The following is a 241,477-nucleotide window of genomic DNA, read 5'->3' as shown; positions in this document are numbered from 1 at the left end:
CACACATTGCGCCAGACAGTGCTGCACATCTCTCACTAAAGGCCTGACAAAATATTTTGAAACAGAAGACCCTCAGTTGTAGACCTTAATAGTTTCACAATGAAGCTGTGATTTATTTCTGCTGGCTGTTGGACTTGACAGTTCCTAGCAATATCTTTTTTTGGTGAGGTTCAAGGTGGTCCTCCTCAATGAAGAAGGTAGATGTGTCCTTTTCAGCTTCTCCATTATAAACCCTTCTCCATTATAAACCCTTCTCTGTTATAAACCTCCATTATAAACCCTTCTCCATTATAAATCCTTCTCTGTTATAAATCTTCTCCATTATAAACCCTTCTCTGTTATAAACCTCCATTATAAACCCTTCTCCATTATAAACCCTTCTCCATTATAAACCTTCTCCATTATAAAACCTTCTCCCTTATAAAACCTTCTCCCTTATAAACCTTCTCCATTATACACCCTTCTCCATTATAAACCCTTCTCCATTGTAAACACAGCTTATTTCTCTTCCAACTTGATATGTTATTAGTATTTGCTATATGCCAGATTGTAATGTTATATTTTGAGAAAGTAACTTAATCCTGGAAAATAACGCAAAGTCCAGCATCTCTCATTGTGGCAGTTAGTGGACAGGGTGGTGGAGCTGACAGTTTTAGCACGTTTTCACCTAAAGATTATATATTATATTGCTGGTGGAAAATCTTGAAACTTTTAGCATTTATGTGGTCTGTTCATTTTTTGAGTGGACGTTTCAAATTCCCTCTAAGTAGCATTTGGCCAATTCAGCTATGCATGATTAGTTTTGGCTCAGGCAATAGTAACAGCTGGGGGCAGTTAGTGGGTATAAATCAGCTAGTGGGGTCAGCTCTCTGTAGGAGCATGTCTAGTCAACCCTGCTGCTGCCCATCGTTAAAGAATATGTCAGACCAGAAAATGCTCCCAGACCTGAAGAAAACCTCACTAGATGTCAAGTAAATCAAAGGTTAGAATCGGAAGTCAGAATAGTTACTGTGCTCACCACAATACCGCTATTACATCTGCATTTTGAAATATTCCCTTCTCTGGTGTTTTATTGAAAAGTGTCTCAACATGTGGTGTGGCAACAATACATTATTGTACTCTAGGTAGCTACAGTATGTGGGCCTACTGTACGTGCCCACATCTTACTATCCTAAATGTAGCCATTTCCTGTGGATAACGGTGCTACAGCGAGCTGTTAGTTGCAGTCGATGGAGGCGGGTGAGGTGAGCAAACAAAAATAAATATCAGCAATATCTGCCCCTAGGCTGCTCCATCAGATGGTGCCTCACAGATACCGTGTTTGTGAGGAACTGAAGCAGGCAGTCTTTTGATTCAAAGCGAGCCAACTTGTGCTCAGTTAATTCATTCTGATAGGTGTGTTTGCTTTCATAGCTGGTTAAGGTGTTCAAGAGAACCCTTGAGTTTATGCTTCATCAAAATACATCCGAAATCTATTGAGGGCACTGTTTTTTACACCCTTCCCCTCTCCTTAATTAAGTTGGCCCCGATCACTTCAGCTGATGATCAGGGCCGTGCCAAGAAAATATGGACAACACTGGGATTCATGTCATAAACACTTCCGTCATTACAGCCTCTTTCCTGAACCCCACTGTTAGAGGTTCACGTTTTTCAAACACATGCTTGTAATGGACGCATGACTGACAGACCAAGGCCACACTTCAGAAGAACGACTGTTGTTCAAGGGTTTAGGAACAATGGAGCACAAGTTTACAGTTATGGAGGCATCTATTTAAAACATGGTCAGACCACTCAATCACTCTCCCCATGATTACATACTAAGTGTACTACAGTTTCCAAGTACTGTATACTTGTGCATCAAAAAGACTATGATGAATGGGGGCAATCTTGAATGAACTCATTTGGCACATTGATTAATGAGTGTTAGTGAGGCAATTAGCTGCCTGGCCTCAGAGGCAAATGTATTGTTTCAGCCTCCCCACACAGTAGTTTTCTCCAACAACTCTTAGGTCTCAATGTAAGAGCCCCCCAGTTGTATCCAAACATCTCTCAGGCTTGATTGCAACGATTATGCCAGATGTGGAGATACTGGTGCACACAGATACACTGAAATGGACCCGAGGATATAAATTCCGGAAGATCCTCCGAATCCTCAATGCCTTCATCGACAATGTGTCTTTTGGATAGAGAGCAGAGAGGTTCTCTCTTGCCAGATTCTATTAAATCGCCAAGTCCTAAGAGCACGCATTGAAAAAAAACCTGGTTTCGATTAATTATTTACTGTTGAAGAGTTTTTCTAAAGAGAAAGAATGGGATCATGAAAGTAAATGACCGGTGAATGTTTATTTGCATTAAACGTTGTTAGTTGACTTTGACTTGAACAAGAACTTAAAATAGAAATAAAAACAACAAAAGATGTTTTCTCAAGTGCTTGGTTGTAAGCAATTCACAGCTTCATGTTTCTCTAAGATCTGGAATCAGAGAGAGAAATCTGTTAAGTAAATAATTTGTTCCTGGCAATACGTGCCTTTGCAATTGAATCACTAGTATCAAGAAGTTGAGCAGTGACTATGCTAGTAGTCAAATGTGTGCTGTATTTGTATAGTGTAGTATGTCCTCATAATGTAGACATGCTTGTATATTACAGCATGCTTTACCTTGGGATAACTTCATACTTATGGTTTTCTGCCAGGCCTTAAAATAAACATAAATATAATATGGAACAGTCTTTTATACACAAAAACAAACAGGAGGGAAATTATCCGTCTAATAACCTCCAGATGTCCTCTGTAAATCATAGGATTTCATGTATTTAAACATACAGGACCGCAACATACAGGTAGCTGCCAAAATGAAGGAAACACCAACATACAGTGTCTTAATAGGCCGTTGGGCCACCACGAGCCAGAACAGCTTCAATGCACCTTGGTATAGATTCTACAAGTGTCTGAAACTCTATTGGATGCCACTCTTCCACTAGAAATGCCATAATCTGGTGTTTTTTGTTGATAGAGGTGGAAAACGCTGTCTCAGGTGCTGCTCCAGAATCTCCCATAAATGTTCAATTGACTTGAGATCTGGTGACTGAGACGGCCATGGCATATGGTTTACATTGTTTTCATGCTCATCAAACCATTCAGTGACCACTTGTGCCCTGTGGATGGGGCCATTGTCATTCTATGGAGTATAGCCATGATTTGCCAAAATAATGGCCCGCCCAGCATTTTTATACAGGACCCTAAGCATGATGGGGTGTTCATTGCTTAATTAACTCAGGAATCACACCTGTGTGGAAGCACCTGCTTTCAATATACTTTGTATCCCTCATTTACTCAAGTGTTTCCATTATTTTGGCAATTACCTGTATTTTTTCTTTGTATGCATGGCATCTATCATAGATGTATTTCTACAGGCAGGTGATTTTTAATCATCTTGCCCCTGTAAGAATGAAGTCCACACTTTTAACACTTTTTTTACTCCAACATTTGCAGGTAAATTACCATGACATCTTTTCTTCGGATTTCGTCATGCATTTCTGCTTGTTAAGAGTATGAATGTATGTTCGGTTTTTGTATGTGAGCATTGACAGAGATACTTGTAATGAAGACTGGAGAACAACAGACAACATCATATTTAATTTATTCAGAGACTAGCACGAAATCAAGTGCCCAAAGCCTGTTTGAATATAATAATGTGGAATCACTTGATATATTTTTTTTAATTTTAAATGCCTATTGATTTATTCCACCTGGGCTTAAAAGTGCATTCCACATCTGCCTAGCTGGAGTATAATTGAAATCGTACGGTGGGCAAGACCGTGAAATCAAGGAGAGGGAAAGAGCAAGGGATGGACAGAGAAACCAAATTGTGGAAAGAACTGAATAGTTTGCGGTTTGAAATGACATGGATCAATTTGGGTGCACATTCAGTAGGGGAGACCGGGGATGGTTGTAACACTTTTCACCTTTTCATCAGTTTCTCAGAGATTGTTTGTGGTAGTGTGTTCACAACTTGATACAAACAACCTACACCTGTCCTTTATCAAATCCTATCAAATCACATTTTATTGGTCACATACACATGGTTGCAGATGCTAATGCAAGTGTAGCGAAATGCTTGTGCTTCTAGTTCCGACAGTGCAGTATGTGTGTGTGTGTGTGTGTGTGTGTGTGTGTGTGTGTGTGTGTGTGTGTGTGTGTGTGTGTGTGTGTGTGTGTGTGTGTGTGTGTGTGTGTGTGTGTGTGTGTGTGTGTGTGTGTGACTGTGACTGTGACTGAATGTTGGACATGTTCACTTAATCAGAGTCACAGTTGTGACAGTGGTACAGGCTTGGTGGGACCATAATTTTCATTCCCAGCACTGCAACCAGACCTCATTAGACTTGTTAGAATTGTTAAAGTACTCCATGCACACAATGCAGAAGTTTTCCTCGTTGGAGGAATCTGAATCTTCTGGTTCCATTTGTTTTGTTTTTGTTGTTGTTCAGTGTGGTTTGTTTTGGCTTGCTTCTTTCCAGCTATTTTTCTAGGCAGGGAACAATTTGCCTTTTGAGTGCTTGAATGGGTGTACATCAACTGGGTTGAAATCAGAAGAGTAATCAGGTGTTTCCAGCTGGCCTGGAAGGCAGTTGGAGAGGTGGCCTGGAAGGCAGTTGGAGAGGTGGCCTGGAAGGCAGTTGGAGAGGTGGCCTGGAAGGCAGTTGGAGAGATGGCCTGGAAGGCAGCTGGAGAGGTGGCCTGGAAGGCAGCTGGAGAGGTGGCCTGGAAGGCAGCTGGAGAGGTGGCCTGGAAGGCAGTTGGAGAGGTGGCCTGGGAGGCACTTGGAGAGGTGGCCTGGGAGGCATCCGGAGAGGTGGCCTGGGAGGCATCCGGAGAGGTGGCCTGGATAGCAGTGGGCACAGTTGGCATAAATCAGCTGCCCTCGAGATACACTGACAACTTCTGCTCCTGCTCATCAATGAAGACCCCGTTTCCACTACGGTAGCCTACAAGCTCTCTCGGCACCCCTTCTGCAGTAGCTTCTTTCTCTCTTTGCAGAATCTGCACAGCATCACATGATATATGCCATACAATTTTGCAACCGATCTGATTGATTTCCCCTGCTCTGTTGCATCATTTGACAGTCTTTTCAAAGTGTGGAGTGATACTCCCCTGTCTGTCTTTCTTTTCCATGATCTAGGCATGCTGAAAGTAAAAGAAAACATGTACCGAAACATCCAGCTCTAGTCGGGGTTAGTTGTAACATTTTCTCACAAGTAGTTCCAACTTTAGCATTGCTAACTTTCATCAAATATCTCTACACAGACTGGTTATAAACCTGATATAAGTTTGCTGAAACAAACTACAAAGTACTCTATGCCATCACAAAAACCAAATTTGGTCAAAATAATTACTTTCTTACCACAAAATTTCTGTCAATAGAATTTGCAGAGTTTATCAGAGGGACTTGCTTTTTCACGAGGGTTCAGGACTGAACTGAGCATGTGCACAGTGAATCATATGATTATACCTCGCTCCTGATTGGAGGAATTGTCCCGTGTTACAACCATCCCCGGTCTCCCCTAACACATTCAAGTGGCGTGGTAACACAAGACCACAATTGGTGGTGTACTTTGTAATTGACTGTATGTTACACAGTAGAGAGATCTTTAACATAAGTATTCACCTCCCTTGGATATCTTCACATTTTATTGTGTTACAACGTGGAATTAAAATGAATTGAATTGTAATTTTTTGTCAACGATTTACTCAAAATATTCTGTAATGTCAAAGTGGAAGAAAAATTACATTTTTTTGTAAAGATTACTGAAAAATAAAAGACCTTGATACCTTGATTAGATAAGTATTCACCCCCCTCAATATATGTTAGAAACACCTTTTTACAGCCGTAGCCATAGATTTTTTTAAAGCAGATTTAAGTCAAAACTAACTTGGCCACTCAGGAACATTCACTGTCTTTCTGGTAAACAACTAGGATTTTAGGATTTTGCTTGTGCTTAGCTCCAACATGTTGTGTTTTGGATTTGCCCCAAACATAAGGCTTTGCATTTAGGTCAAAAAGTGTATTATTTTGTAGTTAATGTTTTGTTGTTGCAGTATTACTTTAGTGCCTTGTTGCATACAAGATGCATGCTTTGGAATATTTGTATTCTGTATATTTGTATTATTCTTTTCACTCTGTCATCTGGGTCATTATTGTGGAGTCACCACGATGTTGTTGATCCATTCTCAATTTTCTCCCATCACAGCCATTTAACTCTGTAGCTGTTTTAAAATCACCAATGGCCTCAATGGTGATGGTATCCCTGAGCAGTTTCCTTCCTCTCCTGCAGCTCAGTTCAGAAGGACTACTGTATATTTGATGGGTCTAGGTGGTTTAATACATCCACAGCATAATTATTAACTTGACCGTGCTTAAAGAGATGTTCAATGTCTGATTTGTTATTGTTACCCATCTAGCAGTCACCCTCTTTATGAGGCTTCAAAAAGCTCAAGTCTTTGTAGTTTATTCTGTGCTTGAAATTCTATACTTGACTGAGGGACCATACAGATGTTGTATGTATGAGTGACAGAGGAACGGGTAGTTATTCAAAAATGATGTCAACCCATATTATTTCACATGGTAACTTATGTGATTTGTTAAACCAACTTTTACCCTTGAACTAATTTATGCTTGCCTAAACAAAGGGGGTTGAATACTTATAAACCACTATATTTTGAATTTTCTTTTCACTTCGACATTGAGTATTTTGTTAAGATCATTGACAAAAAAATTAATATGTTAAATCTATTTCAAACCCACTTTGTAACGCAACAAAGTGAACAATTCTGAAGTAAAGGCAATTATTGAGAAAAAAGTTATGTCCCTCCTTTTTACTAACACACAGCTGACACTGTCTCTTAATTTCTTTCTTTCCTTGAATTAAGTTTTAAGGAATACTTTCTTTTTTAAAAACTTAAACCACCAGCAGGCCAGATTGGACCCACACGCGGGTTGTATGCTTGACACCCCTGTTCTAGACTCAGGTAATTATAGAGTATATTTGATGTGCTGTTGTTGGGCTCTGAAACTTCAGATCTGCAAACAACAAGTCCTTCAAAGTGTTGCAACTTTTATTTGCCTGGTTTCCTTTGTTTTGACATTGTTTCGTTTTCATGGTTTCTGTTTCTTTGAGGATAGGTTTTTGTCAGTCTAGATGTAGACATGTTGACAGTATTGTTTTATGTACCAAACTACAATTCATTAGTCCAAAATACATACCTGCATGCCCCATCCCCTCAAAAAGATTGATAACCAACTGCCTGCTTTTTGATAGTAAATGTATCACCCAAGTCCTCCCTCACACAAACGTACCTTTGAAGAAACCTGGAAACCGTTTATCATGTTCCCTCATTGCATAGCCAAGTCTCGGAGTTGGACCATCCATGGCCTGTTTTTCCATTGCATGTGTTTGCTTAACAGTTGCCTTTTACTCATGAAAAAATAACTTATTTACTAATTATTATTTACTTTTATAAATGTGACGTTCATTATGTTGGCTGCTAAAATGACACATGAACCTTCATGTTCGTGACTCAGAATCTGTTTACACAAGCAGCCCATTTCTGATTTACCAATAATTAGCCTAGTCTTTGACCAATCAGGTCAGATATTTTTGCCAATAATTGGGCAAAAGATCAGAATTGTGCTACCTGTGTAAACGCATCCAGAGCACCAAAAATAAGATTGGGGTTAGTTCAGATTTTGTTCCTGGCGGTCAAAGCTGAACTACTGTACTGCGCAAACGTTGTTTCCATTGAATTTATTAAATTAATCCAGACATACATTCCCAAAGCACATGAACGTTGTTTAATCTTATCCTGGGAATTTCTGAGAGCCAGTTTCAATTGCTTACAGCCAGTTGGTTTATAAATTATCAGACTACAGCCTGTCAAAGGGTATTCTCCGGCATCAACGTGTGTAAGCCATGCAGCAATCAATAACACCGCTATGGCACTGGATCAGACACTTCATTTGATTCCAAAGTGTGCTTCCAGATTCAAACCTTGCCAACGGCTGTCCATGTTCTAGCAATCACAATCGGAGAGCCTGAGTGACGTGTCAAAACCACAGGAAGCAAACCTATTACTCAAAGATAAGACCGGATACAGCTGAAATGCCACACCTGTATTTTCTACACAAACCAGTTACGTGATTGTTCATATACTGTGAATAATGAACACGGTTCAACTTGGCTTTAACATATTGTACAGAACACAATGTATGAAAATAGATTTAATGAACATACACGTTCAAACATTGAAGAACATATTCTACCAGCAAAAAAACAGCATCATAGACATGTTTGTTGGTTTTGTACGGGTTCACCACACCATGAACCCTTCAATACTTGCAGAATTGTAAACTAAACGTAAAAACCAAATATAAATGCTGCCATGATAAATGAGCTCTGATGGTACTTTACAATGCAAGTGGATATATTTATTCAATCGTATACAGTAATGTGGAAATTGATTGAAAAGTGTGATTTAAAAAAATGTAGAGCATTCTACCAAATGTTGCCAAATGATAGAACATCCATCCATCCTCTGGAGCGTTTGAAAATGTGTCCGTCTAGATTCTCTTCACTTGGGCCTCAAGCTCCTTATCAGTGTTCAGTGCAACAACATGAGTAGGTCTGTCATTTCTTCTGGAAGAATCCCATAATAGAAGCCTGCTTAGTAGATTTATTAGAGGCTGCAGCAGCTTTCTTACTTTTCTTCTCCTCCTCTTTTTTGCCAGTTGATGGCTTTGGTGGGTTTGGATTCTTCGGAGTTGGTTGACTGAACTTAAAGTCATCCTCAGTCTCGGAGTAGGATTCACTCTCATAGTCTTTCTCGGTCACTGGAAGGTAGACAATATTTAAATTATTTTCAGATCAGACAGCCTATAGAATATATATTTTATTTTGTATAGAAAGAATGGATTTAGTAACTTTGGGGAATATACAGTACCAGTCAAAAGTTTGGACACCTACTCATTCAAGGGTTTCTATATTTAAAAATATATATATTTTCTATATTGTAGAATAATAGTGAAGACATCAAAACTATGATATAACACATATGGAATTATGTAGTAACCAAAAGAGTGTTAAAACAAATCAAAATATATTTTAATGAGATTCTTCAAAGTAGCCACCCTTTGCCTTGATGACAGCTTTGCACACTCTTGGCATTCTCTCAACCAACTTCATGAGGTAGTCACCTGGAATGCATTTCAATTAACAGGTGTGCCTTGTTAAAAGTTCATTTGTGGAATTTCTTTCCTTCTTAATGCATTTGAGCCAATCAGTTGTGTTGTGACAAGATAGGGGGGGTGTACAGAAGATAGCCCTATTTGGTAAATAGATGTAGAAAATTGTAAAAATGAAGAAAAACCCTGGAATGAGTAGGTGTGTCCAAACTTCTGACTGGTACTGTAAATAACCTTCATGTTTATATCAGAGGAGTTAGGCCTAAGCAAAATGTTTTGATGTCAAATTGAAATAGAAACAAAAAACTCCCAACACAACTCAATATATTACCAATGCATCCTTCGTCATCCACAAATGTGCGCGATTTCAGGACACGTCTCCTCTTCCTTCGTTTACAATCTGAAAGCTCCTGCATGGATCGACAGGTAGTTGATCACAAATGGGTGATTAAAACTAAATGAAACACGCCAATTATACATCCTGCAACGTCGACAGTTTAGTACCCAAATTAAATAGCAGTCAAATGTGAAAGCTTACATCTGAATGTGAAACAGCAACTGGTTCTTTCTTTACTTGAATCTCAGGACTTGGTGATGGGTCCCTCTTTTCTTGCAACTGTGGAGGAGAGTCTGGAATAACTGTTAAAATAGAATAGTTCTGTTTTCAATCATGAAACAATTGAATAATGAAGTCCAGTGTGAATGTCGAGGGGAGCCCGAGCAATACGCTTCCCCTCCCTTTACAGCTGGTCTTACCCTCATCGTCACTACTGTCTGGCTCGGGCTTCTTTATCCTCCGTCTCTTCTTCCTCCGACTCTCGTTCTTCTCCTCTTCACTATCAGAATGTTCAAGACGCTTGGTCTTACTATTGAGAGGAAAATATCCTGTTAAAGAATACTCCGTTCAAAATGTCAATGTCGACCGCAAAGACAAGATTTTTTATTTTTTTAAATTTGTTCTGAGATACTACACAACCATAGTGTCCCAAAAAAATACTTCCTTTTATAAATCGCTAAAGTACCCATTTTACTTTTGTTAGGACAAAAGTTGTATATTCATAATAGTACACACCTTGTATCTTTCTCAACCACAGCATCCTTTGCTAATTCCTCCTTGACAGGAGTGTCTGCTTTAGGAGGTGGACTTGTGGGCTTCTCATCCACTGAGGAGGATGTCTGGGCTATTTCTACCTCTTCCTTGATGGATTTGTCAGGTTTTTCTGTGGTGGATATACAGGATTTATCTTAAGAGATTTAAAGGACAATAGTAGTATTTACATGTGAAACTATAGAAAGACATCCACCATATACAGTGGGGAGAACAAGTATTTGATACACTGCCGAAATGCAAATTAATTACTTAAATCATACAATGTGATTTTCTGGATTTTTGTTTTAGATTCCATCTCTCACAGTTGAAGTGTACCTATGATAAAAATGACAGACCTCTACATGCTTTGTAAGTAGGAAAACCTGCAAAATCGGCAGTGTATCAAATACTTGTTCTCCCCACTGTATATGATATGGGATTGTTGAAATACTTACTGGCTGCTTGTTTCGCAAAGAAGTTAGTCACAGGATTTGTTTTCGGAGCAGGTTTAGTTTTGGAGGTCTCAACCTACAATATCAAACAAATGTGACATCGGAAGTTAACATTACGTCTTGCAATTTAGAGCACATGTACACACTAACCAAAGAAACACAAACACATACCACAGGTGTAACCTCTTTCTGCTCCAATTTAATCTCTTTGCTTGAATCTTGATTCTTGGAGACATTCTTGTTTGCAAACATTCCCATAATGCCTTTGGGTTGCTTAGAGGTGGGTTTAGAGGCCAGATTAGAATGGTTTGCTTTGATTTGCTCCGTCTCTGGTGGTGGGGCCTGTGTCGTCTCACAGGCCAGCTGCACCTCTGCCGAGGACCTAGGCACTGCATCAGCACAACGAATTGCACTGTACCTGCAAATAGATATTATGTTCTGATAAATAGCCTAGGTCACTAAACCTTTGAATATTTCGCCAAAATTTCTCAATCTATTATTTTCACTTTAAGTGTAAATACCGATGTACCTGCTGCAATTTCTTAGATTCTCTTTCACAGCGTCATAATCAGCACTGTACAGAGGACCACTGTCTTTCAGCACAGCCTTCTGAACACTGTACACATGTACGCTGACCGTCAGGCTCATCTTTGACTTCGCATCTACAAAGGATGACAGATTGTGTTTTGGTGACAATTTCAGAACACTTCATATTCATCTTGATGAGAAGGAAACACCATAACAAATCAAGTCAGGAAATGAGGCAGGTGAACAGATCCCTAGTAAGTTAGGTGAATCTTTCCTTTCAAGCGCAATTCGATACACATCCATTGTAGATATGCCTTCAGAAGGTATTCCTACCTAGACTTATTCCACATTTGTGTTACACCCCAAATTCAAAATGGATGAAATATATCTACACAAAATACCCCATAATGACAAAGTGAAAATTAAGACATTTTTGCAAATGTATTGAAAATAAAATACAGAAATCGAATTTACATAAGTGCTCACACCCCTGAGTAAAGACTTTGTAGAAGCACCTTTGAGTCTTTCTGGGTAAGTCCCTCGGAAACATTCACTTCTTGGTAAGCAACTGCAATGTACATTTGGCCATGTGTTTTATGTTATTGTCCTGCTGAAAGCTGAATTAATCTCCCAGTGTCTGGTGGAAAGCAGACAACCAGGTTTTCCTCTAGGATTTTTCCTGTGCTTAGCTCCATTCAGTTTATTTTTTTATCCTGGAAAAACTCCCCAGTCCTTAACAATTACAAGCATACCCATAACATAATGCAGCCACCACTATGCTTGAAAATATGGAGAGTGGTACTGTGTAATGTGTTGTATTTGCCCCAAACATAACACTTTCTATTCAGGAATATAAAAGTGAATTGCTTTACCACATTTTTTGCAGTATTACTTTTTATTCTGTACAGCCTTCCTTATTTTCAGTCTGACAATTAGGATAATATTGTGGAGTAACTACAATGTTGATCAATCCTCAGTTTTCTCCCATCACAGCCATTATACTCCAACTGTTTAAAAGTCACCATTGGCCTCATGGTGAAATACCCAAGCGTTTTCCTTTCACCTGTATCTTTGTAGAGACACCATCCACTGCTTTTTTAAAACTTCTACCCAGCTACCAATAGGTACCCTTCTTTGCGAGGCATTGGACAACCTCCCCTGGTCTTTGCGGTTGAATCAGTGTTTGATATGCTCGACTGAGGGACCTAATTGTATATGTGGGGTACAGAGATGAGGTAGTCATTCAATGTTAGAGACTATTATTGCACAAAGAGTGAGTCCATGCAACTTATTAAGCACATGTTCACTCCTGTTTATAACAAAAGGGGTTGCATACTATTGACTGACGACAGTTCAGCTTAATTTTTTTATTAATTTGTCAAAATAACAAAAAACATAATTCCACTTTGGCACTATGGGGTATTGTGTGTAGAACTGAGACAAACAAACACAAATCACAATTTCATACATTTTAAACTCAGGCTGTAAGACAAAATGTGGAAAAAGACAAGGAGTGTGAATTGAATACCTTCTGAAGACACTGTTTGAAACTATCAGTATCTTCAATCTGGTTTGATTTAGCTTTTTGTCCCCCCCACACTGATTAACTTGTAATTTTAGGAACAGCAAAAATAGTTTGAGCAAGCAATATGTCAATATCTTTATATTGGCTTTGTCATAGCGCATCACTAATGTATTTCAATCACCATTTTATTTCAGCGGGCTCGATCTCGCTTTGAAAAAACTTTAAGCCAATTCCCAATGATATTGGGCCGGATGCTAATATGGGAAAACTGATGAATTGATCAGAGAAATTATAGTCAAAGCTTTTCTTTTAGGCTATTTACAGAAAAAGAAGTCCTGGACGCTTTGCTAGCAATAGACAAGAAATCCACAGGGGCCGACCAATTGGATCCCGGTCTGCTTTAGTGTGCAGGGCCCATCATTGTTGGCATAATATCCCACATTAAACATTGTTATCACGAGAATAAAAAGCAACAACAAAAAAAAGTATAGAAATCAGCTTGTGCTGCCACTCCATAAGGGCACGGATAGTTGTGATCTTAAATCATTTTTTGCCCCATTTCAAGGCTTCCTTGTCGAAATAAGATTCTTGAATCTTTAGTAAAATGTACAACTTTGCTCTTTTTTTCCCCCTTCTTTAAATCTGAGAAATGTATTTAAAATGTAAACCAATCAGGGTTTAGCACCATCACAGCAACCACTTTAGTTGTTCATGATCTTATCCATGCTTTAGACACTAAAAAGAAATGCTGCTTTGTTTGTGGACCTGTCAAAAGATTTGATTCTGTTGATCAGGCCATTTGATTGAATTAGTTGTCCTCGATAGGCATGAGCTCTGACGGCTGTTCGTGGTTTCATGATTATCTAAGTGACAGAACTCAGGCCATCGTGATTGATGGGGTTAAGTCTGAATTTCCTGACGTACATAAAGGTGTACCACAGCGGGTGTTTTTGGGCCAGTTTCCCCCCCCCCCACTATTTATATGTACACACCATTGGTCAATCTGCACTTCCTTTACAGTGCATTCAGGAAAGTATTTAGACAGCTTCACTTTTTTCACATTTTGTTACGTTACAGCATTATTCTAAAATGGATTTAAAAAAAAACTCATCCTCAGGCCTCCCGAGTGGCGCGGTGGTCTAAGGCACTGGGTCGCAGTGTTAGCTGTGCCACTAGAGATTCTGGGTTGGAGTCCAGGCTCTGTCGCAGCCGGCCACGACCGGGAGACCCATGACCGCACAATTGGCCCAGCATCGTCCGGGTTTGGCGGCAAGAATGTCCTTGTCCCATCGCACTCTAGCGACTTCTGTGGCGGGCCGGGCACAGTGCACGCTGACACAGTCGTCAGGTGTACAGTGTTTCCTCTGACACATTGGTGCGGCTGGCTTCCGGGTTAAGCGAGCAGTGTGTCAAGAAGCAGTGCAGCTTGGTTGGGTTGTGTTTCGCATCTCCCGAGTCCGTACGGGAGTTGCAGCGATGAGACAAGACTAACTACCAATTGGATACCACGAAAAGGGGGGTAAAAAATAAATTTAAATAACTTTCCTCAAACTACACACAATATGAACACAAGTCTGACATTTTGGAAAATGTATTACAAATAAAAACTGAAATATGTAAAATATATATATATATATAAGTATTCAGACCTTTTGCTATGAGACTCAAAATTGAGGTCAGGTGCATCCTGTTTCCATTGTTCATCTTTGAGATGTTTCTACAACTTGGAGTCCACCTGTGGTAAATTCAATTGATTGCACATGATTTGCAAAGGCACACACTGGTCTATATAAAAGGTCCCACAGTTTACAGTGCATGTCAAAGCAAATACCAAGCCATGAGGTTGAAGGAACTGTCCGTAAAAGCTCCGAGACAGGATTGTTCGAGGCACAGATCTGGGGAAGGGCACCAAAACATTTCTGCAGTATTGAAGGTCCCGAAGAACACATTGGCCATCATTCTTAAATGGAAGAAGTTTGGAACCACCAAGACTCTTCCTAGAGCTGGCCAACCGGCCAAATTGAGGAATCGAAGGTGGTCAGGGAGGTGACTAAGAACCCAATGGTCACTCTGATAGAGCTCCAGAGTTCCTCTGTGGGGATGGGAGAATCTTCCAGAAGGACAACCATCTCTGCAGCACTCCACCAATCACACCTTTATGGTAGTGGCCAGACAGAAGACACTCCTCAGTAAAAGGCACATGACAGCCCATTTGGAGTTTGCCAAAAGGCACCTAAAGGACTCTGACCATGCGAAACAAGATTCTCTGGTCTGATGAAACCAAGATTGAACTATTTGGCCTGAATGCCAAGTGTCACGTCTGGAAGAAACCTGGCACCATCCCTACGGTAAAGCATGGTGGTGGCAGTATCATGCTGTGGGGATGTTATTCAGCGACAGGGACTGGGAGACTAGTCAGGATCCAGGCAAAGATGAACAGAGAAAATTACAGAGATCCTTGATGAATAACTGCTCCAAAGTGCTCAGGACCGCAGACTGGGGTGAAGTTTCACCTTCCAACAGGACAACACAGACAAAACAATGCAGGAGTGGCTTCGGGACAAGCCAGAGCCCAGACATGATCCCAATCAAACATCTCTGTAGAGACCTGAAAATAGCTGTGCAGCAACACTCCCCACCCAACCTGGCAGAGCTCGAGAGGCTCTGCAGAGAAGCAGGGGATAAGCTCCCCAAATACAGGTGTGCCAAGTTTGTAGCATCATACCCAAGGAGACTCGAGGATGTAATCGCTGCCAAAGCTGCTTCAACAATGTACTGAGTAAAGGGTCTGAATACTTATGTAAAATGTCATATTTCAGTATTTAATAAATTATCAAAAAATTCTAAACCTGTTTTTGCTTTTTCATTATGGGGTAGTGTCTGTAGATTGATAAGGAATACATTTTTGAATAATCCTGTAATGTAACAAAATGTGGAAAAAGTCAAGGGGTCTGAATACTTTCCGAATGCACTGTATATGCGGATGATACTAGTATGTATGCCATTTCCCCGACTGTTGATCTGGCTGTATCAAAACTAGTCAGAATTTATAGCTGTGCATGAATGCCTTGACAATTTAAAACTTGTGCTTAATATGGGCAAAACAAAATGTTTTTAAACTCTCATAAGAATGTTTCAGATGAACTACATGTTCACTCATTAGATGGCTCACCAATCATACCTGTTCCCGCATATAAATACTTAGGCATTTGGATCAGTGGAGGACGACTCATAATAATGGCTGGTAATGGACCTAATGCAATGGCATCAAACACCTGGAAACCATGCGTTTGATACCATTCCACTGATTCCGCTCCAACCATTACCACAAGCCAGTTCTCCCCAATTAAAGTACCACCAACCTCCTTTGATTTGGATTGATATGGAGTTGACGTAAAAATAATAAAAATAAACATTTTGACGAGTTGGTTAAGTCAAGATTTAACGTTGTCTTTTTCTACCTAAACAGATCATGCCCCTAAGCAGTAGGAAGCAGATTATTCAGTCAATCTTTATCTGTTCTTGATTATGGTGATATTATTTATCAAAGTGCAACTGCTGCTACTCTGAAACCTTTGGATGCCCTTTTCTGATACTCACCACTGCATCCTGTATCAAAAGGTTGGCTGAACTTTGCTAAAGACCCGTCGATCTCTACATTGTTTAGAAGGCCCTACTTCATAAACGTCTGTCTTATCGAACTTTGCTGCTGAAGTATACGTATCGGAGTTACTTAACCCGGTCACATGATTGGTTAACTCGAGGTTCCTAGGGTCTCCGACTACGTAAGTCTACTTTTAATGCACTGTATTCCTGGAACAAAATTCTAAATACACTTCATGTTGATGTTCTGGTGCCATTGGGGCAATTTAAAGCTTTGATTGGGGGACTTATTTGGGGAGGAATGTAACTATTTTTCTGGTTGATTTGTAATGTTTTATCTGTGCTTCCCATGACTGTTTATACAGACACACACACAGTACCAGTCAAAAGTTTGGACACCTACTCATTCAAGGGTTTTTCTTTGTTTTTACTATTTTCTACATTGTAGAATAAAATTGAAGACATCAAAACTATGAAAACACATATGGAATCATGTAGTAACCAAAAAGTGTTAAAACAAAATATATTGTAGATTCTTCAAAGTAGCCACCCTTTGACTTGATGAAAGCTTTGCACACTCTTGGCATTCTCTCAACAAGCTTCCCACATATGCTGAGCACTTGTTGGCTGCTTTTCCTTCACTCTGTTGTCCTACTCATCCCAAACCATGTCAATTGGTTTGCGGTTGGGTGATTGTGGTGGCCAGGTCATCTGATGGAGCACACTATCACTCACCTTCTGTGGTCAAATAGCCCTTACACAACCTGGTGGTGTGTTTTGGGACATTGTACTGTTGGAAAAACAAATGACAGTCCCACTAAGAGCAAACCAGATGGGATGGCGTATCGCTGCAGAGTACTATGGTGGCCATGCTGTTTAAGTGTGCCTTGAATTTGAAATAAATCAGATTTATTTGGGCTGCAGTTAATTTCCAATTTCTGAGGCTGGTAACTAATGAACTTATCCTCTGCAGCAGTGGTAACTCTGGGTCTTCCTTTCCTGTGGCGGTCCTCATGAGAGACAGTTCCATAATAGCGCTTGATGGTTTTTGAGACTGCAAAATTTTCCAGATTAACTGACCTTTGTGACTTCAAGTAATGACGGACTGTGGTTTATTTTTGCTTATTTGAGCCGTTCTTGAAATAATATGGACTTGGTCTTTTACCAAATAGGGCTATCTTCTGTATACCAAACCTACCTGTCACAACACAACTGATTGGCTCAAACGCATTAAGGACAGAAATTCCACAAATGAACTTTTAACAAGGCACACCTGTTAATTGAAATGCATTCCAGGTGACTACCTCATGAAGCAGTTGATGTCTTCACTATTATTCTACAATGTAGAAAATAGTAGAAAGAAATAAAAACCCTTGAATGAGTAGGTCCAAACTTGTGACTGGTACTGTGTGTGTTATTAGAGGTCGACAGATTATGATTTTTCAACGCCTATACCGATTATTGGAGGACCAAAAAAAGCCACGATTTTTATATAGATAGATATATCTATCTTATCTATGTGTGTAATAATGACAATTACAACAATAATGAATGAGCACTTTTATTTTAACTTAATATAATACATAAATAAAATCAATTTAGTCTCAAATAAATAATGAAACATGTTCAATTTGATTTAAATAATGCAAAACCAGTGTTGGAGAAGTAAAAGTGCAATATGTGCCATGTAAAAAAAAGAAGCTAACGTTTAAGTTTCTTGCTCAGAACATATGAAAGCTGGTGGTTCCTTTTAACGAGTCTTCAATATTCCCAGTTCGCAACAAGCCAGGCGGCCCAAACTGCTGCATATACCCTGACTCTGCTTACACTGAACACAAGAGAAGTGACACAATTTCAGGCACCGCATTGATTATATGCAGCGCAGGACAAGCTAGTTAAACTAGCAATATCATCAACCATGTGTAGTTAACTAGTGATTATGTTAATATTGATTGTTTTTTTATAAGATAAGTTTAATGCTAGCTAGCAACTTACCATGGCTCCTTGCTGCCTGCACTCACGTAACAGGTGGTCAGCCTACCAGGCAATCTTCTCGTGGAGTGCAATATAATCGGCCATAATTGGCAATTGTTATGAAAACTTGAAATTGGCCATTCCGATTAGTCGGTCGACCTCTAGTGTGTGTATATTCATGTTGTATCATGCAGGGCATATTTGAAAAAATAATACCCAGGTGTCAATAGGTCTTCCCTGGTAAAATAAAAGGCTAAATACAAAAAAACATTAATTCTACCACAGCTTTAGATTTCACCCAGTCTCAAAAGCTAATAGTTTTGATAATTTGGAACTTGCATAATGATTGCTGTCCTCGTCATGAAATTACAACTTTACCCTGTTCATGTAAAAATGACCAAATGCACTTGTAGATCAATGTCCTACATAGTTACAAGCATAAAGGTTTGATAGGCTACAGAAGGAGAGGACGCATCAATTCAGTCAACAGATTTAAGGTATTTTCAGAATAAGACAGAAAGAAAATAGTATGATTCATAGCTTTTGAATCCATTTTCTGACCAATGAATACTTCATTCGGATCGGTTTGGACTCCAGCGGACCGATGCGCTCACATCTTAAAACATTTGAAACGGTATCGATGCATATGGGTGAATTGTTAAATCCTTACAACTTACCCTCCAGCTGATCCTCTCGCACTACTGACACCTTGTGACTCTGAAAAGAAAGCATTAAAAAAAAAACATTAAAAAGACCTAAGCACTGCATATAACACTGGAACTAAAACAAAGTAAGAATCCTAAGTCCAAATAGGCTTACTGCTTGCTGTATGTCATGTTCTGAAGGGGCATGGTGAGCAGTTGTGTGCATTGTGCATAAAAATTGGCATTTTGGCTTGTTCTCTTACCGTGGTACCATTCTCAACAAACTTGCCAGACACAAGGTAGGTAGCATGGAGCCGAGCAGAGCCTTCTTTCCTCTTTTGATCCAAGTAATGGTAGAGCATTCTGAAATAGACACATTGTGGTGGAACCATAGACTCATTTACAGGTGGTGGTTTAAACACAACAAAACGTTGGAAGGCAAGTAATGTGGGTGGTTCTGGATAACGTTACTCACTGTTTGGCTAGGTTGACATGGACCCCAAGGGTGAGACTCAGCCATTTGTAGGTCACCTGTTTGAACACACACACAAGAGAACACAACAGTCTGTTGTCAACATAGATATGGCCGGGATGCACCGGGATGAACAAAAGTATTGCGTAATTGGTCAGACTTTTACGCAGCTAACGTGGTCTGTCCACGAGAGATTAGGGATGCATAACTAACTACAGTACCTAAGTAACGACGTAACTTACATCACAACAATATATTTAACCCTGACAACTTCGCAAGCTCTGGTGTATTCCTATCTTCTAGGATTGCAGCTCCAACCTTCCCCAATTCAACCAACTGTAGCTAGTTAGCTAGTCTCGAAATGTGGGGCCTGCTGATGCTGTCCAAACCCACTGCACCATTCAAGCTGTGCGAGTGATGGCTAAAGTTAGCTAGCCAGCCTGAGCACAGTCAGATAGCTACTGTAGCTAACTTCTATTGGCCCCAGCAGCAAGCTAACAGTAGGTGGATAGATCGCGATATATTAGTTAACTAGGTGACTTACGATTTTATTCTGGTCGTTGACAAATTCATCAATATTATCCAAGTAAAGGTCATCCATTGTGCAATGTATGAAGCTAACGAGTCGATAGCTCTTCTACCTCCGTTTCTGTTTCAGGCGGGAAGGGAAGACACTGACGTCACAGACGCGCTTTATTTACTTTCTTTCATCCCTTGGTGTGGGATGTGTTCAAGAGCATCAAGGGTTCGGGGTCTGTGCATTGTATTTGTACGGAATCATCATGACACACAAAGTTGATGCTATATCACATTGGTCCCTTGTAAAATGGACAGTTTTATAAACTCATTTATTAACACAGATGTTATTGCTACCCAGCTGAATTACAAAAATAATCCACAAGCCTGGGTGACAGCCCAGGACATTTGCAAGATCCACTATCACCCTCTTGTCAAGGTTGAATAAAGTTTAAACAGCTATTTGAAATAACACGACAGACTATCAAGGCAAACAAATGCATGATGTCATACATTACAGTTGTAATAGGCTAAATAAACTCAATCAAGAATGTTTTCCCTGCTTTCATGTGAACCATCTTGCAGCCTACTTTTTCTTCATACTCCTCAGCAAAGTCAAAGCCTCTTCCTTGAAAAACACCCCTGCCCTCTAAGACGCTGGCTACAAAACAAACAGGATTACATATTCAACTAATACATACAATAGATATGCACTTCATGTAATCAATGAGGATAAAAATAGGTTTAGTAGGCCTACCTACTTAGAGGGATTTCGCTGATTGTTGTCCTCTCCTTTATTTGTATGAGCATCTCTTCAACTATTTCCCCTCTCTGCTGTATTGGTCTCAGATGATAGATTTCCAATCTGAGAATTAAAGGTTGTTGTTTCATTATTAAATACGGATGACTGCCATTACATTTGAATGCAGATACCTTGTGACAGATAAAATCATATGTTGACATCTTCATTAGGGACATCCTTCAATAGTTATTCACATAGCTCACCTTTTGTCCCCCCTCTTCTATATGGTTTCTCTATGCAATCAAGATTAGGTTCGGGATTTCTTTAAACTTGGAGATTCTTGAGTGTTTGTTCCAACATTCTCATCACATGTTCTATTCCTGTATGACACACATTTACATTACTTAAGGTATTGCAGTGTAGCATTGAAATTGTACAAAATTGCTTTGACTCGTAGAAAAACTCGACTTCAAGTAATCATAAAAGGGCCCTCACCAACAGGTTCTACAATGTTTGGCAACCAATATTTTTTATTTTATTTATCCGTTATTTTACCAGGTAAGTTGACTGAGAACATGTTCTCATTTACAGCAACAACCTGGGGAAAGGTTACAGGGGAGAGGGGGATGAATGAGCCAATCGTAAACTGGGGATATATTAGGTGACCGTGATGTTTGATGGCCATATTGGGAATTTAGCCAGGACACCGGGGTTAACACCCCTACTCTTACGATAAGTGCCATGGGATCTTTAATGACCTCAGAGAGTCAGGCCACCCGTTTAACGACCCATCTGAAAGACGGCACCCTGCACAGAGCAGTTTCCCCAATCACTGCCTTGGGGCATTGGGATATTTTTTTTTTTTAGACCAAAGGAAAGAGTGCCTCCTACTGGCCCTCCAACACCACTTCCAGCAGTATCTGGTCTCCCATCCAGGGACTGACCAGGACCAAACCTGCTTAGCTTCAGGACCAAACCTGCTTGGCTTCAGAAGCAAGCCAGCAGTGGGATGCAGGGTGGTATGCAACTGGCTATAGCAATTTATAGACTCATTTTTCTCAAACTCTTTGACTTGTCTCGTCAGATAGATGGCATTCAGATTCATTGTGTAAATCTATCACTCATGGTACTGGCTAGAGCGGAATGGTATCAAATGGTTGTGTTTGATGCCATTTGCGCTGTTCCTACCATTATGAACCAGTGGAGGCTCCTCAAAGGAAGAGGACCATCCTCAGTGAATTTCATAAAAATAGTAAAACTGAGACAGTTGAACTTTTTCTTAAAATGAAGCAGCAAGAGTCCATTTTTCATCATTAGCAAATGTAGCTGGGTAGTTTAGTTAACACCTGGCTTTAACAGAGGGATGCCATGTTAACTAGCTTGCTATGACTATCCAACAAAACACTAGAACTCTTCCAAGGTAAGCTTTTGGTTTTACAAATTGCCACCGGGGTCCACTGGCGTAACTGCTAAACTGCTTACTGACTGTACACTAAAGTTACTGCATGAGTGTGTGGTTACTAACACGTTAGTTCTATTAGCTATGCTGACTAGGACGTTACTTTAGCTAATATGGAGACAACGATGTAGGCTGTGTGTAGCGGTTATGACATGATTTGGCTTGGAATATTCTCCCCCCCCACATGCAGCTGATGTGTTCTTTTGTGGATTTCAATGAAGGGGAAAGATGAAAGTGCACAGAGGCGAGAAGGAATACAACGAGGCTGCTATGAAAGTGCACTTTGTTTAGTCGTGATCAGGGGTTTATTCATGCTGATGATTCTGTTGAAAAACATTAGTTAAATGGAAGCAAACAAAACAGGGATTTTAACAAATTACCTAGAGAAAGATGAATGTTCATCAATTAGTTTCAATATCAAAAGTGAGTCACTGTTAGACCAAAATGCAGTGTTTACAAAATATTGAAATGAAAACAAAGACTGTCCAGTCATATTTAACTTTCCAGGTGAATGCAAAGCCAAAATGTGGATTCAATTGTTTTTGCATTTGAACCTGTCGTTTGGAATCAACACATAATATCAAAAGGTTTCACAACGTCTGGTGCCAATTTCCTAGACACAGAAAGCCTAGTCCTGGACTAAAAAGTATTTTCAATGGAGAGTCTATTGAGAATGTATTTTAGTCAAGGCTTAATCTGGGTCTTGGAAACCAGCCCCTGATGTCTTCTTGCACCTAATTCTAATACCCAGCCTTTCCTGGAGGAAGTCAGTCAGCAGTACAGGGGTGACCTGGATGGGAATACAATGAATGATAAGAAAATATTTAAGTTAATAAAATCTGTTACTACTTAATAATGGCTTCACATAAGTAGAGTTAACATACCACTTCCCCCATGTGGTCAGTGGGTTGGAGTGAATAACAAGCTCACTGAGCAAACACAGCTACAGACAACAGTGCTTCTTCCTCAACAATCTGGAGGCGATAACGAGACAAGGGACTTCACTGACCCGCAGTATATATAGTCTTCCTGAAATATAGCTTGACAATGTACATACCTTATGATCAGCCACATTGAGGAAACAAAGCTCTGGTAGTAGCAAACCGTACGCTCCATACAATTCCTCTGTCCTCAGCATCCAGGAATGTGTGAGTGGGGGAATAGTTTTTGGATTGACCACACTCATCCTATAAGAGAAAAAACATGCAGAAAACTAGTACATGTTGGTTTTATAGAGCATGAAGTAGTAATAAAAAGCAAAGTGAGCAAAATCAACTTTATACAAGCCAGCTACGTTATTTTGACAATATAGTATACCAACCATTAATGTATTCAGTCTCCAACCCCTCAGAGACAGGAGGATTCCCGAAATCCTGTTCAATCACAATTTTGTTCCAGACACACCTGCGGTTGTTACAAATATCCCTTCTGTTCCAGGTTCCTCGGTAACACCTTTGGTACTACTGAGATGTGGTTCTCCTGCAGGTGTAAATGCTGTAGTCTAAAACAGACAATGACCTACACTGAGTTTACAAAGCATTAAGTACACTGTCCTAATGTTAAGTTCCACCATTACCACACCCTGTTCAAAGGCACTTCAATATTTTTTGTCTTGCCCATTCACCCTTTGAATGGCACACATAGACAATCCATGTTTCAATTGTCTCAAAGCTTAAATATCCTTCTTTAACCTGTCTCCTCCCCTTCATCTACACTGATTGAAGTGGATCTAACAATTGCAATCAATAAGGGATCATAGCATTCACCTGGTCAGTCTAGGTCAGTGGTTCCCAACTCCAGTCCTTCAGTTACCCCAAAATCACACATTTTTGTTGTAGCCCCGGACAAGCACACCTGATTCAACTCATTGAGGGCCTGAGTTGTCAGGTGTGTTGTCAAATTGAATCAGGTGTGCCTGTCCAGGGCTACAATAAAAATGTGTACTGTTGGGGATACTCGAGGACCGGCGTTGAGAACCACTGGTCTATGTCATGGAAGAGCAGGTGTTCTCAATGTTTTGTACACTCAGTGTATTACCACGGCAGTTTACAGATATGCAGGTAGGTGTGCATTATGCACTGTAATGTACTACACTGTTTTCTTCCATTTACCATACTGTGGACAGGAATAATACTACGTTTTGAAACTATGACTGACCTTTTCAGGTTGGCAAGGCTTCTGAAGACACCAGGGGACAGCTTATTGTCATCTACTGTAGCATCAGTTTGAAATCGCATGCCATTATCCTTTGCCCTATTCAGTAGGAGTAAATATGAACATATTCCACACACTTCTAGAATTCTAAAAGTTACTTAAGTGTCTATTGTCTATCACTATTCGCAGGTATTCTGTTCAAAAGTGTATGAAGAGAGAACACTTGGTAAATTTCTCCTCTTTGTCATCCTATACTGCCACCCAGTGGAATGTAAGGTACACCGACTTTTACCAGATAACAAATCATAAGAGCCACATTTCTGAGCACTTGCACACCAGGAAGCCACTCGTTTCATTCTAGTGGTTAAACCCTGTTGAGCAGGAAGGTTTCATCTATGACTGAGGGAACTAAACCAGAAAACTGCACTTGCCTACAGTTTAAAATCTACAATAAAAACAATGTGATTCCAATATGAACATGAACTCACAGCTGTGAGGGGTCATGGCGAGGGACAGCCTTGTTGGGAGGAAGGCCTGAAGCTGATTTTGTTTTGCATGTTATTTTGGCATTAATACGTGTCACATATACGTTTGCAAACAATGTAAAAATATATATCATTGAGTTAATACAAACGTGATCTCTTTTTTTTGTTTTCATGAGTAAGGCAGCTCCAAAATGCAGGTGTTTCAGCCTAGCTCAGTGCTTTCTGTGGTGGTGGGGCAAGCCAGCAGAAAATATGGAGCATTGCGCCATGATTGGCTCAGTGTTCTGTCACTCATGGGGACACTATGTCACCGCCAAGTCTTAAGGGTAGAGCTAGAACAATCTAGCCCCGTGGGTGCTGCCATAGAGTTACATTAGAAGTGCCCATCCAAGAAGAGTCAAGGTCATTGGCCACAGATAAAATGAAGGCAAATCACGTTATATGTACAGAAACTTTGATTGGACTGATCATGTCAACATCATATTTTCAAAATCTTAGCTAGCAGTCATCATCATGAATCAAATCGACAATCTACTGGCAAATCCTTGTCATATGAAGAGAAATAATGAAGAGAAATTGAGAAAACGTATCGTTGCTCATCGGCCATTGAACATAAACATTACACAACAAGTTGAAAATCGCAAATTCAACGATGAGTGGTTTGGAAGGAATCCGTGACAGTGGCTAACTGCAAGCATTGCAAAGCAATCAGTAGCCTGCTATTTGGTGGAGTGGCTGTGTGGTCCCATATCTGGGATTAAGGGGCTCTTTTCCAAGTTTAAAATGATAAACATTCAACATTGGCCAATGCTGTCAATGAAGCATGATTTGTGCTGCGCTCAAAACAACTGTTAACTCTGAACTGCGAAAACTTGACTTCAGTGAGTTCAAGACAACTGGGAAGTCGGGAATAAACGAGCTCCGACTGGGAAAATACGTTTTGAACGGTCATCCAACTCAGAATTGTAAATCCAACCTCTTTGTAGCGCTACGACCTGAAGATCATGACGTCATCATGATTCAACAATGTTTTTTTATGAGTTCCCAGTAGTTTTGAAATAATTTTTTTATGGTGCTGCATAAATGATGTAATATACCAGGGAGATATGTATACTGTAGCTAAGAAAGTAATACTAAGTGCATGTTGTGTAGTAAGATGTTAGTAGCCTATGTGCCTCACCCTAATAATTTGGTCTATTTACACCTCTTAATGTTGCCTGCTTTTCTGACTTGGTGGTGCACATGTAGCCTATAACCTGTTTTAGAGAAATGTAATCATCGAAACTTGTAAGAGCTTTCGATAACGACACAGGGTGAGACCCAGATGCAAACACAGGAGGCAGATGCGTCAAGTTTCTGATATTTATTAGACCACAAGGGGCAGGCAAGAGGCAGATCGAGGACAGGCAAAAGTTCATAAACCAGGTCAGAGTCCAAATGGTACAGGGTGGCAGGCAGGCTCGAGGTCAAGGCAGGCTGAATGGTCAGGCAGGTAGGCTGTGTCAGGGCAGGCAAGAGGTCAGAACCGGGAGGACTATAAAACAGACTAAGAAAAAACAGGAGTTCGGAAAAACACTCTGGTAAGCAAGACAAGACACACTGGCGACAGACAAACAGAGAACACAGGATTAAATACACTGGGAATAATGGGGAAGATGGGTGACTCCTGGAGGGGGGTGGAGACAATCACGAAGACAGGTACAACAGATCAGGGTGTGACACTTTCATTGTCTGCTTATATACCCCCTTTGTTTATCCTAGGGTTCTGACTTGGTGAACAGGTAAAACACTGTAAGAACGGCCCATGTTCTGAATTATGTAACTGTACATTTCAAAAGTGCTAAACAAATAGTTATATTGACTGCTGTTGGGACAACTTTATGTAGGCCCTAACAGTTTGTGGGCACCGTTTGTCAGCGTTATAGTGCAATTAATGTATTGTTTAGTATTGTGTAGTGGCTTTGTTGGCATGCATCCCACTTCCATCCCATACTAAAATCGCCACTGAGTAGGCAACCTATGTTTGTTGTGAGCTGGTTAAATATTTACACAACTTACTTTCCGATGTTATTTTCTCCCCCATAACTGTAACCAGCCATATATATATATTTATATATATCTCATTTAAAAAATACACTTTTCAGGATGTGGGAATTTGTAGGTATCCTAGCAACACGGCAACATTTGCAGTCTTGTACCACATTCCCGCCAGCGGTTGGCGGTATAGAATGATTTTGGTCTCTTTTGCGGCGCTACTGACGTTCCACAGCACAAGCGATGAGCCAACTACTTCTATTTCACGACACGCTTCCAAATTTGCGTACAAATTGTTTAAGAGATAGCTAAACTTTGACCGTTTTAACTGGGTCTCACGACGGTGTGATTTGTAGCCTAAAAAGCCAGCTCCCGTAAGTATGTGTTTTGACTAATTTCGACGTTAGGCTAGTATTATCTTTTTGCATGTTGTTTATTATTTTTCTTGAACGTCCGCTGTCGCGATATAACAGCATAATGTTAGCCGATTAAACTGAGAATCAGTGTTTTCATGTCCAGGCAGGGAATATTGTGAAATTTGCGTCTAAGGTGATTTGTCATGTGTGTAAGTAATCCCTCTGTTTGCAGGAACCAGGACATTTAGCTATGGGGAATACCTCATCAAGGAGTTATTTCCCGGGAATCAAAATGCAACCTGCTAAAACGACTCTGTTCAAACGGGAGCAAACTGGGACGACATACAGAATACCAGCTCTCATCTACCTAAAAGAGAGTCAGACATTCCTTGCCTTTGCAGAGAAGCGTTCTTCCCCCAGTGACATTGATGCAAAACTTATTGTTATGAGGAGAGGCACTCAACAAAATGGATCCACTCAGGTAAATGTCGACTTCAAATCTAAACACATCATAGTCATAATACACAGTTGAAGGTTTTCATGTTTAATTTAGTTGAGTTACATACATACATTTTTTATTTCTTATTGATGATTGTTTCAATACTTTCACATTGTTCCCCAGTGGTCAGAATCCCAGGAGCTATTATCAGCATGTTTACCACACCACCGCACCATGAACCCCTGCCCGGTGTATGAGAAGAATACCAAGACTCTATTCCTATTTTTCATCTGCGTTTTGGGTAACACTCCAGAGCACCATCAGATCTGTACAGGCAATAATAAGGCACACCTGTGTTACATCACCAGTAATGATGAGGGCCAGAGCTGGAGCCAGACAAAGGACTTGACAGAGAGTCTGATAGGCAAAACGGTCAGAAGGTGGGCTACATTTGCTGTGGGACCAGGCCATGGCATTCAAATGGAGAGTGGAAGATTGATCATTCCTACCTATGCCTATTATATCCACTGCAAATGCTTCTCCTTCCCCTTCCCCTTCACGGTACAACCACATGCTCTCTCAATATACAGTGACGACTTCGGTCAGACATGGCAAAGGGGCAGGATGCTTCAAAGAAAGTCCTGTGAATGTGAGATGGCAGAGATCATAGACCACGAGGGCAGCAGTCACCTGTACTGCAACGCCCGCCATAGAGGTCACAGAGTGGAAGCTTTGAGTGAGAGCAGTGGGGTTTACTTTGACAAGCCCAGCTTGGCTCCAAGGTTAGTGGAGCCGTGCCACGGTGGTTGCCAAGGCAGTGTGGTTGGCTTCCCTGCCCCTGAGCAAGGTGAAGAGGGCATGGGTGGTACCACATCACCACCACTGGCCTCAGACACGCAAACCTGGCTACTCTTCACCCACCCGACCAATAAGAGGACGAGGAAAGACTTGGGAGTGTATTTGAACCGTTCCCCACTGCACACGTCAGGTTGGGACCGGCCCTGGATCATCCACAGTGGACCCAGTGGCTACTCAGACCTGGCCTACATTGAGGACACGGAGCACTTTGCTTGCCTGATGGAATGTGGCGAGAATAGTGAGCTTGAACAGATTGCCTTTGTGTCTTTTCCCCTCAGTGATGTCATGCAGACCGTTGACGAGAAAGGAAATAACTTCTAGTTTGTTGTGTTTTTATTTAAGTACTACACTCCAATTCCAATCAGATTCAGTGGTCAGTTGAGGCACACGATCATCTTTATCCCCAATTTATATAAAAAGAAGCAATCTGAAAATAATGAAACATGATCATTTATATCAAAGTTGTTTCGTGTAAAAAAGGCAACTGACTACGATTTCTTGAAATGCGATCATAGTTAAATCAAATGTAATATATGTAGATGTGATCATTTTATGAAGTCTGACTGTATGCACTGCAATGCATGCTGTCATTGGATGCTAATCTCTAAGCAGTGGTCTATTTAAATGGCATACTTTTACTTGCAGTTGTACAATGAAACTCATGAAATCCCTTATGTTTGCCACACTTTGAAGACTACAACCACCTACAGGCCACGACCAGGCAACACTTCTGCTCCTCAGGCGTAACTTTAAGTCATACGCCCTATTGAATGAACAGACATCCCTGTATCATCAAGTGGTTGCTCATCTACTGTGACTCATCTGTTCCAACTGCATTGGCTTCCTAAACCCACACTCCATTCTGGTCTTTAAGCACGTTCTATCTTGTGTTGTACAGTTCACAAACAGTCCACATAGCACTGTAAATGTAGGACTACTTAATTTCTAAATGTTTTAATGCACAGGTGATAACTCCAATGTTCAAAATTAGTTGAATATGTTCCTTCTCTAAATGATGCTACAATAGTAGTTCTGCCTCAACTACCTCCACATTACTATCCTGCCTGCATCCTTGGCTATGCAGAAGATGCATAAAAACATTGTTAATCATTCATGTGAATGGCATGCAGAGCTCTCTTTTGAAAATAAAATTCCAACAAGCTGTGTTTATCTTTTTGATTGACATAATACTGTGAGCGAAGAAACTGAGATGCAAGTGATACTGCCGTCCACCTTTAGGTTCATGGTCCAGGGTTTGTCTTATTTAGCAGGTACATGAAGAGATCCGTTTAATGAAAATGTTATAGTGAAATATCTCTTACAATATATAATAGTACAAACCCAGAATACCGCTTCCATGCAAATGTGTGTACAGTATGGGAATAACAACTACTCATAAGAATGGGAAAACAAACAAGTGGCATCTTATCACAAATAGTGCTTTACATATTCCTTACATAATGAAAAGGACATGTCGACTTCAGGCAAGGTTCAACGCTGCATAATGATTAACATTGAGCTATAAGTGTGTTTGAATGTCAACAGCTGGCAGTGGCTTTGTCGACCCAGTCCCATACATGCACAGACCCGTCTACAGCAGCAGAGAGGACAGTCCTGGGTCGACTTGGATGCCAAACATGAGTGGTGACCACAGCTGATGAAGTGTCAAACTGATCATCGGACATCATGTGACCTCGGTGGATAAAAAGAGGCTGGAATTCCATCAACTCTGGTCTCCAAGAGGCAGTGTCATAGATTTGCACCATTCCATCAAAACCTAGACGGGAAGACAAATTCAATGGAAAAGTTCTGTATTACAAGAGCCTTCAATTGGAACATATATTTAGAAAGCAAGAAATTTGTACAATCCATAAGACATGAATTAAACACATAAAGCAGGATGAAGGCGTGACATTTTGCTCACCGGACACAGCAAGACAGTTGTCTAAAGCGGGCGCCCATGTCACCTTCATGAAGTCATCACTGGTAGTTTTCCTCTGGACATGAAGCTGGGCTTGACACAAGGGGGCTCTTAGGTCCCTTAGATCAGACACAACCACTTGGCAGGCAGAGGAGAGCCTTGCTACACTACAGGAGGATGGATCTGATGAGGACAGGTCTGTTTTAACACCCATACACCAGTGGACTCCCTTTCTCCCTCCAGCTGGGTTATTCTGAAGACCCGCAGGATTCCGTGTGTCCCCCACATACAGGTCACCATTGCAGGCACAAGCGAGAAATACACTGCCACTCACAAATTGCAGGGAGCTTAGTAAATCTGGAATGTCTTTCCCTGAGATGGAAGGAAAAAAAGATATCCGTGACTGTTATACACGTGTTTGTGCACCAACATTATACTCTATAGGAAATTAGAGTTGCCTGGAATGCTTCAGTGTCACTGTATAAAACAGGCTATTACCCATAGAGTAGAGTGGCTTCCCTGACGTCAGTTCAGTCAGTTGAATGTCGCTGATCTGAGAGCCATGAAGAACACATGGGCCTCCAGTTAACCCAGGGGCTATTTTGACACCTTTATCTGATGATGCACTCTTCAGTTGTAAAACTCCTGTCCTCTTTATGACATCTAGCATTTGAAGACAAATCCCGCAAGAGAAATAAGATTTCCATGTGGGTAAGACCGATGCTGACTGGGGCCTAATCAGGTTGTAAATCATCATTTGAATGTGCAGTATAAAGTGGAGAGTAGGACTGCAGGAACTGCAGTCTTATTATACTGTAATACACAGAAAAGGAGACAAGGAAACAGTAGGTCTACTCACCACAATCGTCTCCTCCTAAGTCCCACACCTGGAGATTGGAGTTGAAGCCATCATTGGTAACGACACACCTTAACAAGAAACAACAGTTTGAAGATGAAAGCTCATGGCAACAAAAGGAAGTTACATAATCAATGGCTACTATGATATACCTTGTTCCTGGAATGTGTTTGAGGCAATGAATGGAGCCATCTGAGAAACCTCCATGGACCACTTTGAAATCTCGTTCTGCACAAAGACCCTGCCCACATTGAATAGACACATTGGCAGTCAGTGACGTTCCAATACATAATTGATATCTTGAAACGTTTTGTTTCATGCTTTAATCATTTCAATCCTTTACCTGATTATCATCTGTGAAAAGTTTCAGTGGCAAAAGCAGCTCTAAAATCTCATTTTTATCTGAACTGTAACCTGCAACACATATAGCTGTGGGGTAAAGACAAAAAGTAATTTAAACACAATCAATGTGGTTGGTTGGTTATAATCAAAACATACTATATAGCCTTGTAAAATTATGAAAAGTCCTACTTTTTTCTGATGTCCATTCAATTACTCTTGTAGGATGTTCAAGTTGATACTCGTGAATATTATTGTATCTGAAAGAGAACTACGTGTGTAAGGTGAACTCGGTTTAGAGCAGGTGCATCACATTTAATAAGAAAAGCAGCAAGTATATACTGTTAAGAGATATTCTAGTCTTATCTGCAACGTCCTAAAACATTGCGCCTGTGAATGTACCCCTAGTGTTTTCCCACAGAGACACGTGAAACACGATTTAAGCAACTTCAATATATCAAGGAAGTCTCAACTCACTTTCACTATTTCACAAAATAATTCGTACTTACATTTTCAAAGACTCGATAAACCAGTCATCAAATTCATTCTCAACCGAAGAGGTTTCACCCATCTCGTCCACCGCTAAACAACTTCTGTACCTCCGCCTGTATTTGATTAGTAGCAGATAAGCAGCCGTGTTGCCACCTAGCGGATTGGAGTGTAGATCACAGCAACTCTCTGTAATGCGCATCCAGTCAAAGAGTGGGCCATGTCCACCAACCAAAACATAAACAATGAAGCAAATACATCCATCCCATTACATTTTCACATGCAAATAGCACTTGATTTAATATTTAATATGACAACAAAAACATAATAATGTTTTTACTGCTGCTCTTGAATTATTTGTTACTTTTATTTCTTGTTTGTTTTGTTTTTTCGTGAAAAGAATAACTGCATTGTTGGTTAAGTGCTTGTAAGTAAACATTTCACTGTAAGGTCTACAACACCTGTTGTATTCGGCACATGAGACAAATAAGATTCCTGGTAATCTTTACAGACTGTCGCTGTAAACCATAGTCAAAAGTAGTGGTTGATTAGGCGCTTGTCCCACTTGACTGCAAGTCGAGAAGTTGACTGTATGATGTGTCATGGTTGCAACGTTACACTTGGTTTAGAGCAGAAAGGTTAGCAGGTTAGCTATCTGCAGAGATACAGGTTAGCAGGTAAACTATCTGCAGAGATACAGGTTAGCTATCTGCAGAGATTCAGGTTAGCTATCTGGATAGATACAGGTTAGCTATCTGCAGAGATTCAGGTTAGCTACAGGTTAGCTATCTGAAGAGATACAGGTTAGCTATCTGCAGAGATTCAGGTTAGCTATCTGAAGAGATACAGGTTAGCTATCTGCAGAGATTCAGGTTAGCTACAGGTTAGCTATCTGAAGAGATACAGGTAAACTATCTGCAGAGATACAGGTTAGCTATCTGCAGAGATTCAGGTTAGCTACAGGTTAGCTATCTGAATAGATACAGGTTAGCTATCTGCAGAGATTCAGGTAAGCTACAGGTTAGCTATCTGAAGAGATACAGGTTAGCTATCTGCAGAGATTCAGGTTAGCTATCTGCAGAGATTCAGGTTAGCTACAGGTTAGCTATCTGAAGAGATACAGGTTAGCTATCGGCAGAGATACAGGTTAGCTATCTGCAGAGATAAGTCATGACATGGAGGTAGGTTTGTTCTGCCAGTCAAAAAATATACGTATTTTGATTCACTTTCAAAGCAAAGCATACATTTAATTATCTGCTCATAATTGAATCTTACTCTTTAATGTCAAACAGTACAGTACTAAATAGAAAAATATCCAAAGTTACACCGTGTTGTTCCAGAAAAGAGCATTCATGATTCTGTTAAACAATGTTCAACTCAGCACAATTATTCTTAATTTGAAATATAGCAGGGTATTTGTTAAAGTCTCTTTTCAAAAGAAAAAGTTTCAGTTGATCAAAATAAAGTACTAGTGAATAACATCAGAAACCCACCCTGTTCACTCCCCCTAAATTGCTGGGCTAAACCAGCTGGTGTAAGGGCTGTGTGGTTTACTGTGATATAACTGTGACGATAGAAAGCCTCATGTAAACAGATTTGTGGGGTTTACCCCATTGTGGTAGTGTCACGCTGTGCTGACTGAATAGCAGAGGTACAAAGATAGACTGATAGACGAAGAATACAAAGCAGTGCACAAAGCAGTGGCACTTGTTTACAGATAACATCCATGCCTTTAACCTCTACTGCACCAGGCCAGTCACAAGCTGTATCCTCCAGTGGTGTAAAATACTTAAGTAAAAATACATTAATGTACTACTTAAGTAGTTTTGGGGGATATCTGTAATTTACTATTTATTTTTATTTTTTTACTTTTACTTCACTACATTCCTAAAGAAAATAATGTGCTTTATACTCCGTACATTTTCCCTGACACCCAAAAGTACTTGTTACATTTTGAATGCTTAGCAGGACAGGAAAATGGTCCAATTCACACACTTATCAAGAGAACATCCCTGGTCATTCCTACTGCCTCTGATCTGGCGGACTCACTTAAGACATGCTTAGTTTGCAAATCATTTCTGAGTGTTGGAGTGTGCCCCTGGCTATCCATCAATAAAAAATAAATAAAAATGGTGCCATCTGGTTTGCTTAAAATAAGGAATTTGAAACAATTTATACTTTAACTTTTAATACCTAAGTATATTTTAGCAGTTCCATTGCTTTTCATACTTAAGTATATTTAAAACCAACTTTTACTCAAGTAGCAATTTACTGGGTGACTCACTTTTACTTGAGTCATTTTCTATTAAGGTATCTTTACTTTTACTCAAGTATAGCAATTGAGAACTTTTTCCAGCACTGATATCTTCAGTGATATCTACTAGTCCATAAGAGGTTGTTACTAGTTATAGCACTGATTAGCTATCAATTAGAATTTCGTGGCAAGTTTTATATAATTTGGTGATGGATTATTATTTGTGAATTTGTCGCAATATATTTGTACTATAACGAACGGTGACCTGGTCCAAGATAGCAGCAGGTAAACAAGTCTAGAGGCTACTGTACATCTGCAGTATTCATACGTAGAACGACTGATGAGATGACATAAACATGAGCATGAATTATTACACTTCATTCACAAAAGCATCATTCCACCACAGCTGCTGGCTGGCTGGCTGCTATTGGGGTCAGTCACTTGACTGTCATTGTCCCCTCGTTGTACAAAGCACACCAGTTATTTGTAGAAAGTTACAAAAAATAAAGGAATCATTTTTTTTGTTGTTTTCATTGATTCAACCACCGTTCAGAGTATATAGTCTATCTCGATATCTTATGTCTTTCATTCCAAAGCAACATGACAATGTTATTGACTAACAGCATTGCATCAGTCAAAGGATGTCAAATGAAAGCACCTGGTACACCCTTTATTATTGAATTATCATCAGTTCTGGTCAACAGAGTAGAATCTATCATCTAACGTTATATCATTAAAATACCTGATATTTTGAATAAAAAAACAAAACAACAAATAAAGTATTGTTATGCCTTTATTGTCAGTCAACCACTCATTTCCAAAGCGCATATCCACCTTTTGAAAATGCATTAATAATAGCTATGGAAATAATTTCACTGTGGACTATAAGATTGAGCCTACAGTATTTTAGAGATGATTTCAGTACTTTGAGTGCTGCTCTTCAAATGAACTCTATTTTAGTTGCATTACCATGTATCATGTTCCACGTACTGTAATGAAAGCAGTCACAACTGCACGCTTTCAGATACACATATTCAGGTTCCATAGCAAAATACGCTCAATTGATCTTGACATCATCTGACATTTCCACAAACATTATCATTGTCGTTTACCATAAGGCTTGCAATTTGTTCACAGTAGGCTTTATCCAAAGGAGTCTCCCAGGCTAGTTCCATAGGTGCCACCACGATCATCTATTTCTATGCCCCTTTCAATCCAATCCCATGTCAAAAAGGCAGACCAGTCCTCAGCCTGTGATGTCCTGCTGCAGGTATGAGATTGTCAGTCACTGCTAAAACCGCACAGCACAGCACCTGCAAATAATGAACAAAAACACAGTGAGAGCTTGTGCAAAAAGTCCTCTCAGATACGTCTTAGCTGACAGAACTCAACAGAATCTGAAGGATCAGGAAATAGCACACAAAAGTGTTACATCAGAACAGCAAAAATCCGACATACGACTGTTATTGTGGGTGTCTGACAAAGCTGATCAGACACCATCAAGGTCAGACAATATACATGAATACAAAACGTTACATGTGGACATGTACAAATAGATCATTCATGTACCTGTATCTGCGAGGACAACCATGGTGTCCAACAATATATTCTTGGGCATAACAGAACCGTCTGCAGAGTCCTCTATAACCACAGGTCCAATATTGCATCTCTGCATCATCAGCTGTTAGAATAGTAAAACCATCATGGAATAAGTAGCAGAAGAACTTTTCAACTATACCATTTTCGTCGTTTGCTAATTGACTAGAATACTTTCACATCAAATGTTCATCTGATCAAATCGGGAACTGTTATTATATGAGCTTTGATGTTGATCAATCAATGTTAACAGTATGACTGATGTCAGGCTAAAACACTAACATTGAAGATCATACATGTATGATCTGTATAATAAGACATTTGCAATAATGTCTTTAATGGTAAAATAACTCAGAAAGCATATCAACTGTTAGGAATTCCGTTTCATTTCTGCCCAATACACATCAGAAAATCCACTAATATAATCCCATTTTACAGGTATGATGCATACCTGCACCATGACATAACAAAGCCAGGGTACTTTATCCACTGCTTACCCTCAACAGCTGAGAGCATCAGGAGAAGTACAAGGACAACCAGGCCCAATCCCTTCATGTTTTGGCACCGCTAAGTTCTCAGGCAAATGCAATTTCCAGGGCTGATGCTGCATTTATACAGCATTTCACCCCAGGGGGAGGAGTCGATGGGCACTGCCCAAATCACAATTGCAGAGTACTATTGAAAGAAAGGTACTTTTTAGGGTTAAAATGGGTACTATATCCTTACAGAACACATAAGGTGTAGGTTCCTGGAAATGTGGGGCTGTTTTTGTTACTTTTTGTTACTTTGTTACTAGGGAAATGTTTCTGACTACATGGGCAGAACAACATTGTGGAATCTATCCTATGATAGAGTCCAGCATAGAGCCCAGCATAGAGTAAAAATACTTTTTTTCAAAATTTGTGAGACATGAGGAGAGGCAAATTTGGGCTTTTGTTTAGTACCTGATGCAATTTACTTGTACTTACATGAACCTCTATGACTGGACAGCTGCAGCATAGTCCAGCAAAGTGAGTCAGAAGAAGAATGAGCAAAACTACCACCATGAACGATTCCCTCAAAAAGAATGAGGTCTCCAAGTCAGATCACACAGTTTAAGGTGACTCAATCATCTATTTAATTAGAAATAAACCAACCCCTCATCCAGCCGTCTGTCTTTTCCATGGGGTTTCAGTACACACTGCTCTGCCCAGGTCTAAATATGGCAGCCATTTTTGTGATACTGCTGATGCTGTAAAACTGCAATCAAACTGCACAAAACACACCACTCTGATGATGCAGGAGCTATTGTTAACTGCACAACAATGATAAGCACGTACACTCACATTCACATGTAGCCTGTTCTACGCCCTCTAGTGCTGCTTGGTCAGACAGACTACTGGCCCTCCAGTGAGAAACAAATATACCATATGTGGCCTCATGAGCGTACCGAATTGTGGTCAGATACACTGAACAAAAATATAAATGTATAGTCCAATGTTTTATCAGCTGAAATAAAAGATCCCAGAAATGTTCCATATGCACAAAAATGCCTCTCAAATTTTGTGCAGAAAGTACACACACACACACAAACAAACAAATTTGTGCCATGGACAGCTACATCATATTTAGCTTATGTTGATGGACACATTTTTGTGGGGTTCTTTTAGTTGTCACTGTATTCGACTAAGCATAAGTTATTTGATGATGTTGAAATGTTAAAGTTGAAATGGTGCTGGAATAGTGGAGGCAGCTCCTGGTTTCTTTGTGACTTGCACTAACTCTTTGTGGTTCTAAATCAGTTTAGTAGTTTAACTTGCTTTTCCCATGCTGTAGGTCATGTACTGTTTGTTACATGCAATATGCTGTTTGGACTTCACCGGAGTTTTCTCTCTGTTTTTGTGATGAAACAAAGGTGTGGTTGAATTTATTCTGCCACTATGTCTTCTTATTTTCTCAGCCTTAGGCCTAAGCACCCCCTATCCACATTGGCGGGACAGCAGTGGAGAATGTGGAAAGTTTTATGTTCCTCGGTGTACACATCACAGACAAACTGATATGGTCCACCCACACAGACAGCGTGGGGAAGAAGGTGCAAGCTTTTGTGGGATTGGCCTCGTGGGATTGGCTTTGTGGGATTGGCAGCAGTCATTGCGCTCACAACAGAATACTGCTTTTTCACTGTGAGTATTATCCACTGTCTCTTATCTGAGTGTCACCCCACCCCGACCCAGCTATTAGTATAAATATACACTTATTCTGGTCCCCACTCCTGTTTGCTTTCTTATTTTAAAGTGAATCGAGCAGAAGTAAGATTGACAAAGATGTATTTTGGCTCTACGAGTATCATTAATCAAAGATGAATAGACTCCTATGACAATCCCAACAGCAAAGAGTTCACACAACTGGCCATGCAGGTGTCACAGCAGATAAGACAGGGTGATGATCTATAACGCTCTGAGTTCTCTACACTAAAACCACATGTTGCTAAATGGCTTTTGGATAAAGGATTAGAGTGTGTCTGTTTTCTGTTGCTTCTACTCACTGTAGAAGCAGGTACGGGGAGTTGACGTTTAATTAAAAGTTAATTCAAAGTTCATTCTGACCCACTAGCACATACACAGGACACCCAACACAACTGAATTAACTTTTGACCCCTCAATATTATCAATCACCACTTAGCTGACAGTTCTCATTAACAGAAAACCTAGGAATGCACTCACTGTCTTATCTAAAACACCCCAGAGCTAAGTTTTGTAGGTTCAACCATAGGTTAACTACCTTATCTGCTTACCTAATCCACAACCCATTCCTTTCTGCCTAGTTGGAATGGTGTTCTTTAACTTTAATTACTCCTTGTCCGTGTCACACAATCCCTTCTTATGAACTCATATTGTTAATCAGATATAATAAAACAGAGTATAAGTTTACTTACAGTTCTATTTAAAATGAGGATATTGTTTATTCTTTTAATCATAATATTCCTAACAATGTCACAGGCCATCCATGTGCAGCTAACTGACCTTGTCTACTCTGCCTGTCTGTCCGTCTGTCTCTCAGCCACCCCAAACCTATTCCTATCACACCCGTAAGCGTCACACAGGCACCTTACAGACCTGGCTTTCCTGATTCTCCGTACCCTCCAAACACAGACTTGGCGTGGAGGCTACATGCTGATCAAGGCTACAAGGTTCAACTGGAGTTTGACACCTTCAACTTGGAGGATGACTGTCAGAACGACTTCATCAATGTGTATGACTCCCTGGTGCCAATGGCAGAGTGAGAAAGTGGAGACAAGAAACAGTCAACATTTTCCCATTGATATTTACTTCAGATGCCTGGCTCATGACTAATGAGTTCCATCCAAGTAAAATTGTCTGCCTCAGTTAAATCATGTTTTGATCTCTGTGCAGGAAATGTGGATATTATAAACGCAATGAGCATCTGTCGTTCATTTCCTCTAGAAACGTCATGCTGCTGATGCTGGTAACCAACGAGGAGAAGAACTTCCCTGGCTTCAGATCCACTTACTCTGAGCTTCCCCTAGAACCAAGGTGAAGCTGGTTGCTGTGGATAAACTATGGAATAAACATAATTTTGTGTCCCCAATGGTGGTGATACTCCTTATCCGTTTCTCTTCCTGCATAGATTGTGGCTGTAAACTATCAGGACTTAAAGGCACCTTCACTTCTCCAAATGTTCCCTCCCATACCCGCCTCTGATCAAGCGTGTCTGCAGGGCCAGAATACCAAACGACCGCGCAGAAGTGTAGAATTGCAGGATATTAGCTTTGAAACTGCAAATGTTCTCTTAGCCTCATGACATGTGTAGAATAGCATTAGAAAACAGACATTTTTTTCTACACAAAATAAGTTGAAATGCAGGAAGTTGAGCTGATTTCTCAAAATAAAAAATGTACATTGTTTGTGGAGCCCCCTGCTGCTGTTGAGAGAGAATTTGTTTATTTTTAAAGCCCCATTAATCTTTTAAATAGTATTTTTAAATCTTCACTGTATATCTAATCACTGTTTGTTAATTTCATGAAAATAACTCAAAATATATTTGCAATCATTTATTTCCTTGAGCCTCCTTCAGCAATTTAAATGCTCAGTCTGATCACGTGGGCGTGTTGATACAAGTGTGTATGTGTGTATATTTACATACACAGTCCTGATTGGCAGTTAGTTCTAGAGCCCTCAAACTCAGCTCTGGACCTCTTTTCATTGTTCCCCTGTAATCAAGGACTGATGTAGACCTGGGACACCAGGTGGATGCAATTAATTACCATGTAGAACAGAAAACCAGCAGGCTCCAGACCTCATGTGTTAAGAGTTGAATATCCCTTCTCTTCAGCCTACCCCATCAAAGTAGGGGGATACACATGCAAATAAAAGATGTCTGGTCAGTGGTCAGAATAATCAGATTAGATTGTGATATACTTTTGGCTTCTGAATGTCATTAATTTGTCAATATGTTTGTGTGTGTCTCTCTGTGCAGCACAGGAGGTTGGTGACACCTTAATTGGGGAGGACAGGCTTGTGGTAATGGCTGGAGCGGAATCAGTGGAATGGTATCAAATACACCAGACACATGGTTAAATGCCATTCCGTTTGCTCCGTTCCAGCCACTATTATGAGCCGTCCTCCCCTCAGCAGCCTCCACTGGTGTGCAGAGTGTGGTACACGGTCTTACAGACACTCCCGTATTGTGGGTGGGCAGGCCTCCAGTGAGGGAGAGTGACCCTGGCAAGTTAGCCTTCGCCTCCGAGGGTATAGCCATGTGTGTGAAGCCTCAGTTATCAACAACCGCTGGCCTTTCACTGCTGCCCACCAGGATGACGTCAAAGTCAAGTACGTACTCACCTTCTTGTTCCTACTATTTCACTCACACTACTGTACGTTTGAGCCACGTTTCCCAACTGCTCTAAGGACTGTTCCCTGTAACCTCTCCTGTTTTCAGTTCAGCTTTCAAAATCATTGTGATCTTTGTGAAATGTGGGATCGTGAACTAAGAGTGTGTATTCCAGGTATTCTCAACCTCAACAATGGGAGGCTTACCTTGGGCTTTAATGTTCAAAATCAGACTGACGATTGGACAGTGAAGAAGAACCTGAAGCCGATCATTCAGCATTCGGTCTACCACGCCCGCACCTCTGACAACGACATAGCTCTTATGGAAATAGACAGCCCTGTCACACGCAACCAGTGGAGGCTGCTGGGGGGAGGACAGCTCATAATAACAGAATCTTGAGTGTCATTCACTATCCCAGGTTTTAACATCAATGTTGCAGAAGGCATAGGTCTGCATCATTAATATCAGTGTGCAACATCCTGAAGGAAGGACAGACCACTTCCAACATGTTATGTGCTGGTGTACTGTAAGGAGGAGTAGATGCCTGTCTGGTAACCCAGCCAGCAGCTAGTCTATCCTACTTGACGCATGTTTTATCCTCCCTTACTTTAGGTTATCTTCATGCCATCTTTGCCCTGCTCCTTCTGACAGGGAGCTGCTGAAGGTCCGTTGTTCTCCATGGGGTCAGTAGACTTATCTTCCTAGCTGGAGTGGTGAGCTGGGGGGGATGGCTGTGCCCACAGGAACAAGCCTGGCATCTACATCACCAAATACAGGGACTGGATAAAGCAGAAGACTGGGGTGTAGCAGACAAGGACTGGGGTATAGCTGAGAAGACGGGTGTAGCTGAGTGGGAAACCAGGTTGTCTGGCTGCAGCAGAGAAGACGAGCCTGAGCAACACTCAGCCCTCAGGAGATCATTGTCTAACTTCTTAAAGTCCACAGGCTTTTGATTGGTGTGCATAACACCCGACTCTACAAGACCCATCACATTCGTTAAAAAAATATATTTTTACAGTTATACCCACAATTCTTACTTTCTAAACAAAATGCCATTCTCAAATACTTACAGTACACTCACTTTGGCTGTGTTGTTATCTTGCTTAGAAAAATATCATTGAGTAAGTTTAGTAAGCATTGATTTCTTTTGAGACCTTGTTTGTAAATTCAATCTGGAGTGCCAGAGATGGCTCTGGGCGTTTCTAAAGTCAACTCAGAGCGTTGATTGTCCTTTCGTAAATTCAGAGCGTTTTGCTCTCGGAGCGTTCAGGGGGCACACTGGACGCTCTGGCCGAGGAGGAGGGTCGATCCAAGTATCTGACCTCACAAGCACCCAAGCTAACTGGCTAACGTTGGCTAGCTTCTTCCAAACACCTCACTCTGACCATTTTACTCGCCCTAACAGAGCTGGTTAGGCTGTTTATGTTACCCATAGCATTGGTGACTGAAACTATGCTGCCGTCAACAATTTAATTGTAAAAAAATTGCTGACGTTTATTGACACCAGCCATATTTAATCAAATGTATTTATAATGTCCTTTACATCAGCAGATGTCAAAGTTCTATACAGAAACCCAGCCTAAAACTCTAAACAGCAAGCAATGCAGAAGCATATTCAACGGGTGCTGAGCGGTTTTAAATTCATCAGTAATTCTGCGTTCAGGCACACTCAGACAAGAGTGCTCTGAAATCGGAGTAGCCAGAGAAAATGTATGAACGCACCCTTAATCAGTTAACTCGAGTACATAATTTATACAGCTAAAATCTACAATGCGATGTGAAAACATGTCAGTTCCCCCCCATTATCTCCCCAATTTTGTGGTATCGAATTGGTAGTTACAGTCTTGTCTCATTGCTGCAACTCCCATACGGACTCGGGAGAGGCGAAGGTCGAGAGTCCTCCGAAACACAACCCAACCAAGCCGCACCGCTTCTTGACACAATGCCCACTTAACCCTGACGCCAGCCGCACCAATGTGTCGGAGGAAACACTGTGTACCTGTGCACCGTGTCGGCGTGCACTGTGCTCGGCCGGCCACAGGAGTCACTAGTGCGCTATGGGACAAGGACATCCCTGCCAGCCAGCCAACCCTCCCTTAACCCAACCAATGCTGGGCCAATTGTGCAATTGTCCCCGGGTCTCCCAGTCGGCCACGACAGAGACTGGACTCTGGAATCTCTAGAGGCACAGCTAGCACTGCGATGCAGTGCCTTAGACCACTGTGCCACTCGAGAGGCCGAAAGAGTTGTGACTAAGGATTTCACCTTTAACCTCAATGTTGAAAATGCCAAGTCCATTTGCGATATTACAACCAAAAAGAAGTTACTGTAAGTAACACTTTTTTTTCACTCAGACATCATTGCATGTGCAATAGAACAGCATAATATATACTGCAGTTATTTTTTACATTCATGCTCCCCACTGCTTTGTCAACAAAACAAAAACAATAACAATGGCAGAGGGGCAAAGAGTGGCGCTGTTTCCTCCAGCATGGTGGATTCTCTTTGTCACGATTGTTTGTAGAATTAACGGAACAAGGCGCAGGGTACGTAGAGTTCCACATGTTTATTCAGATGAAACTCACAAAAACCGCAAACGAAACGTGCAGCAAATGGCGTGCTGACAGGCAACTAACTAAAAACAAGATCCCACAAAAACCCAGTGGGTAAAGGCTGCCTAAATATGATCCCCAATCAGAGACAATGATAGACAGCTGCCTCTGATTGGGAACCATACCAGGCCAACATAGAAATAACAAACTAGAATGCCCACCCTAGTCACACCCCAACCTAACCCAAAATAGAGAATAAAGGATCTCTAAGGTCACTTTTTAAAGAAAGTGTGCTTTTCAAATTCTGCTAAATGTTACTTTGAATCAAGAAGTCAATATTTTCTGTTTTTGGATGAAAAATATTAAATTCAAGCTCACTTTGAGCAAATTCAGACAATGCACAGCAAATCCTGCAATTAACTCAATACATTTATTTTTTCTCAACAGCCCTAGAAAGAATAATTTGTTTTTCCAAACACAGCGCAAACACAATGTACAGTCGTGGCCAAAGGTTTTGAGAATGACACAAATATTAATTTTCATAAAGTCTGCTGCCTCAGTTTGAATGATGGCAATTTGCATATACTCCAGAATAATATGAAGAGCAATTCATTGCAATTAATTGCAAAGTCCCTCTTTGCCATGCAAATGAACTGAATCCCCCAAAAACATTTCCACTCCATTTCAGCCCTGCCACAAAAGGACCAGTTGACATCATGTCAGTGATTCTCTCGTTAACACAGGTGTGAGTGTTGACGAGGCTGGAGATCACTCTGTCATGCTGATTGAGTTAAAATAACAGACCGGAAGCTTCAAAAGGAGGGTGGTGCTTGGAATCATTGTTCTTCCTCCTTCAACCATGGTTACCTGCAATGAAACACGTGACATCATCATTGCTTTGCACAAAAAGGGCTTCACAGGCAAGGATACTGCTGCCAGTAAAATTGCACCTAAATCAACCATTATCGGGTCATCAGGAAATTCAAGGAGAGCGGTTCAATTGTTGTGAAGAAGGCTTCAGGGCGCCCAAGAAAGTCCAGCAAGCGCCAGGACCATCTCCTAAAGTTGATTCAGCTGCGGGATCAGGGCACCACCAGTACAGAGCTTGCTCAGGAATGGCAGCAGGCAGGTGTGAGTGCATCTGCACGCACAGTGAGGCGAAGACTTTTGGAGGATGGCATGGTATCAAGAAGGGCAGCAAAGAGGCCACTTCTCTCCAGGAAAAACATCAGGGACAAACTGATATTCTGCTAAAGATACAGGGATTGGACTGCTGAGGACTCGGGTAAAGTCATTTTCTCGGATGAATCCCCTTTCCGATTGTTTGGGGCATCCGGTAAAAAGCTTATCTAGAGAAGACAATGTGAGCGCTACCATCAGTCCTGTGTCATGCCAACAATAAAGCATCCTGAGACCATTCATGTGTGGGGTTGCTTCTCAGCCAAGAGAGTGGGCTCACTCACAATTTTATCTAAGAAGACAGCCATGAATAAAGAATGGTACCAACACATCCTCTGAGAGCAACTTCTCCCAACCATACAGGAACAGTTTGGTGACAAACAATGCCTTTTCCAGCACCTTGCCAGATGGAGCACCTTGCCATAAGGCAAAAGTGATAACTAAGTGGCTCGGGGAACAAAACATTGATATTTTGGGGCATGGCCAGGAAACTCCCCAGACCTTAAACCCATTGAGAACTTGTGGTCAATCCTCAAGAGGCAGGTGGACAAACAAAACCCACAAATTCTGACAAACTCCAAGCATTGATTATGCAAGAATGGGCTGCCATCAGTCAGGATGTGGCCCAGAAGTTAATTGACAGCATGCCAGGGCGGATTGCAGAGGTCTTGAAAAAGAAGGGTCAACACTGCAAATATTGACTCTTTGCATCAACTTCATGTAATTGTCAATAAAAGCCTTTGACACTTACGAAATGCTTGTAATTATAATTCAGTTAATAACAGCTGACAAAAAATATCTAAAGACACTGAAGCAGCAAACTTTGTGGAAATTAATATTTGTGTCATTCTCAAAACTTTTGGCCACGACTGTAGTTCTATGAAGTTTTGTGTATTATTATAATCTCATTTGTCTTTTTGTATTGTGTTTTGTTAAAGTAAGGTGGGGGTTTTAAGGAAATATTTTCATTGCCTGTAAATATATATATTTTAATTGCACTTCAGACTGCTGTACCTCAGTAAACCTAACAGCTTGTGTACCTGCCTGGTGTAACGTCTAGCAACCAAAAGGTTGCATGTTCGGTTTTCGTCACGGACAACTTTATAATTTGAGCTAATTAGTAACTTTTCAATTACTTTTGGGCTATTTTGCCACTACATATCATAATAGCTAATCCTCCTCCTAACCCTTCCCCTAACCCTTTAATTAATAACCTAACTCCTAAAGTTAACCCTAACTGTAACCATTACCACTAACCTAGCTTTTTTCAGTCATCGCTTGGCCGTACCTCGTGTCTTTTCTTGCTTTAGCTAACTAACGTCGTTAGCGTTCATAATTCAGCAAGTTTGCATTGGCTTGTTTTTCATACATGACATGAGAATATAATATATAGTTAGCCAACTAACTAGCAAAGTAGCTGTTTTCTGTAGAAATGTAGCTGACGTAGGCTAAAACGCTTCTAGTTAAATTGACCTTATCCTAGCTAGTTAGCTGTCAATGCCGGACACCGTGTGTTTTTAGCTAGATACCAATGCAATTCATTATTTTATAGAGCTATAGGAATATCAGAATGGATGTCCTTGATCACATGCTGACAGACCCCCTGGACTCAGAGAAGGCCAATGATGGGCACATCACTGAAGAGTGCATGTTGGGAGACTGTCGAGTGAGCCTTCCAGAAGACCTGCTTGAGGATGTGAGTAGCAAGCGTTTCCATGTAAAAAGCCACATGAGCACTAACGTGAAGTTCTTATGCTATTTATTTTTTAATTAAAGCATATACAGTACCAGTCAAGTTTGGACACCTACTCATTCAAATGTTTTTCTTTATTTTTAATTTCTACATTGTTGAACATTAGTGACGCCATCAACTATGAAATAACACATATGGAATCATGTAGTATCCAAAAAAGTGTTAAACAAATCAAAATCAATTTATTTAGCCACCCTTTGCCTTGACAGCTTCCCAGAGGCAATTGCGTATTGCTGCAGAATGCTGTGGTAGCCATGCTTGTTAAGTGTGCCTTGAATTCTAAATAAATCACAGACCGTGTCACCAGCAAAGCACCCCTACATCATCACTCCTCCTCCATGCTTCACAGAGGTAACCAAACATCCGTTAACCTACTCTGCCTCTCACAAAGATACGGTGGTTAGAACCAGATGTCTCAAACTTGGACTCATCAGACCAAAGGACAGATTTCCACTGGTCTAATGTCCAATGCTCATGTTTCTTGGCCCAAGCAAGTCTCTTATTCTTATTGGTGTCCTTTAGTAGTGGTTTCTTTTCAGCAATTTGACCATGAAGGCTTGATTCACACAGTCTCCTCTGAACAGTTGATGTTGAAATGTGTCTGTTACTTGAACTCTTAAGCATTTATTTGGGCTGCAATTTCTGAAGCTGGTAACGCTAATGAAATAATAATCTGCAGCAGAGGTAACTCTGGGTCTTCCTTTCCTGTGGCGGTCCTCATGAGAGCTAGTTTCATCATAGCTCTTGATGGTTTTTGCTGCTGCACTTGAAGAAACTTTCAAAGTACTTGAAATGTTTTGTATTGACTGACCTTCTTGTCTTAAAGTAATGATGGACTGGCAGTTCTCTTTGCTTATTGGAGCTGTTCTTGCCATAATATAGACTTGGTCTTTTACCAAATAGGGCTATCTTCTGTATACCACCCCTACCTTGTCACAACACAACTGATTGGCTCAAACGCATTAAGAAGGAAAGAAATTCCACAAATGAACTTTTAAGAAGGCACACCTGTTAATTGAAATGCATTCCAGGTGATTACCTCATGATGCTGTTTGAGAGAATGCCACGAGTGTGCAAAGCTGTCAAGGCAAAGGTTGGCTACTTTTGAAGAATCTCAAATATAAAATATATTTTGATTTAACACTTTTTTGGCAACTACCGGATGCCATATGTGTTATTTCATAGTTTTGATGTCTTCACTATTATTCTACAATGTAGAAAATATTAAAAATAAAGAAAAATCCTTGAATGAGAAGGGACTGTTTATATGTATCTACTACATGACCAAAAGTATGTGGACACCTCGTTGTTGAACATCTCATTCCAAAATCATGGGCATGAATATGGAATTGGTCCCCCTTTGCTGCTATAACAGACTCCACTCTTCTGGGAAAGGCTTCCCACTAGATGTTTGAACATTGCTGCGGGGACTTGCTTCCACTCAGCCACGAGCGTTAGTGAGGTCGGGCAAAGCTGTTGGGCGATTAGGCCTGGCTCGCAGTCGGCGTTCCAATTCATCCCAAATGTGTTCGATGGGGTTGAGGTCAGGGCTCTGTGTTGTGGTCAGATCAAGTTTTTTCACACCGTTCTCGACAAACCATGGGACCTCGCTTTGTGCACAGGGGCATTGTTTTGCTGAAACTTTTGCCACAAAGTTGGACTCACAGAATGGTCTGGAATGTCATTTTATGCTGTAGTTTCAAGATGTCCCTTCACTGGAACTAAGGCCCCTAGCCCGAACCATGAAAACAGCCCCAGTCCGTTATTCCTCCCCCACCAAACCTTACAGTTGGCATTATGCATTGGGACAGGTAGCATTCTCCTGGCATCCGTCGATTCGTCCGTCCTACTGCCAGATGGTGAAGCGTGATTCACCACACCAGAGAACGCGTTTCCTCTGCTCCAGAGTCCAATGGTGGCGAGCTTTACACCACTCCAGCCGATGTTTGGCACTGCACATGGTGATCTTAGGCTTGTGTGCGGCTGCCCGGCCATGGAAACCCATTTCATGAAGCTCCCAACGAGCAGTTATTGTGCTGACGTTGCTTCCAGAGGCAGTTTGGAACTCGGTAGTGAGTGTTGCAACCGAGGACAGAGGATTTTTACGTGGTATGCGCTTCAGCATTCAGCTGTCCCGTTCTGTGAGCTTTTGTGTCCTACCAATTCACGTTTGAGCTGTTGTTGCTCCTTGAAGTTTCCACTTCACAATAAGAGCACTTACAGTTGACTGGGGCAGCTCTAGCAGGGCGAAAATTTGACGAACTGCCTTGTTGGAAAGGTGGCATCCTGTGACGGTGCCACGTTGAAAGTCACTGAGCTCTTCAGTAAGGTCATTCTACTGCCAATGTTTTCCTATGGAGATTGCTTGGCGGTGTGCTCGATTGTATACACCTGTCAGAAACGGGTGTGGCTGAAATAACCGAACCCATTGAATCCACGTTTGTGTGTATATAGGGTATATTTCTATGCTTGGTACAGATTTGGTCCGGTCTGGACCAACCAAATTTGGTGTTGTTTGGTGGCAGAGCTCATTTAGAATAATAGCCAGTGTGTAGAATAGTATCCAAACATGCAAAGGAGGATATTACATGTGTTTACCTTTTGTGTGCCTGTTCATAATTAGACATTTCTGTATAGTACAGAGCAAGGACCCACGATGTCATTCTGTTACTGTCCTTTGGTTACTGGGTGTCCATCCACTTCACTTACCGTAGTTCAATAACCAAAATAGATTTTCTCAAACTCAAGGTGTCATATCATAGCTGACACCACCATTCCTTCTGCAGACATCTGAATCTGTGCTGTTCTTTGTATAAATGTGTCTTTGAAACATGTTCTATTCAAATTATTCCTTGTGGATAGAGTTGTATGGTTTGATTAGCTTTGCAATCAATGGTTTTTGTTTGGCATACTTATAAAAGTGAATAATTGGGGCCTCCCGGGCTGTGGTCTAAGGCACTGCATCGCAGTGCTAGCTGTGCCACCAGAGGTTCTGGGTTCGAGCCAAGGCTTTGTCGCAGCCGGCCACGACCGGGAGGTCCGTGGGGCGACACACAATTGGCCCAGCGTCATCCAGGTTAGGGAGGGTTTGGCCGGCAGGGATATCCTTGTTTCATTGCGCAATAGCGACTCCTGTGGCGGGCCGGGCGCAGTGCACGCTGACCAGGTCGCCAGGTGTACAGTGTTTCCTCCGACACATTGGTGCGGCTGGCTTCCGGGTTGGATGTGCGTTGTGTCAAGAAGCAGTGCGGCTAAGTTTGGTTGTGTTTCGGAGGGTGCATGGCTCTCGACCGCCTCTCCCGAGTCCGTATGGGAGTTGCAGCGATGAGACAAGACTGTAACTTCTACCAATTGGATACCACGAAATTGGGGCGCAAAAAGGGGTAAGAAAAAAAAGTGAATAATCGGAGTCTCTGCATCATTCTGGTACTCGTGGAATTGCTTCTCGTCATATGCTGTGTATCCACTATGTTTTGAGATTATGTTTACTGTATCGTGATCGTTGCATTTACAATTCTGTGTATATGTTGTTTTGCAAACAGCCTGAAATCTTCTTCGCTGTGCTGAGTGAAAGCACATGGTCTAAAGTACAGACCGATGAACAGAGGCAGCATCTCCGTCAATTGTTACCTCAGTTTCCCGACGATAGCACCTCTGAACAGGACGGCACAATCAGCGACCTCTTCAACAACCAGAACTTCTGCTTCGGAAACCCCTTGCACCATGCACAGAAACTGTTCGGAGGTAACACTCCCCATCTCTCTCAAACTGCTCGTTTTTTGAGTACATCTCTGCATTATGTGTGACTCTGTGCTCTCCCCAGATGGCCATTTTAATCCAGAAGTGGTCATGTACAGAGAGCTGTGTGCCAAGTCCCAGAAAAAACACCAGCTCTACTTTTGCAGCAGTACTACCACAAACTCCTCAAACAAATCCTGGTCTCTAGAAAGGTACGGCGGACATCTTCAAGCTTCGGTCTCAAGCACAAGGCGAATGGCCTCCGTCAGTATGTTATTTTATTTTGGTGGGTTTAGTAACTACTGGAGTTGGCGGTCCGCAGTGGCCCTGACATCGCGGTAAAGAGAAAGTGCCCCGCCCGGACGCCTGGTGAGATGCAGGAACAGAGGGTCAGAGGAAGAGTCTGCTGGATACTAAGGGAAGTTAAAACGGAGTGTGGAGACCGATACCCGTCATCTGACGATGATGGTGAGCCTGCTTTCATCAGCCTGGATTGAAACAGAATTGCATTTAGCAGCAAGTGTCAGAGTTCATCTTTCACTGTTCGCTATGGGTCAATCCCAATCTGAACCAATAATATGTCGTCCTTTGTGTTTGCAGGTACAGCCTCTTCGCTGCCAACACCTCGGTCTCCTTCCTCTCCCACTCCTACTGTCTTTGTCAGGGTTCTGTCCAGTCTCTCCACCCAGGACATGAAGACCACAGGTCAGTTACACTACAGTAGCTGTATAAGAGACTATGTATAGGCTGTGCAGATAGAACGGTTGAAGATTTGGGACGTTTGCTCACACAGCTAAACCAGAGCTGGGAGAGAAGGACATGAGAGCCATGCTACGGAGGCATAGAGAAAAGAGGAGACGACAACCGGTTAGTTTCTTCTATGCTTCTCCATACACACAAACATCCCAGAGATCTGCCATCCATTTGAATCCTGAAATCAATGTGTGAATGGATATGAGGGACACTCTCAACCTAATATCATCTTGTACAACATCCCCTCGCGTCCTGATCCTCGTCATTCTTATTTGCACAGGATCATCCAGATTTGATGACCTCTGACATCCACCTGGGCGACTTGATGTCGAGAGTGGACGTGGGTCGTAAAGTCGCCATGATGGGTGAGTACAAACACCAACACCATAAACGTCAAGCAAAATAAATCGTACATAGCTGGACTCTATAAGATCCTGTGATCACAGCCAATGTCGAAACAATCTGAACTTGTACCTTCTATTATCTAGCACTGCTTGGCCTGGCTCGGCCCAAGAGGAAGATGAGGAGAAAGAAGATGAGGAGAATTAAAGTGGAGTCCGAGGATCCCTGTCAGGCTCTGATGCCTTCAGAAGCTCCAGCTCTATCACTTGACATCCCAGCTGCTCTTCCTGACACCCCAGTCCCTCCACTGCCCAGTGTCAAGGAAGAGTTAGTTAATGTAGTTAATGTAGCAAAGATGGCATTTTTACCTGACAAGAGTTTCTAATTCAATCTGGCATTCTATTGATACGTTAGAACATCTGTGGTCATGCGTTTGATGAAATGAAGCAAAATCCCAGCTTTACTGATATTCCTGTGCTACGGACATTTCTATGCGGTCATGAATTCAATTGCACACTGCACTCCATGCTTTTCACTCTGCGTAGGCCTGCTCTCATGTGCATCTTCTGTTCGCCATCTACAGGCCGTTGGGGGAGGTGCAGAACAACCCTGTCATGGCGGAGGAGATTGCTGTGACCTTCTTCAACCTGCTGGAGAATATCCTGAGACTAGAGGGGCTCGCCAGCACAGCCATGGTATTCACTCGTGCCTGCCTACACAAGTGCATAGCCACACAAAGGTTTTTTTTTTGTCCGTGGTTCTCAAACTTTTGACCCTCAAGAAGAAGTGGTTCAAATCTTGCATTTTGAAAATGTAAGATACAGAAATAAACTACATTTTATACTTGCATTTTTAGCTGAAAGTCATTCATGTTAGGAGCCAATATCAAGTAGAGATATCATGCCATTTCTCTGGAGTCCAGAGCAAGCAGCTACAGTAGGATACAGCCTGCTTGAATGCAGGAGTGGATGAAAAGTATGGCCTTTTTTCTTCCTCACAAACATCGTAATTCATTCGCCAGAACATGTTACATCTTCATCCCATAAGTATTGAAGGAAGTGCGATGTTACTGCAGTTTTGAGAAATAGTTTTTGCAAGGCAAAATCCGGGAAAATGTCACTAATCTAGGGATGCGCGCCCAGCGATTCTGACGGCTGGTCATTCGTCAACAGTCAAGACATGCATCTTTTTGGTTCTGCACAAATGAGATGTTTTTGAGACAACAATTTGGTGGAATACCGTAGGCTTATGTTAGTAACCAGGTCGAAATGGGTCAGTTTTACACTCGCGACCCCCAGTTTGAGAACCACTGGTGTATGTGATGGGCTGAACTCTAACTATGTATTGGAACTGTTGTAAGACTTGAAAAGGATCTAATGATTCATGCATGTCCCCGTGTTAGTTGGAGGAGAAGGTCCGACAGTGGCAGACATCTCCAGCTAGTTCCCTGAACCCCCGGTTCTCCTCGGCCTCCTGCTGGTCAGAGATGGTGTTGCCGGCCCTGCACTTCCTGGCTGGGGAGACTAAAGGTGAGCACGGCAGACTCCCTCTCCTCTGGATCATTTAAAGCAGTAATGTGTCCCATCGTTATCTTTCTTTCTACTCTTCGCTCACCATCTTCCGATCTCTCGTTCAGTTGGTATGATGGCTCTTCCCAGTGGCTTCACCCCTTGTGTTGTGTTCAGGGAAAGCTCACAGCAATGGAAATGATTGGTAAGATCTCTTTTGTCAGTTAGTTGATTCGTCCAAATTCTGGCACAATGCAAATGAAAACATTTCAGAAGTAGGAGACGTAGAGATTTGTCTCAATCTCCGGTCTTCAAGGTCCAAGTGAGAATGGAGAGAAGGATTTGAGTGCTCTGTGTCAGTTGTGGGTCGACTCCAAGGGCCTGGTTGTGGTCAAGGTATTACAATGACACATTTTCACCTCTCACTCCTCTCTGTCAGGGTGGTCGTTTTCTGTTCCCTGTAATACACTTTGAATAAAATAACAATGTCCTCCACAGGCAGAATGTGACGAACTAGCAGAGATAACTTCTCCCACCCCTAGAGCGTAAGTTTCTGTGTTTCTCATGTTACGGATGACCTTCCTCAGAATGACTTGGTGTTTGTGTTCATTGCCATAGAGGGGTTTTATTGTAATACTGACTGCTGTTCTCTCTGGAACTAAGCAGTTGGACAGACTACGTGGTGCGGGCCAGCACTGGAGACGAGAGGCATGTTTTTCAAGTGCAGGTCAGTGTCACGTCTCTACCTTTTTTTTGTCTTGGCTCTCTTCTGTAGCGAGTATCATTCATAAAGACCACACACATTCTCTGCAATCGTTACGTGTCCGTGCTCTTGTTTTGATCATCAGGAGCAACAGCGGTATGACCAGCCACACAAAGCCTTCACCTTCAGAATGCATGGCTTTGAGTCTCAGGTGGGGCCTGTTAAAGGGGTCTTTGACAAGGAGATGTCTCTCAACAAAGCCAGAGAGCACACTCTGCTGCGCTCGGACCGCCCAGCCTATGTCACCATCCTCTCCCTGGGTAAGACTGACCCCTGTCGTCAGTGTGAGATGTTGTCGTGGTAGCTTCAGGTTAGATGTGCGGTATGTGACTGGACTGCTGCTCCTCCTCAGTGCGGGACGCAGCAGCCCGGCTGCCCAACGGAGAGGGGACCAGGGCTGAGATCTGTGAGCTGCTCAAGGACTCTCCGTTCCTGGCGCCAGATGTCACCAGTGCTCAGGTTAGAGATTCACTGTTGCTGGGTTATTGTTGTCACTCGTATACACAATGTTTTGACACAGCTGTCCGGTCGGTGTTTGTCTGTCTGTGACTGAGCAAGGCACATGATGCGTGGCTTCCTGCAGGTGAACATGGTTGTGAGTGGGGCTCTGGACAGGCTGCACTATGAGAAGGACCCCTGTGTGACGTATGACATCGTCCAAGCTGTGGAACTACCTGCACCGCGACCGCGGTCAGGAGGAGTTTGGTGAGCAGGACATTCTGCCAATGGAATAGGATAGGAATTGTCACAGATGCTGTATCTCGTCCCCAGGCTATTGTGCACAGCGCATATACACCTGGGATATCAACCACTCAAAGTTGGCCTTGGTGGGAGTGACCTACGGAGTGAAGTATTTGTTTTCTTTTAATTCTAGCGAATCGCACGACTGCGAGGCGTGGCTCGGTGCTTTTGGCGTGCTAGCGACTGGGTTAAGGCTAGGGTGGATGTGTTGTGGGAGATCTGTTAGTAGATTAAGCAAATGCCTATGCGCCGAGAGCTTCTCTCGGCTCTCTGTATTGGCTAACGAAAGGCCACGTTTGACTATTACAACTACTTTAACTACAAGATGTTATTCTTTCCCCGCCCAGAGAAAATTCACCAGGCTCAAGCTGCCGCTGCCAAGGCCAGAAAGACACTGCAGCAGAAACCTAAACTTGCATCCAAGCCTGTGAGTCCCACCGCCTCTACTCTGCTGTGACTACTGTACTGCTGACAAATAGATGGTTCATAATCTCTCTATTCTTACATACCCTCTCTGGAGACTTGGCATCTTTGAATGTGGAAAGTCTTGGCTTGAACCACTTGTCAATGGAATCCTGGTGGACTAATCAAACTGCTTCTATATAATGAGCTCTGTTGTCTGACGTGCACTGAGTGGACAAAACATTAGGAACACCTGCTCTTTCCATGACACGGACTGACCAGGTGAAAGCTATGATTCCTTTTTGATGTCGGCTGTTAAATCCACTTCAATCAGTGTAGATGAAGGGGAGGAGACGGGTTAAAAAAATAAGGGAAAAAAATAAGGATGTTTAATCTTTGAGACATGGATTGTGTATGTGTGCCATTGAGGGTGAATGGGCTAAACAAACTATTTAGGTGTCTTTGAACGGTGTATGTTAGAAGGTGCCAGGCTTCACCGGTTTGTGTCAAGAACTGCAACACTGCTGGGTTTTTCACGCACAACAGTTTCCCGTGCATCTCAAGAATGCTCCACCACCCAAAGGACATCCGGCCAACTTGGCACAACTGTGGGAAGCATTGGGAGTCAACATGGACCAGCATCCCTGTGGAATGCTTTCAACACCTTCCAGAGTCCAGGCCCCGACTCAATATTAGGAAGGTGTTTCTAATGTTCTGGACACTCAGTGTATATTATGGTGTGTGTGTTGATGGTGACGAACCATCCTGTGTGTTATAAGTCTGGCAGTAAGGAGGGCGGTGGTAAGACCTCTGGAGGCCTGGAAGCTAGTCATATGGGGGGTCCCATGTCCCCAACTCCCAGCACCCTTGGAACCCCCAAATCACCCCTAGCCCCTGTAGCCACAACCCCCACCAAAGCTGGGATCCCAGATTTAGTCAAGACCGGTCCTGGGTCAGTATAAAACTGCTTCTGTGGATGAAGTCTTATCAGGCTCAATTAAACACATTCAGTACTTGTATATTCTTGATGTTATGGAAGTACTAATGCCCTGTTCTCTTCGCTCTTAGTGTCTCCTCCCCCCATTCCTCAACTGGGGACCCTGTTGTCCAGCAGCCAGTGTGGCCCACAGGTCTCTCAGCCAGCTATCTCCCAGCACTCAGCCAGGGTAGTGGGCCACCAGTCAGGCTCTCCGCCTCGGGTAAGAGTGGTCTCTGCCCAGGCAGCAAAAGGACAGCAGGCCATGTTGGTGCACCAGACCCCTCGACAGATCAGAGTGCCAGTCACTGTGGGTGTTAAGGGCATCACACAGGTGAATAACTGACCATCCTGTTACCAACAATCCTATTTTTAAACAACTAACTGACCGATGTCTGTTCAATTATTTGAATATCATTTTGTTTGTTCTTTTCCTGTGGGCTCTTTGTAGTTTCTGTAGAGATAAATCAGATCAAGCCTGACTTGTGCGATGTAGTAAGGAGCTGTAGTTACAGGCCAAGATTCTACATACACTGCTCAAAAAAAATAAAGGGAACACTAAAATAACACATCCTAGATCTGAATGAATGAAATGTTCCTATTAAATACTTTTTTCTTTACATAGTTGAATGTGCTGACAACAAAATCACACAAAAATTATCAATGGAAATCAAATTTATCAACCCATGGAGGTCTGGATTTGGAGTCGCACTCAAAATTAAAGTGGAAAACCACACTACAGGCTGATCCAACTTTGATGTAATGTCCTTAAAACAAGTCAAAATGAGGCTCAGTAGTGTGTGTGGTCTCCACGTGCCTGTATGACCTCCCTACAACGCCTGGGCATGCTCCTGATGAGGTGGCCGATGGTCTCCTGAGGGATCTCCTCCCAGACCTGGACTAAAGCATCCGCCAACTCCTGGACAGTCTGTGGTGCAACGTGGCGTTGGTGTATGGAGCGAGACATGATGTCCCAGATGTGCTCAATTGGATTCAGGTCTGGGGAATGGGCGGGCCAGTCCATAGCATCAATGCCTTCCTCTTGCAGGAACTGCTGACACACTCCAGCCACATGAGGTCTAGCATTGTCTTGCATTAGGAGGAACCCAGGGCCAACCGCACCAGCATATGGTCTCACAAGGGGTCTGAGGATCTCATCTCAGTACCTAATGGCAGTCAGGCTACCTCTGGCGAGCACATGGAGGGCTGTGCGGCCCCCCAAAGAAATGCCACCCCACACCATGACTGACCCACCGCCAAACCGGTCATGCTGGAGGATGTTGCAGGCAGCAGAACGTTCTCCACGGCGTCTCCAGACTCTGTCACGTCTGTCACGTCCTCAGTGTGAACCTGCTTTCATCTGTGAAGAGCACAGGGCGCCAGTGGCAAATTTGCCAATCTTGGTGTTCTCTGGCAAATGCCAAACGTCCTGCACGGTGTTGGGCTGTAAGCACAACCCCCACCTGTGGACATCGGGCCCTCATACCACCCTCATGGAGTCTGTTTCTGACCGTTTGAGCAGACACATGCACATTTGTGGCCTGCTGGAGGTCATTTTGCAGGGCTCTGGCAGTACTCCTCCTTGCACAAAAGCGGAGATAGCGGTCCTGCTGCTGGGTTGTTGCCCTCCTACGGCCTCCTCCACGTCTCCTGATGTACTGGCCTGTCTCCTAGTAGCGCCTCCATGCTCTAGACACTACGCTGACAGACACAGCAAACCTTCTTGCCACAGCTCGCATTGATGTGCCATCCTGGATGAGCTGCACTACCTGAGCCACTTGTGTGGGTTGTAGACTCCGTCTCATGCTACCACTAGAGTGAAAGCACTGCCAGCATTCAAAAGTGACCAAAACATCAGCCAGGAAGCATAGGAACTGAGAAGTGGTCTGTGGTCACCACCTGCAGAACCACTCCTTTATTGGGGTTGTCTTGCTAAATTCCTATAATTTCCACCTGTTGTCTATTCCATTTGCACAACCGCATGTGAAATTTATTGTCAATCAGTGTTGCTTCCTAAGTGGACAGTTTGATTTCACAGAAGTGTGATTGACTTGGAGTTACATTGTGTTGTTTACGTGTTCCCTTTATTTTTTGAGCAGTGTAGTTTAGTACAGAAAACATGGTAATTAACTACAATGACCATAATCCATTGTGCGGCCGCTTAAACTTGTCCGGTCTGTGCGGAGCAGAGAAGAGAGTGCGTAATCGAGAAGGATTGAAAGCATTTGCTTCGAGAGCATGAAAGTACTACGTGATTGATAGTTATTCAGCAGTCATAAAAGTATGCCTTATTTACTTTGAAGAACTACTACAGAGATGAGATGACTTGAATGAAGTAACAAAGTCATCAAATATTAAAGTAATGTGAATAAATTATGGTTAATAAGTGATAAGCAGTAATGGACAGCAGTGGTTTTAAAGTAATTAAGTCAAAATACTTGCTTAAGTCAAAATACTACTTAAGTAGTTTTTTGGGGTATCTGTACTTTGACAACTTTTACTTCACTACATTTCTAAAGAAAATAATGTACTTTTACGTCCCTACATTTTCCTTGACACCCAAAAGTACTAGTTCAATTGTGAATGCTTAGCAGGACAGGAAAATGGCCTAATTCACACACTTATCAAGAGAACATCCTTGGTCATCTCTACTGCCCCCGATCTGTTGCACTCACTAACACATGCTTCGTTTGTAAATTGTGTCTGAGCGTTGGAGTGTGCCCCTGGCTATCAGTAAATTAACAAATAAAATGATTCTGGATAATTTTCTTTATATGATGAATTTGACATTTTACTTTTACTTTTGATACTTAAGTATATTTAAGACCAAATACTTTTAGTATTTTACTTGGTGACTTTTACTTGAGCAATTTTCTATTAAGGTATCTTTTATTTTTACTCAAGTTTGACAATTGAGTACTTATTCCACCACTGATGGACAGTCTCTACCATCATGGGACTTTTATAAATTGTATTATTCTGTGTTACAGCATTCAACCCACATAGTTCATAGTGCGTTTTAATGTTCCAAAAAATAATCGATATCGAAAACCGTGATAATTTTTTCAGAATTGAACCAAAACAGAACCGTCCTCAAAAAGCACAAATCGCTCAGCACTATTAATCAGACATGGTCTTGAACCACAGATAAGAGACATTTCTTTGCTGTAATGCACCGGAGGCATGTAAATGAAGGGTTGTTTCTCCTCTCTTCACACTGTTACCGTGAGCAGACCGTGGTGTCGTTACCACTAAGGACCCTGTCTTTTGGTAGCCCCATCCAGGGGCAGGCAGCCAGAGGGCAGACGACCCTGTCGATGTCAGGCCTGACCACTGCTCAGACTGGCTTCCCTGGCAGCCCTGCACACCACACAGCCTCCCCCGCTGTCCTACAGGGAGTCACCAGCCAGGGAGTCACCAGCCAGAACATCATCCAACAGGTGAACACGAAAATGATATATTTTCGTAGGAGCCATTTTAAGAAGGGTTTACATGGAAATAAGCTTTCAAAGAGAACATTTTAATCTAGTTTCAATGTAATGTGTTCACGAAAGAGCCTTCTTTTTACATTTAGTTGAAATCATTTTCTGTGTTTCATGCTCACATAATTTCTGTCTCTAAAGGTGGTCATCACAGGCCAGATGGGCGTGAAGGCTCAAGGTGGAGCAGCTATTTCAATACCCGCTACGGATCTCCGCATCCAGGGCAAAGATGTGCTCCGCCTGCCCCCCTACTCCATCACCACAGACTCTAAAGGACAGACGGTGCTGCGGATCACACCTGAAATGATGGCCACCCTCACCAAGTCCCCCGTCACCACCACCAAACTCACCCCCGACATGTTAGGCACCGCCACCACCAAGAGCATATCTGCTACTCTCCATTTGACCCCAACCCAACACTCCTCCCCCTGTATCCCAGCCTCCTCCTCGGGTGGCATTCTGACGAACAAAGCCTCCGCTGGCACCACCACCCTGCTGAAGGCTGCAGGGGACGCTATGCGCCTGATGCCCACCCTGGCGGTCGCTATGGCCGAGCAGAAGGCCAGAACCTTCTCCACCGTCTCCTCGTCTGACTCCAATAGTGGCACCCCCATACGAATAATGCCCCGACTCGGGGTCATCCCACAGAAACTGGGTCAAGCCATCACCGTGACAACCACCACCGGCAGCAAACCAGTCTCCACTGGGGCTGCGACTGTCCCCAAAGCCACCAGCGGCGTGGCTGTAGCTGAAGGGGTGACGATTGGCCCTTCTGCCTCAGGCTCCCTGACTCTGGGAACAGCCACAGCTACTGTCCGCCAGGTCCCCGTCACAGCCACAGTGGTGTCCACACAACCAGTAAGACCCACAGCTTCATCAACATGACTATTATCTGCCTCTTCTATTTACTGTAGGATTCAGGATGGTTGTATAATAACAGCACTGTAGTTGGGAGGTTTATCGTCAATGGATATATTTTCATTTCAAGACATTCTTCCTAGCCACGTTCTCTATAGCCCCCACCACCCCACCTTTGAAATGGTCTTCCAATGATTCTCCCCGTCTTTGTCTTTATTTCCCCAGAGGAAGCTACCAGCTCGGATCCCAGTGCCTCTGTCTGTCCTCAGCCAACCACTTAAAAGCAAGAGTGGGATGACCACGCCCATACTGAAAGGAAACATCAGTACGAAGTGAGTCGTCATGTTCAGCCTTAATGGTCTGTAACAATATATGTGTCAAGTCTTCCCCATGGCAGTAAGCAGCCTGGTATAGACTGACTGGGGTGTCTCTGCTCTGTGCAGTCTGGGCAGGAACATCATCCTCACCACCATGCCTGCAGGCACCAAGCTGATAGCTGGGAACAAGCCAGTCAGCTTTGTCACGGCACACCAGTTGCTGCAGCAACAAGGGCAGACCACTCAGGTCAGTCAGCAGCTTATTCAATACTCACCCAGCACCCAAACAAACTGAATTCAGTTGTAGGAAAAGTAACGTTTAGTATGCAGGAGCATTTCCTGACCTTGTGATGAGGGGGAAAACTCCTGGCCTGACGCATCGGGTATAGTAGTTGGTAGGACTGGTTGATGTGCCTTGTCTCCCCCAGGTGCGTATCCAGACGGTGCCAGCCCTGCAGCTCCAGCAGCTCTCTGCAGCAGGCTCCCCCAAGTCTGTGTCCGCTGCCGTAGTCACCACCGCACCCTCACCCAAACGAACCCCGGACCCGCCACCGCCGGCACAGTGAGACTCAGTCCCAGAGCCTGCTACTGCTCTGTGCGGTGCAACGACCTGCGCTTCAGAGGCAAGTGATGCTTGGGAGCCATAGCGCATCTCTGCTCTCTCAATGTTTTAGAGGACACTGATGTCTGGAGAGTTTGCAGCAGATGAACGGAGTAATCCCTGGACAGCGTAAACCATTTGGAGACATTTGGTTTCACCTGACATACAGTGCCTTCTGAGTATTCATACCCCTTGACCTATTCCACATTTTGTTGTTACAGCCTGAATTCAAAATGGATGAAATAGATTTGGTTTCTCACCCATCTACACACAATGCCCCATAATGATAAAGTGAAAACATGTTTTTAGAAATGTTAGCACATTTTATTGAAGATTAAATGCATATCTCATTTGCATAAGTATTCACACCCCTGAGTCAATACTTTGTAGAAGCACCTTTGGCAGCGATTACAGCTGTGAGTCTTTCTGGGTAAGTCTCTAAGAGCTTTGCACATCTGGATTGTGCAACATTCCCCATTATTCACTTCAAAATGATCAGCAACCTCTGTCAAATTGGTTGCTGATCATTGCTAGCCAACCATTTAAGTCTTGCCATAGATTTTCAAGCAGATATAAGTCAAAACTGTAGTTCGGCCACTCACGATCTTTCACTGTCTTTTTGGTAAGCAACTCCAGTGTAGATTTGGCCTTGTGTTTTCGGTTACTGTCCTGCTGAAAGGTGAATTCCTCTCCCGGTGTCTGGTGGAAAGCAGACTAAAGCAGGTTTTCCTCTAGGATTTTGCCTGTGCTTAACTCCATTCCTTTTATATCCTGAAGAAATGTATGATTACAAGCAGTGGAGGCTGCTGACGGGAGGACGGCTCATGATAATGGCTGGAATGGAGTGCATGGAAGCCACACGTTTGACACAATTCCATTTATTCCAGTCCATCCATTACTATGAGCCGTCCTCCCCTCAGCAGCCTTTACGGATTACAAGCATACCCATAACATGATGCAGTCACGACTATGCTTGACAATATGGAGAGTGGTACTCGGTAATGTGTTCTTTTGGATTTGCCCCAAACATAACACTTTGTATTAAGAACAAAAAGTGAATTGCTTTGCCACATTTTTTGCAGTATTACTTTAGTTCCTTGTTGCTAACAGCATGCATGTTTTTGAATATTTTTATTCTGTACTGGCTTCCTATTTCACTATCAATTAGGTGAGTATTGTGGAGTAACTACAATGTTGTTGATCCAGCCTCAGTTTTCTCCTATCACAGCCATTAAACTATGTTACTGTTTTAAAGTCACTGTTGGTCTCATGATGAAATTCTGATTCAGAGGGGTTGTGTTAAATGCAGAAGACACATTTCGGTTGAATGCATTCCGTTGTACAACTGACTAGTGTGTGTGTGTGTGTGTAGGCCAGTGACGACAAAAATCTACATTTAATCCATTTTAAATTCAGGCTGTATGGAAAAAGTAAAGGGGTGTGAATACTTTCAGAGGGCACTGTATATGTTGTGAAAGGCTAAGAGTTTGCATCACCATGGAATTGCTTTACTACAGTATGTGTTAGGCAAGGTTCGGTCAACAGCTCGCAAATGTCATTATGCAAACTAGACTGAAACTACCCTAGTTTCTACTCATGGTAAAAAGACTGGGGGTGGATTTTTTTTTTCACCAGACCTGTTGATCTATATAAAACATTTCAAGTTGATTTGCTATTCATTCCCATCCACTTTAACGCCTGACTAGTACGATGTCTTATCCAGTAAGCAGATACATTGTTCTAGGTATCTTTAATCTCATGGATGCAGTGATGAAGCCCTCCATAGACTAATCTTATCACTGCATTTGTGAGAATTCGAGTGCAAAGTTTGTAGTTCCATCTTTTGGGTATGGTATGAAAATATGATCACACAATGTAATCTCTCTCCTATATAATCTTGTTTCATTTGTTTGTGTTAAATTTTGATGAATCTGGTAGTAATCAAGTTTTTTTTTATGTGGTCATGTAAGTATTTTGTACCTAAAATAATAATAATTTTTTAAAATTAAACTACACTATGAATGAAAAAAATATTTATTGGAAATATATTATCTCTGACAATCATTAGGCATTCTGTTTTCAGGAGGGAAAGAAGCATGTTGCTCTATAGCAGGGCTCTCCAACCTTGTTCCTAGAGAGCTACTGTCCTGTTAAATTCTCCAACCCTAACCTAGCACACCTGATTTTAATATTTAGCTGGTTAACCAACTGAATTAGGCTAGTTACAACTTGGACTGGTGCGAAAACCTACAGGACTGTAGGTCTCCGTTCTGTATAGCCATAGGCAGGACGAGTATGCAAATGTTTCAACTGGCTTAAGAGGAGAGGAAACCCCAGCAGGTAACATTGTCGATGTCGTGTTACAATGTCGGGTGTATTCATTAGCCAGATTCCATTTTCAAAATGTTTGGTTTCGCAACAGAAACCATTTTCTCCAAACTGAGTGCGTATTGCAACAGAAATCTTATTTATTGGACAAATTCAGGTAGGTCCTATCCCTGTTTCATTCTGTTTGGTTTTCCATTGCACAACATAATGAATACACAACAGGTGTTAATGTGTCACAAGAAATGTTGAAATTCTCTCACCTCCAAGGAATACTTTTACATCTCACCTATTTTCCTTGGTCTCATAGCAACCTGCTCAGTTTTGAAAATCAGTTATTAGCTTTTATACTTTGAATTACATGACATTTGTCCGGGCTCAGTAAAACAATTTATTTCAAATGAATTTGGCTTGAATCTTAACTCGACAAGGCATGTCGTTATTTCATTGATAAAATGACACTCAAAATACACAGTAGCAGGGTTACAAACCTCGACTAACCGGTGCCCCCCCCCCCGACTCTGTACTGGTACGCCCCTGTATAAAGTCTAGCTATTGTTTTATTGCTTCTCTTTTTTTACATCTTATTTGTATTTTCTTTTTTTTTCCCCTTTAAGCTGCATTCTTGGGATTCGTAAGTAAGCATTTCACTGTAAGGTCTACTGTTGTATTTGGCGCATGTGACTAATACAATTTTGATTTGAAACGAGTTAAAACCAGTTAATCAAATTTCAGACAAACAATTGTGGAGAATCCCGTAACAGTGATCTACTACTGGACACACTTCATGATGCGTCTGTCTACTCTTCGTCTGACTCCTGTAGCAGAGCCTTTTTGGAGCTAGATGTCTTTCTCATCATGATCTCTATGTCACTTCCTCTTCCTGAACATCTTTGTACACAGCTGTTAGGACCAGAGAAGAAGAAGCCATGGATTAGAGTTGGCTCATGCAGGCAGTGAATTTACCCAAGCTATGTCAATGGAATGACTTTATTTGATGAAGTTAAACTGACCTATTAAAGAGGCGATATGACAAAGATATATTGATAAAAAAGGAAGATGCTCACCACCAGCACATCCAGTAGTTGATGCCAACGATCAGCAGGGCCACAGCCAGATGCCAGCAGAAGCACATGGTGATGAACATGGTGTTATCGTGTGCCTGCAGATCCCACTGTACTCCGTTTAATGGGTACAGCACGAATCCAATCTGAAAGAGTACCCACTTTGCTCAGTTCCTCTGTGTGAGCGTGATGCGATTGACTCGTTTGAAAATGACAGTGGTTCATTTGGTGGTGGTTACTGTTCTACCTGAAAGAACCAGGAGCCTTGCAGGATGGTCATGCTGGTCCTGAGCAGTTCCAGTACGATGTTATCTCGCATGAACACCTCCAACAGGGTGATGGCCGCCCCACCAAACACCGGCACAAACAGCATGGAGTGGATGTGGGTATCCAGAGGAGGGCGCATGTGCACATGGAAGTAAAACAGGAGCCCTGGAGGGGAATGGAACATCCTGGAATATTGATACAATATGCAGATAACATCTAATCTGTCTAGTGGTCAAAGAGCAAATAAAAACGGACAATTATACTGATGGTAGGAATACCTGCTAATTCAAATCTGCCTCTAGTCTGGTAAGGGATATGTAACAAATGACATTCAACCTTTTGACACTGTACCTTCAATAAAAAAAGCCAGGGAGAGAGCAAGGCGGTCAAGACCAAGTGGGACTGGAAGCGGTGACATAGTGAGGACTTTAACAACTCCAGCAATACTGAAGAAGAGGTACATAGTGCTGTGCTGCCAGTTCATCAGCTTCACCCAGGACTGGGTCTCTCTGTTGTACAGGTGGGCATGGGGCCCATCAGGCACAAACTGCTCTGCCATGATGCCTACAGAGTGACAGGACAACATCAGGGTCAAACAGCAAGCCTCTGGCAGATCATTCAGAGGTTGAGAGATTCCATAGTGTAAGATCTTAAAGAGAGAGCAGTCCAAATAAGTGCACCAGGGAAGACACTCACCCACAAAGGCAAAGAAAATCATGAGTGCCCCCTCGATTAAGTCTATTCTGTTAAAGAACAGGGGCAGTTTTTGTCTTCCCTTAGGCTGACGCCTCCTCCAGCAGTGTCGGAGAGGGTACATCACTGACCAACACAGGCCTAACAGCAGAAAGCAGCTGCCAGGAAGGGCATGTCCCTTGAAGTTGGCCATCCTCCAGTCAACCCTGACAAATGAGAAATGTGAATTATGCATTAAATGTGAAATAAATGATAAGTTATAAGTTGTTTTGTGCTAAAATTAATTACCATGGCAAATAATTGCTTGAGTAACTTTACTGTTTACATGAAACTTTAATAAAAATGTGCAAAAAGGTGTGTGTGAACTAAACAAAGTGTCGGGGTAGGTTCCTTGTCAATCATTGGCTTAATGGTGAAATCAGCAATCAGACAATATTTTCTTTAAGTCACACAAGATCAAAATGTCAAACCAGACAGTGGTTACTTCTCTTTATCTAGTTCCGGTCTGACTCAGACCAAGCCTGCAAGCACACTCTCACAACAGCCAGGGCTTAACCACAAAGACTAATATAGATGGCTTGTGCAACGTATAGTGGCAGAGTTTTAGACACATAGCAACAGTATCTGATTATAAGGCCTGCAGCAAAACATATGAATCTTAAAGGTCCCCTTAACCAAAAATGGATAGGGTCTTTGGAACCCGCCCCCACCCCCTACAAATGCAAATGGAAATTATTTTAAAATAGGCCTATTCAGTCATCAGTAATCCAGATTGTAGCATTTGTTCATCTTGTGAGGTCAATTTAGAACAGGCATTGTGTACAGGTAATTCCTTCCATGCATCCAGGACAAGGCTGGATTTCCGCATTTGGGGCCCTGGGGCAAATTTCCTGCAATCCTACACATTTTGCCATTGCTTATGACGTGTCCAAGACGAATAGTTTGAGAAATGGGATCTATCTCCTGGAGGGCCGGATTATCAAATGGGCATGCAGGGCACATGAACTTTTTTTTAGAGGGGGTTGTGGGCCCCCAGGAGGTCATGGGCCCCGGAGCACTTGCTCTGCATGTCCTTTCGGTAATCTGACCCTCCACAAGATAGATACAAGTTCAAACCATTTGTCTTGCAAATGGAAAAGGCCTATTAATTTGTGCAGCCCCAAAGGAGAGAAGGGTAGAAAGAAACCTGAGGTGGATAGTAAAGGATAACAAGGCAAGACAATTCTGTAGTTTGCACACCAGTTTGTCGTTTCCAGCCATGTCAGATAATTGACGTTAAAAATATGTCATAAAATCTTTTGTTTGTGAGATATTGACAGCGAGTCCGTAAAAAGGCACCTGGTATCATTGTGAATGTACCTTACTAAAAATGGTGTGTTGACTATGTGCTGAGAGGCAGGCTACATTTTGCTATGTTGTCTTTACTTGAAAAGCAAGAGTTTGAAAACTGTCCGTGTGAGTGATGTGATATCATTGTCCATGCTTGCAGTGAATATCGCTTTGTTATTTGTTTATTAGACTTTACACGAGGCTAAAGTGCCATCCTTTTTATTTGTTGGTTGTTACTTTAGCTGTAATATAGTATACCTTAGGTTGGTTAAAGCTTACCGTTGTTTTGACAGAGGACATATGAATATGGTGTGTGTGTGTGTTGACTTTAATATGCACTCCAGGATCTTAAGCACAACAAATTTGTAACATTTAGTGCAAAACTACTGGCTGATATAATCAAACGTTTGAGAGTGCATATTTAACATGGAAGAGGAGTGGTCGGTATTTCTACTTGGATTACTTTTTGTCAGACAAGGTTTTCTCGACTGGTCGACCTCGCATTCGACATTGCGTAGAATATAGTCTTGTTTTCTGTCAATTTGTATTTTCTCATTAGAGTGAAAAACTAGGAAACATTGATTTGAAGTTTAAATGGAGCAATTTCTCCCCTTCTGTCCAGTCCTATAAATGTAGCCTTCAGACCTGTTGACATTTGGACCATTGTCGGGACAACGCCATATACTTTGGACCCTTTACTCATCAATCATGAGAGAACAATGGTTTTACTCTGCTATTTATAAGTTACACAACAACCACAAACACACAGAGACAATTTGAAATGTTCATACCTTGTTCGTTGTCACGGCACAGTTGGCCAACTTCTCCCTCTCAAATCAGTGAATCCTGTTAGTTGAGATGAATATTGAACTAACAGTGGCCCTAGTACCTGTGTCCACACACACACCTGCTCATCTACCTGTAGTGTAAGCATCACGTGACACCGCCCTTGCTTGCTTTGCATGACTTGACTGCGACCAAGGAGCACAGCACCCAGGGTACTATTTACAAATGGACAACACATGATATGCTTATGTTGACTATCTGTTTGTTTAATTCATATATTTTTCTTTGATCGCCTGTAATGCATCAATGGAATGATGTGAGGCACCTGCAGTGTAGGCCTACTTCAATAACACAACACTAGTTTTATATGCAAACAGTTTGATCCTCAATATAATATAGCTATTTTGTGTTAAAGTTGTCGATTTCAAAATAACCAAAAGTGGGCTATTATTGGCACGAATGGTGTTGAAACCCTGAAAAGGTTCACAGCACTCTTAGATGTTAGACATTTTACAGTCAAGTATTGCTGAGGTTTTTAGACAGATTTAGGTGCAATTTAAGTTAATGTCTAATCTCTAATTGTCAGGGCAGTGTGCTGAAAGGGAGAGGCTAGTATGTAAGCTAGGTTTGTAGGCCTCGAATGAACTTTGCTCCCATCGTAAAGAACGTTCTATTTCAGTCAATCAGATCAATCCAGATAAATAATTAAAGCGCTTACATATACAGCTTTTTAAAATACAAAAAAATCATCACACTGATTAGGCCTACCAAAACCAAAATGTTCAAGGGTTCTTCAACTGTGTTAGCATTATTTGTGCTGAGAACTGTCAATTACTTATTGCTAATAATGACACAAAACGTAGAGTTATTGTATTTAATAACGTGAATTTGTGGGGATTAGAGTATGGCACAGAAGAATTTCTTCTCCCGAAAAGGGTTCTCAGAGGATGACACTGGTATCACCAGAGGGTCCTCCTTGGCATGAGCCTCACAGAAGGCCATCAGATCAGCTGCTGCTTTGGACACCTGCACATAGAACACATGATTAACAAGGACAAAGCTATCAGATTGGAGAGTGGGAGCCACTGTGCTCTATTTACAATGTAAATTGACAATGGACAGCTTTTTTGGTACCTAAAGAGATCAAAAATAAAACAGAAAGGGATCTTGTGCCTAAACCATTCCTTGCTCACCATCATTCTTTCAATGTTAACTTCCAGTTTCAGCTGTTCCACTGTCTTGCGGGTATCTGTAATCTTAGCCATGTTATTGGACATCCTGCTTCCTCTCACTGTACCTCAGCCTGGTACAACAGTTTGTAGATCATGTATTATGTTAATGCTTTAAAGAAGAATGATCAGAATTACATTTTGTTTTAAAATCAGTTATACAGGTATTGCCATATACCATGCATCAGACGTAAATGCCAAAGCATGAGATGGAACCATGCCAATGTATAATGGTTTAATTAGCTTGTTATTGCTGCTGCCTGGTTCTAAGCTGGAAGTGTCACAGTGAGGGCCTCAGAGGGAAGAGGTGCAGGGAGAGGCATGCATAGGCAGCGGCATTGTGATTCCCTGATAAAATAAAGGTGAAATAAAATAAATTACCCAGGGTGTTTCTGCTAGCACATCACCTGTTTCCCTGTTGCTGTATCTGTAAATAAAATGTGCTGAACACTTGTTATTACCTTGTCATGATAGTCTTACTGTCTTTGTGATTATTAAAATTAGTAGCATTAGTTCTCTTACAAATTGCATGTGAATAAAGCAAATAACAGAGGAAATTCCGCAATCACCTCTCTCATCCCTCCATAACCAATTATGTAGCCGGTCATCATGTGGCACAGTGTGGCTCTCAATGACAATTGCCCACTCGGCCCCTTCAGAGGGCAGTTTCTTTCCTCAGCCGTTCATTTGTCCCCAATTTCATAGACAACTGAATGAATTGATGATGAACACTATAGCTTTGTTTTTTTACATGAACATTTACATAACATGTAGGCCTACTACACTTTAATGAACTGTACAACAACACTGTACAACAACACATATGTCAAACTTTATAGTTTGTTGTCTACATCAGAACACAGACAAATATACACTGAACAAAAACATACAGTGCCTTCGGAAAGTATTCAGTATTTCAGTGGTATATTTGTAATACATTTGCAAAAATGTCTTAAAACCTGTTTTTGCTTTGTCATAATGGGGTATTGTGTGTAGACTGATAAGAAAAACAATTATTTCATCCATTTTAGAATAAGGCTGTAATGTAACAAAATTTGGAAAAAGTCAAGGGGTCTGAATGCTTTCCGAATGCGTAAACACAACACGCAACAAAATGTCACGCAACAAGATTTTCTTGAGTTTACAGTCCACATAAGGAAATCAATCAATTGAAAAAAAATAATTAGGCTCTAATCTAGGGATTTCCAATGACTGGGAATACAGATATGCAACTGTTGGTCACAGATACCTTAAAAAAAGTTAAGAGTGTGGATCAGAAAACCAGTCAGTATTGTGTGACCACCATTTGTCTCATGCAGCTCGACACATCTCCTTCACATAGAGTTGATCAGGCTGTTGGTTGTGGTGGCCTGTGGAATGTTGTCCCACTCCTTTTCAATTGCTGTGTGAAGTTGCTGGATATTGGCGGGAACTGGAACAAGTTGTCGTACAGGTTGATCCAGAGCATCCCAAACATGCTCAATGGGGGACATGTCTGGTAATTATGCAGGCTATGGAAGAACTGGGACATTTTCAGCTTCCAGGAATTGTGTACAGATCCTTGCCACATGGGGCCGGGCATTATCATGCTGAAACATGAGGTGATGGCGTCGGATGAATGGCACAACAATGGGCCTCAGGATCTCATCACGTTATCTCTGTGCGTTCACACTGCTATCGATAAAATGCAATTGTGTTCAATGTCCATAGGTGCCAAGGCCTGCCCATACCATAACCCCACCATGGGGCACTCTGTTCACAACGTTGTCATCAGAAAACCGCTCTCCCACACGATGCCATACACACTGTTTACCATCCGCCCAGTACATTTGAAACCGTGATTCCTCTGTGAAGAGCATACTTCTCCAGCATGCCAGTGGCCATCGAAGGTGAGCATTTGCCCACTGAAGTTGGTTACAACACCGAACTGCAGTCGGTTCAAGTCCCTGGTGAGGACGACGAGCACCCAGATGAGCTTCCCTGAGACAGATTGTGCAGAAATGTGGAGGTCCTGGGCTGACGTGGTTACACGTAGTCTGCGGTTGTGAGGCCAGTTGGACGCACTGCCAAATTCTCTGAAACAACGTTGGAGGTGACTTATGGTAGATAAATTAACATTAAATTCTCTACCAACAGTTCTGGTAGACATTCCTGCAGTCAGCATGCCAATTGCACGCTCCCTCCAAATTTGAGACATCTGTGGCACTGTGTTGTGTGACAAAACGGCACATTTTAGAATGGCCTTTTATTGTCCCCAGCACAAGGTGCACCTGTGTAATGACCATGCTGTCTAATCAGCTTCTTGATATGCCACACCAGTCAGGTGGATGGATTATCTTGGCAAAGGAGAAATGCTCACTAATAGGGATGTAAACAAATGTGTGCCAAACGTTTTTGAAATAAGCGTTTTTGGGTATGGAAAATGTCTGAGGTCTTTTTTTTTTTTTTGTAACAGTATTTTTATTGGAATTTCACAATTTTCACCCATATTAAGAGATACAACAACAGAGACAAAGCACACAGAACAAAAACAAGAAAAACAGCACCCACTTACACATATCTACGTGCATATATATATACACATACATACACACACATACATATACCCATGCATATACACACACATACGCATACATACACGCACGCACACACACACACACACACATATACACACCCATACATACGTACACCATTTTCCTCTTCCCGCTCGGTGCTTCTCTCACCCCATCACCATCATTGCGTCTCTCAATGCATACATTTTAAACAAACTTACAAACAGAAATTAAACAAAAAAGCTCAGTTTAAACCAAGAGGTTAGGTTCCACACATGGAACGTACAGTGTAGTTCTGAAATACATAGATCCCCGCCATTCTAAGAGAATCCTTGCAGCATAATAGCTGATACCTCAGGTTCTAGGTAATTTAGATAAGGTTCCCATACTTTGTAGAACTGGTCTGTTTTAGAATGCAATGTACATGTCAGATATTCCAGAGGCACCCATTCAAATAGTATCTTATGCCAATCTTTAATAGAAGGAACCTTATCACTAATCCACTGTAAAAGGATGTTTTTCCTCGCTGCGAAGGTAAGGATGTTGTAAAGCCTCCTTTTACCGACAGAAGTAACATGCCTACTAGGGAGACCTAACAGTAAAGAAACTGGGTCCAATTCTAGATCAACCCCTAGGATCTTTTCAATTTCTTGCAGAACACCAGACCAGTATCTTTGTATTTTGGTACATGACCATAAACAATGTGTTAGGGTGCCTATATCAGTTTTGCATTTAAGACACTGAGGGGAAGAGGAAGTGGGGCTAAAAGCATGTCTGCGATTTGGGGATATATGCAATCTGTGTATTATTCTTAATTGGATTGCTCTAGTACGGTTACATATAGATATTGTTTTTGCATATCTCCAAATGTCCTCCCACATCTCTTCGTCAATAGTAACAGACAATTCTTTCTCCCACACTTGTTTCACCGTCCGTGTGTTGACAGCAGAAAAGGACCTTAAAGTATCATAAAACAACTTAGACATTTTCCTTTGTGGGAAAAAAAGCATTCTTTCAATGACAGACATATCAGGGTTACCAATTAAGGTGGTGCTCTTCAGAATATAATGTCTTACTTGTAGGAAGCGGAAAAAGTCCTGCTTTGGGAGTCGATATTTCTCGACCATCTGCTCAAATGACAACAAAATCTTATCAGCAAATAAGTCATTTAGCCTGCGTATGCCCTTTTAAGCCATAAATTAAAGCCAGCATCCAGCAATCCTGGACTGAAATCTGGGTTGTTAAGAATTGGGGTAAGAGCAGAGGTTAGTTTGGACCTTCCCAGGAAGCGTTGAACTGACCTCCATACTTTGAGTGTGTTAAGTGTAACGGGATTATTGCAGTGATCTTCTACAGACTTGAAACTTCTGAAAAATAAAAGATCCTGTATGGGGTATTTTGAAAGAGAAGTCTCAATGTCTAACCAAATAGAGGAGTCATCATTTGTGATCCAGTCAGAAATATAACAAAGGTGGGCACACCATTGATAGAACCTGATATTGGGCAGGTCCAAGCCGCCCATAGAACTTGGCAGCTGCAATATTGCCATCTTAAGTCTTGGCTTGCGTTTACTCCATATAAAGGAACTTAGCCATCCATTTACATCCTTTATTACCTTATTGAGAGTAATACTGGGATCATTTGGATTGGGTAAAGTAGTCTAGGTAAAATGTTCATTTTCAAGAGGGATATTCTACCCAACCAAGAAATCGGGAGAGAGTTCCAGCGATCCAGATCCTGTCTTATTGTATCAAACAAGGGAACAAAATTGGCTTTGTACATTAGCTGGAATTTAGGAGTTACAAATATACCCAGATACATGAAACCTGAGGGAGACCATTTAAAAGGGAAGGGGAGAAGTATTAGGTACAGAGTGTAGGCTACCAAGTGGCATAGCCTCTGACTTAGTAAGGTTAATCTTGTAGCCTGAGAATTCGCTGAATAATTCAATAATATTAATAAGAGATGTAATTGAAGTCTCGGGACTAGAGATGAATATCAGGACATCATCAGCATACAAGCTTATTTTATGGTGAACATCACCAATGAGCAGCCCCTGTATAGCAGGCGTTACCCTGATGGCCTCGGCTAGTGGTTCCATAACGAGTGCAAAGAGGGGGGATAAAGGACAGCCCTGTCTGGTACCTCTGTGTATAGAGAAGCTATTTGACCTTAGCCCATTAGTAAGGACAGCAGCCTGAGGATCATCATATAAAACTTTCACCCATTTTATAAAGTTGTCCCCCAGACCAAATTTATTTAGAGCAAATAATAGGTAAGACCACTCCACACGATCAAATGCTTTCTCAGCATCTAGGGAGAGCACAAGACCATCCACAGCACTGGCTCAAGGATCAGGCCATGGAACTCTTTATAGAACTCACTACAAAACCCGTCTGGTCCTGGGGCCTTACCATTTTGCAGATTCTTAATTGCGAACATTATCTCTTCCTTGGTAATAGGGGCATTAAGGAGGGACCTCTGCTCTTCGGAGATAGTAGGGAGCTCAATCTTACAAAAGAAGTTCTCCATTAATTTGGGTGCATCCTTTGGCAGTTCTGAGGCATAAAGGTTTGTATAAAATTTCTTAAATGAGTCCCTTATCAATTTATTTTCATATAAATGATTACCATCAGAATCAGTAATAGTAGCAATTGACTGAGAGTCAGCCCTCTTTTTAGCTAGGTATGCCAAGTACTTTCCTGGCTTATTGCCATGTTCATATAGCTTTTGCCTGACAAATCTCATTTTCTTTTCAGCGTCCTGTGTTAGGAGAGTCTAACGTTGATCTAATGACTGATATTTCCTTTAATAGGGCAGGAGTGGGCGTTTTAATGTAGTCCTTCTCTTTAGTTCCTAATTCACCCTCTAACATTTTTTGCTTTTCCCGCTTTTTCCGTCTCTTAGTAGCTGTGTATGACATAATCAGACCCCTGGCATACGCTTTACAGGTCTCCCAAAGGAGCGAGGGGTTATCTGTTGATTGAGAGTTAGAGAAAAATGCTTTAAACTCTGTTATAAAATATGATGTGAATGTATGGTCTTTAAGAATGGTTGTGTTCAACCTCCAATGTCTTGACCGATTGAATGCCCCTTTGAGTTTTATGTCCAGGATCACCTCAGCATGATCAGATATGACTATGCTTCCTATCCTAGCGGATAAAACAGACTGCAAAGACGTCTTGGGCATAAAAAAATTATCTATTCTAGTCTGACATCCATGAGGTGCAGAGAAAAAAGTGAACTCTCTGTTGGAGGGATGGAAAGCTCTCCAGACATCCGCATACCCCAGATCATCACAAATAACTTTAAGTGACTTAGCTTGAGGAGAGAGTGAAGCTATACCACTGGGAAACTTATCAATAAGGGGTTCAACAAGCAGTTAAAATCTCCTCCAACCACTGCAGAGTCTGAGTTTAATTCTGAAAAGTCTAGAAATGCCTTAGTGAGGAAATCAGGGGGTGAGCAGGGGGAAGTAAATATTCATTATGGAAATGTTCTGCCCTTGTAAAGTACCATTAATTATAACAAAGCGACCAAATGTATCTTTCACACAATTCAAGACCTTATTAAGTGGTAAGTTCTTTTTCACCAGAATTGCTACACCTCTACTTCTGGATGTAAATGATGAGAAAAACACTTGACCAAACCCCCCTTGTTGTAATTTCAGGTGCTCCTTATCATCCAAATGAGTTTCTTGCAACAGGGCAATATCAATATTTTATTTTTTCAAAAAAGACAGTACTTTCTTCCTTTTAATGGGGTTATGGCTCCCTCTAATGTTCCACGTACATACACGCAGTCTGTTATCTGCCATTGTATCTTGACCATTCAATATCCAGAATGGATCCTACTGTAAAAGTGGGGTGGTACCTTTTTCCATGTGTTGAACTCTCCTCTATCTCACTGAGCATAAACAAAAAATATGAACCCTGAACTCGAACTATACTAAACCCCAAAATTAAACATGTAAAAATCCAAAAGGGGGTTTTCCCACTAGCTAACATGCAGGGGATTTCAACTCTCCAATGTAGACTCTTAAGTCCGCATTGCCGCTCAATAGACTCATCCTTTATATATATGGAAAAGAAAATCAATAGAAGAAGATTGAGGCTCTTCCACCTAAAACCAAGCCTGGGCACCAATATGGATTCACACATCTCAGCCTGAGCTATAGCGGCTATTACTTTAGCAAGAAAAATAATTAAGATACGAATATTACTGAGCCGGAGTACGTGAGGACTCACACCACTGTTTCATGATCAGATTCAACCAAAAATAAACAAAGTTATTCAATGCTGTGGAGGTGCAGCTTAAAGTTATTTACCCGAGAGAGTCAATAAACGCAGCAGCCTCTTCAGGTGTGTAGAGCTTTTTAGGTGATCCGTTGACCATAATCTTCAATGTGGCCGGGTACAACAGTGCGTAGTCCATCTTCATTCTCCTGAGTCGAGCCTTCGCCTCATCAAACGCTTTGCGTCTTCGTACAACCGCTGTGGAATAATCATTGAAGAATGAGACCTTTGGACCTTTATGTTGACTACCATCAGAGCCGATGTTTCAAGCCGCATCCATGACGCGCTGCTTGTCGGTGAAGTTGTGGAACTTTATAACCACCGGCCGTGGGCGCTGATTGGGTCCGGGTATCGGTGCTTGAGAGCGATGGGCTCTGTCCAGCTTCACACGACCAGCCTTAGTGTCCATTTGTAGGTAGCCAGGGATCCATTCCTCAAAGAATTTTACTGAACGTGTCCCTTCAGAATTTTCCGGGAGTCCCACAACACGAATATTGCATCTGCGTCCTCGATTATCCAAGTCGTCAATGTGCTCCGCCATTTCGCGCACCTGTTTCTCAAGTGCTTTTATCTTAGCGTCCATAGATGGAGTTGAAGTTTCCACTGCAGCAATTCTCCCTTCCGCCTCAACAACACGTTTCACAACGCTCTGTATTTCAGCTGAATGGCCTGCTATTGCTTCCAAGACCGTTCTTATCTTAGCATCGATCACTTTAGTAATGTTATCAGTCATCTTTTGAATCATCAGGTCCATTGTGCCTGGATCCGCAATGGCGTTAGCTTCGCTAACGTTAGCTAGCTCCTCATGCACATCCACAGGGGTGGTGGTTTTGGTCGACTTCTTAGTAGTTCTATTGGGCATGTTGTCGGAGATTTTTGCGAAATAGTCATCAAGACTCATTATATGGTAACTTATTTAGCCAATTCTACCACTTTTTCAAGCTAGGAGATTAATGTAAGAATATAAATTTACGAATGCCACGAGAGCTCGCTGAAACACCGTGTTCTCTCTACGGCGCCATTTTGTCCCCCCTCGTCTGAGGTCTTTTATTTCAGCTCATGAAACATGGGACCAATACTTTACATGTTGAGTTTATATTTTTGTTCAGTGTATATCAATATTCTATTTACAACAACATCAACTTTCACTATGGACCAGAACACAATCAATCTAATTTAAGGATTCTAATTAGCCACTTACCGCAAAAACAAGACAGACAGGTTGGTAGGTCCAGGGCTCCCGAGTTGAGGTGGGATGGTTGAACAAGGCAATCTCTCTACAAACAAATTGAGAGTTCCAAATGGAGAGAGATTAGTGAGTATGATGGGGAGGAGGGCTTGAATAGGTTCCCTCCTCTCATACAGTAATTACCTCTCGTTCTTCCCCCATGTTGGGCTCAATGCAACGAAAGCAGACGACATAGGGTGTGAAGTTCCTCTCTTGACAGTGCCTATCATTTGATTGTCATCAATCAGACTTGTCATTTTAGCTGTTTACTTTCGAGGAGACTCCTACAATTTTGTTGTAAAAGGTTGTCATTTCATCCCGTAATCATTTTTTCAGGCAAATTTGGGTTATGCTTATTGGGTCTGATTATTTATTATAAACCAAAAATAATCTGTGTTGCTCTTACATTTTCTGTTTAAGACTGTATTTATTTTGTATTGTTGTATTACTGTACTACAGTTCTGTGGAAAAAGTGGTTTGCATGTAACCAAGAGCCTTAGGCAGGAGAGGTGTCATGAGAGATAAGCCTAGTGGTTGTTTTCCACATGCTACCCACAACAAATATTTACCTGAAAGATTACAAGGGGGACGCTTCGTACCACCGTTGTTGTGCTACACTGTGGCATACTTAAATACTCATGTAGTACGGAGTGTTATAGTGTCTAATACCATATATTGTGTGGTTAGGGATCCTGATGGTCTAAAATGGAGTGTGATGTGGAGTCTCTGAAGGGGAAGTTACATTTAGTTTCCAGTAACTCTAAGTACTGTCTGGATTTTCAGTATCTCTAGCAGGGCTTGCAGGGTTGCCAGGCTACAGCAGGGGCTACAGTGCCTGCCTCATAGTTTAATGCCAAGTGCCTCATTAGCAGGTGTTTCCCTGCGTTGATTGGTCGTCTCACTGCAAGTAGAGTGCTTCCAACCAGCACAGCCAGGTAAAGTCCTTCAACACTTACGCTTTCTCTGCTGCAGGTTGATGTTTATTGTAATTAATCTTGCCCTGGAGGCAGAACTGAGCAGTTTCCACTAGATGGGCCAGCTGCAAAGTCAAAATGGGCATTTCCTGAAAACAAAAAATGAGCTTTTTGGTCTTAAATTTTAACCCATAACCGTCTAAGCTATTAGCCCGTACAAACGCATTGAATAACAGATTCACTACATGGATCAACTTGTTCAGTTTATGTCTCAGTAGTTAAATCTTATGTTCATACAAACATTTACAATTGTTAAGTTTGCTGAAAATAAACGCAGTTGACAGTGAGAGGACGTTTCTCTTTTGCTGAGTTTAGATATCTCTATCTTAAAAACGTATTCGGGATCGGTGTCCCATCCATGGGACGGTTAACCTAACATAGGTTAACCGGGTCGGCAGGGTAGCCTAGTGGTTAGAGCGTTGGGCTAGTAACCGGAAGGTTGCAAGTTCAAATCCCCAAGCTGACAAGGTACAAATCTGTCGTTCTGCCCCTGAACAGGCAGTTAACCCACTGTTCCTAGGCCGTCATTGAAAATAAGAATTTGTTCTTAACTGACTTGCCTAGTAAAATAAAGGTTAAAAAAATATATATATATATAATTTTTAAAACATGTGGATAGGGGGTGCTTAGGCCTAAGGCTGAGAAAATAAGAAGACACAGTGGCAGAATAAATTCAACCACACATTTGTTTCATCACAAAAACAGAGAGAAAACTCCGGTGAAGTCCAAACAGCATATTGCATGTAACAAACAGTACATGACCTACAGCATGGGAAAAGCAAGTTAAACTACTAAACAACTACTGATTTAGAACCACAGAGAGTTAGTGCAAGTCGCAAAGAAAACAGGAGCTGCCTCCACTATTCCAGCACCATTTCAACTTTAACATTTCAACATCATCAAATAACTTATGCTTAGTCGAATACAGTGACAACTAAAAGAACCCCACAAAAATGTGTCCATCAACATAAGCTAAATATGATGTAGCAAATCTGTCATTCTGCCCCTGAACAGGCAGTTAACCCACTGTTCCTAGGCCGTCATTGAAAATAAGAATTTGTTCATAACTGACTTGCCTAGTTAAATAAAGGTAAAAAAATAAATAATTAGCATGAGGTTGTCGTTAACAAGAACATTTCCCAGGACATAGACAAATCTGATATTAGCAGAAAGCTTCAATTCTTGTTAATCTAACTGCTCTGTCCAACTTTCAGTAGCTATTACAGTGGAAGAATACCATACCATTGTTTGAGGAGAGTGCACAATTTTGAACATGAAAAGTTATTAACAAATTAGGCACATTTTAGCAGTCTTTTGAATTTTGAACAGAAATGCAATGGTTCATTGGATCAGTCTAAAACTTTTCACATACACTGATGCCATCTAGTGGCAAAAAATCTAAATTGCACCTGGGCTGGAATAATACATTATGGCCTTTCTCTTGCATTTCAAAGATGATGGTACAAAAAAATACAAAAGAACTGTTGGTTTTTTCTTTGTATTATGTTTTACCAGATCTAATGTGTTATATTCTCCTACATTCCTTTCACATTTCCACAAACTTCAAAGTGTTTCCTTTCAAATGGTACCAAGAATATGCATATCCTTGCTTCAGGGCGAGCTACAGGCAGTTAGATTTGGGTATATAATTTGAGGCAAAAATTGAAAAAAAAGGGTGGATCCTTAAGAGGTTTTAAACTGACAAAAATATAAAAATATTATGCGAATTAGATTTCCATGGGGGGTGCAGAAATTGACTCTAGAGGTTTAAGATTAGGGTTAGGCATTAGGGTTCTCAGTGTGGTTAAGGTTAGGCTTCAAATGAGATTTTGTGACTTTGCAGCTGTGCCAGTGACCACTCTGCAGACTCTGCAAATCAAATCACATTTTATTTGTCACAAGCTTCGAATACAACAGGTGTAGGTAGACCTTACAGGGAAATGCTTACTTACAACACCCTAACCAACAAAGCAGTTACAAAAAAAAGTAATAGATAAGAATAACGAATAATTAAAAAGCAGCAGTAAATAACAATAGTGGGGCTATATACAGGGGGTACCGGATGCCTCTAGTACATGAGTCATCCCAATAAATTTCAACCGACTTCTCTGCTGCTAGGGGCATTGTAACGATTTTCTTCTTCCTCTGAGGAGGAGTAGGAAAGATCGGACCAATGCGCAGCGTGGTAAGTGTCCATATTTTAATGAAAGATAACTGAACACTGAATACAAAAAGAACAGGAGAAATAAATGAAAAACGAAACAGTTCTGTATGGTAAAACACAGACAGAAAACAACTACCCACAACCCATAGTGGGAAAACAGGCTGCTTAAGTATGGTTCTCAATCAGAGACAACGATAAACAGCTGCCTCTGATTGGGAACCATACCAGGCCAAACACAAAAATACAAAAACATAGAACACATAGAATTCCCACCCCAACTCACGCCCTGACCAATCTAAAATAGAGACATAAAAAAGGAACTAAGGTCAGGACATGACAGGCATAGGTTGAAAGTTTGCCCATATCCAATTTGTCTGTAAAGTAGAGATTTTTTTTTGATTGAATTGATGTTATTTTATAAAACTATTACTCTAGTGTATCCATGGTGTAATGATATGGCAGTTACCACAGTAGTATGAGGGCTATGCAGCTGGATGGGCCATTCAAATGTTTATGGGTTAAATAACAGCAGTTCCATGTACACTTGATGATACAGTATATTGTGCTGAAATCCATAATCCACACTGAACTGGATGAATTCTGTAGACAATAATGACAGCCCATTGTCAGACAATAACTTGTTCAGAATACACGTGAGACTGTCCAGGTGCATTTTTGCAGTTGTTCCTTACTCCATACCATGCTGCCTATCCATTTCCATTCATGTTTAGTCAATTAATATATTCCAAATATATTTTTTAAAGCTGTACTTAGTTTTAAGGCCTGTTATTATGAACTGACCGGAACAAAACATATTTCCTGTAACAAATTCACATAGGCAAAAACACTACCGGTCAAAAGTTTTAGAACACCTACTCATTCATGGGTTTTTCTTTATTTTTTTTACTATTTTCTACATTGTAGAATAATAGTGAAGACATCAAAACTATTAAATAACACATATGGAATTATGTAGTAACCATAAAAGTGTGGATCAAATCAAAATATATTTTACATTTGAGATTCTTCAAACAGCCACCGTTTGCCTTAATGGCAGCTTTGCACACACCTGGCATTCTCTCAACCAGCTTCATGAGGTAGTCACCTGGAATGCATTTCAATTAACAGGTGTGCCTTCTTAAAAGTTAATTTGTGGAATTTCTTTCCTTCTTAATGCCTTTACGCCAATCAGTTGTGTTGTGACAAAGTAGGGGTGGTATACAGCAGATAGACCTATTTGGTAAAAGACCAAGTCCATATTATGGGAAGAACACCTCAAATAAGCAAAGAGAAATGACAGTCCATCCTTACTTTAAGACATGAAGGTCAGTCAATACAGAAAATGTCAGGAACTTTTTGAAGTTTCTTCAAGTGCAGTCACCAAAACCATCAAGCGCTATGATGAAACTGGCTCTGATGAGGACTGCCACAGGAATGGAAGACCCAGAGTTACCTCTGCTGCAGAGGATAAGTTCATTAGAGTTACCAGCCTCAGAAATTGCAGCCCAAATAAAAGAAAACCCCTTGAATTAGTAGGTGTTCTAAAACTTTGGACCGTTAGTGTATATTAATGTATTGTCAAGACACAGGATATCATCATCATGCGGCCATAGACTGTCTTGATTGGCAGACTCTCCTGTTAGCGCGCATTTCTTGCATGATCTCAAACCTCATGATAATTACGCACAGCAATTCCTAGGAATGGGTAGAAGTGTATGGTGAGCGAGGTGACATGATCTCTACCTCTAGCACCAGCCCTAGCACACACAGTAGTATCCAGAGATGTCTTTTCCCCATGAGCTTAAAAGGCCTTGCATCACATATTTGAGGCGATATTTGATTCCAGCCATGAACTTGGATCTGCTTCCTGTTTTCTTGGTGTAGTCCCAAACAGTGAGGCTGCAAACCTTTGTCACAACCAAGGAAGAGACGCGGTTGATGATATGGACGTCAATTCAACACCTATTCCACGTTGATTCAACCAGTGCATGCCCAGTGGGCGGGTAGACATCAAGGTACTCTCCCGCGCAAATGTTCTCGCAATAATAGTGACTGTCCTCCAATATGCACGCACAAAACTTCACACCGTCTGCTTCTTTCAACCTATAGGGTTCTCGGCATTGTGCATTGCGGACTTCAAAGCACAAAGTGGTCCGAAGCAGAACGATCATCACATTCATGGTTGCCTTGTGTGGACAGAAGGGGTACAGGTATCTCCTTAAGTGACCAGTGTGTACCATACACTCGCGTCAGCTGTTGGCAATCGACCCTGTCTGCTTTGTTCAGTACCACATGCGACTTGTCTTCATGGCCATGCAGAGGCCCAAAGGCACGAGCCCACCAGAGAACTTCAGTTTAGGTGCATCAAACAGAAGGATGATGCGGTTGACACGTTCTGCAAACCAGCGCAGCACTGCTGGGAAATCATATCCTAAAATAAGAAAGAACAGCACAGTAATTTTATGAGTGCATTAAAACAATGGGGGAAAAATACAGTGCCTTGTGAAAGTATTCGGCCCCCTTGAACTTTGCGACCTTTTGCCACATTTCAGGCTTCAAACATAAAGATATAAAACTGTATTTTTTTGTGAAGAATCAACAACAAGTGGGACACAATCATGAAGTGGAACAACATTTATTGGATATTTCAAACTTTTTTAACAAATCAAAAACTGAAAAATTGGGCGTGCAAAATTATTCAGCCCCCTTAAGTTAATACTTTGTAGCGCCACCTTTTGCTGCGATTACAGCTGTAAGTCGCTTGGGGTATGTCTCTATCAGTTTTGCACATCGAGAGACTGAAATTTTTTCCCATTCCTCCTTGCAAAACAGCTCGAGCTCAGTGAGGTTGGATGGAGAGCATTTGTGAACAGCAGTTTTCAGTTCTTTCCACAGATTCTCGATTGGATTCAGGTCTGGACTTTGACTTGGCCATTCTAACACCTGGATATGTTTATTTTTGAACCATTCCATTGTAGATTTTGCTTTATGTTTTGGATCATTGTCTTGTTGGAAGACAAATCTCCGTCCCAGTCTCAGGTCTTTTGAAGACTCCATCAGGTTTTCTTCCAGAATGGTCCTGTATTTGGCTCCATCCATCTTCCCATCAATTTTAACCATCTTCCCTGTCCCTGCTGAAGAAAAGCAGGCCCAAACCATGATGCTGCCACCACCATGTTTGACAGTGGGGATGGTGTGTTCAAGTTGATGAGCTGTGTTGCTTTTACGCCAAACATAACGTTTTGCATAGTTGCCAAAAAGTTCAATTTTGGTTTCATCTGACCAGAGCACCTTCTTCCACATGTTTGGTGTGTCTCCCAGGTGGCTTGTGGCAAACTTTAAATGACACTTTTTATGGATATCTTTAAGAAATGGCTTTCTTCTTGCCACTCTTCCATAAAGGCCAGATTTGTGCAATATACGACTGATTGTTGTCCTATGGACAGAGTCTCCCACCTCAGCTGTAGATCTCTGCAGCTCATCCAGAGTGATCATGGGCCTCTTGGCTGCATCTCTGATCAGTCTTCTCCTTGTATGAGCTGAAAGTTTAGAGGGACGGCCAGGTCTTGGTAGATTTGCAGTGGTCTGATACTCCTTCCATTTCAATATTATCGCTTGCACAGTGCTCCTTGGGATGTTTAAAGCTTGGGAAATCTTTTTGTATCCAAATCCAGCTTTAAACTTCTTCACAACAGCATCTCGGACCTGCCTGGTGTGTTCCTTGTTCTTCATGATGCTCTCTGCGCTTTTAACGGACCTCTGAGACTATCACAGTGCAGGTGCATTTATACAGAGACTTGATTACACACAGGTGGATTGTATTTATCATCATTAGTCATTTAGGTCAACATTGGATCATTCAGAGATCCTCACTGAACTTCTGGAGAGAGTTTGCTGCACTGAAAGTAAAGGGGCTGAATAATTTTGCACGCCCAATTTTTCAGTTTTTGATTTGTTAAAAAAGTTTGAAATATCCAATAAATGTCGTTCCACTTCATGATTGTGTCCCACTTGTTGATTCTTCACAAAAAAATACAGTTTTATATCTTTATGTTTGAAGCCTGAAATGTGGCAAAAGGTCGCAAAGTTCAAGGGGGCCGAATACTTTCGCAAGGCACTGTATATGAATAAGGTCAACATGTATAATCCCAGTGGACCTCAAATATTGCATTGGATTGAGTGTTGTTAGCAGCTCCACCCATAGATGAATATCTCCACATATATGAATCCATCTGTCCTCCCATCCCATACATACTGTAATTTAGTGTCATCATCCATTCTGCTTCAAATCAACATCAGCTCGTCATGGCAAAATGCTAGATGGATACGGTATGTGCAGTAGGCATGCACTATTGACACGTTTTTTTCATATCAAACAGTTGATTTGAAAATAAGGTCATGACGATGACGGAGGTGAGCACGCACATCGTTGAGGCAGCCACTGTGTTTCGGTCGATGATCGTGTTTGGGTTTACTTATTTGTTTGTTAATTTTTGGATCGCAAAAAAAAAAAAATCTGAGCTACTGAATATTAGGGACACATTACCGGCCTGCTTTTGTCCTAAAATTCTGTCGTTATCAGAATATATACTACTGTCGGATTTGAAACCGAAGCAATGGGACTGTGCAATGGAGACACAGGGGGAGGTGAGCCGGGACTCTAGTGCGTTTCAGAAGGCCCCTCTGCCGGGCATTTTCCTCCCCAATGTGCTTTCACTCACCAACAAAACCGACCAGCTACAACTTCTGTCAAAAAAAAGACTTTTATTCACCCTGTGAATTTGCCTCAGTCATTCTGGCCGGAGTCTACATTGCGCTGAGCCCCTGTACACATACAGTGCAACAGCTACTGGTTGATCAGACGCAGATCACGGAGTTGGAAAGGAAGTACCCGGATTCTACTTTGAATATCGTGGGGATTTTAACCACACCACACAGGAGCGTCCCAGATAAAAATAATTTGTGAAATGTTCAACGAGGCAAGAAACAATTCTGGACCCTGTTTACAGCACTATTAAATGGGCGGTACTGGAGCGCTAAATCTATGTCCAAAAGGCTCCTTAACAGCTTCTTCGCCCAAGCTATAAGACTGCTGAACAATTGATCAAATGGCCAGTATTTGCATTGACCCCCCTTTTATTCTGCTGCTACTCGCTGTTTGTCTATGCATCGTCATTTTACCTCTACCTACATGTACAAATTACCTCAAAGACCTCTAATAACCTGTACCCCCGGACATTGATTTGGTACCGGTACCCGCTGTATATAGCCTTGTTGTTATTTTATTGTGTTACTTTTTTTGACCTTAGTTTATTTAGTAAATATTTTCTTAATTGTATTTTCCTAAAACTGCATTGTTGGTTAAGGGCTTGTAACTAAACATTTCACGTTAAGGTCTACACCTGTTGTATTCCGCGCATGTGACAAATACAATTTGATTTGATAGAGACCAAGAAAAAGCTCCCATCAGGAATTAAGGCAGCCAAACAGCAGTACAAAGACAGGCTAGAGCAACAGTTATCCAGCAACAACTGAACGTCTGTCTGGAAAGGACTGAAACAAATGACCAAATACAAACCTAAATGCCCTTCAATCACCAGGACAATGCCCCCCTCCACCTACCCCTACTTGCCACTTCACCCTCACCCATCTACCCCACCCCTGCCATCCCAGGAATCCCCCACTCCCCCTCTGTCCCCCCAGGCTGCCCCCACCCCCTCCTCCACCCCTGGTCATCACAGAGCAGGAGGTCAACAGACTCTATTGGAAACAGAACAGCAGGAAGGCTGCGGCCCGGATAAGGTCTCTCCAGCCACACTTAAGCACTGCGCTGACCAGCTCTCCTCTGTTTTCACTGACATTTTCAACCATTCACTAGAGCAATGCACTGTTCCTGCCTGTTTCAAAACTTCCATCATTGTTCCAATCCCCCCAAAAACGTTGGGATTTAATATATATTAAAAGTAATCCATTCCATCCAGTGTAAGTAACATTGTAATATTGAATGAAAAATCAAATGAACCATCTGGTGAACGTTCCAAGGCCGGAGGCTTGCTGTAGTGGCAGTGCTCTGTCAGTTGAAAAAAACGAATATTTGACCTGGCTGTGATATACCTCACCAGTCATTGAACCTCACACCCACCCTGTCAGGCCTGGGTGAGACAGATCGGGGACAGACAGACAGACAGCTAACCGTCGGCATCCGTTTTCCCTCTCAATTCAGATATTGAAGTGTAGGCCTTCAGTTTTTTTTAGCAGTTAGCTCTACCTGCCATGGAGAATATCTGGATGACTTGAGTAGAATTGATAAGAGGTAAGTTCCTGTTAAAACTATTAACTAGCTCGTTAGCTGATAACAGTCAAAGAGCTTTCTAATTGGTGATATATAGCTAGCTTTCTCATGAAACAACACCACAAATAACGTTACTGCCTTTGACCACAACATCAACTTCTTCGCCTTGCTAGCTAGCTTAGCTAACTGTTACTCTCTAGTAGCATAGGAAATTCTGAGGTGATTCTGTTTTAGTAGCTAGTTAGCTAAGTTTGCTTACTACCATGTGGATGAAGATCTTTCAGCCAACCAGATAGCTAACGGTATGTCAAAGCAGATTTAAAATAAATAACGTTTAGCTAAAACAACACAATTTGTTTAGCGAGCTAGCTACTTGAGGCGAATCATTCACCAATTGGAACTAACAGTTAACGTTAGTACTGTAACAAGCAAGCACCTCTTTCTAGCGTTTAGCTAGCTAGCTCGCTTATTGATTAACCAATAAGTTATTGATTAACCAACCGAATTTTTTTTCACCCAAACTGTTAACCTAAATCCGATGACATGGTGACATTTGTTATAGTAAAAAAATGTAAATCAAAACTAGACCATGACGTCTGTGCCCAGTGAGTTGAGGCTCAGACTGCTCTCAACTCCACATGCTGTTGGGCTTAAGTTACTGTTTGTCCTTTACCCTACAAATTAACACTAACAAATAATTAACTCCGTTCAATGACTGGTACCTTGTATTTTGTTTTAGACAACATGACTGTGTAACGTTAACGGTACTGTCAATGAAGGAAGTAACTACATTTGGTTGCAGATATGGCAAAGCAGCAGACATACTGTATCAAGGCTTCTTAAGAGAGACAATGTTGGAGACTGAGGAATGCACCAAGGGGTGTTTCCCCCCCCATTCTACCAGTGAGCACTTCACTATTGATGATGTTGACGTTCTCAACGCCCCCAACCCACCACTTCCCTTCTCGCACCCATTTCACCCAGAGCCTTGGATGGGATGTGAGCCAAATAGAAACATGGAGATTGGTGAGCAGTTGTTGTAGCAGAATATAGGCGAATAAATGTGTTGTCTGAGTGAGCAGTAATGAATTGAAGAACGATAATGCCATCCCTATTTATGTTAGTTTTATGTTTGAGTATTAGCTAGGTGTGCTTACCTATATACCTTTTTCTGCAATATCACTTTAGATAACTCCTCTGGTCCTGTCATCGTGGGAGAGGGCTCTCTGTTGGAGCCATTTTCATTGACAGTACCTGTCAGGTCTTCACCTTATGAGTGTACGCTCTGCCATAAGATGTTTGGAACAGCCAACACACTCAACAAACATTTACTGACGCACCAACAGGAAAGACCACATGTTTGCCCCATCTGCCAACGAGCATTTAAACGTCATGATCACCTGTGAGTCATATCCCCTCGCTCTAGAAGCAATAATGATGTATTAACAATTACACTGAGTGTACAAAACATTAGGAACACAGTTTTCTCTCAGAACAGACCCAATTCGTCAGGGCATGGACTCTACAAGGTGTTGAAAGTGTTCCACAGGGATGCTGGCCCATGTTGACTCCAATGCTTCCCACCGTTGTGTCAAGTTGACTTGATGTCCTTTGGGTGGTTGACCTTCATACACATGAGAAACTCTTGAGCGTGAAAAACCCAGCAGCATTGCAGTTCTTGACACTACTACCAAACCCCGTTCAAAGGCAGTTAAATATTCAGACTTGCCCATTCACCCTCTGAATGGCACACATACACAATCCATGTATCAATTGTCTCAAAGCTTAAAAATGATTCTGTAACCTGTCTCCCCTTCATCTATACTAATTGGATGTACCATGTGACATCAATAAGGAATCATAGCTTTCACCTGGTCAGTCTGTCATGGTAAGAGCAGGTGTTCCTAATGTTTTATACACTCGTATGTTTTTTGATAACAGTCATTTGACATTTCTATGCCCTGATGAAAATGATAACATCTCTCTGCAGCAATGGCCATATGTTGACCCATCAGAAACGCAAGCAGTTCCGATGTGCTGAACCTGGGTGCCAGAAGAGCTACTGTGATTCTCACTCCCTGAAGCGCCACTATATCTCTCAGCATGGTCTCCCGCCCATGTCCCAAAGCCCCCCGAACCCAAGCCACCCAGCCCACTCTGCTACTACCCAGTGGGAGCACGTGGATAGTCCTGCATATTTGGGAGGTTCGAAAGCTCACTGTAATTACCGTCCCATGTTCCTGACCCAACCCAAACCGACATCAGACACTCAACAGCAGGTCGCTGATTACTCTGGCTTTTTCAGCTTCAACAGTTACAAGGGGTTTGCTCCTCCAAGTGGCTTACAACTGAACAACTACTCAGAGCAGAACATCTCTCAGTCAAGGCCTATCTTAGTCCTGGACACCTGGATGCAGCAGTCTGACAAAGGTCCTTGTAGTGAGTGCCCAGGCGAATTAAATCCACCCCAGTGGGCCCCTGAGCCTAGTAACATCACTGCTACTTTACCATCACTACTTCCTGGAGTGGATGGCCCAAGTCCTCATGGCTGGGAGAGTGTAGTTGACTTCCCTGTATCTGACCTCCAAGATCTTGAAGAAATGTTGTCCTGTCATCCCTGTAGTGAGGCTGGTAACCGAGAGTGTTTAGTGAAGCCAGCGTCCCCGGAGAAGAGCTACTCTCCATCTAAGCAGGAGCAGTCGATTTATGGCCAGATGAACTCGGATGGGAAACCCCAAGTTAACACTCAGCTGCACTCTTTTGAACCAACAGCAAGCTCAGATTCCAGTGTAACATCTATGTCGTTTCCCAACACTGTTTTCATCCACTCAAGCTCAAGTCTTCCAAACAAGCCCAACCCAGTCCCACCTATCCCGCCGCCACCAGCCATCGTCCTACCCTGCCTCTACAGTGTGCAGAAGTCAGAGACTTGTAATACAAAGAGCGACAGTAAGAGAAAGAGAGAGAGGAGGAAGAAGGGGAGGACTGTAGAGCTTCCTGCTCCACCTCTCCCCACACCTCGCCCCACCTCTCTCCTGGCTCCCCGACGTCCCCGCCCTCGGCCACACTACCTCGTCTCCCCAAGCCAGGTGGCTATGGCCTCTTTTAGCTCAGACAGCAACCCTCGGCAGACCTTCCAGGTATGTGCACTACTAGCAGTGCTCAACAATTGAACACTTGCCAGTTTGTTTATCAATACTGTATTTATAATATTTCTATATTCCCCCGTACAGGGAAGAAATGTCAGTGTGCCAGGAGAGGGACAACAGTGTAGTGACGGGTAATGATGAATAGAAATAAAAAATACACTGTTTCATGAGCTGAAATATAAGATCCTAGAAATGTTCCATACTTACAAAAAGCTGATTTCTCTCAAATTTTGTGCACATTTGTTTAAATCCCTGTTAGTGAGCATCTCTCCTTTGTCAAGATAATCCATCCACCTGACAGTATGATCGTTACACAGGTGCACCTTGTGCGGGGGACAATTAAAGGCCACTCTAAAATGTGCAGTTCTGTCACACAACACAATGCCACAGATGTCTTTAAGTTTTGAGGGAGCGTGCAGTTGGCATGCTGACTGCAGGAATGTCTCTGTTGCCAGAGAATTGAATGTTTAATTTCTCTACCATAAGCCGCCTCCAACGTCGTTTTAGAGAATTTGGCAGCACGTCCAACCAGCCTCACAACCGCAGACCATGTGTATGGCTTCGTGTGGGCGAGCGGTTTGCTGTTGTCGACGTTGTGAACAGAGTGCCCCATGGTGGCAGTGGGGTTATGGTATGAGCAGGCATAAGCTACAGACAACGAACACAATTGCAATTTATCTAGATCCTCAGGCCCATTTTTTTTTTTCCTGTATCTGAACGACAGATGCATATCTGTATTCCCATTAATGCGAAATCCATAGATTAGGGCCTAATTCATTTATTTCAATTGATTGATATCCTTATATGAACTGTAGTAACTCAGTAAAATAAATGAAATTGTTGAATGTTGTGTTTATATTTTTGATCAGTAGAGATTGGCCTCTTAACTGCTGGCCTTCTTCCCATAGGATATTCCCTAGCTCTCACAAGACAGAACAGAGCTACAAGGCCAGGTCCTCAAGTAGACCATGTGCACCCTCTATTAAAATGGAACCTTACTCTCCAGAGGTAACAGCCATATTATTATTTACATTATGATATTATTAAACATTAGTCATCTTGGGGCGCTATATTTATTACATGTCCAGATGTCAAGTAAGCACAAGTGTCTTTTTTGTAAGTACAAACTTTTGTCATTACAGACTGTATGTCTATTTGTGCCTATGATGTTTCCTGTAGCCTGGAGAGAGAGCACCACAGACTCCGAGGTCTCCATCTAGAACAGAAGACATGCCTCTGTCTCCTTTGGTCATCCCTGTTTCAGTTCCAGTCTCTGCGAAGACTGATCCTGACACTCCTTCATCACTCAATGTAAGTATAGGAAAAAAGAGATCAGTACAACGGTCAGTGCCTTCTTAAATAATTACTTGTACACTGATAACCCCCCTGTGGTTGGTTGTGTGGCAGGCAGAGAACCCTCAGAATGGTTCAGGGAGGTCAAAGAGGAGCCGGCGTCTTGACTTCATGAAGACTCTGATCATTCCTCCCCCCATGCTCCCACAGCCGTCCCCACGGAGGCTCCTAGGCGAGGAGGGTGGGGGTGCTCCCTGGTGTCGTGCAGCAGGCGGCTACCCCAGTCAGCTACGCTCCCCCATGTACCTGGCAGACCACCTGCTCAACCCCAGCTTCCAGCCTCCTCCTTACACACCCCCACCCATGCTGAGCCCCCTACGCCCAGGGACCGGCCTGTACTTCAGCACAGTGCCTTGGCTTCACCCCGGCCCTCCTCTGCCCAGCAGCTACACCGCCTCTTTGGGTTTGTTTTTCGCGTTAGGAAGTATCTTCCCAGGTTCAGAGTTTTGCCACTGAAATACATGAAGAACTTTATATTTTATGGCTTCTGCTTTTCAGATGGAGCTGATGGAATCTCCTTGATGATGGACGACACAGTGGTCAACATAGAGCCGTACGTTTCTCTCTGAAGTGTGTTCAGCCAAAGCTTTAGTGTTACAATTCATGAGAGTCAGACTGTCTATATACGGTGCATTTGGAAATTATTCAGACCCCTTGACTTTTTCCACATTGTTACATTACAGCCTTATTCTGAAATTGATTAAATATGATTTTTTTTCCCTCATCAAACTACACATAGTACCAAATAATGCCAAAGCAAAAATTGGTTTAATTTTTTAAACTAATTTATAAAAAATATTTAAAAAACTTGAAATATCACATTTACGGAAGTATTCAGACCCTTTACTCAGTACTTTGTTGAAGCACCTTTGGGAGCGATTACATTCTTGAGTCTTCTTGGGTATGACGCTACAAGCTTGGTACACCTGTATTTGGAGAGTTTCTCCCATTCCTCTCTGCAGATCCTCAAGCTCTGTCAAGTTCGATGGGGAGCGTTGCTGCACAACGATTTTCAGGTCTCCAAAAATGTTAGATCGGGTTCAAGTCTGGGCTCTGGCTGAGCCACTCAAGGACATTCAGAGACTTGTCCCGAAGCCACTCCTGCGTTGTCTTGGCTGTGTGCTTAGGGTCGTTGTCCTGTTGAAAGTTGAACCTTCACCCCAGTCTGAGGTCTTGGGTACTCTGGGGCAGGTTTTCATCAAGGATCTATCTGTACTTTTCTCTGTTCATCATTGCCTCAATCCTGACTAGTCTCCCAGCCCCTGCTGCTGAAAAACATCCCCACAGCATGATGCTGCCACCACCATGCTTCACAGTAGGGATTGTGCCAGGTTTCCTCCAGATGTAAATCTTGTCTTTCAGGCCAAAGAGTTCAATCTCAGTTTCAACAGACCAAAGAATCTTGTTTCTCATGGTCTGAGAGTCTTTCTGTGCCTTTTGGCAAACTCCAAGCGGGCTGTCATGTGCCTTTTACTGAGGAGTGGCTTCAGTCTGGCCACTCTACCATAAAGGCCTGATGGTGGAGTGCTGCAGAGATGGTTGTCCTTCTGGAAGGTTCTCCCTTCTCCACAGAGGAACTCTGGAGCTCTGTCAGAGTGACCATTGGGTTCTTGGTCACCAACCTGACCAAGGCCCTTCTCCGATTGTTCAGTTTGGCCAGGCGGCCAGCTCTAGGTCTTGGTGGTTCAAAACTTCTTCCATTTAAGTATGATGGAGGCCAGCCACTGTGTTCTTGGGGATCTTCAATGCTGCATAAATGTTTTGGTGCCCTTCCCCAGATCTGTGCCTCGACACAATCCTGTCTCGGAGCTTAACGGACAATTCCTTCGACCTCATGGCTTGGTTTTTGCTCTGACATGCACTGTCAACTGTGGGACCTATATAGACAGGTGTGTGCCTTTCCAAATCATGTCCAATCAATTGAATTTACCACAGGTGGACTCCAAGTTGTAGAAACATCTCACAGACGATCAATGGAAACAGGATGCACCTGAGCTCAATTTCGAGTCTCATAGCAAAGGGTCTGAATACTTATGTAAATACGTTGTTTTGTTTCTGTAAATTTGCCAACATTTCTAAAAATCTGTTTTCGCTTCATCATTAAGGGGTGATGTGTGTAGATTCCTGAGGATTTGTACCTATTTGAGAACAAGGCTTTAACGTAACAAAATGCGGAAAAGGCCAAGTGGCCTGAATACTTTCCGAAGGCACTGTATAAGGAGCCTGTGTGATTTCCAGGAGAATCAACGTGGGCCAACGTTTCCAGGCTGAGATCCCACCCATTCGTAACCTGCTTCTAATGCTATATGATGAGCACCCTGCTCAGCTTGTCTGGGCTCCATGGGGAGACATATCCAGCAACGTGGAAACACAAAAAGGGGGTGTGTTTCTCTTTTTAACGATCACACACACACACACACACACACACGGTTGTACTATATATTGGGATGAGCTACTGTATTGGTAGTACAATTGATACTAGGTTGAATATATGCAGGTTAGGATAATATAATAATTCCAGTTTGAAAATAGACAAATTCATGGGACCAGCACCGTTGCTGATTCTACAGGATTAGCATTGAAAACATGACCCGCGGTCGGGGAATCAAGTAATAAAGTTGCTATAGATAATTTTTGAAACTTTGAAATGAATAGAATGACAGTAAAGCAGTTATGATATGTGTTTGCTGAGTAGTTAGCCAAAATTCACAACGTTTCTCACTTTGATGGCGAAATTTCTGTTCTGCTAAAACCCACTTCCAGCAATTTTAGCTCGCATTGCTGGACCCATTGTTTAGAATTATTCCGCATTCATGCAAGGAGTTATGGGATATTAGAAATCTCTTGTCCTAACTTGGGTATCTTCAACCTAGACCTGATGTCGACATGAAATGTGAGAGGTGACTTGTCGTCTTGACTGTTTTTCCAGTGACTAAACTGATAGACTTGTGCTGTTCCAGCGTGCTGCCAGGAGGGGGCACCAACACAGAGCTGGCCCTCCACTGTCTGCATGAGGTGCAGGGAGACATTCTGGTGAGCAGTACAACAGTATGGTACCTGAGCTCAGCTCAAATTGAAGACAATGTTGATTCTTGACAACTTATGGTATACGTCGTGTGTTGTGTCCCTAGGCTGCACTTGATTTACTGTTAGTCAGGGGAGACTTCCGTTCCTCAACACACCCTTTGTGTGACTATCACTACCCAGGTACCCAATTTGATACTCTGAAAAGTGGAATGAAGATAAACGAGTTATGAATATTGACTCACATTTCAAGACTATTCAATTATGTTCTTTGATGTTTACATATTTAGTTCAAGCCATGCAGTACATGCTACTAATACTTTAACTTCTCGTCATAAAACTGTCATAAAACCTATGGCTGACAGGTTCCGATGATTGGAGTCCTCAAGAGAAGAAACTATTTCGTAAAGCGCTGCTCACCCATGAGAAGGACTTCCAGCTTATTCACAGTGTGGTAAGAGAATCATGATATTGAAATGCCCAAATACACTGACTGTACAAAACATTAAGAACACCTTCCTAATATTGAGTTGCAACCCCATTTTTGCCCTCAGAACAGTCTCAATTTGTCGGGGCCTGGACTCTACAAGGTGTCAAGCATTCCACAGGGATGCTGGCCAATGTTGACTCCAATGCTTCCCACAGTTGTGTCAAGTTGACTGGATGTCCTTTAGGTGGTGGACCATTCTTGATACACATAGGGAAACTGTTGAGCGTGAAAAACCCAGCAGCATTTCAGTTCTTGACACAAACCGGTGCGCCTGGCACCTACTATCATACCCTGTTAAAAGGCACTTAAATATTTTGTCTTGCCCGTTCACCCTCTGAATGGCACAGACACACAATTGATGTCTCAATTGTCTCAAGGCTTAAAAATTCTTTAACCTGTCTCCTCCCTTTCATCTTCATTGATTTGAAGTGGATTTAACAGGAGACATCAATAAGGGATCGTAGCTTTGACCTGGATTCACCTGGTCAGTCTATGTCATGGAAAGAGCAGGTGTTCATGTTTTGTACACTCAGTGTATACTTGTAATGTCGTGCTGCCATTGGACAGGGTATAGACAGAGAAGGAAGACTGAAGAAATGGCATTGACCTGACAGTTGTCTCACACTGAAGTTACAGACTAAGTCCGTGACGCAGTGTGTGGAGTACTACTATGCAATGAAGAAGCTCAAGAAGTTCAAGCAACGCAGCCGAGGATCAGACAAAAAGGAAGCAGTTGGTGAAGAGCTTGTGAGTTTAGTGTAGTATAGTATTGTGTATAGTATTGTATTGTAAAATATGTATCAAACCTCCTTTACAGTACAAACAGTTATGTCAAACATGTCGGCCAATATTTTCCAGTGAAATAATTTACACTTCCTGTATATCAGCAGATGGAGTCACCTGGCTGTTGTGAGGACAACCATGTGGGACGGAGAGTGCCCAGGAGGACACTTACTAAACCAGGGAACAGGACTAAAGGGGTACAGGAGGAGCAGACTACCACAGGAGGTGCTTTGGAGTACATCTGTCGAGAGTGTGGGCGGTCAGTTGAACTTCACTAAAACGATGCCAGGGACAAATCACAATGATATCGCAAAACATTGCTGTCTTGTTGAGCATTCCCTCGGTTAATTAATCCAGGATGGCATATTGACCCCCCTACCCCTCTATTTCTGAGCACCTTTGATCGTTCTCACGTCATCATAGTGACATGTAAAATTCTGTCCCCCTCCAGGGTATTTGACAAGGTGAAGAGTCGTAGTGCTCATATGAAAACCCACCGGCAGCAGGAGAGGGAGTGGCTGACCAGGTATGTCTGGCCTATGGGCTGCCCTGCAGACAACCCTCATCAAGGAGATCCCGGCCAGGACTCTGCCAAGGTGCCTTTACTCTACTGTACGAGAGGAATCCTCTATAGTACATAGTGGTGAGCACAGGACTGTTTCAGTTACTGACAAGTCAGTACACGTCGAAATCTTACACATGACCGAAATTCACTCACTATGAATTCATATTGGCAGGTATTTATTGAAAATCACTTTAAAATAATGTTTACCTAAAGAAAGCAACAACAATTGACGTTTTTTTCTCTCCAAAAAACACACCCTACTTTACTATAAGGTTTAGAACTTTATGTGATGTTGCATTCATGTTCCTTTGTCATTCTCTGTTGTTGGACAACACGTTCTGTTATTGTTGGTTCACATTGTCCTAAAGTTTCTAAACAGCATGCTCTTTTTAAGCAACCTGAAATCCTTACTAAAATATCCTGTGGTTTTAATTACATTTGTATCAATATGAAAGCCAAAGTTTGCCTGGTATGCTCAATTGAATAATCCATTGTAAAATAATTCAGTTATTATATGAGTTATTACTCTTTGTAAACAACAACAAGACATTGACAATTGGTCATAAAAAAATGCATATGAATCGGGGTTAGATCCTGGGCAGCTGAGAACAGAGAATGTATTTACTGAACTGTGGCCCGCTCCTCACAAACAGTTTTGGCCTGAGTTTAACACTTCTGGATTGGATCTTGTGTTATGTTCTTTAAGTTAAAATTCTTGATGAACAATCCACTAGTTCAGAAAGAGTACGGGCTTTACCTGACTGGCATGTCCTCTATGTGAGAGTGTTGATGAAAGTTAAACTTGTTGTCTCACTCAGGTGTTGTTTTAAAATAAATGTGTTTGTCTGAACAATGTTGTTTTCAACCATTCCTTTAATTACAACAGTTTTTCCACAGTTAGTGTTTGAGACATTTTTCATTTCTAAATCGACATCATGCTGCAATTACTGTACAAGCTTTTCATTTGAACCAGTGTTTTTACTTTATGCAAACCAAGGATAACATGCATTTCTGTTGCCATTCAGCAAGAGTGACCGTACATCTACAACTTCTCACACATTTACACATAGGCTACATATTTTTGAAAGCACTTTACAATGATGTATGATGTAAATCACAACTCAAATGTAGATATGTTGGCCAGACACTATTTTACATGTAAATACAGACGCCACACAAGTGTGGCTTTGAGTCCAGTAGCTGCATTATTTGCTTTGCCTTGTCGTTGATTTTTCAAACTTTGTATCCAAGATGAATTGAAGTCAGATAAATCTTGGGCATGAATGGATGGATCTTTTCTCAGAGGCCTATGCACAACATAGTTCTTTACTTTATAAAATAAGGTATGTAGACTGATCACAACTTCTCCCCACCCACCCAAGCCTTGCTCTCATAGGACACTAAAGACTGATACAGAGTCTGCTTGGCTCCATTCCTGTCACTGCCCCTCTCTTCATGCCCTGTAGACCCTCCCATCAGTTTCTCCACATAGTCACTGTTCTGGTGAAGGAATAGAATATGATCTAAATGCTGGGGCCCCAGAATGGCCCTGCGTTGAGCAACAGTAGTCTCTCTAGGAGCAAAGGCCCTGTCTGCAGGCACAGCAGTAGCAGGGATAGCCAGAAATGTGCGGGCAAGTCTGGCCACGGCAGGGAAGCGATGCTCCTTAGAGCGCCACCAGTGGAGAGGTGACAGGCTGCGTTTGCACAGCGGCTCTGCAATGTAGTTCTCCAGCTGTTGATGGATCTCAGGCATTCGCTCAGTGGGATCCTCTCCAAGCAGTATGTCGTACATGCTTTTGGGCACATGACTCACTTGCCTATAAGCAGGGGGCTGCAGGTCTCCTTTTAACAGGCTAGACAGTCCTGCTACTCTCCTGGGACCATTTCCAGCACTGCAGCGTGAGCCTTCACCCAGTCCCTCTCCACTGACCTGTGACGGGGCAGTCTGGGACAGCCCCTTTAACTGTTGCTGCAGCACAATAATGTCCCCCTCTTCATTTGATTCACAGGACACAGGTGAATCCAGAGGAGCAATGGTTGACTGTGAGTGATCCAATCCCCGATTCCTCACTTCCTTTTCCCTTCCCTCTTCGCCATCCTCATCCTCGCCTCCTTTGTCACATTCTCTGCTCATTTCCTCCACCTCTATTTGTGCTTGAGCAGATAATAGTTCCTTGACCTTGTCGTGCAGCCTACTACGTGCATGTGGGCTGAGGAAGCGCAGCTCCTTAAACCTCGGGTCCAGGAATGAGGAGAGGACGGCAGGGCTGTCCAGTAAGGCTTCCTCTTCACCCAGTCTCCACTGTCGCTCCATCCCTGACCGCACCGTCTCCATTACTCCCCGAGCCACAGGGCAGCTGGTCTCTGCGATATGTTGCTCTAGGACACGAGATACACCATGCAGACACGGCATAAGGGCGGAGATGGACAAATTGATGTCCTCGCTCAAGAAGGAGGCAGCGATGCGCACCGTCTTAAGTACTGGCACCAGTTCCTGGAGGAGGCGCCACTGGTGGTCCGCTAAATTTGGAGCAGCTTTCTGCTCCTCGAGAACGGAGCTCACCACCCACTTCAGCTCGAGCAGACTCTCACACATGTCGATAGCAGTTGCCCAGCGCCCTGGGTCATCCAGCACTAGACAAGCTCCTGCCTTATTCGCCGCCTCTGCCTTGTGGATCAGAGCGGCGGCAGCGGGTGCGTCATGCTGGAAATGTGAGATAATCCTGCGGGCCTCTGCAAGAGCCTGTCTGACAGGTTCCATCCATAGTCCGTCCTGGATGCAGAGTTTGAGGGCTTCCCCTGCACAGTGTAACGCTACCCAGCCTTCTGGGAGATCCTGAGGTGATTGGTGTGGTCCAGCAGTACGATTAACTTTTTCTTTCTGAACTCCCATATTCTCGGTCCCCCTGGCCTCTGAGATCCTGGGAGTGTCATGTACAACACAGAAAACAGAGCTCTGGGGAAGATGGAATTCAGAGAGAACTGCCTTCAGCGTGTCCCCAAATTGAATGAACCCTCTTTCACAAATCTTCTCCCTGATATCGGGCATGGGACAGGTCTGCAGCACACAACGGGCCAAGCGCCAGTCTTTGTCAACAAAATGTGCACTTACAGTGAAGAAGAGGCGACCGCCTGCTCCCACCGCACAACCTGCTACGGACTGCCAGTACTCAGTGCAAAGTGTTATGCAACGTGGAGCCAGGCCAGACTGAAGATACTGCTGCAGGTGCCGTTTCAGAACATCATAGTGATGCCAAAGAAGGCTGCCAAGCTGAGAGGGAGACGGCACTGGGTACTGTGGTTCTAAGTAGCTCAATAGAAGACGAAATCCCCTCTCCTCCACCACAGACAGTGGCTGCAAGTCCCTGTACACCATTTCCAATATTAGGTCAGTCAGAACTCCAGTACGCTTGCCATTGGATTCTTTGGTGGTGATACCACTACGGTTGGTATCACCAAAGTTGTTGTTCTCACTATATAGTAATCCAGCATTTGAGTTTGATGGTTCCAAATTTTGGCTGGTGACAGGGATTGCGTTGGCACCGCCTCCTACATCTAGGGGAGGAGCACATGTGATTCGGGCACGTTTGGCCGTCCCTTGTTCAGGAGATAAGTCAGCATCCTGCTGCTCCTCTTTTACAACTATGTGCAAATCTGTCTGGAACATGCATGTGTTGGCTGTGGCAGATGTAGTAGAGATGTTGCAGGGGAATCCGGGCTGGGCCATTGGCTGTAGTGATGTAGCTGGAATCGGGGCCCCGGCCACTGCTGTGTTATCAAGTACAGGTGGCGCGTTGTCGCGTATATTATGTTTGCGGACAAGGTGCTCCCTCATAGTCGTAGTGCTGTTGTGAAAAGACAACTGCCTCTTGCATATATTACACTCAACATACATCTCATTAAGCTGGATGTAGTAATTCCAAACGGTTGACTTGCGCCTATCCAGAACCAGTCCTGTTGCTCCCCGTTCGCCCCTTCTCCTCAAATTTGGGGCCAGACTGCTGGACAGGGGGTACCCTCGGAAATCCATGTTAGAGTTGTCAGAAATCACTGGAATGGAATATAAAAAAAACATTTTTGCTCAGTGTTCGGTTAAATTGTGTTTTGTTACATAGCTTCCAAATATTAAGATGTACAAATAATTGCCATATAACGCGATCAGTAGCCTACTACACAGTAACAACAACAACTCATTCAAACGGGCACAGCAAACATGCACCAATTGTAGGATGATGACACACCATCATTTAAAAAAAAAAAATGTTTTAAAATTTTTACCCCCCTTCTCTCCCCAATTTCGTGGTATCCAATTGTTAGTAATTACTATCTTGTCTCATCGCTACAACTCCCGTACGGGCTCGGGAGAGACGAAGGTCGAAAGCCATGTGTCCTCCGAAACACAACCCAACCAAGCCGCACAGCTTCTTAACACAGCGCGCCTCCAACCCGGAAAACACCGTGCACCTGGCTACCTTGGTTAGCGCCCACTGCGCCCGGCCCGCCACAGGAGTCGCTGGGATATACCATCATTTTTGGCATGCATTGAGATTTTCCTTTCTATATATATCAAAACAGAATAACGATCTCAAGATGTTCTCCTGACTGAAATATTTTCACCGCCAAGGAGTTTGAGGTTCCTAAACTCCTGGGCTGTCTCAATTCAGACTAGGGACCGTTGATCACCTGAGATAAACAATTATGTCCAACCAGCCACTAATTATCTAGAGTCCAGAATAATTTGAATATGAAAAATAAAACATTCACACAAATATAAGAACCCCACGTGAATACCTTCATAAAATTACGGCGCCCGTTGTTTCTCTATCAACAGCTGGAGACCTTTGACCCGTAAAATATGAAATACTTTGGGATATAGTCAAACGTTCATGCGCTCCAGATAAGCTCTTAAAAACGAGAAACCGTCAAATAACCATATACAATTTTGCCCAAATGAACGCATATATGATATCCTAAAATAGCTTTGTTTTTTTCCCCCGCAAATGGTATTGCAAGCGTATATTGCTGTGATGGTAGGAAAAGCTTTGCTCACAATGAGAACAGTAGACTGTGCTTTTTTTTAGCATCCAATTTAAAGCCAAAACGTCTATGTAAACTTCAACTGAGTGGTTGATAGTCATCCATTGTTTGTAGTAATATTTCGGTGATAGGCGCAATGACACAAATGTATCCAGAACTATTCTTCCTACAACAACGTATCACAGCAGGAGCGTATTCATTATGGAAACGGTTTACGAAACAAATGGTACGAAATGGGAGTTGTCCAATAGAAACTGTCGTTTGTGGTTTCCGTTTGTTGTAAACGGAAGCAATTTGCAACAGACGAAACACCCAGTGTTGCCTACCATCACGTGTTTTTATGACATATCACCTGATTTGTACTTCCGGCTTCAGTGTGACGTGACGGTATAATAACAACGGATGTGACGCGTGGCTAAATGTAAATACAGAGCTTACTGTGGTCTGCATTGGATACCACGTACAATTTCCAGAGCTAACGAAGAATAAATTGTTTAAAAAATATGGATAATTCTGGGAAAGAGAAGGAGGCTTTGGCTCTCATCGCTGAGGCTGATAAAAAGATGAAATCCTCACGAGGATTTGGGGCTTTGTTCGGGTATGTGCCAAATAAGTTTAGCTATCCTAGTTAGCTTATTTGATTTGTATTAGCTAGCTACGACTAATTCAGATCACCATCCCATATGTATTTTAACATCAAAGTATGGACCTACGAAAGTACTCACCTAAGAATAATTATATACGGTGACAACGTTGGCTAGCTAGCTATGCTACACCAAATTGTGAGCCACAGGGAGTATTCAGTCAAATATTCCCTTCTCATCTAGCCTGGCTATATCAGTGTTCCTTGTTCGTTCATTGCCATACCAAACATGTTTAGTATTGATATGTAGTATTCGTAAGGCCTAAACAGCATTATCTGTGTATTTCTCCAGAGGTTCATCCCGGAAATATGAGGAAGCGTGTGACATGTATGTGAGGGCAGCAAACATGTTCAAAATGGCCAAAAATTGGAGTGGTAAGATTTGGTTCGAGTTTTATAGTGGACATTTAGAACGAGAGGGATTATGTTGGATGTAACCAACCTAATATTGGTTCACACTTTGTTCCAGCTGCTGGTAACGCATTCTCCCAAGCAGCACACCTCCATCTGCAGATGGACAACAAACTTGATGGAGCCATCAACTTACTTAATGCAGGCAATGCTTTCAAAAAAGCAGACCCACAAGGTACATCCCATTTTACTAAAGAGATTACAATTGCATTATCAAAATTATAGTTGGGTTTATGGAACAGACATTACATATAAATTGTATTATATCCTCAATTGTTGAACAATTTGTGCCACTGTGTATGCCCTATTACAGTGGTCACCAACCTTTTCTGAGTCAAGATCACTTTCCGAGTCAAAATGCATGCTGCAATCTACCACTCTGATTTTTAATTAACGTGTCTTTAAAAAATGTAAGCCTATGCAACAATAACCAATTAAAAACAGTACTGTAGCGATGAGGTTTGCAGTAAGCTATAGGCTCAATACATTATCACCACATACTGGCTTTGCTTTAATTTACCTGCCAATGCATTGTTGTTCGTGACATTTAAAACAATTATATTTCAAAATTTGAGGTATGCTATATGATCACACCGGTAATAGATATATTGTTGTATTACTTGTGAGGCACAGCTGAGTGAGCATACATTTAAATACATTTACTGGGCTGATGGTGCCTGCATCTGATGGTCAGTCTCAGCGGAGGGAGAGAGAAGTAGACTGAGGGTCCGTCTCTCAACATCCCTCCGCTCTCCCTTTCCTCCACTGACCAAAAAGGGACACCGTCTTCCAGCTGATGGCGAAACTCTGCCCCATGCACAAATTCATGTTACTCATATGAACAGAGAATGTGAAATATTCCTTGAAATTAAAAAACACCGAAGTCGCTAATAATAACAACAAGCCTATAGATACACTTTCCTACTCATTCATTACTGCTGCACTGCCTGTTGTAATGCTGAGTGGAAATAGAAAGAACGTGCATTTTATGGCTTATAAGTGTTGACAGTGCTGAGTAAGAACTTAAACATGAACTCACTAATAAAAACAGCAGCTCTCTGCTGTATTTGTTGACAGTCTCTCTAGTCATGGTTTTAAACGTTTTGAAATCTCAGTATGAATTTTGTGGTAGATTTATTTTATGCCTGCTACGTTACTGCAGACTCTGTCATCTGAGCAATCTGATTGGCCATGGGTGGCATAGTGCACTTGATTTCCTCTCCATGCCCACTGGGAAGGCAGAGTTTGTACCTTCAGACACATGAAATGGCAACAGTTTGCTAACCCGGCGCGCAGGGCAGCTGAATTGGCTGCACCTACCACCAACAGCCCAAGACTAATAAAAAAAAAATAGGAACACAAGGCTTTATCGTTGGGTTTTTTACTGCAATGTTTGGCAATCGACCGGTTGGCGAACACTGCCCTATTAGAATCCTACACTGAAGATCCAAGGTAAACAGTGATTCCTGTTTGACTTCGATTCTATTTGAATGTACTTTTTTATCTCCACAGAAGCCATCAACTGCCTGAACCAAGCCATTGAAATTTACACAGACATGGTGAGAAGCTAGGAGTATTTCTGCATTTACTACACAGTAAAATTGTGCCTAGTGTTCAGGAGCACTAGCTGTATGGTGTTGATTATAATTTCACCTCTTCTGGTCTGCAGGGCCGTTTCACCATTGCAGCCAAACACCACATATCTATTGCTGAGATCTACGAGAATGAGCTGTTAGACGTTGATAAGGTCAGTTACCAGAGCCTTATAGAGTGTTTTATCCTGTAATGTTTTTTTTTTTGTTGATCTTTCACATTTCAGCCTTTGATATTAATAAGAGGCCATGACTAGTACATGTGCATCTTTAATCCACAGGCCATTGCTCACTATGAACAGGCAGCAGATTACTACAAAGGGGAGGAGTCAAACAGGTGTTTCAATGTTCTGGCATAATCTCTTATGGTTTTATTGGTCTATTCCATCCCACTTTTCATACATTTCTTTTAGTGTTGTGTGAATGTCTTTTGAACTGATTATTTTCCTGCCAATCGAATTGTAGTGCTGCAAATAAGTGCCTTTTGAAAGTAGCCACCTATGCTGCCCAACTGGAACAGTACCAAAAAGCCATTGAAATTTATGAACAGGTGTGTATTTAACCATGCATGTGTATTAAATTACCAATTAACTGCTATAGTGGGCTTTCCCAATTACCTTTTTTATGAGTTTGTTTCGTGTGATGCTTAGATCGGAACATATGCAATGGACAGCGTCCTGTTGAAGTATGGCGCTAAAGACCACTTCTTCAAAGCAGCTCTTTGTCACTTCTGTGTGGACATGCTTAATGCAAGGGTGAGTCTTTATTTTCCTCATACCTACACATCAACACTTTGCCTCCTATGTAGTAGTTTTGACTTTGCTCTGATCTGTTGTCTACCGTCAGCTGTCTGTACAGAGATATGAGGAAATGTTCCCAGCCTTCTCAGATGCTAGAGAATGCAAACTGGTTAAGGTAGGTCTATTATCAAATCATGGGTCACTATGTTTGTGTGTTGTATTTCTGCTTTATTTTCTCTTTGAATGGCTTTAAATCTGAGTGGATATAAAAGCAAACATGACACATTTAATGAGGGATACGTATTGTGACTGTGTACAATAAAATGTCTTCTGCTGTAATTTTAACAGAAACTTCTGGATGCATATGAGGAACATGATGTGGATGCATTCACTGATGCGGTAGGGTTTTCTCATGCCATTCCATGATGACTGAATTTCATCTTTAAATTATGTTTGTCTATTAAACCAGTTCTCCTTCTCTAACAGGTGAAAGACTTTGACTCCATCTCAAGATTGGATCAGTGGAACACCACAATGCTACTTCGGATCAAGAAACAAATACAGGATGATGAGAGCGACCTTCGCTAAATCTTCCCCCTGCCAATCCATCAGAACACACCTGGAAGTTTACCGCTATATATATATATTTTTCATGTCACATTCCTGAATAACTTTCCATTTTTTTCTCTGGCTGGTCTCATCCTTTAATCATAGGCATTGAACCCTTTAAATGAGTGTTTCCTGTCTATCTATTAATCTCTGATGTGTTGTCAAGCAATTAGGGTCCTGGCCCAGACCCCAAAGATAAACTACTGGCAAAATCCTGTGTAGAATAGCACCAGGTAGATAATGAAGTGTAGCTATTAGTTATCCCATCCAAATAAGATGGATAATTACCTGAGACTAAACATTGTTGTGGTTTATTTCTTGTCATGTGTTGTTTTCTGTCACAGTAACTCCACGTCACTCTTAAAGTGCTCATACTTTTAGGTAATGTACGTCCTGGACATTTCCAGAGGCAACATTATATAGTACTGGAACAAACTGTCATGAACTGGTTTGTTAAACAGTGTTTCAGTTGTAAAATGTCAAGGCTTCTAATTTACTTATTTGAAGTATGTTGGGCATTGCTCAATGCTGCTCTTGTTTTAGACGATAGGAAAGTCATCAGCCAAAGAAGTTTTTGTTGGGCATCTTATATTGGGTTTAGACTTTGGAAGAGATGGTAAACATTTTTCAACTCTGTAGAAGAGTATACATTATTTTCGAGGAGTCTGCTAACAGCCATTCCCTTTTTAAATATTTATTGATCTCTTAAATGTTAACATGTTGAATTAATTATTCAATAGATACTATTTCTATGTTGTCATTCCAAAGGAAATCGCTTTAAATTCCCACACAGGGAGTTGGATTTACCTTAGTGCTATGGGTAGAACCAAGATTATTCCTAGCAGCCTGCCCATGTGCATAAAGGTGGTGGCTTATTACAATCTTGCACATAACCATTTTTATTTATTTCCCATCTTGATTATTCTTTGATTAAACATTTTGTTTTAAATGATAATGATATTGTGGCTTGATTTAATAAGAGGTAACGCGAAGTATACAGTTGATGTCGGATGTTTACATACGCTTAGGTTGGAGTCATCAAAACTCGTTTATCAACCACTCCACAAATGTCTTGTTAACAAACTATAGTTTTGGTAAGTTGGTTAGGACATCTACTTTGTGCATGACACAAGTAATTTTTCCAACAATTGTTTACAGATTATTTCACTTATTCACTGTGTCAATCAATTCCAGTGGGTCATAAGTTTACATACACTAAGTTGACTGTGCCTTAAAACAGCTTGGAAAATTCCAGAAAGTGATGTCATAGCTTTAGAAGCTTCTGATGGGCTAATTGACATCATTTGAGTCAATTAGGGGTGTACCTGTTGATGCATTTTAAGGCCAACCTTCAAAACTCAGTGCCTCTTTTCTTGACATTGTGGGAAAATCAAAAGAAATCAGCCAAGACCTCAGAAAAAAATTGTAGACCTCCACAAGTCTGGTTCATCCTTAGGAGAAATCTCCAAACACCTGAAGGTACAACGATGATCTGTACAAACAATAGTATGCAAGTATAAACACCATGGGACCACACAGCCGTCATACTGCTCAGGAAGGAGACGCGTTCTGTCTCCTAGAGATGAACGTACTTTGGTGCGAAAGGTGCAAATCAATCCCAAAACAACAGCAAAGGACCTTGTGAAGATGCTGGAGGAAACAGGTACAAAAGTATCTTTATCCACAGTAAAACGAGTCGTATATCGACATAACCTGAAAGGCCGCTCAGCAAGGAAGATGCCACTGCTCCAAAACCGCCATAAAAAAGCCAGACTACGGTTTGCAACTGCACATGGGGGACAAAGATCATACTTTTGGAGAAATGTCCTCTGGTCTGATGAAACAAAAATAGAACTGTTTGGCCATAATGACCATCGTTACGTTTGGAGGAAAAAGGGGGAGGCTTGCAAGCCGAAGAAAACAATCCCAACCGTGAAGCATGGGAGTGGCAGCATCATGTTGTGGGGGTGCTTTGCTGCAGGAGGGACGGGTGCACTTCACAAAATAGATAGCATCACGAGGAAGGAAAATTATAAGGATATGTTGAAGCAAAATCTCAAGACATCAGGCAGGACGTTAAAGCTTGCTCGCAAATGGGTCTTCCAAATGGACAATGACCCCAAGCATACTTCCAAAGTTGTGGCAAAATGGCCAACAAAGTCAAGGTATTGGAGTGGCCATCGCAAAGCCCTGACCTCATCGTACAGAACATGTGTGGGCAGAACTGAAAAAGTGTGTGCGAGCAAGGAGGCCTACAAACCTGACTCAGTTACACCAGCTCTGTTAGGAGGAATGGGCCAAAATTCACCCAACTTATTGTGGGAAGCTTGTGAAAGGCTACCTGAAACGTTTGACCCAAGTTCAACAATTTAAAGGCAATGCTACCAAATACTAATTGAGTGTATGTAAACTTCTGACCCACTGGGAATGTGATGAAAGAAATAAAAGCTGAAAGAAATCATTCTCTCTATATTATTCGGACATTTCACATTCTTAAAATAAAGCAGTGAACCTGACTGACGTAAGAGAGGGAATTTTTACTCTGATTAAATGTCAGGAATTGTGAAAATTTGGCTAAGGTGTATGTAAACTTACGACTTGAACTGTATATCCATTACACATTAGTCAAACATCTGTATTACAGCGCAACAGATTAAACAGAAGGATGATGATAGTTAATGATCCTGCTTACTTTCATTTACAGAATGGTTTTTAACCTAATTCACAGGGTTAGCAGAGATTCAACAAATAATGAAATGTTTTAACTATTGCGTTACATTGCCATGCATTCTGTGTTTTATTTTTATGCCAAATTAATACAAAATCTGTCCTTCTTATTCTCTACCTTGTTTCTGGCATGCTCTTTTATGGTTTTAGAGATATACAGTACCAGTCAAAAGTTTAGACACACATACTCATTCAATGGGTTTTCTTTATTTTTACTATAGTAGAATAATAATGAAGACATCAAAACTATGAAATAACACATATGGAATCATGTAGTAACCAAAAAAGTGTTCAAAGTAGCCACCCTTTGCCCTGATGACAGCTTTGCACTCTTGGCATTCTCTCAGCCAGCTTCACCTGGAATGCTTTCACAACAGCCTTGAAGGAGTTCCCACATATGCTGAGCACTTGTTGGCTGCTTTTCCTTCACTCTACGGTCCAACTCATCCCAAACCATTTCAATTGGGTTGAGGTCGGGTGATTGTGGAGGCCAGGTCATCTGATGCAGCACTCCAGCACTCTCCTTGGTCAAATAGTCATTGTCCTGTTTAAAAACAAATGATAGTCCCACTAAGGGCAAACAAGATGGGATGGCGTATCGCTGCAGAATGCTGTGGCAGCCATGCTGGTTGGACTCATCAGACCAAAGGACAGATTTCCACCGGTCTAATGTCCATTGCTCGTGTTTCTTGGCCCAAGCAAGTCTCTTCTTCTTATTGGTGTCCTTTAGTAGTGGTTTCTTTGCAGAAATTCAACCATAAAGGCCTGATTCACGCAGTCTCCTCTGAACAGTTGATGTTGAAATGTGTCTGGTACTTGAACTCTTAAACATTTATTTGGGCTGCAATTTCTGAGTCTGATAACTCTAATGAACTTATCCTCTGCAGCAGAGGTAACTCTGGGTCTTCCTTTCCTGTGGCGGTCCTGATGAGAGCCAGTTTCATCACAGCGCTTGATGGTTTTTGCGACTGCACTTGAAGAAACTTTCAAAGTTCTTGAAGTTTTCCTGATTGTTGGACTGTCATTTCCTGAATGATGGACTGTCATTATCTTTGCTTATTTGTTCTTCCCATAATATGGATTTGGTATTTTACCAAATAGGGCTATCTTCTGTATACCACCCCTACCTTGTCACAACACAACTGATTGACTCAAATGCATTAAGAAGGAAAGACATTCCACAAATTAAAATTAAGGCACACCTGTTAATTGAAATGCATTCCAGATGACTACCTCATGAAGCTGGTTGAGAGAATGCCACAAGTGTGCAAAGCTATCATCAAGGCAAAGGGTGACTATTTGAAGAATCTCAAATATAAAACATATTTTGATTTGTTTAACACTTTTTGGGTTTCTACATGATTCCATATGTGTTATTTCATAGTTTTGATGTCTTCACTATTATTCTACAATGTAGAAAATAGCAAAAATAAAGAAAAACCCTGGAATGAGTAGGTGTGTGCAAACTTTTGACTGGTACTGCATATACTTATTGAAGGCTCACCCCACATGTTCTGACATGGCCAATTAAGGACAGGAGCAATTACTGAGGTATTCAGTTACTTGCCTGCTTCATGTGGAAAGTAATAAACAGTGAAGTCTGCCTTGCCAACACATCTGACTACGGTCTGATGCCTAAAAAAGTATGACAAATAAATGCACAAACATTGTTTCATTAAAACCTGGTATTGGGGTGGGACACTGTTGGATCGTGGTGGGTGAGGGTGGGTTGGATTTGGTAGGGGATCAGTGTGTGTTTTGCTCTCTACCTGTTTGTCTGTATTTTCTTTAAAAAAGGACTAATAAAAAAAACATGTACAAGCATTGTTCTCTCAGTGGACGTTGCTGTACGAATTGTTTTATTTGTTCTTAATAAATTAGGGGCTCTATTTAATCTATCGCTGAAGCGTTACAGATTCCGCAGTAGAAATGTAAAGGTCATTTTGAGCCGACATACGCGGCGTTTACCATGAATGCAGTCTCAGCTAAAGCCGGAACTTTGCCTTTAAATTTCAATCACGCTGTAAAGCTGAACTTTGCGACGCGGATTGAACAGAGCCCTCGGGCTTTAGTCAATAGTAAATGTTGCCTATTTTGTAATGTAGTGTTTGTTAACAACAAAGTCATCTTTAATCATCCTCTTCTTCCTCCTCCTCTTCATCTTCACCCAAGGCCTCTGTCTCTTCTTGGGCAGCCCTCTGCTCCTCCAGGGTTGCTTTCAGGGCTTGCTCTTCCTCCAGACTGGGGTCCAGGGACTCTGTGATCTCTGGCCCACTTTGGTATTCTCTCTGGGGAATTGTTGGAATAGTTGGGATGTACCCTTCCCCTACAAATTTCAGGCCCCAACCAATGTAGATGTTCTCAAACTTCCTAATTTAGTAAACAAAAAAAACATATTTATTCGATTGGGGATATTGTCTGTATCCCACAGTTATAATAATATATAATACATTACCCCTACAAAGTTCTACAAATAAATAAATGACACTCAATCTTACTTTCCACTGGCATAAGTATAAGCCCCCGGCCAGAGGTTTGAGCGCAGCACTGCAAGAGCAAACTGAGAGATGAGGGTGGAGGACATCTTGGAGCTCCAGGGAGGGGTGTTGGTAGTCTCTGAAATGCATACACATCATGCAGCTGAAAGGAGTTTAACACATAATCATAATAGACATGCCACCAGCATGGAGTGAAAATGTAGGCCAACCAACAGACTGAGAATAGACCAATGATTATATATGAATGGACAAAGACTTTGCTCACGTGACACCATTAATTCCTATGTGAAGACTCAATAGCGCATTGAAGCCAAATGAAGTTGGTTAAGATGGCATCTCATGGAGACATAAAATGCGCAGTTTGAGCTGAAAAAGGCTATAAGGATACGCCTGACGCCCAAACTGATATAAAATGACAGAATTGATCAAAATTAGGTTAGGGTCTGGGTTAAGGGTTTGGTTAAGATTAAGGTATCGTCTAGTCGGTCATAGCCGCGGGAAGTAGGGGTCCAGAGGGTGCTGCAGCATCCCCTGATAAATTGTAATGCCAAAACTATATATCATTACAAAAAATCTAACTATGCCTTCATTACTCCGGCCGTCATGTTTTTTCAGCTAAATCGGTGAACTAGGTCTTTATGGTGACTAATGAGCAGGTCAATATTTTTCCTCAATCCCCCCTCCCTCGCCCATTGGCAGATATTTCTCTACAGCACCCCAAACCATGGAGTCAGTGTAAGCGTCAGCTGTGTCCTTATAGCAGAGTTTCTAAGAGTTTCAGAGGTCAATGAGAGAAGTGAAAAATTCTTCCTTAGTTGTGAATTTTCTATAAATCTAAAGGCACAACCTCGATTTCAGCCAATGTCATATGCATTTCAACATGTTATTACTCCAACCTTGTGAAAGTGACACGCTGACACATTTTTATTTTCATCAAAAATGAGTGCCTTTGATTTGTTTCTTGCTACAAGTTTGATCAGGGATTTCTATTGGAGAAGCAGTTTAAGCCTATCTTCATACCCTACTGTCTTTGCTTATTGTCGCTTCTGTTTGAAGCTACTCCAGGAAGTGGCGTTGCAGGCCAGCTCAGTGCTGCCACCTCTCATTGATTACCTCAAGTTGAAGGCCGACCGGGCTGCCATTAGCAACTAAATTACCGTTATAACTTCTTCTCTGTGCGATTTTAAAATAATCGGTTCAAGGACATACATCTGGTGTATTAGAAGCAATTATTGGTACCATGATTGTCTTCAAATGTTGTATTTATTTACACGAAGATTGACATATTTCCATTCACTATAATGGGGGTCCTGTTTTGTGCAAACAATGCCTTCAGTACCGCGGTCGGACTTTAACTTCCATGGCTTCAATGAGAGGGGGCAGTTGTTCTCCGCTGGAATATACTGACCTGCATCCTCAGAGAGTGGAGTGAGGAGGGGAGGCCCCACCTCTGGATCAGGCTCATCAGGCTCCTCCTCCTTCTCCTCTTCATCTCCTTCCTCCTCAAAGTCATCCTCAGGCTTGTCAGCCAGGTTCACCCACACACAGCGACCCTAGGAGAGGCCATGTGATCATTTTCAGGGCACAAAAAATGGGTTAAAAACGGCTTATCAGAATCACATTAGAAAAGGAATTTGTTTGAGTGTTACCTGTTGAAGGATGTGCTGGACATGATGCACCCAGGTGGATAGAGATTCTGCCATTTCAGGAACAGGAATTCCCTCAAAGTCAGAATTCTCTTCAAAGCTGTCTCGGGCTCCCTCCTCTTCCTCCTCACCTTCCTCCTCTGCAAACTGATAGAACCCGAGGGGACTGACCTGTGTGCCGGCAGAGATGCGAGCAATTTGGGCTCGCAAATAGTTGGCCTCATTGCCAGGAAAAGGAGGATAGCTGATGATGGGGGCATCCAGTCTCCCTGTGAAAAATTTGCGGATGTGGCGTGCAGCTGTGATCTGGGTGGGAGTGACAGTGGGCAGCTTCACCCAGGGAAGGCCAGGCTCTCTGCACACAAAGTAAGTAAACTTGTTCACACCTGTGCGATTGTCCTCCTTTGGCACCACAGGCGGGGGCTTGAAGGTGGATCTTGGGAGCGTATCAATCTAAAATGCAAAGTCATCATAAACTTTTCATACATGAAGAAACGTAATATGAAAGCAACATACTGTAAGACAGTCATTTTTTCAGTAACTCACCACTTCCACCACATCAGCTTCCTCATCATCATCCCGAGGTTCTCCATCTCTTTCCTCATCTTCCACTGTTTCCTCATTACCCTCTTCCTCCTCCTCCCCCTCTCTGTACTCGCACTCAGCAACAAGATAGTTGCCCCCTGTTCCTAGGATTTTGCCCCAAAGTCGGCAGCGCACTAGCGGTTGGGAATCCACCAGCTGCTTGAGTGCCAGGAAGACCATCAGCATCTCCTCTCTACCCAGTCCCACTCCAGCCTGCTCGAGGAAGAAGCCAAGCTCACTCACATTGGGAAGTGGTGTTTCTACCTAATGAGACACAGAAGCGTTGAAATAATTATTGATTACACTATACAACTTGCTCATTCATTCCCCAAATCAGTCTTGGTAAAGTGAATGTGCAAGGACCTGGGTCATTTCTTCTCTTACCAGTTCCTCCTCTTGTTCTCCATCATCACCCCCTCTCCGTGAAAACAGTAACCTCTGCTGCTCAGCCAGGAGCTGTGCAGCCGTTGCCAGTGGCATGTCTCTCAAGGTGCTCTGCTTGTCCTGCAGAAATTCCTGCTTCACCTCACGGCTCATGTCTTCAATTATGTCAACCACATTTTCTGGACGCTCATCCATCACCTTGGTCAGTAATCGTGAAAGATGGTCATAGCTGGAAAGGTTGGAGAACAGTGTCATACTCACTTAACTAGCACGCCACCTTCACTATCCACTATGGCAATCATATAAATACTCACAGGTTGAGGTTGCTTTTTGTACTATTCTTGAGCATAAAGGCCTTGAAGCAGATCGCTGTGTGCTCCCTTTGGTTGTTCAGTGCTCCCTCTGCCATTTTTCTTGCGTTCCTAACAACTCAACAGAAAAACGGTCCTGTGGTGAAAACAGATTGCTTAAGACCCAATACGCACCACTGTCGTGGTTAAGTTAAGGATGTTTATCAACACTTTTCCCAAACGTTTAAACTTCCAAAATCTCAAAAGATAGCCATCGGGGGGATGCTAGCTATCCGAGTTCTTGTTCTTCACCAGTAAAAAAAAACACAGCGAGCAGCCCGTTGCTAGGGTAAACAATACTGTTGCTGTGCTCGTGGTACTTTGCTATGCATAGAACGTCCATCAAGCGGCAGCACATCCTTCACCCCTGGCACTGCTGACCTGCAAACCTCCAAAACGGATCCTTAGCTGACCCTAACCAATTCTGAAGTTAAATGTCAGTTTGCAGGTCAGGTGTGTCTGTATAGCCTTTCCCTCCTAAAACAGACTTGAAAAGTTAAATGACTTGCAGGCATTCTCAATCAAAAACCTTAAATAACGGTTGAATTCACCGTCCACCTTTGACAAAGAGGTGATCAGTATATGCATAGGCTGTACGTTGTTTATTTCAAATTGGCCACAATGAAAAGACATGGGACAAATATTACAAAACAAAAAAGCTGTTTTCTTTTTTTCTCATGACAGATTTTCTATTAAGGACTTTCAAAACAAAAATCTATTACATTTTAGTAAATATTTTCCCTACTAGATTGCCCCAGTGCATTAGGCAATTTCATCAAATACAAAACTAAGGACACATAACATAGATATTTTGGGATGAACAAGAATCAGTGTCTACTTTCAATAGGTTCATGGTGTTAAGAGCCAGTACAAATATAGAGGTGCAGTCACAATTTTGCAACTGTTCATCCTCAGTTTATAATATTCTTCTTTACGCCCTTCCGCGGATGGAGCATAATTCAGCATTTCCTGTGCCAGTCTCAGGTTCTGTGGTACTGTCTTTCGATGACCACTTTTAATTGGTCAGTGACATCTGAAGGTTCGGTAGGTGTCTCCTTCATTGGCTCCCACTGTCTCTATAGGGTCCGGAGTGGGGTTCTTTTCCACTACTGGCCAATCCACCTGGTAGAAACATAATTGAGTTATATTATATACCATCTATCTACAGTATATCTAATAATATTTCAGCATGGCTGTCATGAGTGTCATTTTGAGGGGATACCCAGAGTGACTGTAGATGATTCTGCTCGTTATCGGTTGCAAGATACCAGTTGTGTCATTAAATCTATACCTTTTCAAAACTTTCACATGAATACAACCAACCACTGTACCAGAGACAAACAACTATAGGATTACCTGTAAACAATTATGTCTGCAGTTTCCTTTTGTTTAGCGGGGGCTGCTCCTCCATGGGCTCCTCTTCCTCTTTTGTATTTGGCACAACATGCTGGACTGGTGGCTCTGGCTCTTTCAGCGGTGGTGGAAAAGGTTCTTGTTGTACCGGATGGGGTGCGGCCCAGATGGGTCGCAGATGTATGGTCAAGTCCCTGCAGTGGGATATGGGATGGTTGATTTCAATCAACCTGGATTCGTATTATTCTGTATGTAAATCTGATGCATTTTAGTATGATATGTAACGTTTCATATGTTATGTATTCATTTGTGATGTCCATCACCCATTTTGTATGATATGTTACGGATTATATGTATTATATTATATGTATTATATGTATTATATTATATGTATTATGTATTATATGTTATGAATTTGGCTTAAAAATCCTTCTTTAACCTGTCTCCTCCGCTTCAACTACACTGATTAAAGTGGATTCAACCGGTGACATCGATAAGGAATCAGATTTTCATCTGGCTTTACCTGGTCAGTCTGTGTCATGGAAAGAGCAGGTGTACCTAATGTTTTGTACATGTTCACTGAGTGTGACACCTGCTCTTTCTACGGCACAAGCATTTCGCTACACTCGCATTAACATCTGCTAACCATGTGTATGTGACAAATAAAATTTGATTTGATTTGACAAAAACTGACCAGGTGAATCCAGGTGAAAGCTATGATCTATTATTGATGCCACTTGTTAAATCCACTTTATTATATTTTGCCATTGAAAAAGCATATGATACAATGTGGCGGGAAGGTCTACTGATTAAATTGAATGGAATGGTATTATAGGGAGAATGTACACCTGGATTATGGATTTCTTGTTTGACCGAACCTTCCAGGTCAGGGTGGGATCGGAGTTATCAAGAGAATATGAGTTGGAAAATGGAACTACACAGGTTGGTGCTATTAGTCCTATCTTATTATTTAAAAAAAAAAATGTATTTCACCTTTATTTAACCAGGTAGGCTAGTTGATAACAAGCTCTCATTTGTAACTGCGACCTGGCCAAGATAAAGCATAGCAGTGTGAACAGACAACACCGAGTTACACATGGAGTAAACAATTAACAAGTCAATAACACAGTAGGAAAAAAAAGTCTGTATACATTGTGTGCAAAAGGCATGAGGAGGTAGGCGAATAATTACAATTTTGCAGATTAACACTGGAGTGATAAATGATCAGATGGTCATGTACAGGTAGAGATATTGGTGTGCAAAAGAGCAGAAAAGTAAATAAATATAAACAGTATGGGGATGAGGTAGGTAAAATTGGGTGGGCTATTTACCGATAGACTATGTACAGCTGCAGTGATTGGTTAGCTGCTCAGATAGCAGATGTTTGAAGTCGGTGAGGGAGATAAAAGTCTCCAACTTCAGCAATTTTTGCAATTCGTTCCAGTGACAGGCAGCAGAGAACTGGAACGTCATGTTGATGATTGATGATCTCTTTCTGGATATCGGACAGGGGGGCCTTATATGCAGATGATGGTTAGTTAAGAGAATATGGAGGCATAGATAGGTCGTGACCGGTCTCACACTCCAGGACAGTAGGTGGCGATGTATGCAGCTGTCAGTTGGTAGCGAGTCACCAATAAAAACTTAAAGAATAAGAAATACAGCGCAAAGATGTTTACAGCTTCGTTAGCGACAGAGTCGTCCATTTTGTTTTAGTTGAGTTGGTCGCTACATGAATCTCTAGCAAGGACATTATAGGGGTGAGGAAAGAGGTTAGTAATGTAAATTCACATGACCTAGCTACACTATACTATCTATGGGCTCTCGAGTGAAGCAGCGGTCTAAGGCACTACAGACCCTGGTTCGATTGCAGGCTGTATCACAACCGGTCGTGATAGGGCGGCGCAGAATTGGCCCAGGGTAGTACGGGTTAGGCCGTCAATGTAAATAAGAATTTGTTCTTAACTGACTTGCATAATTTAAATAAAGGTTAAATAAAAAAAACATTATTCTATACAGCTAGTTATGTTGGTGTGACGTCAGACCTAAACTGGTTCTCCAGTAGAAATCTACCTAGCTAGCTAACTTTAAGAAAACTGTTGGCTTTTGACCCGTGCGTTGTTTCGCAGTGTATTGTATGTTTTTGCTACGCGAGCGATGTCCATGCATGGTCTTGTAATGCAACGAAATAGCGAGCTAGCTAGCTCAGGTGGGACAATAATGGGTAACTAACTACAGTAAATAGCTAGTTAGCTAACGTTACTACTACTAGGCGGTTAAGTACATTTCTAAACTGAATTCCTTGCCTGTGCATTAATTTCGTATAGATTGGAATTTCTGATCACTGAAGAAGTTGCATGAAAAATGAGTGGAATCAATGTGAAGAAGCTCAAAGTCAACGAGCTGAAGGAGGAGCTTCAGCTGCGAGGCCTGGATACTCGTGGGCTGAAGGCGGATCTCGTCGTAAGGTTGCAGTCAGCACTTGAGGCCGAGGCTGCAGGTGAAGGGGATGGGCCACCGATTGCCGATGTTGGGGAGGAGGGGGATCAGCAAAACGATATTGGCGGAGACGCTGGAGATGGTGATGACGGTACAAATATTGGGGGTTCAAAGTGTATGTAGACCGTTGTAAGATTGCACCAATACGGCCACTGTTGTTCACAGATTGTTTGCAGATGAAACTGCTGTGCTACTCCAAATATGTAAAACAAGCAGCTTGTGATACTGACACTGTTTTCTTTTTTAGTTAAAGATGATGGGGAAGAAGAAAAATATATTAAGGACAAGGAAGTGCAGTTTGTCCCGCAGGCTGATGAGGAGAATGGTGATAACGAACAGAGTGAAGAAGACAGCCGGGATGGGGCGCAGATGTATGGTCAAGTCCCTGCAATGGGATCTGGGGTGGTCGATTTCACAGAAGATGTGGTGGAGCCACAGATTCCGCAGGCGTATGAGTCAGACAAAAGACAAGAGCCAGAGCCACAGGTGCTAGAACCGGAGATGGAGGAACCGGAGATGGAGGAATCTGTGCAACCAGAACCTGTGCAACCAAAGCCTGTGCAAAAAGAGCCACTGGAGTCGGAATCAATTGAGCCTGTGGAGATGCCTGAAATTAAGCCAGGTCAGTAATAACTTGTTCATGCTTAGTATATTCTCTCAATTCACACTGTTGCTCAAGCAGTAATTATTGACAACATTGACCTCATTGGTGCAGAGGAGTTTGTGATGAAAGCAGAGTTGAAAAAGGAGCAGGAGCAGTTGAAGGAAGAGAAGGAGCCCCAGCAGCCAAGGGCTTATCATCCAGAGCCAGCCAATGAATGGGAGGCTGAGCAGGCGACCCAGGCCAAAACGGAGGATAACCGACACAACCGTAAGAGGCCATACGATGAAGGCCGTGGCTATGGATACTATGAACATCGGGAGGAAAAAAGGTGTGTTAAAATGTTTCTAAGTGGAACAATTTTGAAATAGGGATGGGGGTTTAAAATAATTTCGCTATTCGAATAGTATCATGAATTTTTGTTGGATATCCGGATATTTGAAATGCATGTGTTGTTTAAAAAAAAACTGCTGTGCGAGGGGAAAGGCTGGTGCTCTATTGCTGCATCTGCGGAGGTGCCTGTGAGGTTGGAGCGAGCAGATGCAGGCATAGAGAGCCTCTACTTGAGTACAGCCAAGACTACCTAACTTGTTGCAGCCACAATGTTATTTATCATCCCAGATAACAGTGCCTGTCTTGACTGGAGTAGCCTAGAGAGGCTAGCTACACTGTATAGCTAGTTGAGGCCACATTTAGTGATTTCTCCCCAACCCCATTCGGATAAAACAGCCTACCTGTTGGTTGCTCGTTGTAGCCTACTCCTTCTAATTTCGCTAACTTTTAATTCAGTCCTTTTATTCCATTTTGCATTGCAATTGTGAACTCTCACTACTCTTGCTACACATTGAGCCGCTTTGATTGGCCAACATAAACAACAAGCTACCAACGTGAAGGCTATCAGTATTTTTTCTTTTATGAAATAAAACATTTGAAATGTCATGGTAGGATACTTGTATGGATACTTGTATGACATGTATCACATGGATATTATAATTTAATTTAGAATAAGCATTTCCGGTGTTAAAACAAGTCCATAAAATGTTTTGTCACAACAAATTATACTCACACAATATTCCAATACTGATTCCAATTCCAATAATGACACTGACTCTACTCCAGCCACTTTAATCATGGGAATTGATGGGAAATGATGTAAATATATCACTAGCCACTTTAAACAATGCTACCTTATATAATGTTACTTACCCTACATTGTTCATCTCATATGCATACGTTGATACTGTACTCTATATCATCGACTGCATCCTTATGTAATACATGTATCACTAGCCACTTTAACTATGCCACTTGGTTTACATACTTATCTCATATGTATATACTGTACTCGATATCATCTACTGCATCTTGCCTATGCTGCTCTGTACCACCACTCATTCATATATCCTTATGTACATATTCTTTATCCCCTTACACTGTGTATAAGACAGTAGTTTTTTTTGGAATTGTTAGTTAGATTACTTGCTCGTTATTACTGCATTGTCGGAACTAGAAGCACAAGCATTTCGCTACACTCGCATTAACATCTGCTAACCATGTGTATGTGACAAATAAAATTTGATTTGATTTATTTGATTTGATTTGATTTGAATACTAACGCCCGTTTCGGATATTCCAATAACTGTGCACATCGCTAGTTTGAAAACTACTTCACTAAAGTGTCTTGAAAACATTCTATAGAACTACACCTCTAGCTTATGCTCCACACTCCCGTCACACAGGGGACGTTCTCCCCAGCCTCCAGCAGAGGAAGAGGAAGAAGATTTTGATGACACTCTTGTGGCCATTGATACTTGTGAGTGAAAGTACTATGTTTCGGGATTGTAGTAGGATTTTTAAAAATGGTTTATTATTGACTTTTGATGAGGTTTTGTTTTTTGCAGATAATTGCGATCTGCACTTCAAGGTATCACGTGACCGGTATAGTGGATACCCGCTGACCATTGAAGGTTTTGCATACCTTTGGTCAGGTGCACGAGCTTCCTATGGCGTCAACAAAGGGCGTGTCTGCTTTGAAATGAAGGTAGAGTATTTCCTTTTTAAGTGAAGTTGCATTTCACTTAGGTGCTTTGCAGATGGAATATTCCTTTTTAATTATTTTTTGCTGTCAAGTCTCATCCGATTTTTCGGAATAATAATTTGGTGCATGTTTTTCTTGCCCAGATAAACGAGGAGATCTCTGTGAAGCACCTCCCCAGCAGTGAGCCTGATCCTCATGTAGTGCGCATTGGCTGGTCTCTGGACACCTGCAACACACAGCTCGGTCAGTTTTTAATTTTTTTTTTTAAACGCTTCTGTACTGCTGGAACACTTGGGATTATGTCATTGTTACTATCAATATTTCATGTGATTTGAAACAACACACAAACTCCTGTTTTTACTGCTTATTACAGGTGAAGAACCGTTCTCTTATGGCTATGGAGGAACTGGCAAGAAATCTTCCAAGTGTAAATTTGAGGATTACGGGGAAAAGTTTGGTGAAAACGATGTCCTTGGGTGCTACATTGTAAGCATTTGTGATGGTGCAGAAGATTCACTTAGATTCATCTGACTCATAGAAGCTGAGTACTCAATAAGCCTAAACGTTTTCCTCTCCATGTCTTGTTCAGGACTTCGATAGCGGCGAGGAAGTGGAGATGGCCTTCTCAAAGAACGGCAAGTGGCTAGATGTGGCCTTCCGTGTGTCACGGGAGGAGTTGGCCGAGCGGCCACTCTTTCCCCACGTTCTTGTGAAGAACTGTGCCATTGAATTCAACTGTGGCCAGAAAGAGGAGCCCTTCTTCCCCCTGCCTGAGGGATACACCTTCATTCAGAACGTCCCTCTGGAGAACAGGATGCGGGGGACTGTTGGGCCTGCCTCCAAGGCTGACTGTGAGGTGAGTGCCAGCCATGTTGGATCATGAATCTTTTTTATTCGTTAGACTAGATTGCTTCTGTCATCAGTAGCTGTGAGGTGCCATGACCAATTGCATGTTTGACCCTCTTGTTTTACCTCAGCTATTGATGATGGTTGGTCTGCCTGCTTCTGGGAAAACCACTTGGGCCTTGAAGCACGCGGAGGAGCACCCTGCAAAGAAATACAACATCCTGGGCACCAACGCCATAATGGAGAAGATGAAGGTCAGTTGTTATCTTTGTTTGAACACAGAATCCTTTAGTCTTGGTCTTTTTTAGTGTCAAGTTCCCCTCTAACGTAATGAAAACCTCCACCCTCAGGTGATGGGGCTGCGGCGTCAGAAGAACTATTCAGGTCGGTGGGATGTCCTGATCCAGCAGGCCACACAGTGTCTGAACAGGCTGATCCAGATCGCTGCCCGCAAGAAGCGTAACTACATCCTGGATCAGGTACTGTCTGATTTCTCATCCCATACTATGTTTTTGTGCTCACCCTCCCTCCTTCCCAACCCTGCCCAATGTTGTTCACTGATGCACATGTCCATTAATGCACTCTGTGATGCGGTCTCTCTAGTGTAGAGGCCTCGATCAACATCTGAACTCCTGGAAGTTATCACCCTGAACATGCTGCTGAAAACATTCTTTCTGTTTTGCTTAAATGAAAGCGGTGTTGCAATTGTATGTTTTTACTCAATATTTTTTGAATATCCTCCCTATGTTCTGTTCTTAAAGAGCTATAAGCTGTACAAATAGTCCATGTCTATAATAAGATGTTGAAAAACAAGTAAACACTGCCGGGTGGTGAGTAAGAAATACACCTTCTGTTGTTCGTTAACTGTAAGATTAGTTCAAGTTTAAACTCTCATCACCTCTGATGTATGATAGTTGATTTATACATACAGACAGCATATGGAACTTTTTTTTAATGTTGTATGTTAAATAAATAAAACATTAAGGTAAGTGAACTAACATGTTTGAATTTTCAGGGCGTTTGCTCAAGTTACTCAAGGTAGGTGAGGTCCTGGACGTTCTAATGGGTGCCACAGTGTGAGTGAGTATTGACAGGTAGGTATTGTCTGTTGTTATTGTCATGAGACAGTTGGGCTATTGACAAAAAAAAAAGGTAAGTTCTGGTAAGTAAATGGGGACCCTGTTATTGTAGGTGAAATATTACCCAACTTTTAAAAATGCTAAATTATTTGTTGATCTTTCTTTTTTTTTTTAGAGGTCATTATCAGAGCAGTGGCGTAGCAAATACCTGTCACATAGAGAATAGTTAGAAAAACAGTTCATTGATTGTCCTTAAGGGTTTACCTGGAGACTATTCAATTGATTTTACAGATTTAGTTTTTCTATTGTTAATTATATGGAAGTGAATGTGAGCTGTGTGGCAGAAGGGATTAATGGGCACATTCATCTATTTGCTCAACCTTGTAAGGGTGCGTTGTAAACATGGCAAAAATATATTAAAGGATGCAGCATATTTTTGTAATAGATTTTTTTTTAAACGCAACTGTTATTTTGTAATGTAGAATCTGGCCTTAAGTAGCTAACGCTCTCAGCTTTTCATTGGAAACGTTGACCAGTTGAAAACTTGCAAGAATTTAGCCAATAGATGGCTAAAATGGGTCCCCAAAGTTCTTTCTCCCAGGAAATGTATTCCAGACACAAAAGTAAGTTGTTGGGTTGTTGGGTTGTGAGAGAACCATATGTAGTTCCAGAACAGTATGGGGGGGTGGACTCTCACTTTCATCGTTGCAGGAATCCAATTTCCCTCCTATGGAACGCAAAGCCATAACAAAAGCAGACAAGTGAACAATAACAAACAGCTTCTACTTTTTTCTTGTCAACTTTGCTAGACAAATGTATATGGATCAGCCCAGAGACGAAAAATGCGTCCTTTTGAAGGTTTTCAACGCAAGGCTATTGTAATATGTCCCACGGACGAGGATTTAAAAGAGCGAACGTTAAAGCGAACTGATGAGGAAGGGAAGGATGTGCCCGATCATGCTGTATTAGAAATGAAAGGTAGGAATTCCATGGATAACAAAAAATTAAAAACCACACAAAGACAATGCATTTCCTATGTTTTTTTGTTGTTGTTTTATCGAAACTTGGAAGATCCCACCCGTCCCCCGCCCCCCTTCAAAGAGCTATTCCCACTATTTCCCCCTTTATCATCTATCATTCTCTTGTTTTTTTTTAACCATTTCTTTCGTCTTTCTCATTCATCTATTTAGCACTGCAAACTCAGGGTGCAGGGGGAAGTCCAATTCAAGTGTTGGTTTGGATTCTGACCCTTGAAGGATGAGATTTTTAATAGATTATCAATTGAAAATTTTAACAAAACCATTGGCAGTGCAATTTCCAGTACCAGGGGAGTGGAAGAAAATCCACATTTATTACTTAAGGACTAACTGAGGACATACGCCCACAGGCTATGCTTCCTTCCGTAAGCTATGCTTGTGGTTTACAACTGAAAACTCTACATATTCATCACTCTCCTTAGTTTTGTTATTTTTCTATGGTCTCCTGAGTGGGGCAGCGGTCTAAGGCACTACAGACCCTGGTTCGATTCCAGGCTGTGTCATTACCGGCCATGATTGGGAGTCCCATAGGGCGGCGCACAATTGGCCCAGTGTCGTACAGGTTAGGTTTTGGCCGTTGTAGGCCGTCATTGTAAATAAGAATTTGTTCTTAACTGACTTGCCTAGTTAAATACAATTCCTCCCTAAACTGGAGCAAATTCTCCCCTGTCCCTTGAGGTAATATTTTGCTATAATTCTGGTATAACTCTCCCCCACTTCCCTCTTTCCCTTCCTACCTCTTCCTAGTATTGTCTATCAGATAGTAATAATGATTTTCTTTCTTTCGACGGTGCCGCTATACTCGTCCTGACAACGCCTACTCCTCTGCTTCCTGTAGCCAACTTTGTGCTCCCAGAAGCTGGTGAGTTTCTTGACGACGTGACCTTCATCGAGCTGAAACGAGAAGAGGCTGACACGCTGGTAAAGCAATACAATGAGGAGGGCCGCAAGGCCGGCCCACCCCCAGACAAACGCTTCGACAACCGCCAAGGAGGATTCCGTGGTCGGGGTGCACCTTACCAGCGCTATGACAACCGTGGTGGCCCCCAAGGGGGAAGGGGAGGCTATCAGAGTCAAGGTGGCAACTTCAGAGGAGGTGAGGTGGAAGGTTTCTGTGGAATTTATTTAGTTTTAAACGTAATTTCTTTTTGCGTGTTAGTGAGCCTACTGAACTGCTTTTGCTTTACACTTTACAGGGTATAACCATGGAGGCTACCAGCAGAACCGCTGGGGGAGCAACCGTGATGGTGCTGCAGGAGGACAACATGGCTACAACCGCAACCAGCAATCTGGAGTGAGCTACAATCAGCACCGCCAAGGACAATATAACAAGGCAGCCACTGGGAGTTACAGCCAAGGACAGGTAAACTGTGTTAAATGGCATCTCCCTACATGTGGTTCTCCCTCTGGAATTTGTTCCTCTGTCAACTCTTCACCAGTCCTTCAAACTTTCTGACATCGTATGTTTTAATTTGTAGCCACAGACATACAACCAGGGATACAATCAGGGCAACTACAACCAGGGTTACAACTACGGCAGCTACAGCCAGTACCCAGGTTACAGCCAAACTCCTGCCACCTCCGCTGCTCCTGTTGCCACTGGACAGACCTACAACCAGCAGCAACAGACCTACAACCAGCAGTATCAACAGGTGAGTCGGGCCAACCTAGTTTCTTAGGTTGTCCCATATATCATGTTCACCTGTCTAAAGCTCTGTTGATAATGTCTTGCTCTCTCTGATCCAGTATGCACAGCAGTGGCAGCAGTATTACCAGAACCAGAGCCAATGGAATCAGTACTACAGCCAATATGGAAACTACAGCCAGGGTTCTCAGGGCACACAGTAGGCATAAAGTAGTGCGCTGATGAGACGGATCTCATTCCCTCAGCAGCATTCCATTGCTTATCCTGCCTGCAGGCTAGACCTCTGCCTTTTCATTGTCATACATATCCTTAATGATTAGCCTGCACTTTCTTATAGCTTACATTTTCAAAAATGTTTAAGGGTCTAGTTTTTCTTCCCTGCCTTTTTAGATACAGGATTTTTATTCTTGCTAAGACGTTAGCATTATGTTTGCAGTAGGTCCTGCAACACTTTAGTAACACGCAGCTTATTTTTCTTGCCTGTTCTAGATGTTGGCTATTTGAAATGAGCAACAGAGGTGTAGTTTAACATGCAGATGTAGGACAGTTTAGTGTTGCGCAGTGAATGTTTATTAGAGCTCATAAAAGGTAGCTGGGATTTGCATGTGTACATTTCAATGTGTTTTTAAGAGATGGAATATTTTTGGACAACATTGTTTTTGTTTTCAAATTTTGCTATTGACATGACAGTTTTTAGTTTTAGATCAAAGAACCATATGTTTTAAAGAAATTGGTGGAGTCTGGACTTATTATTCTCGTTTTGATTTAACCATTAATATTTTGCCCATATTTATTGAAATTGAAGACTGACATTTTGATGACTTTTTTTTTTATAAAAAGAGAGATTGTAAAACCACATTTACCAGCATTTTTCACACCATTTAAAATATTCTGTAACATGTCCCTAAAGTCGTTTTTGAATCTTGTGATCAATAACTAGTTTGTGTGGTTGTAAAACTGTATAAAATGTATGTCAAACAGTATCTGCATATGGTTCTGTGTTCAAACAAAATGTTATCTTTTTGTATTTGAGAATATAATCTGAAGATTTTTACTTCAAAATGTAATTTAATTTGGTTGTCTCTTTTTTTTCTGTCTTGTTTCCTTGAGTACGGCTCACAAAAGTCCAGATTTTAATTATGGATCATTACAAGAACCACACAGCTATAACATTGGACACCTAAAAGTTAGTGTTTTTAAAGGCACATTGTAAAGAAGTAATTAGGTGGCTTGGGGTTAAACACCTCACTGGGTTAAACTTCCTGTAATTCTCACAGAAACCACTTTTCCCACACTTTCATTGGCTGCCACTACTCTTGCTTAACAAAAAAATGTTATTTGTCTCATCTCAAAACAATTTTGATGTACATTGATATAATAATTCCCCCCACCCCCATCATAATGAGGATATTAATAGTGAGATGTGTAATGTCATTTTTACTTTTGATATTAGATTTATTTAATTAAAATACCTAGACTTTAGATTTTAAGTGTCAATTACTCAAATGTCAAAGTAAAACATAAAATAGATTAACACACCTTCAGGGGTCAGATTGCCCTATTGAGGGGGGTGTTTTGCCCTGATCTAAAACAACAACAAAAATTATTCTGCCCACTTCTCTTTAAAATGTGTTTGCTTCCGGATAGCCAGTACTGTATGTACATATCTAAATCTTACCAAAGGTTGCTTTTGGTTCTCATAAAATACATTAAGGGGTAGTTTCCCCCCCAACACTGCAGGCAACAACTAGTATGATTACAAATGCCCCAATGCACATGAGTTAATTGCAATTTAGGTAAATTAAGAACTACACAGAAGTGGATATCTCATCTATATGTCATGTGTGGTGATTTGATACAATGTATTTAACATTCGCATTGGTGCATCATCTTGACTCAATTATCGACATATGGAAACAGGAAGTTACAGTTTCCGTATCTTTGTCAACAAAACATTTGCGAAAGCCTGAATAAGAACATTACTCGCAGTAAGTGCAATAGCTAGTTACATGTTTCAGGGTTTTGTGAATATAATGGGGAGAGATAGGAACAATATGCTATATGGGCGAGTATATTGAAAACTGATTAGATAATGTTGACTTGTTATCTGAAGACTAGCTAGCAGAAGCCATATTGCATGATTGATTTTATTTATTTTATTATGGTGACATGCATCTTCTCACGGATCCCCAGCCCACATGAGCTTATAAAACACTATTTGCTGTAGCAAAGTAAAATGATATATACACACACAGTGCCTTCAGAAAGTACTCCTAACGTTACCCCTTGACTTATTCCACATTTTGTGTTACAGCCTGAATTCAAAATTATTTCAATTGTTCTCACCCATCAACACAGAATACTCCATAATGACAAAGTGAAAACATGTTTTTAGAAATGAACAAATGTATTCAATTAAATACAGATATCTAATTTACATAAGTATTCCCACCCCCGAGTCAACACATGTTAGAATCACCTTTGGCAGTGATTACCGCTGTCTTTCTGGGTAAATCTTTCTCTGCAGACATGGATTGTACAATATTTACAAATTTTTAAATTCTTCAAACTTTTAAGTTGGTAATTGCTAGACAGTCATTTAAGTATTGCCATATATTTCCCAGCCGATTTAAGTCCAAACTGTAATACGGTTGATGTCAACACCCCTCATCGCTGTCTTAAAATAACGAGATGTATCTACTAATCCAAAGAGGAACAGGCGGGAGCTTGACAGCTAAACATGGAGGTGTCTTCTCTGCTTACAGATGTGTGCCATCAGGTAAGGATGAGACAGACTCCGACGGGAATGTGATATTCAAAGTGTCAGCAGAATTGTGCTGTGGATGCACATTTCTCTCACTGACTTCGGTTCAGGTGGAGTCACGTATTGCTGTGATATGACAGAGCCTCTGCTGGACACCAATCTCAACCCTGAGCAATTGGTAGTTTGTCAAAGGAGAGGGTTGGTTTTCCTCATGACAGTGCTGAAGAATGTCTGAGTTTTATAAGCCTTACTTTTCACTAGGTGATTTATTTCTCTATATGTTTTTTAAACCCATTTACAGGCAAATCCATAAAATACATCCAGATCTATTGGAGGACTATTAGTGTCAATGCCAAATGATAATCAAACGTTTTCAGGTTACGCTTCAGTCCTTGGCCTAGGGAGAGAAGAAAAATATGCAATATCGCCTGTATACTAAAAGTAACGTAATATGCAGGCTAAATCTATGTCCACATTAAAAGCACTAGAGCGCAAAGATTGAATTCTAGTCAATGGTGCGCAAACATATTCTCAAATCGGGCAGAACGAGCCAGTGCAGCCCAGAGGCGTGTGCGCAGCACATAAATGGATTTGGTTCCTATTATCACTTGTAGGGCTGCACGCGCACCACCCTGAGCAGTCTGGGCAAGGCACAGATCATATCTGCTAAATATGATAGTGTGATAAGATATTACCTGTCCAACTCTAAGGGCCGTATTCAATCAGCGCCCGGTTTCCCAAAAGCATTTTAAGGCTAAGTACATCGTTAGAGCTTCGTTACATCTCCGAGCTGTTTGCCAAAACAATCGTTAAATTAGCTAGCAAGCTAACTAGCTAAATTTCCATAAACGTTTAATGCTTTTCGACCTGTCCCCAAATTAATATAATTGGTTCAGAGTTTGTTTTGATATTTTAACCTGCGTGTTGTGATCGCGTTTGGTGTTGGGGAACAAAATTAATTCATGCACGCGCGCAGCCGGTTTGGGTTCGGTGTATAACGCTTGGCTCAGACTACCCATAGAAGTGCATCAGTGGATGCTTTGTTGCCCTCCGGCATCACATATACATATTTAGATCTCCGCTAAACATAACATCACATGGTTTATTTGTCTCTCTGGACCACGGATAACTTCAGAACAAAGTTGACAACAAATACAACGTTGCCAATGTCTTTGCAATTGATACAAACAAGCGATGTATAAAATATGCTTCAAATGAAAACAGAACTAAAATAAACAGTAGTCTATTTGCCTATTTCAATCATATTGAAATACGTTTAATGTTCAATTACGTTATATTTTTCTACTTGTAGGCTGTCTGTAATTTGTCTCAATATATTTCATGATGTGTAGCTTAACATAGTTAAAACATTCCTAAGCCTAAATTCCAAACTATCGGGAAATTGGGCTCGGGCCTGTCAACTGACCTGTATCCTTACAGCGCTAAAATACATATTTTTAGTCAGGAGCAAAGAGTTGGCCTCGGGTTGTGAGCTCAGGGAAGAGAACCGAAGAGCAACATCATTTTGAGCACTTAAGAGGGCACAGCAAAGTGCAGTGAGGAAGTCAGAACCAGAAGATGAGTACAGCTCCACAGAGTCAGCAAGAAAATGAGTATGAGGACGTCTGTGTAAATCAGTCAGCATGAACATTTAGCATAATTATATGAAGTGCATATGGATGTAGACTTTTCACAGTAACGCTTATATATCCCAAACATATCTTGTTTAGTTATGTTTATTTGTATTGTTAATAGCTATATTAATGATGAACCTTTTTCCATGTTCTCCACAGCTGCGCAGTGCAGTGCACCTTGTCTCCCCGTCTCTTCCGCTTGCAGCAAGAAAGGACCAGTCTTACATTTTGCTAGTAAAGGCAGGGGGAAAGCATTGCAGTCTACAAGGTATGCTATAGCTGAGTAACTCTGAGTTTTGTGTTTGACTTAAAAAAAAAAATTAAGATAAAGAGAGAAACTGCTCTGATTCTCCTCTGTCTCTGTTGACGGTATTGATGGCCGGTGTACCATTCTGTGGGTGGACGGCCAAGAGAAATTGAGGCCCCCACGCCCGGACTGAGGGAGGAGGCAGGCGGCATGGAGGAGGACGTGGAGAGCAACGTCAGCAACATCAGAACTTTTCTGGAAAAAAAGAAACACACAACTGAAATTATGTGACAGAATTGATCAAAAATGGAGATCGAAAGACACCCACAAGGGGGGAGATTACATAATTCATGCAGATCCACAAAAGTGGCATCCTGACATTTTACTAAAAGTCAAATTCATAAACATTGTGTAGATTTGAATGTGCACTTTCAATTAAATTGTACTATGTTTGATGATGCATGTGTAAATAAGAATGGACTATAACCGTTTTATATAATATTATTTTTGTTGGACAAATAGGAAGTTGAGTATATGGATACAAGTTATTGTATTTAAAAAAAAGTGATAATATATATATGTCTTTACATTTGAATCATTTAGCAGACCCTCTTATCAAGAGCAACTTACAGAAGCAATTAAGGTTAAGTGCCTTGCTCAATGGCACATCAACTGATTTTTCACTTAGTCGGCTCAGGGATTTGAGCCAACAACCTTTCGGTGACTGGCCCAATACTCTTAACCGCTAGGCTACCTACCACCCCGGGAGTGTCTATTCATCGTTTGATTGACATTTCTCAAAATAAAAAGTAATCAAGCTGTATCTGTCTAAATAAAGACAAGTACTTACTTGTACTTTTTTCTTGTTTTGTCATCATGAGAAAACAACTTGCACAGTAAGATCTGTTAACCTTTATCAATTCAAAATGTATTGGTCACATACTGTACACGTGTTTAGCAGATGTCATTGCGGCTGTAGCGAAATGCTTGTGTTTCTAGCTCCGACAGTGCAGTAATATCTAACTATTTCACAACATATACACACAAATCTAAGTAAAGGAATGATGAATTAAGAATATATAAATATATGGATGAGCAATGTCAGAGCGGCATAGACTAAGAGACAGTAGAATAGAATATATACATATGAGATGAGTAGTGCAAGCTATGTAAATATTAAAGTGACGAGTGTTCCATTTATTAAAGTGGCCAGGGATTTCAAGTCTATGTATATAGGCAGCAGCCTCTAATGTGCTAGGGATGGCTATTTAACAGTCTGATGGCCTTGAGATAGAAGCTGTTTTTCAGTCTCTCGGTCCCAGCTTTGATGCACCTGTATTGACCTTGCCTTCTGATTGATAGCGGGGTGAACAGGCAGTGGAATGGATGGTTGTTGTCCTTTATTATCTTTTTGGCCTTCCTTTGACATCGGGTGCTGTAGGTGTCCTGGAGGGCAGGTAGTTTGCCCCCGGTGACGCGTTGGGCATACCGCACTACCCTCTGGAGAGCCCTGCGGTTGCGGGCGGTGCAGTTGACACACCAGGCGGTGATACAGCCCGACAGGATGCTCTCAATTGTGCAACTATAAAAGATTGTGAGGGTTTTAGGTGCCAAGCCAAATTTCTTCAGTCTCCTGAGGTTGAAGAGGCGCTGTTGTGCCTTCATCACCACACTGTCTGTGTGGGTGGACCATTTCAGTTTGTCAGTGATGTATACGCCAAGGAACTTTAAGCTTTCCACCTCCTCCGCTACGGTCCCGTCAATGTGGATAGGGGGTGCTCCCTCTGCTATTTCCTGAAGTCCACGATCATCTCCTTTCTTTTGCTGAGTGAGAGGATATTTTCCAGGCACCACGCTCCCAGAGCCCTCACCTCCTCCATGTAGACTGTCTCGTCATTGTTGGTAATCAATACTGTTGTGTCGTCTGCAAACTTGATGATTGAGTTGGAAGCGTTCTTGGCCACACAGTCATGGGTGAACTGAGAGTACAGGAGGGGGCTAAGCACGCACCCTTGTGGGGCCCCAGTAGCGGCAGGTAGCCTCCCTGAGCTGACAAGGTAAAAATCTGTCATTCTGCCCCTGAGCAAGGCAGTTCACCCACTGTTCCAAGGGGCCAAAGACATGGCCGTTGATTAAGGTAGCCCCCCCCGCACCTCTCTGATTCAGAGGGGTTGGGTTAAATGCGGAAGACACATTTTGGTTGAAGGCATTCAGTTGTACAATTGACTAGGTATTTCCCTTTCCAGTGTTGAGGATCAGCAGAGTGGAGGTTTTGTTTCCTACCTTCAGCACCTGGGGGCGGCCATCAGGAAGTCCAGGACCCAGTTGGTTCAAGCTTAACGATGAGCTTGGAGGGTACTATGGTGTTGAATGCTGAGCTATAGTCAATGAACAGCATTCTTACATGTGTATTCCTCTTGTCCAGATAGGATAGGGCAGTGTGATGGTGATTGCATCATCTGTGGATCTATTGGGGAAGTAAGCAAAGTGAAGTGGGTGACAGGTAAGGTAGAGGTGATATGATCTTTGACTAGTCTCTCAAAGCATTTCATGATGACAGACGTGGGTGCTAAGGGGCGATAGTAATTTAGTTCAATTACCTGTGCTTTCTTGGGTACAGGAACAATGGTGGCCAACTTGAAGCGTGTAGCGACAGCAGACTGGGAGAGGGAGAGATTGAATATGTCCATAAACACAGCAGCCAGCATGTCTGCGCATGCTCTGAGGACACGGTTAGAGATGCCGTCTGGTCCGGCAGCCTTGCAAGGGTTAACACGCTTTTAAGAAAAGGCTCTATGAATCAATGTCAATAAATGTGAAATATGTCCATTCCTGTATGGCTTGTATGTATGGGGCTCTTTTTCATTATGTATGGCGTGTATGTATGGGGCTCTTTTTCATTATGTACTGACCATTTCAAACTATATTTGTGACTTCAGAACAGACAAGCGTCTCTGTGAACCGTGCCCATCACACCTACATTACGCCTTATTTGGGCACAGGTGACCGGAAGTATCTAATTTGATGGCGGCGGGATGAAAGGCTCAAAGACGTGCAACAACGTAGGCTACATCATTTTTCTACCTAGCTCTGACGAAATGTCGGTTTTTAATAGTGATGAAGTTTTCAAAAGTCACTACTTTCAACTTATTTAATTTTTAAAGAAGACATCCTAACTGGATCTACCAATGCCAAACCCCATGGACGACCGTCTGCGCGTGGTGGCGGTGATACACGCTTTGAAAGCATCTGGAGTTCGCGTGAAAAACTGGAAGAACTTCTTGAATGGGCCATACACGAGCGACCCTGTCAGACAGGTAACCAACAAGGCCAATATGTTTTCTCAACAGTCAATCTCAATGCGTCAATAGAGCATGTTTTCCATTGTCCACAACACGATATGCTGTCACAGACTTTTGATTACTTGATTGATTACTGTCAAGGTCACGTTTCTTAAATATTCAAATGTACTTATCATAATTTGCAAACTACCAGTGTTGAGGTATTGATTTGTTGTAGAATGCCTTTTTAGCACATCACCATGATTTGTTGTTGATGGATGTCTTTCAGGAGAACCAATCTAAATTTGCTTTTGGTCGGGACCTGATATTGCTGCCACAGTGTGATTTAACTGATATGAGTGGGACAGTGCCAAAGTATGTGAACTTTAGTTGTATGGTTGCTTTAAATACAGTCATAACTGGGAGATGTGATAAAAAAATCACAAAATCTAATGTGGCCTATTCTAATTACAATGAACAACTGAAAGCCCAACGTTTTGGTTGGTCATGACTTAACTTCCATTTGAGTGATCTAACTATTCCATAGGTTCTTGGTGGATGCCTGTGAATTTTTATCCCAGCATCTTCATACTGAAGGGCTGTTTCGAAAGACCGGGTCGTTTAGCCGGATGCGAGCTCTGAGGGTGAGGCGGCACAGGAGGGATGTGCAGGAATGTTAATTTTCTTACCTCCATGGGTCTATCTTTTCTATGTTGACGCTCTACCTCCTCATGACAGACTGGCCTGGAGCAGGGGGAGCCAGTCTTTTCTCTACCACATTCAGCCACTCTGCAGCCCTGTGATGTGGCGTCTCTTGTGAAGCAGTTCTTACGGGAGTTGCCCTCGCCCCTCATCCCTATGGATCTACAGGTGCCACTGTGTCGTGCACAGGGCTTCGACGAGGAGGAGGGTCGGCAGGAGCAGGGTGAGGATGGAGCTCTTCTTCTCACAGCCCTGTTCCCCCCGTCGCATTCACGGGCCCTCCGATACTTCTGCACCTTCCTGAGACAGACGGCTCAAAGGTTTGTTTCTAGAAATTCAGGATGACTTCTTCTTTTATCTGGGCTAAGAGAGCGGGAGGTCTGTGTCTCTCTGTGCCTAAGTTTCTCCATCATCTCCTATCCCTCACATTCACTAGATGTAAAGAGAATCGTATGGAAGTGGGCAATCTGGCTCTTGTGATTGCACCTAATCTGCTACATTGTCCAGCTGGGGGCTCTAAACTGACCGCAGGTACAGAGAGACGACTGCATAGACAAGCAGCAGTGATCAAGAAACTCATAATACATGCTCATCGCATTGGTAAGTATACATTTGTATAGTAGCTGATGACGGATGTTAGGTTTAAAGTTGATACTAATTTCACTCTTCTATATGTCCCCAGGTGTTGTCCCCCCTTCTATTATGGACATGGCAACAGTAGCAGAGTCCTCCACACCCCCAGTTGATGGGGGGAGGTTTCAGGAGAGGGCAGGACTTGGTGTGTTTAGACTTTTAGTACATCAAAGGAGGCGCAGTGTTGGAGGTGAGAGTTTTGCAATGACTGGATAATGAGGTTTATACTGTGATAATAATTTCAGAATAAATACCTTGCTGGAAAATGTATGAATTCAATTCAGATTATTATAATTTTTTGCTTGATCTCTCCAGAGATATTTGTGGATGCTCTCAGTAAATTGAAGACAGGCCGCACTCACACTGACCTTTTACATCCCCCAGACAGTACGTGCATGATGTTGTGGAATTGATATGATTTTTGCTGCTTGTTAACTGGTTGCAAAGTTCAAATGCTGTTAGTAAAAAGGGATGCAGAAAGGATTGTCGTCAGTAATGGCCAATAAGTGTGTTGCCTCTGACTTTATAACCTTGACCTCACAGGTCAGCAAAATACAAAGACTGCTCACCACAACACACCTGAAACACCAATCACATCTAAACGGAAGTCGACTGAAGATCCTGTCCCTGATGTTGAGAGCTCTGCTAAAAAAAGGTACTTGCATTTAACTGACATACACACTACCGTGCAAAAGTTTGGGGTCACTTAGAAATGTCCTTGTTTTTTGAAAGAAAATCTAATTTTTGGTCCATTTTAAAATAACATCAAATTGATCAGAAATACAGTGTAAACATTTATTGTTGTAAATGACTATTGTAGCCGGAAACATTCTGTCAGCTTCATTAAATAGTACCCGCAAAACACCAGTCTCAAAGTCAACAGTGAAGAGGCAAGTCTGGGATGCTGGCCTTCTCGGCAGTTGCAAAGAAAAAGTCATATCTCAGACTGGCCAATAAAAGATTAAGATGGGCAAAAGAACAGACACTGGACAGAGGAACTCTGCCTAGAAGTCCAGCATCATGGAGTCACCTCTTCACTGTTTACGTTGAGACTGGTGTTTTGCTCTTACTATTTAATGAAGCTGGCAGTTGAGGACTTGTGAGGCGTCTGTTTCTCAAACTAGAGACTAATGTACTTGTCCTCTTGCTCAGTTGTGCACCGGGGCCTCCCACTCCTCTTTCTATTCTGGTTAAAGACAGTTTGCGCTGTTCTATGAAGGGAGTAGTACACAGCATTGTACGAGATCTTCAGTTACTTGGCAATTTCTTGCATGAAATAGCCTTCATTTCTCAGAAGAAGAATAGACTGATGAATTTCAGAACAAAGGTCTTTGTTTCTGGCCATTTTGAGCCTGTAATTGAACTCACAGATACTGATGCTCCAGATCCTCAACTAGTCTAAAGAAGGCCAGTTTTATTGCTTCTTTAATCAGAACCACAGTTTTCAGCTGTGCTAACATAATTACAAAAGGGTTTTCTAATGATCAATTAGTATTTAAAAGGATAAACTTGGATTATCAAACACAACGTGCCATTGGAACACAGGAATGATGGTTGCTAATAATGGGTCTCTGTACGCCTGTGTAGATATTACATAAAAACATCTGCCGTTTCCAGCTACAATAGTCATTTACAACATTACCTATGTCTACACTGTATTTCTAATCAATTTGATGTTATTTTAATGGACCAAAAAATGTGTTCTTTCAAAAACAAGGACATTTCTAGGTGACCCCAAACTTTTGAACGGTAGTGTATATTTTGATGAACCACGTCTCTGAGATTTTTATTTTAAATGCTTTATGGAGCTAATATTATCCTTCTCTGTATACAGACGCTCTATCCATGACCTTAGAGAAGACAACCAATCCATGAGCAAACAACCCTCCAATGGTCACGTATTTATAGACTGTACTGCAGTATAGCTTTTAGTCAGTGGCATAAGATACGGTATGACAAGTTCTATGTTTTGATTGTCCCAGCAGATTCCGAGGCGGCAGTCGGCCAAAGCCCTACCCGTAGTCACACTTCTGTCCTGAGTGGAGTGGAGGGCAGTAGGGAGCACGAGCTCTCTGTCACTCTCACTGCCCCAGAGAAGAGGAGGAATCACAAGAAAGATTATAAAACATCAAACAAGTTAATCTAAAGCATCATAAGCACTGATTCTAGTTCTTCTATTTAACCCTTGTTTGTCTATCGCCTTGTTTTTGTGTCTGACTGTGTCTGTGTTTCCTGAAGGCATCCGGTGCAGGAGGCCAAGGCTCATCGAAGGACATCTCTTAGATTTTTCAACATGACAGTCTGGAGCAGCCCTGTAAGTCTGGCGCTGTCCAATATTCTGTCCTAACACAGGGTCTTCATGTTGCTCATGCTTGTCTTTTGACGCTGAGCTCTATTGTTGGACTTATCTACTTACGCTACGACTTTATTCTCAGGACCCTTCCCCCACATCCATTGGGAATGACACTGAGAATTGGATCATGGGCAGTATAATGGTCACTGATGGTGTGACTGAAGCATCCAGCTCTGAGGTTGGACCATCCAGGATTCCTGTCATAATGACTGATGGTATGACTGGACCATCCAGGATTCCTGTCATAATGACTGATGGTGTGACTGAAGCATCCAGCTCTGAGGTTGGACCATCCAGGATTCCTGTCATAATGACTGATGGTATGACTGGACCATCCAGGATTCCTGTCATAATGACTGATGGTGTGACTGGACCATCCAGGATTCCTGTCATAATGACTGATGGTGTGAATGGACCATCCAGGATTCCTGTCATAATGACTGATGGCCCAGGACAAGGTTTATATTTTTTTATATATATTTTTTCAGTTACATCCATGTATCTACATGTTTGTCACTTAAATACTCAATGTGACATTTTATCTGTATTCAGTTCTAGTGGGGAGTGAAGTGGAGGATGACCCTGATATGCCAAATTACAGCTTTGCTGAAAATCCCGATCACTTCTTGGATCTCGCGACATTGGACTCCCCTTCCAGGACACAAGCTGGGGAATCATGTGAATGCTCTGGTGTCAAGTTGGAACACGAGACGATAGAGGAAACCGTTAGACAGTATGAAACAAACCATGTATTGAGGGATCCAGAGCAGGTTGGGATAAAAGAGGACCCTGAAGACGTGGGTCTAAGCAAGAAGCAGTCAGAAGTGGATATATCTGTCAGTCAGAAGCCCCGTCACCCTCGTCGCTCCATCAGTATGCCAGAGGTGACATTGGACCAACTGAGGATTCAAGATAAAATTGACAAGAAAGAGAAAACAGATTGGATGATCGAGAAAGAAGATGGAGTCTCTGGGGACACACTTCAACTGCCGGTGAAGAAAGAGAAGATGACAGAGTCCGGACTGGGTTTTAAGAGGACACACATGTCTGTAGCAGAGCGCATCAGGCGGTTTAACGCTCTGACAACGCTGCTCCGTAACCCCAGGGTTCCTCCAAGGCCCCCTGAACCTCAGCTCAATGATGTCCTGCATGAGAGTCAGCGGGAGGGGGGTCAGCGGAGCGTTGTACGTCTGCGCCGGCAGGGAGCACGGCGGTTTGGACGCTCCATCAGCCATGATGGTGTTCCCGGACCTTGGCCAGGACAAGCCTCTAAAAATCATCAAGAGGTGCCAGTGGTTGTTCAAAGCCTCAGTGAGCCAGTCCTATGTCCACCTCCAGAGCCAACTACTAGTGTTTATCAATTTGCCCAAGAGGGACAGTTTGAAATCCAACATACTCCTCAACTACAACAGGAACACCTCATGCAGACCATCCAGGATTTGTGCGCTCCTCCGTCACCCAATCCAAAGCAGAACAAGGAATCCTGCCAAGTGACGTTTAAAGAATCACAATTGAATCTCAAAGAAAGACAATTGGAACCGGTGGAGGAACAACCAAAGGAGTCAGAGCTACATGATCTGCTGGAGATGCACTTGAATACATGCAATCCAAAGGAGGAGCAAGACAAACACCTCATAGTTCCAATGCAGGTGAATAGACAGTTTCTGACCGACACCGTCTTAGATGTTCCACCTCAGACCATGGCCCCCCTACAGCAGGAGTCCAAAAGTACAGAAGTCAAATTCCCTCTCCCTTTTCCCTCCAAGCCCTCCTCTCTCTCTCAAACAGAAACATGCTCTCCCATTCCCAGTGGACCCTCTCCCACACCAATAGACAGAACATCAACTGACCTCTACACTGCACACTTGGTGACTAACTGCTCCCCTTTCTCTGTCACGACCTTTGGCTTTATAGAGATAGACATGGGGGTCAGTGAGAGTGATGGGGGTTCTCTCCCCGTTGAACTCTCTCCATCACCAGCCTTGCAGTTCAAGCTCCCGGCCACCAAGAGACGCTACAGAGACTCGCCCTGCTGGCCCGTCCATGAGATTAGCATGGCCACAGGGGACCCATTGCAGATCTGAGGGGTACAGGACAGACTAAATGGTACTCCGTAACTAGCGCATTGGTCTTGAGTGGTAGGGTTTACAAATGGGGAAAATAAGATCACTCGCACAAAGAATGCCATGTGTTTTTTAAAGTTTTTTTTTTAAATGTAATTTTCTGTTATGCCAATATAGGTTATCCTAGAAAAGTATTTTAAAGCGGCAGTCAACAGTAGAACAATAACAAAGTGGCCTCCCTGTTTCGGTAAAGATCTGAGGGATGGGGCTGGAGAAATGTAACCACTCTCAAATGTATCGACAAAGCTATGGATGCAAGGCCTGCCTGTCCATAATATAACAATTATAGTTTTAACCATGTATTGAGACCTATATCGTGTTTGTTTACATTGTTTTCAAACATTGGAGTAAAATAAGCTTATTTTGGGTTCTGATGGTGTACAAATGTTACTAAGCTGTCAATCAATGGGTAAATATCATTATTATATTATGTAGCAACTGCTGATTGCAGATTTTATTATTGTCAAGTTGCGTTTTACATATCTGACTATATATAATTTGTGTAAGTGTATGTATTTCAGTTTGAATAAAATAATTTATTTTGATTTATTAATTGATATCAGATTAGTCTATCCCTCTTTAGTAAAATTAGAGGTGTTTTCCTGATTTGTTTAGAGGTTGACTTCATTTTTCTGACCTAGTAGGTAGCAAGGTTTAAAAATCTGTGTATTCACAAACTTGTTGCAGACCTCACCTTTGGGACTAATGCAACGAAACTAACGTTTTAGGCTATGGCTTGGTCACTGACACATATTGTAGATATTTAAAATCGGACACACGTTTACCAGTACATTTGTTAATATGGTACAACAATTCTATAGGACTTCGTAAAGGTGGCACCATGTTTTACAGTTCGCTCCACCCACTTTTCCCTTGTCATGTTGCACCGAGCAAGGAGTTAGTAAACTGTCACTCTGTCTCATAACACAGCCATTGCCACTGAACCCACATTGTCCTTCAGTACGCCCACACGCAGACAGACGCTGGGAGTGAGAGAAAAGAGGTGGGAGAGAGACAGCGAGGCTTGCTGAGGAACAACCAGGGAGAATAGAGTGATAAGTAATACATTAGAGGATGGCGGAAGGAGGAGATGGAGAGGAGGAGATTCAGTTCTTACGTACGGTGAGTGATGCTGGACTCCTTTGGCTCTGTTCGTTTCGATTGTAACTGAACAAGGCTGTGAGAGAGAACATACTGCAGTATAACTACGATAAGTTGCCTTATCTTGCCGTAGGCCTAATGTGTGACTTTGGTGTAACTTCCAGTCCAATGTATTAACTTCCATACGTTTTGATAGTGGCTTCCCTTTGACTTTGGAAAGACCAGATTGACATGGACAGATGCTGGGCTTGTCTGCATTGTTATCTATTTTTATACCAGAGCAGCTTGAAATGTTACTGTTTGGGAGTTGGGCAGTTTGCTGGGTGCCAAGTAACAGCTGACGCTGGCAAATAGAAACGCATGAAAACGAGGGGTAGTAATACAAAAATAAATAACGAAGAATGACGAACATAAGATGTAATGGGATGCGGAATCAGATTGACTATCATATTGGTTTTTACTTTTAGGTGCATTAATATGGGTTTTCAGACATACCAGGTCATGAGGTGGCAGCATGATGGAAAGGAGTGGTAGGTTACTTTGGTGCATCGGCGCATTTGGTCCAGTCAAGAGAAGGCATGTCTTCACAGCAATTTAGTGACAGACTACATACAGCACATTTTGAGACCAGCATGAGAAAGATGCTGATTTCCACACTGTTCATCTTCTGAATGGCGAAGAGGTATTGTGTTAGACACCTTTTCCTAATGGTGTGTTGTGACCTGTTCGTAGAATGAGTTCCGTCTTCAGCTGTACAGTAATTACAGACTGGCCTGCTTGTGGAGGGTTAGACCATTCATACCACTGAGCCAGTGTGGAGAGACACTCTCGCACTGCGTCTCACTGAACCTCTGGGGACATGGTGGAGCAGAGACAAGAAAACTGATGGGGTAAAGGTTTTCTCACAGGGACCGAAGGCCTCGGATGAATCAAGCATGTCGCATTTCATATCTGTTATATTAAGACACACCGAGAAGCGAGTTAGTGGAAACAAGTATAACGCTAAGCCCTGATATTTTTGGGAGGCATTGGCATACTGTATTAGATACTGTACACATTACTTTCAACGTGAATATATCTCTCTCTCAAAGACTACCTGTAAGCTACATAGGATGTACAATCACAACAAGGCATTGACAAAGCGCATGGCATGCAACAGGACTTTTCTGAAAAAGGCTCTCCTGTTTCGATTGAGGCAGAGCTCTTTTCCTCATTAGGGACTCTCATGCTGACGTGAGGCTGAATCACATTTCAAAGGCACGGTTTTTATATAACATGTATTGCTGTGTCAAACCTGACTGATGCCAGGCAGAGATGTCGAGGTATTATTCACCACCAGAGCAGAACACTTTCTTTTTATAGTGCCTGCTGCATATAAAGAGCTTTGTCCTACATTGCCTCTCTGCTTTGTTAAAGGCCCAGAGCAGCTGTTTTTATGTCAATATCAAATATTTTTATGGGGTAACAATTAAGTACCTTACTGTTCTTTTTTTTGCCCATTTTATTTGAAAACAAAAATAGCTTCTTGTTAAAGAGCAAATTCTCAAGCAATACTTTTGCTAAGGCTGTCTGGGAGTGGTCTTAAGTGGGGAAGGGAAAATGGAAAACTATCTGTTATTGGTAGAGAAGTTTAGAACTATTTTTCTTATTGGGGTGGCAGGTAGCCTAGTGGTTAAGAGTGTTGGGCCTGTAGCCGAAAGGTTGCTGGTTTGAATCCCCAAGCCGACTAGGTGAAAAATCTACCCTTGAGCAAGGTTCTTAACCTTAATTGCTACTGCAAGTTGCTCTGGATAAGAGCGTTTGCTAAATGACTAAAATGTAAATGTTATTGGTTTATTCATTCAATCACCAGTCAGTCCAAAACTTCATCCCACTACAACAGGCTGAAATGTCATGCAGTCTTTTCAAACAGCTCTTATACTAAAATGGCATTATTAGCAATTTCACAGTAGTATTCCAACCTCATAGTGTGAAAATATACACTGAGTATACAAAACATTAAGAACACCTGCTCTTTCCATGATATACTGACCTATGGTCCCTTAATGATGTCACTTGTTAAATCCACTTGAGCCAGTGTAGATGAAGTGGAGGAGACAGGTTAACGAAGGATTTATAAGCCTTGAGGCAATTGAGACATGGATTGTGTGTGTGTGTGCCATTCAGAAGCTGAATGGACTAGAAAAAAAATGTATGTGCTTTTGAACGGGGTATGGTAGTAGATGCCAGGCGCACCGGTTAGTGTCAATAACTGGGGGCATTTCAAGTTCTACAGGGATGCTGGCCGATGGTGACACCAATGCTTCCCACAGTGGTGTCAAATTGGCTGGATGTCCTTTGGGTGTTGGATCATTCTTGATACACACGGTAAACTGTTGAACATGAAAAACCCAGCAGAGTTGCAGTTCTTGACACAAACCGGTGAAGCCTGGCACCTTCTACCATACCCTGTTCAAAGGCACTTAAATCTTTTGTCTTACCCGTTCACCCTCTGAATGGCACACACACAATCCATGTCTCAATTGTGTCGAGGCTTAAAAATCCTTCTTTAAGCTGTCTCCTCCCCTTCATCTAGACTGATTGAAGTGGATTTAACACGTGACATCAACAAGGGATCATAGCTTTAACCTGGATTCACCTGGCCAAGTCTGGCATGAAAGAGCAGGTGTTCATAATGTTTTGTACACTCAGTGTCTCTATAAACAAATCACGTTTTTGACTGCACTGGGCCTTTAAGTCTGTTTCGTGCTTCTCTCAGGATCGTTACTTGAGTCGGTTAGATTCTTATTGGTGTTTAATTAGAGAACCGCAGACATGTACTTTATTGTGAAAGTACAGTACTTACTATGAACATAAAGTAGTGTAAAGACATCTACTGTATTCATGTACACGTTTGTGTGTGAGCGTACCGTGGCTATCGTTATAGCAGTGTGTGGAAGATGACGCTCTCGCCAAGAAGGGAACCATTTTCTTGAGTTGGTCAGCTGAATGTGGAGGTGTGAGAGAGGCTGGCCGTCACTTGCTTTGATGCTGTTCATCTTGAACTCTGCTGAGTTCTATATTTACGGAGTCTTGGGATTAGCAGGTTTATAGCCAGGGCCATCGGAACACCTGTTTAGTTCTGGCCCTATGAGAACTGCACTCGCTCTACACATTGAGTATGATGAAGTGCTTTCGATTATATTATCTTTTGCCAGGTCAGAGTGATGGCGTCGTATATATATGTCATGTATTCTGATAGTTTTGGTATGATTGACAGTGGTAGTACTAGTACAAATGAACTGAAGTACACTGAGATCTACAGCACTGTAGGCTTTGTAAAAGGTTTCTTGTTACATCGACTTATCGGTGTCCACTGTTCTTCTGTCATAACTAAGGAGTATGGCTTTTGCCCACTTTTGGCTGGTCTCTATGGTTGACTTTGGCCAGGTTTAGTGTGACTTGAGCTGTCAGACTAAGAATGATAGTTTGACACCGGGTCTGTCTGTCTCACTGCTCTCTGTGTGAGTGCATTACAAATTATTATGCCAGGCTGACTGGGTCTCAAATATCCACTGCTCCACCGAGGGGAATGTGTGAGCAGCAGGTGCAGGGTTCTGAAATAGAGGGCCGGGAGGAGCGTGTGCTTACCCACAGTCCGACTACCAAGGAGATTAGTGTTAGGACAGGGGCAGGGCCCGGCACAGAAGAATGACAAAGAAAATGTGGATGTGAAGGTTAGGAATGTGAGATCCAAGACCAGAGCGGGTCTGTTGACCACTCTTTTGTTTGTTTGCTTTTTGACCTACCATGTTTCGGATCCCCGTTACGGCGGCTTTATCACTCTGCTGGCTCTTATCTACTCTCGTTATTGTTACCATATGTTGGTCAGGGTTGCAGCCTTGTTCTTATGCGACATAAAATATGCCTGTTTGGTGCACAGGAATCATATTCACGCTTTTACTATATTCTCTTCCACTACAACCATTACACATCCACACTTAAGCCCCTCTAAATGGGTTTTGGCTGTAACTCTACCCCTGGCCAGTATTCATGTCATATGGGCCTATCAAGGTTATGAATGGCAAGTTAAATATAAAGTACTACTTTTGAAATGTTACCCAAGTGATGAAACATCTTAATGTAAAACAATTAAATAATAATTATGATATAAACTAGCTCAGCTGATTAACGTAATCTGTTTTGGCCTTTGACCTTTTTTCTCTCTCCTGTATGTAGGATGACCAGGTTGTGCTACAATGCACTGCCTCCATTCTGAAAGAACAGATCAAACTCTGTCTTTCATGTGAGGGCTTTGGGAACCGCCTCTGCTTCCTGGAGACCACCTCCAATGCTCAGGTAGAGAGAACCACGTTCCCCACTCTGATTGCGTCTGTACTCCAGCCGTTGCCGTTCCCTGGGTTTTGCTGACGGATGTGTTGTGTTGTAGAATGTGCCACCTGATTTGGCGATCTGCTGCTTCATCCTGGAGCAGTCCCTGTCGGTACGAGCCTTACAGGAGATGCTGTCCAACACCATGGAGCTCAACGAGGTAAGAGACCAGTAGAGGGGCTGATGGTTCTGTTGTGTTGGGATTAAAGGAGCTTCTTTTACATCTGATGTTAAACAATTCTACAGTGTACACTGAGTGTACGAAACATTAGGGACACCTGCTCTTTCCATGGCATAGACTGACCAGGTGAGTCCAGGTGAAAGCTACGACTCCTTATTGATGTCACTTATTAAATCCACTACAATCAGTGTAGATGAAGGGGAGGAGACAGGTTAAATACGGATTTTAAGCCTTGAGACAATTGAGACATGGATTGTGTCTGTGTGCCATTCAGAGGGTGCGTGGGCAAGACAAAAGATTTAGGTGTCTTTGAACGGGGTATGGTAGTAGGTGCCAGGCTTCACCGGTTTGAGTCAAGAACTGCAGAGCTGCTGGGCTTTTCACGCTCAACAGTTTCCCGTGTGTATCAAGAATGGTCCAACACCCAAAGGACATCCAGGCAACTTGGCACAACTGTGGGACGCATTTGAGTCAACATGGGCCAGCATCCCTGTGGAGCGCTTTTGACACCTTGTAGTCCGTGCCCCGATGAATTGAGGAAGTTCTGAGGGCAAAAGGGGATGCAACTGAATATTAGGAAGGTGTTCCTAATGTTTTGATCACTCAGTGTACAGTACGTGGAAATAGTTTTTCTTTGGCTGGAAAATAGAGGTGGTCTTTGTGTAGTGTCTGGTGAGCTTAGTTCTTTCTGAATCGAACTAATAAAAACAAATGTCATGTTTTTCCCATAATATGGGAATCAGTACTTTTGGTTAAACATTTCAGAAAATACTGTTATGCCTTATATGGTAGTGAGAACATCCTCTCTTATGTCATCGACACATAGTTGTAAAAGTAGCATAGTCGTGAATAGTTATGTGCTAATGACACATCACTGATGCATTTGAAATATGAATATTATGTCAAGGCCTCTTGTATTTTTAGCAACTTAACTTCGTTTTGTCTCTTTTCTGACCCCACACCCCTCACCTCCCACCTGCCAACCATAGGCAGTCGATTTGGACAAATGGGTATGTCTGCTCATGTTTCCCTTCCTGTCACGTTTCCCCAAAGTTTTCCCCTCCTCTCCACCGCCTTGTCTACCGTGAGAGTGCTCTCATTTCTCACCCAATGTCCCTGTCTCAAACAGAGATGCGCCACTTTCGTCTGCCCTCACTCATACTACCTAACTCCACACTTTGCTCAGTGTTGTCATAGCTGAAATACCGAGCAGCGTTTCAGATGACACTCGAGGAACGATTCCTGTCAGCAACACAGGAGCAACTAAGAAGCTCTCTGCCGTCGAGGGTTTCTGGCTGCCGTATAATCTCTACACTACGTACCAACAGCAGAAACGTGGACCACAGACCAGAGTGTTGGATGGTGTCATTTGAAACAAGGCTCTTTACTGCCCTGTGACCTTGTCCCTCTGAATGTCTCCTATACAACCTTCATCATACTCCCATCTTCACTCCTCACAGCCACATAAGTCCCGTTCATTGAATGTGGAACCAGACCAGCCCTTTACGTTTTCTTAATCCTTGCTATTCCGTCATCCCGTGAGTTACTGTGGTATGACCAAACCATCACGGCAATTCATCTTAATCTTCAGAAATTCTGGAATGTAGGGCAAAGTGTAACCTTGAATATCAAACTGCACGTACGTATGTATACACACACACACACACACACACACACACACACACACACACACACACACACACACACACACACACACACACACACACACACACAGGTTCACTAAATCTGACCTAGAGGTCAGTCTTGCGCTGTGTTCTGACTCTCCACTTACTCATGGAATAATCAAGATGATAACAACATTGACGGTGGAAATGATAACCACTAATTATAACAAATGTTGAAGAAACAATATTGTTTGATTGTCTGAATGTCACTTTTTCTGCCTTCCAGTTAAATGTGACATGTGACTTTCTGTGGTATTGTTTCTTGCTTCCAGTATTGTTAATCATTTGACTTTTGTTAATCAATTTCCCTTTCCACTCACCCCTGGTTTGTATTGACACAATGTGGACATGTTTGCTGTTGTGTTGGTTCTCTGTGGTGGGCTCTCTGACTCCTCTCAGCCAGATACGTTCAGTACACAGGTTCTCTGTTGCCTGCCACGTTGTTCTCAGTTTGGTACGAGGAGGATGACTCGCTCAACTCCTGTCTCCCTCCTCAGTCTTTAACAGTCCTGTGTGCCTGACCTTAGCAGGCTGAATGTTGAATCATACACGACTCTCTTCGGTTGAATTTTTAACTTCTCGCTCTCCTGTGTTCTGCCCAGTCATCTCAAGGAGGGGGCCACCGTACCCTGCTGTATGGCCATGCCATCCTACTGAAGCACACTCACTCCAGCATGGTAAACAGACTCCTCTGTCTCACTGCGTAGTTTCACATGTTTCTCATTTCACCAACCCACTGTCATTTTCACATGTTTCTCATTTCACCAACCCACTGTCATTTTCACATGTTTCTCATTTCACCAACCCACTATCATCCACTTCTTTCTACTTCTAACTCATCCAGACTATCACCCACACCAATCTCCCACACTACCACACACACCAACACTATCACCCACACCATCACCCATACCAGCACTACCACCCACACCAACACTACCACCCACACTATCACCAACACCCACACTATCACCCACACTATCACCCATAACAGCACTACCACCCACGCCCACACTACCACCCACACTGCCACCCACACTACCACCCACACTATCACCCACACCCACACTATCACCCACACTATCACCCATACCAGCACTACCACCCACGCCCACACTACCACCCACACCCACACTATATCCCCCGCTACCACCCACACTATCATCCACACCCACACTATCTCCCACATTACCACCCACACTACCACCCACACCCACACTTTCTCCCTCTATCTCCCTCGTCATAACCACATAAGTCCCATTCATTGAATGTGTACTATACCAGCCATTTACATTTTTAGTGTGGGTGGTAGTGTGGGAGACAGTTTTGCAGTTACATGGGTTTGCTTTTCAATTAGCGCTTCATTATTCGTTGTGTAATTTTTACTCTCTGTGTACTGCAGTACCTCAGCTGTTTGACTACCTCAAGGTCACTCACAGACAAACTGGCCTTTGATGTGGGCTTACAGGAAGATTCCACCGGTATGGCCTTTACCATAGAGAACAGTGCTCATATTAATTTTCTGCACAGTGTTCAGTTGAGTGACGCAAGTGTTCCTCCACAGGGGAGGCGTGCTGGTGGACTATTCACCCTGCGTCCAAGCAGAGGTCAGAGGGAGAAAAGGTCAGGGTGGGAGATGACCTCATCCTGGTCAGCGTGTCCTCTGAGAGATACCTGGTGAGCCACTTTGGTGACACACTGCCAAGTGGACTTTCAACCCCACCAGGTTATGGATGGAGCTGACGTTCTCTCTCTCTCTCTCTCTCTCTCTCTCTCTCTCTCTCTCTCTCGCTTCAGCATCTCTCCTACGCCAGTGGTGACCTCATGGTGGACGCCTCCTTCATGCAGACGCTGTGGACCATGAGCCCTGTGATGTCTGGCTGTGAGCTTGCTGAAGGTGTGTCTATGTTTTTATTGTTTTTCTATTTCCTAGTCGTTAGCTGATCATCTAGAAACACTACACTTGACTGCCGTGTCTTTCTCTCATTGCCAGTGTAACATCAACCCCTCAGGCTTTCTGACTGGAGGCTATGTTCTGAGACTGTTCCATGGTCACATGGATGAGTGCTTGGCTATCCCCGCTGCCGAACAAGGAGACGACCAGCGCAGGTGAACACTGTTGAACTATTCCACATTTACATTTGACATTATATATATATATATATATGGGGAGGGGGCGGGGTGCTGTGAGATAATTTAGATACTGTTTGAAGAGGTAGGGTTTCAGATGTTTCGGGAAGATGGGCAGGTACTCTGCTGTCCTAGCTTCAGGGGGACGCTGGTTCCACCATTGGGGTATCAGGACAGAGACGAGTTTTGACTGGGCTGAGCGGGAGCTGCCCTCCCGTAGGGGTGGAAAGGTCAAGAGACCTGAGGTGGCAGAACGGAGTACTCAGGTTAGGTTGTAGGGTTTGAGCATAGCCTGAGAATGTAAGGAGGGGCAGTTCCTCTTGCTGTTCCATAGGTAAGCACCCTGGTCTTGTAGTGGAAGCCAGTGAAGTGTGCGGAGGAGCGGTGTGACATGGGAAAACCTAGGAAGGTTAATCAGATGTTAATCAGATATTTCATCTGACACTGCATAAACACCACCTGTCACTAACAGCCCATCTCTGTTTTCAGAATTGCTCATTATGAAGGGGGTGCTGTCTGTAGCCATGCCCGGTCACTATGGAGACTAGAACCCCTCCGGATTGGGTGAGTGGATGCCCTTCTGTTCATCAGCTTTATGTAACAAACTACCATTACAATTGTCTTACATGAGTTCTCTCTTTGGGGTTGTACTTATGGCTCTGTGTAGATGGAGTGGAGGTCACATGAAATGGGGCCAGTCGTTCCGAGTGCGTCATATAACCACAGGCCGCTACCTCTGCCTGGATGAAGAGAAAGGACTGCTGGTGGTGGACCCTGAAAAAGCCAACGCCAAGATGTCAGCCTTCTGCTTCAGAATCTCCAAGGTCAGGGTCGTCCCGAACGGTGCTCTGTTCATATAAAGAGCAGTGTGAAAAAAACGCACGTGGTCCTTTTCATAGAATGGAACAAAAGCTTCTGGCAGCGTTCATATCATCCCTCCGTACCTAGCGCTGTTGATAGTCATTCTTTCTCCTTGTTGTTCCGTGTTCCAACCTGCAGGAAAAGATCGAGGTGGCTCAGAAACGAGATGTGGAGGGCATGGGCACACCAGAGATCAAGTATGGGGAGTCCATGTGTTTTGTACAGCACGTGTCCTCTGGCCTCTGGCTTACATACGCCTCTGTCGATGCCAAGTCCGCTCGCCTGGGACCTCTTAAGAGGAAGGTATGGAGAAATCGTGTGGCAAGATGCCTAAAAACACCTGAGCTAAAGGACAGGAAGAACAACAGCAAAGGAAATGCTAAGAGATAATGAAGACCCCGTAATATAGGGATTTACTGTGAATGCATTTTGTTCAGGCTTTTCAAATGCTCCGCTTTCCCCTGGAGTGCAACCGGTGTTTATCCCTGTTGTCAATGTCTCTCTCAGGCCATCCTTCATAAGGAGGGCCACATGGACGATGCCCTGACCGTGGCCCGCTCCCAGACAGAGGAGTTCCAGGCTGCTCGTATGATCTACAACACAGCAGGCCTCTTCACTCAGTTCATTAAGTATGGCCCCTCTCCAGTCCCAATGTCTTCCCTATGGCTCTCTGAGAAAATACTTATCTAGGAATCTCTTGAGTTTTTCTACACATTATGGACATATGCATAGACCCCTTTGACTTACTGTTATCCTTCAGGAGGGGCGGAGCGCCTTGGTTTAGTATTTGACCTCATGCTCAGTACAGTGACGTTTTCCCCTGTTCCCTGTGTCTCCAGAGCGCTGGACTCTCTGAGTGGGAAGAACAAGTCTTCTTCAGGCCCCCCGTCTCTACCCATGGACTCAGTGGCCCTCTCCCTGCAGGACCTCATCTTCTACTTCCGGCCCCCTGAGGAGGAGCTGGAGCACGAGGAGAAGCAGACCAAACTACGCTCCCTCAAGAACAGACAGAACCTCTTCCAAGAGGAGGTCAGTGCTCACGCACAACAGATGAGGATGATGCACTGTATGTTGAAAATATTCTTCCCGCACGGCTCCTCCCTTTGGTGTTCCTATGTTATTTGTGTCATTCCGCACAGGGCATGATCACCCTGGTGCTGGACTGTATTGACCGACTCAATGTCTACAACACGGCGGCCCACTTCTCCGAGTTTGCAGGGGAGGAAGCTGCCGAGTCTTGGAAGGAAATCGTTAATCTCCTGTACGAGCTGCTGGGTATGTGACCTTCTATTCATCCCGTTGTTTCAGGTCCCATCATGTTTCTACATGGCTGTGGTTACTATGGCAACATGCCCTTTCAATCTGAACATGACATAGCTCTGATCTCTGTCATTCTCTTCCTGTGAAGCCTCTCTCATCAGAGGTAACCGGGCCAACTGTGCTTTGTTCTGTGATAACCTGGATTGGCTGGTCAGCAAACTGGACCGTTTAGAGGCCTCCTCAGGTTAAGTCCCACTACAACACACTCCATCACCTTTCAGCACTGAATCACATTGACTTGAATGTGTTACGGGAGTGCCCTCTGTGTTTCATTGCGTGTTATGCTCACCACAGGCATCCTGGAGGTGCTGTACTGCGTTCTGATTGAGAGTCCAGAGGTCCTGAACATCATCCAGGAGAACCACATTAAATCTATCATTTCTCTACTGGATAAGCATGGACGCAATCACAAGGTCAGTGAATACGTGTACAGGTCATTGAAGTTTATTATTATTATATTATATTTATTATTTCTATTATTAAGTTGTATTATTTAGGCCTGTGCTTATCTAGAGAAGTGTTCATATGTTGTTGACAGTCCATCTCCTTATGATTTGAGAGCTGATTTTAGAATTTTCTCTCTCCCTAGGTGTTGGATGTGCTCTGCTCTTTGTGTGTGTGTAACGGTGTGGCTGTAAGGTCCAATCAGAATCTCATCACAGAGAATCTGCTTCCAGGTCGCGACCTCCTCCTGCAGTCCAACATCATCAATTATGTCACCAGGTATACAGACATCTGGCCATACTAAATATCATTTGTGAAAATACAACCACGGCAATTCGCTTTTTTCTTTCAAACCATTAACTGTTTTTTCATCTCAGTGTGAGACCCAACATCTTCCTCGGAACCTGTGAGGGATCCACACAGTATAAGAAGTGGTATTTTGAGGTGATGGTGGATTATGTGGAGCCTTTCCTGACCGCCCAGGCCTTCCACCTGCGTGTGGGCTGGGCTCTGACCGAGGGCTACAGCCCTTACCCTGGGGGTGGTGAGGGCTGGGGCGGCAACGGGGTTGGCGACGACCTCTACTCCTACGCCTTTGATGGACTCCACCTGTGGTCAGGTACGGCATGCAGGGCCTCGCTTTAGAATGCAGAACTCTATTACTGGTTGACGTCTTATAGATCCGTGTGTCTCCACAGGACGAGTCCTCCGGCATGTCGCCTCCCCCAACATGCACATCCTAGCGGCAGACGATGTGGTCAGCTGCTGCCTGGATCTGAACGTGCCCAGTATCTCGTTCCGTATCAACGGGCACCCGGTGCAGGGCATGTTTGAGAACTTCAACCTGGACGGCCTCTTCTTCCCTGTCGTCAGCTTCTCTGCAGGCGTCAGGTGAGAACCGACGATAGGGCTTACAGAGCCGCTGTCATTTTACAATGAGTCTTAAGAAAATGAGTGATGTCAAATGAGTGATCACTGTTCATGTTCTCCTCGCAAATGCTAAGGGTTCGTTTTCTCCTGGGAGGGCGGCATGGGGACTTCAAATTCCTCCCACCGCCAGGCTATGCCCCGTGCTATGAGGCTGTGCTGCCCAAGGACCGACTGCGTATTGAGCCCATCAAGGAGTATAAGCATGATTTCAATGGTGTCCGCAATCTGTTGGGGCCTACACAGTCCCTCTCGCACACCGCCTTCACCCCCTGCCCTGTGGACACAGTACAGGTACAACCCTCGAATGATCTGTGCACATCTCGTTCTCCTAGCTCTTGCCTCCATTCACCGCATTGTCCTTTCAGATTGTGCTTCCGCCTCACTTGGAGCGCATTCGGGAGAAGCTGGCGGAAAACAGCCATGAGCTGTGGGCCGCCACTCGCATTGAACAAGGATGGACCTACGGGTCGGTGAGTGCTTCCCATACTGCCTCAGTCAGATCACATGACTTAAGGATATCTACTTAATCCAATCTGGCAAACATCTTGATTCTTTCCACTCCTCCAGTTCCGAGATGACAACAAGAAACTGCACCCCTGCCTGGTGGATTTCCAGAGCCTGCCAGAGCCAGAGAAGAATTACAACCTTGCAATGTCTGGAGAAACACTCAAGTGAGTCAAGGTCATGGACACGCACTCTCAAGGTCATGGACACGCCCTCTCAAGGTCTTGGACACACCCTCTCAGCCTAGTATGTCTGCATGTGCTGGGTGTTCACCACCTCTCCTTCTGCTCCTCAAAGGACTCTGCTGGCGCTGGGCTGTCATGTGGGAATGGGGGATGAGAAAGCAGAGGAGAACCTGAAGAACATCAAGATGCCCAAAACGTGAGCAATACCTCAAGATTGTGATCGGACTTATTTAGGCATGACGTCATTATTCTCTGATATTCACTTATGTGGTTGAAAAGTGAATGATCTGTTTGACATTATCTGAGATGGGCATTGTGAAATGTTGGATTGTCATTTAAGTTGAGGCCTGTTCACTTTAGTGAATAGCAATAATGATATCTGACTTACTAGTGTAATCATGACATCCCGTTTGTTCCATTAGGTATATGATGAGTAGTGGATATAAGCCTGCCCCTCTGGACCTCAACCATGTCAAGCTGACACCCAACCAGACCAACCTAGTGGAGAGACTGGCAGAGAATGGGCACAACGTGTGGGCTCGTGACAGGGTTCACCAGGGATGGACCTACAGCATTGTACAGGTAGCTTCTCCTCCCTCTGCCTGTCCTTGGTTCTCGCAGGAGACTCGCACACAGCAAGTAAGGCCAAACCTGTGGTAATACTGTAGCTCAAGTCCTTTTCAAACAAGGACTATTGAATATCAGTAGTGTTTTTGTGGGGTGGGTTTTAATGCGCACGTAGGCGTGCAGGTGGGCACACAACAAGCTCACCTAAGTGACGCAGCTATAATACTTTATAAAAGTTGAACTCTGGGTGAAGCATTATTCATACCTGACTCATGAGTCGTTGAAGTCGGGATGTTTTCGGAGCCAACATTTATGCAACTGTTCAAGACAAATAGAATAAAAATCAGTTTTTTTTCTGGAGCTAGTGCAGTATCACTCTTTCTAAGATGTATCAAGATGTAAGTCCATGACTTACAGAATAAATCTATGACTCCCACAATCGTTTGAGTTGATTTCAAGTCTTTATTTCCATGTTCAGGACATTATGAGCAAGCGCAACCCGCGCCTGGTGCCGTACAACCTGCTGGACGAAAAGACCAAGAAGACCAACAGAGACACTGTCTGTGCAGCTGTCCGCACTCTCATCGGCTACGGTTACAACATTGAGCCACCTGACCAGGAGAGCAGTGAGTCTGTCTGTCTGCCAAGTTGTTCATATTTCAGTACTGTACTGAACTAGCTACTAGTCCTGTTAAATACAGCTAGATATACTGTACACACACATACATATATATACTACTGGTCAAGGGTGCCAATAATTATGTACCTGACTGCTATGTATATATATATATATATATATATATATATATATATATATATATATATATATATATATATATATATATATATATATATATATATATATATATATATATATATATATATATATATATATATATATATATATATATATATATATATATATATCATCTTAATAATGACACCTGTATCTCTGTTTGTGCAAGGTGGTAATGGAGACGGTCATTCCCGTGGAAATAAGATCCGTGTGTTCCGGGCTGAGAAGTCATATGCGGTGACCCAGGGGAAGTGGTACTTTGAGTTTGAGGCTGTCACCGTGGGGGATATGAGAGTGGGTTGGGCCAGACCCAGTGTCCGCGCTGACACAGAGCTGGGGGCGGATGAGCTCGCCTATGTCTTCAATGGTTTCAAGGTATGGTCGGTGATGAAGGATATGTTCTGTGTCTGTTTTAGGGAAAAAATGTACTAATGTGTCCTACTCTTAAACTTTGACTTTTCTTTTTTGTAGGCTCAGCGCTGGCATGTGGGCAATGAGCCGTTTGGTCGTAGCTGGTTGCCAGGTGATGTGGTAGGCTGTATGATCGACCTGGTAGAACAGAACATCTTCTTCACCCTGAACGGAGAGATGCTGATCAGCGACTCTGGCTCTGAGATGGCCTTCAAGGACATAGACACAGGAGATGGTGAGTGACTGCTGTGGCAGGTAAATCCTTATAGGTTGGATCTGCTGCCCAAGAGGTGGATAGTATGATTCAGTGTAATTTACATCTATGCCATTCATTAAACTGTGTCTCTCTGTCTCCAGGCTTTATCCCTGTGTGTAGTCTGGGCCTGTCTCAGGTTGGCCGGCTCAACCTGGGCCAGAACGTCAGCAGCCTGCGCTACTTCACCATCTGTGGCCTGCAGGAGGGCTTTGAGCCTTTCGCCATCAACATGAAGAGAGATATCACCATGTGGTTCAGCAAGAGCCTGCCCCAGTTCATCCCTGTTCCTACAGAACACCCTCACATTGAGGTACAGCATATCTTGTTCAGTAACAGTGGCTCGTTATGCTTAGAAATGACTTCTGTTCCCATATTACATGATCGTAAATTGACAAATGTCAAAGTTAGGTTTCTCTTAGATTTCCACCGTCCCATATACCCTTTGTAGGTGTCCCGTGTGGATGGGACGGTGGACAGCGCTCCGTGTCTGAAACTGACCCACAAGACCTTCGGCTCTCAGAACGCCAACACAGACCTGCTGTTCCTGAGGCTCAGCATGCCCGTGGAGTTCCACGAGACCTTTAAGGTTATGGCCGGGACCACCCCCCTCACCCGAGCTCTGACCATCCCTGAGGACGAGGTTCTGGAGGTTGACCCCGACTCTGACTTTGAGGTGCTGAAGAAGTCTGCCAGCCGCACAGAGAAGGAGGAGGAGAAGAAGGAGCCCTCTGTGCCTAAGGAGATCCCTGTCAACGAAGGAGGAGAGAATGTGAAAGATGCCTCTACAGAGAAGAGCAAGAAGAAGGGGTCAGTATTGAGCAGGGGTCAGATGGGTAAAGAGAAAGACCGTAGTCTTTGGACAGGCTACAACAACTCTGTTGGAAAAAAGTAGAAAGTGGGTGCTGAAAACCAGGATTGGGGTCAATTTGAATTGAAATAAGCCAATTCAGGAAGTGATTTGAATTTAAAATGTGAAAATCAGTTAATTGAGGAATCGTTGAGCACAGATGCCCTTTTTACCCTATTAAATTGGAATTTCAGTTAAATTCAGGAAGTCAACTGCAACCATGATCGTGTTTTCTCAGTCGTCTTGTGTAGGAGGTCATACTCCACTGCCACGTTGTTTGTGTGCCCCTCAGGTTCCTGTTCAAGGCCAAGAAGGCAGCTTTCACTCCGCCCCCTGTTGTTCCCACCATGCCCCGCCTGATGGAGGAAGTTGTACCAGACGATCGAGATGACGACGACATCATCCTCAACACCACCACAGTATGACCTTTTTACGTGTGACCTCTTCAGACCCTAGTGTCTAAACCTAACTCTCTGAATGGATAATCACTTCTCTTCACCAGGACATTTTTGGAGTGATGATTATTATTTGTTGTTTGGTTTAGTTCAATCCATTTTTAAGTCATGTTTTCTGCCCACTTCCTCTGTGTGCAGTACTATTATTCAGTGCGAGTGATTGCGGGACAAGAACCCAGCGGTGTGTGGGTGGGCTGGATCACCCCGGACTACCACCAGTACGACCTGCACTTTGACCTCAGCAAAGTCAGAAATGTCACTGTCACCGTGGGAGATGACAAAGGCAACATCCATGACAGGTGAGACACACACACAAACACACATACACAAACACACAGAGATATTAAGATATTATCTTAGCGTACTGTTTTCTCTCACCTGTCTCCCTCAGTATGAAGCGCAGTAACTGCTACATGGTGTGGGGAGGGGAGTTCAGCAGCTCCCAGCAGACCCGTGTCAGTCAGGAGGACTTTGTGATTGGCTGCCTTATTGACCTGGACACTGGCCTCATGACTTTCACAGCCAACGGGAAAGAGATCAACACCTTCTACCAGGTGAGATGCTGTATTCACAGTGTAAGCATGTATTTATTTACTCGGAAGCTTATCACGGGTTAATGGACTTAATGGGAAAAGTACAAACTGCTATGTGCTTCGTCTGTGATACTGGTTGTTTGTTCCAGGTGGAGCCCAACACTAAACTGTTCCCAGCTGTCTTTGTCCTGCCCTCCAGTCAGAACATGCTGCAAGTGGAGCTGGGCAAGCTCAAGGTCAGACTCACAGAGAATCCCTCAAGTACATTTGTCACTGTCTGCTTTTACAGTGTTAACTCATTACTGTCTGCTTTAAAAATGTAATGGATGTGTTTTTTGCCCCTTTAATTCTCGCACTCAACCTATCATGTCACTTCAACGACCACCCTTCTACTCTCCAAAGTAAGGGTTTGTTCTCTCCTCTCGCCGTAGAACATCATGCCCATCTCGGCAGCCATGTTCCGCAGTGAGCGTAAGAACCCGGTCCCCCAGTGTCCTCCCAGGCTGGACGTCCAGATGCTGACCCCAGTCATCTGGAGCCGTATGCCCAACCACTTCCTGTCCCCAGAGACGGGCCGTGTGAACGAGAGGCACGGCTGGATGGTGGAGTGTAGAGAGCCTCTCACCATGATGGCCCTGCACATCCCTGAAGAGAACAGGTCAGAACACGGCCACATTTACTGACCTCTAAGCAGAGGATTATTGTATTTGATGAACTGGTTATCAAGTAATCAAGAATGGTAGCTATTGTTCATATGTTGAGAACTTACAAATACTTCAGAAAGTATTAATACCCCTTGACTTATTACACGTAAATTAAATATTTTATTCTCACCCATCTACCTACAATACCCCATAATGACAAAGTGAAAACATGTTTTTAGGAATGTTTTCAACTGTAATTAAAATGAAATACATAAATATCTAATTTGCATAAGTATTCACACCCCTGAGTCAATACATGTTAGAATCACCTTTGGCAGTGACTACAGCTGTGAGTCTTTCTGGGTAAGTCTCTAAGATCTTTCCACACCTGGGTTGTACAATATTTTCCTATTATTCTTTTCAAAATTCTTCAACCTCTGTCAAATTGGTTGTTGATCATTGATAGACAACCATTTTCAAGTCTTGCCATAGATTTTCATGTAAGATTTATGTCAAAACTCTAACTCGGCCACTCAGGAACATTCACTGCCTTCTCGGTAAGCAACTCCAGAATAGATTTAGCATTGTGCTTTAGGTTATTGTCCTGTTGAAATGTAAATTCATCTCCCAGTGTCTGGTTGAAAGCAGACTGAAGCAGGTTTTTCTCTAGGTTTTTGCGTGTGCTTAGCTCCATTCTGTTTCAATTTTATCCTGAAACACTCCCCAATCCTTTATTGGATTTGCCCCAAACATTATACATTTTTTGCAGAATTACTTTAGTGCCTTTTTGCAAATAGGATTAATGTTTTGGAATATTTGTATTATGTACAGGCTTCCTTCTTTTCACTCTGTCAATTAGGTCAGTATTGTGGAATAACTACAATGTTGTTGATCCGTTTTCTCATCTATCACAGCCATTAATAACTACAATGTTGTTGATCCGTTTTCTCATCTATCACAGCCATTAATGTAACTGTTTTAAAGTCACCATTGGCCTCAGGGCAAAAATCCCTGAGCGTTCCTCTCTGGCAACTGAGTTAGGAAGGACCCTTTGTACTGATCAGGTGTATTGATATACCATCCAAAGTGTAATTAATAACTTCACCATGCTCAAAGGTATATTCATTGTCTGTTTATTTAAAATGTTAAAAAATCATATTTTTTCATCTACCAATAGATAGATGCTATTTTTAGACCTTATAGCTAGAACATCCATATCAGAAGCTAGCCATCATTTGCTAACCAGCTAATTAGCTACTAGCTATTTAGTCATTGTTAGCCACTGCTAGCGGCCTTTACCTTTTAGCTCAGACACTAGCCACTTTTAGCCTGGATAATACCCACCAGTTTGCACAACGCGATATCATCCCTGAGCGTACCGGACTGCTTTTCTCTACTACATCACCAGATTCCTGCCGTAAGCTCTGGATCATTATACTCCAGATCATCGCAGCTAGCTAGCTGCTACCGAGTGGCCCAGCCCCGAAGCTAGCCTTGATCCAAGCCCATCTCCTGGCCTGCTCAGTGGACCCTATGATCACTCGGCTACACAGCTGATGCCTCCCGGACTCTTCACTAACACTACTAGAAGCCACTATATCACCTGATTCCTGCCGTAAGCTCTGGACCTTTGCATCGGTTCATCACAGCTAGCTAGCTGCTACCGAGTGGCTATAGTGGCTAACGCCCTTGTCCCGAAGCTAGCACCAGTTAGCCTCGAGCCAGGCTCATCTCCCGGCTTGCAAACGAAATTACTCCAACTACAATACCTCTTTTGCCAATTGGCCTGGACCCTTTGTCGACACGGAGCCCCGCCGATCCATCACGAGTGGTCTGGGGATGTAATTCCGTCCATTGTGCCCTCAACCGGCCTTTGCCGGACGTCGGTGAAAACGCTTCTGCTAGCCTCAACCTGCTATTTTTTTGAATGCCGTGTCTCCTGCTTGCTAGTGTTAGAACGACCACCTAACACTTCCCTGTTTCATCTATTACTGTTCACTGGACCTGGCTACATACTGTAGCTGATGCCTGCTGGACTGTTCATTAATCATGGTACTCCATTTAGTTTATTTTGTTTATCTGTCAGCCCCAGCCTCGAACTCAGGCCCTGTGTGTAGTTAACTGACCCTCTCTGCACATTCATCGCCATATATGAAACTGCATATAAACTCTTATTCCATAAATTAACTTGAAATGCTATCTGGCCATGAATTGAGTCCAGCCAAATGTGTGCGCCCAAATCTGTACGCTGTTGTTGTCTGTACATTTTTGTCTTAGCTCGCTCTCCCAATCAATACCTGTGATTGCTTGTATATTGTTGTTTAGGGTAGTTATCATTGTTTTATTTTACTGCGGAGCCCCTAGCCCCACTCAACATTCCTCAGATACAGTACCTATTTTGCCCCACCTCCCACACATGCTGTGACCTCCCCTAGCATAACTAGTGCCTCCAGAGATGCAACCTCTCATCATCACTCAATGCCTAGGTTACCCTCAACTGTACACGCACCCTACCATACCCTTGTCTGTACATTATGCCCTGAATCTATTCTACCATGCCCAGAAATCTACTCCTTTTATTCTCTGTCCCCAATGCACTAGATGACCAGTTTTGATAGCCTTTAGTCGTACCCTCATCCTACTCCTCCTCTGTTCCTCGGATGATGTAGAGGTTAACCCAGGCCCTGTGTGTCCCAAGGCGCTCTCATTTGTTGACTTCTGTAACCGTAAAAGCCTTGGTTTCATGCATGTTAACATAAGAATCCTCCTCCCTAAGTTTGTTTTACACACTGCTTTACCACACACCAAACCCTGATGTCCTTGCCGTGTCTGAATCCTGGCTTAGGAAGGCCACCAAAAATCCTGAAATTTCAATCCCTAACTATAACATCTTCCGACAAGATAGAACTGCCAAAGGGGGAGGAGTTGCAATCTACTGCCGAGATAGCGTGAAGAGTTCTGTCATACTTTCCAGGTCTATGCCTAAACAGTTAGAGCTTCTAATTAAAAAAATTAATCTCTCCAGAAATAAGTCTCACTGTTGCCGCCTGTAATAGACCCCTCAGCTCCCAGCTGTGCCCTGGACACCATATCTGAATTGATTGCCCCCTATCTATCTTCAGAGAACGTTCTGCTAGTTGATTTAAACTGGAATATGCTTAACACCCCGGCCGTCCAACAATCTAAGCTAGATGCCCTCAATCTCACACAAATTATCAAGGAACCCACCAGGTACAACCCTAAATCCATAAACATGGGCACCCTCATAGATATTATCCTGACCAACTTGCCCTCCAAATACACCTCTGCTGTTTTCAATCAGGATCTCAGTAATCACTGCCTCATTGCCTGCATATGTTATGGGTTTGCGGTCAAACGACCACCCCTCATCACTGTCAAACGCTCCCAAAAACACTTTGGCGAACAGGCCTTTCTAATAGACCTGGCCCAGGTATCCTGGAAGGATATTGACCTCATCCCGTCAGTAGAGGATGCCTGGTTGTTCTTTAAAAGTAATTTCCTCACCATCTTAAATAAGCATGCCCCTTTCAAAAAATTGAGAACTAAGAACAGATATAGCTCTTGGTTCACTCCAGACCTGAATGCCCTCAACCAGCATAAAAACATCCTGTTTCCTCCTGGCTACCCCAACCCCGGCCAACAGCTCCGCACCCCCCACAGCTACTTGCCAAATCCCCCCCAGCTTCTCCTTCACCCAAATCCAGATAGCAGATGTTCTGAAAGAGCTGCAAAACGTGGACCCGTACAAATCAGCTGGGCTAGACAATCTTGACCCTCTCTTTCTAAAAATGATCTGCCGCCATTGTTGTGACCCCTATTACTATTCTGTTCAAACTCTCTTTCGTATCGTCCGAGATTCCTAAAGATTGGAAAGCTGCCGCGGTCATCCCCCTCTTCAAAGGGGGTGACACTCTAGACCCAAACTGTTACAGACCTATATCCATCCTGCCCTGCCTTTCCAAAGTCTTTAAAAGCCAAGTCAACAAACTGACCATTTAGAATCCCACCGCAACTTCTCCGCTGTGCAATCTGGTTTCCGAGCTGGTCACGGGTGCACCTCAGCCACGCTCAAGGTATCAAACAATATCATAACCGCCATCGATAAAAGACAGTACTGTGCAGCCGTCTTCATCGACCTGGCCAAGGCTTTCGACTCTGTCAATCACCGTATTCTTATCGGCAGACTCAACAGCCTTGCTTTCTCAAATGACTGCCTCGCCTGGTTCACCAACTACTTCTCAGATTGAGTTCAGTGTGTCAAATCGGAGGGCCTGTTGTCCGGACCTCTGGCAGTCTCTATGGGGGTACCACAGGGTTCAATTCCTGTGCCGACTCTTTTCTCTGTATATATCAATGATTTCGCTCTTGCTGCTGGTGATTCCTTGATCCACCTCTACGCAGACGACACCATTCTGTATACATCTGGCCCTTCTTTGGACACTGTGTTAACAAACCTCCAAACGAGCTTCAATACCATACAACAATCCATCCGTGGCCTCCAACTGCTCTTAAATGCAAGTAAAACTAAATGCATGCTTTTCAACCGATCGCTGCCCGCACTCGCCTGCTTGACTAGCATCACTACTCTGGATGGTTCTGACTTAGAATATGTGGACAACTACAAATACCTAGGTGTCTGGCTAGATTGTAAACTCTCATTCCAGACTCATATTAAACATCTCCAATCCAAAGTGAAATCTATAATCGGCTTCCTATTTCGCAACAAAGCCTCCATCACTCATGCCTACAAACATACTCTCGTAAAACTGTCTATCCTACCGATCCTCGACTCGGCGATGTCATTTACAAAATAGCTTCGTACATCAGCTGATATCTCAAAGTGCTGTACAGAAACCCAGCCTAAAACCCCAAACAGCAAGCAATGCAGGTGTAGAAGCACGGTGGCTAGGAAAAACTCCCTAGAAAGGCCAAAACCTAGGAAGAAACCTAGAGAGGAACCAGGCTATGTGGGGTGGCCAGTCCTCTTCTGGCTGTGCCGGGTGGAGATTATAACAGAACATGGCCAAGATGTTCAAATGACAACACCCACCCGTAGCACGTGCTCCAGCAGGTATATCTCACTGGTCATCCCCAAAGCCAACACCTCCTTTGGCCGCCTTTCCTTCCAGTTCTCTGCTGCAAATGACTGGAACGAATTGCAAAAATCGCTGAAGTTTGAGACTTATATCTCCCTCACTAACTTTAAGCATCAGCTATCTGAGCAGCTCACCGATTGCTGCAGCTGTACACAGCCCATCTGCAAATAGCCCATCCAACTACCTACCTCATCCCCAAATGGTTTTTATTTACTTTTTAAAATCTTTTGCACACCCGTATTTCTACTTGTACATCATCATCTGAGTATCTATCACTCCAGTGTTAATTTGCTAAATTGTAATTACATCGCTACTATGGCCTATTTATTGCCTTACATCCTTACTCCATTTGCACACACTGTATATAGATTTTTTCTATTGTGTTATTGACTGTACTTTTGTTTATTCCATGTATAACTGTGTTGTTTTTGTTACACTGCTTTGCTTTATCTTGGCCAGGTCGCAGTTGTAAATGAGAACTTGTTCTCAACCGGCCTACCTGGTTAAATAAAGGTGAAATAAAAAAATTAAATGGGTTCCCTTCTTTGCGAGGCATTGGAAGACCTCCCTGGTCTTTGTGGTTGAATCTGTCTTTGAAATTCACTGCTAGACCGAGGTACCTTGCAGATAATTGTATGTGTGTAGTACAGAGATGAGGTAGTCATTCAAAAACACACACAGAGTGAGTCCATGCAACTTATTATGTGATTTGTTAAGTATATTTTTAGTCCTGAGCTTATTTAGGCTTGCCATAACAAAGAGGTTAAATATTTGTTATTTATTTAACCTTTATTTAACTAGGCAAGTCAGTTAAGAGCAAGTTCTTATTTACAATGACGGCCTACCCCGGCAAAACCCTAACCCGGACGACATTGGGACAATTGTGCGCTGCCCTATGGGACTCCCAGTCACGGCCGGTTGTGAAACAGCCTGGAATCGAACCAGGGTCTGTAGTGATGCCTCTAACACTGAGATGCAGTGCCTTAGACTACTGCGCAACTCGTGAGCCAATACTTATAAACTCAAGACCTTTCAGATTTTCATTTTTAATTAATTTGTAAAAATGTAATTCCACTTTGACATTATAGGGTATTGTGTGTAGGCCAGTGACCAAAGCATCTCAATTCAATCCATTTTAAATTCAGACTGTAAAACAACAAAATGTGGAAAAAGTCAAGGGGTGTGAGTACTTTCTGAAGGCACTGCAGCTTTTAACAAAGATCACATGATTTGTTGATTTCAGTGTTTGCTATAGTATTGGAAAATAAATATAACCAATAGCCACCCACTCTGGCTCTGATGCAATAGATTTGTCAATCTATACTGCCTTGTGCCATACAGTTCTCTCCCTCTGTCCCCTCTAGATGTATTGACGTCCTGGAGCTGTCGGAGCGTATGGACCTGCTGAAGTTCCACTACCACACTCTGAAATTGTACGGCTCGGTCTGTGCTCTGGGGAACAACCGCGTGGCTCACGCCCTATGCAGTCATGTTGATGAGTCCCAGCTGTTCTACGCTATAGAGAACACCTACCTGCCTGGACCAATGAGGAGCGGCTACTACGACCTGCTCATCAGCATGCACCTGGAGTCGGCCAAGAGGAACCGCCTCATGACCAACAAGGAGTTCATCGTGCCCATGACAGACGAGACGCGCAGCATCAACCTCTACTCAGACACTGACAACTCCCATGCTTTACCAGGGGTAGGCCTCACTACCTGCCTGCGCCCCAAACTCCACTTCTCCCCCACTGGCTTTGTGGGGACAGACCTGGACATCTACACCCTCAGCCCATTCATCCCCCTACAGGTAAAAAGCCTCAGGCCGATGAAAGGAGAGCGGAAGGGTTTTCTGTTTGAACTGACCAATGGTGATTCATGTCTTTCTTTCTCCTGTAGGTGCTGAAGGCGAAGGCCCTGACCATGCTGACAGAAGCTGTACAAGACGGTGGTCAGGCCATGAGGGATCCTGTAGGAGGCAGTGTTGAGTTCCACTTTGTCCCCATCCTCAAGCTCATCAGCACCCTGCTCATCATGGGCGTGTTCGAGAATGAAGATGTCAAGCACATCCTGAAGATGATCGAGCCCACGGTGTTCAGTGGAGAGGCAGAGGCTGCTGCAGAAGAAGCAGAAGCCACAGCCAAGGGTGCGGGGAGCCAAACGCTGGCGCTCAAAGAAGGGGGGGAGGAGGTGAAGGAGGAAGAGGAGGGAGCAGTGGAGAGCGGACATGAAACAGAAATGGAGGACGAGGGGATGGGTGAGGAAGATGAGGAACTGGAGGCAGAGCTGGAGGAGCTGGTAGAAAACGAGGAAGAGGAGGACGGAGAGAAAGTGGATGGAGAGAAAGGTGCTGAGGAGACAGAGAAGGAGGCGACGCCTGGAGAGGCAGACGGAGAGGCAGAAGAACAAGTAGGTCTGGAAGAGGGATTACTGCACATGAAGCTGCCAGAGTCTGTCAAGCTACAGGTTGGTGTGTGTCTCTTATCACTTCACTGTAACTTTCAAAATCCTCCCAAGTTTGACCAATTATACTAATCAATATTGCTACATCTCATGTCTTTTCCTTTCTGTATGTCAGATGTGCACTCTGCTTCAGTATTTCTGTGACTGTGAGTTGCGCCACAGGGTAGAGGCCATCATAGCTTTCTCAGACCAGTTTGTGAGCCAGGTGCAGGCCAACCAGAGAGCCCGCTACAACGAGCTCATGCTGGCGTTCACTATGAGCGCTGCCGAGACGGCCCGCAAGACCCGCGAGTTCCGCTCCCCACCGCAGGAGCAGGTACCTTCAGCCTCCGAGTACTGTCCCACTTTTAACAGTACATGAACGGTGACAACAACGTGTTGTCTTTCACCTGCAGGTCAACATGCTGATGAACTTTAAGAGCATTGCGGAGGATGAGGAGTGTCCTGTGCCTGATGAGGTCCGTGATGCCCTGCTGTCTTTTCACAAGAACCTGCTTGCTCACTGCGGTCAGTCAAACTAATTCAGTACTTATATCGCCAAATGTAACTTAGAACGTCACTTATATACATGTATATAGCCTAAATTTGAGGTGAGCAGCTAGTGTCAATGGTCTTTCATCCCTCATGTCACCTTCAGGAGTACACATTGAAGAGGAAGAGGTGGAGGAGGAGTTGGATATGTCTCTCAAAGGACGACTCTTCAGAATTTTGGACAAGTTGAGGCACCTTCGCAAGAAGAAGGTAGAGGAGGAGCCAGAACCTGTAGAAGAGACCAAACCCAGTGAGTCTCACTCTCTATCACTTGTCCCACTGAAAAACAGTCAAATCAAGCCAACGATGTACCTTCAATGCCAGAAGACAATCTGAATGGTTGATTGATTTGATTTCGTTTATTGGATAATTACGTTTATTGGATAACTTTTTGGGCGACCTGACCAAATTCACATACAGTTGAAGTCGGAAGTTTACATAAACTGCTCCACAAATTTCTTGTTAACAAACTATAGTTTTGGCAAGTCGGTTAGGACATCTACTTTGTGCATGACACAAGTAATTTTTTCAACAATTGTTTACAAACAGATTATTTCTCTTAAAATTGTCACGCCCTGACCTTAGAGAGCTGTTTTATTTCTCTATTTGGTTAGGTAAGGGTGTGATTTGGGGTGGGCATTCTATGTTGTCTATTTCTTTGTTTTTGGCTGAGTATGGTTCCTAATCAGAGGCAGCTGTCTATCGTTGTCTTTGATTGGGGATCATACTTGGGCAGCCCTTTTTCCCACTTTCTGTTGTGGGATCTTGTTTTTGTTAGTTGCTGGTTTAGCGCTACATTACTTTACGTGTCGTTTATCTTTCTTGTTTTTTTGGGTTGTTCATTTAATAAATTCAAAATGTACACCTACCACGCTGCGCCTTGGTCTCATTCCGACGACAGCCGTAACAAAAATTCAGTGGGTCAGAAGTTTACATACACCAAGTTGACTGTGCCTTTAAACAGGTTTGAAAGTTCCAGAAAATGATGGCATGCCTTTAGAAGCATCTGATAGGCTAATTGACATCATTTGAGTCAATTGGAGATGTACCTGTGGATGTATTTCAAGGCCTACCTTTAAACTCAGTGCCTTTTTGCTTGACATCATGGGAAAATCAGCCAAGACCTCAGAAAAAAAAAATTGTAGACCTCCACAAGTCTGGTTCATCCATGGGAGCATTTTCCAAACACCTGAAAGTACTACGTTCATCTGTACAAACAATAGTACGCAAGTAAAACACCATGGGACCACGCAGCCGTCGTAACGCTCAGGATGGAGACGCGTTCTGTCTCCTTTAGATGAACGTACTTTGGTGCGAAAAGTGCAAATCAATCCCAGAACAACAGCAAAGGACCTTGTGAAGATGCTGGAGGAAATAGGTACTAAAGTATCTATATCCACAGTAAAACGAGTCCTGTATCGACATAACCTGAAAGGCCGCTCAGCAAGGAAGAAGCCACTGCTTCAAAACCGCCATATAAAAGCCAGAATACGGTTTGCAACTGCACATGGGGACAAAGATTGTACTTTCGTCTGATGAAACAAAAATAGAACTGTTTGGCCATAATGACCATTTTGTTTGGAGGAAGAAGGGGGAGGCTTGCAAGCCAAAGAACACCATCCCAACCGTGAAGCACGATGTTGGCAGCATCATGTTGTGGGGGTGCTTAGCTGCAGGAGGGACTGGTGCACTTTACAAAACAGATGGCACAATGAGGAAGGAAAATTATGTGGATATATTGAAGCAACATCTCAAGACATTAGCCAGGAAGTTAAAGCTTGGTCGCAAAGCTTGGTCGCAAATGGGTCTTTCAAGTGGACAATGACCCCAACCACACTTCCAAAGTTGTGGCAAAATGGCTTAAGGACAACAAAATCAAGGTATTGGAGTGGCCATCACAAAGCCCTGACCTCAATCCTATAGAAAATGTGTGGGCAGAACTGAAAAAGTGTGTGCGAGCAAGGAGGCCTACAAACCTGACTCAGTTATACCAGCTCTGTCAGGAGGAATGGGCCAAAATTCACCCAACTTATTATGGGAATCTTGTGGAAGGCTACCCAAAACATTAGACCCAAGTTCAACAATTTAAAGGCAATGCTACCAAATCCTAATTGAGTGTATGTAAACTTCTGACCCACTGGGAATGTGATGAAAGAAATAAAAGCTGAAATCAATCATTCTCTCTGCTATTATTCTGACATTTCACATTCTTAAAATAAGGTGGTGATCCTAACTGACCTGAGACAGGGAATTTTTACTTGGATTAAATGTCAGGAATTGTGAAAAACTGAGTTTAAATGTATTTGGCTAAGGTGTATGTAAACTTCCGACTTCAACTGTAAGTTTAGTTTTTGCGTCTATTACTTTTGATTTTGTACACTAGCTTCAAACAGCTGCAAATAAATAAAAAGATTGGTTATTGAAAAGATATTTCGCAGTGTTTTACAATGATTCTCTAGACTCTGAGTGCTTGTTTTGTCACATTAACTGACATTTGGCGAGCTATTCGAATTTTAGCAACCAGCAAATGGCATAGTGATTCCTGCATATTGCACCTTTAAAAGCAGTAGGCTGCTCCAGCTGGAGACAACATTACAAAATTGAAATGTCAGTCTAGTCATTGGATAATTTCATTCGGTTTCAACAATCAATCAATCAATCAATCAATCAATCAAGTGATGCCTCTTGTTTATAACCTCACCTTTCTCTCCTCCAGGCACCCTCCAGGAGCTCATTTCCCACACTATGATCCACTGGGCCCAGGAGTCGTTCATCCAGAACCCTGAGCTGGTGCGTCTGATGTTCAGCCTGCTGCACCGTCAGTATGACGGGCTGGGGGAGCTGATCCGGGCCCTGCCCAAGGCCTACACCATCAACGCCATCTCAATAAAGGATACCATGGACCTGCTGGAGTGCCTGGGACAGATCCGCTCGCTGCTCATCGTCCAGATGGGCCCCGAGGAGGAGAGACTCATGATCCAGAGCATCGGGTCAGTAGTACACAGTAGACCAGTAAAATAATTTACTATACAGAGAACTGGATGGATTGAGGAGGAACTGAGAGTCAACATGAGCCTTCTCTCTCCGTCAGAAACATCATGAGCAACAAAGTGTTTTATCAGCACCCCAACCTGATGCGAGCGCTGGGCATGCACGAGACTGTCATGGAGGTGATGGTCAATGTGCTGGGTGGTGGCGACTCCAAGGTAAAGTGGTTACTTGGCTCATAACAACAGGATCAATGCTTGGCTGAACATGGGAATGCGCTAAATGTTATTACACCGTAGTCAGTGGATTCCCCCTTGCATGTGTTCCTCCGCAGGAGATCAGATTCCCTCGCATGGTCACCAACTGCTGTCGTTTCCTGTGCTACTTCTGTCGTATCAGTCGCCAGAACCAGCGTTCCATGTTCGACCACCTCAGCTACCTGCTACAGAACAGTGGCATTGGCCTTGGTGAGGGACATTGATATCTTCCAATTGGCTCATTCATTCCCCCCCCCCTCCTCTCCCCTGTAACTATTCCCCAGATCGTTGCTGTAAATGAGAACGTGTTCTCAGTCAACTTTCCTGGTAAAGTAAGGGTTAAATCAAAAATCTTCTGCCAATACAAGTTTGTATTCTTATAAGGTTAGGTTGACATAATCCCTCTAAAGGCAGAATAGTTTTGATGTGTGTTGGGACTGAACATGTCATGTATGTCTTTCAGGAATGCGTGGCTCCACCCCTCTAGACGTGGCTGCAGCATCCTGCATTGACAACAATGAGCTGGCTCTGGCTCTACAGGAACAAGACCTGGAGAAGGTTGGACAGCCTCAACAAACACATGCAGTTTCTCTGATGTGGCCACATATAGCACATTGGTCATCTCTCTTTCTGCCTCTTTTGTCCTGTGTTTTTCCTCCCAGGTGGTGAAGTACCTCGCAGGCTGTGGGCTCCAGAGTTGTCCCCAGCTCCTGGCTAAGGGTTACCCTGACATTGGCTGGAACCCGTGTGGCGGGGAGAAATACCTGGACTTCCTCCGCTTCGCTGTCTTCGTCAATGGTCTGTGTTTTGCGGACCTCGTAATGGAATACACTACTGTTGGGATGATGTCTTTCTGTTTACCTTTCATCACTGAGCGTGGTTTGGCTCTATGCCCCCCTGTAGGAGAGAGCGTAGAGGAGAATGCCAACGTGGTGGTGCGTCTTCTGATCCGTCGGCCAGAGTGTTTTGGCCCGGCTCTGAGAGGAGAGGGTGGGAACGGCCTGCTGGCTGCTATAGAGGAGGCCATCAAGATCTCTGAAGACCCTGCCAGGGACGGCCCAACTGTGAAGAAAGACAGGCGCTTCCCCGGCATGTAAGAGCCAAACCACTGAGGGACTGATTGAATATCTACAGTATTTACTAGTGTAGTAGATGAGAACACATTCTCCTTTGACAAGTTTTGGGCCTGCGTGTTGATTCTTCCTTTTCACTGGTAGGTTCCCTGGTGGGGAGGAGCAGCATGAGGAGAACAAGGTTCACCTGGGGAATGCCATCATGTCCTTCTACTCAGCTCTCATTGACTTGCTGGGACGCTGCGCCCCAGAGATGCATGTGAGTACTGAGCGTTGGAAAACATTAAGAGAGAAGCCAAGGGTTATGGAATGGAGCTGGCAAGCTGCTGCGGTTCATTCTAAGACGTTGCTATTTTTTGTTTGGCCCCGCAGTTGATCCAGGCTGGGAAGGGCGAGGCTCTGAGGATCAGGGCCATTCTGAGGTCCCTGGTGCCTATGGAGGACCTTGTGGGAGTCATCAGCCTCTCTGTCCAGATACCAGACTTTGGAAAAGGTGAGTCAGAGGCAAAACCGTTTGGATTCAATGAACTCTTGTGCTGGCTCAAGGAAAGAGAATCTTAAGGTCTTGATGAGGAAATGGAACTAAAGAGGGTTTAAGTTTAGTTTGATCATTAATATATTCCATTTTATATCTGTAATTAGTCAGAATCGTTAAATAATGTGAATCCTAACATTATTCTTCTCTTCAAATTCCCTCTGTCTTTTTGTGATGTCTAGATAACAGCGTCATTGAACCCAAGATGTCTTCCAGTTTTGTGCCGGACCACAAGGCTCCCATGGTGCTGTTCCTTGACAGAGTGTATGGTATTGACAACCAAGACTTCCTGCTTCATGTGCTGGAGGTGGGCTTCCTGCCTGACATGAGGGCAGCTGCTTCTCTGGACACAGTGAGTCATCCTTTCTCTCTCTCACTACTCATATACACTACATAAGGCATTCACTTTGTCTGCTCTTATGCTCCTCTTTGATTTAGGCGTCATATGAACACTTGCTTTGTATTGAAAAGGTAGTGTGTGGTCTTTTGAATGCAGAGAATATGACCGTTTAAATGGATCTCTCCCCACTAGGCGTCATTCTGCACCACAGAGATGGCCCTGGCTCTGAACCGCTACCTCTCTCTGGCCGTGCTGCCCCTCATCACCAAGTGTGCCTTTTTGTTCGCCGGCACTGACCACCGGGCCATCATGATCGACTCTATGCTGCACACCATCTACCGGCTGTCCCGCGGACGAGCCTTCACTAAGGCCCAGAGAGATGTCATAGAGGAGTGTCTCATGGCTTTGTGCAAGTGAGTTGGACTTATTGCCCTGGCACGGTTCACCTTCTAACTGTCGTTATCTAACAATCTGTCTTTCTGCATTGCGTAAGTGGAATTTCTGTCTTTGTTTCCCCTATAAGTTAATGTTAATGTCTCCTGGACATTGGGATGTCCTCTTCCATAAGCTATTTGCACAGTGCACTTTTAGTGAGTTGTTTAACCATGCTTGATGCATTTATTTATTTATTATTATTTATTCAGATTATTTACATGCGCTTATTTATTTGCCTCTATTTCCTAGGAATCTGCGGCCATCCATGTTACAACACCTGTTGAGAAGGCTGGTATTTGATGTGCCAATTCTCAATGAATATGCCAAAATGCCACTCAAGGTATGGACATGTCTTAACGTGTCATTGGACAATCAAAACTTTATAGAAACAAAACAACTAAATGAAGATGGCCACGTCAAGATAGTCAATGAATTTATCATCCAGATGTTAGTATGCCAGATTAAGCTGATTTCATAATGTTATTTTGTTGGCTGCAGCTTTTGACCAATCACTATGAGCGTTGTTGGAAGTACTATTGCCTGCCCAATGGCTGGGGCAACTTTGGAGTGTCATCCGAGGAGGAGCTGCATCTCACCCGCAAACTCTTCTGGGGCATCTTTGAGTCCCTGGCCCACAAGGTTACACTATTACACTGCTCTATCAGCTGCATGGAAACCTAGGAAATGTTTGCCTCCAATAAGAAAATGTTGATATGGTATATCGTTGTATAGAAAATATTTCACTATGTCCTCTGGTTCTGGTTTCAGAAATTTGATGCTGAGCTGTTCAAAATTGCCATGCCGTGCATATGCGCCATTGCTGGGGCCATCCCTCCAGATTATGTAGATGCCAGCTACTCCTCCAAGACTGAGAAGAAAGCTTTGGTGGATGCAGAGGGAAACTTTGATCCCAAACCAGTGGAGACCACAAAGTAAGACCCTGGAATGGGAGAAGGCAGTAAACCAATAGGAGAATACTCTAAAACAAATTATAAACTGGGTGGTTTGAGCCCTGAATGCTGATTGGCTGAAGGCCATGGTATATATTAGACCGTATACCACGGGTATGACGAGACATTTGTTTTACTGCTCTAATTGCGTTGGTAACCAGTTTATAATAGCGATAAGGCTCTTCGGGGGGTTGTGATGTATGGCCAATATACCACAGCTAAGGGCTGTGTCCAGGCACTCCGCGTTGCGTCTTGCGTAAGAACAGCCCTTAGCCGTGGTATATTGGCCATATACCACACCTCCTCGGGCCTTATAGCTTAAATAGATAAGACACTGTATCAACCGACAGTGTTGATATTTTCATAAATATTACGCAATATCCTCTGCTTTTAGCTACTGTATAGTAAGTTATGACTATGGAATACTGAAGTCTACGATGTTTTGTATTCTAGTACTATCATCCCTGAGAGATTGGATGGCTTCATCAACAGATATGCTGAGTACACACATGACAAGTGGGCTTTTGAAAAGGTCAGAAAAAAAGATCAACTTGAAGTGTCTGTGTATCAGTACAATGTACTGTGCAACTGAAGTCATTTGCTGCATGTCTGTTCACCTGCAGATTCAGAATAATTGGACGTATGGAGAGATGTTGGATGAAAATTCGAAAACTCACCCCATGCTCCGACCGTACAAAACATTCTCCGAGAAGGTAAGAGGCACAGTTGATCATTTTCTTCCGCAATGCATAGTGATTTCTGTCAACCACCGGAAGGTGTTTATGTTGCTGCTCACTGATGCCCTCAGCCTGTAACGATCTCTTCCCTTTATAGGACAAAGAGATCTACCGTTGGCCCATCAAAGAGTCCATGAAGGCCATGATTGCATGGGAGTGGACTCTGGATCAAACGAGGGAAGGAGATGAAGCCAAGACTGAGCAGAAGAAGGCAGCCCGGAAGATCTCTCAGACTGCGCAGGTACAGAGAAGTGGGAATATCAAAAAAAGGATGGAAAAACCGTTTTTCAGATCAGACAGAGATGATGAAAAGTCTTAATGAATGTTACGAATACAAATATGTGTATTTCAGGCAACATATGACCCCAGCCATGGCTACAGTCCCCAACCAATTGAAATCTCCCACACGGCACTGTCAAGAGAGCTGCAGGTATGATAACGCTGAAGTCTGGACCGTCCGTCTTATTTGCTTCACACATTCTTTTTTTACCATGTTTTTTTTTCTTCTTTTAATGTCTCATTTGCCCAGTCAATGGCAGAACAACTTGCAGAGAACTATCACAACACCTGGGGTCGAAAAAAGAAGATGGAGCTGCAGTCCAAAGGTCAGAGGTCATTCTCTTTTGCGGTGGGGGGGGGGTCACCTTTCACTTTTAGCAAAGTTAATGGCAACTCTGTGTGCTTTGACTGTGTGTAGGAGGAGGCGCCCACCCTTTGCTTGTGCCCTATGACACCCTGACAGCGAAGGAGAAGGCACGAGACAGGGAAAAGGCTCACGAGCTTCTCAAATTTCTCCAACTCAATGGATTTGCAGTCACCAGGTAAAAGGAGAAGTGATTGACGTCATCGAAGCAACTGCCTATGTATTAACAAGTCATGCTTTTTAATGCTTTCTCTAGAGGAATGAAAGACATGGAGTCAGACATCTCATCTATCGAGAAGCGCTTTGCCTATGGTTTCCTGCAGAAGCTGTTGAAGTGGATGGAGATCGCCCAAGAGTTCATAGCTCATCTTGGTAGAGTGCACTCTGGGAGGAGGGTGGATGATAATAACCAATGAAATAGTGCTCAGTTAATGTCAGTGTTGACATTTCACTTGTTAACAACACTCCAAAATCTTTTTCCTGTGTGTTTTTTCCAGAGGCTGTGGTGAGCAGTGGCAGAGTGGAGAAGTCGCCTCATGAGCAGGAGATCAAATTCTTTGCCAAGGTGAGAGCAGAATCACTTTGAAACAGGCCCGTTTTCGAGGGGAGGACAGATTACATTTGATTCAGCTGTTACATGTTTCCTGCAGGGGTATAACGATATATGTGATGATGAACTGTGTTTGTCTCAGATCTTGTTGCCCCTGATCAACCAGTACTTTAAAAACCACTGTCTGTACTTCCTGTCCACACCGGCCAAAGTCCTGGGTAGTGGAGGACATTCCTCTAACAAGGAGAAAGAGATGATTGCCAGGTAACTCTCGGTCACATCGTCTTAAGGATATTGTTATGCCTGACTTTAGTTAGTCGACTTTAGACACTTTTATCTCTATTCATCCTCTCAAGTCTCTCTTTTGAACCTGTGCTGTAATTTCTCCTTTTCTCTTACCTTTATTTTCATAATTCATTCCATTTCTCTGCATTTCCGCCTCTTTTCTGTTGGATTTCTCTCCTGTCGTAGTATCTTCTGTAAAATGGCTGCTCTGGTGAGACACAGAGTTTCTCTCTTCGGTAAGACATCTGCATTGTCCTGATGATTTAGTTCTGTCTGGTCCAGTCAGCCGTTGTCTTTTCCCTTATGTTTTCCTCTGCACTATTTAAGGGAACGACGCTGCTGCTATTGTCAATTGTCTTCACATCCTGGCACGATCACTCGATGCAAGGTAATCGGGCACTTGTCTGAAATGTTTTCACAATCCAAATACAAAGGTATTGGATCAAGATTTTCTCATAGCCGTACTTTTCCCCTCCCTGCTCTGAATTCCTCAGGACGGTGATGAAGTCTGGGCCTGAGATTGTGAAGGCAGGGCTCCGGTCGTTCTTTGAGGGTGCAGCTGATGATATCGAGAAGATGGTGGAGAACCTCAAACTGGGCAAGGTGTCTAAAGGCAACCAGGTAAGAGCAAAGTGTCTACAAGAGAACAGGTAGGAATTGAACAATTCCAGAACTTTTGCCTTTTGGTCTGAAATGTCTTGTCCTACTGTATTGTCCGTCTACAGCAGGTGAAAGGCGTGTCCCAGAACATCAACTACACCACCATTGCTCTGCTCCCAGTCCTCACCTCCCTGTTCGACCACATCTCTCAGCACCAGTTTGGAGATGATGTCATGCGTGAGTCATATGCCATCACAGCATTCATGACACAGCATTCATGTGATGACACAGCATTCCAGTTGACTTACTCTCAAAACTTTGAAAAGGTGTCATGTTGATAAAAGAAAAGAAAATAAAAAAAATTGTTTTTTTAATGTGTGTTCGTGGTGGTCAGTGGATGATCTCCAGATGTCGTGTTACCGCATCATGTGCGCCATCTACTCCCTGGGCAGTGTCAAGAACCCTCATGTGGAGAGGTGAGTCTGGATCAGGCTCTGTTTCTGTGTTAACAGTACAGCAATACAAACCTGATCATCTGTGAGTTTGACTGGCCATGACATCCCTCCTCCAGGCAGAGGCCAGCCCTGGGGGAGTGTCTGGCCCATCTGGCGGCTGCTATGCCTGTGGCCTACCTCGAGCCCCATCTCAATGAGTACAATGCCTTCTCGGTTTACACCACCAAGAGCCCCAGAGAAAGAGCCAGTGAGTGTCCATCTGCTCCTGTGACGTGTTCTCTGTCCAACCCCTGACTTTTGAGTTCCTCAACTCTCTCTGTCTCTCTCGCTCTGTCTCTATCCATGTCCATAGTCTTGGGTCTGCCCAACGAGGTCCAGGAGTTATGCCAGGACATACCAGAGCTAGACGTTCTGCTGAAAGAGATCGGGGACTTGGCAGAGTCAGGTGCCCGTTACACTGAGATGCCCCATGTGATCGAGATCACTCTGCCCATGCTGTGTAACTACCTGCCCCGCTGGTGGGAGAGAGGATTAGAGAACTTCCCTGAGCTGGAGGGCCAGATCTGCACCGACGTCACCTCTGACCAGCTCAACCAGCTGCTGGGCAGCATCATGAAGATCGTGGTCAACAACCTGGGCATTGACGAGGCATCCTGGATGAAGAGGCTGGCTGGTGAGGTTGCCACAATGCTGTGTGTGTACTATGCCTGTCTGTGTGTGTTTTCTTGCCATCTCACCATGGCCACTCCTCTTCTATCCCTAGTCTTCTCCCAGCCTATTGTGAGCAGGGCCAGGCCAGAGATGCTCAAGTCCCATTTCATCCCCACCATGGAGAAGCTGAAGAAGAGGACAGGGAAGGTGGTGGCCGAGGAGGACCACCTGCGTATGGAGGGGAAGGCCGAGGGGGACGAGGAGGAGGGCACCATCAGGGATGAGTTTGCTGTGCTCTGCAGGGACCTGTACGCCCTCTACCCTCTCCTCATCCGCTATGTGGACAATAACAGGTACAGCACACAGGCAAACCAGTGGCCAGTCATGTTTTTTTCTTTAGAAATGTACACCCTTTCATATCCAGTATTCTACTGTATGCTAACATTCCATGCCAGAAGCCATTTGTAATGCCGTGTGTGTAGGTGTCAGGGAAGTCAGGCGCAGGAGAATCGAACTTGGTATAAATGGAGTAGTTTAATAACGTTTAACAAAACTCCAAAGCCAAAGTACAATAATAAATTAAAGTGGGCACAAAACCCGTCGCGCACCAATCCAAAATACACAAGCATAAAAAACAAACAATCTCTGACAAGAACATGAGGGGAAACAGAGGGTTAAATACACAACATGTAGTTAATGGGATTGGAACCAGGTGTGTAGGAAGACAAGACAAAACCAATGGAGAATGAAAAATGGATCAATGATGGCTAGAAGACCGGTAATGTCGAGCACCGACCGAACAAGGAGAGGCATCGACTTCGGCAGAAGTCGTGACACCATTCACATGGCCAGTTGTCTTTGCCTAAATGTGTGTTGTGGTGTTGGCGGTCTCTTGGTCACTAAAACCTTAAAGAGATGTCCTCCATTTGCAGGGCGAGGTGGTTGACATGCCCTGACCCAGATGCAGAGGAGCTCTTCAGAATGGTTGGAGAGGTCTTCATCTTCTGGTCCAAATCTCATGTGAGTAAATGGTTGAAAGGTGACCACTTCCTCTGTCATATCACCAGCAGCATACCACCCTGCATCCCACTGCCAGTTTGCCTCTGAAGCTAAGCAGGGTTGGTCCTGATCGGTTCCTCGATGGGGGACCAGATGCTGCTGGAAGTGGTGTTGGACGGCCAGTATGGGGCACACTTCTCTCTGGTCTTAAAATGACCGAATCCCAATGCCCCAGGGCAGTGAGGGGGACATTGCCCTGTGTAGGGTGCCATCTTTCGGATGGGACGTTAAACGGCTGTCCTGACTCTCTGTGGTCATTCAAAACTCCCATGGCACTTTTCGTATCAGTAGGGGCGTTTACCCCGGGGTCCTGGTTAAATTCCCGACCTGGCCCCATTTCCATCATGGCCACCTAATCATTCCTAATTGGCATATATCACTCCTTACCACTCCACCATGCTAGCTGATGTGTGGCACAAAATGGTTGCCATGCGTCACCCAGGTGAGTGCCACACATTGGTGGTGGATGAGGTGAGTTTCCCCCTTGCTGTGTAAAGCTCTTTGAGTACCTCAGTTGGTGCTATATAAACCCAATCTACTATTATTGTTATTGTTATTCCTTTTCTTTCTCTTTCTTGTGTCTCTGTAGAACTTCAAGCGAGAGGAACAGAACTTTGTGGTGATGAATGAGATTAATAACATGTCTTTCCTCACTGCTGACAGCAAGAGCAAGATGAGCAAGGTGAGACCATCTGGGGTTAAAGAGCCGTTCAGTTACCTTCAGCGTTGAACTGTTGTGACACGTTAGACTGATGCCAGCAGATTTGGGGGAGACTATGGATTTCTGAAACGTTGATCATAAATGAGGTCATGGAGCCGGCGTTTCATTTCACGTCCTGCATCATTTGCTTTCAAATGTTTCAACAGCAAAAAAAAAAGATGTCTGACGTACTTAATTGTCAATTCATTTTTTGATCTTCTCCTAGCCTATTGGAGCAAACCGTATTGTGTTTAATTTACCTATACAAATCCGGTGTATCTTTTTCAAAACTGTGTACTTAATATCTGCATAGCACAATGCTGTATCATCACTGACAATAACCCCACAGAAAAGGCTCTTCTTTCAAGTCTTTTCCCTACGACGTCTTCAGCAGGTATTGTATATTAGAAACCTTTTAAAAAATGTTTTGTTTTTTTGCTAGATCATTTTGGCAACTTTTCAGCCATGTTTTTCATGCCGGCCTTGGCCTCTCTCTCTCTCTCTCTCTCTCTCTCCGTTTGAGGACTAAGAGAAGCATACGATCCTAATCTATAAGATTAGTCCGTGTATATGCCAGTAGAGAGGTCGAGTATTGTAGCGATAGCAGGTGTGTTAAGTGTTCTCTCTTTGACCTTTGTCCTCTTTTTCTGTGTTGATGCTGGGTTTCCAGGGCAGCGACTCAGAGGTTAGACTTTTGTTTCTGCACGACCGCTGTGCTGACCGCATGGCACCTCACTTTTGAGGGGCTTTTCATCAACCCCTCCGACACACTGGCACACCGGGACACCACAACCACACTTCTAGCGTGTTCCAATACAACACCCACACACAGCTAGCGGCCAAATACTTTGTATATAGAGACAGGTGTGCATGTCCACTCGGTAACTAGCTACGTGTTTCGCACTCTACCGCAACACCAATGGGACGAAACTGGGTCCAGCATTTCACATGTTTATATCTGCACGATGACACACAGAAATAGAAAACAGTTGGTCTGAATTGACTTACATGCGTCACTGATATGCTTTAGATCCAGTTACACTGTCGACAACACTGGGGACTGGCTTGTGTTCACATATCTAGACGGTGACATACACTCAGCTAAACGTCCAGCTCTTAATCTCTCATAAAACGTTTACTGGTCATCTGCATAGAATTACATTCATAAACACACTTGTGTGACAGGCACAGTAGAAAAGGCCAGAGAAAAGCAGCATACTGATACAACACTATTGGACGAAGGGCCGGGCCATCGTGGGCCACCCTCAGTCCTGCCAGTGTGTGACGGGGGGAGTCTGGAGGAGCTTGATGAAAGTACTCTGCCTTAGAGTCGGGCTCATGGCACTAGGCTCCGCACTAGGCCTGCCCAAAGCAGCAGTGGGAGCAGAGTGCCATCATCCTGCCAATGAGTTTGCACTTAGTTGATTGTAGTTGGGTTGGAGTCATCCTGTCATGTCTTTACTTTTCTGTTGAAGGTTGGTTGGTCTATAGCATTTGTGATCAAGCTCACTCCGCAAGGGGATGTTAGCCCCCCTCTCTGCGCTCAGCACTCACTCCCTTTAACTGTGTCAGACCATGGCTTAGCTTCTTCATATCCCCCAGTCAGTCTCCACCCACCCACCTGTCCCACTTTAACCCTGACCTGACACTATATTTAACAGGACTGAAGCAGGTCTCTGGGACAAGCTCTATACTACCCTATGTAGAATATGCCTGATGTGACTTTACCTCACCTCATTCTATTTTAATCAAACCTGTCTTCTAAAATCTCCCCTAAAACCATCACACCCACCTTCCTCTAAACAAGCCTTATTCGTAACACACTCCTTGCATTGAAGTACTGGTTTGGAGAAGCGGTTGAATCTGCCTGGACTTATCAGTGGCTTTGAAACACTCCTACCACTCACACACACACTCACAGGGAAACGTAACGGGGAAAAGCTAGATGCACTTTTTTCGGCATGAAGGGCGTACTCTGAGCTGCATCTACGTAGAGCAGTTCACTGTAACTCATTGTTCTCACTTTTCACCACTGCAGATTCCCTTAGTCCTTCAGTGCATTTATCTAATTTAATAGGATCTCTATGGGCTTTGCATCCTCTCCTGTTCTGTGGGGCGGCCATTACTATGGGCTCCTCTGTTATCTTCACTCCTTTGGCCATCCTCAGCCTGCTGTATGACACACACATACAAGCTTGCTGGGGACGTCATAGAGGGCAGACAACAGACAATGTTCCCTCACAGAAACAGCACAGGAGTGCGGGAGTAGAGCACAGGGGCGACAGAACGTATCCCACGGACATTTTGGTTTGCTTGTGTGATTTGCTAGTTGGTAGCTAACACCTTCAGTCTGATTCTAGTTCCCATCAACATGATGCTACTAACAGCAAATTGTTTTGTGTGTTTTCAACAGGAGCGTCTGTTACTCTCCGACACAATATAACGTATTGTCATTCGTCATTCTTCACCTAGTTCTGCTGGTGCCAAACTCACCTGAGAAACATACTGTAGAAGGTTATTTTTCACCAGTGTTTCCATCGAATGCTGGATGGTTTTTCATGTGGACGTAATGTGTGTGTTGTAAGCATGTTTTTATATGTGCAGTTTGACTGATTTCCTGTCCTACAGATTAGAATGATTCCTTTCAGTTGTCGTCCCCCAACCCCATCACCCCCCCCCCCCCAGCCCTTCTCAATACAGTATTACATTCTCACATTCCCCTCCACCTTTACCAGCCAGTAGTTCAGAGATTCAGATCATTATGGTGCTGAGATGTAGCCCTCATTCCGGGTATCCGTAGGTTGCTCATTCAGTACATTGCTTGTCCACATGCCGCAAACACTGAAGGATATGGTAATGTAAAGGAAGTGACCTAGACTGAAGGGTTCAGAGAGGAGTCCATGGCTCTTGATATTACAGGGTGTTAATTATTGGCATTGTGATAGCTACTGTCCGGGTGAACAGGTAGGGGGACACTGTCTAACTCAACAGGTCATTCAAATGAGAAGAAATGGTCACATGTCCACTGGAATACAAGTAGCAAGTTGGGAATAATGCGTGTTGTGACATTGAATCAGTGTTGTCATGGGTTCAATGCTAAGCAGTGTTACTTGATACGTGGTACAGTGCCACCGCATAGTGGTTGTGGCGCCAACCGTATGTATGAGGAAGACATGCGTAACGCCTTGGTCCCTCCTTATGTTCTCCAGGCTGGTGGCTCAGACGTGGAGCGTACCAAGAAGAAGAGACGGGGAGACCGTTACTCGGTGCAGACGTCACTTATTGTGGCTGCCCTGAAAAAGATGCTCCCCATCGGCCTCAACATGTGCTCCCCTGCTGATCACGAGCTTATCAACCTGGCCAAGATCCGATACTCGTTGGTAGTGTGCCCTCTCTCGGCTGTCTTGAATAACTCTGCCATACTAACCATGTAGACTAGTCTTATGTGCCGGACCATAGGGCTGTATATCTAGACAAAGAAATTGTTCCCAAAATTAAATATCAAAATATTTTCTTCCAGAGGGACACTGATGAGGAAGTAAGGGAGTTCTTGCAAAACAACCTGCATCTTCAAGGCAAGGTAAGATGGAGTGGGTAGGTACAGGAAAGTGATACATGTTGTTCCTCCAGCTGCAGTGTGTGTTCCCCCAGCTGCAGTGTGTGTGTGTGTTGTGTCCAGGTAGAGAACCCGTCCATGCGCTGGCAGATGTCCCTGTATAAGGAGATGGCAGGGAAGGCTGAGGATGCTGACGCTCCAGAGAAGGTGGTGAAGAGGGTGCAGGAGGTGTCAGCTGTGCTCTATCACATTGAGGTGGTGAGTAGAGTAATACACCCATGTTCAAACCTACAGCGTCAATATAATCCTACAGCGTCAATATAATCCTACTGCATCAATATAATCCTACTGCGTCAATATAATCCTACTGCGTCAATATAATCCCACAGCGTCAATATAATCCCACAGCGTCAATATAATCCCACAGCGTCAATATAATCCCACAGCGTCAATATAATCCCACAGCGTCAATATAATCCTACAGCATCAATATAATCCTACAGCGTCAATATAATCCTACAGCATCAATATAATCCTACAGCCTCCCTATAATCCTACTTAACACACATGGCATGATGTCAGTGGTGCCGTTTCTCTCAGTTCTTTCTTCTCTCACTTAGACGGAGCACCCTTTCAAATCCAAGAAGATGGTGTGGCACAAACTGCTGTCCAAGCAGAGACGCAAGGCTGTGGTAGCCTGCTTTAGGATGACGCCACTCTACAACCTACCCAGGTCAGAGAGACTACTACAGCCTTGTATTCAAACACATATACACACATATACACAATGTACAAAACATTAAGAACGTATTAAGAACACATATGAACATTAAGAGCCTATATGTTGAGAGAATGCCAAGTGTGTGCAATGCTGTCATCAAAGGCAAAGGGTGTCTACTTTGAAGAATCTAAAATCTAAAATATATTTTGATTTGTTTTAACACTTTTTTGGTTACTACATGATTCTATGTGTTATTTCATAGTTTTGATGTCTTCACTATTGTTCTACAATGTAGAAAATATATTTTGTGTGTGTGCGAGCGTGCGTGCGTGCGCGTGCGCGTGTGTGTGTGTGTGTGTGTGTGTGTATTTACAGTTGAAGTTGGAGACTCATATCTCCCTCACTAACTTTAAGCACCAGCTGTCAGAGCAGCTCACAGATCACTGCACCTGTACACAGCCCATCTATAAATATCCCATCCAACTACCTCATCCCCATACTGTTTTTTTTCTCCTTTGCACCCAAGTATCTCTACTTGCACATTCATCTTCTGCACATCTATCACTCCAGTGTTTAATTGCTGAATTGTAATTATTTTGCCACTATGGCCTATTTATTGCCTTTACCTCCCTTATCTTACTTCATTTGCACACACTGTATATATATATACTTTTTTCATATTGTGTTATTGACTGTATGTTTGTTTATTCCATGTGTAACTCTGTGTTGTTGTTTGTGCCGCACTGCTTTACTTTATCTTGGCCAGGTCGCAGTTATAAATGAGAACTTGGCAGTTTTAATGACTCCAACCTATATGTATGTAAACTTTATACACAGTTGAAGTCGGAAGTTTACATACACTTAGGTTGGAGTCATTAAAACTTGTTTTTCAACCACTCCGCAAATTTCTTGTTAACAAACTATATTTTTGGCAAGTCGGTTAGGACATCTACTTTGTGCATGACACAAGTCATTTTTCCAACAATTGTTTACAGACAGATTATTTCACTTATAATTCACTGTATCACAATTTCAAGTCCACTAAGTTGACTGTGCCTTTAAACAGCTTGGAAAATTCCAGAAAATTATGTCATGGCTTTAGAAGCTTCTGATAGGCAAATTGACATAATTCGAGTCAATTGGAGGTGTACCTGTGGATGTATTTCAAGACCTATCTTCAAACTCAGTGCCTCTTTGCTAGACATAATTGGAAAATCAAAAAAAATCTGCCAAAACCTCAGAAAAAAAGTCTGTTTCATCCTTGCGAGCAATTTCCTGAAGGTACCTCCTTCATCTGTACAAACAATAGTACGCAAATATAAACACCATGGGACCACGCAGCCGCCATTACCGCTCAGGAAGAAGACGCATTCAGTCTCCTAGAGATGAACGTACTTTGGTGCGAAAAGTGCAAATCAATCCCAGAACAACAGCAAAGGACCTTGTGAAGATGCTGGAGGAAACGGGTACAAAAGTATCTATATCCACAGTAAAACGAGTCCTATATCGACATAACCTGAAAGGCCGCTCAGCAAGGAAGAAGCCACTGCTCCAAAACCGCCATAAAAAAGCCAGACTACGGTTTGCAACTTCACATGGGGACAAAGATTATTATTTTTGGAGATATGTCCTCCCGTCTGATGAAACAAAAATAGAACTGTTTGGCCATAATGACCATTGTTATGTTTGGAGGAAAAAGGGGGAGGCTTGCAAGCCAAAGAACACCATCCCAACCGTGAAGCACGAGGGTGGCAGCATCATGTTGTGGGGGTGCTTTGCTGCAGGAGGGACTGGTGCACTTCACAAAATAGATGACGTCACGAGGAAGGAAAATGATGTAGATTTATTGAAGCAACATCTCAAGGCATCAGTCAGGAAGTTAAAGCTTGGTCACAAATGGGTCTTCCAAATAGATAATGACCCCAAGCATACTTCCAAAGTTGTGGTAAAATTTAAGGACAACAAAGTCAAGGTATTGGAGTGGCCATCACAAAGCCCTGACCTCAATCCTATAGAAAATTTGTGGGCAGAACAGAAAAAAGTGTGTGCGAGCAAGGAGGCCTACAAACCTGACTCAGTTACACCAGCTCTGTCAGGAGGAATGGGCCAAAATTCACCCAAGTTCAACAATTTAAAGGCAATGCTACCAAATACTAATTGAGTTTATGTCAACTTCTGGCCCACTGAGAATGTGATGAAAGAAATATAAGCTGAAATCAATCATTCTCTCTACTATTATTCTGACATTTCACATTCTTAAAATAAAGTGGTGATCCTAACTGACCTAAAACAGGGAATTTTTACTTGGATTAAATGTCAGGGATTGTGAAAAACTGAGTTTAAATGTATTTGGCTAAGGTGTATGTAAACTTCCGACTTCAACTATATATATATGTGTGTGTATGTGTGTGTATACACACGCATCTTTTTAAAATATATTTTCCACTACCATCCCCTCCCCTAATTGGAGTAAACTAATGAACAACAACACTTAGGCTTCTACTTCTAGCTTATACATATACATTTTACGTACACAATCTATTTTACAATAGTTATATTTAGTTTGTTTTAGTCCCACCCTTCAGCTCCGTTCAACTCCTCCCATCTACAGTGCCTTGCGAAAGTATTCGGCCCCCTTGAACTTTGCGACCTTTTGCCACATTTCAGGCTTCAAACATAAAGATATAAAACTGTATTTTTTTGTGAAGAATCAACAACAAGTGGGACACAATCATGAAGTGGAACGACATTTATTGGATATTTCAAACTCTTTTAACAAATCAAAAACTGAAAAATTGGGCGTGCAAAATTATTCAGCCCCCTTAAGTTAATACTTTGTAGCGCCACCTTTTGCTGCGATTACAGCTGTAAGTCGCTTGGGGTATGTCTCTATCAGTTTTGCACATCGAGAGACTGAAATTTTTTCCCATTCCTCCTTGCAAAACAGCTCGAGCTCAGTGAGGTTGGATGGAGAGCATTTGTGAACAGCAGTTTTCAGTTCTTTCCACAGATTCTCGATTGGATTCAGGTCTGGACTTTGACTTGGCCATTCTAACACCTGAAATGTGGCAAAAGGTCGCAAAGTTCAAGGAGGCTGAATACTTTCGCAAGGCACTGTATCTCTTAACACCATCCATATTGGATTTCTATTTTTCGTATATTTTTCAACTGCGCTGTGATGCTTCACAAAAGTTCTGAACCTTTCTATTTTCATAGTTTCTATAGATTGTAAGTTAAAGAAAATGTTTTGCTGAAAGTATTATTGATTGATTGACGATGTCTTTTCAAATCACCCAGTAGTGCTATCTGCAGATTTAGCTCCAGGTAAATGTTGCAATTCTTCAGCCATTCCTGGACCTGTGACCAAAAACTAGCTACATATGGTCCCAAAATAAATGACCTAATGACTCTGTCTCTTCGCAGCAAAATCTGCAGAGCTGGGAAGCTTGTATCCCCCATATATGTGGACATATATATATTCTATTCAACACTCTATTGGTTGCAAGATTTTTGTATAATAATTTCAATTGAAAAAGTTTTGAATCCGGTGTTGTTTTCCGTATCATTTCATAAACCACGTTCCATGGAATCGATACATCGAAATCTCTTCCCAACTATTTTGCAATGTATAGGGTACAGCTGTTTTATTTTTGGTCCTTAAATGAAACTGGTACATATTTTAATTTATCACAATTTTCCTTAACACATTTTGGTCTTTATTGCAGGGCCGACAGACCAGTTCCTTACTTTTTCCACTTTCCTCTTCCATTTTTGCGGTAATGCTGCAATTAGTTGGTTGTAATTTTGGGTAAAGCAAACATTTCCATATATTTTTGTTAGCTGCATGTGTGACAAAACTCCACCAGTTCTATTTATGATATAATTTGCAAAGTTTATACTTTTTTTTTAATAAAAAAAGAATGGTTCTGTTATATTTGAGTAACCACAATATTTGTTGTATTATTTGTTCTGTCTTTTCTGGTTGATTAAACTGAAATTGCAACAAACTTTCTATGGCTTGTTTTAAAAATAACAATATTTTTTATCGTTTTCAAATAAACGAAAGTGAGAGGTTGTAATCTGAATAAAGGGAAAAAGGCCATTCTTGAACATGGGGGAGACATTCTTACTAATTTGCTAGAGAACCCGTTTGGATTGAATTATAACTTTTGTATGATTGATGCCTTTAATGCTTTAATATTTAATCATTTCTGCCCTCCGAATTCATATTCATTATATAAAATAGGCCCTTTTAATTTTGTCTTGCTTGCCATTCCAAATCAAAGTTGATATTTTTTTGCTCGTGTAAGTACAAAAACGGGTCGCTAGGTGTAGGCAAGACCATAAGCAAATGGGTGAACTGTGATATGACTAAGGAGTTCGGGAGATTTTTTCCCCCCACAAATAGACAGGTATTTTCCTTTCCATGGTAGCAAGATCTTATCTAATTTTGCTAACTTTTGATTAACATTTATTGGCGTAAGATCATTTCTTTCTTTCGGGATATGTATATCGAGAATGTCCACATCCCCATCAGACCATTTTATTGGTAAACTACACGGTAATGTAACAGTTGTATTTTTTAGTGATCCAATACGTAATATTTATCATAATTTGGTTTTAATCCAGAGAGGTTAGAAAAAGTACCTAGATCCTCTATGAGGCTGTGGAGGTATCCAAATTGTGGATTTAAAAAGAACATGAATCATCAGCTTACAATAACACCTTTTGTTTTTAAGCCCTGGATTTCTAACCCCTTAATATTATTGTTGGATCTGATTTTAACAGCAAAAATTTTGATGGCAATAATAAATAGATATGCCAATTAGTGGACTGGACAACCTTGTTTTACTCCTCTTGACAGTTTAAAACTTTCTGAGAAGTAGACATTATTTTACTATTTTACACCTGGGTTACTATACATAACTTTAACCCATTTTATAAGAGATTCTCCAAAATTGAAATATTCCAGGCATTTATCAAAAGCCTTTTCAAAGTCAGCTATGAATACCAGGCCTTGTTTCCCAGATGTTTCATAGTGTTCTATTGTTTCCAGTGCTTGTCTTATATTATCTCCAATGTATCGTCCATGTAAAAAACCTGTCTGATTTGGATTAATAATATCCAACAATACCTTTTTAATTCTATGCGCTAAGCATTTTACTATCATTTTTGCATCACAACACTGTAGTATAAGAGGCCTCCAATTTTTTATGGACTATATCTTTATATGTACCACTTGGATCCTGTTTCAGTAATAATGAAAGCAGACCGTCCGATACTTTAACGGTCCTCTGAGTATATCAAAAAAGGTTTGGTATACCTCTGCCTAGAAGGCCAGCATCCTGGAGTCGCCTCTTGACTGTTGACATTGAGACTAGTGTTTTGTGGATACTATTTAATGAAGCTGCCAATTGGGGACTTGTGAGGCGTCTGTTTCTCAAACTAGACACTCAAATGTACATGTCTTCTTGATCAGTTGTGCACCGGGGCCTCCCACTCCTCTTTCTATTCTGGTTAGATCCAGTTTGCTAGTAGTACACAGCATTGTACAATATCTTCAGTTTCTTGGTAATTTCTCACATGGAATAGCCTTCATTTCTCAGAACAAGAATAGACTGACGAGTTTCAGAAGAAAGTACTTTGTTTCTGGCCATTTTGAGCCTGTAATCGAACCCACAAATGCTGATGCTCCAGATCCACAACTAGTCTGAAGAAAGCCAGTTTTATTGCTTCTTTAATTAGCACAACCGTTTTCAGCTGTGCCAACATAATTGCAAAAGGGTTTTCTAATGATCAATTAGCCTTTTTAAAATGATAAACTTGGATTAGCTAACACAACGTGACATTGGAACACAGGAGTGATGGTTGCTGATAATGGGCCTCTGTACGCTTATGTAGATATTCCATTACAAATTAGATGTTTCTAGCTACAATAGTCATTTACCATGTCTACACTGTATTTCTGATCAATTTGATGTTATTTTAATGGACAAAAGATGAGCTTTTCTTTCAAAAACAAGGACATTTCTAAGTGACCCCAAACTTTGGAACGGCAGTGTGTATTCACTTGATCTTTCTTGAATAAATTCCTCCATTTCTTTTTGTTTTCCCTCTAACTTATTCTGAGCCTCTATGGTACCGTTTTTTTATTGCTGTTTATCTGTACTGTTAGTCCTTCCATTTTCCTATGGACTCTTTCGACCTAAATTGCTTTTGCTTTAGAGATGGGCACTGAATTGCATGGCCTCCAAATGTAAATGTTAAAAGTGTACCATACAATAAGGGGATCTGCTGTACCTATGTTATGTTGGAAAAAGTTGGTTCTACATTTTTCTTTCCTAGTTAAAAACAAGTTATCATCCAATGGGCTTTGGTCAAATTTCCAACATCCTCGCCCACGTGGAAATTCTGTAGGAGTAATATATATGCCAATTATGCGATGGCCCGACCGCATTCTGTCCATTATCAACACTTTTTAAACTTTTGGTGCCACTGTATATTTAATAACACCCAGCCACAAGTAAAATACAGATACTAACATTTTTCTTCTGTCTGACTCACAGGCATAGAGCTTCCAATATGTTCTTGGAAGGGTACAAACGCAACTGGATCCATACTGAGGGCTACTCCTTTGAGGACAGAATGATAGACGACTTGTCTGTAAGCTCTGCCGCCGCATGCTTGACTCACCTTTTGAGGATTTCAGGATCTGAGAGTTTCCTCCTATAGTTTTACTCCCACATTTCTTTCTCGAACACAGAAAGCCATGGAGCAGGAAGGAGAGGAGGAGGAAGAGACGGAGACCAAGCCAGACCCCCTTCACCAGCTCATTTTGCATTTCAGCCGTACTGCTCTCACAGAAAAGAGGTGGGACTCCTTTTCTCCCTCGAGTATTTTAGTTGAGCAGCTTTTGGATTGAATTCAACACATCTCCACCTTTGATATGTTGCCTAAACCTCTGGTCCTTCTGTTTGTTACAGTAAACTTGATACAGATTACCTATATATGGCATACGCTGATATTATGGCAAAGGTGAGTTATCTTTCTGTTTGAATGACATTTTAGGAGGTTACATTTTAGCGTGTTATGGTTATTTGTATGTTAATGTGTTGTTTTGTTTACAGTATGTAATGTTTTTTTTTTTTTTTCATTTTCTTTGTGTTGTAGAGCTGCCACATTGGTGAGGAGGACGAAGGGGGAGAGGAGGTGGAGGAAGGGGCTGAGGATGAGATGTCCTTTGAGGTGCGACAGACAGAACTGGTATGGGGCGACCAGGGACAGGGGACCGGGGAGACACTGGAGCGGTAGCTCTCGACGCATCGAGTGACCACATCATTCACTGCACATCAGCCCCCCATGCATATGTCTTTCTTCTGTCTCTCCTGTCTGTTTCATCTCTCTTTCTACTGTATGTGTGTTGCTTCATCAAAAATGTTCTGTCCCTCTTTCTCCTTATGTGTGTTTTGCGTCAAACCCAAATGTTTCTGGATTGTACCTTGCCATTGTGGTTAACATCGCGGTTAACATTCTGGAGATGTTGCATGACAAAGTGATCCGGAAAAAAAAACACATTCTGTAGACCAGGCATCATCAACTAGATTCTGCCGCAGGGGAAAAAATGATTGAGTGGATGGTTGGGGGGGGGTTGGAACATAATTACAAATAATTTGTAGACTGCAAATTGATTGAAAGAAGCTCCAACAGATATAATATTGGACTATAGCAATCATTTCAAACTTTGCTTACATTTGTATATGATCACATGTCTCTATTATGTGTGGGAATAGTTGGGAACAGATTTCCAAAATGAAAATCACTTGGAGCTGATTTCCTGGTGTTTTTACAGTATTTTATGTCCATCAAAAAAAAAAAATATATATATATATAAAAAATAATGTTTGCTCAGAAACCACCTGCGGGCCAACTACGGCCGCCAGTTCAGCAACCCTACTGTAGACCATACAAAAATCATGTGGACCCTCCTAAAGCATCGACCTACCTGCTAAGCACAAAGTTCCACTGATGTATATTCCTTCATTTTGGTAGGCAGAATGTGTTTACATGGGTCAAATGAATGTTGTCAAGATATAATGGCTCCTCCATTTTTTTTGCCATAATTTGTATATACACTCAGTGGCCCGTTTGTTAGGTACACCACCCCGTTTCACGAAAATGATTCGCTCCTACAGACAGTGAGTAACGTGGCTTGTTATATAAAGCAGGCAGACGGGCATCAAGGCATTCAGTTAGTGTTCAATTGAACGTTAGAAGGGGCAAAACGAGTGACCTAAGTGACTGAGCGTGGTATGATCGTCGGTGCCAGGCGTGCCGGTTCCAGTATCTCAGAAACGACCGGCCTCCTGGGCTTTTCACGCACGGCATTTTCTAGAGTTTTCCAGAGAATGGTAAGAAAAACAAAAAACATCCAGTCATCGCCAGTCCTGTGGGGAAAACGGCTTGTTTGATGAGAGGTCGAAGGAGAATGACAAGAATTGTGCAAGCTTGCATGCAGGCCACAAACGGGCATAGGCGCAGTGTAGGCGCAGTGCAACAAGTGGTTTGTAGAACGGCATCTCGGAACGCACAACTCGTCGATCCTTGTCACGGATGGGCGATTGCAACAGACGACCATACCTGGTTCCAGTCCTATCAGCTTAAAACAAGAAGAAGAGGCTCCAGTGGGCACGTGATCACAGGCCAATTGAGGAGTGGAAAAAGATTGCCATCGGCATGACGCAACAGGAACTGGGATTCGTCGGACCAAGCAGAGTCAGGGTTTGACGTATGCGGCATTACCTTTATATCGTATATTATATGGCCCCATCCTGCCTGGTGTCAGCGGTATAGGCTGGTGGTGTAATTGTGTGGGGAATGTTTTCCTGGCGCACGTTAGGTCCCTTGATACCTATTGAGAAACGTGTCAATTCCCGAAGAATTCGGGTGGTTCTGGAGGCAAAGGGGGGTCCGACTTGGTAGTAGATGGGTGTACCTAATAAATTGTGTATATCGGTAGTGTATATCGGTATATTTTAATATTTATATATAGTGGTATGTTTGGATGAATAGGAATTCTGTAAATAGTTACCTTTTAGAGTGGAGGAGGTCATTAGCCATGTTGTTAGCTACATGTATACTACTACACATTGTCCCAAGTCTAGCCTATCACTGTCAGCTCATACCCCTTGTGTACTGTATGGTCTTTCATGTAGATTCAGATGGGAATCTCTAACAGAAAAGATCCTGTCTGTTTCTCAGATGGGAGTCTCTAACAGAACTGATCCTGTCTGTTTCTCAGATGGGAATCTCTAACAGAACTGACCCTGTCTGTTTCTCACACCGTAACCAACTAATGAACCTTTGACTGACTTCTGTCCGTGGCAGTTCCATGTTCTCTTTCCGCTCTCCCCCACTTACTCTGGCATAACACGTTCATTTCTATTGACGGAATGTTACTAATCAATGTTGTTCCTTTCCATACTTACTTAGCGTATTGACCAATAGACTACAGTGAAAGCCAGTCTACTCTCCTAGACACATAGGCAGACACATACAGTAACAGTATGTGTACACATAGGTACAGCACTTTCACTGGTAGACAGACTGTATACTATACCTCAGGCAGGGCTTATCCCCCCAAAAACGATTGTTTCCATGGATTGGAAAACCTCTAAGTAATGCCAAGTGCACCTTCACCACACTTACTGGGTATACCATGGTCAGGCATACGCGGGCGGTGGGTGGCGCTTTGGGTGGGTGTGGGTGGGTTAGGAGGGTGGGAGGCTGTGGGTGGGGATACTGATAAAACATGTCTGTATTTTGTTTGAATTCAATCTTGTTTTAAAGAAAATGTTGGTTACAGTATTACATCTGGTTCATTTTTATACCTTTTTATATTAGCTGAACTGCATTACAGTAAATGTGGTTCTGTGACAAAGAGATGTTTTGGGTTTTTAAAAATAGAAACGGAGGGCTGTGTGAAGTTTAAAATGTGATATAAGACACCAGGGGAGAAGCTGTGGTTATTCAATATATCCTGTATGGTCCCTTTGCATTTGCTACCACTGCATTATGCAAGGCCATCGGGGCTGTTTGCTGTAGTCGAACGTTTGCTCAAGTCGGCAAACGTGAAGAACTAGTGTAACGACTCCATGACTAATTAACCGGGGAGAGAGAATGAGACAGACAAGTGATATAAAGCTAATGAAAAGTGGAAAAACGAGTCAAAAAGCACACCAAGCATGCAGGTTTGAATTCGTTTTTTTCCACACAATGAGAGGAAAATGACAAAGAAATTGAGACAGAGACTGAGAATGAGAAACCATATCAACTGTAGACAGACACAGTATGTAGCACAGGATGCTGGTGAGGGGAGGACGGCTCATAATAATGACATGGAAACTATGTGTTTGATACCGTTCCATTTATTCCATTCCTGCCATTCTGTTGAGCCCGTCCTCCCCAATGAAGGTGCCACCAGCCCCCTGTGACATGTAGCATGTACAACTATAGGCCTGCACTAATTAAAACATTTACGGCTGTAAGTCCGTGGAGGTTAGGGAGAACGTCTAGCCAGCTAGGAACTAGCTGTGTGAATGCAGAGTGACTGCGGGGTGGGATGTGTGACCACCAGGACACAGTCACAGCATCTGTGTCTCTTATCGCAGGAAAAAGAGATGGAGAAGCAGAGGCTTCTATACCAGCAGTCCCGTCTCCACAACCGTGGGGCGGCTGAGATGGTGCTGCAGATGATCAGTGCTTGCAAAGGTACTTCCCCGGCCTGTACAGTACATCATGCACGCTCCCTACAGGCTAGCCCTACAAGTCAACGTCTCTCAGTTACGGTGCGCGTATTTGAAGGATACCTGTCATGGTCGACACATTGCGAAGACTATTTATACCCGTCATCTAGAATGGTAAAGAGTACCATTCTACCATTTTTGCTCCATCTAGGTGAGACTGGCTGCATGGTGTCCTCCACTCTTAAACTGGGCATCTCCATCCTAAACGGTGGTAACGTTGAGGTTCAACAGGTTAGTGTCACCCCAGTGGGCTCTGTCCATCTGACCTGAGGTTATAATCGTTATTGACTGGTCTCACTATCTGTTTGCAGAAAATGCTTGAATACCTGAAGGATAAGAAGGACGTCGGCTTCTTTTTGAGTGTCCAGGCTCTAATGCAGACGTGCAGGTTTTTGTCTTCACCCCTGAATTACTCAAGTATAGAATAGAACTTACATACATACATACTGGAAAACGGAGTGAACAGCTTACGAAGTTTGATTAAAGGTGACTATGTATGCTTAGAAAAGTGTTGGTTTTTCATGGCAGTGTCCTGGACCTGAATGCCTTTGAGAGACAGAACAAGGCAGAGGGGCTGGGTATGGTGTCGGAGGAGGGAACAAGTAAGTGTTTAAAGCTCTGACCGTAAAGGACACTGGTTCCCCACCTTTGCCTCACCTTGCACCACCTTTGCATCCATGTCCTGTCCAGGCAATCACACACACTTGTTCAGTATCAGGGCCTATGGTCACTGAGTGATAGTTCCTCCACTTCATTCCTCATCTTACGAGTGTTAACGAGTAGTAACATCCATCAACTCTGCTGTCCAATAATGATTGAATGATTCGATGTTTTGATCTAACTGTGTAATTTTGTCAGATGTTGATTTGAATTTACAGAGTGTCTGTCTAGTAGTGTATTTTGACCTGCTAATATTTTGTGTTCTTTACACTCAATGTTTATTTGTAGAATATTTTGTAAGTCTAATGTACTTGTAAACTAATTCTAAATTAGAATTGTTGACAATAGACTGTTGTTAACCTCCCCTCCCAACTCCTAAGTGTTCTACTGTTGTCTGTCAACTCACTACCCCTCTCTTTCCCTACCTTGCCATCATTGCGTCCCTCCCTCCCCTCCCCTCTCTCCCATTCCATCCTTTGCTGGTCCTCAGACATGAAGTCCGAACGGGGTAAATGATACCTCTGTCCCTCTGTTTTTCTACCTTTTTCTCTTTCTCTCCCTGTCACCTTCCCTGTCTCTTCATCTCCTTCAGCTCTTTTGAATGATCTCGTGTTGTGGCGCCCACCCCTATTCAATTTCACACTCAAAGGGTTTATGAAATAACTTCTCAGTCATGTCAAGTAATGCCAATGCCGTTGTTTTCTTCAGGTAAATACATGTCTATGTATACATGGCAAACTTATTAAACTCTCAAAGAGGTCATTGCACTAGCAACAGACAGTGACTGAAAAGCATTCTTTCCCCTTGAGTGTCTAACCGCAGATCTACTGAAACTCCGAAGCTCGCCACTATTGCGACTTATAAGAATTCCTGAGCACGGAATCAGCGCAATATCTCAATCCATTGATCTCTCAAATTCACCCTTAGTGTTGACTCGCTAACCCTGGTCCCTGGCCATGATTCCCCGATAAGCCCTTTGTGTCTGCTTACATGACTTACGCTGTAACCCCCCCAATGGCATCAACCCTCGTATTTACCTTGCTCGGACAGAACACCAAACTCTGGCCCTAACCTACACTCAGGGAAGTTAGAGGAGTATAGCAGGTCTGTGCTGCATGACTCTGTGTTTCTGCATGCACTGACTAAGGAACTGAGGGGAGTGAACTTCTCCATTGCGTTGTATGTCTGTATACTGTGATGTCCATTGTACCTATCCATGTTGATGTGACCATGTACTTTTATCTGTGCATACTGTGTATACAGTGGGGCAAAAAAGTATTTAGTCAGCCACCAATTGTGCAAGTTCTCCCACTTAAAAAGATGAGAGGCCTGTAATTTTCATCATAGGTACACATCAACTATGACAGACAAAATTTGCATTTTTTTTTCCAGAAAATCACATTGTAGGATTTTTTATGAATTTATTTGCAAATTATGGTGGAAAATAAGTATTTGGTCAATAACAAAAGTTTATCTCAATACTTTTTTTATATACCCTTTGTTGGCAATGACAGAGGTCAAACGTTTTCTGTAAGTCTTCACAAGGTTTTCACACACTGTTGCTGGTATTTTGGCCCATTCCTCCATGCAGATCTCCTCTAGAGCAATGATGTTTTGGGGCTGTTGCTGGGCAACACGGACTTTCAACTCCCTCCAAAGATTTTCTATGGGGTTGAGATCTGGAGACTGGCTAGGCCACTCCAGGACCTTGAAATGCTTCTTACAAAGCCACTCCTTCGTTGCCCGGGCGTGGTGTTTGGGATCATTGTCATGCTGAAAGACCCAGACACGTTTCATCTTCAATGCCCTTGCTGATGGAAGGGGGTTTTCACTCAAAATCTCCCGATACATGGCCCCATTCATTCTTTCCTTTTCACGGATCAGTCGTCCTGGTCCCTTTGCAGAAATACAGACCCAAAGCATGATGTTTCCACCCCCATGCTTCACAGTAGGTATGGTGTTCTTTGGATGAAACTCAGCATTCTTTGTCCTCCAAACATGACGAGTTGAGTTTTTACCAAAAAGTTATATTTTGGTTTCATCTGACCATATGACATTCTCCCAATCTTCTCCTGGATCATCCAAATGCTCTCTAGCAAACTTCAGACGGGCCTGGACATGTACTGGCTTAAGCAGGGGGACACGTCTGGCACTGCTGGATTTGAGTCCCTGGCGGCGTAGTGTGTTACTGATGGTAGGCTTTGTTACTTTTGTCCCAGCTTTCTGCAGGTCATTCACTAGGTCCCCCCGTGTGGTTCTGGGATTTTTTCTCACCGTTCTTGTGATCATTTTGACCCCACGGGGTGAGATCTTGCGTGGAGCCCCAGATCGAGGGAGATTATCAGTGGTCTTGTATGTCTTCCATTTCCTAATAATTGCTCCCACAGTTGATTTCTTCAAACCAAGCTGCTTACCTATTGCAGATTGTCTTCCCAGCCTGGTGCAGGTCTACAATTTTGTTTCTGGTGTCCTTTGACAGCTCTTTGGTCTTGGCCATAGTGGAGTTTGGAGTGTGACTGTTTGAGGTTGTGGACAGGTGTCTTTTATACTGATAATAAGTTCAAACAGGTGCCATTAATACAGGGAACGAGTGGAGGACAGAGGAGCCTCTTAAAGAAGAAGTTACAGGTCTGTGAGAGACAGAAATCTTGCTTGTTTGTAGGTGACCAAATACTTATTTCTGGATTTTCTTTCTCATTCTGTCTGTCATAGTTGAAGTGTACCTATGATGAAAATTACAGGCCTCTCTCATCTTTTTAAGTGGGAGAACTTGCACAATTGGTGGCTGACTAAATACTTTTTTGCCCCACTGTATAGTATACTGTGTTTTTTCCGTGTTTATGGACAACTGTTTCTGTACGTGTTTTATGTATGTGACGCTAATGGTGTTTGATTATGTGTATAAAAGTGCAGAAGTTCTTATCGTTGCTTGTTGCTGTGAATGTGCTTTTTACACGCCAACCTCTTGGCCGGGATTCCCAGCAAGTGTTTGAGGTTTCCTGTTTTGTAGTCACACAGCGAGCAACCCCGGTATCCAACTAAAACGGTTGTTCGTCTATGTTGCCAAGGGGATCAGGACGATGGACGGTCTGTAAGGAGGTCACTGCAGCTCTTACTAATGCGATTACCCAGACGTGATGGAGAGCTGTGCAATGATCATCACACTCATCTTATTGCTGCAAGCTTGTGTGCTGCTGACCATGGCGCGCACAGGCTAACACTCCGATGAATGGCGCAAATTGTCTAGTTAGCCTCCAGCCTACACTGCATACAGATAGAGGCAGCCTTGAACCCCCCCTTAAAGACTTCCAGTATTCCTAGAACTAGTTTGATGCTCTGTCCCTTCGTCTCTCCCCCTCCCAGGTGAGAAAGTCATGGCGGATGATGAGTTTACATGTGATCTGTTCCGCATGTTGCAGCTGCTCTGTGAGGGCCACAATAACGGTGAGAGGAATTATGACAATGGTGTTCTAGTTAAGGAACGACAGATTTATCATTGAATCAGGACTTGAATCATGACTCGCTGTAATGTCTTTGAGTGGATTCTTACTGTGTGTTTTGTCTCAGATTTCCAGAACTACTTGCGGACACAGACAGGCAGCACGACCACTATAAACATCATCATCTGCACTGTGGATTACCTCCTCCGACTGCAGGTACTGGGACTCTGACTATTAACACATACCTGTTAGAGGTGTCCTGTTATCCCTTTCACCTTGCACATATTTCACACTCTCTCTCTCTCTCCACTTCTCCTCTCGCTCTTTGCTTCTCCTCTCTTCTCTCTTCTCTTTCTCTCTCTCTACTCTCTCAAGGAGTCAATCAGTGATTTCTACTGGTATTACTCTGGGAAAGATATCATTGATGAGCCAGGCAAGAAGAACTTCTCCAAGGCCATGACAGTGGCTAAACAGATCTTCAACAGTCTGACTGAATACATCCAGGTGAGTATAAACCCATTCATCTGTACAGCATGTAGATGACTGGATGTTACTGGGTATGGTATGTGTGTGACTGTACCTGGTGCCCCCCCCCTCCCCCTCAGGGTCCATGTACAGGCAACCAGCAGTCTTTGACCCACAGCAGGCTGTGGGATGCAGTGGTGGGCTTCCTCCACGTCTTTGCCCACATGATGATGAAGCTGGCACAGGTACAAGCTGCCTACTTCAACACATACTGTACCCATCTCTCACCATACAAAACACCGCCAGCAGCATTTAGAAACCACAAATGATCTACCATAAGCAAACATTGACTTGTTGTGCATGAGGAAATGACACAGTTGAAATATCACACACATGTATCTGATATATTCTCGTGCAAACCTGTGTGTAGCTAGTATACACTGCTTGCTGTGCACAACATACACGATCAGCTTGCAAATGCACCTACAAGATTGTGGTTTCACAATCAAAAGTGATCTGTGTTACCTCTGCAGGGGTGAACATTTGTTATGAACTTACACTTGACTGCCAACTTTGCACTTGACAAACACTTCAAGTACACAACTTGAATTATTTTGTTGCATTGTTTGAGTCTGTCATTTCTATAAAAAAATATATATATATATTTATGGTAGAAGTAGAAAGTGAATCTGGAATGGTGAACTAAATATTAGTGTGATGCTAAAACCTCTGCTACATCAAAGTGTCCGCTCTTACTCCCCCCTCCTCACAGAGATCTCCTCATGCTCTCTTTTACCTGACATTCACACAAATGCACTGGCTTGCAGACATACCACCTATATGACTATGGCAGTGGTAATTGAAGAGATGAACACCATATTTGTATCGTAGTTAGTAGATTGGTAAAAGTATATGTAAAGTACTTAGCGTTACGTATATTAGTGATGTCATGTCAGTACATAACACCTTGATAGAAGTTTAACAGGAAAAACCAAAGTACTTTGAAATGTAGCACTGTCTTTGCGTTCTTTCTCTGCTTACAAAATGGTATATGAGATAATGATTATGTAAACTGTCTTTCACATGGTCTATGCAGGGTAAAGTATGTATTCATTTGATTTATCTATCATTGACGTGATTTGAGTGTTTACCAGTTTTTTTTTTTTTCCTGATTCATCCCTGGTTTCTTTTTTTTCCCCCCCCGGTTTGTTTTATACTCACCTGCCTTTAAAGCTGGAATAAGAACTAGAAAAGTACTCATTGTTTTTGTAATGTAACATCCAAAACAATTAAAACAACTGAAAACAACCTACTGCGACAATAAAAGGCAGAGGTCCACATTGCTTTATTTGGTTAACGCAAAGTGCTTTATAAAATGACATTTACTAACCTACCTGCTGTATATTGGATTCTCATTCCAGACTTTACTCAACTTCTTTATTAAAGTGGCAATCAGCAGTAGAATCAATAACGAAGCGTTTTCCCTGCCCCGTTTCAGGTAAAAAGCTGAGGGAAGGGGCTGGAGAAATGTAACCACTCTCAAATTCATAGACCGAGCTATGGATGCAAGGATTGACCATACATTATATCAAAATGACAGGTTTCACCATGTTTTTGTTTACATTTACATGATTCATTTAAATAAATTGGATGTAGCAACTGCTGATTGCCCCTTTAACGGTCTGCATTAGGCATAGTAACATGAAAGGCTTTAAAGCAGGTGAATGTAAAGCTAACTGAGAAAAGAGACAGCCCTTTAACAATCCCTGATGGAGCATACACTGTATTAATCTGCCCCTTTGTGTGACCTCATTTATGACTTGGATGACCTCGATACACAGTAATGGATGGTTGGCTGTATACTGTTCACTTCTGACCTGATGCTTTCTGACTAATTCTAACTTTGCCCCGGAGTTGCATGCTACTCTCTAGTCTTTCTGTGTTCAATTAATATTCTTTTTCACTTTTTAATAGTTTTTCAACTAATGTTGTTGGCCAAAACAAAACAAAAAAACAAGTGAACATACAGGTTCTCTTGAATTGTAAGTTCCGTACATGTCAAATGTAACTTGATGTGTGTGTGGTACTTTTTTTCTTTTTTTCTCCTGATTTGTTAATTGTTTATGGTGAAATATTTTAAATGTGTGTCTCAATAAAATGCAAGCAAAGGATCATCTTCAGGGTAAGGTGATATCCCTTTAACCTTCAGCTCCTTATGTCTTAACATGGAGACATTTACTCTAATGGCAGTTTCGTACTAGTTCATCATGTATTTCTTGGAGTACATATAGGTAACCGCCAAAAATAAAGGAAACACCAACATTAAGTGTCTTTTAAAGGGCGTTGGCCACCAGAACAGCTTCAATGCGCCTTCGCATACATTTCTGGAACTCTATCAGAGCGACGTGACACCATTCATCCCATGATAAATTCCACCATTTGGTGTTGATGGTGGTAGAAAACGCTGTCTCAGGCACCGCTCCTGAATCTCCCATAAGTGTTCAATTGGGTTGAGATCTGGGGATTGAGACACACACGATATAAACCCCCTATACTCCTGTGAGACCCCTCTTTCAAAGTCACTGAGATCTCTTCTGCCATGGTAGCCAAATTAATGGGCAACTGGGCATTTTTATACATGACCCTAAGCATGATGGGATGTTTTATTTGTTTTAACTCAGGAATCACACCTGTGTGGAAGCACCTGCTTTCAATATACTTTGTATCCCTCATTTTGTCAAGTGTTTCCTTTATTTTGGCAGTTACCTGTATATACAGCGCAGACCCCAGATGACGTAGAGGAGTAGTTATTTAACCACTGTGGGTGAATTTATCTAAGAAGATATAGCATGACTCTCAGGAGTAGTAGAGCACATAGTCGGTGGGAAAGGACATTTTAGATTTGGAGACTCATTGTGCTGGTGAACTCATTGAATACCCTTTAATGAAAGGTGTTTGCACTGAAATCCAAACCATATGGGTTCAGGCCATCCCACTACTGTCATACAGCATGAATACTTCTAGATTCCATTGGCATAAGAATTATCTTCATTATCATTATAAGTCTACAGGCCTAAAATGTTCTGTACAGTGTCTTGAAGAAGTATTCGCACCCCTTGACTTTTTCCACATTTTGTTGTGTTAAAGTCTCAATTTAAAGTGGATTACATTTAGATGTTTTGTAACTGGCCTACACACAATGCCCCACAATGTCAAAGTATGTTTTTATGTTTACAAATGAAAAATGAAAAGCTGAAATGTCTTCAGTCAATAAGTATTCAAGCCCTTTGTTATGGCAAGCCTAAATAAGTTGAGGAGTAAAAATGTGCTTAACTTCCGGATCGGTGTCCCTTCCATGGGACGGTTGAGCTAACGTAGGCTAATTCGATTAGCATGAGGTTGAAAGTAACAAGAACATTTCCCAGGACATAGACATATCTGATATTGGTAGAAAGCTTAAATTCTTGTTAATCTAACTGCACTGTCCAATTTACAGTAGCTATTACAGTGAAAGAATGCCATGCTATTTTGTTTGAGGAGAGTGAACCATTTTGAACATGAAAAGTTATTAATAAACAAATTAGGCACATTTGGGCAGTCTTGATACAACATTTTGAACAGAAATGCATTGGTTCACTGGATCAGTCTAAATCTTTGCACATACAGTGCTGAAATAATACATTATGGCTGTTCTCTTGCATTTCAAAGATGGTACAAAGAAAATACAAAATAACGTTTTTTTTCTTTGTGTTATCTTTTACCAGATCTATTGTGTTATATTCTACTACATTCCTTTCACATTTCCATACACTTCAAAGTGTTTCCTTTCAAATGGTACCAAGAATATACATATCCTTGCTTCAGGGCCTGAGCTACAGGCAGATTTGGGTATGTCATTTTAGATGGAAATTGAAAAAAGGGGCTAATCCTTAAGAGGTTTTAACAAGCCACATAAGTTGCATGGACTTACTCTGTGTGCAATAATAGTGTTTAACATTATTTGTTTAATGACTACCTCATATCTGTACCCCACGCATACAATTATCTATAAGGTCCCTCAGTCGACCAGTGAATTTCTAACACAGATTCAACCACAAAGACCAGGGAGGTTTTCCAATGCCCCACAAAGAAGCAGACATTAAATATCTTTTTGAGCATGGTGAAGTTATTATTTACACTTTGGATAGTGTAATACACCCAGTCACCACAAAGATACAGACTTCCTTCCAAACTCAGTTGCCCGAGAGGAAGGAAACTGCTCAGGGATTTCATCATGAGGCCAATGGTGACTTTAAAATAGTTACAGAATTGAATGGCTGTGATAGGAGGTAACAGGATGAATAAACATTGTAGTTATTCCACAAGACTAACCTAATTGACAGAGTGAAAATAAGGTGAGCCTTTACAGAACAAAAATATTCCAAAATCCTGTTTACAACAAGGCACGAAAGTAATTCTGCAAAAAATGTGGCAAAGCAATTAACTTTTCATCCTGAAAACAAGGTGTTATGTTTGGGGCACTGAGTGCACTCAGCATATTTTCAAGCATAGTGGTAGCTGCAGCATGTTATGGGTATGCTTGCAATTGTTAAGGACTGGTGAGTTTTTCAGGATAAAAAATAAACAGAATGGAGCTAAGCACAGGCAAAATCCTAGAGGAAAACATGGTTCAGTCTTCTTTCCACCAGATACTGGGAAATGAATTCACCTTTCAGCAGGACAATAACCAAAACACAAGGCCAAATCTACACTGCAGTTGCTTACCAAGAAGACAGTGAATTTTCCTGAGTAGCCGAGTTACAGTTTGACTTGATTCTGTTTTGAATAATTATGGCAAGACCTGAAAATGATTGTCTAGCAATGATCAACAACGAATTTGACAGAGCTTGAATAATTTCTTAAAGAATAATGGCCAAATGTTGCACAATCCAGGTGTGGAAAGCTCCCAGCAAGACTCACAGCTTTAATCGCTGCCAAAGGTGATTCCAACATGTATTGACTTGGGGTTGAATACTTATTTAATCAAGATATATTAGTGTTAAACTTTTTATATATATATATTTTTTGCAATTTAAAGTAAATGTCCTTCCACTTTGACATTACAGAGTATTTTGTGAAGATCGTTGCCCAAAAAAGACAATTAAATCAATTTTAATCCCACTATGTAACGCAACAAAAAAAGTCAAGGGGTGTGAATACTTTCTGAAGGCACTGTATGTGTTTGTACTGTCTCATAGGATTCCAGCCAGATTGGCCTGCTGAAGGAGCTACTGGACCTCCAGAAGGACATGGTGGTTATGCTGCTCTCTCTACTTGAGGGTAAAAAGGAATTTTTATGACAATCTTTCTGCTGTTTCTGCCCTTTCTCTTTGATTTCTCTCACCTTCTTTATCATTTGCCTCCATTTTATGCCATGTTTCAGGTAATGTGGTGAACGGCACCATTGCCCGTCAGATGGTGGACATGCTGGTGGAGTCGTCCAGCAACGTGGAGATGATCCTCAAATTCTTTGACATGTTTCTCAAACTGAAGGACATTGTGGCGTCAGACGCCTTCCGTGATTACGTGACCGACCCCCGAGGGTTGATCTCTAAGAAGGACTTTCAGAAGGCAATGGACAGCCAGAAACAGTACTCTCCCTCTGAGATCCAATTCCTGTTGTCCTGCTCAGAGGCCGATGAGAATGACATGATCAACTTTGAGGAGTTTGCCGACCGCTTCCAGGAGCCAGCTAAAGACATTGGATTTAACATTGCAGTGTTGCTGACCAACCTGTCTGAACATGTCCCTCATGACCTCAGGCTGAAGAACTTCTTAGAGCAGGCAGAGAGTGTACTCAACTACTTCCGCCCCTTCCTGGGCCGTATAGAGATCATGGGTGCCAGCAGGAAGATAGAGCGTATTTACTTTGAGATCAGCGAGGTCAACCGCACACAGTGGGAGATGCCTCAGGTCAGAGAGTCTAAACGACAGTTCATCTTTGATGTTGTCAATGAGGGGGGCGAGTCGGAGAAGATGGAGATGTTTGTCAACTTCTGCGAGGACACCATCTTTGAGATGAACATCGCCTCCCAGATCTCAGAGCAGGAGGAGGAGAAGGAGGAGGAGGATGATGATGAGCCGGCTGAAGGAGGAGCTGAGGCAGGAGGAGGTGGAGGGGGAGATGAAGAGGGCAATGGAGAGGAAGGAGAGCCAGAGTCCAGCTCTGCCTTTGCAGACTTCATCAACAGCTTATTGAACTTCCTGAGTATCTTCACCTTCCGTAACCTGCGCAGGCAGTACCGCAGGATGAGGAAGATGACCATCAAGCAGATAGTGGTGGGTCTGGCCACCTTCTTCTGGACTATCCTCATTGGCATCCTGCACTTCATCTACAGTGTATGTAAGGGCTTCTTCCTGCTCATTTGGCAAACTCTCTTTGGAGGAGGCCTGGTGGAGGGAGCCAAGAACATCACAATGACAGAGATCTTGGCCAGTATGCCCGACCCCACCCAGGACGAGGTGCACGGGGACCTGCCAGGGGAGCCTAGGACTGGGGAGGAGCAGGAGGCAGGAGGGGTGACTGACCAAATGGACACAGGCGGTGGAGAGGAGGAGGAGGAGGACAAACAAGACAAGGAAGGTGGGGGGCCTCCACGCATTGATGCTCCAGGAGGACTTGGTGACATGGGAATTGAGGCCACTGTTGAGCCTCCTACTCCTGAGGGTACTCCTTTGACCAGGAGGAAACAGGTGAGGCACCTTTCCTATTTAATGCAGAGACTAAAAAGTGCATTGTGAGCTCTCCAGTAAAGTATGTCTACATTCACTTATACGAATGAGCTTTTCTTGTGGTTTGCAGCAACCAGAGGAGGGTGCTGCTGCAGCTGCTGATGGCCAAGCTGCTGAACCTGCTTCTGCTCCTGCTCCTGCCATAGAGGAGCCCCCTCCAGAGCCTGAGAAGGCAGAGTGAGTACCTCAGGCCATCTTCCTTCATGTACAGTAGGTACACCTGTCCTGCCTCCCTACACTCTCCCATCCCCTTTATTAACCAATACTGTACATGCGTTCATCTTTTGGTGTTTGTAGGAACATGCTATAAACCAAACACCCCATTTACTTAATTTTCAGCACTGAAAATGGAGAGAAGGCTGAGAAAGAAGCTGAGACCAAAGAGGAGGAGAAACAGGAGGAACCGAAGGAAAAGAAGGCCAAGGATAAGAAAACTAAGAAACAACACAGGGAGCAAGGGTTCCAACTCTGGACTGAGCTGGACATCCAAAGAAATAAATTCTTGGTTAGACATGGCAATTCAACAATTGCTTTCCTCTCATAGTTTTTGTGACTTGCTGATGTGGCAATTTGGATACTGTCAATTCCTCTGTACCACCTGCGGTTTAATACAACGTTTTGTCTCTTTCTTTCCCAGAACTACCTCTCTCGGAACTTTTACAATCTGCGTTTTCTGGCACTGTTCATTGCATTTGCTCTAAACTTCATTCTACTCTTCTACAAGGTGAACAAATTCTTACAGGTTATATATAAAAAATAGCTGTCACTTGAAATACACAATATATGCAAAAGTATGTGGACACCCCTTGAGAAATTTCCATTCCTGCTATAGCTACCCCGGTCAACTATAAGTGCTGTTATTGTGAAGTGGAAACATAGTACAGTAGGCTACACAAGCCTACCATTTGATTTGAAGCTCACAGCGGGACCACCGAGTGCTAAAATGCGTAGCGTGTAAAAATCTGTCCTCCTCAGTCGTAACACCCACTAACGAGTTCCAAACTGCCTCTGAAAGCAACGTCAGCACAAGAACTGTTCATCGGGAGCTTCATGAAATGGTTTTCCATGGCCGAGCAGCCGCACACAAGCCTAAGATCACCATGCGCAATGCCAAGCTGGAGTGGTGTAAAGCTGGCCACCATTGGACTCTGGAGCAGTGGAAACGTGTTCCCTGGAGTGATGAATCATGCTTCACCATCTGGAAGTCCGACGGACAAATCAGGGTTTGGCGGATGCCAGGAGAACGCTACCTGCCTCAATACATAGTGTCAACTGTGAAGTTTTATGGAGGATGAATAATGGTCTGGGGCTGTTTTTTCATGGTTCAGGTCACTTAGCTCCAGTGAAGGGAAATCTTTACGCTACAGCATACAATGACAGTCTAGACGATTCTGTGCTTCCAACTTTGTGGCAGCAGTTTGGGGAAGGCCTTTTCCAGTTTCAGCATGACAATGCCCCCGTGCACAAAGCGAGGTCCGTACATAAATGGTTTGTGGAGATTGGTGTGGAAGAACTTGACTGGCCTGCACAGAACCCTGACCTCAACCCCATCGAACACCTTTGGGATGAATTGTAACGCCGACTGTGAGCCAGGCCTAATCGCCCAACATCAGTGCCTGACCTCAACCCCATCGAACACCTTTGGGATGAATTGGAACGCCGACTGCGAGCCAGGCCTAATCGCCCAACATCCGTGCCTGACCTCAACCCCATCGAACACCTTTGGGATGAATTGGAACGCCGACTGCGAGCCAGACCTAGTCGCCCAACATCAGTGCCTGACCTCAACCCCATCGAACACCTTTGGGAGGAATTGGAACGCCGACTGCGAGCCAGGCCTAATCGCCCAACATCCGTGCCTGACCTCAACCCCATCGAACACCTTTGGGATGAATTGGAACGCCGACTGCGAGCCAGACCTAGTCGCCCAACATCAGTGCCTGACCTCAATCCCATCGAACACCTTTGGGATGAATTGGAACGCCGACTGCGAGCCAGGCCTAATCGCCCAACATCCGTGCCTGACCTCAACCCCATCGAACACCTTTGGGATGAATTGGAACGCCGACTGCGAGCCAGGCCTAATCGCCCAACATCCGTGCCTGACCTCACTAATGCTCATTGCTGAATGGAAGCAAGTCCCCGGCCGCAGCAATGTTCCAACATCTAGTGGAGGCTGTTATAGCAGTAAAATGGAGAAAAACCCATATTAATGGCCATGATTTTGGAATGAGATGTTTGATGAGCAGGTGTCGACATACTTTTGGTCATGTAGTGTATCTGACCATCATTTGATTTGTTTTATGTGTGATACCCTCTCCAGGTGGGAAGTGACATGTGGTTGTATAGTGTTCTGACCTAAACATTACAGATAACCAGGGTTTTAGATTTTTTAATTCAAAGAACTTCCAGAATTGACTGCCTTCAATTGGAAGTGACCTCATCCCTGCATAACACGTCAAGTGTTAAATGTTCAAATGCATCTGTGTTGTGTCTCTGCCTGTGTCCATTGTTCAGGTGTCGGACAGCCCCCCTGGAGAAGGTGATGAGGTGGAGGGCTCTGGCATGTTTGAGGGCTCGGGGGTGGGGGCGCTGTTTGAGGGCAGTGGGCTGTTTGAGGGCTCAGCAGAAGATATGGAGGGATCTGGTGGGGATGAAGGAGGAGACGAGGAGGAGGAGGAGGAGGGCCCAGTCTACTTCTTCTTGGAGGAGAGCACTGGCTACATGCAGCCCACCCTCACATTCCTGGCCGCCTTGCACACAGTCATCGCCTTCCTCTGCATCATCGGCTATAACTGTCTAAAGGTAAGGTTCATGCAATAGTAGATACTACAACTACTGCTACTACTACCATACATACATACATGCATGCATGCATGCATGCATACATATACTACTACTACTACAGTGGAGGCCGCTGAGTATCAAACATACCATTCCATTCACTCCATTCCAGCAATTATTATGAGCCATCCTTCCCTCATCAGCCTCTACTGTATTACTACTTCTACTACTACTACATACTAATCAAATCAAACTGTATTAGTCACATGCTCCGAATACAACAGCAGTTACTATTTTGAAACAAGGAGTTTCTCATATACTCACTATACGTTTCTCATATACTCACTTCATATGAGCAGATTTATAACATTGCTGGCCAAGAATGTTACATGAGAATGGAAGTTTGCATTAGCCATCCCATGGTTTTTGTTTACACGGGCAGCCCAATTCTGATCTTTTTGCCACTAATTGGTCTTTAGACCAATCAGGCCTTTTGCCAATAATTGGACAAAATATCTGAATTTGTCTTCCTGTGTAAACACAGCCATTGCATATAAAAAATAAAACATTGCAGCACCTTACAGTGAAATGCTTACTTTACGAGCCCCTTACCAACAATGCAGTTTAAAAAATACGGATAAAAATAAGAAATAAAAGTAACAAGTAATTAAAGAGCAGCAGTAAAATAACAATAGCGAGACTATATACAGGTGGGTACCGGTACAGTGTCAATGTGCGGGGGCACCGGTTAGTTGAGGTAATATGTCCATGTAGGTAAAGTTATTAAAGTGACTCTGCATAGATGATAACAAGAGAGTAGCGGCGGTGTAAAAGAGGAAGGGCAATGCAAATAGTCTGGGTAGCCATTTGATTAGACGTTCAGGAGTCTTATGGTTTGGAGGTAGAAGCTGTTTAGAAGCCTCTTGGACCTAGACTTGGCGCTCCGTTACCGCTTGCCGTGTGGTAGCAGAGAGAACAGTCTATGACTAGCGTGGCAGATTGTTGTTGTCAACCCTTACCACCTGGGGGCAGCCTGTCAGGAAGTCCAGGATCCAGTTGCAGAGGGAGGTGTTTAGTCCTAGGGTCCTTAGCTTATTGATGAGCTGTGTGGGCACTGGTGTTGCACTCTGAGCTGTAGTCAATGAACAGCAATTGGCTGTCTCTTTTGTCCAGGTGGGAAAGGGCAGTGTGGGGTCCGATTGAGAATGCGTCATCTGTGGATCTGTTGGGGCGGTATGCGAATTGGAGTGGGTCTAGGGTTTCCGGGATGATGGTGTTGATGTGAGCCATGACCAGCCTTTCAAAGCACTACATGGCTATCGACGTGAGTGCTACAGGGTGGTCGTCATTTAGGCAGGTACCTTTGCGTTTTTGGGCACAGGGACTATGGTGGTCTGCTTGAAACATGTAGGCATTACAGACTTGGTCAGGGAGAGGTTGAAAATATTAGTGTAGACACTTGCCAGTTGGTCCGTGAGTGCTCTGAGTACACACCCTGATAATCCGTCTGGCCCCGCGGCCTTGTGAATGTTGACCTGTCCAAAGGAAAGTGTGATCACACATTCGTCTGGAACAGCTGGTGCTCTCCCGCATGCTTCAGTGTTGCTTGCCTCGAAACGAGCATAAAAGGCATTTAGCTCGTCTGGTAGGCTCGCGTCACTGGGTAGCTTGCGGCTGTTTCCCTTTGTAGTCCGTAATAGTTTGCTAGCTCTGCCACATCCGACAAGCGTCAGAGACGGTGTAGAAGGATTCAATCTTAGTCCTTTATTGACGCTATGCCTGTGTGATAGTCCATCTGAGGGCATAGCGGGAATTCTTATAAGCGTCTGAATTAGTGTCCCGCTCCTTGAAAGTGGCAGCGCTAGCCTTTAGCTCGGTGCGGATGTTGCCTGTAATCCATGGCTTCTGGTTGGGATATGTACGTACGGTCACTGTGGGGACGACGTCATCGATGCACTTATTGATGAAGCTGGTGACTGAGGTGGTATACTCCTCAATGCCATTGGATGAATCACAGAACATATTCTAATCCTGTAGTGTAGCAGCCCCGTCATCTGACCGCTTCCGTATTGCGCGAGTCACACTACTACTACCACCAACTACGACATACTACTACTACTACTACTACTACACACTACTAATACATACTACTACAACTACAATAACAACAGACATCAAGTGTATCTTTGCCCCATAACAGTTTTTATCAAGAACACGAGTGATCTGTATCAGGACATAAACATCTGAATGACAACAGACAATGTGCGTTCCTCTCAGATCCCTCTGGTGATCTTTAAGAGGGAGAAGGAGCTGGCCAGGAAGCTGGAGTTTGATGGCCTTTACATCACAGAGCAGCCTGAGGATGATGACATCAAAGGCCAATGGGACAGACTGGTCCTCAACACACCGTAAGCAAGCTCCTAGAAGTCCACCTCTACCAATAATATTATATCATCTCCTTTCAGAAAGTGTGAGGAATTACAGCTTAAATGATGCACATCTTTCCACATTTCTATTCACAGTTCTTTCCCAAACAACTACTGGGACAAGTTTGTCAAGCGAAAGGTAAGACACTTTTTGGTCTTGGAGGCTCTGAAGGGATGAAGTTTGTTAAGTTGGTCTCTGGATGGAATGGCCCATGTTGTATGTCTGTGTGGCCAGGTCCTGGATAAGTATGGAGACATTTACGGCAGAGAGAGGATCGCAGAGCTCTTAGGCATGGATCTAGCCTCGCTGGACGTCAGTCAACAAACTGATAAGAAGCCGGAGGAACCAGACAATTCCACGTTGGCCTGGTATTAACCAATGCTGTTATTGCACACCTCTCCAATCTTGATAGGGGAGCTTTTCATGGTTTTTTTGAGCCACTTAAATGAACGGTATATTGTTAACCCTACTAGCCACATAAATACTAGAACATTTTGTCATTGAAATCCAATCCTATACTTTTCAGGTGTACATCTATTGACTTTAAGTACCAGATCTGGAAATGTGGAGTTGTGTTCACAGATGGGGTAAGAGGGATCAAAGATGAATAGCATTTTCTATATTTGTGCCGTAGATGTATTGGTTATAACAATCGTTCATTTTCATACTGTAGGTTGAAGACAAGCTTTATATGACTATTTCAATCTCTTCCCCCCCAGACTTTTCTCTATCTGTGTTGGTACACGATCATGTCCTTGCTTGGACACTATAACAACTTCTTCTATGCCTGTCACTTGCTGGACATAGCCATCGGTGTGAAGGATCTGCGTACTATCCTGTCCTCTGTCACCCACAATGGGAAACAGGTAGGGAGCTGAACAGTAACACCCTTCCAGCCTCCGTTTGTCAGTGAATGTGCTGCTGATAAGACTCATTCCCTGTCTCCCTCCTAGCTCATGATGACATTGGGCTTGTTGGCAGTGGTGGTGTATCTCTACACTGTAGTGGCCTTTATCTTCTTCCGCAAGTTTTACAACAAGAGTGAAGATGAGGATGAGCCGGATATGAAATGTGACGACATGATGACTGTGAGCCGGTGCTATGTTTCCTGCCAGCTCTATGCTGTACCATATACTCTATAGTCGTACAGTGTGTTTGAGTTTACTTACTACTTCTCTATATTCAATGTGCTCTCTTCCCTCCACTTGTGTCAGTGTTACCTCTTCCACATGTACGTGGGAGTGCGTGCTGGCGGTGGCATAGGGGACGAGATCGAGGACCCGGCGGGAGACGTGTACGAGCTCTACCGGGTGGTCTTTGACATCACCTTCTTCTTCTTTGTCATTGTCATCCTGTTGGCCATCATTCAGGGTAAGGCACCGTCCCTCTTATGCATTCCAAAACACTACTCCACCACTGTACAGTACCTCAAGCTAATGGCAATCTCGGATATCTAGTCATAATGTCATTCGACTGTAAGGGATGTGAGTTTGTGTGTTTCCTACAGGTCTGATCATTGACGCCTTCGGAGAGCTCCGAGACCAACAAGAGCAGGTTAAGGAAGACATGGAGGTACAGATCTTTTTTTTATTTAAAATGTTATTGAATCTTTGGCGTTCATCAGTTTTAGGTGAGTTTAAGTCAGTCACATAGTTGGGCACATACCACCATATTGCCTACTGTTTCTGTTTATTTGATTCTTGTAGACCAAGTGCTTCATCTGTGGAATTGGAAGCGACTACTTTGATACGACGCCGCACGGCTTCGAGACCCACACCCTGGAGGAACACAACTTGGCCAACTACATGTACGTGTTCTCCCTGTAATCAGTCAACAGTGTGTGTCCATGACCATCTGCCATCACGCTGACCTGCCGGTCTGTCTGTCCTCTGCAGGTTCTTCTTAATGTACCTCATCAACAAAGATGAGACGGAGCACACTGGCCAGGTGAGTCTGTCAGTCAGTCTTTGTGTTCGTGGCACCAAATGCCTCCCATTTTGTAGCCATTAATTTCAATTGGCTGTCTCTTCTTTTCTCCCTCTGTCCTGGTTCCTCTTCTGTTCCAGGAGTCATATGTGTGGAAGATGTACCAGGAGCGAGCGTGGGACTTCTTCCCTGCTGGGGACTGTTTCAGGAAGCAATATGAGGATCAGCTTGCATAACCATACTACTACAATTAGTAGGTTTAATAACATAGTAAACCATACTGAAATAGCTGCACTATACTGTATGGAAGAGAGTTGGACCCAAACACATGAAAACTAAATAACTGCATTTAGAAGTGTTTGTAGCAATGTCAAGTTGAACCATTCAGTGACAGTAATTCTTGAAATGTCATTGTGCACATGAATGTGGGAAAATACTCCCATTTGCCAACACCTACAAATACTCTCAATAATTAAGTGCATTATGCATGTCAATTTTGTAAAACTTCAGTGCCTAAATTATTGGAACAAACTTTATTAGTCGTATACTCCAGCAGCATCTTGATACTGTACCAAAACTGTCATGTTTGGTATAGTACTTTGATATCTCCTCCTACTCATAGGGCAAGAGATACCGGTACCAGATATACTGTAAACACAACTGGAGTATAGTTGATGGTACTTTATCCTTCAAAGCTATTTACACAACAGTCTCTTAGATAATATTTTACCAGCCCACTGGAAAAGCACTATAACCACTACATACAGTACAGTATTGACTTTAAATGCTCTTCAACTGCTGCTTTTCAACTGACAAGGTTTTTGCCTGAAATGTTCTTTGTATCTGTTTTAATTATGACTATTTCTCTCAACAGAACTGATGATGGTTACTGTGTCGTTGACGTAGGAACTAGGGTTTGTGTATTTATTTGTTTTTAATTTATTGAATGTATTTTAAGCCTGGCTAGTCTGAATGCCATGAATGCATTATTGTATCCAGTACATTGTTTAGTTTGAGGGAACTCGCTACTTTGTTTTCTTAAAACAAAAAAAATACTGGTTTATTAATGGGTTTGTTCATTGGTTTATTAAATAAAAGGCTTTGATGCACTTACAGTTTGATGTAGTTTCCTTTCAGTAAAGGGTTATACCAATTTATTACACAGTCCGTGCCAACGGACTAGTTGATTTGGTTTCTTAATATTCATATTGGGAAGATAAATATTTATCTAGCATGTGATTTGGTGGCTCCACATTAGTGACAATTGACTACAGTGTATACAGTATGTACACAACTGTTGAACCGTCCGTAACACAACCAATCCTTGATTTGTTTTGACCTTGTTAATTTGACCACCGTATTGTGGTGAACTTGTCTACTTTCTTCAGTATTTCTTCACAACTACTGGAAGTCCCTCTGTGAGCCTTTTAAACCTCACTTCCTGAAGACCCTCCGGTCCCATCCTTCTCCTTCCCTGTTGTCCTGCCCGTCCAGCAATAGAGAGGAGGTGGGGGAGGAGGAGCAGGAGGCCTGGAGCTGCAGGGTGGGGCTTGACGAGGAGGCCATCCAGCTCAGGCTGTCAATAGAGTCATTGAGATAGGGCTGGGCCTCGCGCTGAGGGCAGAGTACATAGCGATCAGCATGATGATGATGCACCTGGACGGTTTCCAGAGGGCCCATGTTCTTCTGGTAGGACGGGTGAGGCAGTCCAAAAGGCTCCCAGCCCCCCACGGCCCCCGACAGAGAGCCTGAGGGCTCCTCCATGTTGACGTAGAGCAGGTCATCAGCCTCCTCCTGCTCGGGCATCTCCTCCAGGGCTTTCTCCAGGTCACAGCGCAGGGAGGGGAACCCCGGGCGGTCCTTAGGACTCAGTAGCCAGCAGGAGAACATCAGGGAGTAGCTACAGTATAGAGGACATACAAAATTACCCAAAATCCAGATACTCCAGGAAAGGTACATTGGTTGCCTCTACTATACACCACTAAATACAGAAACAGGCACTCACATGGTGTCCAGGCAGCTAGGGGGCTGTTTGAGGCGGTTGCCCTGTCTAAGGTAGTCGTAGATCTCACTGTTTTCCACTCCAGGATAGGGCGTCTGTCCCCGAGTGGCTATCTCCCACATAGTCACTCCAAACGACCACTTCGAGAGAGGGAAATAAGCACTGTCACAAAAATAATGTACTTGTATTCATAACCCTTTGTTATGAATTCTTCTGCAGGATGTTAAAACCCAAATACAGTAGGAGTCATGGGTCACATAATGTAGCTGGACAAAGTTTGGATAGCTCACCACGTCACTCTTGGTGGTGTACACTCGGTCTGCCAGGCTCTCGATGGCGATCCATTTTACTGGCATCTTTGAAATGCGTCCTTGTCTATAGTAGTCTCCATTATAGATCTTCTTAGATAGGCCAAAATCAGCCACACACACAGTCATATTCTCGTTCAGCCTGCAGGACAGATATATACTGAGTGTACAAAACATTAAGGACACCTGCTCTTTCCGTGAAAGACTGACCAGGTGAATCCAGGTGAAAGCAATGATCCCCTTATTCTTGTTAAATCTAATTCAATCAGTGTAGATGATTTAAGCCTTGAGGCAAATGAGACAATGGATTGTGTATGTGTGCCATTCAGGGTGAATGGGCAAAACGAAAGATTGAAGTGCCTTTGAATGGGGCATGGTAGTAGGTGCCAGTTGCACCGGCTTGTGTCAAGAACTGCAACGCTACTGGGTTTTTCACACTTAACAGCTTCCCGTGTGTATCAAGAACGGTCCACCACCCAAAGGAAATCCATCCATCTTTACACAATTGTGGGAAGTATTAGACTCAACATGAGCCAGCATCCCTGTGGAACGCTTTCGACACCTTGTAGAGTCCATGCCCCAATGAATTTAGGCTATTCTAAGGGTAAAAGAGGGTGGGTAGAAGTCAATATTAAGGTGTTCTTAATGTTTTGTGCACTCCGTGTGTGTGCAGATGAGCACAAACAACGTAATAGCAGCGTAAAACAGTACCGTTACTTGTATCACTCAACATGCTCAACTTGCGTCACAACCGTTCTCTCAGACCATCACAGAAAAACATTGAGGAGTATGTGTGAGAAACAGGAGGACACGGACAGAACAGAGAGGCGAGAATCCCCACATGCAGTTTCGCGCTGCCAGGTCTCTATGGATGAACCTCTTGTCGCTCAGGTACTCCATTCCCCGTGCGACATCTGTCATGAACTTCACCAACATCTGAGACGGCAGGGACTGATGAATGGAGACAGAGACGATAAGATACAGACAGGGGGTGCTATACAGCAGCACAAATGGAACACGCATTGAAAGGAGAAAAGAGCACAACGCTACAATTTTTATTTGTGTAACAAAAAACCTTTCCCATCTGCGTGGGAGGGAAGGGAACTGACCAAAGGACTGTCCCCGAGTCGAGAGTAGAGCAGGAAACTGTGCAGATCCCCGTGTTTCATACAAGGCAGGATGACGACAGGGGATGGGTAGCCTCCCCTCTCTACCGTCTGCAGACACACTCCTACGGGGAGGATTGGGGAAACAACCGAATGAATCTAGTCAGGCCTACTTGGTAACGGACACTTGGGAGACAAAAACGGCCGCGTGTTAATAGTCGCTCGATAAGTGACAAAACAAAATCAGCCCAGTCTCTCACCGAGGAGTCTCATGACGTTGGGGTGGTCAAACTCCTTCATACAAGCAGCCTCCCTGAGGAAGTCCTCCATCTCGGTGCGAGTGCAGATGGAAACTACGAGAGGGAGAAGGAGAGGGTGGCTGAGGTCAAACTGACACATACTGCACCATGGGAGACGCACAATGGGGACATCCGACACTGTCCGATCACTCACTCTTCATGGTCTTCACAGCCACTTTGAGGACAGTCTCTTCATGCACCAGAAGCCCTTCCATGACGGAGCCAAACTCCCCTGCAGATCAAGACATGGACGCGTTGTTAGTCCGGTGGGTTGGTGTAGCTGGGGATCTAAGCCTCTTAAGGCCCTAGGATGTAGTAGTTCATGACTGACTAGGTGACAGTACATAGCGTATGACGAAGGCTTCAGCCGGAGCTCACCCTCGCCGAGGGTCTTGCCCAGGGTCAGCTTGTGTCGGTCCACCATCACATCCTGCAACTTGTGCTTCAGCTCGTCACTGATCACCAGGCTGTTCACTGCGGACAGGGTTAATACTCTCTCTTACACAGAAACAGGGATTCTTAAAGCATGAAGTATTGGAAAAATAACTTGAGCGTTATTCCTCTCCCACTGCCTTTAAACAAATGAGAGATTCCGTTTTGAAGAACAATGCAGAATATGAGTCCATTATTGTGAAACTGTTCTAGGCTTACAGTCTATGTTTTCTCTTCCTGTTTTGTCTTTTCACAACAATGTGTCGAAACAAAATGCTCTGGCAACAAAACACATCCCAAAACTATGATTTAGAACATTTCCCATTTGTCCTGAAATAAATGTAATTCAATATTTGGAAGCCTTTGTCCTCTAAGAATAATAGCAGCGTGACTCTGCAAAGATTTTAACTCCATTCTCAAACTAATTTCTCTGTGTTCTCCAGCGGATTGTGTTGTTAACAGCCAGATCCTGACACCACTCTGCCCCCCCCCCACCCCCACCACATCTGGCACAGAACAACATTGAGCAAACGGATGAAATCTGAGCTTCAACATCTGTTCCTGAACTCCCACACTTCATGACACACCGCTTGGTTCCAAGGCGTTTACCGGTGACTGTTCCTCTTACGTCACTGGCATGACAACTCACGTGTGGCTTCATTCGACTGGTGATTGTAGGTGCGTCGGGCGCTGTATCTTACTACGAAGTCCCCACCGCCGTTTCTCATAGGGTCAAATGTTTTCCTGTTGCGCAACACAAACACACAGGTGTTTTTAATTGATCATCGAACCGGAATGACGACAACAAAAGAATACAGGGAGACCCATAGGTACATACCCAAAGCATGTCTCTCTTTGACGCAATATGATTGCATACACCACGATGAACCCTATCAAGGCCAGACCGACAGCAATCCCCATGATCACATACCACCAATGCCAGGAAAATGCCTGATGTGGGGAGAGATCTAAAAAGGCAGGAAAGAGAGGTATGTCAACTATTACACAGACACTAGAATATGCTACCTGATGAATCAACCTAGAACATTTGGAATCTCCTGCCGTTTTCTCCTCTCCTTTTGGCCCATCCCAACCATCCTACTGTCTCCCTCGGTTTTGTCCAGACTCACCAGGCTGTTTCTGTTTGAGGGTTTGGACAGGGCTCCAGGGGCCACACCCTGCCACAGTACAGGCACTCACACTCAGGGACACACTGTCCAGGAGGCTGGATAGCGGGATAGCTAGCTCAGAGGACTGAACTGACTCCATAACAGCCTGAAGCAGGAAAACAAAACAACAGCAAAGATACCCATTACACTCAGAGAGAGAGAGAGAGAGAGAGAGAGTCTACAACATATGTTTACTTTGACAACTGTAACATGGGTTACCTTGGACTTGTTAGGGGTTCTGTACTCCACTCTGTACCCTAGTATCTGGCCATTCAGTCTGCCTGGTGGCTTGGTCCAGCTGACAATAACCTCTGTTCCATTAAACAGTCCACTCACATTGTCTGGTGCTGCCTCTGGTACTGTCAGATCCATGCCAAAAAATGAATAATGTTTACAACATATCAAATGACCTGTAACACACACTACCAGACTCATGCTGTTAAAAACCAGTGTGCAAAGTTCTGTGCGTAAAATTTGATCTTATTAAGAGAACAATGTAAATAAAGGCATTTTTGTCACGTTGTGAGTCTTAGCGTGGGCTGCGGCTGGGGCCTGTACTGGACCCTGCCTGGTGATGTCATCGGTGAGTGTTCCACTGCTGATCGTTTCCATATGTGGCTCCACCCCGGCCAACAAAAACACAAGCACCTTCCCCTCTCCCTCCATCTACCCGGCTCTTTCTCTCTCTCGCTCACTCCCTCAGCCTGCACCCCTCACTCCCCTCTACCTCTGACCCAGGAGCAGTGGAGAGAGATGTAGATGGGAGGGATAAGATATTTTTACTTTGTGGGGAGGTCGGGAATATAGCTCGCTCCCACACAGACACAGACACACACACACACACACACACACACACACACACCTTACAGGTCTGTGCCACGTCATGCGCGCATGTTATTTTCAGATAAATAGGACCGACAAAAGCAAAGACTCTAAATGGTTTGGTTACGCTTAAGCACTAGGAGTCATGAGTTATCTACCGCATGCAACAACAACAACAAAGTGTTTGAAATGAATGAATTTGACAGTGACGGTCAGCATCGTTTAGCTAATGGAATCAAACGAATCCAAACATGCATTCTCCCAGCACAAGAAGGGTGTTTTTCTTTTAAGCCTGACATCTGGTAACCGATTTGATAGAATGGAAAATTCTTTAGCGGTCAGTTGATGGTGTGTTGATGTGCACTACACCACTGTGAAATTGGCTGTTTCCCCCTTTTCCCCTTCTCTCCGAAAGTCTCTCTTTCTATTTCCCTTCTACACAAACATGTCTACATTACAGACTGCGGAAAGCATGAGTTGGCATGGAAAAACCGCTTCTCCACCGGCCATAATTCAAACACACTGCGGCATTATATGGACACAGCAGGATTGAGCCACCTCTGCCAAACCATGAATAGAGAATGCTTAATCTGTTTCCCTCCTGCCCTCGGTACCTCCTCCTTCGCTCAAGCAACTTTCTCAATATAGAAGTTTATATTTTAAAACACTGAGGATGGAGAGAAGGGTGTTCTTACTGGCAAATGTGACTGTCTGTTGCCAGCTCAGAGGAATAGCACTGAAAATCTTGATTTAACGTCAGGTTCCATCCATCTGGCCCTTTTCAGATGTATATTTAGAATGAAACGCTAGACCCCTCTGCTTTTCAAAACCATAAACCTGTAACTCTTCTGTCTGTTTGATCAAAAACACTTGAGAATCCTTAACCAATTCCCAAACTTTGTTTCTTCTTTCCAGAACAATCTTTGACCCATAACCAGCCTAGCTTCACAGTCACTCAACTCTCGTTGTTCCCCCTGTAGGTCACTGACCTCTGCTACATAGGTATCGCACTTTAACATTAACTCATTGTACTGTAAGTCACTCAGGACGAAATCATCTGCTAGAATACCTAAGAGTTGTAGATGTGAATACATAACAAAATACATTATCAGTAATAGAATTGCTATAAACACACGCTGATGGGGTGGCGGGTCGAGGGCTGTGGCAAACAGCTTACCTCCTTCAGATGTGCGCAGTGTTACCCATGGTGTCCAGGGGGAAGCACCTTGACTGCTACGGCAAGCCACCCTCACGTCATAGGAGGAGTAGGGCTCCAGGTCTGGAATCAGGTGTCGAGCAGGTGGTACATTTACATTCTGATTGTGGACCAGGTGATTAAGCAATACAGTGCGGTCAGGACCAGATGGAGCTGCCTGTATAGAGCACACAGAGACAGGATACACCCCTCCAAAGCCAGGCTCCCAGGAGATCAGCAGGGAAGAGATGGTAACCTCTACAGCCTGGACTTCATGTGCCTGGGAGGGAACCACTACACCCAAGACAAGAGAGGTAGTCATGAATGAGGCCAAACAAATCAACATAATCATAAGTTGTTTACGTTGAATGACTTCCCTGTTGGTACGGACCTGTCACTGTTCCCGAGGCTGAGGTAGCCACACCTTTACTGTTGTGGGCTTCACAGGAGAAGCTGCTTGTATGGTTGAGGCCTAACAACAGGGATGCAAGGAGGTGGTCAGTCAGACGGACAGAAAAGCAAATAGACAGTTACAGAATGCAGGTTTCAATTTTAAGCCTGTATAATGTGCTGTTTGTAAGCAAAATGCAAAAGTAAGAGAAAAGTCTTTACCTGTGATGTTGCGAGTGGAGGGCGAGTGGGATACAGGGTCCTGGAGCGTGTTGAGTGGTCCTCCATTCTGCAGCCAGATGATCCTGACAGGTTCTGGAGGCCCATGGGCCATACACTGCAGGCTGAGGCTAACATTAGCCACTACTGTCACGTCATGAGGCTCCACTGAGAAATGAGGGATTCCTGGAAAAGACGATGAACTGTGAGTAAGATACTGTCGAAAATAAAAAGACAGATTATTGAAGAGACAGAGAGAAACTCTACCTTCTAGCTGAATGACCCCTTCCTGAGACATCAAGTCCTTCCGCCCCACTGTTGCCATGCAACGGTATCTCCCAATGTCTGACAGTTTCACATGATCAATTCTGATGACAGACAGACATATTACTGTCACTGAAAAAAAAGATAAGTCAGACCAAGAATGTGTGACAAACAGAGAGAGAGAGAGAGTCATAATTGAGAATGACCTGAGTTCACTGAGGGTCAGCCAACTTCCTTCAGTGACAGGCACTTGGACTTGATTGGTGTCAGCGTAATCCAGGGATTGACCGTCCCTAAACCACACCACATCCGGAGGTTCCTCTCCACCTCCATCTCCCCGGAGAGTACAGAGCACCTGCACCGGCTTACCCAGGGATGAGGTTACATTGGCTGGGCTCTTCACAAACTGAAACACTTGATTCAAAGGACACCCATTAATCTGAATGTTAAACTGACATTCAGTAAATATGGTCCCTAAATTAGATTAATGAATACCAAGTTCACTCGGGGAAGCATGAGTTAAGTTTACCATTAAATATAGCGTAAAATTGTCTTGTCAATCAACTGTAATATTAGACTAACCCTATATACCTGCCTAAAATGTTCATAAGTAAGATAAACCGCAGTGAAAGAAAAGAACATACGTTTTTCAAATAATACAATTTATGTTTTTCAAATGATAAAACATACGTTATGGTCATTTCTGAGAGGTCATTTATATTGCTAAAATGACGACATAATCTCTGGTATCATCAATGCTGACTCACCTGGCACAAGGACCACTGTACCTATTATACCCATCAACAGAAGAACAAATAACTGCAAACACCCTCTGCTGCCCTTCATCCTCGTTCAGGTTTGCTCTTGAAGAACAAGATTGGTCTCTACTACGACTAAAATTATGCCTCAGACAGACATCTTTCCATCCTTCCAGGCAAGAAATGAAATTTTTCCTCGCACAGTATCCACGTTAGACTATTTCCTTAAGGTTTCAGACGCTTTCCAAAAAGTTATCCTTGAGAGTAGACTATGCCATTCATAGCAATTATTGGAAAAGTTTTTCTTCTTCCAGGAGTCGAATTTACGATATAATCTACTACTGCTGGATATGATGTAGCCTATCCCCGAGACTGAATTTAGTTTAATAAGCAAATAGTCCGCGAGTATTAGGCATGTCTCTCACGATTGAATTACTCATAGGGAAAACTTTAGCTCTTGACTAGCTCAACTGGCCGCAAGATGGCGCTATTATTCCATTGCGAAATAATAGCGCCTTCCTGCGGCCGGTTGGGCTAGCTCTTGACATTTTCCCCCTGCATTACTCCCTCTTCTTCATTCACATTTCTGACTTTCATGGACACTTAACCGTTGAAGAAATAGTACATTGAGAATAGTACATACTTTTAGAGAATTTGTTCCGCCCCAAGCATACATTACATACTATGAAGAAATAGTTTTTCTATTTATCTGATGTTGGAAAGTATGCTGTGTTCGTAACCAAATGGGATGTGGGAATTTACCAGTTGGGAAGTCGTAAATACCAGTTGGATGCATTCAAATGGTCTGAAGTCTTTTAGAAACGCTGATTTGTTAATGGCAAACAAGCATTATGTCAATAAAATAAATATAATTTGAGATGCAAATGTCCCTCCTGGGTAAATCCATTTAAATTCAATCACTTTTTGACAGCACCCCTTTTGATTTGAACGAAATCTTCCATACATATTTTGCCCATTTGTAGAAGTGCTCAGAAAGTGACTTTTTGGACCTGAATGACAAAACATTCAAAAAATAAAGGTGCTCAAAGCTCACCTATTTTGCGTACCCCACCATACCATGAGACATCCATGTCTTCATCACTGGAAAAGATAAACGGTTGATATTGATATAATTTAAAAGCTAAGAAACAGGGTTGTCAAACTATTTAATAATTTGTTGATTTTTTGGGGTCATTTTTAACATTAAACGTCAATTATCTAAAAACCTGTAAACTCCAATTGTTTTCATTTTCACATATATTGTAGCTTAGACCCTATTTTACATCATCTGAGGTTTTTTGTGTTGTGTTGCCATTGGTTGACAACATTCTCAAATACATATTTAGGCTGATAAATTTACTAAAATGGGAGATATTAAATGTCAACTTTCGAATTGCACCACAAAGATAGTTGTTGGAGGTTCACACATCAGAGAATGTTGACTTGGATGGGAATATTTGTTTTAAATTATACTGTCAATCCTCCCTATTGAAATCATAGAAATATAGACATGACCATTAAAGTATAAATTAGACTGTGGGAGGACCGGTGGCCATCTTTGTGGCAGTAATTAGAAGTTAAAATTTCAATTCAATTTAAATGTCAATTGTGTACCAGCTATAAATTGCAGTGGTCTGAAGGGATATGTCCATTCTATGAATTATATTTCTATGATTAAAATGAAACCCATACTGTATTCAAGAGCATGATGTGTCTCAACCGATGGCAGGCACAACACAAAACAATATGAGTTTATGCGTTCTTAGATCATTTACGTTAAAGGTTTAAAAAAAACATTTTCATTCAAAAACATTTTCTTTAAAGAAATTATACAATAGTTTGAGAAGACTGTTTGCTAGCTTTTAATTAAATAATATCAAACACAACGGTTTATCTTTTCCAGTGATGACGGATGTCTTATCGTATGTTGGGGTAGGGTGAATTTGGAAATGGTGGGACATCATATAAACTGGGACAGTTTAATCCTGCCGTGTTTATTTCTTGGTCTGACAAGAGAAAATCTAAACTATTGTTACTAAACCACATGATCAAAATTCCATCACTTCATTGGTGTGACATTACAGAGGGGGGCACAGCAAGCGTCAAACAGGAAGCTCAAGGTAAGGCTTTTTTTTTCTCTTTTGATGTTAATGTTCTAAAACTGTCCAAATATCGCACTGTGCATACTATGTACTGCTGCATCAAAATATATAGAACATTGCCAATATTATGTTTCAATTTTGTAATTCAGTCATTTTCTTTGTTCACCAACCATAGCTAGCTAAAGTAGGACAGTATGGAGTAGATAAAGTGGGACAGCATAATACGCTTTTCCAATGGAGAAAAGAGATCCAGTTTTTATTTGAGACCCCATGTACTTAGATTAGTCAGGGCTCTGGTTCTTGCAGTGCTGTTTTTTTTAGTTAAACCTCTTCAAACATCTATCCAACATATTATCCCAACACGTGATACATTTTTGAAATCCTCAGAAGTTTCCTAAACACACAAAAGTTTATTGAATTGTCATTGGGGTACAATTAGGACTAAAGTAGTGGTGTCCCAGTTTAGCTAACCTGCTGTCCCAGTCTACCACATGCGAATTGAAAATATGGTTTTGCCTCAGTATACACAAATGGGTGTGTCATGCCTCCTGTAAATATGATATCAAAATGTTTTTTTAATTAGAAAACATCTTGATTTCAGAAATGTATCATGTATTGGGTTAATATGTTAAATAGATGTCGAAAGAAGACGGAAATGCAAAGTGTCCCACTTATTCGTAATTCACCCTGTGCAAAATGGGTCAACTTTGAGCCCATTTTATTTCCTAAATGTTTTGGTATTCCGGTACAAAACGTAACTTTCTGACCACTTATTCCATGTGCAAACATGTATGGAAAGTTTTGTTTAAATCAAAAGGGATGCTGTCAAAAAGTGATTGAATTCAAGTGGAATTTCCCTCCTCATAACTAGCCAGTTTGTTTCTAACATGTGGAAACGGGGATTGTTCGACAATGCAGCCGACAGTGAAGGCGACTGCTGGCTGACTGATCTACAATGCCGTGTTAAAAACAACTGGGAACTTGGAAATCTCTGACTTCCGACTTCGGTGCGTTCAACACAACATGGGAACTACGAAAAAACACGAGCTCCGACTGGGAGAAATCGTTTTAAACGGTCATCCAACTCAGAATTCCAAGTCTGGAACTGGACCTGAAGATCCCTGACAAGTTCCCAGTTGTCTTGAAAGGACCATAAACTCAACTCCACGTCATACGATGGAGTTCAGCGGTGACGAGTGTGGGCGGACTGCACCCCCGACTACATCGAGTCCCTATCTGTCGATAGTACAAATTTTCATTCTTTAATGCTTTCTTTGTACCTATGCTTGTCCTGTGTAAATGCAAGCTTTTCTTTGGGTGCTGAAAGCCGAAGTTTTTGATAAAAGTAGAGGTTTATGCAACGTGTAGTGGTGTAAATTGCAATTAAGGATGTGCATGACAGATGTTCTCTCTCTACCATCCACCACAGGCATGCAATCTCCCCACATGAAGAGGAACAAAGGGACAAATAGTCCAGTGGACTGTCTGCACCTTGGCACCAGCCATGATGTCCGGGCAGTGAGGGCTGTGTATTTACTGATGAGAAGGGCTGCTGCTTCCTCTGCCATGGCTTACCTGGGTGCATTCTCTGCTAACTCTGACGCAAGGCCTCCTGACCTGCCGCCCAACCACAGACTTCTCTGACCTGGGCTCAGCAGGGGTGCACCACTCCTGCAACCAAACTGTTGACTCTCCTCACTTCCACAACTTTGGCTTTAAAGGGGGCTGACTCTGACTTTTATGTCTTTGACTGTGGGGGACATTCATTCTAGTGGAGAAATGATGACATCTACTGCCAAGACTTTCAATCCTCCTGTCCATCCTTAATAGAGCTCCACAGTGGAGGTGTCAATACCCATAAAACCTAAAGGTCAAACAGGGAAATTGGTTCCAATCGCTTTTACACCATTTTTCCCATAGGGAATTTTAGAAACACTTAAAATAGGGGCTGTGTTTTGTGTAGGCTCACCATGGTATGACGTTTTGACAACCATGTAAATCTCTCTCAGACAAGGTGACTTCTAAAATCCCCTATGGGAGAAATGATTGGAACCATTTCCTTGTTTGACCGCTAGGTTTTATGGGTATTATGACTCATACTGTGGTACTCTATGAAAATACAAGGGCAATTGCCTCTTATTGTTGACCCATTTGTGAGTGATATGTGCTGATAAAAAAAAAACATTGAAGCTCTATTTTCTTATTTTTTATCCTTGTCTGTTTTCAACCTGTCTGATGCCATTATCTGGCTGTGGATAGAACATGGCTTTCTTGATACTGTTTTTAATGATGTAATGTAAGCATACCTTCTCTTTTCAACTGTTTGTTTTTAGTTTAATTATATGTTGCTTAATTAAATACCAGGGTCCAATGGGAAAGTGTTTCATTGTCTCTTACCTCCATAGCGAGCAATATGCAGCCTTGTGTACCCTAGTTAGTACACAATAATGCATCATCACAAACATTTGATTGAAATAAATGTACACAGCCGGCTACTGTTGCGCATCTTTGTCTATAGAAAACAGTCTTCCATTGCAATAAGGCAGTTCACAATTTCCCTAGTTTTCTACAAGGTCATCCAGGCAAGGAGTACAACCATAAGAGCATTAGGTAAACACCAATTATTGATTAAAAAAAAAAAGTTTATAAAGACAAATTCCCTCTCTTGACATAAATATTTGATCCCCTTGTGGAAGGAAGGGAACAGAGCGGTCAAAACCTTTTGCCGATTTCTCTCAACGTCAGCTTCCGTAGTTTCTTGTTTGGTTGCCAAGGAAATGAGGATCATGGTGGCTTCAGCATTTTCATCTGATTGAATCCAAGCGGTAGCTGTGTTTTTGACATTATTGTTTTTGTTTTACTGACTATGTTTTGTATAAAGTGATGTATTAAAACGTTAATCAAATGTTCTAGTTTGCTAACTAACTAACAACCATATTTCAGGCCAGCTATGTTGACAAATGTATCATTTGAACCTACGACTACGAGGCTAGCTAGCTAACGTTAGCCAGATAGCTAACTAGCTAGCTAATCCCAGCTAGCCACTGACACTGTAAACAGATGTTCAATTCAGCGTTATTACGTGCTCTACCTGCAGGCAGAGGAGCTGCACATATACCGGTAATGGCAGAGCTGCACATTGTCGGTCAGATCGTTGGGGCAAGCGGCTTCCCTCAGAGCAGTCTCTTCTGCAAGTGGGGAATTCATACAGGTGTCTTTTGTTGTATTCAGATTATTTTATTGAGCATTTTACTTCACCTCATCCGTTGTGATTGTGGATTCTCTGTTTCCAACCACACGTCTATTTCGCTATGTAAGGGGGTGCATGGCGACTTCTCTCGGGCTTGAAGGAGGGGCAGACCCAAGTGGATTTGCCTCAGACAGGGGACATGGCATACTGGAGTCATCCCATTGATCTGCACTACACCACTAAAGGACTGCAAGGTAGTTAGCTACCTTCCTGACAATTTATAAGTAGCAGTTCATCACAGACGTCAATTAAAAGCTACATAACTTACATACCTACATCTACCAAGCCTAGCTTTCAGGTTAAAAATAACAGGGTAAGACTGGAACATTTTCAAAGACTCCAGCCACCCAAGCAATAGACTGTTCACTCTGCTCCTGCACGCCAAGCAGTACCGGAGCGCCAAGTCTGGGACCAAAAGGCACCTGAACAGCTTCTACCCCCAATTCATAAAACTGCTGAACAGTTGATCAAATGGCTACCCGGACTATTTGCATTGACCTTTTTTTGCACTGACTCTTTTACACTGACTCTATGCGTGGACACTCACTGGACTCTACCCGCACACATACACTGACACCCCAACACATGCACACACACACGTTACACACACACACATGTTACACATGCATATAGATGCCTCACACACACACTTTCACACTCCACATACACTGCTGCTCTGTTTATTTTCTATCCTGATTGCCTTGTCACTTTTACCCCTACCTACATGTATATATTACCTCAACTACCTCGTACCCCTGCACATTGACTCAGAACTGGTACTTGTATGTAGCCTCGCTGTTGTTATTTATTATGATTGTGTTACTATTTTCTATTTTTATTTGCTAATTTTCTTATTTTATAACTGCATTGTTGGGCTCATATGTAAGCATTTTACAGTAACGTCTACACCTGTTGTATTTGGCACGTGACAAATAAAATGTTACTATATTTGACTTCTCTTCCCCATTAGGCTGGCCCAAGCTTCATCTGCAGGTTTGGCACCAGGATGCATTTGGGCGCTGTCAGCTGTATGGGTATGGATATTGCCATGTGCCCTCCAGCCCAGGGCACCACCATGTACGCTGTGTGACCTGGAGACCACTGGGATCCTGGCAAGAGCAGATAGCTCAAACCTTTGTGGGTGGAGGTCCCCTGCTGCGCTCCCCAGACATCATATACAGTGGGGCGGACAGATATAGGCTGCACACAGTGGCTATGGGCACTGTAGAGCTGGAGCTAAGCATCATCATGCGACACTTTGACAGATATGGTGTAGAGAGCTGAAATGTTGAGAGATTGGACAGAGCAAAGGGTGAATGGAGAGAGGCCTGAATGGAGCACTGTATTGTTAGTGGGTGTGGATTTTGGCCATATCTGCAACGGGTACATAAGACTGAGCAAGTCAGATTAGATATTTTGCCTTGTGAGATGTGTTGATGTTGCATACATTCACTATAGATACAAAAGTATGTGGACACCAATTCAAATTAGTGGATTCGGCTATTTCAGCCACACCCCTTGCTGTCAGGTGTATAAAATCAAGCACACTGCTATGCAATCTCCATAGGAAAATATTGGCAGTAGAATGGCCTTACTGAAGAGTTCAGTCACTTTCAACATGGCACAGTCTTAGGATGCCATATTTCCAACAAGTCAGTTTATCAAATTTCGGCCCTGCTAGAGCTGACCCGGTCAACTGTAAGTGGTGTTATTGTGAAGTGGAAACGTCTAGGAGCAATAAATGCTCAGCCGTGAAGTGGTAGGCACACAAGCTCACAGAACGGGGCCGCCGAGTGCTGAAGCGTGTACCGTGTAAAAATCATCTGTCCTCGGTTGCGACACTCAATACCAAGTTCCAAACTGCCTCTGGAAGCAACGTCAGCACAAAAACTGTTTGTCAGGAGCTTCATGAAATGGGTTTCCATGGCCAAGCAGCCGCACACAAGCCTAAGATCACCATGTGCAATGCCAAGCGTTGGCTGGAGTGGTGTAAAGCTCGCTGCAGTTGGACTCTGGAGCAGTGGAAACATGTTCTCTGGAGTGATGGATCACGCTTCACATTCTGGCAGTCCAACAAACAAATCTGGGTTTGTCGGATGCTAGAAGAACGCTTCCTGCCCTAATGCATAGTGCTAACTCTAAAGTTTGGTGGAGGAGGAATAATGGTCTGGGGCTGTTTTTCATGGGCTAGGCCCCTTTTTTCCAGTGAAGGGAAAACTTAAAGCTACAGCATACAATGACATTCTAGATGATTCTGTGCTTCCAACTTTGTGGTAGGCCTTTTCCTGTTTCAGCATGACAATGCACAAAGCAAGGTCCATACAGAAATGGTTTGCTGAGATCGGTGTGGAAGAACTTGACTGGCCTGCACAGAGCCCTGACCTCAGCCCCATTGAACACTTTTGGAATGAAATGGAGCACCGACTGCGAGCCAAGCCTAATCGCCCATCATCAGTGCCTGACCTTACTAAAGCTCTTGTGGCTGAATGGAAGCAAGTCCCTGCAGCAATGTTCCAACATGTAGTGGAAAGCCTTCCCAGAAGAGTGGAGGCTGATATGGCAGCAAAGGGGGGACCAACCTCATATTAATGGCCATGATTTTGGAATGAGATGTTCGAGCAGGTGTCCACATAATTTTGGCCATGTATGTGTATAATGAGAAGACCCCAACATGCAAATGTGTGTCTTTCCCCTATTTCTCCACAAGGGGGGGGTGAGCCTTTCAACACAATCTGCCTTCCTGATTTAAAATTTTTGATATTATTTTAAACATTTTATATAACAGGTATTTAAAAATGCAAACCAGATTTTATACTGTACTTAATTTGAGTTTTCTATTTTCCTATGAACTTTTTTTTTATATAGTAAAATTATGTAAATAAATCATTACCTGCATGCCTGTGATATATAACCTAACCTGCATCATTTTTCTTTACAAATATTCCCTCAAAGTTTGCAAGTTTCATATCTAATGACACAATTAATTCACTCATCAATAATTTTATTTTTCGTAATAATATGCAGTTGTTAAAGTTTGATAGTAGATTGTAGTAAACACAGGGTGGAGACAAAATACACTGAATATAACAAAGCATTAGGAACACCTTCCTAATATTGAGTTGCAAAAAAGCCTCAATTCGTCGGGGCATGGACTCTACAAGGTGTCGAAAGCGTTCCACAGGGATGCTGGCCCATGTTGACTCCATTTCAGCTTTTATTTCTTTCATCACATTCCCAGTGGGTCAGAAGTTTACATACACTCAATTAGTATTTGGTAGCATTGCCTTTAAATTGTTAAACTTGGGTCTAACGTTTCGGGTAGCCTTCCACAAGATTCCCAAAATAAGTTGGGTGAATTTTGGCCCATTCCTCCTGACAGAGCTGATGTGACTGAGTCAAGTTTGTAGGCCTCCTTGCTCGCACAGGCTTTTTCAGTTCTGCCCACAAATGTTCTATAGGATTGAGGTCAGGGCTTTGTGATGGCCACTCCAATACCTTGACTTTGTTGTCCTTAAGCCATTTTGCCACAACTTTGGAGGTATGCTTGGGGTCATTGTCCATTTGGAAGACCCATTTGCAACCAACTTCCTGACTGATGTCTTGAGATGTTGCTTCAATATATCCACATCATTTTGCTTCCTCATGATGACATCTGTTTTGTGAAGTGCACCAGTCCCTCCTGTAGCAAAGAACCCCCACAACATGATGCTGCCTCCCCCGCGTTTTACGGTTGGGATGGTGTTCTTCGGCTTGCAAGCCTCCCCCTTTTTCCTCCAAACATAATGGTGGTCATTATGGCCAAACAGTTTGAATTTTTGTTTCATCAGACCAGAGGACATTTCTCCAAAAGGTACGTTCTTTGTCCCCATGTGCAGTTGCAAACCGTAGTCTGGCTTTTTTATGGTTTCTTCCTTGCTGAGCGGCCTTTCAGGTTATGTCGATGTAGAACTCGTTTTACTGTGGATATAGATACTTTTGTACCCATTTCCTCCAGCATCTTCACAAGGTCCTTTGCTGTTGTTCTGGGATTGATTTGCACTTTTCGCACCAAAGTACGTTCATCTCTAGGAGACATAACACATCTCCTCCCTGAGCAGTATGATGGCTGCATGGTTCCATGGTGTTTATACTTGCGTACTATTGTTTGTACAGATGAACGCGGTACCTTCAGGCGTTTGGAAATTGCTCCCAAGGATGAACCAGACTTGTGGAGGTCTACAATATTTTTTCTGGGTTCTTGGCTGATTCCTTTTGATTTTCTCATGATGTCAAGCAAAGAGGCACGGAGTTTGACGGTAGGCCTTGAAATACATCCACAGGTATACCTCCAATTGACTCAAATTATGTCAATTAGCCTGTCAGAAGCTTCAAAAGCCATGACATAATTTTCTGGAATTTTCCAAGCTGTTTAAAGGATGTCAACTTAGTGTATGTAAACTTCTGACCCACTGGAATTGTGATACAGTGAATTATAAGAAAAATTACTACTTTGTGTCATGCACAAAGTAGATGTCCTAACCGACTTGCCAAAACTATAGTTTGTTAACAAGAAATTTGTGGAGTGTTTGAAAAACAATTTTTTTAATGACTCCAACCTAAGTGTATGTAAACTTCCGACTTCAACTGTATATGAACTATAAAGATATTGTAGCCATGCCAGTCTTTTTAGATGATACTATGGATGATGCTACGTTTTTAGCACTTGCAGGTGGATTGAATTTAGCAAATCAACCAGTTATTTTAAGTTCTTCCATGTGTTGTCTTCCAGCAAAGCTAACAGAACAAGCAGCCCTGTGCTTTGAAATGGCAGAAGTTTCACAATGCTGCTCACTTCCTGGACTTAGTGTCATACATTTTTAGTGCAAGAGAGGAACTGGAGAAAAATATCCGTGGCTGAGGATGACTAGTAAAACAAACCGCACAATGAATGCATGAACAGTAGGGTCTAACAGGAAATATTGTGTCCAGAGTTTTTATTTTAGTCTGAAACGTTTTAACTAACTGGATCTGAATATAGTAAGACTAGAGAAGGAGCTGTAACTACGTGTGGGCGAGTTTGTTGTTGCTGTTAGGATGTCTCTGCTCTTTCATTTGTTGTGGTGGTCTCTGGCAAGGTTGGGATTGGAAAGTGCGTCTACTGGTCTAGTGAGTGACAGCATCAGTCTTGGAGAATTTGAATTGAAGCTAGGCAGTAGTTTTTTGACTCCTAACATTTCTTATGCTTAATGCAATATGCTGTGTGCATGTGTTTATGAATAACTTAAAGACCACTTCTCAATATTGTGATTTTTCTACACTAATGAAATGGCCCTTTCTTCAGTAATGTTGTAAGAAGACTGTCACATTTGCAAAAAAAAAAAGTGCTTAGGAATGGATTTGAACTAATTTAAAGTTTATAGAGGGTGGGGAAGAAAGTTGAGACAACTTGACAATTTTCATTGAGATTTCCCTTTTATAGTTCATGACTTTCCAAATCTCACAGTTTACACAGGGCCACCTGTTTCCAGAGCTTGTTTGTTATATTAACGTGTGTGTGTGTATTTGGGTCCCAGGGACAGGTAGTAATGTGGTGATGTGCTGTAGATCATTCATTCCTTGAGTTGAGACTGCCTCTAGGGAGCACTGAGAGTATGCGAGGCACTGTACCAGTGAGACAGTGACTCAGTCTAGGCTGAGCTCTTGTGGTGCTTCTCCGTGGTCTGACCTCGGTTCCACAGCGTGCGCCAGTCACAGAGGAGCTCAACTTGAGATCCTGAAGAGCCTCCTGTGTTTCAGTGAGTATTGTGACAGCAGCAGGAGTAGTGCATTGAAATCAGCTCCCGCAAAGGGACTCGGCGAGCTCAAACAGGACGGTAAAATCCACACAATAGTCATCTCTGAAAGCCTGCTGTCTTTAGACGTCGTTCCTCTTTTGAAGTGGGCCATGAGGGCAGAATGTTTGACGCTGGTTGCCTTATTGGCGCTGGAATATGTGTGTCGGAATGAAGCCATGTCCACCTGTAAGTCACTGGACTTGGAGCTGGTGAAGAGGAAACGTATTGAGGCCATCCGTGGACAGATACTGAGCAAGCTGCGGCTGCCCAAGGAGCCAGAGATTGACCAGGAGGGAGACTCTGAGGAGGTCCCAACCTCCCTGATGTCCATCTACAACATCACAGTGGAGCTGAGTGAGGAGCAGGTGCAGACGTACATACCGCCCACTCGGGATGCAGAAGAGGAGGCATACTTTGCAAAGGAGGTCCACAAGTTCAACATGAAACAAAGTGAGTACACTCAGTGCACTAGCTTTACAAGGATAACGACGCCGAGCCTTTTTCTAAAATGTTTTATGAGATTAGTGGACACATTGGAAGGGATCTTGGGATCTCAACCAAGGGGTTGCAAGATCGAATCCTCGAGCTGACAAGGTAAAAATCTGTCGTTCTGCCCCTGAACAAGGCAGTTAACCCATTGTTCCTAGGCCGTCATTGAAAATAAGAATTTGTTCTTTATATGATTTGCCTAGTTAAATAAAGGTGAAATAAAAAATGCCTCCATACAGAATCTTTCCAGATCCTTGATACCCTCATCTGAGCTTATGGACTGCCCTCTTCAATTCAAACCACAGGTTTTCAAGTCCGGAGACTGAGATGGCCATTGCAAAAATGTTGGTTTTGTGGTCAATTAACCATTTATTTGTGGATTTTTTTATGTGTGCTTAGGTTATTGTCTTGCTGGAAGATCCAATTGTGGCCAAGTGACATCCTCTTGGCAGAGGCAACCAGGTTTTGGCTAAAATGTCCTGGTACTTTGTAAAGTTCCTGATGCTGTTGACCTTAACAAAGGCCCCAGGACTAGTGGAAACAAAATGGCCCCATAACACCATGCCATTGCAAGTAACAAAATATATTTTGGTACTTGTAACAAAGTATATTTCTCTGTGCAATTGTATTAGTATAATATCATTTCCAAATGTTTTGAGCATGGTATGTAGCTTGGTATTTGTGTGACTTGTAGTATTTTTTTGCTAATCTTTATCAAGGGGGGCAATAATTCTGAACCTACCAGTATATCCGTGCATGCTGCTGCTTACACAGATAATAAGGCCTGGGTAATTCCAGTCCTCGGGGGGCCTCATTGGTGTTACACTTCTTCTCCAAACACACCTGATTTTATACTAATTGCATTTTTAACTGAAGATCATGATTAGTTGATTATTGGAGTCAGGTGTGTTAGCTGGGACTGGGGCAAAAACTGTGACACCAATCAGGCCCCCGAGGACTGGCGTTGCCCAGGTCTGCGAGTAGCTTGTCAAGTTAAAGTGGATGTTTCCCTAGCCTTACTTTAGTCAGGTATAGGCGTGTTAAATGCTTGATGTGTGTAGGGGGCTCTTCAAAGCTTGATTTTTAAGGTATAAATCTTTAATCAAGGCTGGCTGTTGTGTACAGTTATTTTAAAGGTTTCGTCTTAGGGCATACCATTGGAGAGGCGTGCAAGATATTTGCAGACCTATGCCTATTTGGCAACCCTTTTCCCACGTCGGAGAGTATATCCGTGGTCGGTTCTGATAAGGAAATTGTCGTTTGCATCGCTGTGTAGTGCCCAGGAATGAATTAAGTCCAATTGTCAGATGCTACCACCCCCCTCGAAATAAAAACCAAACATGTTTAGTTCTACTTCCCGTCTGCGGCAGCAAGTTACCCAATTGCGGGTCGGATGATCTATTCTAGACAAACATGTGAAACACCAGTGTGTTTGCTAAGTTAGACACAACATGGATTCCATGTTTGGTTTTGATTTAGAGGGGTGGGGACATTTTAACAATTGGATGTCATTTTTTCCTGGGCAAAGCTTAGGAACGATTTCCTTATCAGAACCGTCAACCGACCACTGATGTACTCTCCGATGTGGGAAAAGTGTAGCCAAACAGAGTCAGCAATCTCGCAAGGTGGCTCAATGTTATACAGCTAGACCAGAGTAATGTTAGACCATATTGTCACTTAGAATGTGGAGGGTGAGACCGATGGATGGGGCAAGGGAGGTTTCCTCGGACTGATTCCTGTGTGCTTATCTGAACAGCTGGCAGGAAGGAACACTTCAGGATACATTCTGTTAAATGACTCAAGTCGTGCCCTCGCAAATAAAATGGCTTCTATCCCTGTAAACCATGAAGCATCCCTCAACCTTTTCACCACACTGGATTGTGTGACGTAGGATGATGCAGAGAGGGTTAGCAGACATGCAAACGATTAAGCTAATCAAGGCTATTTCAACCATGTCATATGTTGTGAATATGATGCATTTGAAATAGGCTGTAGTTTCTGACTGAGCAAATTTAGAAACTGCAGTTGGTGGAACATTTTTAGGATGTAAATGTGTATAATTATGTCCTTTAGATAAGGTTGTTGACTGGAAATGGGTGTTTCTTCCATTGGTTTACTGAACTGACTGCAATGGCCCTGTCTGCTGTGTTTAAAACCACGGCCTGCCTCAACCTTTTACCTCTCCCTACCAGATGTTTCCTTCCCTTTGCTGGGTCCTTCCCCTTTTCTGTCTAAAGACAGTATAAATCTCTGCAGTGTAAACTTGTTGTCCAGGCAGTCACTGAGCCGGTTAGGTTTGCCCTAGAAGCTCTCATGATCGTGACCTCTGAATAGCTCCCTTTTTCATTTAGTGTAATGCTATGTGGTGATGCATCATGGTTTGCTCTCGAGAACCCAAGGTGGCATTCTGCTCAGAGTTCTCAGGCGTAAGTATCGCCCAGAGGCTGGGACCATGTGAACTACAATCCCCACACTCTGCTTTAATGTTTATAAACGTTAATAATCCTCACTTGCAATAAGGTTTTGGAAACATAAAGCCCTCTCTTTTCACATCACATAAAAAATAACTTCACAAATGCAAATTATACACTTACAATTATACACTGTTTTAACACAGTTGCAGCCAACAATATTTTTCAATTGAGAACTTGTTCTCAACTAGCCTACCTGGTTAAATAAAGGTGAAATAAAATGAAAACACTTTTTTGGCTTCCTTATTCCGTTACACGCAGGTGTTTGAAGCACTCTAGATAGCCAATTAGCACAGGTGGTCGCCTCTGTCTTCTGTAAGCAAACGCTGTAACATGGAAATATGGCTGGGGTTCCCCCTCCCCCACCCCGGCAGAAGATACCTTTGTGAATAGATGCTAGAGTTAGCTAGAGGCTACAGCGTGGTGTGATCTGGCCCCCAGAGCAGGCTCACTTCCTCAGCGGCCTTTCCAATGTGTAATTATTGTTATAGACTCACAGGGGTAATTTTGGCTCCAGCGGAGAGTATTTGAGGCAAAGCCAAACCTGAAACTGCTTTCGCCTCTCCCTGAGAGTGTCTTTTTATATAACAGAATCTATCCACAATAGTTTTATTACCGGTACAAATGCTTTCTCTATGGCCTCCTCTCTTACACCGACTGGTCCTGTAGTAGAAATAATTATCAATCACTGATGGACTCTCTTTCTTCCCCAGGTGAGAACACCAGTAAGTACCAAATGCTCTTCAACATGTCTGAGATGCGGTCTGTATTGGGGACAGATCGACTGCTCTCTCAAGCTGAGCTCCGTCTCCTCATCAAAAATCGTGGCATGCACGACAGCAGTGAGCAGAGGCTGGAACTCTACAGGGGCACTGGAGATAAGGCACGTTACATGAAGTCCCATTTTGTCTCAAAGGAATGGGCCAATCGCTGGGTCTCCTTTGATGTTACACAGACTCTGAGGGAGTGGCTGAAAGGGGCTGGTAAGTTACAATTTCCTTTAGGGTTGTAGTCATAATTGCATAACACAAACAGTCTGTTGAATCACTGACAATCATATCCTGTTACAAATCTGTGTTTGATTTAAGTGGCACTACAAAGAAGGCCTATGGCAAAGCATGTGTAAGAACTTTCCAATAGACTTTTACACCTAAAACAGCAGACCTATTCCTTCAGGTTTATAAAAAAAAAAAAAGTTGATACACAATTTATATTTGGATTTTTACAACATTTTCCAGGAGAGGAGCAAGGATTCCAATTGAAGTTGCCTTGTGAATGTGGGAAAGCAATGGAAGAATTCCTCTTTGAAATATCAGGTATTTGCAGTCTACTAGCTATATTCACTATATTGAAATCAACTCAAGCCACACTTTTTCTGACAAAGCTCCACTGTAAATCTCTTTACTGACAAATGTGTCAATGTTTTAGGGATGAACAAGCCAAGGGGAGATAAAGAAACTCTCTTCATGAACATGCCAAAGCCTCACATTTTACTGATGTCACTTCCTGTGGAACGCCACAGCCAGCTTAGCTCTCGGAAGAAACGACAAAGCACTACTGAAGAGATCTGCTCAGAGTGAGACTATTCTTTATTCCACCTGCCCAAGAAAACATGTTAAAACTATAAATTAATGTCTCTTAAATGTGTGTTAATTAAGCAATAAGGCACAAGGGGGGTGTAGTATATGGCCTATATACCACGGCTAATGGTTGTTCTTAAGCACGACGCAACGCGGAGTGCCTGGATACAGGCCTTAGTATATTGGCTATGCACCACAAACCCCCGTGGTGCCTTATTGCTATTATAAACTGGTTACCAACGTAATTAGAGCAGTAAAAATAAATGTATTGTCATACCCATGGTATATGGTCTGACATAGCACGGCTGTCAGCCAATCAGCATTCAGGGCTCGAACCACCCAGTTTATAATCTCTTTTAGCTGATGGATATACTGTAGGCCTACATAGACGCCTTGTTAATGCCCTGTTTTTAAGAGATGAGGTGTATAACTCACAGGTGTGTGTGTGTGTACCCCCAGCAAATCGGAGAGTTGCTGTGTGCGAAAGCTTTACATTGACTTCCGTAAGGACCTGGGCTGGAAATGGATCCATGAACCCACTGGCTACTTTGCTAACTACTGCATTGGCCCATGCACCTATATATGGAACACAGAGAACAAGTACTCCCAGGTAATGCTACCAATCATATACCTGTAAGCCTCCCTATTGTTTACTGTCTCTAAAGGATCTGTACAGTAATGCCACTATATAGCCACGGGGTGAGATTGAGACTATATTCAGAACAAGATGGTCTGTAACTGTTCCATGAGATATCTAGTAACCTTTTGTTTACTTAACCACAGGTACTGGCTCTGTATAAGCACCACAATCCTGGAGCCTCTGCCCAACCTTGCTGTGTTCCACAGGTCTTGGAGCCCCTACCCATTCTCTACTATGTGGGTAGACAACACAAGGTCTGTGAATACTGTATTGTTAACTCATAACATCCTCACTGAATTGAAATGATAGTCAACGAAACTGCTGGGTTAAAATGTTTCTGAACAATGTCTATCCACTGAAGGTACTCTTCCTTTTTTTCTTCTTTTCTTGCACAGGTGGAGCAGTTGTCCAATATGATTGTTAAGTCCTGCAAGTGTAGCTAGAATTACATATATATCCATTTTCTTATTCATCGTATTTCCTTGTACTCATGGAGTCCTAGCGAAAATCTGGATGTAGTCCAGACATCATTTCCGAATGTTAATAATATTATTTGACATATTTCCCAGCCGAGGATTTCCCTATTCAATGATTAGTGGATGTTTTTTTATTTACATTTTTTATTTACATAGTGGTTTATGGAGTTTTTTAATAGTTATTTAGATTTGCCAATGTCCTGGGTGTGTCAATAGACTCGTCTTATTGTCATTGTGTTTCAGTATTTACAGTGTATTCAAAGTATTCAGACCCCTTCTCTTTTTCCACATGTTGTTACGTTACAGCCTTATTCTGAAATGGATTAAATAAAATAAAAATCCTCATCAATCTACACCTGTAAAAAAGGTTGTCCCCCTCCTCTCCTCTCTACCTAACTTCCCCTTCACAGTCCCTTCAGTTTCCCTTAAGTCCCTTTACTTTGGCTGCTCAGCCTACCTAAGTTATTCATCCCTCACCCAACATAGCCCTGCCATTCCCAAACAAACAGAGTGCTTGGAAAGGGGCATCTGGACACTGCACCCACCCGCTCAGGTCAGAGCATTATTGCTGTCTGAATGGAGAAGACTCTGATGTGTCTGAGGACTTTTTTATTGTCGACAGTAACATGAAAGTCTGACTGTTGTGTGTGCGCGTCGAAAATAACCACAACAATAAGAATCCAAATAATTTGGATTACCAAAAATATCATAGTCAATGGAAACGTGTGTGTGTGTGTGTGTGTGTGTGTGTGTGTGTGTGTGTGTGTGTGTGTGTGTGTGTGTGTGTGTGTGTGTGTGTGTGTGTGTGTGTGTGTGTGTGTGTGTGTGTGTGTGTGTGTGTGTGTGTGTGTGTGTGTGTGTGTGTGTGTGTGTGTGTGTGTGTGTGTGTGTGTGTGTGTGTTGACTATCAAGAGTACAGTGATGGGCCTCAACATCATGTTCTAACCGGACAGCACTATAGTGGGCAGAACCAAACCAATCAGTTCTAAGTATATAGCAGGTGAGGGCATTCACAGCCGACCGCTTAGACGGGTGAGGGCATACCAGCCAACCGTTTTTATGTGGTCCTTCTAGCCGGATTTAGTGACCAACTGTATTTTTACATGGTCCGTCATTTGTCCAGATTAGTTTTTACAATACCACAATGACAAAGCGAAAACCTGTGATTGTGTCGAGGCACAGATCTGGGGAAGGGTACCAAAACATTTCTGCAGCATTGAAGATCCCCAAGAACACAGTGGCCTCCATCATTCTTAAGTGGAAGAAGTTTGGAACCACCAAGACTCTTCCTAGAGCTGGCCGCCCGGACAAACTGTGTAATTGGGGGAGAAGGGCCTTGGTCAGGGAGGTGACCAATAACCTGATGGTGACTCTGACAGAGCTCCAGTTTCTCTATGGAGATGGGAGAACCTTCCAGAAAGTTTGTCAGCGGCAGGGAGTGGGAGACTAGTCAGTATCGAGGGAAAGATGAACAGAGCAAAGTACAGCGAGATCCTTGACAAAAACCTGCTGCAGAGCACTCAGGAACTCAGACTAGGGTGAAGTTCCACCTTCCAACAGGACAACGACCCAAAGCACACAGCCAAGACAATGCAGGAGTGACTTCGGGACAAGTCTCTGAATGTCCTCGAGTTGCACAGCCATCGCCCGGACATGAACCAGATCAGACATCTCTTGAAACCTGAAAATAGCTGTGCAGCAACGCTCCCCATCCAACCTAACAGAGCTTGAGAGGATCTGCAGAGAATGGGAGAAACTCCCCAAATACAGGTGTGCCAGGCTTGTAGCGTCATACCCAAGAAGAATCAAGGCTGTAAAAAAAAAATCTAAATGTATTTTTGCTTTGTCATTATGGGGTATTGTGTGTAGATTGATGAGGGAAAATGTATTTAATCCTTTTTAGAATAAGGTTGTAACGTAACCAAATGTGGAAAAAGTCTAGCGGTCTGAATACTTTCCAAATGCACTGTATGCTCCCTGGGGCACTTCCTCAGGAAGTATAGAGGAAGGAGACTGGATTAGTTTGTGTCTGTTACTCAAAATACTGAATGTACAATAGCATGAACTCCCTCTTCTTAGTTGCCGTTCATCTTTTAAAGGAATGCATCTTCATCACACCCCTTCATCAAGTCTCAAGAAGGTAATGGAATATAAAATACAAAATAAACAAATTATGTGTGCCTTTAACTATAAATAAGTTAACAGGCTGCTTGACTGACACTCTCTGATGGTATGTCAGGTCGACGTGATAGTGCTGGTTGGCTCTCACTCAAGGTTAAGTGCATGTGAGAGTCTTTGTGCTTGCAGACACCTGCAGCCCACTTTTCATGTTTCCCTCTCCGCAGTGCATTCCATCTGGTGGAAATGCAGTACCACTCCCTCAGTGGGAGGCAGTCTGTAGGTGATTAACACAATACAAGTGAATAAGGGGGAGGAAGATAAAGTAGCTTGAATGAAAGGGTTCTCATCTTCAGGGGTGAACATATGGCTAATAACGAGATACCCAGGTGTCCACGACATGTTCAATTCATCTAAAGTTAATCTACAAGTAAACTGTATTTCGAAGCATGGCTGTACAAATTAAAGGCTGCCTTTTGAGACAATATTATTTCAGGCTTTCTCGGCCCCTGTCTGGTCTTTAGTGCCCTCTAGGGGCTTGACTCAATAAACAAAGTTACAGTGTTGAACAAGGTTTCCCAGTAAATCACTGTCTCAGACATTTTATATATAAATACATTTTATTTTAAATATATATATATATATATATATATATATATATATATATACATACATATTTTTAACAATTTAGGCAGGGGAGTCCCATTGAGATCAATATGACAAGACCAAGCAATTACACAATACAAGTTACAGTCAAGGCAGGAGCATATGAAACACACAACGAAAAAAAAAAAACGAAAAACACAATTATAAAAAAAAGCATCTACATTCCTCAGCGAAGACGTCCTCTACCAACTCTCTGAACTGTACGAAAGGCACCAATGCATCCCCCCCCCCCTATTTCTGCGGGCACAAGCACTGTTCATGACACACTGTTCACACCCCTCTTGTTGGTGGAGAATGTGTTTGCAAGTTTAAAGCTTATTTATTGCAATTCTACACATTTTGTCATGGGGTGAAAATAACATTTTGCCATGTCTAATGTGTGTTCATGTAATATTTGAGTGACCAAAAAATTACAACAATATCTATGGGCTAAAAACCTAAAATAAAAAACCATTAGCTGACATGGGCTAGTTGATCTGGACATTTCTGACAAGTTATAAATAGCTCTTTAAGGTATGCAATGACTGACATGACAAGAGGAACTGATGATACAGTTTCGAAAATGAACCTTGTGCACTCTACTATTCAAACATTCAAGAGTAAGTTTAAAGCCGGACTGAGTTCCTCTAAAAATATTTTTTATTATTGTATTTTTTTTGGTGGGGGGCCCCCCAATTTACCTCAAGTTTCTGAGATAAGGTAAACTTCCTGCTGTCTCCCATCTACCATTCCTGAACTGTCCATGTGGCTCCTTGGCCCACTCAGAAAGAAGTGCCTAAGAGCTCCTTAGGACTCTTGGTGGACTAGGGGCCTGCCATGTCAGTGCAGACCCAGCCAGGGCAGCGGGCATTCCATCAGCTGCCCAGGTCTCAGCTTAAATCCTGGACAGCACAGTCACTCCAATCTATAAAGAGGTCAACAAAACTATATGATACATATTTCTAAATGGCTAAATCTACCATTTCCCCTTTCCCCTTGATAGTTGTGTGGACAGACAGTAGCCTACCTTTGTTGTGCCATAGGCTGTATTTGGCCTGGCCCTGATGGTTCCCCCTGCTGAGAGGCAATAACGAACACCTCTATCAGCAAGCATAGAGGGGGAATGTAGGGGCTCAATGTCAATTAGCATCACCTTCACCAGTGTTGGAGCCATAACTAAAAAAAAGTAATATATTACCTACTACGCATTTCCTCTTTCAACAGTAACACATTACTTTACTTATTACTCCCTGGGAAAGGTAATTAGTTATACTACTCTTTATATTACATTTTGCATTCTCACTCAATGTAAACAATGTCAATGTTATGTTACTTAGGCCTGCACACCACTGGATAATGGCAGCCTCTCCTCTACTACATACCCAGCTACAAGCATGTTCAGCTCTCCCTGGGTTACAGCCTGTCCTCCTGAATGATTAAAATCAAGCCTGGGTTGTTTGGAGGAGGTATGTCTACAGTTATCTTCAGCAGCAGTGGTCAGGCCTAGGGGGTCTTTCGCTATGAGTTTTGTCATGGCGTGATGCTTTTGCAGGTGCTTCAAGAGGTTGGAAGTTGTGTTTCTTGCAGTGGAAAGGTGTTTCTCTCCTGGGCACAGTTTACACTTTTTACAGTTATATTCTTGTAATTTTGTCCTTCTACCAAATCAAAGTACTCTGAGTACTTCCACACTGAGAAACTATTTCAAATCATCTCTCAATGACTCAGGCAGGTGGGTGCCCACCCCAAAGTGCTGCATGTAATTTTTTAATTTATTTCACCTTTATTTAACCAGGTAGGTGTAACGGCTTTCTTCTGTTGAAGGAGAAGACCAAAATGCAGCGTGGTTAGAGTTCATGTTCTTTAATCAGAGAAACTAAACATGAACACAATACAAAACAAAACCGAAACAGTCCTATCTGGCGCAGAGAACACAGGAGAGACAGGAAACAACCACCCACAAAACCCAACACAAAACAGGCTACCTAAATATGGTTCCCAATCAGAGACAATGACTAACACCTGCCTCTGATTGAGAACCATATCAGGCCAAACATAGAAATAGACAAACTAGACACACAACATAGAATGCCCACCCAGCTCATGTCCTGACCAACACTAAAACTATGAACTATGGTCAGAATGTGACAGTAGGCCAGTTGAGAATAAGTTCTCATTTACAACTGTGACCTGGTCAAGATAAAGCAAAGCAGTGCGACAAAAACAACAACACAGAGTTACACATAAACAAACGTAGTCAATAACACAATAAAAAAATCTATGTACAGTGTGTGCAAATGTAGAAGAGTAGGGAGGTAGTAAGGCAATAAATAGGCCATGGAGGTGAAATAATTACAATTTAGCATTAACACTGGAGTGATAGATGTGCAGATGATCATGTGCAAGTAGAGATACTGGGGTGCAAAGAGCAAGAGGATAAATAACAATATGGGGATGAGGTAGTTGGGTGTGCTATTTACAGATTGGCTGTGTACAGGCACAGTGATCAGGAAATCTGCTTTGACAGCTGATGCTTAAAGGTCGAGAGGGAGATATAAGACTCCAGCTTCAGTGATTTTTGCAATTTGTTCCAGTCATTGGCAGCAGAGAACTGGAAGGAAAGGCGGCCAAAGGAAGTGTTGGCTTTGGGGATGACCAGTGAAATATACCTGCTGGAGCGTGTGCTACGGGTGGGTGTTGCTATGGTGACCAGTGAGCTGAGATAAGGCGGGGATTCACCTAGCAAAGACTTAGATGACCTGGAGCCAGTGGGTTTGGCGACGAATATGTAGTGAGGGCCAGCCAACGAGAGCGTGCAGGTCGCAGTGGTGGGTAGTATATTGGGCTTTGGTGACAAAACGGATGGCACTGTGATGGACTACATCCAGTTTGCTGAGTAGAGTGTTGGAGGCTATTTTGTAAATGACATTGCCTAAGTAAAGGATCGGTAGGATAGTCAGTTTTACGAGGGTATATTTGGCAGCATGAGTAAAGGAGGCTTTGTTGCAAAATAGGAAGCCGATTCTAGATTTAATTTTGGATTGGAGATGCTTAATGTGAGTCTGGAAGGAGAGTTTACAGTCTAGCCAGACACCTAGGTACTTGTAGTTGTCAATATATTCTAAGTCAGAAGCGTCCAGAATAGTGATGACAGTCGGGCAGGCGGGTGCGGGCAATAATCGGTTGAAGAGCATGGATTTAGTTTTACTAGCATTTAAAAGCAGTTGTAGGCCACGGACGGAGTGTTGTATGGCATTGAAGCTCGTTTGGAGGTTTGTTAACACAGTGTCCAAAGAAGGGCCAGATGTATACAGAATGGTGTCGTCTGCGTAGAGGTGGATCAGAGAATCACCAA

General features: G+C 42.9%; 15 protein-coding genes, 2 long non-coding RNA genes and 2 pseudogenes across 45 annotated transcripts; 11 read left to right on the top strand and 8 right to left on the bottom strand.

Annotated features, from left to right (window-relative positions):
- Positions 1 to 8,261: 8,261 nt before the first annotated feature.
- pold3 (polymerase (DNA-directed), delta 3, accessory subunit) lies at positions 8,262 to 20,209 on the bottom strand. 2 transcript variants are annotated; one of them, XM_024394583.2, is made up of 12 exons: positions 20,067 to 20,209; positions 19,526 to 19,581; positions 19,314 to 19,413; positions 19,084 to 19,123; positions 11,306 to 11,438; positions 10,948 to 11,194; positions 10,780 to 10,852; positions 10,307 to 10,454; positions 9,991 to 10,100; positions 9,773 to 9,873; positions 9,566 to 9,644; positions 8,262 to 8,883 (listed from the first exon to the last, which is right to left on the bottom strand). In XM_024394583.2, exons 1-12 carry the CDS (start codon positions 20,121 to 20,123, stop codon positions 8,681 to 8,683), a joined length of 1,347 nt encoding a protein of 448 aa, XP_024250351.1. In that variant the 5' UTR covers positions 20,124 to 20,209; the 3' UTR covers positions 8,262 to 8,680. The 2 variants fall into 2 exon arrangements, with proteins under 2 accessions (XP_024250351.1, XP_024250352.1); XM_024394584.2 differs by having other exon boundaries at positions 9,773 to 9,864.
- A 2,321-nt stretch (positions 20,210 to 22,530) lies between these two features.
- On the bottom strand, positions 22,531 to 23,866 carry LOC112228140. 2 transcript variants are annotated; one of them, XR_002949993.1, is made up of 4 exons: positions 23,561 to 23,866; positions 23,297 to 23,426; positions 23,124 to 23,213; positions 22,531 to 23,029 (listed from the first exon to the last, which is right to left on the bottom strand). It is a non-coding gene; the product is annotated as an uncharacterized LOC112228140 (long non-coding RNA). The 2 variants fall into 2 exon arrangements; XR_002949994.1 differs by lacking the exon at positions 23,124 to 23,213.
- A 3,235-nt stretch (positions 23,867 to 27,101) lies between these two features.
- On the top strand, positions 27,102 to 29,727 carry LOC112228872 (sialidase-3). 2 transcript variants are annotated; one of them, XM_024394586.2, is made up of 3 exons: positions 27,102 to 27,290; positions 27,501 to 27,749; positions 27,891 to 29,727. In XM_024394586.2, exons 2-3 carry the CDS (start codon positions 27,519 to 27,521, stop codon positions 28,884 to 28,886), a joined length of 1,227 nt encoding a protein of 408 aa, XP_024250354.1. In that variant the 5' UTR covers positions 27,102 to 27,290; positions 27,501 to 27,518; the 3' UTR covers positions 28,887 to 29,727. The 2 variants fall into 2 exon arrangements, with proteins under 2 accessions (XP_024250354.1, XP_024250353.1); XM_024394585.2 differs by having other exon boundaries at positions 27,103 to 27,286.
- Positions 29,728 to 29,828: 101 nt separating this feature from the next.
- Positions 29,829 to 32,302, bottom strand: wdr73 (WD repeat domain 73). The gene is made up of 8 exons (XM_024394588.2): positions 32,191 to 32,302; positions 31,874 to 31,941; positions 31,686 to 31,771; positions 31,495 to 31,583; positions 31,346 to 31,413; positions 30,985 to 31,149; positions 30,490 to 30,858; positions 29,829 to 30,342 (listed from the first exon to the last, which is right to left on the bottom strand). The coding sequence occupies exons 1-8, from the start codon at positions 32,250 to 32,252 to the stop codon at positions 30,104 to 30,106; spliced, it is 1,146 nt and encodes a 381-aa protein (XP_024250356.1). The 5' UTR covers positions 32,253 to 32,302; the 3' UTR covers positions 29,829 to 30,103.
- Positions 32,303 to 37,086: 4,784 nt separating this feature from the next.
- LOC112228174 lies at positions 37,087 to 41,856 on the top strand (annotated as a pseudogene).
- Positions 41,857 to 46,151: 4,295 nt separating this feature from the next.
- Positions 46,152 to 61,015, top strand: LOC112228175 (annotated as a pseudogene).
- Positions 61,016 to 63,259: 2,244 nt separating this feature from the next.
- LOC112228874 (transmembrane protein 45B-like) lies at positions 63,260 to 67,429 on the bottom strand. Its single transcript, XM_024394589.2, has 6 exons — positions 67,285 to 67,429; positions 65,168 to 65,370; positions 64,823 to 65,035; positions 64,452 to 64,636; positions 64,208 to 64,350; positions 63,260 to 64,043 (listed from the first exon to the last, which is right to left on the bottom strand). The coding sequence occupies exons 2-6, from the start codon at positions 65,355 to 65,357 to the stop codon at positions 63,941 to 63,943; spliced, it is 834 nt and encodes a 277-aa protein (XP_024250357.1). The 5' UTR covers positions 65,358 to 65,370; positions 67,285 to 67,429; the 3' UTR covers positions 63,260 to 63,940.
- Positions 67,430 to 68,139: 710 nt separating this feature from the next.
- On the bottom strand, positions 68,140 to 76,848 carry LOC112228141 (guanine nucleotide-binding protein G(I)/G(S)/G(O) subunit gamma-8). 2 transcript variants are annotated; one of them, XM_024393263.2, is made up of 4 exons: positions 76,728 to 76,848; positions 76,557 to 76,632; positions 68,473 to 68,620; positions 68,140 to 68,305 (listed from the first exon to the last, which is right to left on the bottom strand). In XM_024393263.2, exons 3-4 carry the CDS (start codon positions 68,554 to 68,556, stop codon positions 68,177 to 68,179), a joined length of 213 nt encoding a protein of 70 aa, XP_024249031.1. In that variant the 5' UTR covers positions 68,557 to 68,620; positions 76,557 to 76,632; positions 76,728 to 76,848; the 3' UTR covers positions 68,140 to 68,176. The 2 variants fall into 2 exon arrangements, with proteins under 2 accessions (XP_024249031.1, XP_042165420.1); XM_042309486.1 differs by having other exon boundaries at positions 68,473 to 68,582.
- An 8,281-nt stretch (positions 76,849 to 85,129) lies between these two features.
- On the top strand, positions 85,130 to 96,230 carry LOC112228875 (zinc finger protein 541). 4 transcript variants are annotated; one of them, XM_042309376.1, is made up of 16 exons: positions 85,130 to 86,034; positions 86,816 to 87,039; positions 87,202 to 87,415; positions 88,004 to 89,153; positions 89,247 to 89,293; positions 90,071 to 90,170; positions 90,342 to 90,473; positions 90,570 to 90,918; positions 91,014 to 91,068; positions 92,754 to 92,896; positions 93,445 to 93,548; positions 93,647 to 93,722; positions 93,905 to 93,993; positions 94,660 to 94,776; positions 94,917 to 95,037; positions 95,264 to 95,422. In XM_042309376.1, exons 2-16 carry the CDS (start codon positions 86,865 to 86,867, stop codon positions 95,278 to 95,280), a joined length of 2,889 nt encoding a protein of 962 aa, XP_042165310.1. In that variant the 5' UTR covers positions 85,130 to 86,034; positions 86,816 to 86,864; the 3' UTR covers positions 95,281 to 95,422. The 4 variants fall into 4 exon arrangements, with proteins under 4 accessions (XP_042165310.1, XP_042165308.1, XP_042165309.1 ...); XM_042309374.1 differs by having other exon boundaries at positions 85,131 to 86,034; positions 94,920 to 95,071; positions 95,264 to 96,230; XM_042309375.1 differs by having other exon boundaries at positions 85,132 to 86,034; positions 90,666 to 90,918; positions 94,917 to 95,071; positions 95,264 to 96,230.
- A 2-nt stretch (positions 96,231 to 96,232) lies between these two features.
- LOC112228877 (E3 SUMO-protein ligase ZBED1) lies at positions 96,233 to 100,649 on the bottom strand. Of its 2 annotated transcripts, none has more exons than XM_024394592.2 (2): positions 100,171 to 100,649; positions 96,233 to 99,429 (listed from the first exon to the last, which is right to left on the bottom strand). In XM_024394592.2, exon 2 carries the CDS (start codon positions 99,407 to 99,409, stop codon positions 96,734 to 96,736), a length of 2,676 nt encoding a protein of 891 aa, XP_024250360.1. In that variant the 5' UTR covers positions 99,410 to 99,429; positions 100,171 to 100,649; the 3' UTR covers positions 96,233 to 96,733. The 2 variants fall into 2 exon arrangements, with proteins under 2 accessions (XP_024250360.1, XP_024250359.1); XM_024394591.2 differs by having other exon boundaries at positions 100,430 to 100,649.
- A 169-nt stretch (positions 100,650 to 100,818) lies between these two features.
- Positions 100,819 to 105,366, top strand: LOC112228878 (alpha-soluble NSF attachment protein). The gene is made up of 11 exons (XM_024394593.2): positions 100,819 to 101,014; positions 101,352 to 101,434; positions 101,529 to 101,645; positions 102,983 to 103,029; positions 103,140 to 103,217; positions 103,344 to 103,399; positions 103,528 to 103,612; positions 103,713 to 103,817; positions 103,909 to 103,977; positions 104,151 to 104,201; positions 104,289 to 105,366. The coding sequence occupies exons 1-11, from the start codon at positions 100,920 to 100,922 to the stop codon at positions 104,388 to 104,390; spliced, it is 888 nt and encodes a 295-aa protein (XP_024250361.1). The 5' UTR covers positions 100,819 to 100,919; the 3' UTR covers positions 104,391 to 105,366.
- A 3,170-nt stretch (positions 105,367 to 108,536) lies between these two features.
- LOC112228142 (radial spoke head protein 6 homolog A-like) lies at positions 108,537 to 112,992 on the bottom strand. The gene is made up of 7 exons (XM_024393264.2): positions 112,566 to 112,992; positions 112,252 to 112,480; positions 111,829 to 112,131; positions 111,286 to 111,735; positions 111,045 to 111,189; positions 109,637 to 109,754; positions 108,537 to 109,508 (listed from the first exon to the last, which is right to left on the bottom strand). Exons 1-7 carry the CDS (start codon positions 112,658 to 112,660, stop codon positions 109,268 to 109,270), a joined length of 1,581 nt encoding a protein of 526 aa, XP_024249032.1. The 5' UTR covers positions 112,661 to 112,992; the 3' UTR covers positions 108,537 to 109,267.
- A 2,591-nt stretch (positions 112,993 to 115,583) lies between these two features.
- On the top strand, positions 115,584 to 124,766 carry LOC112228879 (heterogeneous nuclear ribonucleoprotein U-like protein 1). 4 transcript variants are annotated; one of them, XM_024394597.2, is made up of 16 exons: positions 115,584 to 115,726; positions 116,282 to 116,544; positions 116,701 to 117,075; positions 117,169 to 117,385; positions 118,794 to 118,867; positions 118,956 to 119,095; positions 119,236 to 119,335; positions 119,466 to 119,578; positions 119,682 to 119,948; positions 120,070 to 120,192; positions 120,289 to 120,417; positions 121,827 to 121,995; positions 122,893 to 123,150; positions 123,251 to 123,417; positions 123,533 to 123,706; positions 123,801 to 124,766. In XM_024394597.2, exons 2-16 carry the CDS (start codon positions 116,319 to 116,321, stop codon positions 123,900 to 123,902), a joined length of 2,634 nt encoding a protein of 877 aa, XP_024250365.1. In that variant the 5' UTR covers positions 115,584 to 115,726; positions 116,282 to 116,318; the 3' UTR covers positions 123,903 to 124,766. The 4 variants fall into 4 exon arrangements, with proteins under 4 accessions (XP_024250365.1, XP_024250362.1, XP_024250366.1 ...); XM_024394594.2 differs by having other exon boundaries at positions 116,282 to 116,568; XM_024394598.2 differs by having other exon boundaries at positions 115,585 to 115,726; positions 116,282 to 116,454.
- Positions 124,767 to 125,697: 931 nt separating this feature from the next.
- On the top strand, positions 125,698 to 128,919 carry LOC112228143. Its single transcript, XR_002949995.2, has 2 exons — positions 125,698 to 126,478; positions 128,257 to 128,919. It is a non-coding gene; the product is annotated as an uncharacterized LOC112228143 (long non-coding RNA).
- Positions 128,920 to 131,302: 2,383 nt separating this feature from the next.
- On the top strand, positions 131,303 to 137,989 carry LOC112228880. Of its 2 annotated transcripts, XM_024394599.2 has the most exons (13): positions 131,303 to 131,661; positions 131,915 to 132,000; positions 132,173 to 132,269; positions 132,364 to 132,647; positions 132,764 to 132,927; positions 133,010 to 133,150; positions 133,276 to 133,347; positions 133,504 to 133,615; positions 134,795 to 134,853; positions 134,946 to 135,096; positions 135,199 to 135,274; positions 135,396 to 135,771; positions 135,866 to 137,989. In XM_024394599.2, exons 1-13 carry the CDS (start codon positions 131,533 to 131,535, stop codon positions 137,395 to 137,397), a joined length of 3,279 nt encoding a protein of 1,092 aa, XP_024250367.2. In that variant the 5' UTR covers positions 131,303 to 131,532; the 3' UTR covers positions 137,398 to 137,989. The 2 variants fall into 2 exon arrangements, with proteins under 2 accessions (XP_024250367.2, XP_024250368.2); XM_024394600.2 differs by lacking the exon at positions 133,276 to 133,347.
- Positions 137,990 to 138,372: 383 nt separating this feature from the next.
- On the top strand, positions 138,373 to 210,686 carry LOC112228881 (ryanodine receptor 1). 15 transcript variants are annotated; one of them, XM_024394602.2, is made up of 109 exons: positions 138,373 to 138,558; positions 142,756 to 142,875; positions 142,967 to 143,068; positions 144,079 to 144,099; positions 145,377 to 145,451; positions 146,177 to 146,255; positions 146,339 to 146,451; positions 146,572 to 146,671; positions 146,787 to 146,883; positions 147,394 to 147,468; positions 147,572 to 147,728; positions 147,904 to 148,068; positions 148,273 to 148,394; positions 148,605 to 148,794; positions 148,905 to 149,040; positions 149,174 to 149,269; positions 149,380 to 149,498; positions 149,675 to 149,808; positions 149,907 to 150,148; positions 150,228 to 150,420; positions 150,534 to 150,750; positions 150,825 to 150,929; positions 151,027 to 151,130; positions 151,261 to 151,344; positions 151,571 to 151,730; positions 152,194 to 152,341; positions 152,681 to 152,886; positions 152,983 to 153,157; positions 153,280 to 153,488; positions 153,627 to 153,985; positions 154,318 to 154,444; positions 154,619 to 154,779; positions 154,872 to 155,034; positions 155,163 to 155,249; positions 155,445 to 155,671; positions 162,139 to 162,583; positions 162,673 to 163,239; positions 163,352 to 163,552; positions 163,632 to 163,743; positions 163,874 to 164,017; positions 166,484 to 166,757; positions 166,859 to 166,973; positions 167,090 to 167,222; positions 167,476 to 167,570; positions 167,675 to 167,810; positions 167,916 to 168,105; positions 168,230 to 168,344; positions 168,458 to 168,578; positions 168,803 to 168,972; positions 169,153 to 169,373; positions 169,645 to 169,735; positions 169,894 to 170,034; positions 170,164 to 170,327; positions 170,799 to 170,877; positions 170,969 to 171,058; positions 171,180 to 171,323; positions 171,435 to 171,512; positions 171,612 to 171,687; positions 171,780 to 171,903; positions 171,982 to 172,097; positions 172,223 to 172,290; positions 172,418 to 172,539; positions 172,747 to 172,796; positions 172,888 to 172,948; positions 173,055 to 173,181; positions 173,286 to 173,397; positions 173,555 to 173,636; positions 173,732 to 173,862; positions 173,968 to 174,288; positions 174,379 to 174,619; positions 175,199 to 175,286; positions 175,915 to 176,007; positions 176,696 to 176,710; positions 179,235 to 179,405; positions 179,546 to 179,605; positions 179,705 to 179,839; positions 180,202 to 180,314; positions 186,869 to 186,965; positions 187,066 to 187,172; positions 187,286 to 187,337; positions 187,473 to 187,565; positions 190,970 to 191,069; positions 191,256 to 191,335; positions 191,416 to 191,492; positions 191,633 to 191,706; positions 192,255 to 192,272; positions 195,128 to 195,208; positions 195,332 to 195,420; positions 195,580 to 195,708; positions 195,810 to 195,914; positions 197,834 to 197,851; positions 200,907 to 200,988; positions 201,092 to 202,401; positions 202,511 to 202,617; positions 202,780 to 202,945; positions 203,078 to 203,164; positions 204,958 to 205,245; positions 207,502 to 207,632; positions 207,747 to 207,789; positions 207,886 to 208,019; positions 208,178 to 208,238; positions 208,371 to 208,517; positions 208,605 to 208,739; positions 208,866 to 209,022; positions 209,159 to 209,223; positions 209,358 to 209,458; positions 209,547 to 209,598; positions 209,718 to 209,830; positions 210,452 to 210,686. In XM_024394602.2, exons 1-108 carry the CDS (start codon positions 138,511 to 138,513, stop codon positions 209,811 to 209,813), a joined length of 15,330 nt encoding a protein of 5,109 aa, XP_024250370.2. In that variant the 5' UTR covers positions 138,373 to 138,510; the 3' UTR covers positions 209,814 to 209,830; positions 210,452 to 210,686. The 15 variants fall into 15 exon arrangements, with proteins under 15 accessions (XP_024250370.2, XP_042165581.1, XP_024250369.2 ...); XM_042309647.1 differs by having other exon boundaries at positions 187,473 to 187,547; positions 209,718 to 210,686; XM_024394601.2 differs by having other exon boundaries at positions 209,718 to 210,686.
- On the bottom strand, positions 210,639 to 218,998 carry LOC112228883 (tyrosine-protein kinase receptor UFO). 2 transcript variants are annotated; one of them, XM_024394614.2, is made up of 18 exons: positions 218,551 to 218,998; positions 217,990 to 218,197; positions 217,787 to 217,887; positions 217,523 to 217,705; positions 217,302 to 217,382; positions 216,893 to 217,204; positions 215,113 to 215,252; positions 214,855 to 214,999; positions 214,563 to 214,692; positions 214,374 to 214,468; positions 213,671 to 213,766; positions 213,447 to 213,524; positions 213,254 to 213,346; positions 212,997 to 213,118; positions 212,729 to 212,838; positions 211,870 to 212,029; positions 211,583 to 211,719; positions 210,639 to 211,477 (listed from the first exon to the last, which is right to left on the bottom strand). In XM_024394614.2, exons 1-18 carry the CDS (start codon positions 218,627 to 218,629, stop codon positions 211,012 to 211,014), a joined length of 2,736 nt encoding a protein of 911 aa, XP_024250382.1. In that variant the 5' UTR covers positions 218,630 to 218,998; the 3' UTR covers positions 210,639 to 211,011. The 2 variants fall into 2 exon arrangements, with proteins under 2 accessions (XP_024250382.1, XP_024250383.1); XM_024394615.2 differs by having other exon boundaries at positions 210,640 to 211,477; positions 217,990 to 218,147; positions 218,551 to 218,997.
- Positions 218,999 to 223,235: 4,237 nt separating this feature from the next.
- Positions 223,236 to 225,453, top strand: LOC112228144 (B9 domain-containing protein 2). 2 transcript variants are annotated; one of them, XM_024393266.2, is made up of 4 exons: positions 223,237 to 223,468; positions 223,741 to 223,854; positions 223,962 to 224,087; positions 224,864 to 225,453. In XM_024393266.2, exons 2-4 carry the CDS (start codon positions 223,767 to 223,769, stop codon positions 225,175 to 225,177), a joined length of 528 nt encoding a protein of 175 aa, XP_024249034.1. In that variant the 5' UTR covers positions 223,237 to 223,468; positions 223,741 to 223,766; the 3' UTR covers positions 225,178 to 225,453. The 2 variants fall into 2 exon arrangements, with proteins under 2 accessions (XP_024249033.1, XP_024249034.1); XM_024393265.2 differs by having other exon boundaries at positions 223,236 to 223,854.
- Positions 225,454 to 228,775: 3,322 nt separating this feature from the next.
- On the top strand, positions 228,776 to 236,609 carry LOC112228884 (transforming growth factor beta-1 proprotein). Its single transcript, XM_024394617.2, has 8 exons — positions 228,776 to 229,038; positions 229,446 to 230,156; positions 233,380 to 233,649; positions 233,905 to 233,982; positions 234,095 to 234,242; positions 234,706 to 234,856; positions 235,030 to 235,140; positions 235,282 to 236,609. Exons 2-8 carry the CDS (start codon positions 229,817 to 229,819, stop codon positions 235,327 to 235,329), a joined length of 1,146 nt encoding a protein of 381 aa, XP_024250385.1. The 5' UTR covers positions 228,776 to 229,038; positions 229,446 to 229,816; the 3' UTR covers positions 235,330 to 236,609.
- Positions 236,610 to 241,477: the final 4,868 nt, after the last annotated feature.

The sequence above is a fragment of the Oncorhynchus tshawytscha genome, linkage group LG30 (genome assembly GCF_018296145.1).
Source record: "Oncorhynchus tshawytscha isolate Ot180627B linkage group LG30, Otsh_v2.0, whole genome shotgun sequence".
Lineage (NCBI taxonomy): Eukaryota > Metazoa > Chordata > Actinopteri > Salmoniformes > Salmonidae > Oncorhynchus > Oncorhynchus tshawytscha.
The sequence above is the reverse complement of the archived record's forward strand: the minus strand, read 5'-3'. Positions and strand labels throughout refer to the sequence as shown.

Bases quoted from the DNA above. Each gene is read 5' to 3' on its own strand.
- LOC112228141 (XM_024393263.2), bottom strand. From the start codon at position 68,556: ATGTCCAATAACATGGCTAAGATTACAGATACCCGCAAGACAGTGGAA. The intron at 68,306-68,472 runs GTGAGCAAGGAA...TTCTATGTGCAG, and splicing joins TTAACATTGAAAGAATGATG to GTGTCCAAAGCAGCAGCTGA.
- wdr73 (XM_024394588.2), bottom strand. From the start codon at position 32,252: ATGGGTGAAACCTCTTCGGTTGAGAATGAATTTGATGACTGGTTTATC. The intron at 31,942-32,190 runs GTAAGTACGAAT...GTTCTCTTTCAG, and splicing joins TTTATCGAGTCTTTGAAAAT to ATACAATAATATTCACGAGT. The intron at 30,343-30,489 runs GTGAGCAAAATG...CTTCCCGTCTAG, and splicing joins CAACTGTCTTGCTGTGTCCG to GTTTTGATGGAATGGTGCAA.
- LOC112228877 (XM_024394591.2), bottom strand. From the start codon at position 100,517: ATGACTATCAACCACTCAGTTGAAGTTTACATAGACGTTTTGGCTTTA. The intron at 99,430-100,429 runs GTGAGCAAAGCT...ATTCCATTCCAG, and splicing joins CACAGTCTACTGTTCTCATT to TGATTTCTGACAACTCTAAC.
- LOC112228883 (XM_024394614.2), bottom strand. From the start codon at position 218,629: ATGAAGGGCAGCAGAGGGTGTTTGCAGTTATTTGTTCTTCTGTTGATG. The intron at 212,839-212,996 runs GTCAGTTCCCTT...TCCATTCATCAG, and splicing joins GACTCGGGGACAGTCCTTTG to TCCCTGCCGTCTCAGATGTT. The intron at 211,720-211,869 runs GTGAGCTATCCA...CCTCTCTCGAAG, and splicing joins ACACCACCAAGAGTGACGTG to TGGTCGTTTGGAGTGACTAT.
- LOC112228872 (XM_024394586.2), top strand. From the start codon at position 27,519: ATGGGGAATACCTCATCAAGGAGTTATTTCCCGGGAATCAAAATGCAA. The intron at 27,750-27,890 runs GTAAATGTCGAC...ATTGTTCCCCAG, and splicing joins AACAAAATGGATCCACTCAG to TGGTCAGAATCCCAGGAGCT.
- LOC112228881 (XM_024394602.2), top strand. From the start codon at position 138,511: ATGGCGGAAGGAGGAGATGGAGAGGAGGAGATTCAGTTCTTACGTACG. The intron at 153,158-153,279 runs GTGAGTGACTGC...CTCTGTCTCCAG, and splicing joins GGACATAGACACAGGAGATG to GCTTTATCCCTGTGTGTAGT. The intron at 173,182-173,285 runs GTAAGAGCAAAG...GTCCGTCTACAG, and splicing joins AGGTGTCTAAAGGCAACCAG to CAGGTGAAAGGCGTGTCCCA.
- LOC112228142 (XM_024393264.2), bottom strand. From the start codon at position 112,660: ATGGCAGAGGGAGCACTGAACAACCAAAGGGAGCACACAGCGATCTGC. The intron at 112,132-112,251 runs GTAAGAGAAGAA...GTGTCTCATTAG, and splicing joins GAGAACAAGAGGAGGAACTG to GTAGAAACACCACTTCCCAA. The intron at 109,755-111,044 runs GTCAGTATATTC...TATGCATTTCAG, and splicing joins TCCACTCTCTGAGGATGCAG to AGACTACCAACACCCCTCCC.
- LOC112228144 (XM_024393265.2), top strand. From the start codon at position 223,704: ATGTTCAATTCAGCGTTATTACGTGCTCTACCTGCAGGCAGAGGAGCT. The intron at 223,855-223,961 runs GTGTCTTTTGTT...TCGCTATGTAAG, and splicing joins CAAGTGGGGAATTCATACAG to GGGGTGCATGGCGACTTCTC. The intron at 224,088-224,863 runs GTAGTTAGCTAC...CTTCCCCATTAG, and splicing joins CACCACTAAAGGACTGCAAG to GCTGGCCCAAGCTTCATCTG.
- LOC112228879 (XM_024394594.2), top strand. From the start codon at position 116,319: ATGAGTGGAATCAATGTGAAGAAGCTCAAAGTCAACGAGCTGAAGGAG. The intron at 120,418-121,826 runs GTACTGTCTGAT...CAACTTTGCTAG, and splicing joins GTAACTACATCCTGGATCAG to ACAAATGTATATGGATCAGC. The intron at 123,707-123,800 runs GTGAGTCGGGCC...TCTCTGATCCAG, and splicing joins ACAACCAGCAGTATCAACAG to TATGCACAGCAGTGGCAGCA.
- LOC112228875 (XM_024394590.2), top strand. From the start codon at position 86,865: ATGTTGGAGACTGAGGAATGCACCAAGGGGTGTTTCCCCCCCCATTCT. The intron at 90,919-91,013 runs GTTTGTTTTTCG...TCTGCTTTTCAG, and splicing joins CAGCTACACCGCCTCTTTGG to ATGGAGCTGATGGAATCTCC. The intron at 92,897-93,444 runs GTGTGTTTCTCT...CTGTTTTTCCAG, and splicing joins CGTGGAAACACAAAAAGGGG to TGACTAAACTGATAGACTTG.
- pold3 (XM_024394583.2), bottom strand. From the start codon at position 20,123: ATGGATGACCTTTACTTGGATAATATTGATGAATTTGTCAACGACCAG. The intron at 10,455-10,779 runs GTAAGTATTTCA...TATCCACCACAG, and splicing joins CTTTGCGAAACAAGCAGCCA to AAAAACCTGACAAATCCATC. The intron at 10,101-10,306 runs GTGTGTACTATT...TCCTCTCAATAG, and splicing joins GTGGTTGAGAAAGATACAAG to TAAGACCAAGCGTCTTGAAC.
- LOC112228874 (XM_024394589.2), bottom strand. From the start codon at position 65,357: ATGGCCAACTTCAAGGGACATGCCCTTCCTGGCAGCTGCTTTCTGCTG. The intron at 65,036-65,167 runs GTGAGTGTCTTC...GTCACTCTGTAG, and splicing joins GATTTTCTTTGCCTTTGTGG to GCATCATGGCAGAGCAGTTT. The intron at 64,637-64,822 runs GTACAGTGTCAA...ATTCCCCTCCAG, and splicing joins CCTGGCTTTTTTTATTGAAG to GGCTCCTGTTTTACTTCCAT.
- LOC112228880 (XM_024394599.2), top strand. From the start codon at position 131,533: ATGCCAAACCCCATGGACGACCGTCTGCGCGTGGTGGCGGTGATACAC. The intron at 131,662-131,914 runs GTAACCAACAAG...GATGTCTTTCAG, and splicing joins CGAGCGACCCTGTCAGACAG to GAGAACCAATCTAAATTTGC. The intron at 133,348-133,503 runs GTACGTGCATGA...TTGACCTCACAG, and splicing joins CCTTTTACATCCCCCAGACA to GTCAGCAAAATACAAAGACT.
- LOC112228884 (XM_024394617.2), top strand. From the start codon at position 229,817: ATGAGGGCAGAATGTTTGACGCTGGTTGCCTTATTGGCGCTGGAATAT. The intron at 230,157-233,379 runs GTGAGTACACTC...TTTCTTCCCCAG, and splicing joins CAAGTTCAACATGAAACAAA to GTGAGAACACCAGTAAGTAC. The intron at 233,983-234,094 runs GTATTTGCAGTC...TCAATGTTTTAG, and splicing joins ATTCCTCTTTGAAATATCAG to GGATGAACAAGCCAAGGGGA.
- LOC112228878 (XM_024394593.2), top strand. From the start codon at position 100,920: ATGGATAATTCTGGGAAAGAGAAGGAGGCTTTGGCTCTCATCGCTGAG. The intron at 101,646-102,982 runs GTACATCCCATT...TTATCTCCACAG, and splicing joins CAAAAAAGCAGACCCACAAG to AAGCCATCAACTGCCTGAAC. The intron at 103,613-103,712 runs GTGTGTATTTAA...TGTGATGCTTAG, and splicing joins CCATTGAAATTTATGAACAG to ATCGGAACATATGCAATGGA.